General features: G+C 45.1%; 4 protein-coding genes across 7 annotated transcripts in view; 2 read left to right on the top strand and 2 right to left on the bottom strand.

Moving 5' to 3' along the window:
* The first annotated feature begins 13,258 nt into the window (after positions 1–13,258).
* On the top strand, positions 13,259–93,440 carry LIN9 (lin-9 DREAM MuvB core complex component). 4 transcript variants are annotated; one of them, XM_041761693.1, is made up of 16 exons: positions 13,329–13,382; positions 18,756–18,851; positions 19,856–19,888; positions 22,217–22,311; positions 23,608–23,712; positions 37,331–37,464; positions 40,122–40,247; positions 43,430–43,587; positions 54,476–54,609; positions 57,264–57,383; positions 57,669–57,770; positions 62,433–62,513; positions 86,179–86,304; positions 90,910–91,089; positions 91,234–91,331; positions 92,019–93,440. In XM_041761693.1, exons 4-16 carry the CDS (start codon positions 22,309–22,311, stop codon positions 92,122–92,124), a joined length of 1,473 nt encoding a protein of 490 aa, XP_041617627.1. In that variant the 5' UTR covers positions 13,329–13,382; positions 18,756–18,851; positions 19,856–19,888; positions 22,217–22,308; the 3' UTR covers positions 92,125–93,440. The 4 variants fall into 4 exon arrangements, with proteins under 4 accessions (XP_041617446.1, XP_041617538.1, XP_041617627.1 ...); XM_041761780.1 differs by lacking the exon at positions 13,329–13,382 and adding an exon at positions 14,392–14,418; XM_041761512.1 differs by lacking the exon at positions 18,756–18,851 and having other exon boundaries at positions 13,259–13,382.
* Positions 93,441–96,730: 3,290 nt separating this feature from the next.
* On the bottom strand, positions 96,731–99,460 carry MIXL1 (Mix paired-like homeobox; the record flags this gene model as incomplete). The annotated part of the gene is made up of 2 exons (XM_041749514.1): positions 96,731–98,216; positions 99,227–99,460. Coding segments are annotated over 2 exons (540 nt in total), but the record flags the coding sequence as incomplete, so codon positions are not given.
* A 32,691-nt stretch (positions 99,461–132,151) lies between these two features.
* Positions 132,152–172,342, top strand: ACBD3 (acyl-CoA binding domain containing 3). The gene is made up of 8 exons (XM_041767813.1): positions 132,152–132,501; positions 153,458–153,599; positions 154,253–154,393; positions 157,420–157,578; positions 159,035–159,209; positions 163,216–163,402; positions 166,056–166,340; positions 170,166–172,342. The coding sequence occupies exons 1-8, from the start codon at positions 132,231–132,233 to the stop codon at positions 170,375–170,377; spliced, it is 1,572 nt and encodes a 523-aa protein (XP_041623747.1). The 5' UTR covers positions 132,152–132,230; the 3' UTR covers positions 170,378–172,342.
* A 67,286-nt stretch (positions 172,343–239,628) lies between these two features.
* Positions 239,629–247,533, bottom strand: part of LOC121500042 (histone H3.3A) — an 8,403-nt gene continuing 498 nt past the window's right edge. Inside the window, exons 2-4 of the mRNA XM_041771455.1 lie at positions 246,315–246,465; positions 244,711–244,864; positions 239,629–240,292 (exon numbers count right to left, since the gene is read on the bottom strand). Coding sequence (XP_041627389.1) covers positions 240,164–240,292; positions 244,711–244,864; positions 246,315–246,442 — 411 coding nt within the window. The 5' untranslated portion in view covers positions 246,443–246,465 and the 3' untranslated portion in view covers positions 239,629–240,163. The remainder of the gene's footprint in view (positions 240,293–244,710; positions 244,865–246,314; positions 246,466–247,533) is intronic.

Below are 247,533 nucleotides of genomic sequence, written 5' to 3'. Positions count from 1 at the left end.
AAGACTTTCATTGGCTGAGAGCTCACGCAGTAGGAGGCCCATGCTGGCGCTCATTGGCTCAGGCACACAACACAGCCGGCTCGTCTTGGCTAAGACTGCAGACATGAAGGTACTCTTAGAGCAGGGGAAAGAGTGACCCGGTCCTGTGAAAATTTGTGCTTGGGTGTTGTTTGAAAGATTTTATTTATTTATTCATCAGACACACACACACGCACAGAGAGAGAGAGAGAGAGAGAGAGAGAGAGAGAGAGAGAGAGAGAGGGCAGAGACACAGAGGGAGAAGCAGGCTCCATGCAGGGAGCCCGATGGGGGACTCGATCCCAGGATCCTGGGATCACACCCTGGGCAGAAGGCAGACGCTCAACCGCTAAGCCACCCAGGCATTCCTGTTTGTTTTTTAAATAAAAATATTTCTAAAGATAAGTAACCTTGTAACGAGTTAGTGCTAGCAGGATGGCATTATGTAAGAATATGCACATATATTTACTCTCCTATTTAGAAAATAGACTAACCAAATTAAAAGCATTTGTCTCCTGAAAAGCCCTAACAATTTATTCTAAGAATAGAACTTTTACATGCCTTGTGCTGACTTTGGCCACCTGGGATAAATTTGATAAACTCTCAAAAGCAGTTGGTATGCTTGCCCGTGTGTTTCTCTGTTTTTTTTATTTTTTATTTTTTAAAGATTTTATTTATTCATGAGAGAGAGAGAGAGAGAGAGAGAGAGGCAGAGACACAGGCAGAGGGAGAAGCAGGCTCCATGCAGGGACCCCAACGTGGGACTCGATCCCGGGTCTCCAGGATCACACCCTGGGTGGAAGGCAGATGCTAAACCGTTGAGCCACCCGGGGATCCCCCTGTTTCTCTGTTTTAGACTGAGATCCAAGCAGGCAGGACCCATGTTCTGTTTGTCTTTGTATCCTTCAGTCCTCCATGTACAGATAATGAGTTTGTACACTGTACAAGGATGCCCAGCCAGGGGAGTGAGCCTGGGCTTAAAACCAGTCTGCTCTTCCTTAATCAAACTCCACAACTTGGGGTTGTGTCTATCCAGGAGTGTAGTTCTATTTTATCTGATCCATAAATATTCATTCCCTAAGAGTGCCCTTTGACTTTTCATCTCCTGAACATTGTGGGAACCCAATAAATGTTTGCTGGAAGAGGAAATGAATCCATGAAAGAATTAATGGACATACTTTGCTCTCAGGGAGGTGATTTTATTGTTGTTGTTCTTGTTGTTGCCAGTCCAACAATCATTCTCTACCTTCCCAGCCCCATTTTTTTTCCTATTCCCCCACCCCCATCCCGCTCCTCTACCCCTAACCTATACTCAGGGTGAATCCTTAGGAGTCTAAGACAGTGGTACTGAATCTTGGCTACACATTTGGTATTTTTAAAATCCCTATGCCCAGGGCACATCCCATCCCAATTGAAGTGGACCAGGGTGAGGTGGGCATCAGGCATCCGCAGTTTTTAAACCTCCTCAGCTGATTCCACACCCGCAAGGCAGCTGGTCGATAACCTGACATTGGTGATCTAAGCCAATCACGGTGGTCCCATTCCCCTTGGTGGCACACAGCTTAGGACAAAGCATGTGGCCCAATTCTGGTCCATGAGGCTTGAGGGGAACTTTGCCAGGGGCTTTGGGAAAAGAGGTCTTCATGGAGGTAAGGTAGAAGAGGTGGCTCCTTCCCCTGGGCACCCCGATGATTGCACATGTGGATGTGGTAACCATCAGACACCATGAGAAGAGCTCTCTGCTTCTCCAGGACAAGCTGATGTGCTGAGGAGGGCAGGCTGACTACAGGGGCAGGACCCAGGTCCCTGAAACCTTCCCCAAACTGCACGACCCCCAGCCTGAAGACACATCATTTCCTTATCATTCAAAGTCACCTAAGTGTGGTTATTCTGTTACTTACAAAGGTATAACTGATATGGTTAAGAGTTCTCGATATGTAAAAGACTTTAAAAAGATTCACTTCATTGGAGGAAAAGTTTCATGATAGTGTGTGTATGTGTGGGGGAGGAAAAAGAGAGAGCAAGAAAGAGAGAGAGAGAGATCGTGTGTTTCCCCCAGAGGAAAGCAACAGGAGAGGAGCAATTGAAACACAACATGAAAACAGAGGAGGAGAGAGGACTAAACAGCCAAGAGCTTGGGGCTCCTGGCTGGTTCAGAAATCTTGGGGTTGTGAGTTCAAGTCCCATGTTGGATGTAGAGATTACCTGAAATCTTTAGGGGCACCTGGGTGGCTCAGTCAGTGAAACATCTGCCTTTGGCTCAGATCATGATCTCAGGGTCCTGAGATAGAGTCCTGTATGGGGCTCCCTGCTCCACGGGGAGTCTGCTGCTCCCTCTCCCTCTGCCCCTCCCCCCTGTTCATGTGTGCGCTCTTTTTTTTTTTAAGATTTTATTTATTTATTCATGAGACACACACACACAGAGAGAGAGAGAGAGAGAGAGAGGCAGAGACACAGGCAGAGGGAGAAGCAGGCTCCATGCAGGGAGCCTAACGTGGGACTCGATCCTGGGACTCCAGGATCATGCCCTGGGCTGAAGGGCAGGCGCTAAACCACTGAGCCACCCAGGGATCCCCTGTGCTCTCTCTCAAATAGTGGAATCTTAAATAAAATGAAATCTTTATTTAAAAAAAGCCAAGACCTAAATACAGACAAAAATTGGGGAGGAAATTATGCTTTAGAAGAGGAATTAGAATCATAAAGGAAGAAGTTAGGTTGGAGGAGGTGCTAAGTAATTTTGAGGACAAAAATGCTGGTGATCAATGGAGTCGCAACATGGTTGCTGAACACAGAGACCCAAGGGGAGGATTAGAACCCAAGAGCTAAGGTGGTAAGAGAAACAATAAATTCCAGGACCAGGTGGGAGCCAGGGAACGCACAAATAGTCGTTAAAACCCACTCTGTGTTTACTCATGCAGGTGACACCATAAATCCAACAACACTCGCAACCAAAGTATAAGATTTCCTCTCAAGAAGCCATTGGAGAGCACTCCATCCTGCACATAAGATGCATGCAATCAATATTAGTTGAGTCAACCAGGGACAATATATGATCAAGGAGCAAACTGTTGGATCAAGGCTATTATGTCTTTGGGATGCAGAGAGGGGGAAATTGGCAGACTTGCTGGAATGATTCTAGAAGGGACCACGAAACATAGGAGCTGGGTCTTGAAACATACAAAAGATTTACTCGGGCAGAGAAAATGGGCACAGACTCAATGACATCAGGGTGATGAATTTGCAATTGTGGATCCCTGGCAGTTGTGACACAGGCCAAATAATTCCTATTACTATGATTCAGAGACAAGTACACTATTGACACAGTTACATTTGATGTATGACTACTTGTTTTTAATTTGAAAAAAGCAAAGTATTCCATTCAAACAGAAAAACATATGAAGAAGCTGGGAGCAACTAAGGAAATCCTTGTGCCACTCTTTTCAATGTCAGTAGTTTTTACATATTTTTTCTTCACAGATTTTTATTTATTTGAGAGACAGAGGGAAAGTAAGTGAGAGAGCATGAATAGGGTAAGGAGCAGAGAGAGAGAAGCAGGCAGAGGGAGAGGGAGAAGCAGACTCACCGCTGAGCAGAGTCTCATGTGGGACTCAATCCCAGGACCCCAGGATCAAGCCCTGTGCCAAAGGCAGACACTCAACCTCTGAGCCACCCAGGCATCTCATCTGACTCTTGATTTTGGCTTGTCATGATCTCAAGTACCCGAAATCAAGCTCCACATTGTGCTCCACACTCAGCTTGAGTGGAGCACAGCTCCCCTTGGAGCCAGCTTGAGATTCTCTTCCTCTCTTGCTCATGATCTCTCAAATAAATACATCTTTAAAAAAATAAAAAATAAATATGAAGGAGATCATTTTAAGACCATTTTCCAGCTTTGTTCTGAATTGGCTGTTTCACTCCATTTGCATTACAATCTAATCAAGTAGGTTGCATTATAATCATCATTCAACACAAGGAGATAAGGCCTAAAGAGGTAAAGTCACTTACTTGTCCAAGGCACTGTGATAGTTGGTTAAGCTGATGGCCCCCAGGAACTATGCCTCCTAGTATGTACTCCCCTCACTTGGCATCTCAGCAGACCCATGGCTTGCTTTAACAAACAGAATGTGGCAGAAGTGATATTAGGCCAGTTCCAGCTTCCTGGTAGCTTCTGTTGTGCTCAGAAATCTGGCTGTTCTGCTGGAAAGGCTGGGTGGGGAGGTTAGCTGGAGGACCCCAGAGCTGGAGCTGGAGCCAGAGCCTGCATGGAGTCAGCGGGCTTCCCATAATTGAATACTTAAATGTATTACATGATTTTACTTAACTCTACTAGAAATATCTACTAAAAGGCCTCAGCTGTGAATTAAAAAAACCCAGAGGGAAGATCCTCATTTTACTGTATCAATAAACTGAGGACTGTTGGCTTACCTGCATCTACCTGGGGTACAGTGAGTGATGGATACAGTCAGTATTTACTCAGAAATGAATATGATTATCCAAAAGCAGAGTTCTGACACATTTTGAAAAAGCTAATCCCAATGAAAACAGTATTTACTTGTCTTTTTTGTTTTATTCATGGAATAAAAGTGTTTTATTATCCTGTGTTTCCTTATCCTGTGGACACATATGTGTCCCGAAGGGATAGCTTTCCTAGATTAGAATCCAAAAGCCAGGGATCCCTGGGTGGTTCAGCGGTTTGGTGCCTGCCTTTGGCCCAGGGCGTGATCCTGGAGTCCCGGGATCGAGTCCCACGTCGGGTTCCCTGCATGGAGCCTGCTTCTCCCTCTGCCTGTGTGTGTGCGTGTGTGTGTCTATCATAAATGAATAAATCTTTAACAACAAAGAATCCAAAAGCCACTCTATGGAACTGTCCAACCCTCTGGTTTGGGAAGCTCTGATGGCAAGGCGCTCCTCCTTGTGCAGCCTTGGTCTCCTGTGCTCCCTCATCAGTGCCCCCCAATTCAGGTAGGAATTCTGGACGATGACTTTTCATGTGTATGTGTGCTATAGGTCTTTCTACTTTCCCTCCCATGGGATAACCTATCATAACTTTTTCATAGTTTGTTACACAAGATATCTGGTGAGAGAGGTTGCTATTATTCCTTCAAGGAAGTGGTGTTCTTAGTTCTGGCCCCATTTCACAGGCTGAAAAACAGAGGCCTCCAGAAATCACCTGGGGTACGCCAATTTTGCTGAGCAAAGTCTTTAGAAGTAGTGCCTCAGAAATACATTTAGTTCGTTTTGGGTACAATTCAGCAAAAAAGGTAGGTGAGGAGGGGGGGCAGGGAGCTGGTTTTACATGCTGGGATGTGAGCCTTGTGTTTTATCTTAGTGCCCCTGTTTACTTCTCATTAGAGCCCCAGGAAATAGGTCTAATGATGCTTTCTGCTTTGTTTCATTTTGTTTGAACCAAATGATACTTTACTTGGGTCTCAGGAGAAACAGGTATTTGATGACCCTCCTAAGGGTCATTCTAAAGAAACAGGATCTGTCAAGAATTCAATTTGCATCTACCTGCAGTCACTTGGTTCCAGTGGGAGAGGTCGCTTCTCTTTCCTGTGTAGTTTGCAAAATAGTAAGTAGCACACTTGGCGAAGACAGTGGAAAGGACATTTGGATACTGTTATGTCTTTTCTTTGGTCTTTGGTTTGCCGCTATCATTGAAAATTGCCCAGAAGAGTGTCTTTGATTTTGCATTTTCATTAAGTGGCTTAGAAAAGCATTCTGTAAAAAGTGACTCCCAAGGGTTTTTGATTGAAACAAAACCCAAAAAGTCTGAAAATATGGTTCTTCTAAGAGCTTTGAGATATAATTCATATACCAAATGTGTCACCTATTTAAAATGTACAATTCAATGGTTTTTAGTAGAGTTGTGCAAACATCACTATAGCCAATCAGTCGATTTTTTAAAAGATTTTATTTATTTATTCATGAGAGAGAGAGAGAGAGAGAGAGAGAGAGGCAGAGACACAGGCAGAGGGAGAAGCAGGCTCCATGCAGGGAGCCTGAGGTGGGACTCAATCCCCAGTCTCCAAGATCACGCCCTGAGCTGAAGGCAGCACTAAACTGCTGAACCACCGGGGCTGCCCAATCAAACGATTTTAGAACATTTTCATCACTGCCAAAAGAAACCTTGTACCTTTAGCAATCTGATATCCTGCCACACCCCAGCCCCCAGTCAACTGATGACCTACTTTCTGTCTCTATTTGCTTATTCTGGGCATTTCTTATAAATGGAATCATACGATATGTGGTCTTCTGTGACTGGCTGCTTTCACTTAGGATGCTTTTAAGGTTCATCTATGTTGTAGTACTTCATTTATGAAGAATATTCTGTTATAGGGGATTTCTGGGTAGCTCAGCAGTTTAGTGCCTGCCTTTTGCCCAGGGCGCGATCCTGGAGTCCCAGGATCAAGTCCCGCGTGGGCTCCCGGCATGGAGCCTGCTTCTCCCTCCTTGTGTGCCTCTGCCTCTATCAGAAATCAATAAATCTTCTTAAAAAAAAAAAAAGAATATTCTGTTATATGGATGTAGCTTTTTAAAAAATGGCTGCTTTTATTATAAAATAAAAACTTTAATTGACTGCGCCTGGGTGGTACAGTCAATTAAACGTTTGACTTTTGGTTTCGGCTCAGGTCGTGATCTCAGGGTCCTGAGATTGAGCCCTGGGTCTGGCTCTGTGTTGGGCACTGAGTCTGCTTGAGGTCCTCTTTCCTTCTTCAGCCCCTCTCCCCCGTACTCTCACTCTAATTTAAAAAAAAAAATTTACTACAGAAAAGTGATAAATGCAGCTACAAAGAAAATAAAAATCACACATAATCCCACTACCCCTGGGACGCCTGGGTGGCTCAGCGGTTAAGCATCTGCCTTCAGCTGGGGGTGTGATCCTGGAGTCCTGGATCGAGTCCCATGTCGGGCTCCCTACATGGAGCCTGCTTCTCCCTCTGCCTGTGTCTGCCTCTGCCTCTCTCTCTCTCTCTCTCATGAATAAGTAAATAAAATCTTAAAAAAAAAAAAAAAAAAAGTAATCCCACTACCCAGGGACAGCCACTGCTGCGTATGTTTTGTTCTGGATTTTAGTTCACGCATGCATATGTGTAAATGGAATCATACTGTGTGTACTGTTTGTGCAACATTGAATTTTTTTACTGTTGTTAAATATACATAATTCTCCATTTTAACCATTTTTAATTTATTTTTTAAAGCTTTTATTTATTCATGAGAGACACAGAGAAAGAGGCAGAGACACCGGCAGAGAGAGAAGCAGGCTCCTCACAGGAAGCCGGATGCGGGACTTGATCCCAGATCCCGGGATTATGCCTTGAGCTGAAGGCAGATGCTCAACTGGTGAGCCACCCAGGCATCCCATTTTAACCATTTTTTAAAAAAGATTTTATTTATTTATTCATGAGAGAGAGAGAGAGAGAGAGAGAGAGAGAGGCAGAGACACAGGCAGAGGGAGAAGCAGGCTCCATGCAGGGAACCTGACATGGGACTCGATCCCAGGTCTCCAGGATCACAACCTGGGCTGAAGGTGGTGCTAAACCATTGAGCCACCTGGGCTGTCCCATTTTAACTTTTACAAAGATTTTAAGTCATCTCCACTTTGAGCGTGGGGCTTGAACATACAACCCCCGAGACCCAAGAGTTGCACGTTCCACTGAAAGAGCTGGCTGGGTACCATTTTAACTTTTAAGTGTATAGTTTGGAGGTATAGTGTACAGTCCCATCGCTCTGCAACCATGGCTATCCATCTCCATTTCATTCCAAACTGAAATTCAGTACCTCCTACACACTGACTACCCCCGGCAACCACAGTTCTGTTTTTTGGCTCTACAAAGGTAACTGCTCTGGGTACTTCATGTAAGTGAGATCCTTACCATATCTGTCTGTTTGCGACTGGCTTATCTTATTCGGCATAATGTCTTCAAAGCATATCTGAGAACTTTCCTTTTTTTTTTTTTTTAAGAGAGCATAAGAGTCAAGGGGAGGAATCTCAAGCAGGCTCCATGTTCAGCACAGAGCTCAACATGGGGCTGGGTCGTGGATCCAGGACCATGACCTGAACCAAAATCAAGAGTCAGACGCTCAACCAACTGAGCCACCCAGGCACCCCTCTTATATGTCATTTTAAATTGGAATACACAATTTAACAGCCTTGTAATGGATGTGTTATTGTCACACCACAGGGGGAGAGGCTGAGGCAGGGAGAGTGGGCCAGTTACCTGATTCTTTCACCTGCTGGATGTTGTCCTTGAACAAGCTTCCAAGCTATTGGGAGAATCGAGTAAGCCAATGACTTAAACTCTTTCTCATAAATATCCAACAAAGAACCTCACTGAAAATAGTAGCTTAGTGCCTTGCTTGTAGTCCCACAGTTAACACGTGGTAGATATGGGGCTGGGACACAGCTTCAGGCTTCAGAGTATAAGAAGACTCATTTAGGGTTTTTGCTTAACATGCAGATTACCAACTATCTATAGAAAACCTGAAAGACTCCACCAAAAAACTGCTTCAACTGATAAATGAATTCAGTGGAATCACAGGATATAAAATCAATGTGCATAAATCTGTTGCATTTCTGTGCATGAAGAAGCAGCACAAAGAAAAAGAAAACAATCCCATTTAAAAATGCACCAAAACCTAACCAAAGAGGTGAAAGACCTGTGCTCTGAAAAGTATAGAACACTGATGAAAGCAACTGAAGGCGAAATGCAAAGACAGTCCATGGTCATGGATTGGAAGAACAAATATTGTTTTTATTTTTAAAGATTTTATTTATTTATTCATGAGAGAGAGAGAGAGAGAGAGGCAGAGACACAGGCAGAAGGAGAAGCAGGCGCACCGCAAGGAGCCCGATGTGGGACTCGATCCCAGACCCCAGGATCACACCCTGATCCAAAGGCAGACACTGAACCACTGAGCTACCCAGGCATCCCAAGAACAAATATTGTTAAAATGTCTCTACTACCTCAAGCAATTTACACATTCAATGCAATCCCTATCAAAATACCAACAGCACTCTTCACAGAACTAGAACTAACAATCCTAAAATTTACATGGAACCACAAAAGACACCGAATAGCCAAAGCAATCTTGGAAAAGCCAAGGTGGAGACATCAAAATTTTAGACTTCAAGTTATATTACAAAGCTGTAGTGATCAAGACAGTATGGTACTGGCCCAAAAATAGACACATAGATTAACAGAACAGAAAACCCAGAAATAAACCCACAATTATATGATCAACTAATCTTTGACAAGGCAGGAAAGAATATCCAATGGGAAAAAAACAGTCTTTTTATAGTAAGTGATGCTGGGAAAACTGGACAGCCATGTGCAAAAGAATGAATTTGGACTTTCTCACACCATACAGAAAAATTTACTCAAAATGGATCAAAGGTCTAAATGTGAGACCTGAAACCATAAAACTCCTAGATAAGAACACAGAGAATAATCTCTCCAACATCAGCCATAGCAATGTTTTTCTAGATATGTCTCCTGAGGCACGAGAAATAAAAGCAAAATAAAGTATTGGGACATTAAAATAAAAAGCTTCTGTAAGGGAGCTAGGGTGGCTCAGAGGTTGAGCGTCTGCCTTTGGCTTGGGGCGTGATCCCGGAATTCTGGGATCAAGTCCCGAGATCGAGTCCCACATCAGGCTCCCTGCACGGGGCCTGCTTTTCCCTCTGCCTATGTCTCTGCCTCTCTGTGTCTCTCATGAATAATTTTTTTTTTTTTAAAGCTTCTGTAAAGGAAACACTCAACAAAAACAAAAGGCAACCTACAGAATGAGAGAAAATATTTGCACATGAAATATCCAATAAAGGGTTAGTATGCAAAATATATAAAGAACTATACAATTCAACACCATAAAAACAAATAATCCAACTAAAAATGGGCAGAAGACATGAACAGACATTTCTCCAAAGAAGACATACAGATGGGGCAGCCCGGTTGGCTCAGTGGTTTAGCGCCGCCTTCAGCCCAGGGCATGATTCTGGAGAGCTGGGATCGAGTCCCATGTCAGGCTCCCTGCATGGAGCCTGCTTCTCTCTCTGCCTGTGTCTCTGCCTCTCTCTCTGTGTCTCTCATGAATAAATAAATAAAATCTTTAAAATATAAAAATAAATAAAAATAAAACCAGTTAAAAAAGAAAAAAGAAGACATACAGATGACCAACAGACACACAAAAAGATGCTCAACATCACTTGGCATCAGGGAAATACAAATCAAAACTACAATGAGAGGGAGAGAGGGATGCCTGAGTGGCTCAGCAGGTTAGTGTCTGCCTTCGGCCCAGGGCATGATTCTGGGGACCCGGGATCGAGAGTCCCACATCAGGCTCCCTGCATGGAGCCTACTCCTCTCTCTGCCTATGTCTCTGCCTCTCTGTGTGTTTCTCATGGATAAATAAATAAATAAATCTTAAAAAAAAAAACAAACAACAAAAAACAGGGATGTCTTGGTGACTCAGCAGTTTAGGGTCTGCCTTCGGCCCAGAGTGTGATCCTGGGGTCCCGGGATCAAATCCCACATCAGGCTCCCTGTATGGAGCCTGCTTCTCTCTCTATGTCTCTCATGAAAAAATAAATAAAATCTTTAAAAAACAAAACTGCAATGAGATACCACCTCACAGCTGTCAGAATGGCTAAAATCAACAACACAAGCACAACAGGTGTTGGTGAGGATGTGGAGAGAAAGGAACTCTCCTGCTCTGTTGGTGAGAATGCAAACTGGTGTCGTTATTGTGGAAAGCAGTATGGAGGTTCCTCAAAAAGTTAAAATAGAAAAAAAAGTTAAAATAGAACTAGTTTATGATCCAGTAATCACACTCCTGGATATTTACCCCAAAGAGCATAAGAACATTAACTCAAAGGGACAAAAGCATCCCTGTGTTTACAACAGCATTATCTACAATATGGAAGCCGCCCAAGTGCCCACTGATGGACAAATGGATAAAGATGTGGTATATATACATAATGGAATATTACTCAGCCATAAAAAAGAATGAAATTTTTCATGTTGTTTGCAACAACATGAATAGACCTAGAGAGCATTATGCTAAGTGAAATAGATCAGAGAAAGACAAGTGCCATATGATTTCACACACATGTGGAATTTAAGAAACAAGGAAACAAAGGAAAAAAAGAAAAAGACATTAGGATGCCTGGGTGGTCAGCGGTTGAGTGTCTGCCTTCGGCTCAGACTGTGATCCGGGATCAGGGATCAAGTTCCGCATCAGGCTCCCTGTGAGGAGCCTGCTTCTCCTTCTGCCTATGTCTCTGCCTCTCTCTCTGTGTCTGTCTCTCATGAATAAATAAATAAATCTTTAAAGAAAAAAGACAAACCAAGAAACACTCTTTACACAGATGATCACTGAGGGAGGTAGGTGGGAGTATGTGGGAAACAGGTGATGGGGATTAAGGAGTACACCTGTCCAGATGAGCAGCAGGTGATGTACGGAAGTGCTGAATCACTGAATCATACAACTGGAATTAATATTACACTGTATGCTAACAATACTGGAATTAAAAAAAAAAAGTTTAAGAAAACAAGAAAAAATAAAATGCAGATTATCAGAAGAAGAAGGGCCTAAAATTACTTAACAGCTGGCCTGCTGTTACATGTGAAATCTGCATTAAGTTTTATCGCCTTAGTCTAATGATACATTGACCATGGGTTACTCTGCCAAAGTTGACTTACTCCAGTCTTCTATTTTTCCATTCTCAGAGCTGACCTTTTCTTGAACTCATCCCCAAATGGGTAGGACTTACTCCCACCTGCTGACAACAGGGACTCCTGGTTTGCAGCTTCTTAGAATGTAAATCAGAATGTGTTTAGAAGGCAGGGAGGCCTTCAATTAGCGAAGTCAGCGTTATTTTGTAAAACTGAATTTTCTTCACCACACCCCAGCACCCAGTGTCTAAGGCAGAAGCTGGCAGCACCGGTGACACTCCGGACTGCAAAGTGGTGCTAGCAATAGCAAACATCTGAGCCACATCGGGGGAGAAACTTGAGGCCTGTACCTCTACCAACTCGCTGAATCCTTAAAGCGCTCTGTGATAAAAAAACAAAACAAACAAACAAACAAAACGCTCTGTGATCATCTGCACTTTGCACAGGAGAAGAGGCACAGAGATTTAAGAAACAAACCTGCGGAGCGCCTGAGGTGGCCCAGTTGGTTAAGGCCCAACGCTTGGGTTCAACTCAGGTGGTGAGATGGAGCCCTGCAATCAGCCTCCCATGCTCAGCGAGGAGTCTGAGGTTCTCTCCGCCTGCCCCTCCAGAGCTTCGCGGTAGTGCTCTCTCCCTAAATAAATGTGTTTGTTTGTTTGTTTTTAAAAGGAAGAAGAAGAAAGAAGGAGAAGGAGAAGAAGGAGAAAGGAGAAGAAGAAAGAAGGAGAAGAAGAGAGGAGGAGGAGGAGGAGGAGGAGGAGGAGGAGGAGGAAGAGGGGAGGAGGAGGAGGAAACAAACTTGCAATATAAATTATACAACTGGTAGCCAGAGCCGCACCCGGGCCCTAGCGCCAGGTGCAGACAGGTCTGTCCTCCCTTGCCTGCCGGCGCGCAGCAGCTTCCCCGCCACCACCGACAGGGGCTGGGAGGCCTCCGCTCCGCTCTCACCGCGCCGCACCCCGCCGCCCGTGTTTGTTTTGCAGCAGCGATGCTCTCTCTCCAGGGCCCGGCTCCCCCTGCTCCGGCGCTCTCAGCAAGTCTGGGTGCGGACCTGGCCTCGGCGGCCCGCCCCGTCTGCACCCCAGCTCCAGGCACTCACCTGTGCTGCACCGTCGTGGCCTCACTGCTCCCCCCGCCCCGCCTTGCCGCAGACCCCCTTGGTTCCCGGAGCTGCCCGCCGCGGAGTCCCGCCGCCAGCAGGGCAGCTGCCCGGGCCGGGGCCCTCCCGCAGGCCCACAGATGCCGCCCGTCCGCCGCGCCTCCCGGCCCGCAGCCGCAGCCCGGCGGGGCGGACCCGGGGCGGGCTCCGAGCGGGCCTCCGGCGGCCGCGCCCCGCACCCCGCGCCCGGCGTGGCGGCGCGGCCTCCTCCGCCACCCTCCCCTCCCCCTCCCGCTCCAGCCCGCGGCCGGCCGGGGCGGGGGGCCGGGCCCGGGGGCCGCGGGGGGGGGGCGCGGCGCCGGGCCCGCTCGGCCGGACCCCTCCCCGGCGGCCGCGGGCGGAGCCGACCCGCCCGGGCGGGCCGCGGCGGGAGCGGGAGCGGGAGCGGGAGCGCCGCGGGCAGCGAGCTCCGCATTCGAACCTCCCTCGCAAAGACAGTCTCCGCCCCACAATGCACCGCGGCGGGCAGCCTTTGAAAAAGCGGCGCGGCTCGTTCAAGATGGCGGAGCTCGACCAGTTGCCTGACGAGAGTGAGTAGCGCCTCAAAGCGCCCCTCGCCTCCCGCCGGCCGCCCGCCCCCGGGCCGCGCCGGCCGGGATGGGCGGCCGTGCCCTCCGCCGGGCGAGCGGGCCGGCTGCCAGCGCCGCCGCGCTCCCCCGGCGCTCCCACCCTGGGGCTGCCGCCGCGTCGCCGCCTTTGTTATGGTGTCTGTGAGAGCCGCTTTCTGGGGTGGTGTGAGCGCCGGGGCCGGAAACCGGGAGCCCGGGGGCCCCGCGCGCGCGGCGGCGGCGGGGGCCGCGGCCGGGTGGGGGAGGAGCGGCCGCGGGGCCGCGGGGGCCGTCCGCGCCGCCTGCCGCGCTCGCCCGGCGCCCAGGGACGCCGGGGGGTTATGTAAGCCGTCCCGCCGGGGCCGCGCGGGGCGGGAGCTGGGGAGGGGCGGCCGGCCCGGGGTCGCGTCCTGGCGCGGCGCCTGCCTCTGCAGGGGCTCGGGGTCCCCGTTGCCCTCCCCGCGCCCCCCCCGGGGCGTCCACCCCTGGAAGCGTTTCCGTGTCACCGGGCCGGCCCCTTCCCCTGGGACCACAGGTGGCTGTGGCCCTTCTCGGGGGGCGGGGGCGGGGGGCCGGGGGGCAGCGGGCCCCGACCCCGGCCCCGGCCCGCAGACTTCCTGGTGTGCTCTGGTGCCCTCGGAGCACGGAGGGGCGGGTGCACCGCGGCGCCCCTGCTGACGCCCACCCTGCCGCTGCCCGCCTTGACCCTGTGTGCCCCCCCCCCCCCCCCCCGCCGCCGCCTCTGCTGACCCGCGCGCTCCCCCGCGTTGAGGAAGTGCCAGCACCAGTTCCCTAGTTTCTGCACGACTGGACTGGGGTCTTGTCATTTACAGTGTTGCGGGAAGCGTGGGAAAAGGCAGGTACTTGACTTCATTACAGAAGGGTCCTGACCCACACTATTACTCAGTTTGTGTGTGCCTCTGGGTGAAACAAACAAACAAACAAACCCAGGTCTCAATCACTGCTCAACCAACTGTGCAACCCTCCGGCAAATAGACCCTTTTAAAAGGAGAGCCCGGTAGGTACAGCCCATTCTGTCTTCTTTGTGGGGGTCCTGTATCCTTAATGTGTTACAAAGTTAAAGGTTCAAGTTACCAAACTGGTGAAAAAGGGTTTGTGTTTTAAATTTGTTCTAGACCAGAGCTACCTTCCAGTAGAATTTCCTGGTTGATGGAAGTACTCTATTTTGTAACGTCCAGGAGGGTAGCCACTGGGCACCCTCAGATGTGGCTAGACTGGCCCAGGAACAGAATTTTAAGTTTTATTTTCATCGATTGACACTTAAGTGGTCACAGGTGGCTAATGGCCACTTCGTTGGACAGGGCACATCAGTAGACCATGGATGAGTTTTATAGTTTCTTGTTTGGAGAGCACAGTTGTGATTTCAGATGCTCCCAAATAAGGGTGAACCTACTAAACAAAGCGCTTGTCATCTGAAAATCTTTGCTATCTTAAGGATAAAGATGTTTTATCACGCCTGAGAAGTCACAACCACTAGACCTCTTATTTTGATTGCTGTGGTCATTCTGTGAGATGACCAGTGTTTTAAATGCCTTTTTTTTTTTTTTTAAAGATTTTATTTATTCATGAGAGACAGAGAGAGGTACAGACATAGGCAGAGGGAGAAGCCCGCTGTGGGGAGCCTGATGGTGGAATTGATCCTGATCCCGCTACCATGACCTGAGTCAAAGGCATACACTCAACCACTGAGCCACCCAGGCGTCCCTAAGTGGCTTTCTTTTAACTGTCATTTGAAATATTTGCTTGTCATCGTTAAACATTTATTGAGGACTTAACTGTGGTTCTTTGTAGAGACTTGGGACTCACAGTAGGGTTCAAATTCTAGCCACACTCTCAGACCGTATAGCTGACATTTATATTTGTGACAGCTCTGCTGCATTGGGGTATATATGGGAGTACATCGTGTTTGTGTGGTGTAGGCCTTGTTTGGCTAGACCACAACTTGTAGAAAGCAGGAATTACCTTACTCTGTTGGTCACACAGTGCTACGTATCAGGTATATGTAAATACTTGATTTATACTGAATGGAAGATAGGATGAGAGGCATGCCTAATGAACCTGGAGCGGAGTCTTGGAAAGGGAAAGTGATTTCAGTTTGATACTGGAAATAGTATGTTTCTTTGCAATTTTTTTTTTTGTCAAAGAGGCTAGCTACTAAACTAGCCAATAGTCGGTATAACATTATCAATAATATAAACTATCATTTGAGTACATACTATGAACCAGATGCTATACAAAGTGTATGATACACATTTACTCATTAAATGCTTATTTCGGTTGACTACGTACTCTTCACCAGCAGGATTGTGTGTACGAGGCTCCCTTCTGCCCAGACCTTTCCTCTGAGCTTCCGGACCCATATCCCTTGCTGTTTCACATCTCCTCTTAGCTGCTTCAGTGGCCCCTCAGACCTCATGGGTTCAAGACCTACATCATAATTGCACCCCTCCAGGACAGAGATATTTCCAGGGGTCCTGTCGTAATGGCTCCACTGTGTGTTCCCTGAAACCTAAAAGCTAGCTTGGCCCTTCCATGTCCCACACTGAAGCCCATACTCGCATCTTGTGACTTTGATTCTCCATGTCTCAATCTGCCTACTTCTCACCATCTCCTGCCCCAGTCCAGGTGACACTCCTGGGCACCAGTCACCATTAACCCCACACCCCGCCCCTACCCTGCAGCCTTCCTGCGGTCAGAGTGGTCCTTCCAGAATGTGTACATGTCATCCTGCTGCTTGGAACACTTTGGTAGCCACAAGAGCCTTTGGACTCTGGGCACACCCCACCTCTCCAGCTTCATTTTGTACCACTCTTCCCTCTCATCCTGTCCCTTTGGGCTAAATTTAGCCTTTTTCGTTCCCTGTACTCACCAGGCTTTCTTCTTTCTTCTTCTCCTCCTCCTCCCTCCTCCTCCTCCATTTCTTCTTCCTCCTTCTTCTTTTCTTCTTCCTCCTTCTTCCTCAAGGCCTTTGCATATGCTGTTCTCATTACCTGGAATGCTCTTCCTTCCCCTCACTTGCAGTTGACGGCTACTTATCCTTCAGATCCTATTTCAGCTTCTTTAGAAAATTATTTTCTGTCCTTGACAAAGATTACATCTTATTAAAGCTGTTACAGTGGCAACTTTACGATGGTTACATGCCTAACACCTGGCTCATGCATTTCTGGTTCCATGAGTAACACCTGGCACACTTCTCTGACCCTTTTCATGACCCTCTTCCCTTGCTAGCTAGTCCCTAAGCACACTGCCCTTTCCCCCTGTTCCTTGAATGTTCTAAATGTTCTATCTCGGGGCTTTTTTTTTTTTTTTTAACCTGTTATTTCTTTTGCCCAGACTCGTTGCTTTGGCCTCCTACTCCCTCAAGATGAGTCCTTTTTAGATGTTACCTTCCCAGAGAACCTTCTCTCACTACCTTGTGTAAAGCAGCCCCCACCCCCCACCCCACATCACCTCGTTTGTTTCCTTTATGACAACTGCTATGTATCATTATCACTTCACATACTGGTTTATTGTGTGTCTCTTCCCACTAGAGTGTAAGCTCTCAGCAGAGGCCTCCTCTCTGTGCCTTCAGGTAATCCCAGCCCACAGAATAGTGCTGTAGCAGTCATTCAGTGGGTACTTTGTTGTTGTTTTGATTGATCAAAGTAATGGTAGCAATATGCATGATCTAAAAATTAGTCATATGCTCTGTGCATTGTTCTCTAAGCACTTTTACATATGTAACTTGTTTAATCCCCATTTTACAAATGATCAGCAGCACAGAGAAGTTAAGTAAATTGCTTAAGTAACCCAGCAAAAAGAACCAGTATTCAAACACACCTCCAATGTGTGCTCTTAACCCTTAGGCTACACTGCTTCTCAGAGAAAAGGTTGAAAGTGGTAGGTCAGAATCGCCAGGACAGAGTCTTGCCTTCATGGAGCAGGAATGGATATCCTTGGGGCTTGGACTTCTTCCTGCAGATCTCTGCTCAAATATCACCTTTCACAGAAGCTGATCAAGAGCGCTTCTTAGAAAAATAGTCTTCTGTCTCCCAACTCCCCGCCCACATTCCTGTTATATCCCCCCACCCCCTCCAGCGCTCAACATCACTTGATGTATGTATTTGTCTCCCCTCACTGGAATGTAAACACCATGGGAGCGGGGACTTTGGTTCTTCTGTATGCTGTCCTATACCTAGTGCCTACAGCAGGGACTGGGAGGTCCTATGGCACTACATATTCACAGGGATGAGTGGATGCTATTACTTTTTCTAAAACTAGCCATGTTTCTTTTTTTTTTTAAGATTTTATTTACTTATTCATGAGAGACAGAGACAGAGAGAGAGGGAGAGACACAGGCAGAGGGAGAAGCAGGCTCCATGCAGAAGCCCGATGTGGGATTTGATCCCGGGACTCCAGGTTCACGTCCTGAGCCACCCAGGGATCTCCAAACTAACCATGTTTTTTTTGGTAGCTACGTGGATATGTGCCCTGTCCAGTAGCTGCTTCCCAGTTGTGCTGTTCTGTGTGAGGCTTTTTAGCTAGACTCTGCCCCAACAGTACTGCTTCTGCTTCTCATTAAACCAGCTTGCTGTTTGGAGACCGCTCAGGTATCCTATTACCTGGTCTCCATATCTAGGCAAGAGAGTAGAGTGAGAGCAAGGGTGGCTTTGGTGTTGATGGCTTATCTGTTCTACAGGCTTCTCATCCTCCCCTGCAGAGGGAAAGTCAGCTGAAGCTTAGGAATCGGCGTGGCATAAAAATATTTCATTGCCCGAACTGCAGTACATTCTCGTTGCTTCTCCTTTAAAGTGTTGTCCATTTGTAAGAGTTATAAATCATGCTACTTCTGGTAAACACCAAGAAGAATTAATCTGTCTTCTCTGATTGTTTTTCCCTAGTTAGTATTCTTCTTTCTTACTTTATCCCCTGGGATCATCCTTTATGTATTTTTATGTTTTATGAAATGCCATAATGGATTGGCTTCTTAGAGATATTTACACACATCCTAACTTGCCATTTAAAAATTTGTCTTTTCTCAGTGCAGGTAAATGACCAGCCTTTCGAATAACATTAAGTACAGCCTAATCTTAGATTACATTTTATCAAACATAAATGGATGTCATAGTACCTAATTTTAAAAATGAGGAATGATACGTAATAGTTTGACTATAATAAGAGAAAAAAGCGTTCTAAACAGTTTTTTTTTTTTTTTTAAGTTAAAAGAGGAAGATTTCACTCATCCATAATTCTGTGACTAATTTTTATTTTGGAGCACGGAAAGGGTTTTTTTTCCTGTTAATTTTTTTGATGTTGTTGAGCTATAATTGATATTTAATGTTGTATTCGTTTTAGGTGTACAACATACTGATTTGATATATGTGAAAGGATTGCCTCACCTGGGTTAGTTAACACCCATCACCACACTTGGTTACAAATTTTTTTCTTATGGTGAGCACTTTTAAGATCATTCTTAGCACCTTTCATGTCTACAATACAGTATTGTTAACTGTGATCGCTGTGCTGTACATTACATCTCCAGGATTGATTTATCTTGTAATCAGAAGTTTGTACCTTTCGACTGCTTTTACCCATTTTGCCCACACCCCCAGCCCCCACCTCTGGCAACCACCAGTCTGTTCTCTGTATCTAGGAGTTCAGGTTTTGGTTTTTTTTTTTTAAGATGCCAAATGTAAGTGAGAGAGATCATCCTTTATTATTTTTCGAATGACTTGGAATTTGCAATATCCATATCCAATTCTGAGATTTTAATTTAGTGCTCTCCCAGTCTCATAAAAATGTATTTCCCTGTGGTTTCTCCTGCTTCCCTTCACCCATAGATCCCATCCTTTATTCACACCAGACCCTGTATCCCAGTGTGTCTTCAGAGTGGGCCTGAAGGTTACCTTCAACAGAACCCCCAAGCACCTTTATTAACAATACAGATTCTGCTTGCATGAGGAGCTTCCTGCTTATTTTAACGTACACTAAGGGTTGTTTTCACCTGTGAACCCCTCCATTGGTATGCTAACCCCTCTTGGCTCTTCTGAAATCCCTTTTCCAGCTTGGGTCTTGAAAGGTTGCACACACCTGCATTCTAGAGTTTCCGAGGCACTTGTTGCTTGATAGCAACAGCGCCCCTGGATGATTTTCGTTTGCTCTTCTCTCCACTCTATTACCGCTTCTGATCTTTGCTTCAGTAAATGTCAGTTCCTGTCTCTTCTTCTCCAGCACCAGAACATTTCTGGATCCAAATCTCTCCAGCTCTTCTTACCTTATCAGACTTCTGGCTGATAGCTTGAATGGCCCACTGGTTATTTCTATTTGCACATCCATCCCACCTTCACTCCAGCCTTAGCACTACTAAAAAATCGATGGGTCACTCTCACCCTGTAGCCCAAGTTCTTTTTCTCTCACATTAATTATGAAATAATATTGATTTGTTTTAATTGCAGGCTCTTCAGCAAAGGCCCTTGTCAGTTTAAAAGGTAAGATCATAGCACGACTCTGTAGGTATGGCATAAGCTAGAAATTTAATTCATTAAATTGATTTGGATATAGTGTTTCTCTTTACTGTCAAAGTTAGCATTCATTATAGCTTTTAAGTATTGGTTTTCACTGATGATAATTTTAAATTCATGGGATGTTTTAGAAGAATTGGTCCTTGGTTGTTGGAAATTATTAAGAAATTTATTTCGCTGAGAAATACTCAGCGATTAAATAAACTTTTTTCTTTGATTAAAAAACTTTGATTAAAAAAACTTTTTTCTTTTTAAAATTTTTTATTTTTTTAAAAGATTTTATTTATTTGATAGAGAGAGGGAGAGATAGTGTGAGCAGAGGGAGGAGGGGCAGGCAGAGGGTGAGGGAGAAACAGGATCCTCACCAAGTGTAGAGCTCAATGTGGGACTCAATCCCAACCCCGGGACCACTACCTGAGCCAAAGGCAGACACCCAACTAACTGAGCCACCAAGTCCCTCTTTTTAAAAATTTTTAAAGTAAGTTCTTGCCCAGTGTGGGGCTTGAACTCATGACCCAGAGATCAAGAGTCGCACACTATACCAACTGAGCCAGCCAGGCACCCCAAGAACTTTTTTTTTTTTTAATTTTATTTTTAAGTAATCTCCACACTGAATATGGGGCTTGAACTTATCACTTCTTATCAAGAGTCACACACTCCCATGTGCCAGCCAGATGCTCCAAACCCCAGGAACTATTTATTTTTATTTTTTTTGAAGGTTTTTATTTTATTTGATGGAGAGAGCCAGAGAGCACGAATTGGGGGAACGGGAGAGGGAAAAGCAGGGAGCCTGATGCAGGGCTTGATCCCAGGATCCTCCGATCATGGCCTGAGCCAAAGGCAGCCACTCAACCAACTGAGCCACCCAGGTGCTCCTCACCAGGAACTTTTTTGTTAAACATTGCAGATATCTTACTAGAGTAAAAGCATTTATTGAACAGCTGTGCTCAGCTGTATTTTTGTTTGAGTTTATTATTATTATTTTTTAGAAATTCTGCTTTCTAAGTAATGATGCAAGTCTCTTGAAATAAAAGAATGTTAGTATTTTTCTTTATCTGAGAGCAGAGTTATACATATGCCTTGGTCTTGTTCTTTCTTTCTGGAAGTACTTTAGACCAACCTTCTTACTGTGGTTTGTTTTGAATTTTTGCTTGGGCAGGGTTCTACTGAGTAAGTAAATCTGGAAGCAAACTGTGCTCAAAAGTTCACTAATACTTTTAGTTTTTAAAGCTACTATGTTGTGCTTTGGACTGGTGATTTATCAAATCAATTCCTGGCTTGAGAACACCTACCTTCCAGAACTACCCTAATTTATTTGCCTAGCTGGATCAGTCCTGGTCCATCTCTTTTCTTTTGTACTTAAAAGGTACATCTGAAAAAGTATTTCATTATTCTTTTCCTCTCAATATCAAAACCATTTTTCTTTTCAAAACAATAAATATATAAGTGATATATTTCTTACAGAAAAAAATTAGTAAATGCTGATGAACAGCTAGAAGAAATGAAAATAACTATCTTGTGTGTCTTCATCCTGGCTTTCTGTGACTTTCTCTACATAAACATATCCTTTTTATAAAAATTAAACTCACTGTTCTGTATTTTCATAATATGTCTAATCAATTACTTGATTGGAATTTTTTCTGGTTGCATACAATTTTGAAGACATTTCTTTGAATCAAGGAAAACAGAAACACCCACACATTTTATTTTTGTATATCCATGGTTTCACTTACTAAAGCAGGAAACATTTAGAAATATACTCTAAATTCAAGGTTAGAAGCTTTTTTCCATTTTTCCACTGCCCAGTTTTCAATCAGATTGTACTTAAGCTTCTTAGCAAATTAGAATAAAGAAATTACTAAAAATACAAAGAAGGAAACCACACACACTTTCTTTCTTTCTTCATTCATTCATTCATTCATTCATGAGAGAGACACAGAGAAAAGCAGGCTCCTCACAGGGAGCCTGATGTGGAACTCGATTCCCAAACCGGGATCACACACACTGCTCAGCCACTGAGCCACCCAGGTGTCCCCCACACATATGAGCCCTACTTTAATATGAGAATGTAATACTTTCACGATGCAGCGCCTTGTCAAATTATGTAGAGTTTGACCAAAAAAAAAAAAAAAAAGATTTTTCATTTGCAATAAACCAAAATTACTGTGGTTAGTGTATTTTTTCCATATTGGTAAATATTTCATATATATTGCTATTAATAGAAGGCAGTGTTAATTGTATAAAATCCTTTGACCTAAACTTAAATCTTACTAGTAGTAATTACTTATATTACAGAGGGAAGCTTATCTAACACATGGAATGAAAAGTACAGTTCTTTACAAAAAACACCTGTTTGGAAAGGCAGGAATACGGGCTCTGCCGTGGAAATGGTAAGGAATTAATTTTTCTTACTCTTTAGAATATGATAACTAAATCGTTTGTATTTATTGTCATGTGCACAGTTCTTATATGACAGTAATAGTTTTCCAAGGTTCTCCCCAAACCCAAGTGTTTGAGTTTTTTTTGTGTTTGAGTCTTTAAGTGCCATTGAGTGTAGCATATGAGATCAAACTTAGATAAATGGTCTGTAGCCTTTGATAATCTGGTCATCGGTAAGCTTTTGTTAAGTAATTGCAATTCTTTAAATAGGCAGGGCAAAAAACTCTAACAACCCCAAATAGTACTTTATTTAGAATATAAAAAAATTTCACATGATTCTGGTCCCTGCAAAAAGATGTATAAATAAGTGTAAGATAACAAAATCCCATGAAGATCAAGGATAATTACATGTAGGGTAGAAGGGTAAAGAGACTTCTTTTGGGGCTATGGAGTATTAAAGCTCTCAGTGGGTTTAATTTCAAGAGTCAGGACCTCTGGCTTTGACCCAGTTGGATGCTTCTCGTATGTTGCTAGTCCTCTGTAACCTACCTCCCTTCCGACTGGGCATGCAAGTCTGTCTGAAGTTCTGGCAGAAGAATTTGAAACAGGATGTTGGTATGATTGGGATATTATTTCTATTGTTCTTCTGCCTTTATGAGGCCTCTGAACCTAGAATGGGTGGTAAAATTGTTCATATTACAGAGCCTTAAGTGTATGATGTCCTTTGGGTGTTTCAGCAAGTTAGTTCTAGTTCTGCAATCTAGTGTAGTCTATACTCACCAAATACCTGTTACAGGTACCTTGTACTTTTATTCACAGATGGAAATTCGTTAACGAATTTTGACAGTGTATATAGTGCGTTATTATACATTGAGATTGACTCTCTAGAGTGATTAGTAACTTTGTCCAGCTCAGGGCCTATGCAGCAGACACAGCATGCAATATACCCAGCTGCTTTTAATCCAAGCACTAGCATAATGAGAACTGGAATTTCCAGAACTTGTTTTCCTCTTGTCACCATTCAAGGCTGCTAAGGATACTTGGGTTCCAGTTTTAATTGTCAGCTAGGTGTTTCATTTAGTCATCAGCTAGATGTTTCCATTGTAAACAAATTACATACATATGTACTACTTTGTAAATCTAAGATTATTTGTATTCAACATGGTATACTTTGTATTACCCATACTTATCCTTCCAGGCTGCTGATAGTCCAGCCTTAGCTCTATCTCCCAAGTGGAGAAATGTATTTTGGAATAAAAATGGGGAGTGCTCAGTCTTTTTATTAAATCAACAAATTTCTGTCATAGCCTTTCAGAAATTCAAAGAGAAGTCGACTCTTTTCTGATGAAGATGACAGACAAATAAATACAAGGTCACCCAAAAGAAACCAGAGGGTTGCGATGGTCCCACAGGTATGTGTGTCACTAGCGTTTGGTTCCATGTGAAAGGAAGTGAGCAGTTGCTCAGCATAATAAAATTTATGTTTTAGTGTTCTATTACATGTTGAGTAACAAGCTATTTTTCTTAAATCGTGCTCCAACTCGGCTCCTATGTTCGTCACCTAGAAAGGCCATTATTTTATTGATGGACTTTTTCCAGGAGTAGAAAGCCAATTCTCAGTCTTACAAATGCACAGTTTTAAGCATGGAGAGGAGAGATGGATTTGGCAATAGGGAATCAGTTTGGAGTTTTTCATGGAAATGAAAGGGTGAATAACATTTTACTTTATCGCTGAGGAAAGTATGTTGAAGACTTCCTTCTCCAAAAGAGGAAACTATAGCACAAGATCGCATCATAGTTTTCATTTTTGGCACTCTTTTTTTTAGTAAGAGATTAATTTATTTGATTTCCTCTCCTCATTATTGTTATTTTTTAAAGATCTCATCTAATTATTAGAGAGAGAGAGAGAGAGCAAGCACAAGCAGGGGGAATGGCAGGCAGAGGGAGAGGGAGGAACAGACTCCGCTGAGCAGGGAGCCTGATGCTGGGCTCCATCCCAGGAGCCTGGGATCATGACCTGAGCCGAAGGCAGAGACTTAACAGTTTGAGCACCCAATTTTTTCTCTTTAGTTTTTTTTTTTTTTTAACTTTTTAAAAAATTGAAGTATAATTAACACACAGTGTTACATTAGTTTCAGGTGTACAGTACAGTGATTCAGCAATTTATACTTTACTCAGTTTCATCATGATAAGTGTACTCTTTTTTCTTTTTTTTAAGATTTATTTATTCATTTATAGAGAAAGAGAGCAGGGTGGGGAGGGGCAGAGGGAGAGAGAATGTCAAGCTGGCTCTGAGCTGAGCACAGAGCCCGATGTGGGGCTCAATCTCGCGACCCCAAGATCATAACCTGAGCCAAAAGCAAGAGTTGGATTTTTTTTTTTTTTTTTTTTAAGAGTTGGACTCTTAACTGACTGCATGGCTCAGGCGCTCAATAAGTGTACTCTTAATTCCGTTCATGTAGCTCACCCACCCATCATCCCTCTGGTAACCACCAGTTCTCTATATTCAAGAGTCTGGGGTTTTTTTGTTTGTCTCTTTTTTATTGTTGTTTTGTTTTGTTTTGTTTCTTAAAATCCACGTATGAGTGAAATCATATGTTATTTATCTTTCTCTGACTTCATTTAGCATTATATTCTGTATATGTCTGTCCATGTTGTTGCAAATGGCAACATTTCATTCTTTTTTATGGCTGAGTAGTTTTCCTGTGTGTGTGTGTGTGTGTGTGTGTGTGTGTGTGTGTGTACTACCTCTTCTTTATCCATTCCTCTATGGAGGGACACTTGGGCTGCTTCCATATTTTGTCTATTGTATGTAATGCTGCAGTTAACATAGGAACCTATCTTTTCGAATTAGTTTTTTTTTTTTTTTTTAAAGATTTTATTTATTCATGAGAGAAACAGAGAGAGAGAGAGAGGCAGAGACACAGATAGAGGGAGAAGCAGATCCCATGCAGGGAGCCCAACGGTGGGACTCAGTCCCGGGTGTCCAGGATCATACCCTGGGCTGAAGGCGGTACTAAACTGCTGAGCCACCCAGGGATCCCTGAATTAGTATTTTTATTATCTTTGGGTAAATACCCAGTTGTGGGATTATTGAATCATAAGGTAGTTCTATATTTTTTTAAATTTTTTTTTGAGCAACCTCCATACTATTCTCCAGAGTCGCTGCACCAGTTTATATTCCTAGCAACAGTGCACATGTGTCTGTAAGCTACCCAGGCACCCTGTAATTTAAAAAAGTTTTTTAAACAAATTTATTTATTTTAGAGAGTGCAGAGAGGTGGGAGGAGGGATAGAGGAAGAGGAAGAGTCTTAAGCAGACTTCACACTGAGTGCAGAGCCGAAATTGGGGATTAGTCTCATGACCCTGAGATCACAACCTAAGTTGAAACCAACAGTGATGCCCAACCGATGTACTACCTAGGTGCCCCCCTTTTTAAAAATTTTTGAAAAGAATTTATTTATTTTAGAGAGAGACTTGTATAAATTCTTTATATATTTTGGGTATTTTTTTTAAATATTTTATTTATTTATTCATGAAAGACAGACACAGAGAGGAATAGACACAGGTAGAGGGAGAAGCAGGCTCCATGCAGGGAGCCCGACGTGGGACTCGATCCTGGGTCTTCAGGATCAGGCCCTGGGCCGAAGGTGGCGCTAAACTGCTGAGCCACCTGGGCTGCCCTTATTTTGGGTATTTACCCCTTTTTGGCATCTTTAAAAAATAATAGTGGACATGTGAGAATCAAAGAGAAGAATAAAAATTATGTAAGGAAAATACTATTTTTAAAAATAATGTAATTTTTCTCTTGTCAAATTTATAATCTCTGATGTAATTATTGCCTTCTTCCCTTTCTTCTTTTTTTTTTTTTAAGATTTTATTTATTTATGACACACACATGCAGAGAGAGAGAGGCAGAGACACGGCAGAGGGAGAAACAGGCTCCATGTAGGGAGCCTGACATGGGACTCGATCCCAGGTCTCCAGGATCACGCCCTGTGCTAAAGGCAGTGCTAAACCGCTGAGCCACCCAGGACGCCCACTTTCTTCCCTTTCATTTGTTTCTAAAAGTGGTATAAAATTATCCAGTAGGAGGGATCATAGTAGGGGTGATTTTTCTCTATCAAGGACTGGGCACCAAATAAATTAAAGGCATGACCAGCAATATTTAACAACAACAGTTAAATGAATAACACTTATTTCTGTATTGACTTTAGAAGAGCTATGTTATTAGAATAATTTAGATGCCTTAACTTTGTTTAGATTTTAAAAAGTTTCAAATACGTGATTTTTTTTTTAAGATTTTTTTCCTATTTATTAGGAAAATTTTCAAACTGACAGAAGACTGGTCTTTATGACTCTGAAACCATCTTGCCCCATCTCTGTGCACTCTCCTTCCCCCAGGTACATCATTCCTTCCAGAGGTAGTTTACAGAGTGCTTTCTACTTCTGAGTCACACAGAGCAGACATAAGTAAGACAAACATGATACGAGACTGCTTCAGATATGTGAGAAGGTTTTATATCCTGTGAGTTTTCTCTTTTCTTTAACTTTCCTATTTCTATCCACTTTGATTTATAGGTGTGGCTTGTTCCCTTCCCCTTCTGATCTGAATCTGTTCATTTGTGGGTTTCTTTAAGGAGCCCTGTCTGGAACGAACTAGTTGTAAAAACCAAATTTGACTGAGTACTTACTGTGTACCAGGCTCTGTTTTAAGCCCTGCATATACATGGCTTTGATTTAGTCTTCAACAACCCTGATGACCTAGGCTACTGCCTTATTTCCCGTTTTTCAGCTGAGGAAACAGACATGGTGAAGTATCCTGCTCCCGATCCCAAAGATTGCAAGCAAAGGCTAAGAGGCGAATGGCCGGCAGCCTGTCTCCAGGGCCTCCTTTTTTGTGTTGTCCTAATAGCTTTATTTTTATTTATTAATTTTCAAGATTTATTTATTTATTTTAGAGCAAGCGAGGAGGGGGAGGGGTAGAGGCAGAGGGAAGGGGGAAACAGACTCCTTGCTAGCTCGGAGCCTGATGGGGGCCTCGATCTCCCCACCCTGAGATCTTGACCCCAGCCGAAACCAAGAGTCACATGCCCAACCCACCCAGCCAATCAGACGTCCCCTAACAGCTTTATTGAGATAGGATTCACATACCATACGTTTCAACCATTTAAAGCATACTATTCAGTGGTTTTGTAAGTTTGTAAGCAATTTTAGGACATTTTCATCACCCCCCAGAAAACCCTGTACCAGTGACTCTGTTTTCTCTCTGTTAAAACTACCCTACAAAGGGCAGCCTGGGTGGCTCAGTGGTTTGGCGCCTGCCTTCAGCCCAGGGTGTGATCCTGGAGACCCGGGATCGAGTCCCACATCCGGCTCCCTGCATGGAGCTGCTTCTCCCTCTGCCTGTGTTTCTGCCTCTCTCTCTCTGTCACTCATGAATAAAAAACAAACAAACAAACAAACAAAAAACTACCCTACAAGGGTGGTTGCTACAGCTGGGATATTTACATTTAAACTTTGGAAGATGCTACTAAATGTTCATGGAAGTTGTAGTAATTGATACTTCCACTAACAGGGGATCTTTAATGGTTTTATAGCCAGGGAGTCACCAATACCTTATTTAAATAAAATCTGGGTCAATAACTCAATAGAAAAATGACACTATTTCTGATAATAGTGTTTTATGATAATTTGGTTATTTGGTTGTTATTCTAAACCACTCCTAGAATACAGAAAAAAATTTTTTTTAAGATTTTATTTATTTATTCATGAGAGACACAAAGAGAGAGAGAGAGAGAGAGAGAGAGAGAGAGAGAGAGGCAGAGACACAGGCAGAGGGAGAAGCAGGCTCCATGCATGAAGCCCGATGTGGGGCTCAATCCTGGGACTCCGGGATCACACCCTGAGCCAAAGGCAGACACTCAACTGCTGAGCCACCCAGGTGTCCCACAAAAAAATTTTTTTACATTAAAAAGTTAATTTTTCAAAGTAGAGTATGCTATCCTGAATTGGATTCTGGGACAGAAAAAGCACATTAATGGAAAAACTGAAGAAATCTACATAAGATCTGTAGTTTAGTTGATAGTATCGTACAGTGTTAGTTTCTTAATTTTGACACACCATGTTTATGTAAGATGTTCACGCTAGGGAAAGCTGGGTGGAAGGCATATTAGAACTCAGTACTATCTTTGCCACTTTCCTATAAATTTACAATTTTTCCAAAGCTAAAGGCTTTTGATAATAAAAAATTATTTACCTATACTAATTCTCCAGATCTACATCATTAACTGGTAACCACTGGAATTAGTTTGATTAGGCTTTTGATCTTTTTTTTTTTTTTTAATATTTTATTTATTTATTCATGAGAGACAGAGAGAGAGAGAGGGGCAGAGACACAGGCAGAGGGAGAAGCAGGCCCCATGCAAGGAGCCTGACACGGGACTCAATCCCGGGACTCCAGGATCACGCCCTGGGCCGAAGGTGGCGCTAAAATGCTGAGTCACCTGGGTGCCCAGCCTTTTAGATCTTTATAGACCTTTCTTAAAAGTTTATATGTGTGTTCATAGAAAATACATGGTAGTTTTTTTTTCATGGTAGTTTTTAATGTTTGTAGTTTTAAAATTATAATATTTTCATGATCATATACCATGCATCATTCTGTAATTCAGTTTTTCATTTAAAAATCTGGTTTTGAGATTTGGCTGTGCTGATTGATTTAGTTTGATAACAGATAGGCAGACTTCAATCTTTTGTTTCTTTTTCCTGTTATATATTATGCAGTCTTATGATACCGTAGTTTATACATTCTTCTATTTATGGGCATTTAAATGGTTTCTAAGGTTTTACTATTACAGACAGTGTTATAGCGAATACCCCAACCAAGCATGTTTGTATAAATTTGCAAGTGTTTTTTCAAGGATAGATGCCTGAAATGTGGAATTGCTGGATCATAGGATATGCACATTTAAACAGTCTGAAGTAGTACTAAATTATTCTCCAAGGACATTGTACTGGTTTATACTTTCTACCAACAATATATCATAGTACCTGTTTCCCCAAATGCTTGCCAGCTCAGTATATAAACAAACATCTGAGTTGTTGCCGATCTGATAATAGCATCTCCCTGATTCTAGGTGGCATTTCATCTATGAGTGATGTTGAGGTACTTTTCACATGTTTATTTTTTTTTTGAGATTTTTTTATTTTTTATTTTTTATTTACTCATGACAGACACACAGAGAGAGAGAGAGAGAGAGAGAAGCAGACACAGGCAGAGGGAGAAGCAGGCTCCATGCAGGGAGCCGGATGTGGAACTCGATCCTGGGTCTCCAGGATCACACCCCAGGCTGAAGGCAGCGCTAAACCGCTGAGCCACCGGGGCTGCCCTTCACATATGTTTAAAACAATTTCTTGGGATGCCTGGGTGGCTCAGTGGTTAAGTGCCTGCCTTCAGCCCAGGGCCTGATCCTGGGGGCCCGGGATTGAGTCCCACATTGGGCTCCCTGCATGGAGCCTGCCTCTCTCTCTGTGTCTCTTATGAGTAAATAAATAGAAGTCTTTAAAAAAAAAATTCTTTCCCATAAACTGTTTGTCTTTTGTCCCTATTTTCTAATTCGTTTGCAAGAATTTTGTATATATTAATATTAGCCCTTTGGCTGTTTATATTGGTTGTAATTTTCTTTTTCAGTTTGTAGTTTGTCTTTTGACTTTTTAAATTTTTTTACAGACATGCAGGATTGAAAAAAAAATGTAAAGGTCAAATATAACTGTGTTTTCCTTCGTGACTTTCTGGGTTTATACTTAGAAAGATCTTCTCTGGTCTAAAATTATATCTTTTGGGCAGCCTGGGTGGTTCAGTGGTTCAGTGCCACCTTCAGCCCAGGGCCTGATCCTGGGGGCCCGGGATCGAGTCCCGTGTCGGGCTCCCTGCATGGAGCCTGCTTCTCCCTCTGCCTGTTTCTCTGCCTCTGTGTGTGTGTGTGTGTGTGTGTGTGTGTGTGTGTGTCTGTCATGAATAAATAAATAAAATCTTTAAAAAAATAAAATTATACCTTTTAAATTCACTCATTTATATCATTTTTTATTAATGCTTAAATTTTTAGTCCATCTGGATTTATTTTGGAGTAAAAGATGAAGTAAATCTACAACCTTGATTTTTTCCCAGAGGACTACTTAGTTGTGCTAATAACACTGAGGAAGTAATCCATCTGCATCACAGCTAAATTCCTTTATATATTTGGGATTATTTCTGGTCTTTGTATTTATCTGTATCTAGTATGTCTCTGTATGTGCTAGTGTCAGATTGTCTTAATGTGGCTTTATGTAGTGTTAATATCTGGTGAGTCATTATTACATATCCTTTTTTAGGATACTTTCTCCGTAGGAAGACTTTCGAATCAACTTGACTAGGAAAAAAATCCTGTTGGGATTTTTCTTGGTATTGCACTGATATTATGAATTAATTTATGCTATGTGACATATTTGTAGCATTGAAATTCTCTGTCCAAGAACTGGTTTTAATTTCACTTATTTTTTTTTTAAGATTTTATTTATTTATTCATGAGAGACACAGAGAGGCAGAGACAGAGGCAGAGCGAGAAGCAGGGAGCCCCATGTGGGGCTCAGTCCAAGGACCCTGGAATCATGACCTGAGCCAAAGGCAGACACTCAACCACTGAGCCACCCAGGCAACCTGAGAGTAGAAATTCTTAATTTTAATGAAGTCCATATTTTCTTTTATGGATCAAGCTTTTGTGTGCTTTAGCTAAGAAATCTATGCCTAACTCAAGGTCACAAAGATTTTTATATGTTTTCTTCTAGCAGAGTGGTGTTTTTATTAATTAATTAATTAATTAATTAATTATTTATAAAGATTTTTATTTATTCATGGAGAGACACACAGAGAGAGGCAGAGACACAGGCACAGGGAGAGGCAGGTTCACCAGAGGGAGCCTGTTGTGGGACTCGATCCCAGGACCTTGGGATCATGACCTCAGCCAAAGGCAGACACTCAACCACTGAGCCACCCAGGCGCCCCAGAGTGGTGTTTTAAAATCAAATCACACCACTACCTTGCTTAAAATTGTCCAAGGAGGGCAGCCCGGATGGCTCAGCGGTTTAGCGCCGCCTTCAGCCCAGGGCATGATCCTGGAGACCCGGGATCGAGTCCCACATCGGGCTCCCTGCGTGGAACCTGCTTCTCCCTCTGCCTGTGTCTCTGCCTCTTCTCTGTGTCTCTCATGAATAAATAAATACAATCTTTAAAAAAAAAACAAAACTATACAAGGATGGATGCCTGTGTGGGTCAGTGGTTGAACGTCTGCCTTTGGCTCAGGGCATGATTTTGGAGTCCCGGGATTGAGTCCCACATCAGGCTCCTTGCATGGAGCCTGCCTCTCCCTCTGCCTCTCTCTCTGTCTCTCATGAATAAATAAATAAAATAAAATAAAAAAACTGTCTAAGGATTTTCCCTCATATTTAGAATAAAAATCTAAACCCCTATTGCTGATCTACAAATACAAAGCCCACCCAAGCATCCCCTAGTTCCACTTATTCAAGCCTCAGTGTCCCTCTGTAGACTAAAATATTTTTCCATGTTGATCTTGCACATTTGTTTAGTGTATTCCTGGGTGTTTAATACTTTTGTGCTTGTCATTTTTGCTTTAATAAACAGGATATATCTTCTGCTTTTTTTTTTTTTTGAAAGTTTTTATTTATCATGAGAGACACAGAAAGAGAGAGGCAGAGACACAGGCAGAGGGAGAAACAGGCTCCATGTAGGGAGCCCGATGCGGGACCTGATCCTGGGACCCCAGGGTCACTCCCTGAGCTGACGGCAGACGCCCAACCACTGAGCCACCCAGGCATCCCTTCATCTGTTTTATTATCTAACTAATTCTCCCTTATATAGAGAAAAGTAATGATTTTTTTTAAGATACTGATTTTTTTTTAAGATTTATTTATTTATTCATTTATGATAGACATAGAGAGAGGCAGAGACACAGGCAGAGGGAGAAGCAGGCTTCATGCCGGGAGCCCGATGCGGGACTCGATCCCGGGTCTCCAGGATCACACCCTGGGCCAAAGTCAGGCGCCAAACCACTGAGCCACCCAGGGATCTCCCTAAGATACTGATTTTTATTTATTTATTTATTTTTTTTTAAAAATTTTTATTTATTTATGATAGTCACAGAGAGAGAGAGGCAGAGACACAGGCGGAGGGAGAAGCAGGCTCCATGCACCGGGAGCCCGATATGGGACTCGATCCCGGGTCTCCAGGATCGCGCCCTGGGCCAAAGGCAGGCGCCAAACCGCTGCGCCACCCAGGGATCCCGATACTGATTTTTATATGTCAGCCTTGTATTTGCCCACTTTATTAAATTCTCTTACTATTTTAAATGATTATAGTTGTTTTCTTGAGTTTTCTAGGACAGTCTTATCACTTGCAAATAATGGCTTTTATCTTCTCCTTTACAATTATTAGTTAAAAAATAGTAGTGATTGTCAACATCATCTTCCTCTAATGACAGTGTTTTGGATCATAACCTGAGACAAAGGCAGAAGCTTCACTGACTAAGCCACCCAGGTGCCTCTGTCTTTCGTATCTTAACATTGAATGTGATCATGACTTTTGGATTGGAATGAGGAGAAATAAGTTTTACAGGTTAAGAAAGTATCCATCTGTTTTTGTTTTCTTGGTCAGTAGAGCTAAAAGCCTTGTCAGTTTTGTTGACCTTTTTTTTTTGTTGTTGACCTTTTTGAAGAACTTTTGGGGGTGCTTGGGTGGTGGGCGTGAGGTGTCTGCATTTGGCTTAGGTCATGATCTCAGAGTCCTGGGACTAAGTCCCGCATCAGGCTCCCTCTTCAGCCTGAAGTCTGCTTCTTCCTCTGCCCCCCCCCCCCCCCCCGCCTCGTGCACTTTCTCTCTCTCTCTCTCTCTCTCTCAAATAAATACATTAATAATCTTTTTAAAAAATAAAGAAATTGAGACAACATTGACATAACATTGTATGTTTCAGGTACACAACAGATTTGATATTTGTGTATGTGGTGAAATGATCACTACGTTAACATCTGTCAGCACAGTTACAATTTTTTTTCTTGTGATAAGAACTTTTAAAATCTATTCTGTTAGTGACTTTTAACTATGTAATATATACTATAGTCACCATGCTGTACATTACATCTCCCTAACCTACTGATTTTATTTTATTTTATTATTATTTTTTAACCTACTGATTTTAAAACTGAGTTTGTGCCTTTTCACCCCTTTCATCCCGTTACCTAGCAACCACCAGTCTGCTCTTTGTATTTATGAATTAAGTTTGTGTATGTGTGTTGTTGTTGTTGTTGTTTTTGGGTTTTTGTTTGTTTTGTTTTTCAGGGGAATTTTTTTAGATTTCACATATAAGTGAGATCACCTGGTGTTTGTCTCTCTCTTAGTTCACTTAGCATAATGCCCTCAAGGCCCATCCATGTTACTGCAAATGGCAAGGTTTCATTCTGTTTTTATAGCTAAATAATATTCCAGCATGTGTGTGTGTGTGTGTGTGTGTGTGTGTGTGTGTGTGCCACATTTTCTTTATTTCTTTATCCAGTGATGAACACTTAGGTTGCTTCCATGTCTTGGCTATTATAAATAATACTGCACAGAGCATTGGGGTGCAGATATTTTTTTCAAGTTAAGGTTTTTGTTTGCTTCGGATAAATAACCCAGCATTGGAATTATTGAATCATAAGTTTTAGTTTTAATTTTTTTGAGGAACCTCCTTACTGTTGTTCACAGTGGCTGCTCTAGTTTGCATGCCCACCAACAGTGCAGGAGAGTTCCCCTTTTTCCACATTTTCACCAACACTTATTATTTCTTATCTTTTTGACTCTAGTTGTTCTGATAGGTATGAGGTGATATCCCACTGTGAATTTGCATTTCCCTGATGATAAGTGATGTTGAGTATCTTTTCATGCACCTGTTGGCCATCTGGATGTCTTTGGGAAGGTGTCTCTTCAGACCCTCTGCCCATTTTTTAATTGGATTTGGTTTTTGTTTTTAAAGATTTTATTTATTTATTCATGAGACAGAGAGAGAGAGAGAGAGAGAGAGAGGCAGAGACATAGGCAGAGAGAGAAGCAGGCTCCATGCAGGGAGCCAGATGTGGGACTTGATCCTGGGATTCCAGGATAACACCCTGGGTCAAAGGCGGGTGCTCAACCACTGAGCCACCCAGGATTGTTTTTTTTTTGCTATTGAGTTGCATGAGTTTTTATACAGTTTGAATATTAACTCTTTATGAAATATACAACTTGCAAATATTTTCACCCGTTCTGTAGATCTCTTTTTCCTCTTGTTGATGGTTTCCTTTGCTATGCAGAAGATTTTTAGTTTGATGGAGCTCCACTTGTTAATTTTTATTTTTGATGCCTTTGCCTCTGGTGTCAAATTAAAAAAAATCATCACCAAGACCAGTGTCTAACTCACCACTTACATTTTTTCCTAGAACTTTTATGGTTTCAGGTCTTACATTCAAGCCTTTAATCTATTTTTTTAATTATTATTTTATTAGAGAGGGGGAGGGGCAGAGGGAAAGAGAATATTAAGCAGGCTCTGCACCCAGTGTGGAGCCTGATGTGACACTCGATCTCATGACCTTGAGATCATAACCTGAGCCAAAAATCAAGAGTTGGATGCTTAGCCCACTGAGCCACGTAGGTGCCCCAAGTTTTTAATCTATTTTGAGCTAGTGTTTGTGTATGGTGTAAGACAGTGGTCCAGTTTGATTCTTTTGCATATGGCTGTCCAGTGTTCCCAGCACCATTTATCAAAGAGACTGTCCTTTCTCCATTGTATATTCTTTTTTTTTTGGCGGCGCTAAACCGCTGCACCACTGGGGCTGCCCTCCATTGTATATTCTTGCCTCTTTGTTGTAAATTAATTAGCCATATATGCGTGAATTTATTTCTGGGCTCTCTGTTGTGTTTTATTAACCTGTATACTTGTTTTTGTTTTTTAAGATTTATTTATTTATGTATGTATGTATGTATTTATGATAGAGAGAGAGAGAGAGAGAGAGAAAGAGAGAGAGGCAGAGACACAGGCAGAGGGAGAAGCAGGCTCCATGCCGGGAGCCCGATGCGGGACTCGATCCGGGACTCCAGGATCCTGCCCTGGGCCAAAGGCAGGTGCCAAACTGTTGAGCCACCCAGGGATCCCCTGTATACTTGTTTTTATGCCATTATGATACTGTTTTGATTACTATAGCTTATAATATAGTTTGGAATTAGGGGGGTTTTTTTGTGTTTTTTTTTTTTTTTTTTTTTTTTTTTTGGAGTTAGGGAATTTGATGCCACTACTTTTATTCTTCTTTCTCAAGATTGCTTTGGCTATTCAGGATCTTCTTTGATGCCATACAAATTTTGCAATTGTTTTACCTCTGTGAAAAATGCCATTGGAATTTTCATAGGGATTGCATTGAATTTTAAATTGTTTTAGATAATATGGATATTTTTACGGTATTCTTCCAATCTATGAGAATGGAATAGCTTTCCAAGAATTTTAAAAATTCATGCAGGGGCACCTGGATGGCTCAGTCAGTTAAGTGTCTGACTCTAGCTCAGATCATGATCTTGGGGTCCTGGATATGAGCCCCACATTGGTTTCCATGCTCAGCGGGGAGTCTGGTTCTCTTCTGCTCCTTCCCCATTCATGGGCTCACTCACTCCTTCCTTCCTTCCTTCCTTCCTTCCTTCCTTCCTTCCTTTCATTTTTTTTTAAGACTTTATTTATTTATTCATGAGAGGCACAGAAAGAGACAGGCAGAGATATAGGCAGAGAGAGAAGCAGGCTCCATGCAGGTGATGTGGGACTTGATCCTGGGACTCCAGGATCACGCCCTGGGCCAAAGGCAGATGAGCTCAGGCTCAACCACTGAGCCACCCAAACATCCCTCTCTGTTTGTCTTTCAAATAAATAAATAAAATCCTAAAAAATAATAATAAAGTACATGATATTTTTTGAGATTTCCTTTTATTGTACTTTGGTAAATTTTACCTATTTATGCTGCCTTTATAAAAATAGTTGGTATCAGGCTCTCTGTGAGGAGCCTGCTTCTCCCTCTATCTGTGTTTCTGCCTCTCTCTCTCATGAATAAGTAAATAAAATATTATAAATTAAAATAAATAAATAAAAGAGTTGGGAAGCTCTTTTTTTCTTGATTGAACTGAAACATTTTATTTTCATTTCTTTTTTTTAAATTTAAATTCAATTAACCAATTTATAGTAAGTACATCATTAGTTTCAGATGTAGTGTTCAATAATTTATCAGTTGCATGTAACACCCAGTGCTCATCATATCATGTGCCCTCCTTAATGCCCATCACCCAGTTACCCCGTCCCCCCACTCACCTACCCTTCAGCGACCCTCAGTTTGTTTCCTAGAGTTAAGAGTCTCTCATAGTTTGTCTCCCTCTATGATTACTTCTTATTCAGTTTTCCCTCTCTTCCCCTAAGGTCCTCTGCCCTGTTCCTTATATTCCACATATGAGTGATACCATATAATTGTCTTTTTCTGATTGACCTATTTTACTCAGCATAATACCCTCTAGTTCCATCCACTTTTATGTAAATGAGTTGAAACATTTTAATAGCATTGGTGCTGTGATTTGATACAGAATTCACTGGTGAAACTTTCTGGGCCTAGTGCTGCTGTTTGCTTGCCTTTTCTCTGTCTCTCTTTCACAATTCTCTTCTCCCTACATACCTAAATTGAAATTGTAGCATAGTACAGACATGGTGGGGGCAAATGATACCACTTTCCTTGTCAGAATATGTTAAGAAACTGGAGGCTTTAACTTTGTAAAAAATAAACAGAATGTTTATTTTGTTAAGTAATATGAAAAAAAATATATGTTGTTGAATCTTTTTTGAGTACTTAATAACCATAATGTACCTTTTTACAAATGTATTCGATGTTACAGATGTTCATTTTTACTTGCTGGACCTGTAATTAATCTCTGTTTTTTTATTGTATAGAAATTTACAGCAACAATGTCTACACCAGATAAGAAAGCCTCACAGAAGATTGGTTTTCGATTACGTAACCTACTGAAGCTTCCCAAAGCACATAAATGGTGCATATACGAATGGTTCTACTCAAATATAGATAAGTATGTATCATGGCTTACATCATGGGTATCACTTGAACCAGAAATTTAAGCTTTTCAAACGTTACAAGCTATATTCTTTTCTGTAGGCCTGTTTTGATTCTTCTTTTCCCTTAATTTTTCCTTTTTTTTTTTTAGCAGCAAGATTTTTTTTTTTTAAGATTTTATTTATTCATAGAGATGCAGAGAGAGAGAGAGAGAGAGAGGCAGAGACACAGGCAGAGGGAGAAGCAGGCTCCATGCAGAGAGCCTGATGTGGGACTCAATCCAGCATCTCCAGGATCACGCCCTGGGCTGCAGGCGGCGCTAAACTGCTGCGCCACCGGGGCTGCCCAATTTCTTTTTCTTTTTTTTTTTTTTTTATTCTTCATTCTTCTTTGATCCATTTCCATTCCTCATAGCTTTCTTTTCCCCTTCCCCTCTTTGGAGAAGTTATACTTTTTTTTTGTTATACATTTTTATGAAAGTATAACCTATATTATAATTTACAAAGACTGTGGAATGGAGATACCCTAGAACAAAACTCCTTTATTTGTAATGAACAAGGTATGTTTTTTCCTTTTTTTTTAAGACTTTTATTTATTTTAGAGATAGGAAGTATGAGCAGGGAGAGAGGCAAAGGGAAAGGGGGAAGCAGACTCCGCTCTAAGCAGAGAGCCTGATGCAGGGCTTGATTCCAGGAGCCTGAGATCATGACCTGAGCTGAAGGGAGACACTTAACCTACTGAGCTGAGCCTCCCAGACGCCTCTAGGATAGTCTTTCTATTTCAGACATAACATTTATATACTTTAATTATACGTAAATATTTAAACAGAACATAGTAAGAGATTTGGGTGAAATCCAATTATTCAACAGCAGTATTTACTGAGAAAAATTTAAATTTCTTATGCATCTTAATTGAATCCATGCTAGTCACTGATGCTTGCTTTGCTGGTTCCTTGTCTTTACTTCCCTTTCCTGGTTTTTAAACCAGTTACCTATACTATAGGGAATCTCATGAATGTTTGTATTTTTTTTTTAAGATTTTATTTATTTATTCATGAGAGACACACACACAGAGAGAGAGAGAGAGGCAGAGACACAGGCAGAGGGAGAAGCAGGCTCCACCCAGGGAGCCCAATGTGGGACTTGATCCCAGGTCTCCAGGATCACACCCAGGGCTGAAGGCAGCACTAAACCGCTGAGCAACCTGGGCTGCCCTAAAATTTTTAATTTTTTTTAAAGCTTTATTAATTTTATTTGACACAGAAAAAAAAACAAGCAGGGGGAGCAGCAGGCAGAAGGAGAGAGAGAAGCAGAGTCCTCACTGAGCAGGGAGGCCGATGTGGGGTTCAATCCCAGGACCCCTGGGATCGTGACCTGAGCAAAGGCAGATGCTTCACCAAGCCACCCAGATGCCCCAAAATTGTAAATTTATTTTATTATTATTATTATTTTTTAAGGTTTTATTTCTTTATTTGACAGAGAGAAAGCACAACAGGGGGAGCAGCAGAGGAAGAGGGAGAGAGAAGCAGGCTCTCTGCTGAGCAGGGAGCCTGATGTGGGTGGGGTTTGATCCCAATCGGGAGACCATGACCTGAGCTAAAGGCAGATGCTTAACCAACTGAGCCACCCAGGCACCCCTAATTTCTTTTTTTTTTTTTTTTAATATTTTATTTATTTATTCATGAGAGAGAGAGAGAGGCAGAGACACAGAGGGAGAAGCAGGCTTCATGCAGGAAACCTGACGTGGGACTCGATCCTGGGTCTCCAGGACCACACCCTGGGCTAAAGGCAGCACTAAACTGCTGAGCCACCCGGGCTGCCCCCTAATTTCTTTTTATTTTATTTTATTATTATTTTTTTTAAGATTTTATTTATTTATTCATGAGAGACACGGAGAGTGAGAGAGGCAGAGACATAGGCAGAGGGAGAAACAGGCTCCATGCAAGGAGCCCGATGTGGGATTCGATCCTGGGACTCTGGGATTACGCCCTGGGCCGAAGGCAGGCACTAAACTGCTGAGCCACCCAGGGATCCCCCTAATTTCTTTTTAAAAGACCTTATTAAAGTCTAATCTCTGTATCCAACGTGAGGCTCAGATTTACAATCCCAAAAATCAAGAGTCACATGCTCTACGAACTGACCCAGCCATGCACCCCTGAAATTGTTTTATTTTCGTCCACTGATTTTTCCATAGTTTATGAGGCTTTCAGGGTATCTTGGTGTGATCTGAGTTCTGGAATTCCCAAGAACTGATATAACCCTCTAGAGTCCTCTAATTTTCTAAAATTTACTTACTCTCAAAGAGGACTCCTTGCTGTTGGTATTACCTTTGGGACAAAGATACTTTGTAGCTAACATTGTTCATCCTCACTGGATGTAATGACAGTGCCAAGATATACTAGGATATACTCATATGTGAGATTTAGCAAAAATCAGAGTCTCCTGGAATCTCCAGCACAGACATTTCTTGAGTAAATTGTACACATTAATTGTTTCACAAATGCCAATTTTAGTTTTAACAGTTTGAAGTTGTGCCAATTTTGTATATGTCGTGGATAGAAGTGAAAGATGCATTTGGGGATTAGTATAATGTTGAAAATTGGAAAGCATATTTTGAATTTATGCCTCTGAAATAATTGTGATTAACCACTAAATTACCATTTCTGTCTTACAGACCACTCTTTGAAGGTGATAATGACTTCTGTGTATGTCTGAAGGAATCTTTTCCTAATTTAAAAACAAGAAAGTTAACAAGAGTAGAATGGGGAAAAATCAGGCGACTTATGGGAAAACCACGGAGGTAAAAATATTTTTATTTAAAATAAACCAGTAAGTTAGTTGGTAGTATAATTACCACATTGATTCCTTTTCATCTTTGCAAAGACTAGTCCTGAAACATAGCTTTTCAGAATCATTATATTTTAAATATATCCTGATAACTAGCTTTAATATAGGTGCTTTTTATATCTATGCATCTTAAAATTAAATACAGTTCCATTTTTGTTCAAATTATAGGATTCGAACATAATTTTCTTACATTCTCTATGCCCCACTATGTTCCAAAAAATATTTAAGAATACACTAGAAAATATATTTGATCCTTTAACAATGTGGAGGTTAGGGATGCCGACCCTCACAGTCAAATCTTCATATAACTTTTGACTCTCCGCCCCCCCCCCCAGAACCTAACTACTAGTAGTTTACTATTGACTGGAAATCTTACTGATAATATAAACAGCCAATAACACATATATATTACTGTGTTCTTACAATAAAATAAGCTGGAGAAAAGAAAATGGTATTAAGAAAATCATAGGAACGGAAGATACATTTATAGTACCATACTATATTAAAAAAAAATCCATGCATAAGTGGACCTGAGTGGTCACATCCTTGTTTTTTAGGAGTCCACTATATTTAATGAAGCTCTCGGGGTATACTAATACATTGTTATCTTTTTAGAAACCATCTATCACTGCAAAAGCCTTCTTACATATTTTACTTTATATAAAAACAAGATAAGGGGGTAGGGTGAGATGGGTGAAGGGGATCAAAAGATAGAATCTTGCAGTTATGAGTCATGGAATGTAATGTATAGTGTGATGACTATAGTTAATAGTATTGTAAAGCTTTTTTTTAAAAAAAGATTTTATTTATTTATTAGACTGTGAGAGAGCATGAGTGAAGGGTGGGGAGAGGGAGAGGGAGAAGCAGGCTCCCCACTGAACAGGGAGTCTGATGTGGGGCTCTATCCCAGGACCCCGAGATCATGACCTGAGCCAAAGGCAGATGCTTAACTGACTGAGCCACCCAAGTGGCTGTAAAGCATATTTTAAAGTTGATGACAGTAGATCTTAAAAGTTCTTATCACAAGAAAAAAAAATTGTAACTATATATGGTGAGAGATGTTAACTAGACTTAGTGTGGTGATCATTTCACAATATATACAAATATTGAATCATTCTATTGTACACCTGAAGGTTACATAGTGTCTTATATATCTATTATACCTCAGTAAAACAAAAACGCATTCTATCTAAAAACAAAAACAGAAAAACCCCAGAAAGAAAAATCAAGTGAATCTCTCCAATATGTTATTTTCTGAAAATTACTTTTCATGTGAAATGACTTTTCCCTTTGTAGTGTTATCTTGCTTTCTAACACAGCCACCCAGACATCCCTGGCTTCTTTGGTTTCTTAAAAGGGTTAAACATACACTGACCATACGACCCCGCCATTCCACTCTTAGGTATTTAGTTAAGAGAAATGAAAGCCTATATTTATACAAAAACCTATACACAGGGACACCTGGGTGGCTCAGCAGCTAAGTGTCTGTCTGTCTTCGGCTCAGGCGTGATCCTGGAGTCCCGGAATCGAGTCCCACATCAGGTTCCCTGCATGGAGTCTGCTTTTCCCTCTGCCTATGTGTCTGCCTCTCTCTCTCTCTTTCTCTCTGTCTCTCGTGAACAAATAAATCAAATCTTAAAAAAAAAAAAAAAAAAAACCTATACACAAATGTTCATATCAACTTTGTTGTAATAACGCCAAACTAAAAATAATACATATGTCCACCAGTAGGTGAATGGATAAACAAACGGTGGCCATTCATAGAAATGGATACTGTTCTCCAATAAAAAGAATGAACCATTGGTACATGTAACAACACAGATTAATCTTGGAATAATTCTGAGTGAAAGAAGCCTGAGAAAAGAGTTCATTCTATATGATTTCATTTGTATAAGATTTTATTTTTATTTATTTATTTATTTGTTTGTTTGTTTATTTATTTATTTATTTTTGTATGAGATTTTAAAAGGTAGAAACTATAATGACAGAAAGCACTTCAGCAATTGCTTGAGAAGTAGGGGTACAGAAATGGGAGGGATGCGAAGGAGGGATAATAAAATGCCACAAGGAAACTTTGTGGAGTGATTGATGTCTTCAAATGTTCATTATCTTGTCTGTGATGATTGTTTTATGGATATATATTTTGTGACACGAAAGCTATATTTAAGTTACTTTGATTCATCCCAGTATTTGAAAATAGAAATAAAACAGTCCCTAAAGATAAGAGTAAATTCGGTATTTATGCTTCAAGGCAGGAAGTATGATTAAACATTTACACAGTGGTAAGCCTCATCTTTAGTTGTATATTGGTGTGCTCATGGGGTCACAGGGAAAATATCATGTTCTTCTGAATAGAATATTGTAATTGAACATTGTCCCAGAGGGAGTCCTGTGATCCAGATGCAGTGTTGTCAGAGGATGGTGGACAAATCCTCCTGCTTTGTAGGAAAGGATGATGTAGACTTGCTTATAAATCTTTAAGTCTTGCAAAGTCCTGTTTTTAAAAAGATATAATTTACTTTAAAGATAATTATTATTTCTAAGAACTCATTTTTAAATACAATTACTTGAAAGAAAGAGAGGAAAAGAAGTAACAGTGAGATGGATGGTTTGATTTCAAGTTTTGGTTTTTTTTTTTTTAAGATTTATTCACTTTATTTATTTATTTATTTTTTTATTTATTTATGATAGTCACAGAGAGAGAGAGAGAGGCAGAGACACAGGCGGAGGGAGAAGCAGGCTCCATGCACCGGGAGCCTGATGTGGGATTCGATCCCGGGTCTCCAGGATTGTGCCCTGGGCCAAAGGCAGGCGCCAAACCGCTGCGCCACCCAGGGATCCCCACTTTATTTTTTTTATTTTATTTTTTATTTTTTTTAGATTTATTCACTTTAGAGAGAGAGAGAGAGAGCGAGTGAGCGCAGAGTGGGTAAGGGGAGTGGGAGAGAAAAACTTTTGCAGACTCTCCCTGAGCTCGGAGCCCAACCTGGGCCTCAGTCTCATGACTCTGGGATCATGACCTGAGCTGAACCCAGGAGTCAGATCTCAACCGACTGTGCCACCCACGGACCCCCTGATTGCAAGTTTTTGTATAGGATAGTTATCAGTTTATATGATTTTTATAATTTATTCTAGATGTTCTTCTGCATTTTTTGAGGAAGAGAGATCAGCATTAAAACAGAAACGACAGAAAATAAGGCTCTTGCAACAAAGGAAAGTTGCAGATGTTTCCCAGTTCAAAGATCTCCCAGATGAAATTCCTTTGCCTCTGGTTATCGGGACCAAAGTTACGGGTAAGTGAAGATAAGCTCTTTACCATTTTGCTTTATAATTTTAACCTAGATAACCACTAGACCAATGGCTTTTAAATTTAAAAAGCGTAAACTATATAGGAGTATATTATAGAAGTTATTATTTTATCATCTGTGATGTCTGGTTTTTTGGTGTTTTTTTTTTCTTTTTTAAGATTTATTTTTTATTTATTCACGAGAGACACAGGGAAGCAGAGACCTAGGCAGAGAGAGAAGCAGGCTCCCTATGGGGAGCCCAATGCGGGACTTGATCCCAGGACTCCTGAATCGTGGTCCTCAGCTGAAGGCAGATGCTCAACTGCTGTAATGTCTATTTTTTAAACTACTTGGGAAAAAGTACAATTTATGTAATACAAGAAATAACAAAGGAGTTAAGTGAGTAGATAAATTAGTAATTATACTGAAAGGGCCCCCTAAAGCTCTCTAAAAGCAATATTTTAATGTTTTTATTTGATCTAGAGCAGGGGTCAGCAAACTATGCCCCATGGCCCAAATCTAGTTTGCTACATATTTATCTATGGACTGTCAGATAAGAATGGACCTCATTAAGGAGGAAAGATGCTCTCAATTTAGTTCATACCTGAAACAGACTTAACAATAAGAGCAAGCAGGCAGGGCCAAAAAAATTTGCCAGTAATTTTTTGTCTACCAGAAAAAGTTCAACATATTGTCTAACATACAATACAAAATGACTGAACCTATGAAGAAACATGAACACAAGTTCTGTAGTTGAGAAAAAGCCATCAGTAGAATTAGTTGCTGAGATGGCTCAGATATTGGAATTAGCAGTGGCTTCAAAATGTTTGTTATAAAACATGTTCAAGAACTTAAATGTAAATGAAATCATAATGAGTGGGGATATCTCAGTAGATAGAGGAATTATTTAGATGTAACAAATTTAGAAGTGAAAAGTGCAGTATCTGAAAAGAAATTCTCAGTGGGCTTAAAAACAGATTGGAAACAGCAAAGCAAGGGTCATTGAATCTGAGAATATATCCATAGAAATAATCCCGCTGTGAGAACAGGGTGAAAAAAACGGAGAAAACTGTAGTAGAGCCTCAGAGACCTCTGGGACAATTATTAAGCAATGTAACAGATGTTTAATTAGAGTCCCTAAAAGGAAAGGAGAGGCACAATGGCCCCGGGGGGGCGGGGGGAGACAAAGGGTAAAATGTTCCCACATTCGTTTTTTTTTTCCTTTGCCACATTTGTTTTTAAAAAGGTACAGATCCAAAATACTCTGAACCCAAGCCAGATAACCCACATGTATGCAAAGCCCATAATTAGATACCATACAGAAAAAGTACAGAGAAAATCTGGAAAGTGGTCATAGAAAAACAACATACTACATAAGAGGAACACTGATATGAATAGCAGCTGACTTTACATCAAAAAATATGCCAAAAAAAAAAAAAAGCCAGAAGTAATGCCAAAGATATTTTTCAGATTGAAGGGAAATGATGGAACCGCAAATCTACAGAAAGAAGAAAACACCAGAAAATGGCAAATATGTGTAAAATAGAACAATCATGTTGTAAGCTTCTTGAATTTTTTATAAGACCACACAATGTTGACTATGAGTAGAGTGTAATAGGTAAAGATTGGGTATTCTAATCTGTAGAGTATTGAGGTTCAGAACCTTCAAGGTGCATCAGAATTACCTAGAGGGCTAGATGAAACAGATTGCAGACCCCACCCCCTTCTGAGTTTCTGATGCAGAAGATCAGGCGTAGGGCCTGAGAATTTTCATTTTTTAACAAGATTCCAAGTGATGTTGATGCTGTTGGTGTGGGGTTATCCTTTGAGAACTAGTAGAAGGACCTACGTTTTTTTTTAAAGCGAGAGGGAGTAAAGGTATCTTTAGTAGGCTCCACACCCAGTGCAGACCTGGATATGGAGGTCAATCTCACAAAAGATTGAGTCACAATCAAGACTCAGACACTTAATCAACTGAGCCAGCCAGGCGCCCCAGGAGCTACTTTTTAAAAAATGCTAAGAGGCATACTTAAAAAAGCCAATAGAGAAGTTAATTTTGAAATTCTAACAGTTAAAACATGATGAGAAAGAAAGGACAGGGAAACAAAAAAACACATGGAGTAAATAGAAAATAAATAGCAAGATGGAAGACTCAAGTCTGGTCCTATTTTCATTATATTAAATGTCAATGAACTAAGCACTATACTGAAAAAGTAGAGATTATCAGACTGAACAAAAAAAAAAAAAGAAGTGCCCAACAATATGCTATCTTTAAGAATTGTACTTAAAATATATAATCACAGATAGAATTTTTTTTTTTTTTTTTTAATTCATGAGAGAGAAAGAGAGGCAGAGACACAGGCAGAGGGAGAAGCAGGCTCCATGCAGGGAGCCCGACGTGGGACTTGATCCCCAGACTCCAGGATCATGCCCTGGGCCAAAGGCAGGCACTCAACCGCTGAGCCACCCAGGTGTCCCGAATCACAGATTAAACAGAAGTGTGAAGGGACTCCTGAGAAGCTCAGTGGATTAGTGTCTGCCTTTGGCTCAGGGCATGATCCCAGTCCTGGGATCTAGTCCTGCATCTGGCTCCCCGCGAGGGGCCTTTGCCTGTGTCATTGCCTCTTTCTGTGTATCTCTCATGAATAAATAAATAAAATCTTTAAAGAAAAAAAAAAGTGTGAAAAAGATGTGGCATGCAGATACCACAGACTGTTGAGGTGGCTATATTGACATTAGACAAAGTAGAGTTCAAAACAAGGAGTATTACCAGAGAGAGAGAGGAATATTTGATAATGATAAAACGGTCATTTCAGCAGAAAAATGCAACAATCCTAATTACATTCATTAGTAAGTCCCTAATAGCAGAACTTTAAAATACTTAAAGCAAAAACTGAGACAGCTAAAGGAAGCTATATACAGAAGATCATATGGTAAATTTTAACACCTCTCTCCCAGGAACTGAGAAGAGGGAAAAAAATCAGTACAAACATAGAGAATCTGAAAAACACTGTCAATTATGTCAGTTGATATATATTTTTAAAGATTTTATTTATTTGGGATCCCTGGGTGGCGCAGCGGTTTGGCGCCTGCCTTTGACCCAGGGCCCGATCCTGGAGACCCGGGATCGAGTCCCACGTCAGGCTCCCGGTGCATGGAGCCTGCTTCTCCCTCTGCCTATGTCTCTGCCTCTGTCACTCTCTCTGTGACTATCATAAATAAATAAAAATTAAAAAAAAAAAAAAGATTTTATTTATTTGAGGGCAGCCCCGGTGGCGCAGCGGTTTGGCGCCGCCTGCAGCCTGGGTTGTGATCCTGGAGACCTGGGATCGAGTCCCACGTCGGGCTTCCTGCATGGAGCCTGCTTCTCCCTCCGCCTGTGTCTCTCGCTCTCTCTGAATGAATGAATGAATGAATAAATAAAATCTTAAAAAAAAGAAGATTTTATTTATTTGAGAGAGAAAGCAGAAGCTGGAGAAGGGGCAGAGGAAGAGGGAGAAGCAGACTCCCTCCTGAGCAGGAAGCCCAATGTGGGGCTTGATCCTAAGACCTTGAGATCATGACCTGAGCCAAAGGCAGATGCTTCCTGGGCTGAGCAACCCAGACCCCTCCTAAATAAATCTTTAAAAAAAATATATCTGTTCGGGGGTACTTGGCTGGCTCAGTTGGAAGAGCATATGACTCTTGGTCATCGATTTGAGCCCCCATGTTGGGGGTAGAATTTAACGTCAAAAAAAAGAATTAATAGGGCAGCCTGGGTGACTCAGCAGTTTAGCGCTGCCTTTGGCCAAGGGCCTGATTCTGGAGACCCAGAATCGAGTCCCACATCAGGCTCCCTGTATGGAGCCTATTTCTCCCTCTGCCTGTGTCTCTGCCTCTGTGTGTGTGTGTCTCATGAATAAATAAATAAAATCTAAAAAAAAAAAAAGAATAAACATTTTTTTTATTTTTTTTATTTATTTTATTTTATTTTTTTTTATTTTTTTTTTTTAACATTTTTTTTAAAAGTCAGTTCTGCCAAGATTGATATGCTGAGGCAGACACTCCAAATCACAGTGGACATTTTCTTTTTTCTAATTAAAATTGATATGCTTATTCTAATATTTCTATGAAAGTGGGAAGGATAATCTAACTCAGAAGTAGATCCTCACATATGTGCAGTTGACTTCCCAAAAGTATCAAAGTATTTCAGTGGAAAGGAACGGCATTCCAGTAACGCTGGAGTAAATAGATATCCATATGAACCTTGGCGTTTCCTCACACCACGCAAAAAAACTTTACCTAGGATGGACCAAAGGGCAGGGACCTCAGTGGTTCAGTCAGTCGAGCATTTGCCTTCATTGCAGGTCATGATCTCAGGTTCTTGGGATGGAGCCCCGCATCAGGTTCCCTGCTCAGCGGAGAGTCTGCTTCTCCCTCTGCCCCTCCCCTCTGCTTGTTTTCTCTCTCTGTCTGTCTCTCTCTCTCTCTCTCTCAAATAAATTAAGTCTTTAAAAAAAAAAAAAAAAGACCAAAGGGCTAAACATAAAAGCTAAAATTATAAAGCTTCTATAAGTAAATACAGGAAAATATCCTTGGGATTTGTAAATAGGCAGAAATTTCTTGGATCTGACAAAAAAGATAACAAAATATGATTTTTAGGTTTAATTTTAAAACTTGCTTTTTAAAAGCACCATTAAGAAAATAAATAGGCAGGCCACATATTGAGAATAAATATTTCCAAAATATATATTTGAAAAAAGACCTGTATCTAGAAAATATAAAGAACTCTAAGTTAGTAATAGAAAGGCAATCTGGTTCAAATAACTAGACAAAACACTTGAATGGACACTTATGAAGGAAAATATATGAATGACCAATAAGCATATAAAAAAGTACTCAAGATCATCAGTCATTAAGAGAATGCAAATTAAAAGCATAATGAAGTACTCACACCAGAATGGCTAATGTTGAAACAACCAATGCCACCAAGTGTTGTTAAAAATGTGGAGCTACCATAGTTCCTGGGCTTTTTTGGTGGTATTGTGAAATGATCCGCCACTTTGTAGAAAAGTGTTGTAGTGTTTTACAAAATTAATTCTATGCCTGCCCTGTGATCAAGTTGTTGTCTTCCAAGGTATTTAATTAAGAGAAGTGAAAACAGCTGTCCACAGAAAGCTAACTATGTCCTAGAATGTTCATAGCATCTTTGTTCACCATTTTAAAGCCAAAACTTGGAAATAATGGGAAAATGGATAGACATGGTATTTTCTTATGATAGAATACGAATTGGCAATTAAGAGAAACTAGCTACTGACATATAGATTAACTTTTGCTGAGCAAAAGAAGCTGAAAACTATAGAATGCATTAGGGTTTCATTTCTATGAAGTTGTAGAACAAGCAAAATTAATTCATGGCAGAAAAATAACAGAAAAGTGATTACTGCTGAAAAAGGTGTTGACGAGGAAGGAGGAACTTTCCAGAGTGATAGGAATATTCTGTGACTTGACAAAGGTTTCTTTTACATGGATATTTGTCGTAATTTATAAAATTATACACTTATTTTTTTTAAAGATTTTATTTATTTATTCATGAGAGACAGAGAGAGAGAGAGAGAAACAGAGACATGGCAGAGGGAGAAACAGGCTCCATGCAGGAAGCCTGATGTGGGACTGAGCAACTCAGGCACCCCAACATGACTGTTAAGGGTTGTGTCGGAATTTTGATTTCAGTTCCAGTCATGATCTCATGGTTGTGAGATTGAGCCCCACGTTAGGCTCCGTGTTCAGTGCAGAGTCCGCTTGAGATTCTCTTTCCCTTTCCCTTTCCCTCTGCCCCTCCTGTTTGTCTGTGCATGCTCTCTCTTTCTCTCTCTAAAATAAATTAATAAATCTTTTTTTTTTTTTTTTTTTTTAAAGGCAGGCGCCAAACCACTTCGCCACCCAGGGATCCCTTAATTTTTATTTATTTAAGATAGTCACACAGAGAGAGAGGCAGAGACACAGGCAGAGGGAGAAGCAGGCTCCATGCACCGTGAGCCCGACGTGGGATTCGATCCCGAGTCTCCAGGATCACGCCCTGGGCCAAAGGCAGGCGCCAAACCGCTGCGCCACCCAGGGATCCCAAAATAAATTAATAAATCTTAAGAAAGAAATGATTGTTAGGGCAAAAGCTGTATTAGAGACAAAGAAGTTTAAACCAAAATTTTTAAAGTTTTTGAACCAGTTAGTTTTGAGTAGAAGTTAATCATCCCTTGAACCGATAGATACTGCTTTAATAATTGGGGAACCTGACTTGACCTTCAGGCAGAGATCTGTGGAAGAGGGGCACAAATGTCATCTGCAGATAATTTATTTAAAATGTGGCAATATCTTTTTTTCTTGATTTATGAAAGTAATATATACTCAAAATCCCCAGTAGCTCCCTTCACCCCCCACCCCCAGCTTTATATTTCCTCCTCTAAAGTTTGGTGTATTTAGGCCTAGAATACATGGACTAATTACCATACATGCCACAATACTGTACACACTACAATACTGTACACGCCACAGTACCATACAGGCCACAAATAATTTTGTACTCCCAGTTTTCCCTTGAGTTAGTTGCTTTATATTCAAATTCCTACATTTTTCATTTTACAAGTATTCTCTCAGGTTATTTTATATACTCAAGTGCTTTTGGAAAAGACTCACTGATTTCTAACAATTTTGTTGTGGTTTGAGCATGCACTTTGTATGACTTCAGTTCTCTTGAAGTTATTGAGACTTGTTTGGCCAGCAGATAGTCTGTCTTACAGAATGTCCCATGTATGTTCCAGAGGACTGTTGTGATGCTGGGTCACACATTCATATGTGTTAGTTAGATCAAAATGGTTGAGAGTGTTGTTCATGTCTTCTATATACTTACTGATTTTTCTGTCTCATATCAACTACTGAGAAAAATATTAAATCTATTTTGTTTTTACATTCTGGCAGTTTTTGCTTTGTGTATTTTGGTGCTCTATTAAGGTATACATGTATTTTTTTATTTGCCATATTTTCCTGATACATTGACTCTTTCATCATTATGAAATGTCCCTTTTTGTTTCTAGTAATATTCCTTATATTTAATTTTTGTCTATTATTAGTATAGCCATTCTGCTACTCCTACAGTGAGTGCTACCTTGGTGTATCTTCTTCTATCTTTTCGCTTTCAGCTTCTTTGTGTCTGAATCTAAACATGATTCAGGCATTTAGAAATATATAGATAGCATATAGTTAAGTCTTGTTTTTTTTTAATATTTTATTTATTTATTCATGAGAGACACAGAGAGAAAGAGAGGCAGAGACACAGGCAGAGGGAGAAGCAGGCTCCATGCAGCGAGCCCGACATGGGACTTGATCCCGGGTCTCCAGGATCACCCCCTGGACTGAAGGCAGCACTAAACCGCTGAGCCACCCAGTCTGCCCCTGTTTGTTTTTTTTTTAATCCAGTCTACAAAGCTCCACTTTTTGATTAGTGTTTAGTCCATTTGCATTTCATGTAATTATTGATATGGTTGTGTTGATGTCTGTAACTTTGCTATTTGTTTACAATATGTCTCAACTTTTATGTTCCTTTGTACCTCCTTTGCTGCTGCCTTTTGTGTTACACAAATATTTTTTAGTATACAATTTTAAGTTTTCTTTTGTTATTTTTGAGGGGTTTGTGTGTGTGTTTGCTTTAGGCAGTATGATGCATTTTTAACATGGCACAACATAGTTAAGGTTAATTACTGGCTTCTGGTGAAATATAGCAACTTTGCTTCAGTTTAGCCCCATTTCTTCCCACTTCCTTTTTACTGTCATCATCATCTGTATTACATTTATATCTGTGATAAACCTGGGTATACAGTATTATAATTATTGCTTTAAGTGATCTTATGTTTTTAAATGAAATTAAGAGAACAGGGAAGAAAAGTGTGTATGTATGTATTCTGTACACAGTTTTTTATGGGTACCCACATATTTAAAATTTCTGGTGTTCTTTTTTCCTCACTGTGGATTTTAGTTAATGTCTGGTATTTCCTTTTATCTCAAAGGGTGTTTTTTAGTATTTTTTCCTAATTTGTAGCAACAGATTCTCTAGATTTTTATCAGAGAATGTCTTTATTTCTTCAATGTTTGTGAAGAATAGTTTCGTGGGATTCAGAATTCTTGCTTATTTTTTCTTATTGGCACATTGAATATATTGCTCTATTGCCCTTGACCTTCCTTATTTCTGATGAGATTGTGTCTAGTGAGATGTACCTGTTAAGCCTGTTGCTATTCTTCTATATATGAGGTCATTTTTCTTTTGATGTTTTCTCTCTGACATTGGATTTTGGAAATTTCACTATGAAGTTTTAAAGTATGATGCTATTTGTATTTCATTGAGCTCTTTGAATGTTCAGTGAGCTGCTTGGATTGGTAGGTTAATTTTTTAATCAAATATGGGAGATATTTGGCCATTAATTCTTCAGATATTTTTTCTGCTTTCTGTCTTTTGGGACTTTTATTACAAATAGGTTGATAACTTGATATCTTCCCATAGGTGTCTGAGGCTCTGTTCTTTTTCTTCCAGTCTTTTTTTCTCTGTGTTTTTGGATCAAATAATTTCTGTTGTTATCTTCTTCATAGATCATAATCCAGACTTCTACAATATATAATTTGAAACGTTCACTGATTCTTCTGCTACCTCAAATTTGCTCTTTAATTCTGGAGTTTTCATTTGGTTCTTTTGTAGGTTCTATTTGTTAAGATACCCAATCAAGTATTGTCATCTTTTTTTTTACTTCTCTGAACATATTTATAGTATATACTTTTGAAGTCTTTGCTCACTCTATAATTTCCGTCAATTTCTACTTAATACCCCTTTAATCCTGAGTTAAAAGTCATGCTTTTTTACTTCATTACATGTCTAGTAATTTTTGGTTGAAAACTTGACATTTTAGATAATGATCATATTAACTCTGCCTTCTGATTTTTTTTTTTTTTTTTTTTTTGGTAGTTGTTGGGTTTGCTTTAGTAACTTGCCTTATATAACCACTGATGTCTCTGCTCAGTGTTTTTGTTCTTATATTTTTAAGCTTGGCCTCCTAGTGGTTGCACCTGTGTCAGTATAATTTAGTGAGCACCCAGTGACTTGGGCAGAGGTTATGCTCAAGCATCTTAACGAGAAAGGCCTCAGATTGATCTGTATGTGAGTTGGGAAACACACACAAAGTTGCTTTCAGTTTTCAAGTGAACCTCAGCTTTTACTTTTTACCAGGCTTGCTTACATCTTCTCTAGCCATTCATATAGTTTTCTAGTTAGCTAGAGATTTATGGAGAGTATTCAGCCCTTTTCAGCTCTTTGGTTTCCAGGATCTCCCTGTTCTGCCAATCTCCTCAGGCAATACTACACCTTGGTCTTACAAAGCTGTGGGCTTCTCTTTTTCTCTCCTGATCAAGTTTACCACTTCTAACTGGCAGACTCACAGCTTTTACCCATTGGTCCACATTGAATCTGCCCTCTCTGGAGATCACACTACTGTTTTCATGACCCAGACGTACACTAATAAAACCATTCTTACTGGGGCACCTGGGTGACTCAGTCAGTTGAGCATCTACCTTCTGCTTAGGTCATGATCTCTCAGTCCTGAGATTGAGTTCCACATTGGGCACGCAGCTCAGCAGGGCGTTTGCTTCAACCTCTCCCTCTCATTCTCCCCCTCCCCCTGCTCATGCTCTCTCTCTCTCCAATAAGTAAAATCTTTAAAAAAAACAAAACAAAACAAAACAAAACAAAAAAAACCTTCTTACAAACCAAAGTAGTGGTGATGGTAGGGATATGAATAGACTCATGCAAAAGGACTACTGACTTCCTCTGTCCTTACCTGAAGGTGTAGCAGTTTTTCAACAGTAACTGTTTCTTTTTTTTTTCTTTAAGATTTATTTATTTATTTGAGAGAGGGCACAAGGGGAGGGGCAGAGGGAGAGGGAGTAAAGCAGACTCTGTGCTTGATCCCACAACTCTGAGGTCATGACCTGAGCCAAAAGCAAGAGTCAGATGCCTAACCAACTGAGCCACCCAGGTGCCCCAACAGTAAACATTTTATAATTGTTTTTCTGCATTTGGTCCATTTCTAGTACCCTGAAATGGTTGTCTTGGACAATCACAGTCCAAGTACAGTATACCACCTCCGTTAGTATCAGAACAGTGGGAACACTCCTGAAATTCAGGTTCCAAGATGCCAACCGTGCAGGCAGGCCTTTGTGAGGATAACGATCTTAGCCGTAGTGTATTAATCTTTTCTGAACATCATCCCAGCCTTTTTTTTTGTAGTTAAACTGCTCCTAGTGTTTCACTTGAGTATAATAACTAAATTTCTGGGATCCCTGAGTGGCGCAGGGGTTTAGCGCCTGCCTTTGGCCCAGGGCACGATCCTGGAGACCCGGGATCGAATCCCACGTCGGGCTCCCGGAGCATGGAGCCTGCTTCTCCCTCTGCCTGTGTCTCTGCCTCGCTCTCTCTCTCTCTCTCTCTGTGTGACTATCATAAATAAATTTAAAAAAATTAAAAAAAAAAAAGATCTTTAAAAAAAAAAAAAACTAAATTTCTTCTGTCAACTTTTTTTTTTTCAATTTGGGGTTTAAAGCAATGATTTAAAAATATTTTTCCCAGGTAGATATATGATTACATTCAAATATCAAATTAGCAATCATCATTTATAGTTGTATTTAAAAATTTTTTTTTGTTTCTCTAAACCTAAAATCCCTCTTTGAAACTAGAATGGACAATAATACTATACTTTCTATATTTTAAATATATATATTATATATGTTATAAATATATATATTTATATTGGAGCAGTTTAAATTTGACAATTTGTTGTATCTTCCAAATATCTTAATGTCTTTTTGTTTGTTTTTCCAGCTCGATTACGAGGTGTTCATGATGGTCTCTTCACTGGACAAATAGATGCGGTGGATACTTTTAATGCTACCTATAGAGTAACTTTTGATAGGGCAGGGCTTGGAACCCATACCATCCCTGACTATGAAGTTCTTGTAAGTATTTCATAATACATTTCTGTTTTATGCCTATTAAATATGCTATATGGGGCACCTGGCTGGCTCAGTCAGTAGAGCATGTGACTCTTGATCTTGGGCTTCTGAGTTCGAGCCCCGTGTTCTGTGTGGAGTTTACTTTAAAAATAAAAAATAAAAAAAATTCTTTTTAAAAGTTTTATTTATTTGAGAGAGCACACACAAGCACGGGAGCAACATGTAGAGGGAGAAGCAGGCTTCCTTCCCACTGAGCAGGGAGCCCAACATGAGATCCCAGCTCAGGACCCTGGGATCATGACCTGAGCTGAAGACAGATGCTCAACCGACCAAGCCACACAGGCATCCCAAAATTTTAAAAATCTTCAAAAAAAATGTGTAGAATTTTCTACAGACTGTATTTTGTGGTAGAATCAAGACTTCAGGTCACGGAGGAAGAAATCCTTAGGAGTTTGCGGTCCTACCTACCAGGCCCCTAGACCAGAACTACACTCAAGTCTTCAGCATTGTCTAGAAGTGAACATCCTTCCATTATACCCATAGAGCATTTTAGTGTGACAGAACTCACTAAATAACCTTGGGGGATAAGCTACAAGATACTTTTATTCCAGCTATTTTTTTAAAGTATGGTCATCTTGCAAAATTATTTTAAAAATATGAAGTAATATCTTGCATGTTAAGATTTATTCTTCTATTTTATCCTCAGAATTATGCAGGGTAGATGTTAATTACCCTCATTTTTTGCATGATGAAACTTAAGACATTAGTCTTAAGTTTATTAGTACATTAAATAATTTATTCAAGGCTCTAGAGCTGGTTTCCTGACAGGGTGAGAAAGATTCCATATCTTTCAAATTCTTGAATCAGTCCTTTAAGCTACTAGGCCCTTACTTCCTGCTCATGTGTGATTTATCAGTGTCATGAGAGTTATGCACCTTTCTAATAAGTCAAAATTATTTTAAGAAGACAACCAACTCTGCAATCTAATAAAGTTTTTAAAAAGTTGAATAATGGGGATCCCTGGGTGGCGCAGCGGTTTAGCACCTGCCTTTGGCCCAGGGCGAGATCCTGGAGACCCGGGATCGAATCCCACATCGGGCTCCCGGTGCATGGAGCCTGCTTCTCCCTCTGCCTGTGTCTCTGCCTCTCTCTCTCTCTGTGTGACTATCATAAATAAATAAAAATTAAAAAAAAAAAAAAAGTTGAATAATGAACTTTCTTTTTTTATTAGTACATTAGACAGTAATGTCTAATGGGCTTTAGTAATAAGCATATTAGTTTATTAGTACATTAAATAATTTATTCAATAACTTTCTTTTTTCTTTTTAAGATTTTGAGTAATCTCTGCACCCATTGTGGGGCTCAGACTCACAACTCTGAGATCAAGAGTTGCATGTGGCATACTGTACTGACTGAGGTGGCTAGGCACCTCAGTAATGAAGTTTTTATAACAGAATTGTTTGCCTTTAGGACACCTGGGTTGCTCAGCGGTTGAGTGTCTGCCTTTGGCTCAGGGCATGGTCCTGGAGTCCCAGGATCCCGGGGATCCTGGGCTCCCTGCCTGGAGCCTGCTTCTCCCTCTGCCTATGTCTCGCCTCTCTCTGTGTCTCTCATGAATAAATAAATAAAATCTTATTTAAAAAAAAAAAAGAATTGTTTGCCTCTAAGCATTATAGAAATTAAATTGTTCACTTTTAATCTTTCTTTTTTCATTTCTTTGTTGTAAACTTGATTTTTAAGGATTGTCATCTTACAATTAAAAATCAAAATTTCTTTATCTCCTTAGTGCAAATATAGAAGAATCTTCTTTTTCTGATATGTACTTTTTAAAAATTAAGACTGTTTATTGTGAGCATTTCCTTATTTTTTTTAATAAATTTTTATTTATTTACGATAGTCACACACAGAGAGAGAGAGAGAGAGAGAGAGAGGCAGAGACACAGGCAGAGGGAGAAGCAGGCTCCATGCACTGGGAGCCCGACGTGGCATTCGATCCCGGGTCTCCAGGATCGCACCCTGGGCCAAAGGCAGGCGCCAAACTGCTGCGCCACCCAGGGATCCCGAGCATTTCCTTATTAAACATACTTTTTTAAAGAGGAGAAATGGGAGAGAAAATTTGGACTATATTTGTAGAGCAAAGTATACGAATCCTAAGTGTTTTTCCTTAAAGGATGCAATCTTTCAACCTCCCCTTTCAAAAAAGGAGAGTTGCTTTTCTGGTTCATTAATGCAGTTTCCTTTATGAGATATTTCTTGCTGGCCAGATAAAAGAGGACTCTAACTGCAGAAGGTAATATTGAGACAGCCTTTAGCCCATAACAAGCACAGATAACCATAGTACACTAATATTTTTTATTTTCCAAATATTTCCATCCAGTGGAAGATCTTTTTCTTTTCTTAATTCTTCTGTTTTGTGAGTTACTTTTGTGTGTGTGTGTGTGTGTGTGTGTGTGTGTGTGAGTTACTTTTTGATAGCAAAGTAGTGTTTTCATACTCGGACTTCAATTTTAGCCCTCTGACCTTTGTAGAATAATAGATTCTGTGATAAATCATAGCACATGAGTTGGTACACATCTCCAGCTGCAACGTAATGTTTATAAAGCTAAGATGATTGATAAAATTCTTCAAGATTTCTGGACTTTTCTCTTTTCTCAAAGAGTAATGAGCCTCACGAGACGATGCCAATTGCTGCCTTCGGACAAAAACAGCGGCCTTCTCGATTCTTTATGACTCCACCACGATTACATTATACTCCTCCTCTCCAATCACCGATCACGGTAAGTAATATTTTTTTAAATGTCATCAGTAATTTAAATGACTATTATGAATGGGAGTTGGTTTTTATGAAATACAAATCATTAAAGCAACTTTAGAAGGTAGCTGCATTATTTTAAGTTGTCAGTTATTAAATAAGCAAATAATTGCTTCAACTCTGGAATTATTTTCCTTTTTGTAAGATTCTTAATGTAATAGTAATTACAAATGGATTTAATTTTTATCTAAAAATAAAATGCTTTCTTTTGAACAGTCAGTGGTTAAATGATTCCCTTTTGTTCCCATAGGATAATGACCCTTTACTAGGACAGTCACCTTGGAGAAGTAAAATTTCTGGCTCTGACACTGAAACATTAGGTGGTTTTCCGGTAGAATTCCTTATCCAAGTGGTAAGAATTGCTCTGAGTATCTTGACTTGTTTATGAAAAAAACTCAGCATCTTTTGTGTTGATCAAAATTGAAAATTTTTCTATGACCAAATATTTTTAGTGTTTTTTTTTTTTTTTTAAATCATTGTGTTGGTTTTAAGAAATCGGTTATTTCCAGCAAAGTTCAAAAATAAAAGGGCACTTGGGTGGCTCAATCAGTTGAGTGTCCACTCTTGATTTCAGCTCAGGTTGTGATCTCAGGGTCCTGAGATCTAGTCCCACATGAGGTTCCACGCTCAGCAAAGAGTCTGCTTGAGATTCTCTCCCTTTGCCCCTCCCGTCCACTCTCTCTCTCTCTCTCTCTCTCTAAAGAAAGAAAGAAAAGGAAGGAAGGAAGGAGGGAGGGAGGGAGGAAGGAAGGAAAGAAAGGAAGAAAAGGAAGGAAGGAAGGAAGGAAGGAAGGAAGAAGGAAAGAAAGGAAAGGAAGGAAGGAAAGAAAGAAAAAAGAAAAAAGAAAAGAGAAAAAGAAAGAAAGAAAGAGAAAGAAAGAAGAAAGAAAGAAAGAAAGAAAGAAAGAAAGAAGAAAGAAAGAATAATAGTAAAGTAACCTTAAAAGAAAGAATAATAGTAAAGTAACCTTAAGAAAGTAAAAGTCATAACAGCCAAAAGAGACCTATAGGTCTTTTTTGTTGAACTCTTCTTCGGTTTGGTTCTTATTTTGCTCCACTAAGGACTCCAACATCAGAGCATGTGCTCTATCAAACCTAAATGGTTGGCTGTTAATAACCTGTGTACCAGGAGCCACATCTGGGTGGCTCAGTGGTTGAACGTCTGCCTTTGGCTCAGGGCATGATCCCAGAGTCCCAGGATCGAGTCCCACATCGAGCTTCCTGCATGGAGCCTGCTTCTCCTTCTGCCTATGTCTCTGCCTCTCTCTCTCTCTCTCTCTCTCTCTCTGTGTGTCTCTCGTGAATAAATAAATAAAATCTTAAAAAAAATAACCTGTGTACATAAAAAGGCCTTTATTAGTGACTGCATCCCTCAATTATCAATCACTTGAGCAGTTACAATACATTGGCTTGCTAAACTAGTGATCGACACCGAGAACTAGAAGCCTCACCTGAAACAAGTTTAGAATTATTATGTAGAACAATATTCTTGAATAGACTGACTCATCAGAATGTAATGAGCTGCCCACTTTGAAAATTAAATTAGTCGTTTATTTTGAATCATAGTCTAATAATGCTTGATTTCCTTTTCTGAAAAGAAAAACTACTTTGGCTTGAGGTAGAGTATAAATAAAAATATTTGTAACAGAATCCATTAAAATGTTCAGTGTTACCACTTGCAATTGATATTTTAAGGAAACATTTTGTCATTTATGTGCATATGTATAGCATTTTGTATTCCTTGATCATATGTTGTTGGTTATCCTTACAATGCAGAATTTCTTATGCCTTTTAGCTTCCAAAGATAAGATATTTTTATATGAAAAGTTGAAATTATGAACAGAGCCAAGGCTTATCTTCTTCACATATAGGACACTTGTTTTTTTAAAGAAATTCTTTTAGGTAGTAGAAGTAACAACAAAGCTACTATGACCTATTTGGATGTGTTTTGTGTGTGTGTGTGTGTGTGTGTGTGTGTGTGTGTGTGTGTGTTTGAGTGTTTGAGAGAGAGGGAGGGAGATACCAGCAGAGGGAGCCAGAAGCTAGGTACTTCTGCACTACCTCTAATATACTAATATTTTTATTGATGCTTACATATTTGGTTTAATTGCTTAATTTTAACTTCAAAAACTAGGTGTAAAGCCCAACTAAAACACTTTCATTATTATTTAAAGCCATCTCAGAGGTAAAAATAAAAGTTCTTGTATGTACTTTTCTTTTATAATATGTAAGGTTTTATGAAACTCAGGTTGCTCTTGTTAACTTTAAGGTTTGAAGTAGAGAAAAAAAATAGGAGAAAAAAAGGTTTGAAGTAGATATGTCTGTATAATTTTTTTTGAGTAGGCTCTGTGCTCAACGTGGGATTTTTTTTTTTTTTTAAGATTTTATTTGTTTATTTGAGAGAAAGACAGAGATATCGAGAGAGAGTACAAGCAGGGAGGAGAGGGAGAAGCAGAGTCCCAGCCAAGCAGGGAGCCGGACATGGGGCTTGATCCCAGGACCCCAGGATTATGACCTGAGCCGAAGGCAGACATGTACCCAACTGAGCCCCACAGGCTTAAACTCAAGACCCTGAGATTAAGAGTTGCACCCTCTACTGACTGAGCCAGTCAGGTGCCCTTGAAATAGATAATATTTTTATCTTTCTCTGTTCTTAATAGTTTTTTCTTATGACAAAACAAGTATTAAAAATATTTTGCAAGTTTCAAGGCACCTGGATGTCTCAGTAACTTAAGTGTCCAACTTGATTTCGGCTCAGGCAGGATCAGGGTCTTGAGATGGAGCCCCGGGGCTGGTTCTGCCCTCAATGGGGAGCCTGCTTAGATTCCATCTGCCCCTCTGCTGCCTCCTCCCCACTCCCTCTGCTCACTCTCAGAAAAAGAAAATTGCAAGTTTCATAATTCGTAGTTTACAACAGATTTTCTTTTTGAGGAAACTTTTTATTTCCTGGGGTTGAGGATTTTGAGGAATCCAGAGACTGATCTGATTTCTCCCAGAGAACTCAGGGTTGAAAATAATGAAAATGTAATGGCATGATTTTCTATCAAAAACAAGCAACACAAAACTGAAGTAGAAACAAAAAAGGGACAGTTGCCTTCACCCACCTTTTCCTGCTTTCATCTCTAAAGAATCACACATATTTCTGTAAAATCCAACAGTTTGGAAGAGAAGGGAGATGTGTCCCCAGCTCTGGACCTGCTGAGCACTAAATACACTCAGTTCCATAACAAGTATGGGGCCCTCTGCCTGTATCAATTTAGGCCAATTCTTAGGGTTTTTTAATTATTGAAAATTAAAGCATATCAAAGCAGACAGGGGCACCTGGGTGGCTCAGTCAGTGAAGCATCTGCCTTTGGCTCAGGTCATGATCCCGGGGTCCTGAGATCAAGCCCCATGTTGGGCTCCCTGCTCACCAGGGAGTCTGCTTCTCCTTCTGCCTCTCACCCCACTCGTGTTCTCCCCCCCCCATAAATGAATAAATAAATAAATAACTCTTTTAAGAAAGGTTTTATTTATTTATTCATGAGAGACACAGAGAGAGAGGCAGAGACATAGGCAGAAGGAGAAGCAAGCTCCATGCAGGAAGCCTGATGTGTGGGACTTGATCCCGGGACCCAGGGATGACACTCAACCACTGAGCCATCCAGGTGTCCCAAAAATATATTTTTTCATTAAGAAAAAAAAGCAGACAGTTGTTCCCTCTCCACTGTGTACCCATCAGGCTAGATGGTTCTGAGCAACTCCTGGCTGGTCCTATTTTATTTGTACTTCCACGTACCTTTTCACTTTTGCATTATTTGGAAACAAATACCAGACATTATATCATTTATATGTAAATATTTTATTATGTGTCTCTAAGAAATAAGGGCTTTTTTTTTTTTTAATTAAACATAACTAAAGGATACCTGGCAGAAACACAACTAAAGGATATCTGGCTGGCTCAGCTGTAGGAACATGCAGCTCTTAATCTCCAGGTGATGAGTTCGAGCCTCACACTGGGTGTAGAGATTACTTAAAGAAAAAAAAGGAAAAGAAACATAACTATAATATCATTATTATAGCTAAAAAGTTAACAGAATTGCTTTCTTTTTTCCAGAATTGCTTTAATCAGTTGTCAAGTCAGCATTCAAATTCAAATACTTGTCTCTTAACATTTTGGATGCTCCTTTCCCTGTAGTACTTACTTGTTGAAGAAACTGGATTATTTGTCCAGAGAGTCCAGTAGTCGATTTTTCTAACTGAATCCTTCTGGTATCATTCAACATGTTTTTTTGTCTTTTGTATTTCATGTAAGTTGCTCATTGGATATAGTTTGATTAGATTTGGGGTTTTTATTTTGTTCTTTTGTTTTTATTAGGACTACTTTTATAGGTGGTTTTGTGTTCTGACAGACCCATGCTATTTTGTTTTTTAGATAAAATTAGCTGCCACTGATTATCAGTGCCTAGATCCATTCGTTTATTAGGATTGCAAAATGGCCTTGTTCTTGTTCTGTCTTTCCTTCTTTGTTTGCTAACTGAAATAGTCTTTTTTAAAGATTTATTTATTTTTAGAATGCCCACGTACATGAGAGAGAGGAGAGAGAGAGCACGGGGGGCGGGGGGGAGGGAAAGGGAGAAACAGACTCCCCACTGAGCAGGGAGCCTAACGTGGGGCTTGATCCAAGGACCCCGGGATCATGACCTGAGACAAAGGCAGATGATGAACCAACTGAGCTGCCTGAGTACCCTGTGCACTGGTTATTCTTACTGTTCAATGAATTGTCCTATATGGGCCAGCAAAAGCTTGTTCAAGTTGACTCCTTAGTCCTTTTGACATGTTCTTGTTATAGTGGATTTTAAGAAAATATTTTTCTGGGAGCCAGTCAGATTTATTTTTTAAAAATGCCTGTGTTATATTTATTTATTTTGAAACACTAAAATTTGCTAGAATACCTTAGTGAAAAATTGGTAATTTGATGTTTGTTGTACTTATATGCCTCTATTCCAAAACTTTTCTTTTTCTTTGTCTGTAGACCAAATTATCAAAAATTCTCATGATTAAAAAGGAACATATCAAAAAATTAAGGGAAATGAACACAGAAGCAGAAAAATTGGTAAGGATATTTCTTGTTTTTCTTTGTCAACTTTTAAAATGGTGGGGACTTCTATATTTAAGAAATTAAAAATACTTTATGGAAGAAAACCTTGAGATAAATGTTATTTTTAAATCCTCGTTTGCTATCTTTAGCTCTTTTTATACTGAACACATGCTAAATAAATTAGCAGTGCAATGCAGTTCATTACCCCAGACCTCATTATGCCACTGACTATCCAGTTGAATAGGATTAATGGGTATGCTGGGTTCTTTGACAGTTTGCATGAATGTAGAATCCCTAGCACTGGTGCCTTGACTAAGGAAGTCATGTTAACAGAGGTTATTAAAAATGATTCAGAATAAATTAAGAAATATGTAAGTTGGCATATTCAGGTTATCTTGACAGTGCTTTATATCCTATTAATCTAGTCAGTCCAAAAATATGAAAGTCAGTTTTAGTCATAGGAGAGAATTATCAGAGTTTTTTTTAAATGTAGAAAATATTCACTAAGAAAGTTTTTAATTATACTGAAAGTCATAACTTGCTTATGGATTTGTAGGATGGCAAACAGATTTCATCTCAAGTACCATTTCCAAGTAATTGCAAATGGCCATGTGGAGGTTTGAAAGTAAGAGAGAACTCAGTCACTAGACCCAGGCAAACACTGTAGCTCATTACCAACATCTGCCTTGAGTACAGGACTAGGAAATCATAGCATTAGTCATCTCTAGCATGTGTGGGCAGACAGATGGACAAGGGATGCCAGGCTGAAAGAGGAATAGTCTCCTTTTAAGATGATGGAACTTTTTATCTGAACTTGACTTTGAATTTTCTAATTTGAACCTCCATTTTATGGAATTGGAAACTGAAAACCCAAGATGTAAAGGCATTTCAATCTATGATCATCCTGCTCTTTCGTAGTAGAGATACTAAACCAGGCTTCATGGGGCAGGGCGCCTGGCTGGCTCAGTCGGTTAAGTGTCTGATTCTTGATCTCAGCTCAGGTCTTCATCTCAACTCATCATTGAGATGAGTTGAACATCTCATCATTGAACATCAATGATGTTCATCCTTGAACATCTCAGGTCTTCAACTCATGACCCATGAGTTCAAGCCCCACAACTCATGACCCATGAGTTCAAGCCCCACATTGGGCTCCATACTGGGTATGAAGCCTACTTAAAAAAAAAAAAGTGAAATAGACTTCTTGGTCCCAGCTTAACTCATTTAGGCACAATATGAAAACAGTATTGACAGATAAATAGACTATCAAAGACAGCCAAAAATTAGCCATACTGCATTGCAATTACACATGCTAAATATAAAAATGTATATATTTGCTTCTTTCCTACTGGACTCTTCATTCTTTTTTTCTTTTCTTTTTCTTTTTTTTTAAAATATTTTATTTATTTATTCATGAGAGATAGAGAGGCAGAGACATAGGCAGAGGGAGAAGCAGGCTGCCCACAGGGAGCCTGATGTTGGACTTGATCCCTGGACCCAAGGACCACGACCTGAGCCAAATGCAGACACTCAGCCACTAAGCCACCCAGGCTCCCCAGGACTTATCTTGGGATGGACTCTCTTAATTCTTATCTTGATTTCCAGCAGTTCAATTTCTACCCTTTTCTCTAGGCCTTTTTTTTTTCTCTATGCCTTTTCATTGCTCCCATGCTATATCTCTTCTGTTCATTTTACCATCTCTTCCATCTTTTCTTTTAATATTTTATTTATTTATGGCATCCCCATCTCTTCCATCTTTATGCATAATCAAATCATGTTACTTCTACAGCACTAGGTAGGACTTTTCCCTGTGTCTAGGTTCCACTTCTAAAACTGCTGGGCTTGCTTTAGCCTGGTTAGTGCTACCTACTTCGAATAGAGGCCTGGTTTGTGTGTGTGTGTATGTGTGTGTGTGGTTTTTTTTTTTTTTTTTTTTTTTTTTAGATTTTATTTAGGGGCACTTGGGTGGCTCAGTGGTTGAGCATCTGCCTTTGGCTCAGGTCATGATTCTGGGGTCATGGGATTGAGTCCCACATTGGGTTCCCTGCAGGAAGCCTGCTTCTCCCTCTGCCTATGTCTCTGCCTCTCTCTCTGTCTCTCTCATGAATAAATAAATAAAATCTTTTATTTTTTTAAGATTTTATTTATTCATGAGAGAGAGGCAGAGACATAGGCAGGGGAAGAAGCAGGCTCCCCGCAGGGATCGGACTTGATCGCTGGACCCCAAGATCATGACCTGAACCTGAGCCACCCAGGCGTCCCTAAAATTTCAAATATTGTAAGACTAATGACAAAAACAGTAGTTCTTTATAATGCCTTCCCCAGAGGTAAATATTACTTAACTTAGCATATGCTTTGGGACATCTGGGTGGCTCAGTGGTTGAGCTTCTGCCTTCAGCTCAGGGCACGATCCTGGGGTCCTGGGATTGCGTTCCGCATCGGGCTCCCTGCAGGGAGCCTGCTTCTCCCTCTGCTTATGTCTCTGCTTCTCTCTCTGTGTCTCACATGAATTTAAAAAAAAAAAAAAAAACTTAGCATAAGCTTTTATTAATGTTCATATGTTAAGCATTTGGATTTCTTCTTCTAGGCATGTACTATCGTGTGCTTTTGAAAATTACTTTCTAACAAAAATTGAATACTGTCATTATATATTAACTTAATTCAGTCTTTAAAAATTTCTCTATTGTACCATAATTTAAATAGATATTTGGGCTATTTCCATTATTTTCTAAAATAGTACTATAGTGGGGCACCTGACTAGCTCGATCTTGGGGTCATGAGTTTGAGCCCCACATTGAGTGTAAAGATTACTTAAATAAGTATTAAAAATAAAAATAAATAAAATGGTGGTATAGCAAATATCCTTATCTGTATAGTTTTGTGCATTTGTTTATGTCTATAAGATAGATTCTTAAAAAGTAAAATGACTGGGTCAAAGTAAATGAACATTTTTTTTCCTTAGGATTTATTTGTTTATGGGACACCTGGGTGGCACAGTGGTTGAGCATTTGCCTTCGGCTTAGGGCGTGATCCTAAGGTCCAGGGATTGAGTCCCATGTTAGGCTCCCCACGGAGAGCCTACTTCTTCTGCCCATGTCTCTGCCTCTCTCCATGTCTCTCATGAATAAATAAATAAAATCTTTTTTAAAAAAGATTTATTTGTTTACTCAAAAGACAGTACACATGAGGGGGGAGGGGAAGAGGGTGAAGCAGACTCCCTGCTGAGCCAGGAGCCCAGCATGGAGCTCAATCCTAGGACATTGAGATCACGACCTGTGCCAAGAGTCTGATGCCCAACCAAATCACCCAGGCATCCCGTAAATGAACATTTTAAATATTTAATGAAACTTTTAGTTTAAGGTGGTAAGCTGAAAACATGTTTTCTTCCTGTCCCCTGCAATTCCACATAAAATAAGATGTACAAGAAGAAATAAATAGAATAAATGAGAGCAGACGGTTTAACAATGTATGCGAGATTTAAAAAATGTTTCATATTGGATGAAACACACACCATGGCTAAGAGTTTGCATGTTGGAACCCTAAAGAGGCTCCAGGCCCACAGTTGCATGTATGATGGAGGAATGCAGAAGTGAGGTGCATTGCTTAAAAGGAATTGATTCAATGTCTGTGTCCTCATTCCCCTTTTTCATCCTAGTGATAGAACTGGGTAAATGTGACATTTACCCAGGGTAAAAGGAAGAGAAGGAAACAGCTGCTCCTCTAAAGAATTTGAATATGGTATTTGGGGGAAATTTGAGGCTTCTGCTTCTAGTAGTGCTAGACTAGGTAATTTGTATTAACCTTTCTAATCCAAATAGTTGAAAACAACTACTTCCTCTGGAATTAAATACAAAAATAACCTCCTTGAAGGCACTAGAGCATTAACTAGATCTTAAAGAATTATAGGGATAGGATCTGGGAAAAGAAGTAAACTCAGAAGGGGAACCTGGCATTTAGCCTCATTTTTTTCTTCAGGGGTTTTCCACAGTTCCAGAAAAGGTAGCTGAGAAGCTGAGTGGCATTCCTGAAGCTGTACAAGGGTAGAGGGGACAAAATAGAGTCCACATACCACCAAGGGTCAGGGGAAGCTGACAAACCTTCCATCCTCTGTGATGGCACCACAAATGCAACATTGGCCCAGCTTCAGATTATCTCATCTTTATTTTTATTTTTTTAAAAGATTTTATTTATTTATTCATGAGAGACACAGAGAGAGAGGCAGAGACACAAGCAGAGGGAGAACCGGGCTCCATGCAGGCAGCCGGACGTGGAACTCGATCCCAGGATTCCGGGATCATGCCCTGACCCAAAGGCAGATGCTCAACCGCTGAGCCACCCAGGTGTCCTAGATTATCTCATCTTTAAAATGGAATTAAGATGATTATAGAACTTGAGGCCCTTAAGCAGCCCACCAGAAGTAAATATTCTTCTCAGTGTAATATATCATTACACTAGGCCTCAAATTATTTCTATACTTTTTTTTAAAGATTTATTTTTATTTATTTATGATAGAGAGAGAGAGGCAGAGACATAGGCAGAGGGAGAAGCAGGCTCCATGCTGGGAGCCCCGACATGGGACTCGATCCTGGGACTCCAGGATCGCGCCCTGGGCCAAAGGCAGGTGCAAAACCACTGAGCCACCCAGGGATCCCCTACTTTTTAATATACAGTGTCTAACACTCAATTTTAAACCTCAGACACAATAGGAAACAAGATAACCCTAACAAAAAACAAAAGACAGTTTAGACAATTGGCAGGTTCTAGATAATGGAATTTTTTATTTTTTATTTATTTATTTTTTATTTTTATTTTTTATTTTTTATTTATTTTAAAGATTTTATTTATTCATGAGAGACACACACACAGAGAGAGAGAGAGAGGCAGAGACACAGGCAGAGGAAGAAGCAGGCTCCATGCAGGGAGCCCGACATGGTACTCGATCCACGGTCTCCAGGATCACGCCCTGGGCCAAAGGCAAGTGCTAAACTGCTGAGCCACCCAGGCATCCCGATAATGGAATTTTTTAGACATAGATTTTAAGTCCTTAATTGGTTTAAAGAAATGGAAAATTTTATTATTTTTTATTATTTTTATTTTTTAAAGATTTTATTTATTTATTGAGACACAGAGAAAGAGAAGCAGAGACACAGGCAGAGGGAGAAGCAGGCTCCATGCAGGGAACCCGACGTGGGATTCCATCCCAGATCTCCAGGATCACACCTGGGCTGCAGGCGGCGCTAAACCGCTGCGCCACCGGGGCCGCCCAGAAATGGAAAATTTTAGAAGAGAACTGGAAGCCATGGAAAAGGACCAAATGAAAGCTCTAGAAATAAGCTACAGCAATCAAAATTAAGAACTCAGGGCAGCCCCGGTGGCCTGGTGGTTTAGCGCCGCCTTCAGTCCAGGGTGTGATCCTGGAGACCCGGGATCGAGTCCCACATCAGGCTCCCTGCATGGAGCCTGGTTTCTCCCTCTGCCTGTGTCTCTGCCTCTCTCTCTGTGTCTCTCATGAATAAATAAATAAAATCTTAAAAAAAAAAAATTAGGGATCCCTGGGTGGCGCAGCGGTTTGGCGCCTGCCTTTGGCCCAGGGCGCGATCCTGGAGACCCGGGATCGAATCCCACATCAGGCTCCCGGTGCATGGAGCCTGCTTCTCCCTCTGCCTGTGTCTCTGCCTCTCTCTCTCTCTCTCTCACTGTGTGCCTATCATAAATAAATAAAAATTAAAAAAAAAAAAACTAAAAAAAAAAATTAACTCAATTGGGAGGTATTATCACAGCAGATTAGGAACAGTTGAAGAGAGAGCTAATAATTGAAAATATATCAGAAAATGTCCAGAACAAAACATAGAACGAAAATGGATGGAAAATACAGAAGAGAAATAAGGGATAGTGAGAGGTCTAACATATCTAATGTATTAAGAAAAGGAGAAGAGATGATGGGACAGAAAGAATACTTAAAGCAATAATGACCAAGAACTTTCCAAAACTGATAAATAATAGACCACAGATTCAAGAAGCCCTATGAATCTCAATGGAATAAATAAAAAGGTAAAAACTCTAAGGCACAAATAGTAAAACTGTTAAAAACTAAACACAAAGTGAAAAATATTTAAAGTACCCTGAACCAGGGGCACCTGGCTGGCTCAGTCAGTAGAGCATGTGACTATTGATCATAGGGTCATGAGATTAAGCCCCACATTGGATGCAGAGATTACTTAAATAAAGTACCCAGAGCCACATGGGTACCAAGCAACAATTTATTTGACATCTCACTTCTCCACAGAAATAATAGAGAACAGAAAATGGAATGACATCTTCATAGAGCTGAAACAAAATTGCTACCAACCTAGATTTCTCTACCCAATGAAAATTCCATCAAGGTAAAGTTAACATAAGGACAATTTGCAGGGCAACCCTGGTGGCGCAGTGGTTTAGTGCAGCCTGCAGCCCGGGATGTGATCCTGCAGACCCAGGATCGAGTCCCACGTCAAGCTCCCTCCCTGCATGGGGTCTGCTTCTCCCTCTGCCTGTGTCTCTGCCTCTCTCTCTCTCTGTGTCTCTCGTAAATAAATAAAAATATTAATAAAAAAAAAAAGACAATTTGCAGAAAAAAATTATAGAAATTGTTACCAGAATACCTATACTAAGAGAAATAATAAAATTTTTGTTCAAGCAAAAGAAAAAACTTGACGTTTCAGAAAGAATGAAGAGAAACAAGAAGGATAAATATGTGGATTAATCTAAATGATACTATTTAAAGTCATACCTTATGGCATTTAAAATATAAAGATTTTAAAATACAACTCTGGGACACCTGGATGGCTCAGCAGTTGAGTGTCTGCTTTTGGCTGAGCACATGATCCCAGATTCCTGGGATCGAGTCCCACATTGGGCTCCTTGAATGGAGCCTGCTTCTCCTCCCACTGCCTGTGTCTCTGCCTCTCTCTAGGTCTCTCATGAATAAATAAATAAAATCTTTTTAAAAAATAAAATAAAAATAAAACTCAACAATTGCCTATTGGTTAGAATGGGGGGTATACATATAGACTTTAATAAATCAAGGATGCACATTTTAATTTCTGAGGCACCTCTTAAAATAATAATAAAAGATGCATAAAGACTAAGCTAATCAGGGAGAGGTGGGTAGGGAAATATAACAATAAAAATGTTCAATCAGTCTTTAAAAAAAGAAGGCAAGAAAAAAAGAATGACACCAAACAGGGACAAATAGAAGGGAAATAGTAAGATGGTAGATTTAAATCCAAATATATCAGTAATAATATTAAATATAAGTGAACCAAATCTTCTGAATAAAAGGCAAAGATTGCCAAACTGGATAAAAAGTAAAACCTCAACTCTATAATGCATGTAAGAGACACATTTAATATTAAAGGATCCTGAAAATAAAAAAATTTAAATGTATGAAAAGTATACAGTGCAGAGTTTTAAAATAACAGTAGCAGGTCTCATAGCTATAGTAATATCTGACAGTAAAATTCGGGGCAACAGATATTATTGGATATAAAGAAGTATGCTTCTTAATGAAAGATTTCGAAATAATTTCAAAGTTATTTATACGTAATAATGGCTTCCAAATACATAAAGCAAAAATTGGCAAAAATCAAAGGAAAAAGACATTACCACTATAAAAAGGGACAATTTCCATAGCCTTCTTAATAACTAATAAAACAAGTAGCAAAAAAAAAAATCTAATGAGGAGGTCCTGGCTGACTCTTGATCTTGGAGTCATGAGTTCAAGCCTCATTTTGGGCATAGAACTTATTTTAAAAAAATCAAAATAAATCTACTGGTTTTAATAAAAATTTTTAAAAATCAATGTTATTTTAAAAGTCTGGGCAGGGATCCCTGGGTGGCTCAGCGGTTTAGCGCCTGCCTGCCTTTGGCCCAGGGCGTGATCCTGGAGTCCCGGGATCGAGTCTACATTGGGCTCCCTGCATGGAGCCTGCTTCTCCCTCTGCCTGCGTCTCTGCCTTGCTCTCTGTGTCTTTCATGAATAAATAAATAAATAAAATATTTTTTTAAAAATTAAATAAATAAAAGTCTGGGCAGTCTGGTGGCTCAGTGGTTTAGTGCTGCCTTCAGCCCAGGATGTGATCCTGGAGACCTGGGATCGAGTCCCACATCAGGCTCCCTGCATGGAGCCTGCTTCTCCCTCTGCCTGTGTCTCTGCCTCTCTCTCTCTGTGTCTCTCATGAGTAAATTAAAAAAAAAAAAAAAAAAAAAGCTGTTTAGCACTGCCTTCAGCTTGGGGCATGATCCCAGAATCCAGGTCGAGTTCACACCTGGTTTCCTGCAGGGAGCCGCCTTCTCCTTCTGCCTATGTCTCTGCCTCTCTCTCTCTCTCTCTGTCCTCTGTCTCTCTGTCTCTCATGAATAAATAAATAAATCTTTTAAAAAAATCTAGTAAGGATATAGATTTCAAAAACACAGTTAACAAACTTGATCACATTGACATACCTAACAGCTGCTGGATACCTATTATTTTCAAGCTTACATAGAATATTTACAAAATTTAATTGTATGCTGGCCCTAAATAAAATTTCAACAAATTTCAGAATGATTATACTTCTCCAGATTATATTCTGGGATTGAGTCCTAAATCAAGCTCTACTCAGCAAGGAGTGTGCTTAAGGATTCTCTCACCCTCTCACCCTTCCCCCACACACTCACGTGTTCATGCTCTCTCTGTCTCTAAAATAAATCTTATTTATTTTTAAAGATTTTATTTATTTATGAGAGACAGAAAGAAGGCAGAAACCTAGGCAGAGAGAGAAGCAGGCTCCTTGCAGGAAGCCTGATGTGGGACTCGATCTCAGAACCCCGGGATCATGTCCTGAGTCAAAGGCAGACACTCAACCGCTGAGCCACCCAGGCATCCCAATAAATCTTTTTATAAAGGATTTTAAAAAACCTTTCATGCTTGAAAATTAAAGGATGCAATGTTAAATTTCCCTTAATTTCCATTAAATGTTTTTAATTGGATGGTATTAAAAATTACATATGTCAGAATGTTGGGATGCAGCCATGCCTATTTCAGAGTAAAAGAACATGTTTGAATTGAAGAAAGACTGGAAAAAGCAGAAAGTCAAGCATACATCTCAAGAAGTTCAAATAAGAACAAATTAAATCCAGAGAGAAAAGTAATGAAATAGAAACAAATCTAAAATAGGAATGATCTGGGGCACTTGGGTGGCTCAGTGGTTGAGCATCTGCTTTTGGCTCAGGCCATGATCCCGGGGTCCTGGGATTGAATCCCATATCTGGTTCCTGGTGGGGGGGCCTGCTTCTCTTTCTGCCAGTGTTTCTGCCTCTATTTCTGTGTCTCTCATGAATAAATAAAATCTTTTTAAAAAATACAATAGGAATGATCCACAAAGTAAAAAAATTGGCTCTTTGAAAGAAGTAATAAATATGATAATCCTGCAAATGCCAATCAAGAATGATACAAATAACTCAAGAAAGAGGGCACATCACTACAGTACCTACAGATACTAAAGATCATAGGAAGATATTGTGTTACACATTGAATTGTGCCTTCTAGAATTCATAGGTTGAAGCCCTAACCCCTAAGGTGATTTTATGTAGAGCTTCGGTCTCCAAAGAGGTAATTAAGGTTAAATGAGGCCATAAGGGTGAGATCCTAAGCCAATAGCACGGGTGTCCTTACAAGAAGAGGAAGAGGCACAGAGATTTTTCTGATTGTGCACAGTGTGAAGAGAGCCAGGAAGAAAGTTCTCATCAGAAACCAATCCAGCCAGCATCTTGATCTTGGATGTCCAGCCTCCAGACTGAGAAAATGTACTTCTGTTGTTTAAGCCACCTAGTCAATGGTATCTTATAATGGCCAAAGCTGTACATATTATAAAGAACTTTCTGCAAATAATGTTTGAAGATTGAGATGAAGTGGACAAATTTCTGGAAAAATACAGCTTGTTAAAATGTATACAAGAAGAAATGTTAAATTGGAATAGTCCTGTCACTACCTTATAAATGAGTCAGTAATTTAAAACTTGACCAAAAAGAAACTACAACCCTCAATGAATTCTTCCAAAGAAGTGAATTCAGCCAAGTAGTTATCTTTAACATCCATTTTTCAAAACTTATTTGAAGTGGGACACCTGCGTGACTTAGCCAGTTAAGTGTCTGCCTTCCTCTCAGGTCATGATCTCCAGGTCCTTGGATCAAGCCCTGCTTCCCATTCCCTGCTCAGTTGGGAGTCTGCTTCTCCCTCACCATCTCCCTCTGCTCCTTTTCAGGCTTTCTCTCTCTCTCTCTCTCTCTCTCTCTCTCTCTCTCTGCCTCAAATAAATAAAAAATAAAATCTAAGAAAAAAAGATTCTTCTAGAGAACAGAAGAAAAGGAACAGTTTCCAATTCATTTTATAATGCTTGAATAATTTGATATCCAAACCTAACAAGATGCTACAAAAGAATTAGTAGTCAGCCTCATTCATGAACATAGATGCAAGAATCCTAAACAAATTATTAACGAATAGGAATGTGATATGTATGTTAAAAAATACATCAGGGGGCCTGGCTGGCTCAGGCAATTAAGCATCTGCCTTCAGCTCAGGTCATGATCTTGGGGTCCTGGGATCAAGCCCCACATCAGGCTCCCTGCTAAGCGGGAAGTCTACTTCTCCCTCCCTTTTGCCTTTGTCCCTGTTCATGCTTTCTCTCTCTCTTTATCTTGAATAAATAAATAAAATCTTTTTTAAAAATGTATGCTGCAAGGGAGGAGCAGGCCAGTCAACAGAGACAAAGGCCTTGAAACTCCGGGGTTTTGAGCTTACATCAATTTTTTCTTTTGGGTGAGTCCTAAGGACACAACATCTAGTGACAGGCCTGGATTATATAATAATTACCCAACTGTATTTAAAATGCCTACACCTGGTAGGAAACCACACATTATTGCTATTCTAGAGGTACAGGTCAGATGAGGACAGGTGGCTTTCTGTACAACACTTTCTGCAAGTACAGCACTTAACTCTTCCTCTGCCAGGATGTTGTCACTGCACACCAACTGCGAGATGGGTGGACTGGGGTGGTCCATGGGCAGTTGCTCCCTGTCAGGATGTCTGAGGTCCATCCTCTTGTCACTCATGCCTAACTTTCGCCTAACAGAGTGATCTAAATATCGAGAAGTTCCTCCATTAGTTAGATTGACAGGAAAATTTAATATGGATAGGGTATTTCCCATGTTCTGTTAATGGCAGATTAACAGAACATAGCAGACTTAACAAAATGGCAAAATTCATGTAGCATTAAAACATTACTTGAAGAGGACGCCTGGTTGGCTCTGCAGTGGAGAGTCAGCCTTCGGCTTGGGGCATGTTCCTGGGATCTGCGATCGAATTCTGCATCGGGCTTCATGTGGGGAGCCTGCTTCTCCCTCTGCCTGTGTCTCTCATTAATAAATAAATAAATCAAGGGATCCCTGAGTAGCTCAGCGGTTTGGTGCCTGCCTTTGGCCTGGGGCGCGATCCTGGAGTCCCAGGATCGAGTCCCGCGTTGGGCTCCCGGCGTGGAGCCTGCTTCTCCCTCTGCCTGTGTCTCTGCCTCTCTCTCTCTCTCTCTCTCTCTCTCTCTCTATCATGAATGAATGAATAAATGAATAAATAAATAAATAAATAAATCTTTAAAAATAAATAAATCTTTAAAAAAAAAACTTACTTGAACTAGGAAGTCTGATGATGCTGAAACAAAATATGAAACTTCCACAGGCATAAAAAAGTTGAAATAGACAGCAATTGATTTTAGGAGATCTCCAAGTTGTCATAAATCAACAACCTTCTACTTATGTTAATACCTTGACTGAGTATTACAATGCAAAGCACTCAACATTTAATAAAATAATTCCAACTGGTTAGGTAATAAAATATTTAAGACACACATACTCAGGATACCTGGCTGGCTCAGTCAGAAGAGTGTGCAACTCTTGATTTCAGGCTCGTATGTTTGAGCCCCACATTGGGTGTGGAGGTTACTAAATAATCTTTAAAACATAAAATATAAAACAAAATACACATGCTCATATTTTCAGACAACAGGAGGAAAAATGTACCACGATATTTTTTCTCCTATCAAGGCCCTATCATTTGAACACAAACCTGGAAGCGCTCCAGTGGCTCAGTTGGTGAAGTATCTTGTCTTTGGCTCAGGTCATGATTTCAGGGTCCTGGGTTGGAGCCCCACATCCGGCTCCCTGCTCAGTGGGGAGTCTGCTTCTCTCTCTACCTGCTGCTCCCCCTGCTGGTGCTCTCTCTGTGACAAACAGAAAAAAAGAATCTAAACATAAACTTGGAATTCAGGTTTACAGGATAAGAACAAGACAAGAAGTATCAGATTACTGTAGAATAATGTTTGTTTCCCAAAGGAGGAAAAGCATAAATAACATGTTTACTTGGTGAGAGAGCTGAAATTTAAATTGTTTAAAGTAGCAGGTAAAATGAATACTATTGCAAATTATGTTATTTTTGAAGAGATGCTTGTAACTAGTGGTATCAGAAGTATGTTCAGGAGTGTTTTTGATACCTGTATTTATTACAAACAAATGGTGGGGCAGGATGGATTTATATTCAAAGTACCTCCTTTGTATTACACGTAACAAACCATACTTTTAAGTGAAATAATCAAAAAAAGGGAAATAGGTGTATGATACATGATTTGGGGATTAGTTGTAGAATGTAAACAAAATGTTGCAAGTATCTTTAGAGACTGTACCAGTTCTATTATATTGATGTAATATATGTACAGTGCCTTGTAGAGTGGTAAAAATCGAATGCTATCTTTTTTTTAAAGATTTTGTTTATTTATTAGAGTGAGCACAAGAAGGAAGAGGGGCAGAGGGAGAGGGTGAAGCCGACTCCCCACTGAGCAGGGAGGGAGCCTGATGCAGGGCTCAGTCCCAGGACCCTGGGACCACAACCTGAGCTGAAGGCAGATGTTTAACAGACTGAGCCACCCAGGTACCCCCAAATGCTGTCTTATCATCTTCACACAGCTGTTACTCATCCTATTTTCTGTATTACTTGTAAATTGGAATTTTACGGAGTATTTCAGGGACAAATACAAATTATTCAACTTGGACAGCCCAGGTGGCTCAGTGGTTTAGCACCCCTTTCAGCCCAGGGAGTGGTCCTGGAGACCCGAGATCAAGTCCCACATCCGGCTCCCAGCATGGAGCCTACTTCTCCCTCTGCCTATGTCTCTGCTTCTCTCTCTTTCTCTCTGTGTCTCTCATGAATAAATAAATAAAATCTTAAAAAAAACTATTCAATTTAATTCCTTCTTTGCAGAAGAATTCCAGATATTATAATGTGAGATTTTATTTTTTAATATCTTGAGACCTAATATTTTAAAAAACTTTCAGAAATACAGCAGTTGTTTCAGATTTATGAATTATAAGTTTTCTGGGTATATATTCCATTTATTCCTTATGACTTTTTTCCTTATTTTTCTATGAAGCTTCAGGTTAATGACTTGAAACTAACTGAACGTTTACATGGCTAACCCCTCGTGTATTTAGCAACAAGGAGGAGTAATTTTATCTACCTTATCCCCATCTAGCCTCTGCCCTAACATATATGTAATTTAATTTAATTTAATTTAATTTTGAAGCTGAAAACTAATTTATATTCTATTTTTACCAAATGTCCTGATTAGTTTACTGTTTCTCACCTCAAAGGACTGGACGTATTATTTTGTTCAAAGTTTATTTTCTTATGGACTTTTTTTTTTAATTTTTTTATGATAGTCACAGAGAGAGAGGCAGAGACATAGGCAGAGGGAGAAGCAGGCTCCGTGCACCAGGAGCCCAATGTGGGATTCGATCCCGGGTCTCCAGGATCGCGCCCTGGGCCAAAGGCAGGCGCCAAACCTCTGCGCTACCCAGGGATCCCCTTCTTATGGAATTTACAAAAAAAAATAAAATATTGGTCTGATAAAGTCTCCTTTAAATTTGGAAAGCTTAAAAAAAATAATAAATTTGGAAAGCTTGTTTATCTCATACTTTACTCAGGAAAAGCAAACTAAAACCAAAGTAGTCAAACTATGAAATCAGATGTTCAAACTTTCTATTTGTAAAGTGAAAGGGAAAAATTACTTTATATTAAAATGCTTAGTCACTTTTATAATCCAACAAGGACAAATTTCTCAGTCATACCCCTGAGAAATTTTTATGGAGTTTAACGAAAGTTAAAGCTTTGAGCAACCTGTTGTAAGTCAAATTATATAGTATATTAAAATCAGTGAAAATGTGAGTTTATTCATTTCAATATGCCCTTTCTATTTTGAATATCTTAAAAATACACATACAGAATGTTCACAAATTAATAGAGCATATGGAATTTATTAAAATAGGTTTGAATTGCTTCAGCACTATATAAAAGCAGATATTAAACCAATCATCTCTAATAATTACTTTCCCACTTGAAAATGTGTCTTGTCATACCTGGAGATTAGTAATAATTCAAGAGGAGAAGGGATCTATCCCCGAGAATTCGGTCTCAATTAACCATGTTTAAAATCTCATATTAGGGTTTTCTGGGTAATAGACTCTCTGTGCTTCTTCCTTCTGCCCTGTCCTGTTGTAAGTTGGTTTTCTTGCCCAAAATATGTTGTCAGAATTATCCTTGTCATGTTTTTAGTCCTCTTTTATTTGGATCTCTGCAGGAACCTGCTTACTAGTAAACCAGTCTTCAAAATAGAGTCCATTTTGTATGTTACACTCAACCTGTACGTGGCAGTCTAAAACAGACTAGTTGATTATAGGAATATTGGTAGGAAAGCATGTTCAATTATAGTAAATATTTAAAAGGCCAGGTTTCTTTTTTTATAACAGCTTTTTATTTTTTTTAAGATTTATTTATTTGTTCGAGAGAGTGATCAGGAAGAGGAAAACAAGCAGATTCCCTGCTGAGTGGGGACCCCAATGCGAGGCTCAGTCTCAGTACCCTGAGATCACAACCTGAGCCAAAAATCAAAAGTCAGATGCCCAACCAGCTAACCTACCCAGGTGCCCCTATAACAGCTTTATTGAGACATTGGTCATATTCATTTGTCATGAATAAATAAATAAAAATCTTTTTTAAGAATTTAAAGATTTTATTTATTCATGAGAGACACAGAGACAGGCAGAGACACAGGCAGAGGGAGAAGCAGGCTCCCTACAGGGAGCCCAGTGCAAGACTAGATCCCAGGACCCCCGGATCACTCCCTGAGCCAAAGGCAGATGCTCAACCACTGAGCCACCTGGGTGCCCCAAAACACAGATTTTGATGCAGTTTTCTTTTTATCTGTTTGCAAAGTAGATAAGCTTGTAATAATGTGTGTTATTAACTACAAAATCGCCTTAGATATTTGTTTAAAAGACTAGCAGGTAAGGGGCGCCTGGGTGGTTCAGTAGGTTAAGCATCCAACTCTTGATTTTGGCTCAAGTCATGATCTTGCCGTCATGAGACCAAGCCCTGCCTTGGGCTCTGTGTTGAGCATGGGGCCTGCTTGAGATTCTCTCCCTTTCCCTCTTCCTCTGCTTGCCCATGCTTTCTCTCTCTCTCTCTCTCTTCATTTCTCTCTCTCTTCTCTCAAAATTAAATGAATAAATAAAGACTAGCAGGTAAAAAGCTCTTGAAGATAATAATTTATTAATAAGAATTTTTTTTTTTTTTAGATTTTGTATTTATTCATAGAGACAGAGAGAGAGAGAGAGGCAGAGACACAGGCAGAGGGAGAAGCAGGCATCATACAGAGAGCCTGATATGGGACTCGATCCAGGGTCTCCAGGACCACGCTCTGGGCTGCAGGCGGCGCTAAACCACTGCGCCACCGGGGCTGCCCTAATAAGAAAATTTTTAATGTGATTTACCATGTTAAGAGTGTAAAGAGGGATCTCTGGGTGGCTCAGTGGTTTAGTGCCTGCCTTCGGCCCAGGGTGTGGTCCTGGAGTCCCAGGATCCAGTCCCGCATCGGGCTCTCTGTGTGGAGCCTGCTTTTCTCTCTGCCTGTGTCTCTGCCTCTCTCTCTGTCTCTCATGAATAAATAAAATCTTTAAAAAAAAAAAAAAAAAAAGAGTGTAAAGAGAATCCACAAGAGCATCTCAGTAGTTGCAAAAAAAAAAAAAAAATTACATAATTAAGCATCCCTTCATGGTGGAATAATAAATACTCTTATCACACTAGGAATAATTAAGATCAAGATCCCTTAATCTGACAGGGAATATTTATCAGACTACTTATAGCAAATGTTATACTTACTAGTGAAGTGTTAAAAAATTTCTCTTTAGGGACACATGACTGGTTTAGTCTGTAGAGCATGTGACTCTTGATCTCAGAGTTGTGAGTTCGAGTCCCATATTGGGCATACAGCTTATTTAAAAAAATTTTTTTTCTCTTTAAAAATGAAAATGAGATATGAAAGCCTACTATCATAATTGCTATTCAGTAGTATAGTGGAGATTCTAGTCAGTGTAATAAAGCAAAAAATTTATAAAGATTGGAAAGGAAGAAATAAAACCAATTTGTTTTATTCACTGATGATGTATTTGTATACCTAGAAAATCTAAAAGAATCTTCAGATAAATTATTAGAATTAGTGAGTTTAACAAAATTGCTAGATTAAAGATTAGTTTTTTTAAAAAGCAGTTATGTTTCCATATATCAGTAATAAGTAGCTAGAAAAATTAAATAAATAAATAAAATTTTCTAAAAAGTAAAGAAAAAATATATACCTTGATGTAAATCTAACATGTATTAAACTTCTATATAGAAAACTAAAAAAAAAAAAAAAAAACCTAAAATGTTGAGAGAAATTAAAGAAGACTTAAATAAAAAGATATATTCATGACTTCAGGCATAATGTTGCAAAGGTGTCCATTTTCCCCCAATTTATCTATAGGTGATTGAATGTAATCTCAGAGTCCTAATCCATCTGTGCACATACACATGCATGTGTTAAGTTTGTGCAAATTGACAAGCTGATTCTAAAATGTATGTGGAACTACAAAGAGCTAGGATCTCCAAGGTACTCTTTTTTTTTTTTTTTTTTTTTAATTTACTTATTCATGAGAGACACAGAGAGAGAGAGGCAGAGACCTAGGCAGAGGGAGAAGCAGGCTCCATGCAGGGAGCCCAATACGGACCTCGATTCCAGGACCACAGGATCACCCCCTTAGCCAAAGGCAGACGCTCAACTGCTGAGCCACCCAGGCGCTCCCAAGGTATTCTTGAAGAAGAGCAAGGTGGAATGACTTCTTGTCCTGGAGATTGGTACTCTTACAAAGCTAGAGCATTCATGTGTGTGCTGCTGGCACAACATAGACACATAGCCCATGGAACAGAATAGAGATCCCAGGAATAGACGTTCACATGTGTGGACACTTGTTCAATGACAAAAGTAGTTCTTCAGAGTAATGAGGAAAGAAAGGTTTTTGAAATAATGGTGCTGTGCTCGCTTCAGCAGCATACTGAAATAATGGTACTGAGTCAACTGGGTATCAATATAGCAGGGGTGGGGTCCCTGCCTCACTTGAAAAATGACCAGTATTACATTTTTTTAAAGATTATATATTTTTTAAAGTAATGTCTACATCCAACATGAGGTTCAAACTCACAATCTTGAGATCAAGAGTTGCATGCCTCTCTGAATGAGCCACCCAGGAACCCCAAAAATTATTGGTATTTTAGATCTAAATGTGAAAGGCAAAATGTAAAACTTCTAGAAGATAATATAGGAGAATATTAGGACCTTAGGGTAGAAGTCTTTAAATGAGATCAGTAGAGTATAGAACACAATAACCGTAGAGGAAAAGATTGATACATTGAACTACATTGAAATTATGAACCTCTGTTCATGAAAAAAATACAACTATAAGAAAATAAAAGGCAAACCACAGAATGGAAAGAAATGCTTACAGCACATATAATTGACCGAAAGCTTACATCTAGAATATATAAAGAACTGTAAGTCAATAGGAAAAAGATAGGCAGGGGGCCTGGGTGGCTCAGTGGTTGGGTGACTGCCTTCGGCTCAGGGTGTGATCCTGGGGTGTCAGGATCAAGTCCTGCAGCAGGCTCCCCATTAGGAGCCTGCTTCTCCCTCTGCCTGTGTCTCTGCCTCTGTGTTTCTCATGAATAAACAAATAAAATCTTAAAAGAAAAATATAAGCAACCTAATAGAAAACAGGAAAGAGAATTAAAGAGATACTTTTTAAAAAGAGGATATTCAGATGTACAAAAAAATTGTGATAAGGTACCCAGCCTCATTCATAATAGGGAAAATGCAGATTAATACCACAAAGAGATACCACTCAAACCCTCTAAAAGTGGCTAATATTCAAACACTTAAAATATCAAAGATTGGAACATTTGTGAAGCAGCCAGAACTTTCTTATTCCATCACTTTGGGAACCTCTTTGGCTCTGTCTACCAAAATTAAACATGTTGGGTACCTGAGTACAAAATGTCCTAGCAGCACTGTTCATATTAGCCAAGAACTAACTACATGCAGTCCTATTGCCCAACAACAAATGGAACCAGTAGAATAACTGAATATTTCTACAAAAGAATACTGTACCACAATGAATGAACTAAATGGATACACACAACCATGTGGATGAATTCCACAGTGTTAATTGAAAGAAGTGAGGAAGAAAAGTATATACTATATAATTACATTTTACATTAATTTCAAAAGTCAAACTATGATGTTTGATATCAAAGTACGGTTGCTTTGGAGAGAAAAGAGAGATTTGTAAGGTGACACATGGAGGCTTCTGAAGGGTTAGCAGGGTTCTTTTGATATGGGTAGATTTTCCCCATGACTTCCCCAACTTTGTTGAGGTATAATTGGTGCACATACATTTAAAATGTATGGTTTGATCAGATATATGTGTGTGTCCATATACACATACACACCCATGAAACCATCACCACAGACTAGATTACAAGTATTTCTGCTTTCTCCCCTCCTCACCAGATTTCCCCAAGCCCTTTATAATCTATTCCTCCATCTATTCCAGGCTCCCAGCAACCACTGATGTGCCTGCTGTCATCACAGATTAGTTTACATTTTGTAGAATTGCACATAAATGGAATCATACTGTATATATGCTTTTTTGCCTGTCATCTTTCTTTTTTCTTAAGGATTGTATTTATTTCTTTGTTTATGAGAGACAGAGAGAGAGAGAGGCAGAGACATAGGCAGAGGGAGAAGCAGGTTCCATGCAGGGAGCCTGATGTGGGACTCGATCCCAGGATTCTGGGATCACGCCCTGAGCCAAAGGCAAACGCTCAACCACTGAGCTACCCAGGTGTCCCTTTTGCCTGTCATCTTTCATTTGGTATAATGATTTGGATTCATCCACTTAGTTGTGTGTCCCACAGTGCATGCAACATACCATAATTCTTTTTTATTGCTGAGCAGTAGTACCACATCATATGGACGTACCACAAAATCCATTTTCCTGTTGAGGGACATTTGGATTGTTTACATTTTTTAGCTATTACAAAGAAAATTGGACATTTGTGTGCAAGTCTTTACATGGACAGATGATTTCATTTCTCTTAGGTCATATGGTACATGAAGGTGTTTAACTTTTTAAGAACCATTGGTTTTGGGGTTTGTTTGGGTTTTTTTAGGTTTTATTTATTTGAGAGTGAGAGAGAGCACAAGCAAGGTGAGGGGCAGAGGACTAGCATCCAAAATCTATACAGAACTTATCAAATTTAACACCCAAAGAACAAATTATCCAGTCAAGAAATGGGCAGAAGACATGAACAGACAGTTCTTCAAAGAGGACAGAAAATGGCCAACAGACACATGAAAAAATGCTCAACATCACTTGCATCAGGGAAGTACAAATCAAAACACACAATGAGATACCACCTCACACCAGTCAGAATGGCTACAATGAACAAGTCAGGAAACAACAGGTGTTGGCAAGAATGCAGAGAAGTGGAGACACTCTTCTGCTGTTGGTAGGAATGCAAGCTGGTACAGCCACTCTGGAAAACATTGCGGAGGTTCCTCAAAAAGTTGAAAATAGAACTACCCTATGACTCAGCAATTGTACTACTGGGTATTTACCTCAAAGATACAGATGCAGTGATTTGAAGGGGCATGTGCATCCCAATATTTATAGCATCAATGTCCACCATAGCCAAACTATGGAAAGAGCTCAATGTCTATCAATGAATGAATGGATAAAGATGTGATACACACACACACACACACACACACACAATGGAATACTAAGCCATCAAAAAAAAAAAAGAAATCTTGCCATTTGCAATGACATGGATGGAACTAGGGGATATTATACTAAGTAAAGTAAGTCAGAGAAAGGCAATTATCTTAATGATCTCACTGATAATGTGGAGTTAAAGAAACAAAACAGGATCTTAGGGGAAGAGAGGAAAAAATAAGATGAAATCAGGGAGACAAACCATAAGAGACTTTTAATCATAGGAAACAAACTGAGGGTCGCTGGAAGGGGGAGTGGTGACAGGACAGGGTCACTGGGTGATGGACGTTAAGGAGGGCACGTGATGTAATGAACACTGGGTGTTCTGTAAGACTGATGAATCACTGAATTCTACCTCTGAAACCAATAATATGTTATATGTTAATTGGATTTAAATAATTTTTTTTTTAATTAGGCTGCTGGCCCAACATGGAGCTTGAACTCATGACCTTGAGATCAAGAGTCACATGCTTTATGGGCTGAGCCAGCCAGGCGCCCCTATGTACATTTTGATATATATATATATATATAGTCCTCATGTGTCTTTATTTAAGTACCTCATATATATGTTGAAGACAGAAATTAAGGATCGAGGCCTTTAACACCTTGTAGTGAATTCTGTGCTAAAACATACGGAGCCTTATAGCCTTAGGGCACCTGAGGGGGGTAGAGTTGGTTAAGGGTCTGACTCTTGGTTTCAGTTCAGGTTGTGATCGCAGGGTCATAGAATCAAGCCTCCTGTCGGACTCCATGATCCAGAGTCTGTTTGAGACTCCCCTCTCCCTCTGCCCCTACCCCCCACACTTGTTCTTTCTCTCTCTCTGAAATAAATAAATCTTGGGGGGGGGAAAGATACGGAGCCTTTAATAATTTTGATTTTGATTAACTAGTTCTGAATTTGCCAAAATATATACTTACCTTTAAGAAGGGGAAAAAAAAAAAAGAAGGAAATAGGTCGGGATGCCTGGGTGGCTCAGCAGTTGAGCATCTGCCTTTGGCTCAGGGCGTGATCCCAGGGTTCCAGGATCAAGTCCCACATCGGGCTCCCTGCGAGGAGCCTGCTTCTCTCTCTGCCTATGTCTCTGCCTTCTGTCTGTATCTCTCATGGATAAATAAATAAAATCTAAAAAAGAAAAAGAAACTTCTTTAAAAAATAAAAAAGGGGGGGGACTAGGTCAAGTGTTTGGTGAAACTATGTCATGGGTAAATCCCCAAGCCAACCCAAGGAGATGAAGTTAAATATACTGTGTCCTCTTTATCCTTGCATTTTTATTAAAGATAAAAATGGCTGTTCATTGGGACCTGGGTGGCTCAACTGTTGAGCATCTGCCTTTGGCTCAGGGCATGATCCCAGGGCTCCAGGATGGAGTCCCACATTAGGCTTCCTCCATGGAGCCTGCTTCTCCCTCTGCCTATGTCTCTGCCTCTCTCTGTTGATTGATAGATAGATGATAGATAGATAGATAGATAGATAGATAGATAGATAGATAGATAGATAGATAAAAATATTTTTTAAAATACTGGGTGTTCAAATAGTACTGTGGGCTTAACTGCACAAATCTGAAGTTCAGGAAGGGGAAACCGTTTAGGAGGCACCAGTGGTAAACTGAGTTAGACGCCTTTATGTGATTCCAGGGTCAGCCCTGGAGTGTGCTCCTACCCTGCTCTTCCAGCAGGATTCTGACCCGCACAGCCTGCCTTGGGATCCTGCATGCTTACCACTCACTGGGATGCACGGGCCTCAGATTCCTCCGTATATAAAACGGGGATAAGTACAGCCCCCTTCCTATGGGTTTGTTGTGAAGTCAGTGAGATCCCGTTTAACACCTAGAACAGTGTCTGACACATCGATCTCCAGTCCCTATATGCGTGTTAGCCATCTCCATCTTCATCATCAACACATTATTGACGGTGTGTGTTGGTAAACAACTCATCAGCTTCCTTCCGCCTCCGTTTTCTCTTACGTCAAATGACAGGGTTGAGTGGATGATCGCTGAGGCTTGTGTCAGCTCACACCATTATAATTGTGTGATGTGCACCACCTGTAAGTGGCTTCCGGGCCGCTCCCTGTCCTTCACTGTGCTGCCCAGATGGAGAGGTTGTGCCTCCCAGGGACAGGAGGGGCTGCTTCTGGGAAACCCTCTGGAGGAGAAGAGGTGACTGCATGTGGCCTGACTGGAGCGTCTTGTTGCAGCATCTGCGCTGGGGTGGGATGGGTGGTGTATTTATTGGAGCCACTGTGGAGCAAGGATGGGTGATGGGACCAAAGTCCACCAAGGCCCGCACTTACTGATGGCAAGCACATCAGAGTGATGGCCATGGTGATAACAGTTAACACTTACTGAGCATTCTCTGTGTGGGCAGGTGCTGTCCTCTTAGGTTGGTATTCTCATTACCCCCTTTTTACAGATGAGGAAATTGAGCACAGGAAGTTAGGGAGCTTGGGATCCCTGGGTGGCACAGCATTTTGGTGCTTGCCTTTGGCCCGGGGCGCGATCCTGGAGACCCGGGATCGAGTCACGTCGGGCTCCCGGTGCATGGAGCCTGCTTCTCCCTCTGCCTATGTCTCTGCCTCTCTCTCTCTCTCTCTGTGACTATCATAAATAAATAAATAAATAAATAAATAAATAAATAAATAAATAAATAAATAAAAATTTTTTTTAAAAAAGGGAAGTTAGGGAGCTCACTTATGGCCACGCAGCTAGAAGGTGGCAGAGTTAGGAGTTGAACCTCCGTTTGTAATTCTTGCACTCATGCGCTTAACCATTACACTACACGCAGTCGATTCCAGGCAGGGAGTAATGCAGTTTCAATAACTACTTCAGATGAGTATATTCAGGCTTTTATGTTCTGTTTTGAAAAATGGCAAGCTTATGAGAAAGTTGGAAGACTCCTATAAGGAAAAAGTATGCAGATTCAACACTTCTGCATGTAATCTCTTTCTCTAGTGATCTCCTTTAGGAAAAAGTAAATGGCAGACATTGTGATGCTCCTAAGGATGTCTCCTAAATGACAATAATACTGTTGTCACACACAAGAAGTAGAACATTGAGTACAGATAATTTTATTTTATTTGAGTACAGATAATTTTAATAAACTTCTGTTTGTTTTGGACATATCAGATCTGTTAGATCATTGAAAGTGCCCTGCTGAAAAAAAAATCCTTATGAGGGGCACCTGGGCAGCTCAGCACTTAAGCATCAAACTCTTGATTTTAGCACAGGTCATGCTCTCAGGGTCGTGAGATCAAGCCCCGAGCTGGGCTCCTTGCTGACATCTGTTTAGGATTCTCCCTCTCCCTCTACCACTTCCCCTTCTGTATGCTCTCTCTCTTTCTCTCTCTCTCGTTCTCACTCTCACTCTCTCAAAAAAAAAAAAAAAATCCTTCTCAAAATCTGACTTATTTTTTTTCTTATAGAAATCCTATTCCATGCCCATTGGCATTGAATTTCAGCGGAGATATGCAACGATTGTTCTGGAGCTGGAGCAACTCAACAAAGACCTCAACAAAGTTTTGCACAAAGTTCAACAATACTGCTATGAGGTAGGTGAGCTTTGCATAAAGTCCAACAGGATGGTATGAATTTCCCCTGAGGGCCTTTGCCCACCCCTCTTTTATTTGAAGCTAAATAGTTTCACATTTTAGAAAACTCAAACTAAAGCAGCATTATTATAAGGTCCTTTAGTATAACCATATTTTACTCCATTTTTACTCATTACAGCATCAGCATCTGAGTGCTTTACACACAGCAAGCTCTTGACTCTGTTGACTTTTGTTTCAATTACAAATGGTATACCTCTTGAAAAAAAAACTTTAGAAAAATCCAGAAAAATGATTACTCTTAAACTCTTAATTCCACTGTCCTTAAAACTGCATTTTGGTTTATTTCCCCTAGTTTTTTTTTTAATATATATGCCCTTTTTCTCACAAAGTTATGGTCATGCTGTGTATATAATTTTGTTTCCTTCTTCTTTAGACTTTACATTAGAACTATAGATTCTTGAACTTCAAATATGTAGAGCATAGGGTTATTTGTGAATTATTATCATGTACATGAAATTATATATAGGAACGCAGTTCAATGATTTCACCTAAAATTTGATTTTCTTAAAACAAAATAAGAATTAAATGATTGCGATGAGTTTAGAATGCTCCAGCACTTGCATTTTTAGAGGTTTAATGTTTCCAGTGAGCCACCTCAATTTATGAAATGAGGCTCTTCAGCAGCTCTTTATGACTCTAGCTTCCTAGTTAAGTCCCAGAGATCTGCCACCAGCCATGTTATCAATCCCCCTGCCTTGAACTGAGGGAAATGAACTGTGGTTGCTGCTAACTAAACTCTGAGGATATTTTGATCATTCCTCTACCCATCTATTATAATTTTTTTTTTATTTTCCTGGTAGTTGCCACCCACATAGCAATAAGTGTTACCCTAGCAAATCGATTTCCCCCTCCAGACTAGCAACTAACCCATGAGAGACACAAACCAAGCAATCTAAGACAGCATATAACAAAGCTGACGACACATGTAGAAATGGGCTGCTCATCAATCTTTTTGTGTAATTGCAGTATATACACAAGGTCTGTTGTGATAGGCTCATTTTCCAATGAAGTAAAATGATTTAATTTTTACAAAGCTCTTGGGGAAGTACAATATTGATTTTATTTTTTAAAGATTTATTAATTTGAGAAAGAGCATGCATGCATAAGCAGGGGTGGGGAGGGGGAAAAAGGGAGAGAGAATCCCAAGGAGACTCCCTACTAAGCATGGAGCCTAATACAGGGCTCGATCCCACAACCCTGAGATCACAATCTGAGCCAAAACCAAGAGTCAGATGCTTAACTGACTGAGCCACCCAGGTGCCCCTACAATACTGATTTTAAAATAAAAGCAGGAAAAAATAAAAATAAAATAAATAAATAAATAAAATAAAATAAAATAAAAGCAGGGATCCCTGGGTGGCTCAGTGGTTTGGAGCCTGCCTTCGGCCCAGAGTGTGATCCTGGAGTCCCGGGATCAAGTCCCACATCGGGCTCCCTGCATGGAGCCTGCTTCTCCCTCTGCCTGTGTCTCTGCCTCTCTCTGTGTCTCTCGTGAATAAATAAATAAAATCTTTATATATATATATATATATATATATATATATATATATATATATATATATATATATATATATATAAAATCAGAGAATACTATTATTAAGCAGTTCTGTTCCTAATATATATACCAAATACATATGTGAACTTGTATTTACCAAAAGATATGCATTAGAATGTTCATAGCCCCTAAAAACAATTTAAAATTTTTTTGAAGTATTAGAGACAAGGTTATTCATTGCAGCATTCCTGGAAATTGCCAAATATTAGGAAAAACATAAATGCCCATACATAGAGAATTGGCTGAATAACTTAGGGTACGTTCACGCCATGGAGTGCCTTGCTGCTGTAAGAATGAACGAGGAAGCTCTCTCTATTTCCTGATACGGAGTGATTTCCAGGATATATTAAGTAAAAAAGTATATATTTTAAGTGTTACCCTTGGAGAAAAGAGAAATATGTAAAAATAAAATTAACACATAACTGCTTAAGTTTTTGAGAATGAACACAGGAAGGATAAACTAGAACTAACTTGGGGGTGGGGCAGCTATTGGGGAGTGAGGGGGAGTGACATTTCTCTGAGTGTGTATTTCCTCAACAAATACAGATGAACTCTAAAATGGAATATAAATAGAAATAAATGAACCCAACTCTATGTCAGAGGAATGACATAAACACTAAAGGAGACAAAAATGAATCCAAATGACCTAAACTTAGTATTTTTAGACCTTAAGTCTGAGAGTAAATCGAACTTTAAATAAACATTGACCTCTGGTTAGTAAGGTTTTTGCTCCTGGTGATGTGGATTCACAGTCCTAAAACTCTGCATTCCAGGATGGAGTAAATGAGAAACTAAGTATATTGTGGACCAGGGAGGTCTGCTCTCTCGCCTCTGGAGGAGGCAGCTCTGAAGAAGGGGAGACTACGACAAACCCCATGGTGTTGGCTCAGAATAGGAGACTTGGGGGATCCCTGGGTGGCGCAGCGGTTTGGCGCCTGCCTTTGGCCCAGGGCGCGATCCTGGAGACCCAGGATCGAATCCCACATCGGGCTCCCGGTGCATGGAGCCTGCTTCTCCCTCTGCCTATGTCTCTGCCTCTCTCTCTCTCTGATGACTATCATAAATAAATAAAAATTAAAAAAAAAAGAATAGGAGACTTGGTCTGACTCCAAGGTTCATTTTCTTTCTGGGACACAGATACAAGTGTGTATGTATGTGTATAGGCACATGCCGAGAGAGCCCAGAAGCACACACCCTGATGGCAGTGAGCACCCCCAACACCCCATCTTGGCTTTCAAATGCTGCTCTCCAATAAAAATGAAGCAGAGTTTGAAAAAGAGACTGATCCCAGAGCCTGAGCAGAGAAGGTTGAGGAACCCCAGGCCATGTTGCTGTGCCCCCAGGTTAAGGTAATGTGTCCAGTGGAACCAGCTAGACAGAGTGGGTCCCCACTGACTAGATCTGGGGCATTGTGGGCTTCAGCATAAGTAAGTATGCTTGGAGATGACAGCCTTTTGAATAAAGTAAGAATCCATGAGTCCTTACTAACATTCACTAAGTAACCAGTGAACTTTTAAGGAAAACTTCTTAGTGTAAAATATCAGCTAGTAACTGTAGAAGGAATGATAGGAGTGAGACGAAGGGCGTCTGGGAGCCATCACCCTAATAACCAGTAACATCAAGACCCATGGTAACCTAGCAGATAAATGTGTGATGGCAAGGAGCCTCCAAATCTTTCTTCACAAGTGCTTACTCATTACAAAGGGGAGGATCCTGTTCAGGTTGGGGAGGTGGATCTGGCCAGCACCCGACTGGCTCAACCACGTGGTAAGAGGTAGCACTGCCCATACCGGGGCAGATCGACATCAGGTGCCTCCTGACCATGATGCCCTGAGCAAGAACTCAGCATCACTCTTAACGGTGTTCCTCCCCAAAAATGTATAACTTCAATGTAATCATGAGGAAACACACACCCATGTTGAGGGACAGCATACAACATAACTGACTGGTACTCTTCCAAAATATCAGGGTCACAAAAGAGGAACTGTTCCAGAATAAAGAAATCTACAGAGACATGGCAACCAGATGTTTTCAGGAGGGAGAGCTATGTGTAGGACACTGTTGGGATGGTTGATGGAACGTGCATGTGCCCTGTTAGGAGATGGTCTTCGGGCACCTGGTGGACTCAGGTGGTGAAGTGTCTGTCTTTGGTTCAGGTTATGATCCTGGGGTCCTAGGATCAAGTGCCGCATAGGGCTCATTGCTCAGCAGGGAGTCTGCTTCTCCCTCTCCCTCTCTCTTCCCTTCCCCGCTTATGCTCTCTTTCTCTCTGCCAAATAAGTTGTTGTTGTTTTTTTTAAGATTTTATTTATTTATTCATGAGAGACACACAGAGAGAGAGAGAGAGAGAGGCAGAGACACAGAAAGAGGGAGAAGCAGGCTCCATGCAGGGAGCCCAACACGGGACTCGATCCCAGGACCCCAGGATCACACCCTGGGCCGAAGGCAGATGCTAAACCACTGAGCCACCCAGGGATCCCCTAAATAAATTTTTAAAAAGAAGAATATGGTCTTCTATTAGTGATAAATTTCCCGATTGTAACAGTTGCCCTGTGGTTATGTGAGAGAATATCCTTGTACTTAGGAAATGCAAGCTGGAGTAATTTAGGGGTAAAGAGGCACAGTGTTTGGAGCTTATTCTCAAAGAGCCTAGGGGAAGACATTATATCTATGACACGGAGGGAGAGCAAATACTGCCACACAGAATAAACCATAATCAGTGAATCTGGATAAAAGGTTTCAAGATACTTTTGTTCTGTTCCTTTTTAGAAGTTTGAAATTATATCAAAATTAAAGGTTGCCAAAAATATAAAACAAATCAAGAAAAGAAAACTGTTGGAGAAAATCACTTCTAAGGTCGGGGTGAGGCCCATTTTTGTTGTAAGTTCTAGTTTCATGACAATCCACAACCAAGAAAACGGGGCACAAACACACAGAAATCATTCTGGCCTTATGAATGTACATCTGATGGTCGAATCCTCTGTTTCCAGCTTGCTCCAGACCAGGGCCTGCAGCCTGCAGACCAGCCCACAGACATGAGACGGAGGTGTGAGGAGGAAGCACAGGAGATTGTCCGGCATGCCAACTCCTCCACTGGACAGCCCTGTGTTGAGAACGAAAATCTGACAGATTTAATCTCCAGGCTTACCGCTATTTTATTACAAATTAAGGTACATCTCAGAGAAAAGGTTTTCTTAGTTTCAACACCTACACAAACTAATTTGTTGCTAAACAATTTTAATACACAGATTGTATTGGGTGTGTCTGTATTTGAACTATAATTTAACTAAATTTTGAACTATTTCTTCCTTCAGTGTCTGGCAGAAGGAGGAGACCTGAATTCCTTCGAGTTCAAATCACTTACAGATTCATTAAATGATATCAAGAGTACGATAGATGCTTCTAATATCAGGTAATTGGTCAGGTGGACCCTAATCATTTCTAGAAGTTCATGGTGGTTTTCAGTACAAGTTTTAAGAATTAAGCATATTTGTGAAGCATTCATATAATTTTTATCCTGTAAGGAAATTACAAGAGAGCTCTTCAGTTATATCCCATCTATTGACAGAGATTTCACACCGATTTTGTTTATGTAAAGGAACTTGAAGACATGTGGTACTTGGGTTTGGGTTGGAGGTTCCACTGAGTAGAGTTTCCCCAGTCTGAGAGAGAGCCTTTCCTGCCCACACTCCCACGGCTCCTTTGCCCCTTCCAGCATATATATATATATATATATATTTTTTAAATTATTATTATTATTATTATTTTTAATTCATGAGAAACACTCAGAGAGAGAGGCAGAAACACAGAGGAGAAGCAGGCTCCATGCAGGAAGCCTGATGTGGGACTCGATCCCGGGACTCCAGGATCACACCCTGGGCTGAAGGCAGGCACCAAACTGCTGAGCCACCCAGGGATGCCCTCCAGCAGCTCTTCCCATCGCCACTGTTGCAGACTGGGAACTGATGGGATGGGAGCTTTCGTCCTTCCTTGGGGTCATTATCTTAGCTGGGCTTGGGACTAAAACTCAGCTCTTCCTTTTTAAAAAGTATTTTCCTAACATAGTGAAATAAAGCAGTTAACCATGTGCCTTTTTCAGTTGCTTTCAGAATAATGTGGAAATCCATGTTGCCCACATTCAGAGTGGCCTGAGCCAGATGGGAAACCTGCATGCCTTTGCAGCCAATGACACCAACAGGGACTGAGCCTACTTCATGGCTCCAGCAGCATAAGACGCTGTTCTTCCTTCACACAGGCTTCCAACACCAAATAACCCAAGTGCTGGGAAACAGATAAGGCATTTAACATACTGTACTGCTTCTTAAACCAGCGTTGCTGACCAGCATTCTATTTATTTTCCTTTTATTACTTGGCTGCAGTAGCATTGCTTACGTTACATGTTTATTAGTAAGTATTTTTAAACTGAACATGTCTGAACGTAATACACTTTCATGGAAGAGTGTGCTGACCCTTTTCTGAACGTGCATGAATTCAGGCCGACAGGCGCAGATAGCAGCTTCAGGGGAGAACACGCAGAAACACAGTCTTCTTGCATGTCTGTGGCACGGTGTGGAAGCTCTGGCCAGATGACAGCTCAGGCTCCCTCAGCTCGTCACCCTCTGTCTTTGAAAGAGGTCACCCTTGAGAGATGACACGTCCACCCTTGGAGGAAGCCACTGGAATATAGCTGGGAAGTATGGACTTAAGTATACGTGATGGGTACTTGCGGTATGACATGGGTCTAGAGATCATTTTATAATAATAAATATTTTAATTTATCATAATTTATAAAAGAAACCTTTGTTGTTTGTCTTTTGAAAGAAAATGAAGGAGCAGGAAAAAAATGACTTGCAAAATGCTAAATTTCAGCAAGTGGATTTGGCATGACTTTCCCGTCAATTCAGGGCAAAAAGTGCTATTGTTATGAGATTTATTTAAAAGACTGATAACACACTATTTTCATATTTTGTTTATTTGCACAACGTTTGAACCAGATGACTGGTTAAAATCCAACCATACACAATTTATAAAGTCAAAAGATTTTATAAGGAAAACAAATATAATAACCAGTGCTGTGAAATGCAGAAAAAAAAGGTTTGTATTTGGTTGTGGGGTTTTTTGTTGTTTTTGGTTTTTTAAAGGAAAAACCCTGCCTAAAATGTTAATCTTGTAAAAAGTGTGTATTTGGAATTTTCTTTGTTTTAATATAGAATATTATAAAGTCAAACTATAATAAAATTGTTTTCAGATTTGGAGTTTAAGATATAGCTGTAGAAGTGGCTTTGATTCTTTTAGATGTCTCATAAGATGGGACTTTTTATATGTTAATGTATAATAAAACTAAAACAAGATTATTTTCCATTTGAAATTTTTGTATAGTTTAAAAATGCTTCCATATTCTTTGTTGGTATGGTGCCACTGCAAAACTTTAGTGCAGAGTTTATATTTAGCTAAACTGTTATGTTAATTAAGAAATGCATAAATCCTTTATTCTTAATATTTGTAATTCTAAATAAATTGATCTATGAAAAGTAATATTGACTACCATTTTCATTTGATTAATACAAGTCGGTAAGTATCCCTTCAATTTAAAAAATTTTAAGGGGGGCACCTGGGTGGCTCAGTGGTTGAACGTCTGCTTTTGGCTCAGGTCGTGATCCCGGAGTCCCATGATGGAGTCCCACATCAGGGTTCCTGCAAGGAGCCTACTTCTCCCTCTGCCTATGTCTCTGCTTCTCTGTGTCTCTCATGAATAAATAAATAAAACCTTTTTTTTTTTTTTTAAGATTTTATTTATTTATTCAGAGAGAGGCAGAGACCCAGGTAGAGGGAGACGAGGCTCCACACAGGGAGCCTGATGTGGGAGTCAATCTCAGGACCCTGGGATCACGACCTGAGCCGAAGGCAGATGCTCAACCTCTGAGCCACCCAGGCTCCCTAAATAAATATTTTAAGGAACTGTGATTTCCACAGATTGATTACCAAGTCATTTTGAACTATAATATCATCCAGTATGATTAAGGGAGGGGTCCTTCCATCTCTACAAATCTCTGAAAAAACACTTAGGCCAGCTCTTGGCTTACTGTAGACCTGGTGAGAGGCTGCTAGAATTATGTCAACACTTTTCACTTTTTGGGTCAATTTCTTAAGGCTGACTCATCACATTTAAATTCTGCCTCATTTTAAACACACATCACCCAGCTCTGCTCACGCCTTTCAGGACCACTGTGCGTTGGTGGCTAAAACTGTACCCAAGAATGTATTTGAATTTTATTTCTGTTTAGGGAAGAAGAAATCTATATTGCTCAAACCAGTCATCTTGGGGCAGCCGTACGTTCATCTGAACAATGCTGCTGCCACTCAGCACATTTTGCGAGCTCCAGGGACCTCTCCAGGCCATACCAGCAAACAAGCTAGCACACCACATGCTGCTGTGTAGGTTTGGTTCTGAATTACCTTCGGTGAGTTCCCAACACCAGACTCACTCACTAGTGTTGAGAATCTACCCAAAGATTTGCCTATTAAATTCTTTCTCCTGAATTCACGTACTTTCTGAGCCGATGGCACTAGTTCTCCCTCTCCGCCCAGCCCCAGGCACCCCCTACCTGGTCAGCGGTGCCCCTCCCTTCTCTACAGCACACACTCTGCCCCCTCCACTGCAGCCTTGAGGGACTGATGGTCTTAAAATGCAGAATTGCTCATGTTCTCTCCATCTAAGGTCTTAGGCTCGCAGAGCAAATTCAGAACTAGAAAGCCACGTGTAGTCTGATGTCCCCCAACGACTTCTCTGCCCTGCTTTGTACTCCAGGACCTTTGCACCTGCAGTTCCCTCCTCACCTTGCTATCTCCTGACCATCCTGTACATAAGTTTCTCTGGGAAGCTTTCCTTGACCACGACACACCTCCAGGTCCTCATGTACCTCTCCGTGTGGCGCATGTCACATTCGCGATTTTATATTTCTTCTTTTGTCTGTATGCTGGCCTCTCTGCTCCGTGAGGGGAGGGACCATTTCTGGCTTGGCTTACCATTTTATTTCCAAGCCCCAATAAAGTGCCTGCTTATAGGCAGCAAATGTTTGTGCAATGAACCAACAAGTTTCAAAAGAGCTCAAAGTGATGTTAGTGTCACTAGAATAAGCTGCCTTTAAGCATCCTCACTAGTCCTGGTCCTGACTTAAAGGCCCAGGCAATATAGAAGGCATTATTTGCTGGTGGACACTGGGTGGACAGATCCCTAGTTTTGAGTCCTGGCTGTCACTGATCACTTGTGACCATGAACCACAAAATTTTCTTACTTTTTTTTTTTTAAGATTTTATTTATTCATTCATGAATGAGAGACACAGAGAGAGAAAGGTAGAGACACAGGCAGGGGGAGAAGCAGGCTCCCGGCAAGGAGTCCGATGTGGGACTCGATCCCAGATCCCAGGAACATGCCCTGAGCAGAAGGCAGATGCTCAACTGCTGAGCCACCCAGGCGTCCCAAAACTTTCTTACTCTCTAAGAACATTGATAGTTCCTACCTCATACGGCAGTCCCAAGAATTAAATCCAGTTCCTGTAACATTTAGCAGTTAGGGTCTCAAGAGTTCAAGAGAGGGATCCCTGGGTGGCGCAGCGGTTTGGCGCCTGCCTTTGGCCCAGGGCGCGATCCTGGAGACCCGGGATCGAATCCCACGTCAGGCTCCCGGTGCATGGAGCTTGCTTCTCCCTCTGCCTATGTCTCTGCCTCTCTCTCTCTCTCTATCTCTCTGTATGACTACATAAATAAATAATAATAAAAAAATAGATAATTTAAAAAAAAAAAGAGTTCAAGAGAGGTGCAGGCTAATGTTCTTGGAGGGTCCCACAATTTTTAAAAATTAAAAATGACAAGATTTAAATATTTGTAGACTTTGGGCAGCCCGGGTGGCTCAGTGGTTTAGCGCTGTCTTCAGTTCAGGGTGTGATCCTGGAGACCCAGGATTGAGTCCCACATCGGGCTCCCTGCATGGAGCCTGCTTCTCCCTCTGCCTGTGTCTCTGTCTCCCTCTCTGTGTGTCTCTCATGAATAAATAAATAAAATCTATTAAAATATATATATATATTTGTAGACTCTGTAGTTGTTAGCTGAGGAAAACAATACAATAGAAGTGAATAATATTCATAAGCTAATTACGAGATTTACCTTTACATGTGACTCTGAATGGACTGTAAATTCTGGGCATCAGGTTTTCCATCTCGTGAATATGAATGTAGCCTCACATCTGGTGGGTCAAGTCCAGATTTGAAAGCAGAAGGCAGCCCTATGACAACCTCCTGCCAGGCCTCACCCACAGACCTGAGGCTCTGAGCTCCACGTCACTGAGTTCTGAGCTCCACACGGCAAACCGTGAGCATGTAAATAATCACAACTAATGTTTACCATCTCCTGTCTAGTTTCAGAGCGTTTCCAAGTGTGCAGAGGTCAGATCTGCCACTGAAGCCTGAACTGTCTCCTGGCTACTTCTCTGAAAAGGGCAAATCATCTGAATAACACTTATCAGGGCAACTGGCCTGTATTAATCTCCCAGACACTCTTAGGAACTCAGACTGTTCTAGCAACACCCAGACAGGAGTCCTGGCTCCACCCACCGCTCCTGCAAGCCTCCCCCTGAGTGACTCATACACCCCGGGCCACCCTATAGACAAATGGTCTCCCCAGACCTCCAGAAGTTTGAAAAACCCTCAAGACATCAAGACAAGATTTTAAGTTATCTCAGGCTAACTTAGATACTAATTTGCATATGTTCTTTTTTGTTGTTCTCAGATGCCAATTCATCCTTTTAAAAAATATTTTATTTAAATTCAATTTGCCAACATATAACACCCAGTGTCTATCCCATCAAGTGCCCTCCTTAGGTTTGCACATTCTGAAAATACATAAAGTGAGAGAAATCTGAAACCGACACTCATGTGACACTCTTAATGAGCCCTCAGCACAGCAGCCTGATGACCCAAGGACCTCCAGCGATCCACTACATCTGCAGAGACTCTGTTCTTCCACAGTTTTCAGGGCCACGCAATGTGTGCCAAGCAATTGTGGGGTGACACACCGCACAACGTGCAATCCAAAGGACAGAACTAATTTCAACAGAATGACAGTGAAGCATTTGTGAAAAGCATTTAATAACCCACCCAAGTTGCACCTGGTACAATGGCAAGTGCTACAGGCAGTGCTGGTGCAGCTGGAGTAAGAGGTAAGTAAGATCAGGATTAGAAGACAGTTCAGATGTGGGGTGGCGGGGTCCTTTGAGTGACTGAAGGAACCAGGTACTCGTTAGGTCCCTGAGAATCAGGAGGGGCCGGAGACAGGCACAGCCGTGCACGAGTGACCTTGAGTTCTGCACAGCTGTCCTGATGGCTGGAGGTGTCAGGTGGTTGTCTGCAAGGGTCAGAAGGTTTTTTCCATCTGGTGGCTACTGTAGGCTACAACAGATTTCTAAAGAGAAGATGTGTGAAAAGCCGGGGGATGCCAAGGGGGCTCTTGCAATGATCTGCGTGCAGAATCACTGGAGCCGTGCTCGAGCCTAAAGATGACTGGCCACCTAGAAGAGCAGTAAGTCTCGGGGATAGGGCGTGGACGGGGTTCAAGTCAGTTCAAGGCCAGGGGGAAAGGAAGCCTGGCTGCAGTGTTCCTGTAAAGGCTGCAAGGGGTTCCGACAAAGCCCATTGGAAAGTGAGGGCAGGACGGAAGGTGAGGGCAAGACGGTTGAAGGAGCAGGGGCGCGGATCTGGAGATGCACGGTCCGAAGACTGAGGGCCTGGCAGGGAGGGGGCTTCGGAGGAAGGAGAACCGGGTCCAGGGACACAGGCTGAGGAGAGGGAGCTTCCCAGGCAAGAGACGCTGGTGAAAACCCCCACCGAGGCCAGGACACGCGTGTCCCCGGCATGGGAGCCAGAAGGGACAGCATTCTGACATGTGTCGCCCAACTCAGTGACAGCCCCTCAGAGCTTATCCTGACCTCGCCCTGACTCAAGAGTGACCAAAGGTAGAAAAGATGTGTTCCTCCCATGAGTCCAGCTTTGAGACAGCGTCATCGGAGAGGGGAGAATAGGTTCCGAAGCTCTGACCTTGGCTGCTGGGGTGGGAAACGCCCTCTCCAACCCTGTTGGCGTCGGGCAGGCAGTTCACGTCCACTTCAAGAGGCAGCTGCGGCTTCAGACGCTTGGCTTCCACTTCCTGAGCAGCTTGGTGGAGGAAAAGCTCGGGCCCAGAGGGGGGCTGGAAGGATTTCCCGCTCTGCCTCCTGGACTTGGCGCGCCTGTTCTGGAACCACACCTGGAAGAGGGAGAAAGAAGCTGCTAGGGGCTGGAGTCCTTCCACCAGCTCCAGGCTCCTGAGTTCCAGTCCAACGGGCCCTGGCTCCCTGCACCAGAGCTTCGGCGTTTCCAGAAAGCAGGGGGCCCACATGGCCCAGTCTGCAGGCAGGGGTTCAGGCCCCCAGGCTTGCCCTGCTTCCCCATTCCCAGGTGCAAAATGGGAAAAACCACACAGTTCTACCTGCAATGTCTGCAATGAAAAGCCGGGGGTGGGAGGGGGGTGCAAAAGAGAAGCACTTAGGATTTGAGAATGAAATGCTTCTGTGCTTGAAGATGACTGACAGGTGTTAAAGCAATTTAGAAATTCAACTTCTGGAAGTATAGCCCCTTGTCAGGTCAATCAAGAAGGCGATTTTGCTCTGCGGACTTGACTTGTGTGGATGTTTCTGCTCACCGTCTCCCCGCCAACATTGAGCGTGTCCTCTTAGGCAGCCTCTGTGCCAACTGCGGGAGCCCACAAGCATTCCACCGGGGCCGCGGGAAACAAGCCCGCTCCCGCCAGGGTTACACCGAGGACTCGTACTGAAAGCGCGTGTGTCACAGGCCAACACGCTGCAGACTCGCGCGCAAAACGGCAGGCTCTTGTCCGCAGCAACCTGCAGGATTCCGATCCAAATCACCGGATTCTTCAAAGTGTCACCAGAAGCTCCACGGGCTCAGGCTTTACCCCGAGAAGTCACATCCCTTCGAACCAAAATTCCAGGCCCAAGACACCCCGCCCAGGAAAGTGGCCTGGGGGCGCAGGGGCCGCTCGGAGAGTCAGTGTCCCACCCGGGAAGCCCCAGCCGCACCTCACCTGTCTCTTCCCCAACAAGGCAAAAGTGCGAAAATCCTTCTCACCCTCCCGCTCGGGGCGGACGTGCGGACCCTTGCAGGGGCCCCCGTGAAGCCGGACGCCGACGACCGCCCCAGCCACGGGTACCGACCTCAGCCCCTGGGCGGCCGCGGGCCGGCAGGTGGGGGGCTCACCTGGATCCTGGACTCGGGCAGCAGGGTGAGCGCCGCCAGGCGCTCGCGCAGGTGGATGTCGGGGTACCTGGTCCGGCGGAACACGAGCTCCAGCAGCTGCAGCTGCTCCGCGCTGAACGACGTGCGCTTGCGGCGCTGCGAGGCCGAGGCCGACGGGGCGGGCGCGCCCGCGGGGCACGTGGGGGGCGCGGGGCGGGCGCCCAGGAAGCCGGGGAAGGGGCCCGGGACCCGAGGCGGGGCGGCGGGGGCGGCGGGGCCGGCGGGGCCGGGCGGGGGCGCGGGGAGCGCGGGGAGCGCGGGGAGGGCGGGGGCCGCCCCGAAGCCGAGCTGGTGGGACCGAGCCGCGGCCATCGCTGCGCCAGCGAGTGCGCAGCCCGAGGGGCCGGGACCCCGGGTTATAGGGCGCGGGCGAGGGAGGGGCGGCGGCGCGCTCAGAGGGCGGGGCGCGCGGAGGCCCGAGTCCCCCCAGGGGCCGGCCCGCCCCCAGCCCCGCCGGACGCCGTGGGAACTGCCGCTTCCGCCGCCGCGCGCGGGGGAGGGGAGGCGTGAACTTAGCCCCCCCACGGACGGCGACCCCCGCCCATCCTGCCCCGCCCGCCGGCCCCGGCCTCCCCCAGTCGCCCCAGCGGTGCCCCCGCCCGCCGGCCCCGGCCTCCCCCAGTCACCCCAGCGATGCCCCCGCCCGCCGGCCCCGGCCTCCCCCAGTCGCCCCCCAGCGATGCCCCCGCCCGCCGGCCCCGGCCTCCCCCAGTCACCCCCCAGCGGTGCCCCCCCCGCCCGCCCCCAGGCCCCGGGCCCCCCCAGTCCCCCCAGGATGCCCCCGCCCGCGCCCCGGCCCCCCAGTACCCCCAGGGCTGCCCCCGCCCGCCGGCCCACGGCTCCCCCAGTCGCCCCCGGCCCCCGCCCGCCCGGCCCCGGCCTCCCCCAGTCGCCCCCAGCGGTGCCCCCGCCCGCCGGCCCCGGCCTCCCCCAGTCACCCCCAGCGATGCCCCCGCCCGCCGGCCCCGGCCTCCCCCAGTCACCCCAGCGATGCCCCCGCCCGCGCCCCGGCCTCCCCCAGTCACCCCCCAGCGATGCCCCCGCCCGCCGGCCCCGGCCTCCCCCAGTCGCCCCCCAGCGGTGCCCCCGCCCGCCGGCCCCGGCCTCCCCCAGTCCCCCCCAGCGATGCCCCGCCCGGCCCGGCCCGGCCCCGGCCCCCTCCCCAGTCGCCCCAGCGATGCCCCCGCCCGCCGGCCCCGGCCTCCCCCAGTCGCCCCCAGCGATGCCCCCGCCCGCCGGCCCCGGCCTCCCCCAGTCGCCCCAGCGATGCCCCCGCCCGCTGCCCCAATCCACATCCCGGGGCCCGCGTCCGCGTCCCCGAGGTGTTTTCCGACCCGCGCACACCCCGCCACGTGCCAGCCCCGGTACCCGGTGGTCCCGCAGCCCGGCCCCCGCCCTCCGCCGGCCTCCCCGGCGCATCCCGAGTCGGGACGGGGGTGGGGGTGGGGGGTGCGGAGGAAGAGGCGGCCGAGGGAGGCCGAGACCCAGCCCGGAGCGGGGGCGGCCCTTCTGGGGGGGCCGGAGGGTCTCCTGGGCGCGGCGGCCTGAACGTGCCCTGGGTTACAGGCTCGAGACCTGGCCCGGGCCTCCAGCGGCGCTCCCCAGCCGCCTGCCGTCCGACGCCGCGGGCGCCCGACCCTCCCCGCCCGACCCCCCGCCCCGCGCGCCGGCTGCGCAGGATGCCCCTGGCTGCCCTTAGTGGGTCCTGCCTGCCAACTGCTCCACGCAGGGGAGGAGCCCGCGCTTCCTGCTCCCAGAACCGCAGCCCCGACTTGGCCAGGACTCTGCAAGGTGGCTTTCCTTTGGGAGGGGCCTTCAGGCACTGTCCCTGCCTGGCCATCCATTCTGGGATGCTGTGAGGCCCCCGGGACGGCCTGGGGTGTTGTCGTCCTGCGTGGGCTTTCCTAGCATCGAGCAGAAAGCCTGCTGCGGCCAGAAGCTCTGTGCCTGATTCTCTCCCGGGGCCAGGGGGAGGAGGGTGGGGATGGGGGGGGCCAGGAGTGTGACAGGGGTGCCAGGGGCTGGGTGTCAAACCCTGAGACTCTAACAGTCAGCCCAGCCGGTCCCCAGCCTGCTCCTCTATCTTCACCCCCACTCCCTCCCCTCCTTTTCCTTTGCCGGATCATTGCAGTCTTCAGGCAGAGGGCATAAGGGGTGAGAGGTCAGACCCTCTGTTTTACTACGCTCCCCGTCATTCTTTCATTAACCCAAACCCCGTTTTTTAAAAAAAGGTGGGTTTTTTTTTGTTTATTTGAGAGAAGAATGAGAAAGAGAGCATGAGCAGGGGGAGGGAGAGGGGGCAGAGGGAGAAGCAGACTCTCCACCAAGCAGAGAGCCCCACGCAGGGGTCCATCCCAGGACTTTGAGATCTGACCTGAGCCCAAGGCCAACAACTAACCAAGAGAGCCATCCAGGCGTCCCATCTGAGAACATTTATGAAGCATCCCTGTGTGAGGCGTATGTTCCTATGAAGCAGGTATTCCCATCAGGGAATAGTTTGATCAGGAATAGTTTGACAATTCAGACAAGACTCCTGTGCTCACCGCTCAGTCCCCCTGCACCTTAGGAAGGAGGGCAAAACCCCGTCCCCTCCAGTCTCCAGGGTTGTCTTGCAGGCTCATTGGGTTCATTAGAGTCCCAGTCGCAGGCAGTGGTGATGGAGCCAGATCCCTGCAGACCCCAGTTCCCTAGCTGTGGCTAAGCTACCAGGACCAGAAGACCAGCCTCTGACGAAGGCAGAGCTTTGCTGCCACTTGAGGTCTAACAGCAGAGGGGATCCAGCAAGCCAGAAACAGCCTCGGTCAGGAGCCACAGGAAGTCTCTGGCTCTGTGGACACCCCCTAGTCCTGCATCCCAGCCCTGTTCCTCTGTGGCACTTGCTCCCTGTGGGGCCCCACAGGCCTGAAGGTGGACCTTCCCAGAGGAACCAGCAGTCTGGTCATGAGTGGAACAGGGGATGGCTGGATGGAGCAACCTGCACATGCAGCCTTTTCTGCATTTTTAACTGGCAGTAAGAGGTGCCAGCACTTAGGCTGTGGCCTGCTCCTCCTGCAGACCCAGCCAACAAGTGTTTTCCTTCCTGACTTTTCTGGGGAGCTTGTGGTATCATAATCCTCCATATTGCAATAAGATTTCAGCCTTTCCCCTTCTCTCTTCCTTTTGCTCTAAATGAAGTTTTAATTGTGTGCTTGTATATACCTAAGGAGCCACCTTGGTGGGAATACAGTGGAAACCCAGGATTGAAACTGGGAGTGAGCAATAGGAGAGGGAGGCTTCCTTTTACACTCCTTGGTGCTTCTTTCTTATTATTTTTTTTAAAGATTTTATTTATTCATGAGACACAGAGCGAGAGAGAGAGAGAGAGAGAGAGAGAGAGGCAGAGACACAGGCAGAGAGAGAAGCAGGCTCCATGCGAGGAGCCCGATGTGGGGCCCTGGGCCAAAGGGAGGCACTAAACCACTGAGCCACCCAGGGATCCCTTTCTTATGAATTTTAAATCATATGCAGATGACTATATGCAAAGTGATATTCTGAGTTGGGTCCTTTTTTCTTTTTTCTTGGATTTTATTTATTTATTCATGAGAGACACAGAGAGAGAGAGGCAGAGACATAGGCAGAGGGAGAGGCAGGTTCCATGCAGGGAGCCTGATGTGGGACTCGATCCCAGGACTCCAGGATCACATCCTGAGGCGAAGGCAGGTGCTCAGCCGCTGAGCCCCCCAGGCATCCCCCCCCCACTTTTTTAAAGTAAAGTCTACACCCAACGGGGCTGGAACTCAAAACCCTAAGATCCAGAGTCGCATGTTCTACGCATTGAGCTGGCAAAGCGTCTTGGGTTGGATCCTTAAGAAAGAAAAAAATTAGTGGGAAAACTGTTAAAATGTGAATGTTTTTATAAAACTAGCATTATGAAACTGAAGCAGAGGGTACGAGCAATATATCTGGAAAGAGATACTGCTTCACCAGGAATGGATTTCCCAGTTCCAGGGTTTACCCTGATCAGGTAGGTTAGGAAACTATAAGCTTCCACAGCTTTCTTCAGAAGCTCTGATGTGGGGGCGCTGGATGGCTTGGTGGTTGAGCATCTGCCTTCAGCTCAGGGCTTGATCCCAGGGTCCTGAGATCAAATCCCACATGGGGCTCCCTGTAGGGAGCCTGCTTCTCCCACTGTCTGTGTCTCTGTGTCTCTCTGTGTCTCTCATGAATAAATAAATAAAATCTTTAAAAAATAAAAAAAAGAAGCTCGGATGCGTCCATTCACTCAAAATCACAGGTACTTTCTGCTCCTCTTGTCTGTGACAGACATCTCTAAAATCATAAGCAGGTTCCATGAAACCCAAGTTCTAGATTCCTTACTCAGTTATCCTGCTGCAGGCATACACTGAATATTTGCTAATTCTTCTATACCTGTTTACCCAAATGGAAAACAGAAAGAGCCCGATCCTTGACAGCATCTTAAAAAATAATTATTGCAAATTATTTTCCCAAAACATAATCTGTGAAATTTAAGTACTTTTGAAAATTTATTTATTTATATGAGAGAGAGAGTGAGCAAAGGAGAGAACATAAGCAGGGGGGGCGGGGGAAGGCAGACGCTTCACTGACTGAGCCCCCCAGGTGCCCCTAAGTATATTTTTAATAGACTCCAGAAGGAACCTTCCTGCACCAAAGCCAGTTTACCGGTTCCAGGATAGCACACCTCGCCTAAGTTCAGGATTAGCCAAAGGCAAGGGTCGTTGCCATCAGGGGGTCTCCTCCACACCTGAGCTCTGCTCAACCACCTGACTCGCTCAGGGCTTCAGTCCTTATTTGCGTTTGGTCTATGGGTAACACCTGTTGAAACGGACTGGGAGCCCGAAGCCCAAGGAGACAGAGGAGACAGTCCCCGGAGACACACCCTGTATCCTGAGGGATGGCCGGTAAAGAGGCAGTAGAAAAGCAACAAGCTAAAAAAAATATATATATATATATATATATATATATATATATATATATATATATATATATATAAAATTATTTGGAGCAGCCCCAGTGGGGAGGCAGGAGCCCCTCGGGGTGACCCCATCCTGCTCATCCTCCACATTTCCCACCACAGCTCCTGTCGCTGACTCCCCCAAACATCACAGCCACCTGCCTTTCCTCTCTAAGTGCTAAGTACCGTCTTCCCGGCTTTGTTGTTCAGGTCTGGCCCTTGGAGGCGCTGCCCTGAGACCCAGCCCTCACGCCCTAGCTGGAGCTGGGGTGTTTATTGACCAGAGAACCGGGAAAAGGAGAGTTGATGGCTCTGCTTCCACCCTGAGCCCCTGAGCTGTGGGCTCCTTTGATCCTGGCTTTGACTTCCTCTCTGCCCGCTGCCCCAGCCTCTGGAGTTTCTGAAGTGTATTCCAGAAGCAGAGGTTACAAGAGATTGAGAGACCACATCCCCTGAAAGGTATCAATGCGCCAGGAAAGTGATAAAAGGTTAAGAGAGGCCTCTTTTGTTGTTAGGTTAACATCAAATAAATTCAAATAACAAATGAGGTGTAGGTTTGGAGCTCAACACAGGGAGTTTTTTTTTTTTTTTTTTTTTTTTAGAAGGATGACTCCGTGTCTTCTTTCAAATATTTCTACCCAAAGCCTCCGGGTAGTGTTTTACCACCCAGGCTCACATAAGCAAGGAAGTTAAAGGAACAGCGTAACCTCAGAGAGAAGACCATTGATTTTCCAGGTGTGTCCACATGCTTGATGATGGAAGCACCAAAAGGACAGCTGAGTATTTGGCCCTCAAACTGTACATTTGTCTGTGTTTCTTTCCACAGCATGCCCATTGACACTTTCGATGGAGCTGATGCCCCTGGACTGGGTTTTTGTTTGTTTGTTTGTTTTTTGTTTTTTAACTTTATTTCACATTAACTGATTTAAAAGTAAGCAGCCTCAGGTGGCCAGTGGCTGCTGTATGCACCAGGACAGCTCAGGTCATCAGCCAGCAAATTCCTCTTCTTTGATAACTGTTCATATGCAGATACAAAGAGGTATTTAGTTGGCTCACAATCAGACACTAGATTTGAATTCTGGACTCTCATTTTGTGTTGTTTAAACAGAGCTCTAGATCATCAAAATGATGACCTCATCTCCACACTGGACAGTGCCACCCAGATGGGGCCACGGATGGGGCCACGGATCAGGGCGTCAATCCTTGCTGTGGTCTTTCTTCAGAAGTGGCCATGCCAGCACATGAGGTGGTAAAAGCTTTTTTTTTTTTTTTTTTTTTAAGATTCTATTTACTTATTCGTGAGAGACACAGAGAGAGGCAAAGACACAGGCAGAGGGAGAAGCAGACTCCCTGCAGGGACCTTGATACAGGACTTGATCCCAGGATCCTGGGATCACATTCTAAGCCAAAGGCAGATACTCAACCACTGAGCCACCCAGGTGTCCCCGGTGAAAGCTTTTTGAGGCTTCTTTCACATCGACTTTGGACTCAAACCCCATTCCGTTTTGACGGTTTTGTCCTCTTCCACCATATGGTAAAACTTTGCTCCAAAAGTTCTCTGACTCTGTGTGGGACATGGTCTGGTACAGAATTAGTGTATATCACATATCCTGCGTGTGCTCACCCTGGACAAAGGCAAGTGGAGAGAGAGGCATTAGGAGAACACAGAATCTGCCAATACCTGTCTTTTCTACTCCCAAATAATTTATTAAAGTGTTAGCAGATAGCCAGTGTAACCTAAGATTGGTTCCAGACCGGCAAGCAGTGGGTGTGTACCTCCACAGTACTGCCCTTTGCTGGATATTGTTGCCCACAACAGATGAGGGACATCTGAGCAAGTAAAATACCACTTGAAGTTGGTCCGATCAGACACAGACTGTCAGTGGACATAGGAGAGAAGGCACTTCCAAGGAGATACTATTTCATTTTAATTTGCACCAGGACGTATGGTTTTATTTTAATATTTTTTAAGATGTAGGGTTTTAAATAAACAGTTCCACTCTCTCAGTGGAAGAGGAAATGATGCAGACCTCTTTCAGATTGTAGTCAATATGCTCTGAGTGTCAACTTTGGGCCAGGCACTCAGCTCCAGGACCAGGACAAGGAGGAGGGTCCCTTTACACTGGGCCTTCCGTGAGAAATGGCTCATTTTAGGTCAGGGGCAGCAAATGGATGAGTCTGGAATAGTCGATCATATCTGCAGAGGACAAAACAAACACTATTAAGCTAGCTTCTCAGGAAATAAGTTGCAAAGGCTCCCACTGGTTGAACAGGATGACTTGAACATCAGTAAGAATAATGAATAGGTTGAAACATATCAAATATATTAGAATCAGGGCACCTGAGTGGCCCAGTCAGTTAAGCATCCAATTCTTGGTTTCAGCTCAGGTCATGATCCCAGGGTCGGTCATGAGGATGGTGCCCCTCGTCGGGCTCTGCACTGGGTATGGAGCCTGCTTGAGATTCTCTCTCTCTCTCTCTCTCTGTCTGCCAACCTCCCCACTCATGTGCCATGCACATACATGCTCTCACACTAAAAAAAAAAAAAAAAAAAAAAGGAGATAGATAGATAGACACACATATATATCTCTCTGTTATTTCATAATGGTCATAAAAAATTGTTTGTCTTAGGGAACAAATCCTGTATACTAAGAACTGGTAAACAATGAAGCAAGTATTTGTCCTGCCTTTTCTGTATGACTGTAGCTCAAGGTAAACAAACTGTTGATAAAGAAAAGTTTCATCTGGGTGGCTCAGCAGTTGAGTGTCTGCCTTCAGCTCAGGGCATGATCCCAGGGTCCTGGGATCGAGTCCCACATCAGGGTCACCACAGGGAGCTTGCTTCTCCCTCTGACTATATATGTCTCTGCTTCTCTCTCTTGTCTCTCATGAATAAATAAATAAAATGGTAAAAAAAAAAAAAAAGAAAGAAAGAAAGAAAGAAAAGTTTCTCCTTACGGAAGTGCTCTGCTGATAAACAGGGAAGGAATGATAGGGTTAGGACATCCTCATTTTGCAGCCTCCAGTCAAGTAATGAGCCTGAGCAATGATCAGCTTGGCTGCCAGCTCTCCTTCCTGGCAGAAATACACATCACCGCCTATGAATGCATCATTCTCCCCAAAGAACCCGAGTGTAAGCCAGCTATTGGAACTCACTACCAGCTTTGAAGAAGTACAGGGACTAGCAACAGCTCACACATTGCCACAGCAATGCAATCAACAAAACCCAGACTGTGGGAAATTCAGGACAAATGTCAGCCGCTTCATCAAATAAATAGGAGAGAGAGGGAGACAGAGAGAGAACCATCTATAGACTAACAGGGACCAAAGAGCCCTATCAACTTGATGCAATGTTTGGATCCTGATGTGAACAAACCACCTGTGAAAATTCACTTCTGGTGCACCTGGCTGGCTCTGTTGGTGGAGCATGTGACTCTTGATGCCTGTGTTTGTGAGTTCAAGCCCCACGCTGGATACAGAGATGTCTTTAAAAAAGAAAAATTCATTTCTGTTTTTTAAAATATTTATTTCTTTGAGAAAGATAGAGCACAAGTGGAGGGGGAGGGGCAGAGGGACAAGCAGACTCCCCACTCCGCGCAGAGCCCAAGGACAGGTGGCTTGATCCCAGGCCCCTGAGATCATGACCTAAACTAAACCCAAGTCAGGTGTTTAACTGACTGAGCCACCCAGGTGCCCGAAGAAAAATTCATGTCTAGGACTAGTTAGGACATGTGAACATTAGCTATGAGATATTAGAGAATTGCGATTAATTTTTTTTTAGTTATGATAGTGATTTGTGCTGTATTTTTATTGTCTTTCAGAAATACATAGAAATACTGGCAGAAGAAATAATAAAATGTTTGAGATTGCTCCACAATAATCTAGCTTGGGAGCAGTGGGAAGAGGAGGGGAATCCAGAAGAAGCAAAATTGGATATTCAACAGTTGAAGCTGGGTTTGGACCATTGACTATACCATCCACTCTACTGTTTGAGATTCTTCCAGAATGAGAAGTTAAAAAAAAAAAAAAAAAAAAAGCAAAACTCGGTGTCTTTGAAAGAAGTGGAAGGGAGTGCCTGGGGGGCTTAGTGGGTTCAGTGGCTTCCATTGGTTCAGGTCATGCATGATCCCAGGATCCTGGAATTGAGCACCACATGAGGTTCCCTGCTCAGCGGGGAGCCTGCTTCTCCCTCTCCCTCTGCCCCTCCCCCTGTTCATGTGAGCTCGAGCTCTCTCGCTCTCTCTCTTTCAAATAGTAAATAAAATCCTTTAAAGAAAGAAAGAAGTGGAAGAAGATACTGAACCTGAGGACAAGAGCATGGCTCTGGGAAGGTAGGGTCTGCTGCTTTGTGAACACAGGCACAGGAGGTGAGTTTGGGGTGGTGTGGAGAGTGGGCATGATGGGTGTCTGGGCTTAAGGCCCCACGAGCCCCAGCCACCAGATCAGAATGGAGTAAGCTCAGTGGGAGCCCTGGGGAGCTCCCTACACAAGGGGCAGAGGCAGAGTGTAGGTGCATTAGGACAAAGCCTTGGGGAGAAGAGTGTGGACATAAAGGCAGGAATGTCGCAGGATGATGGGGGCCAGGCCGCAGCCAAGCTGAGCCCCGTGAAGGCCCTAAGTGCTGACCCGCACCTCATCCCCAGCATGCTGGAAGCAACACCCCACCTGCTGCATGCATGGCCCTGGGCCTCTGGGCCAACGAGAGGTGAGGGACCTTTCCCAGAGTGAGGGACTCAGGAGCCCACCAAGCAACGTTCCAGAAGAGGCAAGGCTGCCCTTGGTTCACAGCCTCCAGAGAACCCGTTGCAGGTTCTGCACATGGCCTCCTGCAAGCCTAATGGGGGTGTTTACCAGGCGCTGCCCAGTGTGGGGACCCTGTGTAGGGGTCCCCTTCCCAGACTTGAGCAGAGGGTGATGGTGGGGAGACAGGTCCAGAGCCAGAGGTCATCTCGCACCCCTACTCCACCTGGGGCCATCCCTACTCACCTCCCAAACCCCACCTGCCCCTGCTCAGGCCCCTGCTCCGGCCCTGCTCCTCTGAGGGCTCATGCTCCTCCTAGATACCCCCCACCCCCTGCCACCCTAGCTCAAACCCTCTGCCGTGAATCCACAGTCCCTCTTGGGCCTGCCCACCCCTCCTCCCACCCCACAGCTCCCTGGTGTGAGTCCTACTTCCTGTAGAAATCAAATAGAGCCCCAGGAAAAAGGAGAGACCTGTAAATAAATCAAGCTGGGGGCAGCCACTATGACCCCTCTCCGAGTATGGGCATGTGTGTAACGTTCATACCTGGGAGTAGACATGCAGAGTTTTTATACAGACAAATCTTGTTCCCTGAACCCGAGAATAATTTCTTGGTGAGCATGAATGCATGATACGATCTTGTGCCTAGCATGCCATCAAATCTGTAGGTAATAGGCTCCCAATACATATGTGATTCCTTCAAAGCGTCTCAGAGCCCACAGTCCAAACTGGGTAGGTAGGCTCATCTGTGGGGCAAGGGGCTTTCACGCTTTACCTCACACATGCGTCAAATATCTGTGGGCGGCTCAGTCGGTTGAGCATCTGACTCTTGGTTTTGGCTCAGGTCATGGTCTCAGGGTCGTGGGATCCAGCCCTCTGTGGGGCTCTGCACTTAGTGGGGATCCTGCTTGTCCTTTTCCCTCTGCTCCTCCCCACCTCCCCTTCTAAAATAATAAATAAATAAAATATCCATACTTCTTGTACAGCAGCTACTCTTAAATTCTTGTAACCTTCCATGTGTTCTGGATTTGGGAGGTCTCGGGCTGTGTCCAGGATGCCCCAGGGGAAGTCCCAGGGGCTCCCATTCTGGGAAGACCTTGCTTGGTGGGAATCAGCCCTGCTCTGAAAGCACCTGACTCCAGCTCTGCAAGTGGGCCAGGAGCATGATGCCCTTCAGACAGGGCTCCAGGGAGGTCAGGTCTATGCTGGGCCCTTGGGGCTAAGATACCTTTGTCTTAACCCCAAGATGTTTTGGAAGCCTTTAGGGCAGGAGAGGATCAGAAACTTGAGCACATCTCTGCCTCCTGGCGTGTCCAAAGAGAGAATGAGATTGAGTGGACGTCTCATTTGGATGACAAGTTTGCGTCTCTCACTTGGAGGTGAGAGACCTGGAATCTCAGGCCTGGGGGTGGAGTCCAGGGCTGGATAAGGGGGCTGGGGAGCCTCCATCTTAGGCTCCAGAAGGCCTCTCCCTGTTTCAGCCCCACGGCTATTCATCAAAGTCAGAGCTGGTTCAGGAATGGTACAGAGCTGTTCCTTGGGAGGTCATTCCAATGTCTGGAGCCCAACAGGACAGCCTCCAACCTCCTGCAGCCTCATCCAAGTGACATCTGTCCTCCCACGCAGACGCCAAAGCTCCTGGCCTGAGATGTATGACTTGGGGTTCCATCCCCCATGGAGGTATGGGTGCGAACACTCAAAAGTTGTCTTGGCCCAGGACCAGGTCAGGGTCTTCTGGGCCAGGGGGCTTCTCAGGCCTGCTGCCTGCCTGCCCATCTCACCTGCCTGCCTTCCCTGTCAGAAGCTGGGTCTGACTTTTTCTCCAACCAGCACCACAGGGGCTCAGGGTACATCACTGGGGGGCCAGGGAACCTCTGCCACTGGCATGCTCCATGGGCTCGGGCAGCTCCCCACTCTCAAGACTCCCACACCAGGAAGGGTGCAGGTGCTCACACTTGTCTTCACTCTAGTCCCTTACCCATTGTCGGAGCTGGGGCAGAGCAGGGCCCCCAAGCACTCTGAGCTGCTAAATGTGCCTCGGAGCAGCATAGGAGCTCGCCTAGGAGAGGGCTTGCCCAGCTGGGGAGTCAGGCCAAGTGCAAGCCACAGCCAACCTGTGCATGAGAATGAACACCATCCTGCCTGTGGCATTGGCCATCTTGTGGACTGAGTGAGTTGGGGGGCCCTGTGCATGCTCTCTGCCTCTGCCCCCTCCCACCCTCCATGGCCTGCGACTGGCAGGGCTCCCCAGTGCCCACACTGCCCGTCTGTCACATCTTAGTGTTTTCCCAGGTGTGCTCACCTGGGCGCCCCACCTGGCCTTCGAGCTCTCAGGGGGCGGGGTGGGGGTGTGTGTGTGTGAGCAGGACCCCAGGGGCATGTGGAACTCTGGGCCCAGCTCACACAGTGCATGACGGCCACGAGCTCCTGGGTGTGCAGAGGCAAGGAGCACAGCACCCAGGGTAGGTGTTGAGACACAGAGGACATGGGAAAGCGTATGTCCAAGAGCAACTGTGGGCCTCACCATCTGTTTCTGGAAGCCTCAGTGGGGTCTGGTCAGTGCCCGTAGATTTCCCATCAACTGATTCGTCTCAGGAGGAACTGGGCCTCGAGGAAGTAGGGACACCTGGCAGCTCTCACAGAGCCTTAGTTTTGTCAGCGGGGAAATGGGCAAAGTGGTACCTGACTCCCACCTTCTTTCTTCCTGGAGGTTCTCTGATAGTTGAAGCTTTCCACGGCACTTTAAAGGGCTCAGATGAAAGGCAGGGATGGGATGAAAGGTTCTTGGGGCCATATTAAGTTTCTCGCAGTTTTGAAGCGTTGGAGGAGGCCGGAGGAAGTGGTGAGCTGACAGGTACTTGTGAAGCCCGGAGGGTGAGCGCTGGAGAATTAGCATCCCAATCAGCCACACCCAGGGTGTGAGGGCTGGGGAGCTGGGGGCCCTGATATGGGATGAAGGTCTGTCATTTCCCTGAGGAGGGGGCTTGGGGTAAAGTGCTGAAGACACTGGGCCCAGGACTGGAGGCCAGAAAGGCAGGGCCTTGGACAAGACCTTCCCCTCTCCAGGCCTGTTTTCTGATGTAGGAAAGGCGGAAGCTAATTGGGGGGTGGGGGTCCCCAACTTGGCTGCCCTTTGCAATTACCAAAGAAGATTTTATTCTATTTATTTATTTTTCACCTAGGAAGGCTTTTTTTTTTTAAGACTTTATTTATTTATTCATGAGAGACACAGAGAGAGAGAGGCAGAGACACAGGCAGAGGGAGAAGCAGGCTCCATGCAGGGAGCCCGACGTTGGACTCGATCCCAGGTCTCCAGGATCATGCCCTGGGCTGAAGGCCACGCTAAACCGCTGAGCCACCTGGGCTGCCAGTTTTGTTTGTTTGTCTGTTTGTTTGTTTTTTGTTTTTTTAAGCACCTAGGAAGGTTTTAAAACCCAACTCCCGGCTGCACCCCAGACGGAAGACCGCTGAGCCTCAAGCAGGGGTGTGGGGACCCTGGCGTGGGAAGATTTTAAAGCTCCCAGGTGATTCTGTGTGCAGCCCGGTGTGAAAATGGAACCAGATCCATTGAACTCTGTGATTCACTAATCGTAACTCACTCTCCCACCACATGAGGAGTCTCCATGAGGGGCATTAGGTGAGGGGTTCAGAAATTTAACCCAGGATTCAGAGCCATTCAGGGTGCCTTCTCACTTGTACCGGGGAAGGCAGAACAAGGCCCATGAAATCATGAAATCATTCTGGGAATCTCACCAGTTGGGCTTTCTCCTCCTTGACCAACGCCTTTTTTAAAAACAGAGCTGCAGGGACGCCTCGGTGGTTCAGTGGTTTGAGCACTGGCGTTTGGCTCAAGGCGTGATCCCAGGGTCTTGGGATCGAGTCCCGCAACAGGCTCCTTGCAGGAAACCTGCTTCTCTTTCTGCCTACGTCTCTGCCTCTCTCTCTCTGTCTCTCATGAATAAATGAATGAAATCTTTATAAATAAATAAATAAACAAACAAATAAATAAATAACAGAGCTGCAAGTAAATAATCCCATCAGATGGTGTTGCGTTCACTCTACTTCCTTGGTGGAACCCCACTGGGCAGAGAGGGGACCCCAAGTCAGTGGCCAGGAGTGAGGAGGTGCCCATGCAGGTGGTCAGCGGGACGGGGGGTTTCAGCTGAGACCTGGCTCCTTTCATGTTTCTGCTTGGGAGGCCTCACAGCAGCCCCTCCATCCCTGCCCAGGACAGGCTTGGGGGGCGCCGGCCTCAGAGTCTCACCAGCTCCCAGGGGGCAGGGGGGCTGGGTTGGTGCTCTGGACCTGCCCCTGGACCCTGCACAGAGAGAACAGTAGTGCCTGCGGACAACAGGAATTCTCTCTGCTTGGCCAAACGTTAGTCTGGCTCCTGAACCTTCTCCCAGGCCCTTCTGTGCACTTCCGTGTCAGATCTGTTGGCAAGGACCCTGCTGGGTCAGTTTGGCGAGAACACACCCTCACTCCTCCCCATCCCCCAGTATCTGACCCCAATACTCTCCACTGTCCCCACATGATGTCTGACCACCTTCGCCTGTCTTCAGCGAGGATCGCATTGGGTCAGTTCAGCCAGGATCCAGCCCCCCTCATCCCCACCCTCTCCACGTAATTTAATATAAAAAGTAGTGACCTCTTAGAGGGGTCAGGTGCTGCTCCACCTGCTCCTTGGCTGTAACCCCCACTTGCCTGTGCTGTGTTAGCATTTGAGACCACACTCTGTCCCCTCCCCTATCCAGATTATCCTGAATAAAGTCTGTATTTCCATTTTATTTTAGATTTTTAAAATTATTTATTTTTTGACAGAGAGAGAGAAGATATCAGCAGGCAGAGCAACAGGCAGAGGGAGAGGGAGAAACAGGCTCCCCTGCTGAGTGGAGAGCCTGATTCAGGACTCAATTCCAGGGACTTGATCCCAGGACCCTGGATCATGATCAGAGCCGAAACTGAGTCAGACACTTAGTTGACTGAGCCACCCAGGTGCCCCCATAATTTTTTCTTGAACACAGAGGCCACTTTCTGGAGTCTGGCCATTTTGAACACACTGTGCAAAGGCCTCCTGACCCAGAGTGGCCCTCAGGCCATCTGTCTCCAGGACTGAGGGAAATGGGAAAAGAGTGGTTCTGTGTTTGGAGTTGCAGGGACAGAGATGGCCTGATACCCAGTGGGCTTCTCTTTTGTACCGAGTTCTTTGGCACCTGGCCCCTCCTGTTGCTAGGATCACTGTCTGCTCCTCCTGACTATTCCAGAATCTTCCCCTACCCTCCACATCTGAGGCTATATAGCAGGCCCTGGGTGACACCCCAGGCCTATGTCACATCCTGCAACAACTTTCCTACAACACCTGTCTCTGGGGGACAGAAGTTGACCCTCCACTGTGTCCAGGCAGCCACCTCCTTGCCACCTCTGTTGGAAGATGCAGCCATGTTGCCATCTGACTGCTAAAGACCCTTAAGGATGTCATACATTGGGCTTTCACTACAAAATCTTCTCCTGAACTCTGACCAAGCATACTTCATCGTAGATCAGCCTATAAGCCTTCTAAGGAGACCTAGCTCCCAGGCACATCTACCTAGAAACCAATGTAGCCAGGCCCCAGGCTGAAACCCCTCCCACCACTGACTACCTGTGCTGGGTGGGGGAGTGTGGAGGAGTGGGGAAGGGTGGAGTGGGGGGGGTGGATCTCTGCACCTCCTCCCTCCTGGCTGCTGGGTTGGAGTCCCTTTCTCCCTTCCTATTGGGGTTCCCACCAAGGAGGGTCAGTAGAAAAGAAGCAATGGAGAACCCAACATGGCTGGATGGGATTATTTATTTGCAGTTATGTTTTTAAAAAGGAATTGGGGACACCTGGGTGGCTCAGTGGTTGAGTGTCTGCCTTTGGCTCAGGGCTGGATCCCAGGGTTCTGGGGTTGAGTCCTACATTGGACTCCCTGCATAGAGCCTGCTTCCCCCTCTGCCTGTGTTTCTCTGTGTGTTTCTCATGAATAAATAGATACAATCTTTAAAATCTTTAAAAAATAAAAATAAATAAATAAAAATCCATCCATAAGATGGATGATGGAATACTCCCCACAGAAGTCACCTCAAAGGCTGCTTGCTACCTCTACCTACCTTTCTCTTTGGGGCACAAGAGGGGGGCCCTCAATGGTTTCAAAACTCTTCCCAGGGCAGGAGAATCCTTCTTTGATGGAAGGAAGGCAGGGATGGTGGGGTGTGAGGCGGGGAGGGACCGATGCCATAGGGTGGGTCGACAGGTTGGCTGTGGGGACTTGGGAGCCAGTATGGTTCCTCTACCAGCTGGCAGTGATTTGGCCAATCCTTAACCACAGATTTCTCATCCACATGGTGTGGGCACTGGACTCCTAGTTTCCTTGTAATTCCATGATGCAAACCCTTACCTAGTTAGCACAGGGAGAAGGGATGACCCACACAGCATAGCCACCTGCCAGAACATGGGCCCTCTGCCCTTCCCCAGGTGTGCTGGAAACATGCCTGCATGGGTGAGTTCATTTTTGTCAGGTTGGCTGTACCTCGCATCCCCTGGGGCTCCAGAGTGCACCCACTTCCCAGTTAAATAAATGGGGGTGCATTGGTTTAAAGGAAATCTAGGCCCAGCCAAAAAGAACTTGTAGCTCTCAGTGTACTATTATGGAAAGAAGTCCTCCAGGATATTGTAAAATGCAGAAAGCAAACTGCCAAACAAGATGCATATTAGAAGCACACATCTGTGTTTTTTAAAAGGTCTATGCTATATTTACATGTATATATTTGCATATGGACAGAAAAAATTTCAGGGAAGGTTTGCATGAGAAAGTCTAACCTCTGGGAAATAGAACTGGGGCTTTGGGGGTGGGGGGAGGGGAATTTTACTTTTCACCTTATATCCTTCAGTGCTGTGTGAGTATATTTTTACCATAAATACACACCCTTTTGTGGTTAATTAAAAAATAAATATATTAGAGAAAAGTTAATAAGGAATAAAGGCTTTTCCTTTACTAAGGATTCCTATTAATTATGATTGATATTTGTATAATTATATTAATGATTATCTCATTAATGGGTTACATATTGGTTTGAGTTATATATTTATATGTTGTACTTGTTAAAATACAGCATATATTGAGATGTATGAATTATAATGAAGATTAGGAAAGATTAACAAATAAAATTTGTAAGGAATAAAAATAATAAGAAAATATTGCCTGCTCTCACCGCCTGGGTTTGACTGGTTATGTTCCCTGGTGCTCCTGCCCTGATCTACACCCTGATACAAGAGCTGCCATAGCCTCACTTCCCAGGCAGCTTAAAATATGTATATTTTAAAAAATAAATAGATATAGTCTGGCACACAGCCCTGTGCCAGGGGGGAGGCCAGAGCTGGCACACTCTTGGTATTTTTATAGGTTTTAAGGTCCTTTGTAACAGAGATTTTATTTGATTATCACCTTTATGTCTGCTTCAGCTGGAATCCTGCTGTCTGGCACCTGGAAAGCCAACCCCCCAGTCCCCAGACCCCCACCACATTTTTTCCTGGGTGTCAGGACTTCCTGCTGTTTGAAGATATGCAGTGTGACCGGGCTGTCCTGACTCTTCAGAGGTCCTGCTCCTGAAGCCTCCCATGGCCACCAGCCACCCTGGACCTAGAGTTCTTGCCAGGCAATGCCTTCCTTCCAGGCAGTTCTGTTTTTCTCAGCCTTGGGGACAAGGAGCTGGAGTAAGTGGTTAATCTGTGGGTGGGCCAGGAGACACTAGATGGCTAATCCTGCTAGGCTCCTATCATTCACCCAACCTCCCACTTTCTGCTGGACAGTCATGGAGACAAAGAGCCAGTCTGTCATGATCTGAGCAAAGAACGTGAGTTTTACAAAGAAACACGGTGAATTTTTGCACAGTTTTAACACGCACCAAAATTTCCAGCGAAGTGTCTATGCATAAAGTAATTTTTTGGAGTTGGTCACAATTTCAAAAGTGATATCACCCACAGCAACCCCATTATCCATCTGCATTTGTAGCAGATGATTTCAAGGTGGCTCCAGGTACAGGTGAAGCATTGGAGCACTTCACTATGATCCTGGAAGTCATGCTCAAGCATATACACTTTTGTTATCACTGACCTCACCTGCATTTTTGCTTTATATTGCATTTAAAACATTACAAAAAATAATTGTGTAGATATGCTCTTTTATCTGTGGATTTCTTTCAGATGGCAAAGGAGATACTAAACATGATCCGATTTATGAAGAGGCTTTGGGTCTGATGGGGTTGAGAGTGATGGCACTAGGACTTCCATGCCCATAGAACAGGACCACATCTGTTTTGCACACTCCATCAGCTTCCACATCTGGAATATATGGTAGGTGCTCAATAAATATTTGCTGAATGAATAACTATAAAAATAATCCAGGGAAGCTGACACCAGCTCCTTGTTCTGTCCTGGGCATGTAGTCAGTGACCAATAAATGTTTCTCAAATAAACGTGTGAAAATTGTTGAGTTTTGGGGAGAAGTGGATGGCTGTACAAGTTACAAGCCTTGTCAGGGGGCCTGGGTGGCGCAGGTGGTTAAGTGTCTGCCTTCAACTCAGGTCATGATCTAGGGGTCCTAGGATTAAGCCCCACGTCTAATTCCCTGCTCTGTGGGGAGCCTGCTTCTCCCTACCCACCCCCATTCATGCTTCCTCTGTTTTCCTCTCTCTCAAATAAATAAACAAAATCTTAAAAAAAAAAAAAAAGATAATCTTGTCACTTCACCTGCTCTTCAGAGATTGTGGGAGGGTTTTAGAGGCTGAGACCTATTGCTACAATGAATTTAATTCAGGAAATGTCCACTGAAGGGAAATAGAGATCAGAAAGAAATGTTTCCAACATGTTCATTCACAGCATAAATGTTTACTCAGTATCTATCATGTACTGGGCACTAGCAGGGGTGCTAGTCACAGTACCAATAGCAGCTGGCACCTCAAAAACTCCTACAACAGGCTTTGAAAACAAGATTATTATTTTTTTAAATATAAGAAGAGAAGGTTATTTTAGAATACAACAATAAAGGATTATTTTCTTGATTTTATTTTTAAGGGCAGTCTGGGTGGCTCAGTGGTTTAGCGCCACCTTCAGCCCAGGGCGTGATCCTGGAGTCCCAGGATGGAGTCCCAGGTCGGGCTCCCTGCATGGAGCCTGCTTCTCCCTCTGCCTGTGTCTCTGCCTCTCTCTCTTTCTATCTCTCATGAATAAATAATAAAAATTTAAAAAAAAGAAAAAAAGAAAATGAAGGGTTAAATCCTCCTTCCTATATCCCATATATATCAATTTCTGTAGCTATGTAGATATGCTAACCCAGAAGAACCATATTATGGACAGGGCTCTGCACCTTGCCTTTGAAACAGTCACATTTTTTAGCTTTTTCCATATTGGGGCTTTTTTTTTTTTAAGATTTTATTTATTTATTTATTCATGAGAGACACAGAGAAAGAGAGGCAGGCAGAGACAGGCAGAGGGAGAAGCAAGCTCCATGCAGGGAGCCCGACACGGTACTTGATCCCAGGGTCCTGGGATCACGCACTGGGCTGAAGGCAGATGCTCAACCACTGAGCCACCCTGGCGTCCCAAGAGCTTTTTTTTTTTTTTTTTTTTTTTTTTTTTTAAAAAGACACTTATTTTTAAGTGATCTCTACACCGAACATGGGGCTTGAACTCATCACCCCAAGATCAAAAGTTGCATGCTCTACTGAATGAGCTAGCCAGGTGCCCCCATACTGGGGCATCTTTTTTAGCAGCTACTAGAACTCCACTGCGTGTATGTACCATTATGTATGCTGCTTGTCCCTTATTGCCAGGCACTTTGGTTGCTTGGTTGCTACTAATTTCTTTTTTCTATTAAACCACTGTTGTAATAAATATTCCTGTGCTTATATCTTAGCACCCTCTTGAGGGACTGTCTGCACTCTGCGCCAAGAGACAGGAATCAAATGTCCTCGCCTGGCCAATCCCAGGCAAAGCTAGGGGAATGGGAGGGAGACTTTGTCTCTCCAACAGCAGCCTCTGCTGGGCTTGGCCAGGAACGCACACGGTTAGAAAGCAATGTGGATGCTACTAATAGGTCCTGTGTCAGTACGGGTCCCTGGGAAGCAGAATTCTGTGTGATTGTTCGTCTTTACATTATTCTGTACTGACAAACTTTTCTACAACAAACATATACTTTTACAGTTAGGAAAAAAAAATCAATCTAGACTTTATTTATTTATTTATTTATTTATTTATTTATTTATTTTTATTTATTTATTTTACCTAGACTTTATCTTAAATAATTTTATGGCACATCCTAGAGGGAGGTTGGGTGCCTTTCCTTCTTCTGGAGGGTTCCTTGAAACGGTTTTGCCTGCAGCAGCCCGGATGTGGGGTGGGAGCTGGAGCTTCTCACTATGTTTTGGAAGGTGTGGTGACAGGATCTTTCTTACCCTTCTTGACTCAGGATTCTGGGAGGCATCTTTAAAAACAGTGATAATAGGGATGCCTGGGTGGTTCAGCGATTGAGCTTCTGCTTTTGGCTCCAGGGAGTGATCCTGGGGGCCAGGATCGAGACCTACGTCAGGCTTCCTGCATGGAGCCTGCTTCTCCCTCTGCCTGTGTCTCTGCCTCTCTCTGTGTGTGTGTCTCTCATGAATAAATAAATAAAATCTTTAAAATATATATATAAATAAAGTCATTATTTATTTAAAAACAGTGATAATAAAAGAGCTGATATTTATGGAGGATGTATTGTGCTAGTTACTATTCTAAGTGTGATTATGGGTGGTCACATATGTTGTTAAGATACTATTATCTTTTTGCAGCTGTAGAAACTGAGGCATGGGGGATCCCTGGGTGGCGCAGTGGTTTGGCGCTTGCCTTTGGCCCAGGGCGCGATCCTGGAGACCCGGGATCGAATCCCACATCAGGCTCCCGGTGCATGGAGCCTGTTTCTCCCTCTGCCTATGTCTCTGCCTCTCTCTCTGTCTCTCTGTGACTATCATAAATAAATAAATAATTAATTAATTAAAAAAAAAAAAAGAAACTGAGGCATGGAATGGTTGTGTAACATGCTCAAGATCACACAGCTAGGATGGTGGGAGGACAGGCTCCAAATTGTGCAGACTGGCTCTAGAGTTTTGTGTACTTAGTACTATATTCCCTTCCCTTTCTGTTAAATAATGTTCTATTATTACAGATCTCCCTGACCCTGTTTGCTCTTCTGTAAAATGGGTTCATGATATCTATTTTATGAGATTTTGAGAAATGAATGATATAAAGCATGGGAAGTGTTTAGGGCATGATATTGTGAAATAAATTAATGGGCAATCATTAATATCGTGAGGGGGGCTGTTTACCAGGATGGGGATCCAGAGGTGAATTGTCTGTGGACCTGTTCTTACAAGGACACTCTTGATCTGCTCAGTGGAGGGGAGTGATGGCTCACAGTGGCTTTGGCTCTGGAGCAGACATATCCAGAGCACAGAGAAGCTGTGTTTGTCATCTCCAAACTGCACATTGGCAACGCAGGCTGGCCTTATCTGGCAGCATGCCCTCGAAATGCTGTGCATATTCTGTGTCTGAAACCCCAGGGCCTCAGAGAGTTAGCAAGATTTGGAGGTACAGACAGACCAGGCAATGCCAGACCTGTGGGGTGAGGAGTCAGATGGTCCTGGCTGCACTGGAGGCTTCTCCACTGGCTCTGGGCAAGAGTGTGCCAGGTGCCTCAGCTCTGTGATTTGGTTTCCTCATTTTTAAATAGGGACAATGACACTTATCTCAAACAGCTATTCTGAGGCTTAAGTAAGACAATGTACATAAAGGGGTTGGGCAAATTCTTTGCTCAGTAGCTACTACTGGCTGTCTTCAATGATCGATTCCATTTTAGAAAGTTTTTCCTCTTAGTGAATTAAAGTTGGTCTCCACAAATTTCCTTGCATTCCTATGAAACATGCGTGCTCTTTCCGTCATTCAGCAAACATATATTGGGCATCTTCTGTGTGCCAGGATCAGGCCAGGTCTGTGAACACATCCAGAATTCATGGGGCTTGAAGCTTATTCAGTTATGGGAGGAAGGGGAGTTCTTTAAGAGAAAGAATAGAAAATTAGGTACAGAAATGGATGCTTATTCAGAATGAGAAATGAAACCCAAATGAATCATGTTATGAAAGCTGATGAGTATGACAAAATTCAAATAACATAATAATAGGGACCCTTGGGTGGTTCAGTCAGTTGAGCACCCAACTCTTGGATTCAGCTCAGGTCATGATCTCAGTGTCCTGAGACAGCTCCACTTGGGGCTCTGTGCTCAGCAGGAAGTCTGCTGGAGATCCTCTCTCTTTGCTCCTCCCCCTGCTCCTACTCTCTCCCTCTCTCTAAAAAAATAATAAACTCTTTTTAAAGAATGACACAGCAATAATAACCACTATTATTCATATTACTTGACTTCCTGATACATCTCTATGTTTATTTTTCTTCCTACATTTTTTTCGGCTGCATATCCCTTGTTCTCCACACGATAACAACTTCAAAATTTAATTTTCTATTGAAGGGGTAGGAAGATAATTGTTTTTCCTCTAGCATGGCTGATTGAATTTGGGTTTTTGTATCCATCATTTAGAGAAGTGTCATGATGCTCACTGTCTTGCCTGGGGCAGACTCGCCCAGAGCCCCATACTTTGTTCTGGCTCTTCAGGTCTCAGGCGAGGCCACAGTGGCGGTTCTCCCCATCGATTGCCCCAACTCCCTGCCACATCTAGGAGGTGGCCACAGGGCAGCCCCGGCAGCCGGCCTCCAGAGTCCGTCTGCAGGTGCGTTACCACCTCTGGCCAGAAGGTGGGGCCAAGGGGCCCTGAAGCTTAAGCATTGGTGTCCACATCTTCTGAACAGATCCTTGGAATCAGGGGCCTGACCATTCATTCATTCATTCATTCATTCATTCATTCATTCGAAACACAGAGAGAGGCAGAGACACAGGCAAGAGGGAGAAGCAGGCTGCCTGTGGGGAGTCTGATGCAGGACTTGATCCAAGACCCCAGGATCATGCCCTGAGCCAAAGACAGATGCTCAACCACTGAGCCACCTAGGTGCCCCAAGGGCCTATTCTTTCTAAGCAGTTCACCTCTTGCTACTGTCAGTGGAGGATACTACTTAATCATAATTATCGGTATTGCCATATTAGCATTGGCAAATAGGAGAATGGAAGACTGTACCTGCTGTTGCTAATGTTGGTTACATCTCAGTAATGGGATTATGGGAGGTTATTTTTACAAGTCTTTGATTAGACTCATTTTTACTTTTGCTCCTAAACAAATGTATATAATTTTATAATGGACAATGGCTCTTAAGAGTGTTTTGGATGTGGGGGCACCTAGGTGGCTCAGTCGGTTGAGCCTCTGACTCTTGATTTCTACGGAATCATAGTCTCAGGGTTGTGAGCTTGAGCCCGGGGTTGGGCTCCACACTCAGTGAGGAGTCTGCTCGAGGTTCTCTGTCTCCTCTCCTCCCTTTTCTCAAAAACCCCCCATAAAACACCCCACACCTTTAAGAGTGTTTGGAATGTCAAGGTCAGAAAGGAGTGGTTTAATGGCAGTTACATGAATCATATCTTATCTGTCCAAGTATTTAAAGCACTTTCACGGATATAATTAATCTAGGCCTGTTCATATATCAACATGTTGTGATGAAACCAAGGCAGAAAAAATGTCTGCTTTTTACAGATAGGAAGACAGAGGTCTAGAAAGTGGGCGTAAGGTCACAAGGTGACAGATTCGGCCCCCCTCCCTTCCCTGACCCTGGCTGGCTCTGCTGGGTCTGGGGTACATCTTTTTGGAATCCATTTCTTCCTTTTCATGACCCTACACTGCCCCTTCTCAGGGTCTCATCTTCTGGACCTGGGCTGACAGCAGCTGCCATCCTGAGCTCCCTGTTGCCATCTCCCATCTGGATCATCCCTCTACCACTGCCCGTATGTAGCCCAAATAAATCATGAGACTCCTGTACATGCAATCCTTCAATGGCTTCCCATCGCCTCTAGGACAATCTCCTGCCTGTCCTTTTAGGCCTGCCTTGCACATTGGTCCACTGCCTTCATTTTCGGGCTCAACCCCAGCCACTCCTTCCTTTGCAGTTTCTGCTTAGGCCAAGGCTAAGCAAGAGTGCCAGGTTATCGTGCCCCACAGGGTGTTAGCAAACAGTACTCCCTCTCCCTAGAATGTAATTTCTATGTTCTTCAAATATAAACATGCACAGTGGGGTCACCTGGGTGACTCAGTGGGTGAAGTGTCTGCCTTTGGCTCAGGTCATGATCCTGGGATCCTGGGATTGAGCCCTGAGTTGGGCTTCCTGCTCAGCAGGAAGTCAGCTTCTCCCTCTTCCTCTGCTTGTGCTCTCTTTCTCGCTCACTCTCTCATTCAAATAAATAAAATCTTTAAAAATATTTTAAAGGGCAGCCCCAGTGGCTTAGTGGTTTGGTGCCGCCTTTGGCCCAGGGCGTGATCCTGGAGACCGCAGATAGAGTACCATGTCGGGTTCCCTGCATGGAGCCTGCTTCTCCCTCTGCCAGTGTCTCTGCCTCTGTGTGTGTGTCTCATGAATAAATAAATAAGATATTAAAAAAAATAAATTAAAAAAAAAACATGCATGGTGATCAGTAGAATGATCTCCTCCAGCCCTCCAGGCAGGATACTGTTTTCTCCTATATTAGGGAGTTACAAACACAAATGCCTACAGTGAAAAAAAAAAAAAATGCCTACAGTGGCCAGGCAGGTATCACTATAAATAGATGGAGTTAGTGTAAAATGATCCTTAGCACCATGTGCCGGCTCACAATAAATAGCAAGGACAGTGTCCAGCACAATGGGCTGGGAGCATTGTTGCAAACTTGAGACCACACCTCCCTCCTCAAGGATGAAGCCTCTAGTTCATCGCCTGGCACCAATGCCAGGCCCAGATCTTGAAATGCTAACAACCAATTCAAATGTAAAGCACTGTAGGTGCCCACTCTTTTTCTTTTTTTTTTTTTTTTAAGATTTTTAAAATTAATTAATTAATTTTTAAAGATTTTATTTATCTATTCATGAGAAACACACAGAGAGAGGTAGAGACACAGGCAGAGGAAGGAGTAGGCTCCTTGAGGGGAGCCCAGTGTGGGACTTGATCTCAGGACCCAGGATCACGACCTGAGCCAAAGGACGCTCAACCACTGAGCCACCCAGGTGCCCCAAGGATTTATTTATTTATTAGAGAGAGAGAGAGAGCATGTGCACTAACAAGTAGGGGGAGCAGCAGAGGGAGAGGGAGAAGCAGACTCCCTGCTGAGCCACCCAGGCGCCCCTGTAGCTGCCCCCTCTTGCAAGCCAAGGAAAAGACATTAAGTTGACAGGTTTTCTCCTGCAAGCCTCCCGCGTGCCACTGTCCTCTACGTTTTAATGGAATACTGTAGACAGCAGCGGCCCACATTTATTAAAAAGCTTACTGCATGCCAGACGGCTCCTTCTCTTAGTGCTTTACATATATTCCTACATCCAGTCTTCTCAGCAGCCTAGGAGGTGGGTGCCATGATTATCCCCAATTTACAGGGGAGGCAACAGAAGTGAAGTCACATGCCCGAGGTCACCAATTTGGATTCCATGCCCGGCAGCCCAGCAGCCCGGCCCTAACAGAGTGCTCCTCCTTGATCCTGCCAATTGGACCACAACTCCTTGGGTTTACACACCACAACCCCTCACCCTTTACTTTTCTCCCAGCTTGTGGTGTAGGAGTCACTCCCTAAAGGTACATTGACCTGAATTGGTATTGTATGTAACAGATGTAATTAGACCTTAATCCATTCACTCAGTAAAACATTCTAAGTGCCTACCCCTCTTCCCATCCTGTTTTAGGGGCTGAGGGAGTTCAGAGGCGTAGCCTTGACTTCCAGATGCTTGGAGTCAAGGAGCACAAAATAATCATCACCACTCTAAAGCGTTCTGCATTACTAAGGCTAACAACATTTCTTGAGTACTGTTTATCGCCAGAGAAAGCAGGAAATTGAACTCAGTCTTTGTCTGGAGATCTAATGATATTTTACAGAGCCTATGAACACAATGTGGAGGGAACAGAGGGAAGTACTCATCTTAGGGAAGAAATCAGAAATTCCATTTCAGAAATGGTAATACTTACCTGGCAAGTGTTTGAATGAATGGAGCTGAAGTGAAATTCACACAGCAAAATTGGTTGGTTTGAAAGGTGCCCTCAGGATACTGGGCTGGCTCAGTGGGCAGAGCTTGTGGCTCTGGATCTCGGGGTTGGGGGTTAAAGTCCCACGACGGGTGTAGAGATTACTTAAAAATAAAATCTTTTGGGCAGTCCGGTGGCTCAGTAGTTTAGCGTGGCCTTCAGCCCAGGGCGTGATCCTGGAGACCCAGGATCGAGTCCCACGTCAGGCTCCCTGCATGGAGCCTGCTTCTCCCTCTGCCTGTGTCTCTGTCTCTCATGAATAAATAAAATCTTTAAAAAAATAAAATCTTTTTTTAATCATTTAAAAAAGGAGAAAAGTACCCTCGTTTGTATAGGAACAGACTTGGGGAAGATATTTCAAAGGTTTTGGAAGATATAAACTTTGCTAACTCTATGTGCCTCCACATATAAAAGAAATATGGAAGTACAGGTGGTTTCTCTGAACTGTTTTATGGAAGTCAGATTCTATTGTGACAAGGATATTAGAACAAATGTCTATTGAAAAGTCTAGAAAGAGGGATCCCTGGGTGGTGCAGCGGTTTAGCACCTGCCTTTGGCCCAGGGTGTGATCCTGGAGACCCGGGATCGAATCCCACGTCGGGCTCCCGGTGCATGGAGCCTGTTTCTCCCTCTGCCTATGTCTCTGCCTCTCTCTCTCTCTCTGTGTGTGTGACTATCATAAATAAAAAAAAAAAAAAAAAAAGTCTAGAAAGAGTAACAGATATGCTATCTTGATCATGATTAATGGTTTTACAGGTAGATGTGTATGTTGAAACTCATCACACTGTAAGCTTTGAGTATTTGCAGTTTATCGCACATCAATTATATCGTAATAAGACTGTGCAGGGCAGCCTGGGTGGCTCAACGGTTTAGCGCTGCCTTCAGCCCAGGGCCTGATCCTGGAGACCCGGGATCGAGTCGCATGTCGGGTTCCCTGTATGGAGCCTGCTTCTCCCTCTGCCTGTGTCTCTGCCTCTCTGTGTGTGTGTCTCTCCTGAATAAATTTAAAAATCTTAAAAAAAAACTGTGCAAAAAATGTCCTAGACTCTGGCTATGCCAAAATGTCAACAGATAGCAGCAGCCCAGGAGGCTTATTAAAAATACCTCCCTTCTGACTCCTTTCTGAGACCGAATCTGAGGTTTATTTTTTTTTTCAAAGATTTTATTTACTTGGGAGGGAGAGCACACAAGTGGGGGGAGCAGCAGACAGAGGCAGAGGGAGAAGCAGGCTCCCTGCTGACCAGACAGCCTGATGTGGGGCTTAATCCCAGGACCTCGGGATCATGACCCAAACCAAAGGCAGATGCTCAACCAACTGAACAACCAGGCACCCTCCAAATCTTCAGTTTAATAAGCCACTTGGGTGATTTGCATGCACAGTAAAGTTTGACGTTTTGTCATAGTGAGTATCTGGAATTCACTTCCCATACTGAGTAGTTAAAGGGAAGTTATATTTTCTAATCTTTTTTAGCCCACTAAAAGCAACTACTCGCAAGAAATTCTTGATAGCTCTCATAGGAAGAGGTTTAAATGTTTGATCTAAAGGATGTGCCTATTTTCCAAGAATACCCAATATGTTAAATACCAAAACAGTGAAAAAAGTCAATGACTAATTTATTAGATTTTACCTGCCCATTTTCCTAGGTATATTCTATAGGTATAATATTTATACTGTTTTTCAAAAATATATGTTTTCAGATTACAAAAGAAATGCTTATTGTAGAAAACTTAGAATCTATAATTCCATGAAGGAGAGTTATATTTACTGATCACATTATTGCCCTCAAAAGTTATCAAATTCTAAGGTGGAATGCGGGAGTAAACATATCAAGGAAATAAAGTTATGACTTTTTGGAGGTTAAGCCATGTAATATGCATATTTTTATTTATTTTTTTTAAGATTTATTTATTCTTTATTCATGAGAGAGAGAGAGAGAGAGAGAGAGGCAGTGACACAGGCAGAGGGAGAAGCAGGCTCCATGCAGGGAGCCAGATGTGGGACTTGATGCTGCATCTCCAGGATCACGCCCCCGGGGCTGAAGGCAGCGGTAAACTGCTGCCCCCACCCCCAGCTGCCCAATATGCATATTTTTTTCTTTATTTATTTATGATAGTCACACACAAAGAGAGAAAGAGGCAGAGACATAGGCAGAGGGAGAAGCAGGCTCCATGCACTGGGAGCCTGACGTGGGATTCGATCCCGGGTCTCCAGGATCGCGCCCTGGGCCAAAGGCAGACACTCAACTGCTGAGCCACCCAGGCATCCCTGTTTTAGAGCTCTTACATACACGCCCTTCTAAGGCCTTTGGAGGATCTCCAATAGTATATTCACCTGGTCCAAAGTTTCTGTAGAAGTTTCTAAAGTAAGGTATTCAAGACCACTGTCTCTCTACTTTCTGACTTCCTTCTGTCACTCCTTTGTGTTTGATGCTTCGGGAATGGCCAGGGGCTTTATTTCTTTTTTAGGGTTTCTTTTTTTTAATTTTTTAAATTTTTTTAAAAGAATTTATTTATTTATTCATAGAGACACAGGCAGAGGGAGAAGCAGGCTCCATGCAGGGAGCCCTTTGTGGGACTCAATTGGTCTCCAGGATCACGCCCTGGGCTGCAGGCGGCGCTAAGCCGCTGCGCCACTGGGGCTGCCCATGGCCAGGGGCTTTTTTGGGATCTGGGACAATGATGGAGTAAGAGATACTTTTTTTTTTTTTTTTTGAAGATTTCTTTTTTATTCTGGAGAGAAAGAGAAGGAAAGAGCACAGAGTGGGGGAGGAGCAGAGGGAGAGAGAGAGAGAGAAAAAAAGAGAGAGTCTTGCAGAGCCTGACACAGGCATCCCACAACTCTGAGATCATGATGTAAGCCCAAACTAAGAATGGGATGCTTAACCAACTATGATACCCAGGTACCCTGAGTAAGGGATACATTTAATTGGGGTTTAGTGGTGTGTATTTATGTGATTTGCAGTCATTTCCGAGTATTGTTAAATCATTGCTCTCTGTGGGGGTAGGAATGGCTTTCTGAAATACACCTACTGCCCATTATACCAGCTCAGCCAGCACTATATCACAAAGGCACAGGGCCAGAGGGCAAAGGAGCTCTGTGATGCCCAGCAGAGCAAACATGGGGGTAATGAAGGGGAAACAAGATGTGAAAGAAGATAAACTAGTCCATAGAAAATCCTTCCGACATTAAATCAGCTCGAGAGTAAAAACTTTTAAGGGAAGAATCAAGTCTCTCAATGCCTACTCTAAAATGCCTAACCTAAAATGGAGGTTCTCATTCATCAGGAATCCACTAAGTAATGTCATATATGCAATTGTAAATGCACTATGCTTATGACTGTATGCAAATCACGCAAAATGGAACACATTAGAATTCTTGCGTTTATGGGACACAAACTTGTACTTCAGTGAATCGGACTGTAGGTGAAGTCACATATTTTATTATTGATCTTAATGGATCAGAACCTGTCTTACCGGAGCAAATTGTTCTGAAAAACCCTGGGATCCACTAAAAACTACATGAAATTGCCACTGAAGCAGCAAAACAGCCCTAAAATACTATAGCTCAGATTTGAAAGCAACCTGATAAAGATTTTCCCAAATTTGACAATACTCTTTAAAAGATATACACTAAGAACATTCAAGAGTTATGAAGCTGAAGCATAAACAATAAAAAAATCTTTGAGCACCATGCTGAAAAGATTGACCTATTTTCTTTATAGTAAATATTACAAAATGTCCTAGGAAAAGGTGATTAAAAGTATGCAGCCAGGGCAGCCCCCTGGTAGCTCAGCGGTTTAGCGCCGCCTGCAGCCCAGGGTGTGATCCTGGAGACCCGGGATCCAGTCCCACGTCTGGCTCCCTGCATGGAGCCTGCTTCTCCCTCTGCCTGTCTCCGCCTCTCTCTCTGTGTCTATGAATAAATAAATAAAATTAAAAAAAAAAAAAAAAGAAGAAGTATGCAGCCAGGACGCCTGGGTGGCTCAGCGGTTGGTCTGCCTTTGGCTCAGGGTGTGATTCCCCAGTCCGGGATAGGGTCCTGCATCCGGTTCCTTGCAGGGAGCCTGCTTCTCCCTCTGCCTGTGTCTATGCCTCCCTCCCTGTGTCTCTCATGAATAAATAAAATCTAAAAAAAAAAAGAAAAAAAAAAAAAAGTATGCAGCCAAAAAGCGTGGAAAAATGATCATAAATGGTGCCCATTTACCTAGACAGGTAAAATATATGTAATGCTGTCAAGGGCATTTTCAATCTTCTAAAAAAATAGGATAATTGTCTCTGGACTTTGGGGCACCCTGTAGGAGTGTCAGGAAGTTAATAAATGCTTTATGGTTGTGTGTGTGATGCTTGTGGCTTTTTTAAAAGTTTTTTTTTTTTTAACTTTTCAAAGTGTCATTTGCGATTTCTCATTCTACGTATATTTACGCACGTAATTTGGGGTCTTTTTCTAAGTAAGCTTCAACGCGGGGCTTGAACTTGGGACCTTGAGACCAAGACCTGAGCTAAGAGTCAGGAGTCAAGTCTAAGCCACCCAGGTGCCCTTGGGGGGGGGGGTTATCTTAATGGGGGTCCCACAAATTGTATGGTTCCCCCAAACCAGAGTCTGCCGATTTAAAACAGCCTCAGCTTCCTCTTGAAAAAAGTCATTGGCCCAGCACTTCCTCAGCCTTGCAGCGAAGACCAAGGCAAGTCCGCGACCCCACGCAGGGGAAGAGTCTCGGCCTGCAGCGTCACCTCGGCCGCCCCTCCGCGACCCTCCCCCAGTCCCGCGGATCCCGACCTCCGCGACCCTCCCCCGAGTCCCGCGCGTCCCGCCCTCCGCGACCCTCCCACCGCCCCGCGGGCCCCGCCCTCCGCGACCTCCAGCCCCGCGGCCCCACCCTCCCGCGTCCCGCGCGACCGCCCCTCCCCGACCCTCCCCACCCCCGCGCGCCCCGCCCCTCCGCGACCTTCTCCGAGCCCGGCGCGCCCCCGCGCCTCCGCGACCCTCCTCGAGCCCCGCGCGCCCCACCTCTCCGCGACCCTCCCCCGAGCCCCCGCGGGTCCCGCCCTCCGCGACCCTCCCCAGCCCCGCGCGCCCCGGCCCCTCCGCGACCCTCCCCACCGCCCCGCGGGTCCCGGCCTCCGCGACCCTCCCGCGTCCCGCGCGACCGGCCCCTCCCCGACCCTCCCCACCCCCCGCGCGCCCCCGCCCCTCCGCGACCTTCTCCGAGCCTCGGCGCGCCCCGCGCCTCCGCGACCCTCCTCGAGCCCCCGCGCGCCACACCTCTCCGCGACCCTCCTCCAGTCCCGCGGGCCCCGCCCTCCGCGAACCCTCTCCAGTCCGCGGGCCCCGCCCTCGCGACCCTCCCCGAGCCCCGCGGGCTCCGATCGTCCCGCGCGTTCCGCCCTCCGCGGACCCGCCCACCGCCCCGCGGCCCCGCCCCTCCGCGACCCTCCCCGCCCGCGCACGCCCGCCCCTCCCGGGACCCGCCACGCCACGCGTGGTCCCGCCCTCCGCGACCCTCCCAGCCCGCGCGCCCCGCTCCTCCGCGACCCTCCCCGAGCCCCCGCGCGCCCCCGCTCCTCCGCGACCCTCCCCGAGCCCCGCGCGCCCCACCCCTCCGCGACCCTCCCACCGCCCCGCGGGTCCCGGCCTCCGCGACCCTCCCGCGTCCCGCGCGACCGGCCCCTCCCCGACCCTCCCCACCCCCGCGCGCCCCGCCCCTCCGCGACCTTCTCCGAGCCCGGCGCGCCCCGCGCCTCCGCGACCCTCCTCGAGCCCCGCGCGCCCCACCTCTCCGCGACCCTCCTCCAGTCCCGCGGGCCCCGCCCTCCGCGACCCTCCTCCAGTCCCGCGGGCCCCGCCCTCCGCGACCCTCCCCGAGCCCCCCGGGCTCCGCCCTCCGCGGCTCTCCCCCCCGCCCCGCGCGCCCCACCCCTCCGCGACCCTCCCGCCGCCCCACGGGTCCCGCCCCCTCCGCGACCCTCCCCAGCCCCGCGCGCCCCGCCCCGCGGTCCCGCCCTCCGCGACCCTCCCCCCCGCCCCGCGGATCCCGCCCCCTCCGCGACCCTCCCCACCCCCGCGCGCCCCGCCCCTCCGCGACCCTCCCCGAGCCCCGCGCGCCCCACCCCTCCGCGACCCTCCCGCCGCCCCGCGGGTCCCGCCCTCCGCGACCCTCCCCAGCCCCGCGCGCCCCACCCCTCCGCGACCCTCCCCGAGCGCCGCGCGCCCCACCCCTCCGCGACCCTCCCGCCGCCCCGCGGGTCCCAGCCCCGCGCGCCCCACCCCTCCGCGGCCCTCCCCCCGCCCCGCGGGTCCCGCCCTCCGCGACCCTCCCCCCCGCCCCGCGGATCCCGCCCCCTCCGCGACCCTCCCCACCCCCGCGCGGCCCACCCCTCCGCGACCCTCCCCCGAGCCCCGCGTGCCCCGCTCCTCCGCGACCTTCTCCGAGCCCCGCGCGCCCCGCCCCTCCGCGACCCTCCCCACCCCCGCGCGCCCCGCCCCTTCGCGACCCTCCCCCCCGCCCCGCGGATCCCGCCCCCTCCGCGACCCTCCCCCCCGCCCCGCGGGTCCCGCCCTCCGCGACCCTCCCCCCCGCCCCGCGGATCCCGCCCCCTCCGCGACCCTCCCCACCCCCGCGCGGCCCGCCCCTCCGCGACCCTCCCCCGAGCCCCGCGTGCCCCGCCCCTCCGCGACCTTCTCCGAGCCCCGCGCGCCCCGCCCCTCCGCGACCCTCCCCCAGCCCCCGCGCGCCCCGCCCCGACCGCCGCTGGCGGGTCACGGGGGAAGGGTAGAGAGGGGGACGGCGCTCGCGGGCGGACGCGGGCCGGAGGGGCGGGGCCAGGGCCGGGCGGGGCGGGGCCCGCGGGGCTAGGGGTCGCGGAGGGGCGGGGCGCGGGCCTCAGCCCCTCTCTCGAAGCCGGAGATCCTCTTCAGCGGCGGAAGTTCCGGCGTCGGTAAGTGGGGGTCAGAGGTCAGCAGGAAGTCGATACGTGGCCGCCGCCTGTCCCCGCCGAGGAGGCGCAGAAGCCGGAGATGGCGGCGGTGCTGAACGCCGAGCGACTTGAGGTCTCCGTCGACGGCCTCACGCTGAGCCCCGACCCAGAGGAGCGGCCCGGCGCGGAGGGCGCCCCGCTGCTGCCGCCGCCGCTGCCGCCGCCCTCGCCGCCCGGAGCGGGCCGGGGGCCAGGCGCCGCGGGGGAGCAGCCGGCGCCCGGGGAGGCGGCGGAGGAGGCGCGGCGGCTGGAGCAGCGCTGGGGCTTCGGCCTGGAGGAGCTGTACGGCCTGGCGCTGCGCTTCTTCAAAGGTGAGCCGGCCCGGCCCCGCCCCCGCCGTAGCCGCCTGGGCGAGTCCGCCCGGGCCGTGGCCGGAGCGTGAGCGGCCCGCGCTGCCTCGCCCGTCCGGGCCGCGGTCACCGGAGCAGGCTCCGTCCTTGGAGCGGGGGAGGCGGGTGTCCCCGAAGTTTGTCAGCACCCGCTGGGCCGCTGGGTCACACCCCTGCAGGGCCGGGAACCTCCGCGGAGCAGTCCGAGTCTTGCCTCCCCGAGGTTACCGGGGACGTTTTCCCCAAATTCGCTTCTCGGGTTTCCGGCGCCGGGGAGGAAGAATGAGCCCTTTCTCTCCCAGAGGATCCCGTTCTGGGATGGCTTTTTGTATGGGGTTGCTTTTTTTTTTTTTTTTTTCCTTTCTGTTTTAAACTGTCGCATTCCTTATCTTGTTTCCTTGGTACAGCCGACTCCTCCGGGCAGGAGGGAATCTTTCCATAGGTTCCGTACGCTTCCTTTGCAGTCGTTCTGGGGGGCCGTCACCTGGCAGTTTTGATGTGGCAGAGGTCCCCTCTAGCTAGTCAACCTCTAAAGGGAAGGGATGCCCGCGATGTTCTAGTAACTTCTCGATGGTTAAAATTGTACCTTGGAAACAACGTGCAAGAGTAAATTCTCAGTTAAGGCCTAAAAGTACCCTGTTTCTTACAGCATTAATTGTAAGATGTCTCTTCGAGCACGATTGTGATGTGTGGGCTTTTTTTTTTTTTAATTGGGTGATTCACTGGTGGTGATACCAGTCACATGATCTTTAAGTGGGAAAGACTGATGGAGAAGCCCGTTAGTTTGATTCTTAGAGATATTTAGATCTTGTAGGGCGGATCTTTGGCGGAATGAAACTTTAAAAGTGGTTGCTAGGTTTCGTATACGTTTTCGTATACGAACAGCATATTTATGACACTTTTCCCAGAGGGAGTTCCTTTTGGAATACAGTACATACTTGGGTAACTGAAGTTGTGTGGTTCATGGTAGTGATACGTGCAAGAGTTATTTGTTGTCTCCCCAAAATAACTGTGCAAACTAATGAAAATCTCTTACAAATTTTCCAAACATTTGGTTGTTCCACATTCATTGCATTTTTTAATTAAAAAGTTTTCCCTTGGGCAGCCTGGGTGGCTCAGCGGTTTAGCGCCGCCTTCAGCCCAGGGTGTGATCCTGGAGACCTGGGATCGAGTCCCACATCGGGCTCCCTGCATGGAGCCTGGTTCTCCCTCTGCCTGTGTCTCTGCCTATGTCTCTCATGAATAAATAAATAAATTCTTAAAAAATAAAAAAAAAAAAAAGTTTACTTACCCTTGAAATATCGTCATTGGATAGGGAATTCAACTCTCTGTGCACTGGCCAGCTTGGGGAATTGGTAATGGCTAATGGGTTTTGGATCACTTGACCCTTAGGTCACTGACTTGAATTTAGTGTTTCCTGTGGTGGTGATACATTACCACTTATTTAAAAATCTGATGTTTTCTATATAATTTGTGTAACTATATTTTACTTCAAACTTTTATTTTTGGAACTTTTCCACTGTTCAGTAAGATTATATAGAAGGAAAAAGGTCTCTAAGAATAAAAAAGGACCAACTTTTATTTATTTATTTATTTATTTTTTTTTTTTTTAAGGACCAACTTTTAATCCTAGCTTTTGCCACATGACTGACAAAAATATAAAGGTCATTATATTTTCTGATGTCTATTTGAAAATGGTAATATTTTATTTGAAATATTAAAAACACTGTATAATGTGTGGTAAATTTAGCACTGCTTTGGGAGTCAGGAAGCCCTGGATTTTCTGTACTGTGTAAACTCCTGGACAGTTAACTTTTCTCTTCCAAACTTCATTTCCAGGGGTGTGTGTGTGTGTGTAGCAGCTGGATTAGATGAAATTTGGTGCCTCAGATTTAAGATTTTTTAAAAGATTTTATTTATTTATTCATGAGAGATACAGAGAGGGAGGCAGAGACACAGGCAGAGGGAGAAGCAGGCTCCATGTAGGAAGCTCAGTGTGGGACTCGATCCTGGGACCCTGGGATCACACCCCGAGCCAAAGGCAGACGCTCAACCTCAACCGCTGAGCCACTCAGGCATCCCTCAGTTTTAAGATTTGATCTAAAGCCAACATTTTAACATGTTTGCTGAGTAGTAAGAGTCCTTGGAGAACCAATATAGTGGGGGGGGGGGGGGGATAGTTAATCAGTTACTTTAGAGAAAAAAGCTGCATTGATAGGTATGGTTCATTCACTTCCTAAGTTAAGCTTTCAGAGCCATATTCAAATACTTAAAAGGACAAATAGTGTAACAATTAAAGCTATCTTTCTGCATGGATCATTACATAGTTGGCAATGATTAGGCAGGCTATTAGGATAAGAGATGCCTAAGGGAGGGGGAGAGGAATCTAAAAGCAGTCAGAAGAATAATTATGGAAAGTGGGGTGAGTCAAGTGTTGCTGCCTTTGTTTTAATGTGTAAGTTTTCCCAGTTCAGTACTTGGTATTTTTAGTAGTTTTGTAAGGATTTCTAATAGGTCACTATCTTGTGGTATTTGTACCAGAATTTCAGCAAGAATCAAAATTGACATTACATTTTATCTTCCAGTGTGGAATAAATATGAATCTTGAAAGCATGGCTATCCATTGAAAAGACTTAGATAGGGAATCACGAAGCCTGTTTCTCATTCCATCCCTGTCACAGTGGTCACAGGCCAGTGACCGAATCCATTATGTCAACTATCTATTCTTAACTTTATGCCAGTAAAAATAAAGATAAGATGGAAGTATGGGTAAATGTAAGTTAGGATCTTACCATCCAAACTTCAGACATTGTTGGGGCGCTTGGTTGACTCGGTAGAGCATGTGGCTTTTGATCTTAGGGTTGTGAGTGGAGCCCCACATTGGGTGTAGAAATTACTTAAATGAGCTATAAATAAGTAAACTTCAGACTTTGTTGAATCCTTACTACGGATAAAGTTTTCTGTTAGATTACTGCTGTAAGTGAATAGTATGTTCCTTTTTGGTGGTAAGGAATTTAAGGTCCAAAGAGTTAAAGACCCAAAGATACTGTGTGAAGGATGGAAGGAGCAGATATCATTCCAGGGTTGGGGAGGAGAGGCCAAGAGTCGTGAAAGGACAAGGTGGGTGTCAGGAAGTGGCTTAAAGGAGGCCATGTGGAGGGCTGGAGAGGTGCGTTGGTGTCAGATCTGAGGAAGGACTTGAATGTCATCGTAAATAGCCTTTTTGTTAGTAGACAGTGAAGAACCATTCAACGTTTTTTACAGGGCAGAGCCAAGTTGCCCGATTCTAGCTCAGCAAGATTCAGCTGGTATTTTCAGCTCTTTGGGTAAGGACTGCATTGGTTGACTTTATTGTACCCTTTATACTTCTTGGAGGGAGCTAACCTGAGGAGTTGTATTTTGGTTTTTAGAGTTTTGGGGGGTGAGTGTTTCCTTCTCTAACACTTTATTGCCTCTTTACATGAAGCTGTTAGATGGTTGCATTAATTTAAAATTCCAAAGTAATAATTACCCCCGCTTTGGTTGTTTAGCTGATGTTCACTATATGTCAGGTACTGCTTTGAGAGCTGTATATACACATAATTTTGTGTAATCCCCCACAGACCTTCCAGTGGGGGTGTTCTGGTTTCTTAGTCAAAGAACTTGATCTGGGTCTCTCAGTTACTCGTAAGAGGCAGGGTTGGATCTCACTCTGATTCCAAAGAGGTCTTCCCAGTATAGGAGAGGCAAAGTGAATGGAAACCCTGCTTTTTTCTGATGGCATTTGAGGGAAATACTTAGAATTACCTACCCTGTTGCCTTATCACATTTTGGAACTTTTTGAGTATATGTGTTTGGAAATATTAAGAGCTATGTTAAGAGCTAATAGAGGGCAGCCCCCGTGGCCTAGCAGTTTAGCGCCGCCTTCAGCCCAGGGCCTGATCCTGAAGACGTGGAGTCCACGTCCAGCTCTCTGCATGATGCCTGCTTCTGCCTCTCTCTCTTTCTGTGTCTCTCATGAATAAATAAATAAATAAAATCTTTTAAAGAAAGAAAAGAGCTAATAGATTCATACTGTTTTTCTGCACATGATCACTTTATTGAATCTCTTTAGATATCTGGAGGAGTGAAGTGTGAGAAAACCATCTACTCTGAATTCCAAAATAATATTGCTGTCAGGTTTGAAATTTTAAACATAATGGGGCAGAAATTGCCTCCAAAGGACTGAAATAAGTGTGTTCATCAAAATATTGACATACAAAATCCCATTGCTGCTAATACAATAGTAGGTCTTTTGGGAAGCCTGAATTTAGCTAGTGTAATGATTTTTTTTTTAACTCTTATAAATTGAAAATGGATGTGTTAATTCATTAGGGACTGAAAATGGTGGTACTCTAATTTTTTTTCTTTTATTGGAATATTTCATATACTATTTGTTGTGGAGTATAAATTAAAATAGGAAAGGAAAAATGTATCTTACCCTTTATTAGTTTTCAAAATAATGAGTTGTTTCTTTAGCAACCTTAACAGGTGACAGGTTTTTTTTTATCATCATTATGTACTCATACTTTTAAAAGTATCTGATTTTTTTAAGCTCTTAGCAATACTCAGTACTGTCTTTAGTAAGTCAAATTGGCTCTTCAGTTCCTTCCTTTGACATGACTAGTAATTTTTCGTAGCTTCCTTAGTATCTGGTATGATGAGATATTCCAGGTTATTCTTATACATTTCCTGCTTCAGCAGGAATCATCAGCCGTTTGTCCAAGGGAACATGGTTCCTGTTAGTGGGAAACAGCATTTGAAGAGACATAATCTGGGTGATAAGACGGGGTGCTCATTGCTACTGGATTGGTCATTATTTCTAGGCCTTTTCAGACAATTGGAGGGAGTGGGGTGTGTGTGCTGTATTTTTGAGTGTGGTATGTAAAAGCTGTAGTTGAATTTGGAGGAACTTAAGTAATGAATTCAGAATCTTTCTAGTCTTTTTTTTTTTAAGTTATTTATTTATTAGAAAGAGAGAGAACGAGCAGGAGGGAGAGAAAAACGCAGACTCCTTGTTGAGCAGGGAGCCTGACATGGGGCTCAATCCCAGGACCTGGGATTACGACCTGAGCCAAAGGCAGACACTTAACTGATTAAGCCACTCAGGTGCCCCAGAATCTTTCTAGTCTTGTTAATGTGTTTACATTAGCAGTCCTGGTGCCTATTCAAGTAGTACACTCAGCTGTGTTACTGATTGCAGAGAGGCCATCATGTGGATGGGCTGAAATGGTTCCGTTTTCTTTTGTCACCTTTAGACATATCCATTTACAGCAACATGTATGAATGGTCCCATTAATGTTTTAAAAACATGTACAGGGCAGCCTGGGTGGCTCAGCAGTTTAGCGCCGCCTTCAGCCCAGGGTGTGATCCTGGGCTCCCTGCATGGAGCCTGTTTCTCCCTCTGCCTGTGTCTCTGCCTCTCTCTCTCTCTGTGTGTATTCTCATGAGTAAATAAATAAAATCTTAAAATAAAAAAAAATAAAAACATGTGTAGCTGTAATTTATTCTTTGGTAACTTAAGTATAATTAGTGTGTGCCTCCTGGACTTCAGGGGTCTAGCTTCAGATAATTTCGTGATTAAAATTATTACTATCGAACATCTTTTAAATTTTGAGCTTATTTTTCCTTTTAATTTGTCTGTACTGGGGGATCCCTGGGTGGCGCAGCGGTTTGGCGCCTGCCTTTGGCCCAGGGCGTGATCCTGGAGACACAGGATCGAATCCCACATCGGGCTCCCGGTGCATGGAGCCTCCTTCTCCCTCTGCCTATGTCTTTGCCTCTCTCTCTCTCTCTGTGACTATCATAAATAAATAAATTAAAAAAAATAATTGTACTGTTAGGCATAAGTGTCTAATACTATAGGAGGATGTAAAGACCCAAGAGACAATTATAAGAAAGAAATTGTAACACAAGGGACACCTAGGTGGCTCAACTGGTTAAGCATCACACTCTTGATTTCAGCTCAGGTCATGATCTCAGCATCATGAGATTGAGCCCCACATTGGTCTCTGCATCCAGCATGAAGTCTTATTTGTCCTTCTCTCTCCTTATGCTTGCATGCTTGCTCTCTCACTCTCCCTAAAATAAAGAAATAAAATCTTAAAAAACCAAACACCAAAAAGAAAAATTATAGCCACTGAGAATAGTAATACCTCAGGGAGGGAGGGGGATTAAAAAAATAAAAGTATAATAATACCTCTCAAGCATCTGATTTTTTATTTTGCTAGTTGATATTAAATTTGAGCTGAACTGAATTTTTCTTTTTTCCTTTTTTTTAAAGATTTTATTTACTTATTCATGAGAGACAGAGAGGCAGAGACATAGGCAGAGAGAGAAGCAGTTTCCCCACGGGGAGCCCGATGTGGGGCTCAATCCCAGGACCCCGGGATCACGACCTAAGCCTAAGGCAGACACTCAACCACTGATCCACCCAGGCGTCCCTGAAGTTTTCATATGAAGATTGGATTCAAGCATATGTTTATATGTATGTGTGTATATATGTGCATGTGTTTAATGTAAGTGATTTTAAACATTTGCCTGAGGCCTCCCACTTATTTAATACACATTCAGAAAAGTACACATCATGAGTGGATAGCACGGTGAACTTTGACAAAGTGTACATATTCTGTTAACCAACACCCAGAAGGAAATAATGTTTATAGCAGTTTCCCCCTTATCGTGGTTTCACTCTGCCTGGTGGTCAACTGCAGTCAGGAAGCAGGTGATCCTCCTCCTGACACAGCGTCAGAAGGTCACTGGTAGCCTAGTGCTGCGTCACACCTCTGGCATCCTTCATCTCGCATCATCTTTTTTCTTTTTCTTTTTTTCCTGAAGATTTTATTTATTTATTCATGGGAGGCACAGAGAGAGGGAGGAGGCAGAGACACAGGCAGAGGGAGAAGCAGGCTCCACACAGGGAGCCTGATGCAGGACCCGATCCCGGGTCTCCGGGGTCACACCCTGGGCTGAAGGCGGCACTAAACCGCTGAGCCACCCGGCCGGGCTGCCTGTCATCTCATTTTTCATGTGGACATTTTATCATCTCATAAGAGTGAGGACAGGACAGTAAAATATCTTGAGATGACATTCACATAACTTTTATTATAGCGTATTGTTATAATTATTTTGTTATTGTTTTACTGTGCCTAATTTTATAAAGTAAGATTTGTCATAGATACATACTTATAAGAAGAAGCCCTGTTACCGTAGGGCTTGGTACTATCCACAGTTTCAGGAATTCACAGAGGGTTTTGGAATGTATCTCCCACAGATAGGGAAGATTACTGTTGCTGTACTTGCATCTGTTCACTAAATGAGAGCTACTGTGGCTCAGTATTTAGGAAGCTGAGCTCTGGAGTCAAGGCTGTCTAGGGTACTTTGTCTAATTCTGCCACTGAGTTTCTTAAATTCCATGCCTTTGCTCAAGGGTTGTTGTGAGAGTTATAGGAAAGTATATATAAATTCTTGCCGGAGTGCCTGACAGTTGGTATTCTGTGATTGCTTATGTTGTTAAAGAGGAAAGATTACCAAGAATTTATTGTGGGGTGTGTTGAGTTAATTGGAAGGAGGAGTCAGCTTTAATAAGCACTTAGTACATGCAAGGCAGTTGCCAGGGTGTTTTATATTATTCATTGACTCAGAAATACTGCATTGTTACACTTCCCTACAAGTAATATAAACATTTATTTATCAGGTTTTACAACATGAAGGATATGTGGTTTTAATTTTAATATTTCTAAAATACGGGCTTTACTCAGTATATTCTTTGGGAGGCAGCAGTGTGCTAGGGCCATGAAAGCAAACAGATTTGATTTTAGGCCTGTTTGGTGGAAATCCACTATCTAGGAAGAGAGAGAGGGTCCTGCTCTCCTCTGTACAGATTAGACAGTCCCTGGATCACACTTTTAGTTTGAGACATCATCCCTCGGGGTTAAAGACAAATGGAGCTTGTCCGGAACAGAGCAACTTGTATGGGTGTGGGCACTTGGAGCCCTGGTGTTACCAGGACGGCTGCTCCTCAGCCAGTGACTGCTTCCGGCTCTGTGCGGGCACTCACTAAGATTTTGGAACACATTTTTTCTAACCCTCACAAGAACCCTAAGAAGTACCTCCATTTCATCAGTAGCAAAACAGAGGCTTGGAAAGGTTAAATAAGTTGTCCCTTCTATGTTCTTAGCAAAGCGGGGATATAAACGTACATCTTCAGAAGGTGTGAGGGAATGAGCTCCAGATGTTTAGCCCAGAGAGTAGAGAACTCAGGGCAAATGTGATGGGTATTTGTGGTTTTTGAAGTCTTATATGTTAAATGTATTTTACTTAATGCTGAGGACCAGAAGTAGACCCTGTGGATGGAAATTCAAGAGGTGAAGTCAGAATAAAGAACTAAAAATTACATCCATGCAGACATAGAATAGAATGCTCTGGGATGGTGAATTCCCATCACCTGGACCTGCTCAAGCATAAATTAGCAGCTGCTAGGTGGGTAGGCTTCCATTCTTCTTTAATCTTTTTTTTTTTTTTTTTTGTATATGCTGCAGGTTTTTTCTTTGTGGTTACTGTGAGGCTTATGTAGAATTGTTCATAGTTCTGTTAGTTTAAGCTGGTAATTTCCAGGGCATCCAGAAACTCTGTGCTTTTTCCTCTCTCCGCTTTAGGTTAGTGATGTTGTCATTTACATCTTTTTTATACTCTATATCCAGTAACAGATTGTTGTAAGCCAGTGGATATGCAGAGGGGATTTGACCTTTGGTTGTGCAGGTTAGTCAATAATGGTGAATATTCTTTCCAGCTCATAGATTGTATGGTTTCATTTCATTAGACATAGGCTACAAGAGACATTGAAATAATTTGTTACATCATCTACCTTTATCTCCAGAGAGGAGAGAAAAACAGGATTTCTGTGTAAACTTATTCTAGCAATTGAGATGTAAGACTAATAACCTTTTGTATAATTAATTTCAGGTGGAAGGGACTTAATCTTTCAGAGCTTTGGGCTTGGTAACTGTGATTATAATACTATTATCAAATTATGCTGCCTTATTAGAACTGTAAAGTTAAGTACTTATGATTTTAATAAGAACATAATTTAGAAGCCATTTCTATTTTTAGTTGCTTGGGAAAATGTGTTTTATGTATTGCATTAGTTTCCTACTACAGCTGTAACAAATCACCACAAATTTAGTGGCTTAAACCAGCACATACTGTCTCACAGTTCCTGAGGTCAAAAGTTCTGAATGAGTCCCTTTCCTCCAGAATCTCCCCCCCGCCCCCCTGGAATTTAAAGGTATTAAAGGTCCATTTTTTTCTGGCATTCAGTATTCATACTCTTAAGATGTTCTGGTCCTGTGTATGTCATCTGCTGTTCTTCCTAGAAGTTTTTAGAATATCCTCTATCTCCAGTGTTTGAGAATATCTGTTATTGCCTTTCTGGTTTTTTTGGGTTTTTTTTTGGGGGGGGGGAGGGTTTTTTTAAGATTTTATTTTATTCATTCATGAGAGACACAGGCAGAGGGAGAAGCAGGCTCCACTCAGGGAGCCCGATGTGGAACTCGATCCCAGGTCTCCAGGATCAGGCCCTGGACTGAAGACGGCACTAAACCGCCGAGCCACCCGGGCTGCCCCTGTTTATTTCATTTTTTGAATGATTATGTTCAACGTTTGAGAGTCCTTCTAGGCTCTAAACCTTCATCCCTCATTTCTGGGAAATTTTCTTGTATTTCATGATAATTTCCCCTCTTTTTTCCTCTGTTCATTCTCTGATACTGTTAATATTAGGTATTGGATCTTCTGGGTTGAACTTCTAATTCTGTTACTTTTCATCGTTGTCTCTTTGCTCTGTCTTTTAGGAGATAGTCTCAATTCCATTTTCCAACCTATGAAAGATTTTTTAAAAATTGGTTTTCACGTTTTTCATTTCCAAGAGTTTTTATTCTCTAAATTACCTTTCTTCCTGCTACTTGTTTTACTTGGTGGATTCATCAACTTCTGTCTCTGAGGATATTAAAACGAATGTAGGGGCATCTGGGTGGCTCAGTGGTTGAGCTTCTGCCTTTGGCTCAGGGCGTGTTCCCAGGGTCCCGGGATTGAGTCCCACATCAGGCTCCTTGCAGGGAGCCTGCTTCTCCCTCTGCCTATGTTTCTGTCTCTCAAGAATAAATGAATAAAATCTCAAAAAAAAAAAAAGTAGATTTTTGTTTCATTTAGAAAAAATTTTTTAAAGATTTTATTTATTTATTCATTAGAGACACAGAGAGAGAGAGAGAGAGACAGACAGAGACAGACAGAGAGGCAAAGACACAGGCAGAGGAAGAAACAGGCTCCATGCAGGAAGCCTGATGTGGGACTCGATCCTGGGTTTCCAGGATCACACCCTGGGCTGAAGGCAGCGCTGAACCGCGCTGAGCCCCCCGGGCTGCCCTTAAATTTTTCTTTAAAAAAATAAAATAAATTTTTATTTTAGGGGCACCTGGGTGGCTCAGTTGGTTGGGCTTCTGACTCTTGGTTTTGGTTCAGGTCATGATTGTAGGGTCCTAGGATCCAGCCCCACATCAGCCTCTGTACTCAACATGGAATCTGCTTGAGATTCTCCTTCTCCCTCTGCATCTCCCACTCTTGCATGTGTGCACTCTCACCCTCTCAAATAAGTAAATAGTCTTTAAATTTTTCTCATAAACATTTTTTCCATGTTGGAAGCTTTCTCATATGTCAGGTGACACTTGGATATTCATTCCCATAGAAGGATAAGGCACTGAGCAGCTAATTGTGACCTTGAGCAGAAACCTTTACTGTAGGGTGAAGAGGTAGATGTTTCATAGGGGAACCCTCAAATATCAATATCTTTCAAATCAGTAACTGTATATTTTTTTCTATGGGGCCAGTTTCTCCTGCAAATACTCCTGTCTCCTTCGGGGGATATATGAACTTAGTTGTCAGCATTCAGGAACCAGGCGGGAGAAGGGAGGGTGGCAGGGAGTTGTTTACCATTTACTAGGAAAACTTGTTTCTCTGTGTTTAGTCCTACAGTTCACTCCCAGCCTGCTGTCCTCCCATCTGGAGCATATGTGATTCAGGATCTCTAGTAAACATCAGCCCTTTGCTGAAGTCGGGGCGAGGTAGCCATCCGTGTACTTGGGGTTGCCAAACAACAGGAGGGAGGAGAAGTACCAGCTTAGAGTTTCAGCATTCTTGTTTCTATCTAGACTCCAGCTTTTTTTTTTTTTTTTTAATTTTATTTATTCATGAGAGACAGAGAGAGGCAGAGACACAGGCAGAGGGAGAAGCAGGTCCCATACAGGAAGCCTGATGTGGGACTTAATCCCGGCACTCCAGGATCGTGCCTTGAGCTGAAGACAAACGCCCAACCACTGAGCCACCCAGGCATCCCTAGACTCCAGCTTTTAAAGAACTTGGAACCTTTACTTCCTGAACCTTCCCAGAGTTCTCTAAATTTCCTTCCCTATTTCTTTTCATTGAGGTCTCATTCAGAATCAGAGCTAACCATGTGTATGTAATCCACCATGTCTAGCTGAAAGTTTATGTTTTCTGACCTTTTATTATTTTATTTTTTTAAAGATTCTATTTATTTATTCATGAGAGACACAGAGAGAGAGAGAGAGGCAGAGACACAGGCAGAGGGAGAAGCAGGCTCCATGCAGGGAGCCCGATGTGGGACTCGATCCCGGGACCCCGGGGTCACGCCCTGGGCCAAAGGCAGGTGCTAAACTGCTGAGCCACCCAGGGATCCCGTTTTCTGACCTTTTAATGATGACTTGATTTTTTAAAATATCTGGAAATCACCTGGCTTTTGATTTATTACTTTCTCTAGTTAAGAGTCAGAAACTTTTCCTAAAAGGGCCTGATCGTGTTTTGGGCTTCAATAGCCACATATAGTCTGTGTTCATATTCCTTGTTTTTTGTTTGTTTTGCTTTTTGTTGTTGTTTTACGACCCTTAGAAAACAAAGTCAAGAATGCCTGGCTGGTTCAGTCAGTGGAACATACAGCTCTTGATCTTGGGGTTGTCAGTTCAAGCCCCACATTGGATGTAGAGATTACTTTAAAAAAAATCCTTAGAGATACCTGGGTGGTTCAGGTGTCTGAGCAACTCTTGATTTTGGCTCAGGTCATGATCTGAGTCTTGTGAGATAGAGCTCCATGTTAGGATCCACACTAGTGTGGAGCCTGCTTAAAATTCTCTCTTCTTCTCCCTCTGCCCTCCCCCCAAGATAAAAATAAAATATTTGAAAAATAGGGGCAGCCTGGGTGGCTCAGTGGTGTAGCACCGCCTTCAGCCCAGGATGTAATCCTGGAGTCCCATGATCAAGTCCCTCATCGGACTCCCTGCATGGAGCCTTGCTTCTCCTCTGTGTCTCTGCCTCTGTGTGTGTGTGTATGTGTGATGAATAAATAATTAAAATCTTTAAAAAAAATTGTTGCTGGACCAATGCCAACAAGTGATCCTATTCAGTCCATTAAACGAGAACTCAGTTTGCCATCAGTGCTTCCCTTAGGTTGTAGAAGTGCTCACTGCTTCTTGTTGCTGTGTCTGTACACCTGTATGCCTGAGAAATAGCTTTGCAGGTTCTTTCTAATTATAATATGTCTGTCTTTTTGGTTGCTGTGGAAAGTAGAATTCCAAAATTGAATATAACTTTAAAATAATTAAATTGTCGGAGATCCTTGGGTGGCTCAGAGGTTTAGTGCCTGCCTTCAGTCCAGGGCGTGGTCCTGGAGGCCCCAAATCGAGTCCCACATCAGGCTCCCTGCATGGAGCCTGCTTCTCCCTCTGCCTGTGTCTCTCTCTCTCTGTCTCTCTCTCTCTCTGTGTCTCTCATGTATAAATAAATAAAATCTTAAAAATAAAATAAAATAAACTGTGAGTCCAGGAATCTGGAATGATACCTGTCTGTATCCTTTTCTGGCAGGACTGAAATAGAACTTTCCTGTGGGAATGGGGTCCAGGTTAAAGATTTTTGAGTTTCAGCATGGGTTTTTCTGTATAATTAATGTAGTTTTAACTTTATTGTTAAGCAGGATGCCTGGGTGGCTCAGCGATTGGGCATCTGCCTTCGAGGAGTGATCCTGGGGTCCCGGGATCCAGTTCCGCATCAGGAGCTCCTGCATGGAGCCTGCTTCTCCCTCTGCCTGTGTCTCTGCCTCTCCCCCTACACCCCCCACCCCCACTGTGTCTCTCATGAATAAATAAAATCCTTAAAAAAAGAACTTTCTTATTAAACATATTTAATGTCCATAGATCCAAAAACAATTTAGAAGAAAATGATTTTCATCTAACTCAGAAAGCTGAACAAAACATGGGGCACCTGGGCGACACTGTCAGTTAAGTATACCTTCGGCTCAGGTCATGATCTCAGGGTCCTGGGATGGAGTCCCTAGTTGAGCTTCCTGCTCAGTGGAGAGTCTGCTTCTCCCTCTCCTTACTGGCTATCTCTCTCTCAAATTAAAGTCTTAAAAAACAAAACAAAACATCTGGGATGTGTGGACTAGAACCACCTGAAGAGTAAGAGAAGTAACCTTTTTTTTTTTTTTTAATAATGCTAATAGTCTGCCTAGAGGTGTAGATTGTGTAGGGTTTTCATTTTCTGTATTTTAAATTGAGAAAAGCAACAGTGTGGGCTCTCCTGTGTAGGATGGTTGGGGTTATTTACACATTTTCCTGTGTCTTGTATATTCTTCAGGGGAGAATAATTGATTTGTTAACCTTTGTCCCAAAGGCTGAAAGATAAGTTGTGACTTTTTTTAAAAGTTTGTTAAAAAAGAAAGAAATGAAAAAAAAAAAAAAAAAGAAATGTGTATGTATTTAATATGAAAGTACATATGTGCTTGAAGAAAATTTGGGAAAATAAAAAATGAATAAAAATCTGCAATCTAATTCTGTAGAAATTATTATTAACATATTGGTGTGTTTCCTTTTCTTTGTTTTATTGTTTTTTTTTTTTTAATTTTGTTTTAGACAGATTTTGTCCCCCACCTGAATAATGATGATTAATTTGAAGATCTAGTAATAGAATTTAAGGGAAAGATTATAGAACAGTTCTTCAAACTAACAAGTGTGTAAACAATTCTGTGGAAATGCCAGTACAATTCATAAGAATGGATCTACTGTTTTGCTAATTCTCACAGAAATTGACCTATAAAGTTAAGTTTTTCTTCAGTGAGATTTGTTGGGCATGGTTTTGGTGGAACCTGTGAACCAGGCATGGTGTTTAGCACTGGGGTTCATGGTGGTGAACAGATTTGACTGCTTGACCAGAACTAACCCTTAAAACATTAAAAAAAAACAAACCTATTTCTTTTTTTTTTTTTTTGTCTTTTTAAGATTTTTTAAAAAAGATTTTATTTATTTATTCATGAGAGACAAAGAGAGAGAGGCAGAGACACAGGCAGAGGGAGGAGAAGCAGGCTCCATGCAAGGAGCCCAGTGTGAAACTTGAACCCAGGAATCTGGGATCACGCCCTTAGCCAAAGGCAGGCACTTAACCGCTGAGCCACCTAGGCGTCCCTAAGATTTTATTTTTAAGTCATCTCTACACCCAATGTGGTGCTCCATCTCACAACCCTGAGATCAAGAGTCATGTGCTTTACTGACTGAGCCAGCCAGGCACCCTAAAACATATTCCGCTTTTGAAAAATCCTTTATGGATTGGCAGTATATTCTTAATTCTCTCAGGTGTAAAAAGGGCAGATCTTGGGACGCCTGGGTGGCTCAGCAGTTCAGTGTCTGCCTTTGGCTAAGGGTGTGATCCTGGAATCTGGGATCTAGGATCAAGTCCCACATCCACATCGGGCTCCCTGCATGGAGCCTGCTTCAGCCTCTGCCTATGTCTCTGCCTCTCTATCTCTCATGAATAAATTAATAAAATCTTTTTTTTAATTTTTATTTATTTATGATAGTCACACAGAGATAGAGAGAGAGAGAGAGGCAGAGACACAGAGGGAGAAGCAGGCTCCATGCACCGGGGGCCCGACATGGGATTCGATCCCGGGTCTCCAGGACCGCGCCCTGGGCCAAAGGCAGGCGCCAAACCGCTGTGCCACCCAGGGATCCCAAAATCTTTTTTTTTTTAAAGGGCAGATGTTAAAATAACGTCCAGAAATCCTGAAACTCACCCTGCCTGTTGATGAGTCACTTTTTAGGGGTGAAGGTCAGACTCACACCTTGCTGATCAGTGAGAATGGTTTCCTTGTTTCCTTTCCTCTCCCTTCTTCCCCTGCTCTGCGTTTGTACTACTGAGTACTGAAATGAAGTAAATTCATTATCCCACAAGAAATAGGCCCTCCCTCTTTTAAAACTACTGCTGCCCTTTTGGTAGCAGTCGTAGGCTAGATTATTTTTCATATCCACTGGCCTGTGAGTTCCAAACCTCTTCCTGCAGCAGGTAGGAATTTGTGTGTGGGTTTGAAAATTCCTATATGACATGACTTACCGGAAAAGTGTTTGGTCTTCCAGTGAATGAAATTTCCATCAGATTTTATCTTTATTTACATTTACTTAGGAAAAAGGAACTGCTTTCCTAGAGTTCAAACTTTCTTTTAGTTTAGTTTAGTTTTTTTTTTTTCCTGAAGGAAAAATAAAAATCCCAGGAATACTGACTGAACAAAGCAAGAAATTTGTGCCACGTACTCTACCCCTGCTATTTCTCAGGCTCACTACGTTTTTTTTTTCTTGAATCACCCACACATAATTTCTTTTGATAAGGCTCAAGATAAAATGATGTAGTTAGAGTAGTTTCTTTTGGTTTTTTTTGTTTGTTTTTTTGTTTTTAAAGATTTAGTTATTCATGAGAGACACACAAAGAGAGAGAGGCAGAGACATAGGCAGAGGGAGAAGCAGGTTCCATGCAGGGACCCCGATGTACGACTTGATCCTGGATCTCCAGGATCACACCCTGGGCTGAAGTTGGTGCCAAACCATTGAGCCACCCGGGCTGCCCATCTTTTTGGTTTTAAAAAACAAAAACTTTCTGGGGCACTTGGATGGCTCAACTGAGTGTCCAGCCCTTGGGTTCGGCTCAGATCATGATCTCAGGGTCCTGGGATCAAGCCCTGTACCAGCTCTGCTCAGTGGGGAGTCTGTTTGAGATTCTCTCCCTCTCTCTCAAATAAAAATCTTAAAAAAAAAAAACCTTCTTAATATTTCAACTAATAGGGATGCTTCAGTGGCTCAGTGGTTAGATGTCTGCCTTTGGCTCAGGGCATGATCCCAGAGTCCTGGAATTGAGTCCTGTAATATCGGTCTCTCTGCATGGAGCCTGCTTCTTCTCCCTCAGCCTGTGTCTCTGCCTCCTCTGTGTCTCTCGTGAATAAGTAAATAAAATCTTTTTTTAAAATTTCAGCTAATAGATAAGAAGTTAGAATTGTTCTTCAAATCATAGGTTGGTGAAAGTGAGAACATTCTTCTGGATTGTTTTTTCTTTTTTTTTTAGCTTTTGATTTTTACTTTTTTTTTTAAGATTTTTTTTTAAAATTTATTTATGATAGACATAGAGAGAGAGAGAGGCAGAGAGACAGGCAGAGGGATTAAGCAGGCTCCATGCCAGGAGCCCGACGTGGGACTCCATCCTGGGACTCCAGGATCGCACCCTGGGCCAAAGGCAGGCACCAAACCGCTGGGCCACCCAGGGATCCCCTTGATTTTTACTTTCTGAAGTAATCTCCACAGCCAACGTGGGACTCAAACTCCCTGTCTGAGGTAGAGTCTCGTGCTCCACCCACTGAACCAGCCAGGTGTTGCTGGCCTATGTTTCTAAATAATTACCTGTGACATAGTATAAGAAAACTTTTGGTGATTAATTTGTACAAAACAAATTGGTCAAGGATGGTTATGGGCATTTTCAAAATTAAAGAAAGGCTTTTTGGTAAATGGTTGCCCGAAGTAGCCACTAATTGTTTTACCCATTTTAACCACCTAACTTCTGAGAATAGACTTTTTTTGTTTTTGTTTTGTTTTGTTTTTAAGATTTTATTTATTTATCCATGAGAGACAAAGAGGCAGAGACACAGGCAGAGGGAGAAGCAGGCTCCATGCAGGGACCCGATCCTGCCGTCTCCAGAATCAGGCCTCGGGGTAAAGGCGGCACTAAACCACTGAACCACCCAGGCTGCCCAATTTATAAAAAATTTAAATAACAGTAGATAAGTATAACACCATTTTTCTTGCCAAGATAATTTTTCAAGGTTGCATTTCAGAGAGATTTCATTGGGAAATAACTATTTTGAGCTTGTTAGTTTTTCCATGAAAGACAATGCAAAGGTATATTTTGGTTTTGTAAACTCCAGTCTGTTTTGCTTTAGCTTGATTATATACTGTGATGGAATTTAACTCAACTACTGACCCAGCCTCAGGAGTTGAAATGAGTTTACTTTTACCTTTTGATCTGTTTTCTTGTAAGTCAGGAGTAAACTCTAAAATAATCTTTTCTTGAGGCACCTGGGTGGTTCATTCAGTCTGTTTAGCATCTGCCTTGGGCTCAGGTCATGATCCCAGGGTCCTGGGATCGAGTCCAATGGTTGAGCACATGTGCTCTCTCAAATAAATAAAAACTTAAAAAAATAAGATATTTTCTTTATCCCAATGTAACTGCGATACTTAGTTTGTAGTAAGTATACACCTGAACTACACATCTGGATATGCTCTTTACTGTATTGCCGTGTTAGAAATTTTTAATTGTACCTCAATAATTTGCAAGTTACATGACGACAATGAATTTACACTCAGGCTCAATAAATGTATATTAAGTTGAAGGTATGAACATAAAAATATTTTCTGTAATGTTCATCATTGGTCGAAATAGCATTCTAATAGTTGAATTTTGAGGGGTTTTTTAGATTTTATTTACTCATTAGAGACCCAGAGAGAGAGGCAGAGACATAGCCAGAGGGAGAAGCAGGCTCCCCACTGGGAGCCCGATGCAGGACTCAATCCCAGGACCCCAGGATCATGACCTGAGACAAAGGCAGATGCTCAACCACTGAGTCACCCAGGCGTCCCAAGAGTTGGATTTTAAAGTGCGTCCCAAGAGTTGGATTTTAAAGTGCGAGCTGCAGGGGGATCCCTGGGCGCTAAACTGCGCCCAGGGTGTGATCCTGGAATCCTGGGATCCTGGGATCGAGTCCCACATCAGGCTCCCTGCATGGAGCCTGCTTCTCCCTCTGCCTGTGTCTCTGTCTCTCTCTTTCTCTCTCTCTCCGTGTCTCTCATGAATAAATAAATAAAATCTTAAAAAAAAAAAAAAAGTGGGAGCTGCCTTTTCGTTAGTAAATACAGAGCTATGATAATCCTTTTTTTTTTTTTTTTGAGCTATGATAATCATGTTCGAAAAGCTTTAGAGGAGTCCCTGCTCTTGGTGCTAATTGTCTAGTGATACTGTTTGCTCAGTAGCAGAGGCATATGGCAGGTCCACAGGTTGCTGAATTGTTTCAATTTTTGTTAAATAAGGTCAGTGACACAGTTTTGTCTTAACACTTATTTTTTCTGGGACGCCTGGGTGGCTCAGTGGTTTAGCACCTGCCTTCAACCCAGGGCATGATCCTGCAGTCCTGGGATTGAGTCCCACATCAGGCTCCCTGCAGGGAGCCTGCTTCTCTCCCTGTGTGTCTCTTATGAGTAAATAAATAAAATCTTAAAAAAAAAAAACAAAACAAAACTATTTTTTTCCAAGTATTGCAGGAGTTTGTTCTTGCAGGAAAAAAAAAAAAAACTATATAACTGGGAAACTCCTTCAGTCCCCATCCACTGGTTTTGCCAGTTGTTTCCCTAGAGGCAATCCCTCTTAACTGTTCAGTTTGTTCTTCCACACCTTTTCCTTGGAAAGGTTCAAATGTCGACAGTAAAGCTTAAATTTTGAGAAGAGACTCCTGGTCCCCTTTAGTGTGACTCCTAGATTTTTCTATTTGTGTCTACCTTCACATAATGGTCCTGGAGAATATGCTTCGGGAGTGTGTTTACGTGCTGTGTTTTGTCAATTCTAAGACTCACTATTATCTTACGTGCTATTAAGAAAGAAAAACTGCTCTTGTAACTGTAAAATACTGGATTGTAAAACAGAATATGATTTTAGAGAAGTTGAAGCATGTGGTTGAGGGAATGCCTGAATGGATGAAATAAGTGATGTGCTGTGATTCTGTATTGTTTTCTGCAACTTGGTTTGTCACTTAGTATTTCCTGTAGTTGCTTCATTTATACCATAGTCTGAATAGATCATACTGTTTAGCAGTTTTTTTTTAATATTTTTAAATTTTTATTTATTTATGATAGTCACACACACACACACACACACACACACACAGAGGCAGAGACACAGGCAGAGGGAGAAGCAGGCTCCATGCACCGGGAGCCGGACGTGGGGCTCGATCCCGGGTCTCCAGGAACGCGCCCTGGGCCAAAGGCAGGCGCCAAACCGCTGCGCCACCCAGGGATCCCCTGTTTAGCAGTTTCTTTATTGAGGAACTTGTAAATTGTTTTACCATAACAAGAAAATAGCTGTATCCCCCCACGTCTGTATATTTAGGAGAGTATCACAAGTGGATCACAAGAATTGGAATTACTGAGTCATGGGGCATGCACATTTTTAGTTTTGAAACAAGTTGCTGAATTGTCTTCCAAAATATCTAACTGTATACTTCAACATTAGTATAGGAGAGTACCTCTTTGTCCCATTCTTACCAAGTCTTGATGTTACCTGACTTTGTTTGACCTATGTGGTGGCAGAGGCTTTGTATCTAATGGAAACCATATGCATTTCCTTGATTAGTGAGGTTGGGGATCTTGGGTTGCTCATTGGCAACCTGTTTCATTCTCCTCTGAGTTTACTGTTCATAACCTTTAATCCATATTCTTGTCTCATCGGTAATTTTATTTTGGTGACTACTGTGTGCATGGATAAAATATGTAGGTAGTATATACTATTTTCTATTTTTTTAGGTGGTAGTCTCTTTTGTTAGAACCAGCCAATAATTAAATGTATCAAAGAAGCAGAACTATTCTCTAAGGATTTCCCATTTTACCAGCACCCACTTTCATATTGCTTTGAATGTTGGTGGTAGTGAAGTCTTTACAGGCGAAAACTGGCTTCACTCTGCATTGCCCATTGGAAACCTGCCAGAGCCAACCATGGTATGAAGCAGGGAAAAGGATCTGATAGCCATCATTGATACTATCCCATTTCTTCTGAAGTAGCAGTGGACTCCCTACTTGATGAATAGACTGAGAGGTTCAGTGGTCTCACATCTAGGAAAGGTCTCAGAGGAGATTCACACCTCTCCTATCAGAGCCCCTTCACCACACTGCACATCTCAGTGGGATGGATGCATTTATAGCATTTCAAGGTACGCATAATCTCTTATACATGATTATACTAAAAGTGACTGATAAAAAATTATTTTTTTTAAAGATTTTATTTATTCATGAGAGAGAGAGAGGCAGAGACACAGGCGGAGGGAGAAGCAGGCTCCATGCAGGAAGCCTGATGCAGGACCCGATCCTGGAACTCTGGGATCACACCCTGAGCCAAGAGCAGACACTCAACTGCTGAGCCACCTGGGCGTCCCCAAAATTATTTTTTATAAACTGTTTTTAAAAAAACGATCCTCCTGCAGTTTTTGATAAGTGTAGAAGATATGAAGTGGAACAGTTTGTGTCTGTTAACTTGACAGATGGGTTTCTCTGTAGAAGTTTGAACATAAGTATCGATACTTGGCTTCATGAAAAAAAATCTCTGCATAAAAAGTTTCTATCTTAGGCTCTGACTATTAAAATCTAGTTTTTGAAATAAAAATGTCACCATAAGATTTGTATCTGTCACAGGGAGTGTGTGACATACCTCACAGTGGAAGCATAGGACACTGAAAATACTTTTTTTTTTTTTCAAATTCTAATTGTTTTCATGTTTCTTTATCTTACAGAAAAAGATGGCAAAGCCTTTCATCCAACTTATGAAGAAAAATTGAAGCTTGTGGCACTGCATAAGCAGGTTCTTATGGGTCCATATAATCCAGACACTTGTCCTGAGGTTGGATTCTTTGATGTGTTGGGGAATGACAGGAGGTAACCGTGTTTTGTTGTATAATGAATTTTACCAAGTGATGTTGAGAAGAGTGCAAAGCGAATTGGTTAAGATGGAATCAGCTGGTTCCTTAGCTTTAGAGTGAGACTGAAACAGACATTTTTGCTTACAGCTTCTGGAGTCTTCAGATGTGTATCTCTTTTTGGCTTGGAGATGTTTATGGATAAATAATGTGGAAGAAGTTTTCTCATCTGATTATGAACATAAGACAAGTACAACTTCATTTGATTCTTCCTAAATAACATTAATAGCAGCCATTTACAACATACAGTCATTGATTTCCTTACTGGGACAGAATTATGACAGGAAAGAATGCATTGGGAGCTGTATTTGGTTAAGACTAAAATATGGTGACGGAAAGTCAGACTTCGGTGCTCTTGCTTGTATGGAAATTATCAGCAATGCAGCTAATCTGTAGTTCACAGCAGCACGTTTGGATTGTATGTGGCACATCTAATTTAGGAAATCAGTGATACATACTTGTTGAAACTTGAGTTTTGAGCCTTTTGCTTATGGTAGAATCATCCTTTGTTTTAGTTGTAATTGAGAATTGTTCATGTTTAGGTTTAAATTAAATCACATTCGTAGTCACTTAGGAAGAGGCGGTAATAACTTTTCTTGTTATTTCTTCCAGGAGAGAATGGGCGGCCCTGGGAAACATGTCTAAAGAGGATGCCATGGTAGAATTTGTCAAGCTTCTAAATAGGTGTTGCCATCTCTTTTCAACATATGTTGCATCCCACAAAATAGAGAAGGAAGAGCAAGAAAAGAAAAGGTGAAGTTTGATGACATGGCACACTTTTTTCCTGTGGAGCCCCAGTCCTGATGCCTTTGCCTTATGGAGTATATTCTAGATCACGTAACCCCACTGCCCTTGGATCCCCACTTCTTGTTTTAATGCTTTTTTTTTTTTTTTTAAGATTTTATTTAATTTTAGAGGAAGATCTCAGGGTTGAACAGGGGGAGGGGCAGGAGAGAGAATTTCAAGCAGACTGAGCACAGAGCCTAATGTATGACTCAGTCTCATGACCCTGAGATCACAGTCTGAGCCAAAATCAAGAATTGGATGCTTAACCGACTGTGCTACCGAGGCACCCCTGGATCCCCCTTTATTACGGCAGTTGTTCAAACCTGCTGGTGTGAGCAGGTATTTGTACTTGGAGTTTGAGGGGCAGGGGCCTACTGCTATCGGGTGGCTATCCCTTTGAAAGGAACCGCCTTTCCACCATGGCAACATTCCTCTTGTCCTGGTTATACTGAGGTTTTGAGCAAGCTCCACCATTAACTCAGGCCCCCTCCCCAACCTTCAGGGCTGGAGACACACCCTTTGCCTTTGTTTCCCTCAAGCTTCTAGAATGTTATGCTCCATATCATGGCTATCACCTGTACTATGTGGTTATTCATATTGGCTCTGGCTCCCACATGGCTTATTAATTATTTCCAGGGGGTAGGCACGTATGCTGCTGAATAGACTGTTTATGTTGATGGGATTTTTCATCATGACTGTGAAATCCACAGCATTACAGTTAACACCTTTGTTTTCTTTTTAAGATTTATTTATTTGAGAGAGTAAGTATGTATGGGCAGGAGGGGGCAGAGAGAGAGGGAGAGAGAATAATCCAGCAGACTCCTTGCTGAGTGTGCAGAACCTGAGGGGCTTGATCCCACAACCTTGAGATCATGACCTGAGCCAAAACCAGCAGGTGGACGCTTAACTGCTGAAGCCACCCAGGCACCCCTGGTTTACACCTTATTTATCTAGAGGTTGTATTTTCAATAACTTTGATTATCTGAAGTTTTTGAGTAATGAAAATGGCAGTATAAAACCAGTTTTCTCAGATTATATTACATTTACTTAGGAACCATTGGTTCTCTGATTTCCTTTCTTGACCTGAATTGGAAATAGCAAAAACGGCCTGACAGGAAGAAGACAGAAACTATAAAAAATCAACACAAGAATTATAAAACTATAGCAGGCCTCTGACATGGAGCCTGCTTCTCTCTCTGCCTGTGTCTCTGCCTCTCTCTCTCTCTCATGAATAAATAAATAAAATCTTAAAAAAAAATTATGTTTATCCAAAGGAAGATTGTTTTTATCCAGAGGAGAAGTTTTGATTTATTTTAAAGATTTTATTTATTTATTCATGAGAATGCACAGAGAGTAGAGAGAAAGAGGCAGAGACACAGGCGGAGGGAGAAGCAGGCTCCATGCAAGGAGCCTGACATGGGATTCGATCCCGGGTCTCCAGGATCGCGCCCTGGGCCAAAGACAGGCACTAAACTGCTGCGCCACCCAGGGTTCCCAGAAGTTTTGATTCTTAATGGCAAATTGAGTATTTAAGTTATTAGTCTTCTTAACATGTAAAATTACATTTTTCCTTTTAAAAATCTTTTGTCATGAGATGAAATCCACCTAGTACTCTGAAAGCATTTAAGATTAGACTCCTTCTGTCGTACAGGCCTAGCTCTGGTTGTGGAACATCCACCAACTGTGACAGGTTAAAAGTAGGTCATATTACTGCTATGTGTTGAGCCCTGGTTGTGGCTCAGATGTGCTGTTAATCACTTCTAGGAGTTTGGGGAGAAAGCGGGGTAAGCCGAGCAGTGCTTGTGATAGGACTAAGAAGTGGTATCCCCTTAGATCCTCAGAGACCTCTTGCATCTGCTCCTCAGCCATCCGGCCCTCCATACCATGCTCAGCGAGGCACTCACTCCTCATGCAGTGGGGTCTGTGTTCCCCCAGGAGAGAGGCAGAGAGCAGGCAAGAGCTGGGTAGGGACTGTACCTGCATTACCAACTCTTCTTTTTCTATTTTAAATGCAGCCCTTTGACATTTTTTTAAATGTCGGAAGCAACATACAGATATGTGTAATATAAGTATGTTTCATCTATGGCAGTATGTGAAGCACAAACCAAAAACCATCCCTCCCACATTGCTTTTAATTGTTCTCTTCTCTTGATAGATGATAAAGGACACATTTAAGGTGTATTTTTTTTTTTTTTAAGATTTATTTATTTGAGGGAGAGTGCGAGTGCATGTGGGGGAGGGGCAGAGAGAGAAAAAGTTTATTTCTGCTGAGTGTGGAGCCTGATGGAGGGGCTTGATCCCAGGACCCTGACATCATGACCTGAGCCGAAACCAAGAGTTGGGATGCTTAACCGACTGAGCCCCCCAGGTACCCCCAGGTCAGATGTTTCTTTGCAGACCTTTTCCTATGCATTTCCCTACTCTTTTCATTAAACAAACATATTAAATGTCTTTGCATACTAGGCCACATAGTCGTTTTTTTGGCTACATGGCATTTCAGCGTACTTTATGCATTTCTAGACACATGCTTGTTCTTTCTAGCACTGTGCTCAACTCTGAGAATGAAGCGCTGGGAGATAGGCAGCCTTTGCCCTCACAAAGCACCGAGTTTAATGGTAGGGCAAATATATTACCGAATTTCTCACACAAATTTAGTTACAACCACAATAAACAGTGGGAAGGGAAAGCCTGTGACACTCTGAGTGTATGTTAGGGAGACCTTCAGGGTGTGGGCACATCATTTCAGTGGTCTCTTACTGATGGACACCGTTCTCTCTTGCTGCGCAGCTGTAATTATTTCTGCCTTGTTCTTGTGGATTGTGAGATCTACCCCACAGGATAAATTTCTACTAGCAGAGTGGGTACATTTCAAATTTCGATAATATGACCATGTTGTTCTCTCAGAGTTGTGTTTTCACGGGAAATAAAGTCTTAAGTTATTTTAAAGCAGGATTCTTTATGCAGGGCTCACTGTGTCTGTCCTTGGCTTGTAGGAAGGAGGAGGAGGAGCGAAGGCGGCGCGAAGAGGAAGAAAGAGAGCGTCTGCAGAAGGAGGAGGAGAAGCGCAGGAGAGAGGAGGAGGAGAGGCTGAGGCGGGAGGAAGAGGAGAGGAGGCGAATAGAAGAGGAGAGGCTTCGGCTGGAGCAGCAGAAGTAAGTGGGTCAGTGGCTGGTCTTGAAGCTTGAGAGCTGGCCCGCCATGGCCTCCATGTGCCACGCTTGTGGGAGAGTGCTATGATGTGTGCTGGGAGGCACAGCCGTGCCAACTCCTGGCATTTGTGCCAGTGATTGTCGTGTTCCCAAGACGGCCTTATCTTCAGCTTCAGTGGGTTGCAAAAAGGAAAGGGATGGGGTCAGCCGCCAGATCCAGGGACTAGAGCGGGAGCTGAGGTTGCTTGCTGGCTCTATCCCCAGGTCCACAGAATCTCGTCTTGCTTCCCCAGCTTGTGTGTCTGTCTCACCCCTTCTGTTCTCTGCCTTGGTGTACACAAGGCTGGCCCAGTGTGGATTTGTGTGGTCTGAGTTTTCATGCATCTGACAGATTGGCCGGAATCAGAGAGAGATCCAGTTAGTCCTGGGACAGAGGGTCTGCTTGGTGTGGCCTTTGTCAGGCATCTGTTCCTCATACAGAATTTGGAACATGAAACCATTTCTCCTTAGGACCGTGAGAGCAGCTGTGTCAGGGGGTGGTCCTTCAGGAGGGAGTTGTGGGTACAGGGACAAATCTATGGACAACCATGTGTGTGGGAAGATCTGAGGTGTGGGGGTGACCTGGCATCTAGAGGAAACCAGAGAACATGATGGTCCCTTGGTGTTTCGTCATCTCTCAGCAGCTCCTCAGAGGAGCTTCATTCCACTTTGGGGAGAGACTAGGAATGCTACCTTTAGGAGAGGGTGGCGCCCTGGGTGGCCAAGCCCAGTGTCATGTTCTGTTCAGGAGTTTGTGAGATTTTGCTTAGTCTCATCTATCTACTTATTTATTGAGAGCTGGCTTTCAGGTCTTTTTTCAGTTGGTCACCTGAGGTAGGAATTGTGTGATGTGTGTAGGAGAGAAAATGAGATTTATAACAATAGAGAGTACTGTCTCTCAACCAAACATGCCCAGTTACTATTTGCAGTGTTGATCTTGAAGGAAGGCTTTAAATTAAATGTGAGAGACCCTCAGAGTTTCCTGGCTTTTTTGACACTTACCAGGGCCACTTGCAAGACGTTCTTACTGCTCTCTGAGTGTCCAGGTGGAGAAGCCGTGGCCAGCAGTTGAGTGTCTCAGCTTTGCCATAGGTAGCAGCACAGCCTCTTACAGCATCCTGGTGAAAGTCCAGGCTGACCCCCGACTGCCTAGACTTGCATTCAAGCTCTGGCTGCTGCTGGCAGTGTGATCTTGGGCGAGTTCCCGAACGCCTGTGCCTTCTCCTCTCTGAAACCTCACCTCTGTCGTGGTCGTGAGAGCAGTAGTGGCTTAGTACCCTGGGACACATGCTGACCGGTAGCCATTACTGGGTTAGTCATTTCACAGAGTGACAAATTATAAAAGTAAATAACAGGGACATTTTCTTTTGCCATGAGCCATCTCCCACGGTCAGACTAGTGTGTATTTTCTGATTTTTAGGCAGCAGATCATGGCAGCTTTGAACTCACAGACCGCTGTGCAGTTCCAGCAGTACGCAGCGCAGCAGTACCCTGGCAACTTCGAGCAGCAGCAGCTCCTCATCCGCCAGCTGCAGGAGCAGCACTACCAGCAGTACATGCAGCAGCTCTACCAGGTCCAGCTTGCCCAGCAGCAGGTGTGCCCACCCCCTTCCAGCGCCCAACCTGTCCTTCCGCTGGGACCCGTGCTCCTTTGTAATGGGTGCTAATAAATTCTGCCTCCTTTAGCCTTAAAGGGATAATTTCAGGGGACTTTTATGAAGGGAGACTTTCAGGGTGCACAGCAGTTTTGAAAACAAATAGATGATATTAAACCAAAAAGTGATGTGACCACTGCTCTGTTGTGATTGAGCATCTGGAGGTTGTGTGGACCAGGTGTCATTCCAGTGAGTCTGGTTGAAACTCTGATGGTGGTCCTGGCACCGTGAGGACTGGGGTAACTGGTTTTAGTTCGACAATGTCCTTCAGGTGGTGGGCTGTCAGGTGGTGGCTGCCAGCTGCCAGTGGGAGGACCGGTCCCCTGAGGCTATCGGCTGATTTTGCAGGCTGGTCACCTTGACGTTTGCGTTAGGTACTGTGGCAAGACTCTGCTCCCATACACCACAGTGGTAGTCTTCCTCCAGCTCCCCTACCCCCAGGTACTTTGCTTCCACACAGGAGGAGTAGGTGGTTAAAGGAAAGCGCGTGGGATGAGGGGTGGGGAGGAGGGCAGTTAACGCTTGCATTTGGTCCTGGCTTTGCCATTATCTTGGGGTTTTTTGTTGTTGTTGTTGTTTTATTTTCTAAAGATTTTATTTCCTTTATTAGAGGAAAGCATGGTGAGAGAGCATGGTGGTGGGTGGAGGGAGAGGGAGAAGCTGACTCCTTGCTAAGCAGGGAGCCTGATGTGGGACTCCATCCCAGGACCCTGAGATCATGACCTGAGCCAAAGGCAGGCGCTTAACCCACTGAGCCACCCAGGCGCCCCCGCCCCCCATCTTGTTTGATATCAAGTTACCTACTGCTCTGATTTCTCTGCCTTTCTCTCAATGGGAATGGGATAAAATCCTGGTACCTGTTGTGTTCACCTCACTGAACTCTCAGAGGACTAAAATGAGAAAAATAGTTGCTCTGTGAAAATGTTGTATACAGGGACGGCTGGGTGGCTAGGCAGTAAATTAAATGGCTGCCTTTGGCTCAGGGCATGATCCCAGGATCTGAGGATCGAGTCCCACATCAGGTTCCTTGCAAGAAGCCTGCTTCTCCCTCTGCCTGTATCTCTGCTTCTCTCTTTCTTTCTCTCTTTCTCTCTTTCTCTCTGTCTCTCATGAATAAATAAAGTCTTAAAAAAAAATGTTGTGTACATATAACAGGTAACTGATCCTGTGTTCATGTTTCACACTGGGCAGAGGAATTAATGCCTTCGTTGTGTGGCTCTAACAAATTTTTACTCCTTTTCGCTCAGAAAGCAGTTTTGAAAAAAAAAGAAAGCAGTTTTGATCTGTCAAATGGAGGGAAGAAAACATCTGACATTGTAGTTGCTCAACATTTCTTGTCAGATGAAGTGATCTTGCTATTTTGCCAACTTTTAAAAATTCTTTGAAAATTAATATTCTTAAAATCCCTTTTCCCTTGAGTCTTCAGCATTAGTGAGAAGTTAAAAAGCACTGTATATTTTTGTCTTGTTCATGAGAAGATGAAAAAAATGTCAAACCAGAGTATATTCAAGACAATAAGTGGCATTTGAGGGATTTATTTTCTGTCCTCGAAAGCCTGTTTCTACTTCAAGCGTTACCAGCCTCTTCCTGCTTTGGTGATGGCTCCAAGATAATTGTCCAATAGGATAGCTCCCATGTCCTGCCCTGTTGATAAGTCACTGTCATTTCGTGAAAGCAAAGTTGGTCAGATAGGGCAAGCCGAGAATCTGTGGAAGAGGATTAGAAAGATCTTGAATCCATAATTTAGATTATAGTGATAGAACTCAGTTTTACACATTGATTAGTGGTCTCTGGGAATGGAGAAGGAAAGGTGCTGGGAAAGGAACAAAGGAACTTCAGCCCCATAAGTATTGATTTTTTTATAAATACTGTGCAAAATGACAAAATGTTAATACTTGTTCATTTGGAGATGTGGTTATGTGGGTGTTTGCTGCTGTGCTTTTAAAAACTTCCCACAGTACAGATGAGAGACAACGTAAGTAAACCATTATGATCTACTGCGTATAATAGAAGTTGATTTGAGGGCAGTGGGATCCCCAAGGGAGTTGTTCACTCTGCCAGAGGATTTCAAGCACGGCCTCCCAGAGAGCAGCCATCTGAGCTGGACCTGCTGATCATCAACAGAAATATTTTTCTTGCTGTCCTGTTGTGCAGTGAATTTTCTTAGTCTGCTGAATTATTTTGGTTGTATGCACTTTTTCTGGAGGCTGGTACTCTTTCTAGAAAATCGATATGGGAATAACTGAGAATCTGGGCCTTGGAAAGAGGTACTTGAAAATCTTACCTGTGTTACCAATCTGCATTAGCTGCACAAAAAGCGTCATTGTTCATTGAAATAACTGGAATGTAGATATATGTTAAGTGTGTGTACAGATATGCAGAAATATGTCCTTATCGTAAACCATGAGATTACAAAGGCTTTTTTCATATATTTTCTTTGTTTCATTATTTTATTTTTACTTTTAAAAACATTAGTTAACTTTTGACTTGATTTTTTTTATAAGATTTTATTCTAAAGTTGCTTAAATTCCCAAATGTTTAACAGTAAAATGGATAAATTTTGTACCTTCACAATGGAATATCATAGCAGTGCAAACAAAATACAATTACTTAAAACCTTATAGATGAACGTTGTAAAAATAATGTCAAAAGAAGCCAGACACAAAAAAGAACATTTATTATACAATTCCATTTATATTGAAAATCAGGGAAAGCAAATCTGTAGGAGTATAAGTCAGAATAGTTGTTAGCCCTGCAGCACAGATGGGGGTGGGTATCTGGAAAGGAGGATTCTGGGATGCAGATCATGCCTTCACTGGTATTGGTTATGTGGGTATGTATGTTTTATGAAAAACGATCAGGCTGTACATTTGTGTATGGTTTGTGTACTTTATAATTCAAAGTTTTACCGAAAGTTCCTTAAGTAATAACACTTAGGTACATCTAATAATATTACTATCCATCTTTTTTTTTTTTTTTTTTTTTTTTTTATCCATCTTGATATAAGAGGGGAATGTCCCCATAGTTGCCCTTTGTGTTTAAGATGTTTTTTACTCTTCTGTTTTGACTCAGGACATTTTGATTCCATTTTTATGAATGCACGTTTTAATCATAATTATGTAAACAGTGATGAATTTTCATTGATAAAATATTTTGACATCAAGCTACATTTTACAAGCCTATTTTAAATTAGGTTGGTATTTTTTTTATAACATGAGTAACAGTTTTCAGTTTAGTTGTAATGAGTTTTTCTGTATATAGCTTATGGTGAAGATTTAATTTTTGGTTAATTTTGTCCATATTAGAATAATTGTCCATATTTGATTTGTTGATTACTTTGGGGGCCTAGATCAGGTCTTACTAATTTACAGTTTCTACCTTCATGAATTTTCCTCTGTGATCATTTCTTTCTACCAAGTTTTATTTTCCTGAGTCAGATTTTGTGTGTCTGAATTTTATCAAGATTTTATGTCAGTTTTATTTATTTATTTACTCATTCATTCATTCATTCATTTGGGAGACAGAGAGGGTGGGGGGGCCAGAGACATAGGCAGAGGGAGAAGCAGGTTCCCTGCAAGGAGCTGGATGTGGGACTCAATCCCAGGACCCCCAGATCAGGACCTGAGCTTAAGGTAGACACTCAACTGCTGAGCCACCCAGGCATCCCTTATGTCACTTTTAAAAACAAATGTTACTGTGTTCAATTTTTGCCTTTAATTGTTTGGGGGTTGATTATTTCTACCTACTATCGTATTTAGCCGTTGACTTGATATTGTCCTACTGATAATCATCCAAAATAAGATAAAACTGGTAAAGTTTACTAGTAATTTCTTGAAGCACAGTGCTTTGGTAGGACAAAAACGTGGGGTCAGCATGCATTCCAGGGCAAATGTGCCACCTGTTAACCATCCTGGTCAGTGTGTCTTCACTGTTTTTCCACTTGTAGGCAGCCTTACAGAAACAGCAAGAAGTAGCAGTCGCAGGGGCTTCTTTACCTACATCATCAAAAATGAATGCAGCGGCACCAGGCGATAGGATGTCAGTTAATGGACAGGCCAAAACTCACACTGACAGCTCAGAGAAAGAACTTGAACCAGAAGCTGCAGAAGAAGCTGTGGAGAATGGACCAAAAGGTATGGTTTGGCATATGTGTTTATCCAGATGTCGTAATTGAAATTTATGGAAAACAAGTCAGGAGTCTGGCTAACTAGCTTTGGAGAGCAGTTACATATTTGTGAGAGCTGAATGCTTCTGTACCCTTTTAAGTCTGAATCTGATGCTTCTGGTGACCCTTAGAATAGCATAGAAGAGCAAGCCAGGGGATCCCTGGGTGGCGCAGCGGTTTGGCGCCTGCCTTTGGCCCAGGGCGCGATCCTGGAGACCCGGGATCGAATCCCATGTCAGGCTCCCGGCGCATGGAGCCTGCTTCTTCCTCTGCCTGTGTCTCTCTGCCTCTCTCTCTCTATGTGACTATCATAAATAAAAAAAATAAATTAAATAAAAAAAAAAAAAAAAAAAAGAGCAAGCCAGATGTCTTCTGAACACTTTGAATTGTGTTATTGGTTACCTATTGCTGCGTACCAAATCGTACCCAGATTAGCAGCTTACAGTAACAACTGTTTATTGTCTCACACAGCGTTGAGATTCCTGGGGTTTTTGGAATTGAGGAGCAGCTTAGCTGAACAGTGGTGGTTCTGGTCCCATTTGGTTTTAGTGTGATGCCTGCCAGGACTTCACTAGAGGCTCTACTTCCAGAGGGTTCCCTCCCATGAGTTGCAAGATGGTACTGGCTGTTGGCAGGAGGCCGTGTTTCCTGCCTTGCAAAAAGCCTCTTCTTCAGGCTGTCTGTCCTCAGTGTAGTGGCTGGCTTCCTCAGAGCACATGAACCAAGGGAACAAGGCCGAAGTGGCAGTGTCTTTTACGCTGTAACTTTGGAAGTAATACGTTGGCACTTCCACTGTGTTCTGTTGGCCATATGTACCAACCCTGTGCATTGTGGGTAGAGACCTTTCAAGTGAGTGAATACCCAGAGATGAGGATCACGAGGTTAGCAGGGGCATCTTGAAGGCTACCTACCATATACTATGATGTATTTTTTGTTTAAAGATGTATTTATTTATTTTAGAGTGAGAGAAAGTTGTAGGCACAAGTGGGAGGGTCAGAGGGAAAGGGAGAGAGAAACTCAAGCAGACTTCCTACTGAGTTTGGAGCCCAGGGCTCAATCTCACGACTCTAAGATCATGATCTAAGCCAAAACCAAGAGTTGGTTGCTTAACTGTTTCACCCAGGTCCCCACAATGTTTTTTTGTTTGTTTGTTTTGTTAAGATTTTAAAAAATTTATTTATTCATAAGAGACAGAGAGAGAGAAAGAGGCAGAGACACAGGCAAGGGAGAAGCAGGCTCCATGCAAGGAGCCTGATGTGGGACTCGATCCTGGGTCTCCAGGATCACGCCCTGGGCTGAAGGCAGCGCTAAGCCAGTGGGCCACCGGGGCTGCCCCCACAATGTATTTTTTGAGACTAAAGTACCAGAAGATAATTTAGCATTTTTAGAGGTCTAGCTTTTTATGGGCCGCTCATTCATTCAACAACTGCAAGATTTTCTGAGTGCTAGGAGGAAAATGTGAGGCAGAATGACACATGAGGTGTAAACTGTAGCTGCAATAAGGACTGTGGTGGGGAGAAAGACACGTGTAGGTTCAGAGCACGTGGTGTGGGGACTGAATGAGTCGCAGAGGTCAACAGAGGTTTCCTGGGGAAGAGATGACTGAGCTGAGAGAGCCAAAGCAAGGCTAGGCTTTAACTTAAGAAGGAAGAGAAGAGCATGGCAAGGATGGTGGTTGGGTAGTGGTATGGTTTGTAATAAAGACCATTTGAGACATCTGCCTTGTCTTTTTTTTTTTTTTTGCCTTGTCATTTTAGAGTAAGTAACAGAAAACAGCTTTGGATAAATCCTTGAAATCCCATGGTTTAACTCCTCTTCCCTTTTATCACTATAAGAGTTTATCAGTATTTTTTTTTTTTTTTTTAAGTAAATCTCTACAACTGTCATGGGGCTTGAACTCATCACCCCAAGAATGAAGAGTTATATATGTTCCACTGGCTGAGTCAGCCAGGAACCCTAAGTCTACCAATATTTTCAAATGAATTTTTTGTCAAAGGTTTCTGTGACCACGTCTGAAAAACCTGCTGAGTGGTCTGGTGTATATAGATGCTGCTCAGCAACAAGACTACCCCTTTGTATTTGGTCCTTAGTGGTTCCAGTCCTATTCAAGTTTTGCTGTTTCTTTGAGCTCCTTTAGAATAGGCCCTAGAACTTTGGGATCCTTAAAGGTCAAGGTTCGCCTTTTTTTTTTTTTTTTTTTTTTTTGACAGAGACTAAAGTCAAAGCCCAGCTTTCTTTGTACAGATCCAAAAGTGAATTTATTCCTAAGTCCAGATCTCCCTTCTTTATTAGGTTTCCCTGGCTCCAGCTAGGAGGTTTCCAAGGTCCAGTTTTAAATCCCCATGTGTAATCAGAGTGTTGAAAAAATCACTTCTAAGATTGTGGATTGCATTTGTTACTTGAAGTGGTGTGACCTTTGAATACCTAGTGACATTGGTAAATGTTGCAGTTCAGGGGGAGACTTTGCTGGGAAACATGTAAATTCCTCTAAGTCCTTGATTTTAAGGTAGACCAGATAATACTTGGTGCCTCACTGCAGCCAGGCAGGTGTCCTGTGCGAGTCAGCCGCCTGCGGGTGAAGGCTCATCCTCTTCAGCGTGTGTAATTCCTGTTGCTTTTAGAATCTCTTCCAGTAATAGCAGCTCCGTCCATGTGGACACGACCCCAGATCAAAGACTTTAAAGAGAAGATTCGGCAGGATGCAGACTCGGTGATTACAGTGGGCCGAGGAGAAGTGGTCACTGTTCGCGTCCCCACTCATGAAGAAGGATCATACCTCTTTTGGGAATTTGCTACAGACAATTATGACATTGGATTTGGGGTGTACTTTGAATGGACAGACTCTCCGAACACTGCTGTCAGCGTGCATGTCAGCGAGTCCAGTGATGACGACGAGGAGGAGGAAGGTAGAGCTCTTGGTCCATACTGACAAGTTCTGGGTTGTGTATTGGCAAAAATGGCTTGGTTTGCATGTCAGCCACCCTTGTGCTTCCTGATTTACACTTTTGGATAGGTATTCATCTCTTCATAAGTGGGATCTCAGCTGAAAAGGCTGAGAGACAGGCCAGCCTCCTGGAAGGGAATGGGGCCCGAACGTGACCTTGCTTTAATGCTAGGCAGGTCTGTCTGACAGTGTGTTATGCTACAGCTTCTCACTATTGTGTTACTTCCAGCATTTTGTGTTGGAAAGCCAAATGTGGAAAAAAAAAAAAAAAAAAAAGGAAAGCCAAATGTGCAAGATCGTTTGAAAAATTTTAAAAGAGCAAGCAAGAAATTCTGCCAACTCTGGAATTTATTTAAATTTACATTTCTGATATTAGCTTTTTAAGTCATTGCTCTAAAGTTTTTTTATGTAAATACAGAAACTCATACCAGAACATCATACCTTAAAAAAATAAAAAATGTCAGCTGTTCTTCCCCATTTTACACAAGTATCATTTTTTACTTTCTCTGTAAGTAGACAAAATGGAGTGTTTCCATCTTGGTCTAGGAAGTAGGTTATAAAGTACATACGTATTAATGGAGAAGATGGTCTCCTTAATTTTGTTTTGCAGAAAAGGTAGAGCTCAGGGCTTTGGTACGTACCTAGTGAGCACTTGAGTTCCTGTGTCAGCATAGCAGAGGCTGATATAAAAAGAGTGCCCTGGCTATGAGAGTGGAGAAGCAGCCTCTTGGTTCTTTGGAGCTCTAACCTTTCAGATGACTTGTACACAGACTGCTTGTGCTTGAAGAGGATTGGTAATATTTCACAGACATCACATTGAGATACCCTGAAAGAGGTAGTTGTTGGAGGTTTGTGGAGGAAGGCTAGAAGTTCAGCTGTCAAGGTGCACAGTTGGATTCAGGCACCACATGTGCTGCATACTGGGCCCTCTGGGCCACATATGGCAACACATGTATGGGCCAGTGTCGTTGAGGAGCTGCTTTGTGTCATGGCACTTTGATTTCAGCAGCCTTTATCTCAGAGTACCGGACCAAGGTAAAACATTGCCCACAGATACTGCTGACTGAACCAGAAAGGAGAAAACAGGAGTGAGGAAAGAGCAAGCAGAGGCGAGAGACCTGAGCAGGTGTCACTACCCCCATGTCAGGTGCCACCAAGCAACATCAGGACCAGAGACTGGCCTTTCTTTCTTTCTTCCTTTTTTCCTTTCCCTTTCCCTTTCCCTTTTCCTTCCTTCCTTCTTTTTTTTTTTAAGATTTTATTTATTTATTCATGAGAGATAGGCAGACAGAGAGAGAGAGAGACATAGGCAGAGGGAGAAGCAGGCTCCATGCAAGGAGCCTGATGCAGGACTCGATCCTAGGAATCCGGGATCATGCCCTGAGCCAAAGGCAGATGCTCAACCACTGAGTTACCCAGGTGTCCTGAGACTGGCCTTTCTGTTGTATCACAGGAACTCATGAAAATTAGACTGTTTGCAAGTGTCTGGGAAGGGAAGTTTGTGTGTGTAGATTGTTACACTTCTAAAGAGCTTTGTGAATAGTGTAGAAGAATTCTCGGGTCAGAAGCAGGTCAAGGTGATCTATGTCTCCTGGCTTGCCTATTGGAGACTCTCTGAAGGGAGGTTGCATCCTAGCGTGAGCCCTCACCTGAGTGTCATTTTGGGGCTCTTCATGTTGGGCAGGGCACCGGTAAACATGGCCACGGTCCAGTGCCTCTCTGGAGGTGAGAACCATTGGCACACCCTTGATCTCTGCTCCAATATGTGATATCCTTCAGGTGGAAATGTCCTTGTGCTGTTCCTAATCATAAAATGATTTCCATCTAAAACTGTCAATAGCCCTGTATGAACCAAAACAATAGTGAGGACTTACTGCCCCCAAGAGTTGTTTGCAAAGAGTGAGCATAACTTGTCCTTTTTGAAGATGTAGCTCACAGGCTGCATGTGTCTCATGGCTTCTTATGAAGGCCACTGTGTGCCACCATGTCTTGTCCCCATAGTGCATTTTATGGGAGTCATTTTAGCTTGGCTTAAGATAGAAGAGCAGTCAGTCTTTTTTGTTTGTTGGTTTGGTTTTTCTCTATTTAGTCTTGAAAGCTGCGGGAAATTGTTCTCTTTGAAGAAGTGTGGCTCATAACCTATCTTCCTGCTCTAATTCTACCTGTCTTTATTGTTACAGGTCCCAGGTCTTTGCTTAACCTGATGAAAGGTACATTGCTCATCTGTCCCAGTAACCTTTGGTTTTACAGATTTTGAACAAAATCTGGATTTTGAATTACTGGACTAATAATGTGTTTCATGGATACGCTTATAGGCAATATAGGCTTTTTGAATGGCTCTGTATTTCTCATTTGCAAATGAAGGACATTTATTGCTGTGATGAAGCAAATCTTATTTGGGCCTATTTATCAGAGTGTTATTTGCCTTTTTTTTTTAAGTAAACTTTTTTTTTTAAGATTTTATTTATTTGATACAGAGAGAGCAAACATAAGTAGGGGGAACAGCAGGCAGAGGGAGAGAAGGAGAAGCAGACTCCACGCAGAGTAGGGAGCCCAGTGTGGAGCTCGATCCCAGGATTCCAGGATCATGACCTGAGCTGAAGGCAGACGCTTAACCAACTGAGCCACCCAGGCATCCCCTAAATAACTTTTTTATTTTAGAATAGTTTTAGATTTATAGAAAAGTTGCAAAAATAGTACAAAGAGTTCTAGTATATACCACCACACACAGTTTCTCCTGGTGTTAATAACATCTGTCTTGTACTGTGGTAGGTTCATCATTACTAATGAACCAGTATGGATACATTATAATTACCAAAAGTCCATATGTATTCAGATTTCCTTAGTTTTTATCTAATGTTCCAGGATCCCATCCAGGTTGCTATGTTATAGTTAGTTATTTTGTCTCTTTAAGCTCCTCTAGACTGTGAGAGTTTCTCTGGCTTCCCTTGTCTAAATTCCTGACAATGGCTATTGACAATCACCATGCAGTTAACCAATGTTGCCCCAATTCACTCTGCCGTGTTATGAATGTGTTATGGTCTTTTATCTTCTGTATGATATATTCCTCTTATCTGTTGGCTTGAGATTCTTTATATTTTATACGTGAAACTGGGATTTTAAGCTGGTTTGCAATTTTCTCACTCCTGTAGGTTTCCAGAGGTATTTTTTTCCTAATTTCATATCATTACAGCAGAAACTATTAACTGGAACAAACCTGGAATCAGAGCTTTTTGCCACTGGGATCATCCTTGAGTTAACACAGACCTGTAGTGAAAGTAATGGATTTTCAGAGTGTCTCTGAATGCCTACCTCTTTACTTTGGTTTCCTCATTTTACTCTTTATATATCAGATATATAGAAAATGATACTCCTCAAAGCTTGATTGCCCTTTCCTAAAACAGAGAGAATTTTCCTATTGTTGAAGAGGAAGAGGAGAGTGTCATTTTCCTTGGTGTTGCTCAGGCGAGCAAGGTTCCACGTTACTACAAGGAATGAGGAATTATGGGGCTGTGCACGGGGAAGAGTGGGGCTCAGAAGTAGTAGTGGTGGTTACAGTCCAGGGAGAGAGAGATGTTGGCTGCTTCCACCACCAGATAGCAGCTAGTCAGACACAGGAATAAACAAATAAACGACCCAGGGACTAAGTGCTCACAGGTGTGTAAGTTGTAGAATGGCTCCAGAGAACTTCTGATGAGAATTTTCTCATAGAACTGGGTTGCAGTGTTTGATGCAAATGCGTTTTTCCTGGATCTGTTCACTGATGTGTTTCCTGTCTGTCTCACAGAAAACGTCAGTAATGAAGAGAAAGCCAAAAAGAATGCCACCAAGCCTCTGCTGGATGAGATTGTGCCTGTGTACCGGCGGGACTGTCACGAAGAAGTGTATGCCGGTAGCCACCAATACCCAGGGAGAGGAGTCTACCTCCTCAAGTTTGACAACTCCTACTCTTTGTGGCGGTCAAAGTCGGTCTACTACAGAGTCTATTACACTAGATAAAGATGTTACAGAGTCTGGAGTCTAGGGTGGGGCAGAAGACAGCGTTTAGTTTGGAATTTCTTTTGACTTTGTGGAGCATTGCAGTCAGTGTTTACCCTATTGATTTTGGTCTGATGGCTGGTGAACTCTTGTGGGGACTCAGGGTTCCCTTGAAACCCTTTAGCATTAATACTCTGGGGTTAGGGGATTCCTCAGACCCCTCGAGCCCTTGGGTGCTGACCACCAGAGTCACTAGTGGATGCTGAAGTTACAGGAGCTACGTGTTAAATCTTTAAGGTCTCCAAAATAAAACCTCCCCACGTTGACCCCACCTGACTGATGGTGAGTCCATGCTGCCTGCTCCATGTGTTTTACGAGAGCCCGTAGTTACAGTGACCTCTGATGGGAAATCCTCATGTCAGTAGTCTACCTGAGGTGCAGCTGACTTTGAGGAAGGTCATCATTTTTAAAAACTGAAAAACTCAAGACCTCACAGATTATAATAGAATAAAGTTGCCTCAATTTGATTTTGTTTTGAACAACCCAGATTGTTTCTGCTTTGAGTGCAGCTTGTTCAGTTCAGAGTTGTATTACAGAGAATTATTTTCCAAGATCTTAAGAATGTTCAAAGCTGATTGTTAATTGAACTATGAAGACACCTAGAACACCTGAGACATCTGTCTTAGCAAGCCTCTGCTTGGTCCTTTGCTCTTCCTCTGGTACTAGTACACTACCAGTAACAAAGCAAAATTCTTTTTTGTCTCAGTTGGGCTTTATCGAGCATCTCAAATTGAAACTGTTTTCTACACAAGCATATAGTTATGGGTTTTGTAAACTCAAATTGGCACCTACTGAATTAAAATATACAATATCACTTAAATATAATTCGGTGTGTGGGGAATAACATTGCACTAAATGGAAATCACTGCCAGAGACAGTCCATTTTCTTTTCATGTGTTAATACTTAGGTACAAACCCCTACACAATTCCAGTTTGGAATTGCTTGCTAGAGAGAATTGGAAATGCATATGCCCATGCTTAAATTGTTTTAGAGCTTTAATCTGTATTATGTCTTTAGAGATGGGAAGAGGTACATCTTTGTTTTCCTTACTGAAAACAGATATGGATTAATTGCCTCACATTTGTATAAGTGATCGACTAGTGTAGAGATTCTTGTTTTCAGAGGGAGGGTGGTATAGCTAGAAAGCGACAAAGACGGCAATACACATGTAATGTTACTGTATGTTGTTACTGAAATACTTAGATTTTTATAATTTCAAATCATAAATCACTTCTTGTAGGAGGGTCTCTGTTGATTAGCTGCGTTATATACAGTTCACTACGTAAGGGGCTGTTGGTTTTTGTGTGCTGCATTTCTGTCTGTTTTTTAATACCTGGTTTTGTACATACCTAACTCTGTTCTCTTTTGGTTATTCAGAAACTGGATTATTTTCTCCTAAGCAGTGCTTAATTTGTGTTTTTTAATTTTGATTCACTAGTTCCAGCTCAAAGATGTCCACACTGTTCTGTCCAGAACACTTTCAGGCTCTCCATCAGCTCTCATGTATATATGGTATAGAAACCATGGGGTTAGGCACTTCTTGGCTTTTTTTTTTTTTTTTTTTTTTTTTTTTTAATGAGAAAATACTGTATTTAAAATGTAAAATAAACTTTTAAAAAGCAGGCACTAATATATATTTCTTCCAGCCTTTGATTACAGATTTGTCCTTGCACATGTTAAGATGAATTATCTTCTAAAAATATCATTGTTCTTGGGAGCAGTGTATGTCACTTTACATAGCAGTGGTTCCTGTCATGTGCTCATGTCAGAACATTTTTTTGGTTTTAAACTTTTTTATTGCCTTTGGCTGTTGATTAGTACAGTACAAGTGCGATTTCAAAAAGATCTTGAAAATAATATATTTAATCAATTAAAATGTTTATCTGTAACCCGTTGATGTTTCATTAATACAGTTACTCTCTGAAGTGTTAGTTTTGTATTTCTTCATTTTGGAAGGATGAGAAGAAATATTCCAAATGACCTTTTCTGTTTTAAAAAGTTGAAAACCAACAGCAGACTATTTCTGACTGATTATTTAATTTTTGCTGTGAATTACCCCAGTGAGTTAAGATTTTAAAGTTTTCAGACTTCTTCGTGGAAAGGAAAGCACTACTTTTTCTTAAAAGGGACTTATAAAATTATTTTCCCTATACAACCAGATTTTTAGCATATTCCTTGACATACACGGGGACCACCTGCTTTAAAATAGTTTCTGAGGTCTGGCACTTGGAAAGCAATAATTAGAGGAGTGCCCCAGTCAGTATAATGTGGAATGCCAGAAACTATTCTAAAAATGACCCCACTGAAATGTGTATCGACCTGGACATCAAATTTCATTTGCTTGTTTGAGATTTGGAGAGAGAGAATGAGTTGATCATCCTGGGATTTTATCACTGTGTTGGGGTACTGAGAAGCCAGACCAGAAAGTACTTAAGGAGAACTGTTGATGTGTGTGTGCATCTTCGAAGCCATGTGACTGAGTCTTGACCATCTGTCTTGTGGAAGAGGAGAAGCAACCTATTCAAAATAATAAGTGATTGCTAATAATTGATTATTAGCTTGGAGTGCACAATCTACAACCAAAACCATCTTTGCACTCTTTCCCCAGCCTCAGTTCATCACCTCCGTCAGAAACTTAACAATGTGTGCATGTGATCTTGGGGTAGAGCAAATCTTAACTTTATTTCTATGCACTAATTTTTCAAAATGTGTATAAATCAAACTTGGACTTTTATCTTACATATATTCTCCTACAAGTCTTCCACTTTTTCTTGAGAGCTTCTTAAGATCAAGTTGATTACTGTCCTTTCAATACCCTTCTTTTGAATTTATTACATGGTTATTATTTCAGGTGCTTATTATTTTGCTTGACTTTGTAATGAAAAAGGTATTAGCTCCATTTTTATTAGTTGACATGCCACTTTTAATAAGTTGTGATTTGATTAGGATACTTAATGTAGTACCAGGAAACGAAGTGGTCGACTTTTCCAGAATTGACCTTGGCGTTTGGACTTGGGCCGTCAAACCTGGGGGGAACAGTATAAATTGGAGCAGTCAACTCCTTTCTTGTAGTTTTAACAAAGTCTTGAGCGTAATTGCTCTGTTCAGCCCAGTGCTGAACTCATGACTTGTGAGTCTATGGAAAGAGCAAGTACAAATGTGATTACGAGTGCCGATTTTTTTCACCTTTAATGTCCTATCTATATAGTTCAAACAGTTTTTACCCTTTGCCAAAAATCCTGAACTTAAATGTCTCCAATTGAAAGTGACATAACTTTTTTTTTCTGTGACAAAATAGATGTAAACATGTTTCTCATAAGTTCTGCATTTTGCAACTTTAAAAATTCTGGTCTGTGTTAATGGAAAGTTTTCCCTTTTTACTAAGTATAGGCCTCCTGTGTTCTTTTAATCTGCTGGATTTCTTCCATAGAGTGGTTCTTTTTTTTTTTTTTTTTTTAATAAATTTTTATTGGTGTTCAATTTACCAACATACAGAATAACACCCAGTGCTCATCCCGTCAAGTGTCCCCCTCAGTGCCCGTCACCCATAGAGTGGTTCTTTGGCCATTTTTCTGTTAATTGAACATTTTAGGTTACTTGTGATTTTTTTATTATAAGTGATGTGTCAGTAAACACTCTTTTATATGTCTTTCTGCACATCTGCATGAGTTTTTCAAGAGTGGAATTACTGGATCACACATTCTGTGCATTTTTGATTTTCATACACCCTGCCACATTGTCCTCCAGAATGGCTGAACTGATTCTCCTACAGCTCCATAGTGTGGGAGAATACACTTTTTGCCCTGTCAACACTTTATATTACCACACTTATGTCTTGGTTGATCTGATGGTGAAAGATGAAATTTTCTTTTACTGTGTGTTTCCCTGGTAACTAGTAAGATTAAGCATCTATTTCTATTGGTCAGTTGTATTTTCTCTCATAAATTGCCTGTTTGTGTCCTATACCCATGTTTCAATTAGATAATTTTATATTGATTTATTGGTATTAGAAATATAGCTTCTATACTAATGCATTATATATAAGTAGTTTGTGCCAGTTTATTGCTACTCTGTTAATTTCATTTGTGGTCTTAGGTCTGTTTATATATGCCTATATTTGGTCATAGACGTTATAACCTAGCTTGTCAGCTTCATTCGTTTTATTTCCGTGTGTGTGTGTGTGTGTGTGTGTGTGTGTGTATACAGCCTGAGTGGCTTAGCGGTGTATACACACACACACACACACACACACACACACATATGTGTCTGTGTATATCTGGTTCTAAACTCTGTTCTATTTATTTGACCATTTATGTGCTAATACTGTAAATTACTATAGTTTTTAACAAGGCAAATCTCCCGGTGTTTTTATACTTTTTCTTTTCCTTTTTTTTTTTTTTTTAAGGCTTTTATTTATTCATGACAGCAGACAGAGAAAGAGAGAGAGAGGCAGAGACACAGGCAGAGAGAGAAGCAGGCTCCATGCAGGGAGCCCAATGTGGGACTCAATCCTGGGTCTCCAGGATCACACTCCGGGCCGAAGGTGGCACCAAACCACTGGGCTACCCGGGCTGCCCTTTCTTATATATTTTTGAACCTTTGTTCTTTTTTTTTTCTTTTTAAGATTTTATTTATTCATGAGACACAGAGAGAGAGGCAGAGATACAAGCAGAAGGAAAAGCAGGCAGAGGGAGAAGCAGGCTCCATGCAGGGAGCCCGACATGGGACCTGATCCTGGGTCTCCAGAATCATGCCCTGGGTGCTAAACTGCTAAGCCACTCGGGCTGCCCTGAACCTTTATTCTATATGAACATTTAATCATTAGCCTGTCATATTTCATGAAAAATCTTGACGGGGTTTGCATTGGAGTATTGCATTATTTTCTAGGTTGATTGAGAGAGCTTACATAGTCTTTTTTTTTTTTTTTTAAGATTTTATTTATTTATTCATGAGAGACAGAGAGAGAGAGGCACAGACACAGGCAGAGGGAGAAACAGGCTCCATACAGAGAGCCTAACGTGGAACTCGATCCCCCGTCTCTAGGATCACACCCTGGGCTGAAGGCAGCGCTAAACCACTGAGCCACCCTGGCTGCCCAGCTTACATAGCTTTTATTAAAAGATTGGTAGTTCCATGTTCTTAAATGGTATCCAGTAGCAGAGACGGAAGGCACAACCCTTAAGTGGTCTTCCTGCCAGCTAATCTGGGACAACAGAGACTCTAATAAAATAGTTTGAGCTTATGAATGGGCCAGAGTAGGCAGGTGGTACAGGGTGGGGTGGGTTAGTTCCAGGACTTCATGAAGTGATCGAGAGCCCCCAAGTTACATTGATTTTGTTTCTCCACCATTGTAGGGGATGAGATTGTTTTGTATGTGTGGTTAGGAGCAGGCTTGCCAGGATCACAGTCCCAGTTGGGGGGGGGGGGGGTGTAGATCTGCCCACTTCTAAGGAGAGAACCTTTATTTCTGTTCCACCAGCAAGTACATAGTCCCATGGGCCCCTCTGACTGCTGGGCAGTCATGTGCCCAGCCACAACTCAGAGAGGGTCATGTCTACTATGAAAAAGACATGGATTCCAGTGGACAGTTAGACTGCATTCGTCACGTGAGCTTTGAAATCCTTAGCTTTCATTAATTTTTTTCCAATTACAAAGTCATATTTATTGTGGAAAGTTTAGACAATATACAGAGATGAAAACATGAAACTAAAATGATAAACTTCCCACTAAAAATAATCACTTGGGAACTTCCTTCTGGGTTTTTTTTTTTTTTTTTTCCGTATTTTCAATTCTAGAATAATTCTGGCATATAAAAAGGTAGAATATAGTATGAATACTCGTACCCACTACCCACACTGGTCATGTTTGTCTTTTTTTTTTTTTCCTCCCATGCTTCAGATCTTGTCAAAATAATAAAATGAATGAGAGCTTGAGCCCTATATGTACCTTTTCCCGATTATCATTTCTCTTTCATCCTCCCAACGATAATTGTTACCCTGATTTTGAGGTCTATCATTCCATAACAATGTATGTTGCCTGAAAAAAGATAATATGATTTTGCAGAATGCTTTTGAATATTATTTAAATATAAGGAAATAAGTATTAATTTATACATTCTCCCCTCCTAATATACTCTGCAGCTTTCTTTACTTGAAAACTGGGGGCACCTGGGTGGCTCAGTCATTTTAAGTGTCTGCATTCAGCTCAGGTCATGATCTCAAGGTCCTGGGATTGAGCCCCACGTTGGGCTCCCTGTTCAGCGGGGAGTCTGCTTCTCCCACTCCCTTTCCCTCCCTCTCTGTACCATCTTTCAAATAAATAAAAATAAAATCTTAAAGTATACAGTTCAGTGGAATGTAGTGTGTACGATGTTGTGCACCCACCACCTCTCAAAGCTTTTCATCGCCCTAGAACACCCATACTTATTTTTATTTTATTTTATTTTTTTTTATGATAGTCACAGAGAGAGAGAGAGAGGCAGAGACACAGGCAGAGGGAGAAGCAGGCTCCATGCACCGGGAGCCCGATGTGGGACTCGATCCCGGGTCTCCAGGATCGCGCCCTCGGCCAAAGGCAGGCGCCAAACCGCTGCACCACCCAGGGATCCCCCCATACTTATTTTTAAAAATCACTCCCATCTTCCCTCTCCTCTTTCTTGGTAACTGCTAATCTGTTGTTTGTCTCTATGGATTTGCATATTCTGGATATTCCATATATAAAGAATCATGCAATATTTGACATTCTGTGTCTTCTTTGACTTTAAGCATAATGTTTTCAAGGTTCATCCAAATTATAGCCTGTATCAGTACTTCATTGCTTTTTATGACCGAATGATAATAATCCATTCTATGGATATGCCTCAATTTGTTTATTCATCAGTTGATGGACTTTTGGGTGGTTTCTACTTTTTTTTTTCCCCTCAAAGATTTTATTTATTTACTTGACAGAGCACAAGCAGGGGGAGTTGCAGAGAGAGGGAGAAGTAGATTGCCTGCTGAGCAGGGAGCCTGATTTAGGGCCTGATCCCAGGACCCTGAGATCGTGAGCCAAAGGCAGAGACACTCAACTGAGCCACCCAGGCACCCTGGGTTGTTTCTACCTTTTGACTGTTGTGAATAGTGCTGTTATGAACGTTCGTAAACAGTATGTGTTTGACTCCTTGTTTTCAGTTGTTTCAGGTATATACCTAGGATAATTGATGGGTCATATGATAATTCTGTTTGGAACTATGTTTTCCATAATGGCTGTACCATTTTACTTTCCTGCCAGTAGAACATTAGAGGAGGGTTCCTGTTTCTCCATAACTCCTCCACTACTTGTTTACTGTTTTGTTTCGTTTTATGGCATTTGTAGATGTGAGGTTGGGTCTTGTGACTTTGATTTGTATTTCTTTTTTTTTTTTTTTTTTTAAGATTTTATTTATTTATTCATGAGAAACACAGAGAGGAGAGAGAGAGAGGCAGAGGGAGAAGCAGGCTCCATGCAGGGAGCCCGACGTGGGACTTGATCCTGGGTCTCCAGGATCACACCCTGGGCTGAAGGCAGCACTAAACTGCTGAGCCACCTGGGTTGCCCTGTATTTCTTTTATAAGCAACTATATCAGATACCTCTTGGTGTGCTTGTTGGCCATTTCTGTATCTTTGGAGAAATGTGTGTTCAGATCCATTTTTAAATTGAGTTGTCTTTTGTTATTTACTTTTAAGTGTTCTTTATATATTCTGAATATTGAACATTAGATATGTAATTTGCAAATATTTTCCCCCATTCTATAAGCTGTCTTCTTACATTTTTGATAATGTCCCTTGATGTACCAAAACTTATCTTTCATATGAAGCCCAACTTATCTTAATTTTCTTTTATTGCTTGTGCTGTGGGTGCCAAGTGTAAGAATCCACTGCCAAATCCAAAGTCATGAAGATTTTACCTTTGTGTTTGCTTCTAATAAGTTTTCTAGTTTTAGGTCTTATAGTTAAGTCATCAATCCATTTGGGGTCAATATTTGTGTCTAGAATGGGATTGGGGTCCAGGCTCATTCTCTGGCATGTGGCTTTGTGGTTGTGGCAGCACTGTTGAGGAAGATGGTTCTTCCCATTGCATGGTTTTGGAATCCTTGCTGAGGACGTAAATTTGAGTTTATTTTTGTCCTCTCAATGGGTTTTACCATTTCACTAATGAAGGATGTTTAGGTTGTTTCCATTTTTTTGCCATTAAAATTTTGACCTAAATGAACATGTACCTAAATCATTTTGCATATGTACCTCGGTGTACTTGCATCTTTAAATCTCTGAGGGAGGGAGGGAGGGAGGGAAGGAGATAGATAGATTATTTTATTTTTTTTTTATTTTTTTATTTTTTTTATTTTTTGAGAGAGAGAAAGGGAGGAGAGGCAGATGGATAGGGAGGGAGAGAATCTCAAGCAGGCTCCACACTGACTGGGGCTAGATCTGATGACCCTGAGATCATGACCTGAGCCAAAACCAAGAGTCAGACATTTAACCAGCTGAACCAACAGGCACCCCTGATACTTGTATTGCTATTACAGATTATCTTTTTTTTTAGGGTTTTTTTAATTTTTAAATTCATGAGAGACAGGCAGAGATACAGGCAGAGGGAGAAGTAGGCTCTGTGCAGGGAGCCTGATGTGGGACTCGATTCCAGGACCCCAGGATCACGAAGGCAGATGCTCAACCACTGAGCCACGCAGGTGCCCCAGATTGTCTTTTAAAATACCAGATTGGGGGATCCCTGGGTGGCGCAGCGGTTTAGCGCCTGCCTTTGGCCCAGGGCGTGATCCTGGAGACCTGGGATCGAATCCCACATCGGGCTCCCGGTGCATGGAGCCTGCTTCTCCCTCTGCCTATGTCTCTGCCTCTCTTTCTCTGTGTGTGTGACTATCATAAATAAATAAAAATTTTTAAAAAAAACCTGCAAAAAAATAAATAAATAAAATACCAGATTGGTTTATTGAGATTTAAATTACATACAGTAAAAATGCATCTTTTTATTATGCTGTTAGAAGTCACAACACAAGAGTTTTTTGCCTTGTCCCATAAGAGTCTGTTCCCTGTCCCTGCCTCCTGGCAACCACTGATCTGATTTCTGACCCTATAGATTTGCCTTTGCCCAAACCTCACATAAATGTTATCATATAGCATGGAGCTTTTTCACTTAGCTCGTTTTCACTTAGCATGGTGTTTTTTTAGAGCCACTCGTGTTGTGATGTATCAGTAGTCCCATTTCATTGCTGGGAAGTAGCCCATTGCCTGGATGTGCGATACTTTGTTTATCCATTCACCTGTTGATATGTGGGTTTTTCAGGTTTGGGGTAATTAGGAATAAAGCTGCTGTAAACATTCATGCATCTGTGTGGACAAAGGTTCTTATTTCTCGTGGCTTAATATCTAGGAGTTGGTGAAATTGTAAGTATATGTTTAGCTTTTCTGTTTTTAAATGAATGGCCAAACTGATTTTCAAAGTAGCTGTGCCATTTTTAAGTTCCCACTAACACCATTTTCAAGTTCTAGTTGCTTCATATCCTCACTAGCATTTTATATATCAGTTTTTCAAATTTTAGCCATTTAATAGGTGGTATCTCATCATTGTAATTTGCAGCTCCCTGATGACTGAGGTGCATGGTAAGCACCTGTTCACCTGCTTGTTTGCCACTCATCTATTATTTGATGGAGTACATATCAAGATGTGAATCTTTTGCCCTTTTTTTGACTGGATTGTTTTCTTACTATTAACTGGTATGAGTTCCTTACATTTCAGGATTCAAGCCCTTAACCAGCAGTGTATTTTGCAAGTATAAGTATCTTCTCCCTTCTTTTGGCCTGTCTTTTCATTTTCCTAACTGCCTTTTGATAAGAAGACAGTTTTTTGTTTTTTGTTTTTTGTTTTTTATTTATGATAGGCACACAGTGAGAGAGAGAGGCAGAGACACAGGCAGAGGGAGAAGCAGGCTCCATGCACCGGAGCCCGACGTGGGACTCGATCCCGGGTCTCCAGGATCGCGCCCTGGGCCAAAGGCAGGCGCTAAACCGCTGTGCCACCCAGGGATTCCCAAGAAGACAGTTTAACTTAATGAAATTCAGTTACCAACATTTTTCTTTTTCTTTTTCTTTTTTTAACATTTTTTCTTTTATGACTTACGGTTTCTATGTCCTGAGAAGTCTTGCCCTAACCGAGGTTTTCTGTTGTTTGTTTTCTAGAAATTTTATACTTTAGGTTTTACATTTGAGCTTTATGATCAGTTTTAAGTAGATTTCTATATATAATGTGAAGTGACAGTAAAAGTCTGTTGTTTTCTATGTAGAGATGCATGTCTACTTATTCTACTATCATTATTAAAAAGGCAATTTTTTTCTTTCGAATTACCTTGGCACCTTTGTCAAAAATTAGGTTAATCTTAGGAATGCCTGGCTGTCTTCAGTCAGTGGAGCATGCAACTCTTTCTTTTTTTTTTTTTTTTTTTTTAATTTTTATTTATTTATGATAGTCACAGAGAGACAGAGAGAGAGGCAGAGACATAGGCAGCGGGAGAAGCAGGCTCCATGCACCGGGAGCCTGACGTGGGATTCGATCCCAGGTCTCCAGGATCGCGCCCTGGGCCAAAGGCAAGCGCCAAACCACTGCGCCACCCAGGGATCCCAGCATGCAACTCTTGACGATGAGATGATGAGTTAAGTCCATGTTGGGAGTGGAGTTTACTTTTAAAATGAATGAATGGATGGATGAATCACATATGTGGAGAATTTGGGGAGAATTGACATCTTAACAATATTGGGTCTTCCAGTTCATGAGCATGGTTTATATCCATTTATTTAAGTCTAACTTTGTCAGCTGTGTGTAGTTTATACTGTACAAATTTTGAGCCTGGCTGGCTCAGCGGTTTAGTGCCTGCCTTCAACCCAGGGCATGATCCTGGAGTCCTGAGATCAAGTCCCGTGTCAGGCTCCCTGCATGGAGCCTGTTTCTCCCTCTGCCTGTGTCTCTGCCTCTCTCTCTCTCTCTCTCTCTCTCTCTCTTTCTGTCTCTCATGAATAAAAAAACACTGTACAAATCTTATATACAATTTGTTAGATTTATTTCTAGGTATTCAGTGTTTTTTGATATCATAAATGGTACTGTTTTCTATAATTTCAATTTCCATTTGTTCAGTTGACTTAATTCATATGGAATGTGTATTTGCCAAATTTTTTATTTCTAGTCACTTTTTTATAGATTATTTAAGACTGTAGAAGATGTCCTTCACAAAGATAGTTCTTTCTTTCCAGTCTATATGCCTTTTATTTCTTTTTCTTGCCTATTATACTGGGTAGGACCTCCAGTACAATGTTTAAAGAGTGAGGGAGGCAGCCCTGGTGGCCCGGTGGTTTAGTGCAGCCTTCAGCCCAGGGCCTGATCCTGGAGACCTGGGATCGAGCCCACGTCGGCCTCCCGGCATGGAGCCTGCTTCTCTCTCTGCCTGTGTCTCTGCCTCTCTCTGTGTGTGTCTCTCATGAATGAATAATAAAATCTTTAAAAAAAAAAAAAAAAGTGGGAAGAGCAGACATCCTTTCTTCATTCCATCTTAAAGGGAAGACGTTTGGTCTTTAACCATTAAGGATGATGATAGCTGTAGGTTTTCCTTTATCAGGTTGAGGAAAGTCCCATCTACTTTTAGTTGCTGAGAGTTTTTGCTATATGTTGAATATTGCCAAATGCTTTTTCTGCATCTGTGGAAATGAGATCATGTGACATTTTTCTCTTGGCCTGTTGATACGGTGATGGCTTTTCAGATGTTGAACCAATTTTGCATTTCTGGGATAAGCCCCACTTGTTAATATCCCTGGATTCAATTTGCTAATAACTTGTAGAGGATTTTTATGCTTGTGTTCATGAAGGATACTGATATATAGTTTTGTTTTCTGATAATGTCTTGGTTTGGTTTGGGGTCAGTAGTGAAGGCCTCATAAAATGAAGTATAACCTCTTCTATTTGCTGAAACAGTTCTTATTTAAATATTGGTAGAAATCTACAGAGAAGCTATCTAGGCCTGTAATTTTTTTAACTGAATTCTCTTTCTCTCTGAATCTGTTTCTTCCTTTTTTTTTTTTTTTTTAAAGTTAGGCTCCTGTCCAACATAAGGCTTCAGCTGACAACCTCGAGATCAACCTGAGCCAGCTAGGCGCCTCTGTCTGTTTCTTCTTGAGTGACCTTTGTGGTTTGTTCCCTTTCAAGGAACTTTTCCATTTTATCTTACTGTCATTTATTTGCATAAATTTCATCATAATATTCCATGTTATTAATGTCTGTGGATCTGTAGTGTTGTCTCCTTTCATTCCCACAGGTAATTTTTGTCTTCCCTCTCTTTCTTGATCTGATTGACTAGAGAAGTATCAATTTATTGATATTTTCAGTCAGTTGTTTGGGGCACCTGGGTAGCTCAGTGAGTGAAGCCTCTGCCTTCAGCTCAGGTCATGATATCAGGGTCCTGGGATCAAGCCCTACATCAGGCTCGCTGCTCATCAAGGAATTTGCTTCTCCCTCTTCCTCTGCCCCTCCTTCCCCTTCCTCTTATGTTCTTTCTCTCGAATAAGCAAATAAAATCTTTTTTTAAAAAATCAGCTGTTGGTTTGGTTTCATTGATTTTTTTTTCCCCTGTTGATTTCATTGATTTTTTTTCCTATTTCTATATTTTTTAAGTTGAATTGATTCTACTTATTACTTCATTCTTTTTGTTTGTTTTGGGTTTAATTATTCCCTTCCCCCCAATTTCTTAAGGTAGAAACTTAGGTTATTAATTAAAGAGCATTCTTTTTCTAATCTAATAACTAAAAGCTATAAATTCCCCCTTGAAACTCTGTTTTAGCTTCACCTCTTAAGTTTGGGGGTATTTTTTGCCTTTCATTTATAATATTTTCTAATTTCTTGTGTGGTTTCTTCTTTGTATGAATTATTTAGAAGTTCATTATTTCATGTATTTGAGGATTTCCCAAATGTTTTTTCTTTTTTTTTTTTTTTTTTTAAGATTTTATTTATTTATTCATGAAAGACACACAGAAAGAGGCAGAGACACAGGCAAAGGGAGAAGCAGGCTCCATGCAGGGAGCCCGACAAGGGACTCGATCCTGGGTCTCCAGGATCAGGCCCTGGGCTGAAGGCGGCGCTAAACCGCTGAGCCACCCAGGCTGCCCACTCAAGTGTTTTGCTGTTGTTGATTTCTAATTTAATTCTTGATGGTCCAAGAACATATTTTATATGGTTTCATTTTGAATTTGAGGCTTGTTTTTTTTTTCTTTTTTTAGATTTTATTTATTCATGAGAGACACAGAGAGAGATAGGCAGAGATATAGGCAGAGAGAGAAGCAGGCTTCATGCAGGGAGCCTGATATGGGACTCGATCCTGGGACTCCAGGATTATGCCCTGGTCCAAAGGCAGACACTCAACCACTGAGCCACCCAGGCATCCCTGAAGCTTGTTTTACGTCCCAGAATGGCCTCTGTTGGTGGATGTACCCTGTTCACAGTCTGCTGCTGTTAGATGGGCTGTTCTGTAAATGTCAAGCAGATCAAGTTAGATGATAGTGGTTTTAAGGTCTTCTCTATCCTAACTGATTTTATGTCTACTTGTTCTATCAATTACCAGTAGAGTTGTATTGAAGTCTGTACTTTATTTTTTTTTTTAAAGATTCTTTTTTTTTTTTTTTTATTTTTTTTTTTATTTTATTTATTTATGATAGTCATACAGAGAGAAAGAGAGAGAGGCAGAGACACAGGCAGAGGGAGAAGCAGGCTCCATGCGCCGGGAGCCTGATGTGGGATTCGATCCCGGGTCTCCAGGATCGCGCCCTGGGCCAAAGACAGGCGCCAAACCGCTGCGCCACCCAGGGATCCCGAAGTCTGTACTTTAAATTGTGGCCTTGGGCGGCCCAGGTGGCTCGGCGGTTTAGCACCGCCTTCAGTCAGGGAGGCAGGAGGGGTCTCCGTGCTTTTCCGCAGAGCAGCCCCCTGTACCACTGACAGCCCTCCAGCCTCCTGCCCTGTGCACTCGGGGCCCACCCTGGGAGAAGGCTTGCTGGTGAGTGTGAGCTCCTCTTCCCTGGACCCCTCTGCTGTCTGAATTGATGCACTGATTCACACTCGACCTGTTTTAAGAACTCGCTAAAATTTTACCTCATTTCACCTTCCCTATCTCCAGCAGCACCTGCCTTTTCCCCCCACACTCAGCACCCTAAGGTGTGCTCAGGGCATCTCTTCAAGATCCATCCATGTTGTAGCAGGTGTCAGTCTCCTTCCTGTTTAAGGCCGAATGCTACTCTGTTGTGTGTGTACATACCACATCTTGTGTGTCCATTCCTCCATTGGATATTTGGGTTATTACCACTTCTTGGCTACTGTGAATAATGATGCTGTGAACACAGGTGTGCAGATCTTTTGAGACCCTACTTTCAAATCTTTTGGGCATATACCTACAAGTGGGATTGCTAGATCATGTAATTTTTTGTAAATTGCCATACCACTTCTCCAGTGGTTGCACCAGTTTATGTTCCTACTAGTAATGCACAGGGTTCCATTTTGGGGACACCTTGGTTGTGAGATTGGGCCCCGTGTCTGTGTGGAGACTGCTTAAGATTCTCTCCCCCACCCCCTGCCTGTCTCTTCTCGCTCTTTCTCTTAAAAAGAAAAATAGTTTCAGTTTCTCTGTAACACCTGTTAATATATATACACGTCTGTGTGAATATATATGTAAAACAGCCGTTCTAGTGGGTGTGAAGTGGTATGATAGTTTTGATTTGCATGTCCCTAATGACAAGTGCTATTGAACATCTTTTAGATTTTATTCTTTATGGAAACGTCTATTCAAATCCTTTGCCCATTTTTTAAAATTTATTTACTTTAAATTTTTATTTATTTACTTGACAGTGCACAAGCAGGGGGAGCAGCAGACAGGGAGAGGGAGAGGCAAGACCCTCCACTGACCAGGGAGCTTGACATGGGCCTCAATCCCAGGGCCCTGAGATCATGACCTGAGCTGAAGGCAGATGCTTCACTAATTGAGCCACCCAGGCGCCTTACCTTTTTAAATTGGGTTGTCTTGTAGAGTTGTAGAAATTCTTTATATAGGGATCCCTGGGTGGCGCAGCGGTTTGGCGCTTGTCTTTGGCCCAGGGCGCGATCCTGGAGACCCGGGATCGAATCCCACATCAGGCTCCCGGTGCATGGAGCCTGCTTCTCCCTCTGCCTGTGTCTCTGCCTCTCTCTCTCTCTCTCTGTGACTATCATAAATAAATAAAAATTAAAAAAAAAAAAGAAATTCTTTATATATTCTGGATATCAGTCCTTTCACAGATAAATGATTAGCAAATGTCTTCTCCCATTCTCTGGGTTGGACGGATTAATTTTTGGAAGGCTGTTGCTTTTTTTTTTTTACTAAGCACAAGTTGGATTGCTAAACGTTTTAAACGATAAGTGCAGAGGATGGAGAGCAGATGATGCTCTGTCTCCACCCACTGGACTTGGACTTCGGGGTTCTATCGAGAATTAGCTCGAGTCACGGTCTGGTGGGAACAGCTGTGCCACAGTTAGTGGTTGATCATACTTGGAGGTGAGCGCTCAGTAAGCATTTCCTTTGTTGTCTCAAAGACCTTTATTTGACTACTCTTCAAGGGGCTTCTGCTTGGGACGCCTGGGTGGCTCAGCAGTTAAGCGTCTGCCTTCCAGCTCAGGGTGTGATGCTGGAGTCCTGGGGATCGAGTCCCACATCGGGCTCCCCACGTGGAGCCTGCCTCTCCCTCTGCCTGTGTGTCTCATGAATAAATAAAAAAAGGCGGGGGGGCTTCTGCTTTTCTCAGTTCCAGCAGTCTGTGAGGAGACCGAGGTGTTCTCCTGTATTGTCCCCTCAGTGAATGTGGGGCTCCTCAGAGCTCAGCAGCCTCTCTGGGAGGCAACCAGCAGCAGCCTGAAGCCTCCTTGAGTTGTCTCCGGGGGCAGAGACCTGTCCCCGAAGCCTTTCCTGGTGAGCTGGCTGGGAGAGTGGCACAGAATCTCTCCTGGCACACATTCCTCTAGCTCTTTCACATCATTAAACCCCTTAAAGGATTAAGAGTCCTGTGGCACACACTTTAGGTCCCACTTATTAATATTCTGTGAGTCTGTTTCTGCCTGAGGGGTTGAATACCTCTGCAGAGTCTTAGGGGAAATCTTTATATTACACAACAGACAGCCAGTCCTGGGGGATTACATAAGATACAAGTGAGGATTTGTGTTTCTTCTGGCCTGGAGATGGTGTAGCGGAGTCTCTGGCATACTTCCTGGCTTCGTGGACTAGTTGCAGGTGTCTGAATCAGCTGCCTGTCTCCCCGGGCTGGGGGTGCACACTGCCACTACTGTGAGGCTGACGACACAGGAAATTTCTCAGGGCTGGATTGGCTTTCTTACCTCTGAAATGGGAGGATGGCTGACCAGATGACTGACCTCAGAGATGTTGATGACAGCAGTTCTTCCATCCTCCGTGCTGTTTCGCAACGTGGGCAGCATCTGGGGGTGATCTGAAATCAGCTCCCAGACACAGATAGGGAGTGACAGAGGCCACTCCAGATTGGTTGAATGAGCTCGGGGAACTGACAAGGCTCCTCTTGGGGGCTGCAAGGTGGTGGATGCCATGCCTTCCCACCACATCTCGGTTCAGAGAGCGGCCTCACTGGGGTCCAGTCACATACCCCCTCCCTCCTACATGATGGTCCCTACACCACATCACTCTCAAGGCTGTCCTGCGGGCAGCTTCTGGGCAAGGCCACCAGAACCCACGTTCCAAGGAGAGGGGCTGAGGAGCTTCTAGGTGCTGCGGTCCAGCTCCTGGGTCAGCTGGTCATCCTCCTGACAGCAATACTTTGCTGCCCAGAGCAGTCCCCATTCATGCTGATACCTCTCCTACAAAGCTCTCTGTCCTGGCCAAGAACCACCCCAAGTTCTGGAAACAAATTTAAAGAAGGAATGAGTGGCTGGAGCACACTCCAGACTTGGTACAATCCACGGGGTGGGCTAGGGGGAAGCCATGCGCCCAGTGATGCTCATTGGGACCATCCACGGCCAGGGTCAGGGCATGCTTTAGCATCAGTCGCAGACTTGGAATTTCCTTGGGCTCAGAGCCTCAGCTGACAATCTGCTGCATCCAGTTCCACCATCTTTGAACATAACACCTCCTACAAGCATGTAATTTGCAGCAGAACCCAAACTAGATTTGGAGCTACCTAGCTGTTGTACATGGAAATCTTTTCCCAAATTCCCTGGTTTTCTCAATCATTTTGTGGGGCATCAGTACTTGTGCTTCAGTGGGACTGTACTGTTTCACCTGTAAATACAGGCCATGACCTTGTGTTTCACCGTTAAGACTGCCTCTCAGAAGCCGAGCTGACAAAGTTGGACAAGATTACTGGCTCATGGAGGGAGGGTTTGCAGGCTGAGGAGAAAAACAAAAGCCTCAAGCTTGGACCCTATTTGCGTTGCTGGAGGCAAGACCCTGTTCCCTGTCGGGTGGTGCTGCCGGTCTCACAGCCTTGCACGACCCTGACTCCCTTGCATCATCCATTCTGGGCCCCAGTCGCCAAGGAAGCTCAGATGCGCCCTGCACTTCCTCATCTGTCCTCATCTCCACTGACCTTGCTTTCCACTGTCCCGACCCACCCCACCCTGGTCCACAGGTCCTGCCTCCAGGCTGCCCTTCCCCGTCAGCAGGTTATCAGGCTTGAGGTTCATCTTAAGAGGAAAAAAATTCTTGCCTTCTGAGCCTGGGCCCCCACACGCTCTTGCCCCATCTGCTCCGGAGGGAGTCCTGGCCCCGGACTCCACTGTGTCAGCATGAGGCTGGCTTCTGCCCCCAGCGGAGGTCCCCAGCAGCCTGCTTCACACTAGTGATACATCCGTGTCCTGGCTGCTTTACAACACAGGACCCTGTTCATTTACTTCTTTCTTAAAAATCTTTGCTCTCCTGGTTTCCAGAATTGTCCTGACTCCCTGCCGCTGCACTGGGTCACTCTTCCACCACATCCCGGCCTCCGGTTTCTCTATCTGGGATCTGGCCGCAGCCTTCCTCTTGCGCCAGGGGAGGCTGGTTTATGGGCTTCCTCTTTTGTAATCCAGGAAACGCGAGCTCCTGTGAGGCTTAGATGGAGTTTGTGTGTAAAACACACTTGGCAATCAGCAAGTGGCGCAGTGTTAGCAGGTTGGAGAATCTGAGGGAGGGAGGCCCCTGGGTTGGTCTTTGGGCCCCGTGGAGAGGCTGTTTACAGGGACCCTCTGGAAACCTGTAAACCAGATTGGGACACGTGGGTGGGCCTTGACCTCTGCTTTCACTGTGTTCTCAAAGGGCTCCGGCCCAAGCCTGCTCTGTGCTTAGGACCCCTGTCTCCCCACCTCTAGCAGCCACCCGCTCCTGCCCTTACCGTCAGGCCAGCCTCAAACAGGAGCACGGAGCCAGTGGTTCCCCTACAGGAGGTGTCACACACCCCCCCCCCGAGAGCAAGAGATGGGGCAGACCTTGGTGCAGAGAAAGGCCGGCCCTGGTGCCAACACCCCGGGCTGTGCAGGAGGAGGTGGCTCTGTGTACACGCAGTGTGCAGTGTCCCAGTCTGTCGCCAAGGGGGACACCGGACCATCTCAGCCCAACGCTGTCACTAGATGCTGTCCTTAGGAACAGGGATGTCCCCAAGCTGCACAAATAGAACGTTAGGGCTCGGAAGCACTTTGGACCAGAGGCTCCACAGCATTCAATAACAATTCATTGAATAGCCTTGAGCCCTCCCCTCCCAGTGTGGATGCTGGTGACACTGGGGCATCGAGCCAGCAAGGGCCCTGCCCTCTGACAACTGACAACCTGGGCAGGGACAGACCAAGTAAACAAGGAAAGGAAACACTGCCCGGTAATGATGCAGTGATGCAGAACACACATGGTCATCTGGACGGCATGGCGAGAGCGTGTTCACGAAGTGCCGTGATCCTCTGGTTCATATGGCAAGGAGGTTTCTCTGCTCCCTCCAGAGTGGGGAGGTGGGAGCAGAGCTGGGGAACAGCTGTGTGCACGTGCAGATGGCCTTCTGGACGAATTCTGGAGCCGTTGCTGGTGGGACAGCAGCTGGCCAGGCCATAGTTACACCAAGGGACCTCCACCTGGTGTGGGGGGCCCTGAGCTGTGTCACAAGTACTCTGGGGTTCTCCACTGGGGGCCACCAGGGAGGAGGAGGGAAGTCTGCTGGTGCTGGCGGGAGGGGTGTGTGGTGTGGAGACATAAGGGGGCTGCCGTTCGGGCTCACAGTGTGCCGAGAGATGCCTCCGGTACCTGGCGCCATCCAGGCACCTCCTAGATTCTTCTGTGGAGTCCCACTGGCCCCCGACCCAGAAATCTCCCCATATCTGTCCTCCCCCGAATCCCTCCTCATCCAGCCCCAAGCCCCACTGATGCCCACCCTGCAGGTGTCTTCCACCACCACCCCACCACCCGGCTGCCCCCTCTCCATCCCGGACCCCTTCTCTGTGATGCAGGCAGAGAGCTTTGCAAAAGGCAGGTCCCCTCTCCCCTTCTCAGCCAGAAGCCCTGTGGATCCCCAGAAGGTTCTAGTGGACGCTACACTGTTAAAGTAGACCTGGTTACTGTGCTCGCCCACACCGGGAACCACCTGCCCCCAACCCCCTGCACCCTTCACTGCTCCCCATGGGCTGCAGGGACATGGCCCAGAGTTCATCAGAGCTGCCCTCAGGGCCTTTCTCAGGGTGCCACTGCTCCTCTGACTACTCAGGACCCTGTCCTCCCTCCACCGCTACAGCGCCTGGGGACAGGGTTACCCTTTCCCCGGCGGCTCCAGCAGTGCCTGTCCCTGGCCCCCTTCCCGGGCAGGGAGAGGGCTGAAGCCAGTAAGAGGAGGGAGCACACCAGGAAGACTCAGGCTCTGGGGAAGTGGGGCTCTATGTGCCCGCCACCTGCACACCAGCCACACCACGTGGTCCTCAGCCTAAATCCGCAGAGCTGCTGTGGCTGTGGATCTGGGGAGGGTGATGCAGCAGGACAGTGGAGCTGGAGCCTCCAGCCCCTCCCTCCCGGCTCCAGGGGCATCCCAGCCTGCCCTGGCCACCAGGTCCTCATCCCCACCTCTGAGGCCTGGGGCTGTGGCCTGGTGGCAGCCTGCTGTTAGACAGGGGTGGGGGTGGGGGTGCGGGGATAGCCCCAGGAGTATCCACACTCAAGTATATCTGCTCACGAAGTCACCAGGTGCAGGGCTGGAGCCCTGGAGCAAACTGGGTGGAGCTGGCCAGCCTGCCCAAGGCCCTCGGGGCTTACCCACCCCAGGGGACTTCCTGGCTCCTGCCCTGTCCCCCCCTCTGGCCCCCTGTACTCCTGCCGGTGTTGGGGGGCCTGGGTGGGTACACCTGCAGAACAAGCCAAGGGGCCCCTGTCACAGGAGGGGCGGGTGTCCAAGTCCGCAGCAGAGGAAGAAGTACAGAAAAGCCCAGGTGTCACCGTCCGCCAGCGGAAGCTACCGTCTGAAGTTCATTTCCACCTGACAGCGGAATGCTGGCCAGTGTCCGGCGTTTCCAGACCACAAACCAGCTGAGGCGGTCGGTGCCTTACACAAGCGGTCATCAGTCATCCCTGTGTCACAGAGCCGTGTGACCCGGAGAGGTCAAGTAACTGATCCAGTGTAGACAGCATGGACTTGGCAGAGCAGAGATCCACATTCAGGCCTGTCTGACCCCCGATCTGCAAACGGAAGGAGGCAAGTTCTGGAGTCAGACTGCCGGAGGGCAGATCCCCAGTCCACCCCGCGGGTCTGTCTGTGCAGACTTGTTACGTGACTGCTTCCCCGTGCTGGCTTGTCACATGCTCATAGTCACAGAGCCCACCTGGAAGTTGTTCTGAGGAATGACATGAATGCACCGAAGTGCTCAGCCTGGGCCCTGAGGTGAGAAGCCTTCCATGAGTGCGCTTACTGCTCAGCGGCCGGAGCAGACGTGGGCCTGGCCAGGGCGGCTGCAGCACTGCAGGGGGGAGGCAGCGGCCCCTCCAGGCCCCTCCGGGCCCCACAGTACAGCCAGCCTTGTCCTGGCAGACAGGACAAGTCGGAAAACGATGTGTGAGCCTCCCGTCCAGGCACCTGCTGGAGGCCTGAGTGTCCCTCGATGCTCAGCCCTGGGCCCAAGGTTCCCATGCTCCTGGTGGCTCCTACACCTGCCATCAGGACCACAGTTACAGATTTTTCCTTTTGTTTCAGGCTCCAGTACAGTTCAGCGTGGTTTTGTTGCCAAGCCTATAAAGGCTTTATAATTTTGATATTTTGTTCATGATTTTTGGCATGAATTTTTATTTTTAAGATAATTGCATTAAAATATCTATCTTGAGGTGCCTGGGTGGCTCAGTGGGTTAAGCATCTATCTACATTTGGCTCAGGTCATGATCATGGGGTCCTTGAATCAAGCCCCATATGGGGAGGCTTCTCCCTTTGCCCCTCCCCCTCTGCTAGTGCTCTCTCTCTCAAACGAATAAATAAAAAATCTTTAAAAAAATAAAAAGAAATAAAATATCTTACTTTGTTGGCTACCCCTTAAATCTTGTGCCAGCGGCAAGTGCCTCCTCAACCTCGTCCCAACTCTACTCCGTAGGGCTGAGTGTCCTTCCAATTTGAGCAGCTGACTTCCCCCAGAGCCAAGGATCCAAGACTGAGCAAGGAGGAAGCTGCAATGTTTCTAATGGCCTAGCCGTGGAAGACACTCCATTACTTCTGCCCTTTACTATCAGTTACACGAGTTGGCCTCGTTCCAGTGGAAGGGATGACACAGGGACACAAGAATCGTGGTACCATCCTGGAGGCTGACTACCACACCAGGTCTCCTGCCCGGAGGCTCAGTGGTTGGGAGAAACATCCACAGACTGGAACCAAGAATCCGGAGCAGTCTTCCTTTTACTACCCTCCCTCAGATCCTGAGTGGTGCCGACCCGGGCCTGGGCTGTTGGGACCCCTGTAGGCCCCACTCACCCGATTTCTGTACACTGGTCTAGGGAGAAGTACTGGACCCAATGAGCCCTCCCCAGCATTTCTTAATTTGGGTGGGAGTGAGTCAATACTGCCTGAGGGTAACTGTTTGCAGCCCAACGGGAGAAAAGGGCCATGAGAGAGGAGAAAACTTTTTTTTTTAAGATTTATTTATTTATTTATGATAGAGAGAGAGAGAGAGAGAGAGAGAGAGAGGCAACTTCTTCCAGCCTCCCCTCCCATTGTCCGTGAGCCCGTGATCCCTGGTGACATCCTCACCCTGCTTTGTGCATTGCCAGGATTTTAGAACTGACAAATTCCCCCTTCCTCCCAGCACATTTGACTGGATTTCTGTCACTTCCTCACCTGGGAAGAAGATGCTGGGGTGTTGTTGCCTAGGGCTCTTTCAGGGCCCCATCTCAAACCTACTGACCAGTCTCAAGGCAGGTCCAGGACTCTTCATGAGAGACACAGAGAGAGACATAGAGACACAGGAGGAGGGAGAAGTAGGCTCGCTGCAGGGAGCCTGATGTGGGACTTGATCCCGGGACTTCAGGATCACGCCCTGGGCCGAAGGCAGGCGCTAAACCGCTGAGCCACCCGGGTGTCCTGAGCAAGTCTGCAACTTTAACACTGAAGTTTGGGTGCAGCGGTGCTCGGTGTCCTAAAACAAGGCAGCCAGCCTCTCTCCGCCTTTGCTCTGCCCAGCTTTGCAGTCCATGGTGGTTGGTGTGGACGGGGATGTAAGACATCCAGGACGTGGAGGACCCACGACGGTGGGGGGCTCACAGCTGTGGGGCAGAGCAGAGTTCAGGGCTGTGGGCCTTCCAGGTTGGAGGGAGGACTCCTGGGAAGGGAGCTGGAAGGGAAGAAGCTCCTTCCAAATGTACATGCTTGGTGACTGTTCTCAGCAAGTCATGTCAACTCATGGCCTCCTTCATCCCCAGGTAAAAGAGAAGGCTGACCCAATGATTGCAAAGCTCCCCTCTAGCTCTGGAAGTCAGGCCAGGGGCCCTGGGAGGGGCATGATTTCCTTTCCAGAAGACTTGGTCCTGAGGTTGCTCTGGGTTGCTTCCTGGGAGTGGACCATGCAGCTGTCTTCTGTGGCAGAGACCTGATCCCTGCTCCCTCACTTTGTTTTTCTTTGTTTTTTGTTTACCTCACTTCGTCAACTCCCGGGGGGGGGGGGGGGGGGCCTGGTTCCCTCTGGGAAGCAGGTACCAAGTAACCTGGGCTTTTCTGGGCTTCGCTCTATTTCCACAGCAACCAGCCACGCCACCAGCAAGATAAGGGTTTCTCCTGGTTGACAGTGGAGGAACTTGACCCCCTCTGTTTCCAGCTACACTGCTGGACCAGACAGAATGGAGTCTGGGACTCCACTAAGTGGGGATTTGCAGGTCTCAGCCTCTCATTTCAGGCCAGTTGTTCTGAAAGTCTGGGCTCCAACCAGCAGGAACAGTAGGACCTGGGAACTGGTTAGAAATGCAAATTACTGGACTCCTCACTAGACCCACTGAATTGGGAACTCAAGGGGTAGGACCAGCCATCTGTGTTTCCATGAGTTCAGGGGTCTCTGATGTACAGAGAAGTTGGGGAACCACTGCTTCATCCCAGCAGGACCAGGCATGCTCAGTTTTAGCACAGAAAGTCTGCAAACGTGCAGCCCAAGCAAACTGGGATGATGGTTCATCCCCAGCTCTAGGCTTTGCATTTCATAATCCAATGCTGCGAGACACAGAGCAAGCCCAGAATGGAGTGACCTAAAACACTGTGCCTGTTACCGAAGCTGCAGTTTGGGGCCGGGCCAGCCCACCTCTGCTCCGCTGTCAGCAGGGCACCTGCTCAACTGGGCTGCGGTCATAAGTTTGGCTCACTGCCTTGTCTGGGACACTAAGGCCTTGGCGTCTCCAGCTCCCTGTGATCCCACCATGCGGTGGCTTCAGGGTAGATGGACCTCCCCATGCTGTCCTGAGAGAGCATGGCCAGGGGTCCCCGGAGGACTGGAACATCGCAACATCACTTCCGGAGTGGTCCCCAGCTCCTGCGATCCCAGGAAAGAAGGGGAGCCCAGCCCCCTGCACGGTGTGCATGTGGCCCTGGGGTGGAGGTGGGTGCTTACCCATGGGATGGCACAGCCACCTTCAGATCACGGCGCCGCAGCTCACCTGGGGTCCCCACCTGAAGGTTCGGAGAAGGGGAGGAGGAGGACTTTAACCAGCCAGAGTGCGTCGGTCCTCCACAAAGCTCTTGGAGCACCTACAGGGTGCTGGGGACGTGGGCTGGGGGCTAAGGTTCCCCCGCAAAGTCATTTATGTAACAAAGTCCTGCAGGAGGCCCAGTCCCGGGAGCAGGGGTAGCTCTGGCGCTGCGGGCCTGCGGCCTCGGCCTCGTGGTGCGGGCGCCGCCCTGGGGGACAGGCAGGATGGGGTGGGGCAGGGATCCCGCCGCCCTGCTGGAGGGAGCGCAGCAGGCCCACAGCCCCCCTTGCCCTGGGTGTGGGCGCGGAGGGGGCTTCGGGCACCCCCGGGCCCAGCCTGTCGGGGAGCCGGGCCGGGGAAGCGACGCGCCGTCACGTCACGTGCTGGGCTCCGGCCGGCGTCTTCCTCCTTCCTCGGGCGCGGGCGGCGCCCCGAGAGCCAGGCGAGCCTCAGGGCCCAGCAGGCAGACACCCTCCGCGCCCCCAGCCGCCAGGGCCCGTATCTCCCCTGCAATGGGGGGTCCGGGGCGCCCACCCGAGCCCCTGGGCTGCAGCCCTCGCTGCCCGTGGAGCCCTCCGCACCCCCCCAGGTGTCTAGTGGGCCGGCGGGGCCTGGGGGAACCCCGGGGGCTTCTGGGGGCCCTCCGCGCCCCGGCCGCCCCCGGCCTCACCTTCCGGCCTTGGGCGCCACCTGGTGGCCGCGCCTGCGCCCTGCGCTGCCCTTTGTGCGGCGGGAGCAGAGGCTGCTGGGAGGACGGCGGGCGCGCCTCCTGCGGGGTGGCCGCCTGGAGGGCGCGGGGGCAGGGACCCCCGAAGGCCGTCGGGGCCGCAGAACACGCTCTCCGCCGCAGCCGGGGGTAGGCAAGGGGCCCCAGCCAAGGGGGGAGGAGGGCGGGGGAGGGGAGGGCAGGGGAGGGCAGGGGGAGCAGGGCGAGCGGGGGAGGGGGGACGGCGGGGACAGCGGAGCCTCACACCAGGGGAGACAAACCCCGCGGCACTGGGCCGGGAAATCCAGCAGGGGGCGGGGGCGGCCAGTGTCCTGAGTTCTTAGCAGCAGCGGGGCCCTAACACCTGGAATTGTACGGAATTAGCAGCTTGGCTCCCAGAGAGGAGAGGCGGAGGGTGAGAGGAAGCCTAGCCCTGCCCCAAAGGGACAGACAGCAGGACCAACTGCCCGTGGAGAGACTGGGTAGAACCGGCAGTTTGAAAAACGCCTGGGGCACACGGGACAGTTGTTGATTCATCGCAACCGCAACCTGTGTCTCGGAGGGACAGAGGGTGGTGGGGGACACTCCCCCCCCCCCCCCCCCCCCCCCCCCCCCCGAGCCTGGACCCCCGCTACCCGCCTGTGGGAACTAGCGCGGAGAGGCTCCAGCTAACTGCCTGCCCGTGCTCCTGCGGCTCCACCCCTGGGGCTTGGCCTGCCTCAATCCTGGTGCTGGGGGCCCTCCCGCAGGGAACCAGCAGCTCAAAAACCTTCCCACCCCCGTGCATGCTCTTGGCAAGTTCCCACCAAAACAGTCCCACCACCCTGGCAGTGTGCAGGCAGCCCCGACAAGGGCCAGCCCCCACTCCAAAGTGAGTCCTGCCCCAGGGGGAGGGGAAGAGGACCACAGGCCAGTCTGACAGCTGGCCCCAGCAGTCGGCTGGGGGCAGGCAGCTGGTCTGACTGCAGGCCCCGCACACCAATAAAAGCTTCTGGGGGACAATACAGGGAGAGTGCCCTGCAGTTTGGTGCTACTTCATCTCTGGCAAACACCTGGTCTGACTCCGCTCAGGCCCAAGGCGGTCCCAGACTGGCCCACTAACACCCCAGGGACCAGACCCTGCCCACAACAGGCAAAGAGCCATCACAGACTGGACTGCAGGCAAACAGTAGGACACCCCTGAAGCACCATTTTCTGCTGAAAAGGAGACATTGGGCACTACACGATCTCTTCTTAATAAAGCCACTACTTTCATGTGTGGAGACAAAGCTGACTTACCTAACACATAGAAACAGAAGCAGATAAAATGAGACAGAAGAGTATGTCCCAAATGAAAGAGTGGAACAAAACCATAGCCAGATACCTAAACAAATGAAGATTAAGTAATGTGTCTGATAGTTAATTTTAAGTAACGCTCATAAAGATATTTGCTGGAATCGAGAAGGGAGTGCAGGACCTCCATGAGACCCTCCACACCTAAAAAAGAACCAATTAGAGATAATGAACTCACTAAATGAAATTAAAAACAGACCACCTAGAATAAATAGCAAACAAGAGGAAGTAGAATAGATCAGTAACCTGGAGGACAGAGTAATGGAAAGTTATCAAGCTGAGCAGGTAAGACGGGAAAAAAAAAAAATACACAAAATGAGAAGAGACCTAGGGGACTCGGTGACACTGTCAAGTATAATAACAGTGGCATGATAGGGATCCCAGAAGGAGAAGAGAGAGAAAAGGGGGCAGAAGATTTATTTGAAGAAATAATAGCTGAAAAAATTTCTGAATCTGGGGAAGGAAAGAGAAATCTAGAACCAAGAGGCAGAGAGCCCCCAAACAAAATCAACCCAAAGAGGTCTGCACCGAAACACAAAGTAAATAAGATGGCCAAAAATGGTGATAAAGAGAGAAGTTTAAAAACAAGAGAAAGGGGGATCCCTGGGTGGCGCAGCGGTTTGGCGCCTGCCTTTGGCCCAGGGCGCGATCTTGGAGACCCGGGATCGAATCCCACGTCGGGCTCCCGGTGCATGGAGCCTGCTTCTCCCTCTGCCTGTGTCTCTGCCTCTCTCTCTCTCTGTGTGACTATCATAAATAAATAAAAATTTTAAAAAAATTAAAGAAAAAAACAAGAGAAAGGAAAGCAGTTATATACAAGGGAAACCCCCATAAGGCTATCTGTGGATTATTCAGAAACTTTGCAGGTCAGAAGACAGTGGCATGATATATTCAAAGTGCTAAAAGGAGAAATCTGCAGCCAAAAATACTGTAACCAGCAAGGCTTTCATTTCGAATAGAAGGAGAGACACTTTCCCAGAAAACAAAAGTTAAAGGAATTCATGACCAGGAGCAAAACCAGCCACATCTCCATCACACACAATGCCACCATGACCCCATCGGCCTGCAGGTCCCAGGTCCTCAGTCCAGCGTCCCTGCTGCCTGAGTCAGAATGCTCTGCCAGCCACCTGCTCAATGCAAAGTCAACACGCCTTCACCTCAGATCAACAAGGACTCAAATGGACTCTTCCCCTCAAATTCCAGTCCCTATGCTCGCTCAAATTTGTGCACAAAAGTGGGCATAATTATAACAGCAGAATGAAGCAACCCAAAGTGACCCTAATTCTATGGAAGGTTTAATGAATAAAAGGAGTGCACTAGGCTGAGAACATCTCCAAGTGCATCAAAGAACAATACATACAGCATGATTCTGCTTACTAAATCAGAGAGGGAGACAAACCATAAGAGGCTCTTAATCATAGGACACAACCAGGGGTTGCTGGAGGGGACAAGCATCAGGGGATCGGGTCACTGGGTGATGGGCATTAGGAGGGCACGTGATGTGATGAGGACCAGTGTTATATGCAACTGATGAATTATTAAATTCTACCTCTGAAACTAATACCCTATGTTAATTAATTGAATTTAAGTATTAAAAAAACTGGCCTTTATTGACAGAAATTTGAAAATGGATGGGGGAGGGGCTGGTCAGGACACTGACCTCTGGCGAGGGAGGGTTATGGGAAGGAGGCCTTTTACTTCTACACACCCTTTCTGTATATCTTTTTAAGTCTTTTTTTTTTTTTAATATTTTATTTACTTATTCAAGAGAAACAGGGGATCCCTGGGTGGCTCAGCGGTTTAGCGCCTGCCTTCAGCCCAGGGTGCGATCCTGGAGTCCTGGGATCGAGTCCCGCGACGGGCTCCCTGCATGGAGCCTGCTTCTCCCTCTGCCTGCGTCTCTGCCTCTCTCTCTCTCTATCATGAATAAATAAATCTTAAAAAAAGAAGAAAAAAAAAACAGGGAGAAGCAGGCTCCATGCAGAGAGCCCCACGGGGGGGGGGGGGGGGCTCCATCCGGGGACTCCAGGATCACGCCCTGGGCCGAAGGCGGCGCTAAACCGCTGAGCCACCCTGGCTGCCCGACCTTTTTAAGTTTCTAAGACAAAAGGTAAATTAAGCAAACAAAACCTGTTGCTACCATCAGAGTCCCTACCATTCCCCAGATACTTCAGGGGGCCGCTGGCATAGCAAGAAATTGTTATCAGGACCCAAATTGAAAGTCAGGGGATGAGACAACTACAGGAGACAATTTTGCTGGGTTTTCAAAGTAGTTGGGGACAAGGCTTGGCACACTCCCACTGGGAGCCCCCCCCCCCCCCCCAGGCAGATCACCATGACCACTAGTGAGCACATCTCAGGGAGGAGCTGTGCGAACACGGGCTGGGGATGTACTGTCTGCCCATCTGCAGTGAACTGCCTTTTTTACAGGCGGTAAGCTCTGGCACCCTTTCACCATTCTCCACCCTATCCTGAGAGGCTACTTCACAGGTGCCCTCTCTACTCTCTGGGTGCCCCTCCTCAACCCCAACCCCACCTGGCCAACTTCTCTCCGGCCGACACACAACGTGTAGCCTCAGCTCCTCCGGGAGTTTCCTCCTTGCCCGGTGAAGCCTCCGGGCACCTGCCAGGCTCAGGACCCACCCTCCACCCCCATCCTTCCAGTCCTCAGTGCTCGGCCACCTCCTCCCCACCCCTTCCGCCACGCGCCAGGGCGCAGACAGCGACCCTGGTGTAGCGCCCCCGCTCGCCCGCCCGCGTCCCCACCCTCCGGAGCCCTCTGCGTGGACCGCCCCCCCGCGCGTGGGAGCTGCTGGGCTGCCCCGCTCGCCCCCCGCCCCGCCCGGCTGCTCTGCTCCCGCGGGCCGGAAGGCCAGGCCAAGCGCAGCCGCCCCACAGCACGCGGGAGCGGGAGCGGGAGCGGGAGCGGGAGCGGGAGCGGGTGGGGACGCGGTGCCCAGCGGCGCCGCCCACAGCCCCCGGCTCCGATTTCATCCGCCGGGCTCCGCGCCTCTGGCTGCGCTCGGCAGATGCAGGCGATTTTTAAAACGCGGAGGGACGAGGGATTTATCCTTCGCGACCTCGGGGCCTCAGCCGGGGCAGGCGGGGGTCGCGGGCTGCGGAGGTCCCCCCCTCGCGCCCCGGGCTTGGGGTCCGGCCGCGCGGGGCGATGCCAGTCCGCCTTCTCGGCGGACCCGCGGGCCGCGGGGCACAAAGGGGGCGGGGGGCGGGGGCTTCGGCGGGCCGCGGTGGGCGGGGCTTCCGCGGGCGCGGTGGGCGGGGCCTGGCTGCGGTGGGCGGGCTCCCCGCCTCCCCTCGGGCCCGCGGCCGACCCGCGCAGACACAATAGCCGGCGTTTCCGGTGCCGCGGGCCCCGCGCTCGCTACTCCGCACGGCCTGGGGCGCGGGGGCGCTTCACGGAGCCACGAGGCGATATCGATTTCATCGATTTTACAGAAAGTCGGTTTCAGCGCAAACATGCCTTTGGCAAGGAAACGCGCCCGCGAGGCCCGGACACCCCTGCGCGGGGGTCCCCGGCCGCAGTCACCCCCCCCCCCCACTGCACGCTCCGTGCGCGGCGGCCACCGGAGGGCGCCCTGACGCCGTCACCCTCGTCGGAGGAGGCCCCCCGCCCCCCACACACACCGGGTCCGGGACCGAGCCCGGGAGGCGGTGCCCAGAGGTCCCCCACGGGACGGGAGGTCCCCTGCCGGCGGGGAAGGGCGGAGCGCAGGTCCCCGCCCCGGGCCCGAGCCCCCAGGGCACCCGTGGGAGAACCCCGCTGGGTCGCCGTGTGACCTCAGGGTAGGTGCTGGCTCTCCCTGTGCCACCGTCTCCTGCCCGGATCCCTGGGAGCCCCGTGTGTGGACCTCCCCAGAGAACGCATACACCAAAGTGGTACACACTGCCTTGTTGCTTATTTTCAAATCTAGGCATTGGAGGGTGGGAGCCAGGTCCCCTCCTGCCCAGGAGGACCGACCCCGGGGCTGCCTGCATGACCATCAGTACAAGCCTGGGGAGTCACGAGCAGACCCTCCTCTAAGTACACTGGGTAAAGAGAAATCCGGCCCACCCAGGAGACTAGCTTCCCTGGTAAAAATAGATATAGGGCTGTTGGGGAGGAAAATTGTTTATCCACCCTGCCGAGTTTCTTCTGGCAGGTCTAAGAATCACACTGACATGAGACAGATGAACAGAAACCAATCCCATCTAATTCCGTGCCTGCTGGAACCCCACATACAGAGAGGTTCAAGGAAAAGGTAAAGTCAGGCTCATGTGCCATCTAGAGCTGAGGGATGGAGAGGGGCTGGGGGCCTCCACGTGGAGGACCACCATTCATGGGGCAATGTTTGGTAATGAGATGTCTGCCCTGCCATACTCATGGGTCACACAGATAAAATTTATCTCTGGTAATAATTCTGATTCTGGGAAGAACCCACAATTTACATCCTTCTAGGTAGTTATGGGAGAGGCAGAACTTTCTCCTGAGTCTGCTGGGTCCTGATTGCCTTCACCCCAAGTAGTCCACATGCCAAAGTGGCACATTTTGGGGAGACTTGCTCTGAACCCCTTCAAGGCCCAGGGCAGGTGTGGGATTGTGGGGAGCTGGCTGGGAGCTCACCAATATGCCTTGAACAGCTGCAGAGGACCGGCAGGCCTCTACATCCTACACCCCCACTTTCTAGGACAGATTCTTTGGTTGCTCTGCAAGCCTCAGCTGGAAGAGACCTGGAGACCATCATGGGAGCAGCCTCACTGGCCAGGCAGCTTGCGTGTGCCGGGGAGGGCCTCCAACCCTGCCTGGAGTGGGTGCTTCGCTGGGACTCTGGCCTGGGGATGGGCGGACCCCTGCCCATTCCCGACTCCTCTCTGCTGTCACCTACCCCCCCACACACACATACACCGTATTCCTGAACTTACTGGACATTTCTCTGGACTCACTTGGGTGGAGATGGCATGTTAGTCTCAAGGACCCCGTGGGAAGCATAGGACAGGGACAGATGTCTCAGAAGGAGAGGGAGCACTTCTGCAGCTCCCTCCCTCCCTGGCCCTGCCACTGAGGGCCCTCTCCCCAGGGACCTCACTTGCTCCCTCCAGGGCCTGCTCTGGAAGTTACCACAGGGCCCCTGTATCCCCCTGCAGCCAGCCATCAGCCAGGAGAACTTGTTATCCTTCTTCTCTTCCTTTCCTTTCCTCTCCTTCTATAAAAACACCCTCAATCCCAGGAAAAGTCCCTTTCACACCCCCGTCCTACTCACCAAAGCAGCCCAGGTACCTGACCTCGGGAACCTCCCCTTCCTCTTTCCTCCTCTCTCCATTCCTGCGCGCCCTGGGCAGCAGCCCAAAGTCAAAGGTGCACCGATGCCCCAGAGCACTGCCCTTCCCCCAACAACAGTCCTAGTTACCTTGATGAACCAGAGACCTCTGGGCAGCAAGGAGCCTGGTGGGCTTCCCACTGCAGCCTCTCTTGAGGCCTGGATCGTCAGGATGTATGGTTCAGCTCCCCCACATTCATCATCATTACTCTTCCTCACCTGTCACTGTCAGGGGCTTCTCTAATGAAACTTCCGGCTGACACTGCCCATCAGGGAGCACCATTCCCCCACCCAGAACAGATCATCTGACCGGAGAAAATCCCCCAACTTCTGATCTACTCCCCCACCCTGTGTCATCCACAGTACATCTGGCATTTGCCACCCCCACCCCCCACAGCTGGCAAGAGAGGATCCTCCTCTCAGGGACAGGGTTCATCCCAGGAGCTACATGGTGGTGGGAGTCAGAGGCCCAGCGTAGAAAGGTTTCCCAATACTCCAGGTCCCTGACCAGTGTGAGCAGAGGTGAGTGGGACTTGGAGACACTGCAGGAATATGAGGCCCAGGAGCCCTGCAAGCCCCAAAGGGGAGGAGCTTTTATGATGACAGGGAGAAAAGCAGCCTGTGAGGCCACTAGCACCTGTCCCCAATGGGTCAGCCAGAGCCATGAGAGGAAAGGGACAGTTGCTACATTATCCTGGTTGGGGCCCAACAAGAAAGTCTGAGACTGCTGTGGGGGCCCAGGCAGCTGAAGGTCACACCGTTCCCATATGAGACACCCCCAGCCGCAAGCAGGCAGTGACACGAGGCCACTGCTCCCTAGTCCCTTGGATCTGGTCATGGCTCTCCCCTCACTTCAGGGGCCTCTCAACTTCCTCTGGCTGCCATACCAGCTCCCTCTTTCCCAGTTCATTCTCACTGGTGCTCTAGTTCAGAATGCCTTCTCCCTCCCTTCACCTCAACTCAGGAAGGCCCAGCTCCCTGGAGCTTGATGGGTTGGCCCCAGGCCCTCAGACCCACTCTGGCCCTGCTGGCCTCTGACCTTGGCTCTAATGGCCACTCACACGCATCAAGCCAGAGCCCATATTGCCTCCTGGAGTCTTGTCCTTATGACAAGTCCAGATGGGGGCATCCTGAGGGTGAAGACCTTGTGACCCACCCCAGTACCTCACATCCTGAGAACTATCTCCACAAACCTCCAGGGGGCCAAATGAAAACATGGGCCTTGGGGTCCTGCAGACTAAAGGTAAAACTCTGGGTCAGCCCTTTATTTATTTATTTATTAAGGATTTTATTTATTTATTCATGAGAGACACAGAGAGAGGCAGAGACATAGGCAGAGGGAGAAGCAGGCTCCCTCTGGGGAGCCCAATGTGGGACTGAATCTCAGGACCCTGGGATCATGCCCTGAGCTGAAGGCAGATGCTCAACTGCTAAGCCACCCAGGCATCCCAGCCCTTTATTTTTTTTAATTAAGTAATTTATTTTAGAGGGAAAGAAAGAGCACTCAAGCAGGGGGAGGGGTAGAAGGAGAAGGAGAAGCAGGCTCCCTGCTGAGCATGGAGCCTGAGGTGTGGCTTTATTCTAGGACCCTGAGATCATGACCTGAGCCAAAAACAAGAGTCAGACATTTAGGCAACTGTGCCACCCAGGTGCCCCAGCCCTGTAATGGCTTCACAATATACCCTCAATTCTTTGGCATGCTTCCCTTCAAAAGACAGAGCACAATCCCCTCCCCTGGTGTGTAAGCGGGACTGTACCTGGTGACTCACTTATAAACAGGAGGATGTGGTGGGCCTGACACATGACTTCTGAGATGGGTCGTAAAGGGTGTTGCGGCCTCCATGGGGCTCCCACTCGATGGCACTACTGTGGGAGATGCCAGCCGGCATGTTGTAAGGCCTCGAGAGCCACCTTTGGAGAGGCCCTTGTAGAGGGGCTGAGGCACCCACCAACAGCCACGTGCGTGAGCAGGCTGGGAAGCGAGCCTTGGCCCCAGTCAAGCTTTCAGACGACTGCAGCCCAGGTTCACATCCTGACTACAAACCACTTCGCAAGAGACCCAAAGCCAGAACAAAGCCACTCCTGAACCCCTGACCCACAGAAAATGCGAGGCATAACCAAAGTGTATTATTTTTAAACCATTGAGTCAGGATGATTTAACTATCCAGCAATAGATAACCAGAAAGACCCCTAAAAGCTGACTGTCCTTGGGTAGCTCCTTGTGTTTCCTGATCCTGTCTCCCCTCTGTAAAACAGAGATAAGGGTGTCCCTCATGGAGTTTTGGAAAGGATTAGAAGACCCAACACGAGGCAGAAGGCCCCTACTGCACAGTGGCTGAACATTAATCAGGTAACACCGGTCCCTGGTCTGCCCAGCCCTTGCATGGGTCAGACACCCCACAAGTACATAAGTAAGTCAAATACTTAGAAAAAGTGATGTGAACAAAAGCAAAAACTAAATGAATCACAACCGAGTAACATACTCTTGTAAAGGACAGAAACAAGGCAGGAGGCCCAGACTGGAGCCCCTCATGCTCAGCACCCAGGCACCAAACCAGGACTCCCCTCAATGCCAGGTCCACTGTCGCAGAAATGGAATCTTAAGCCAGTGGGCTGGGATCTCGTTGTCGTGATCAGCACTAACGAGGTCGTCTGCCTAGCAGACCCTGTCATTCCCTAAAGGAAAGTGACCTTGCCACACCCGACCCGCTGTTTTGCCCAAATACCTTTCTTGCTCTTGCTTCCTATAAAAGTTGGATTTTGCGCGGCTCCCTGGAGCTCCTGTGTGTCTGCTAGATGGGGTGCCCCCAATCCAAGTCAGTTTCGCTCAAATAAACTCTAGACATTTCATTATGTCTCAGATCATCTTTTAAACAGCACAAATCTTAGAAAATGTGCCTATGGGGCACCTAGCTTCCTTAGGGCACCTGGGGTATTGTCCTAGAACTGTTAACCTGGCTCCCTTCCCACCCAGAGCCAGAGCTTTTTGTGGCTGAGAACTGTGTCTTTGTGGTTTCTTTCCCCAGGGCCTCTGCCCTCCCTTAGTGACAAGAAGTGACAAGGCTGTGTTGAGCTGGTTCAGGAGCATAAATATTTTTCCTGTGAGAGCAGGATGACCCCAGCATGGCCTTAGTACCTTAGCTGTGGAGCTCAGGCTGCCAGGCTGTGTGTGAGGCTCTAACCCACAGACATCCTTCTTGGCCATGGCAATAAGAATCCTACCACTGGTCACTAATGACTTTGCACTCTGGCCCCTGGAGAAGAGAGGAAGAAGAGACTGCCTCGGGAGGGTAGTCCTCATCACATCCTGAGTGGCCTGGATGGTTGTGTGCATGTGCAAGGCCATGAGCTCTCAGGAGAGCTCAGAGAGGGCCCCAGCTCTCCACACACACCCAGCTGAGTGGCATGCCTTGCACACATGCAGAGAAGATACGAAAAGCCTGGTAGAGGGATCCCTGGGTGGCGCAGTGGTTTGGCGCTTGCCTTTGGCCCAGGGCGCGATCCTGGAGACCCGGGATCGAATCCCACATCGGGCTCCCGGTGCATGGAGCCTGTTTCTCCCTCTGCCTGTGTCTCTGCCTCTCTCTCTCTCTCTCTGTGACTATAATAAATAAAAATTAAAAAAAAAAAAAAAAAAAAGAAAAAAGAAAAGCCTGGTAGGAAGCAAACCTGAGTCCAACGCATCAAACTGCCTAAACTTTGAATGCATTCCCGTGATGTACACACAGTTCTCACAGCAGAAGGTAAGAGCCTTCCTGGCGCAAAACGTTTGGTGACAACCTTTGAGTAATTGCAGACTCACAGGGACAGCCTCTAGAAAAGTCTTAAAAGTCAAAACAAGGGCAGCCTGGGTGGCTCAGCGGTTTAGCGCCGCCTTCGGCCCAGGTTGTGATCCTGGAGACCCGGGATCAAGTCCCACATCAGGCTCCCTGCTTCTCCCTCTACCTGTGTCTCTGCCTCTATCGCTCTGTGTCTCTCATGAATAAAGAAATAAAATCTTAAAAAAAAAAAGAAAGTCAAAACAAGAAGACAAAATGAGCAGATAGTAGCACCTCCACACTGTGGGGATACGCTCCACAGGATTCCTCTAAGCAAGCCAATGAACTCGCAAAACCCAACTGCAACCATGGCACCGGGACAGGCCAGAATCCAGACCAGACCTGGGATGACATGTTAGCTAGAACGTCCATTTGTGGGGTGCCTGGGGGGCTCAATCACTTAAGCATTTTGACTCTTGGTTTCAGCTCAGGTCATGATCTCAGGGCCTTATGTTAGAGTCTGCTCAGTACAGTGTGCTTGTCCCTCTCCCTCCCCCTTTGCACACATGCTCTCTCTGTTTCTCAAATAAATAAATAAGATCTTTAGAAAAATTAGATGCCCATTAAAAAAAAACACCAAACAAAGAGTAATAAAATAAAATAAGATGGGCAGCCCCGGTGGCACAGCGGTTTAGCGTTGCCTGCAGCCTGGGGTGTGATCCTGGGGACCCTGGATCAAGTCCCACGTCAGGCTCCCTGCATGGAGCCTGCTTCTCCCTCTGCCTGTGCCTCTGCCCCGCCCCCCCGTGTCTCTATGAATAAATAAAATCTTTAAAGAAAAATAAAATAAGATGTCCATTTGTCTATAAAAAAATATTAGGAGATGTGCAAAAAAAAATCCAGGGGTGCCTGGCTGGCTCAGTCAGTAGAGCATGGAACTCTTGATCTTGAGGTTGTGAGTTGGAGCCCCACATTGAGTGTAGAGATTACTTTAAAAATAAAAATCTTTGAGGGGATCCCTGGGTGGCGCAGTGGTTTGGTGCCTGCCTTTGGCCCAGGGCGCGATCCTGGAGACCCGGGATCGAATCCCACATCGGGCTCCCGGTGCATGGAGCCTGCTTCTCCCTCTGCCTGTGTCTCTGCCTCTCTCTCTCTCTGTGTATGACTATCATAAATAAATAAAAATTAAAAATATATATATATAAAAAATAAATAAAAATCTTTGAAAAAAAATTATGCAAAGAAATAGGCATACTTGCCTATTGACCCATATTCTAGAAAAAAAGGAGTGAACAGAAACCCATTGAAAGGGCAGCCAGATGTTGGACTTTGTCACTCTCCTTCTTTCCCTTCCCTGTGCCAATTTCTAGGGAAGAGGCCCTGATGGTAGCAAGGGCCCACCCCTGATCCTATCAACCTGGGGGAAGGGGTCAGGGGAGGGCATTAAAAACTTATAATGACATACCAGTAGGTACTACCTCCTTGACCCCATATGGATGTGGCTCAGTCCCTAGAAATACAGAAAAGACTGATTCCAGTCCAGGTTGGGTTCAAAAAAAAAAAAAAGGAGGCATTTTAAGAATTTATTTAAACAAAAATTGTTTGGACTGGAACATGCCCAACAGGAAGTGGTTAGGAGTGCTCCACCAGGAGCCAAGGGCAGGACTTATATAGAGAAAGTACAGATCAAAGAAAGGCAATCATTTACTTGGCTATAGCTTAAGCCTACTTGGCTTTGTGGTTGTTGTTCTCCCTTTGATTTCGTGACCTTGAGGCATTTACAGACTTGGATTTTGGTTTGCTTACATAGCCCCCCCTCCTGGCATTAGAGCCACATCAGTGTAGTGGCCTCCTTGTTTAATTTTTTAAAGTTTTTTTTTTTTTTTTAAAGATTTTATTTGTTTAGCCATGAGAGACACAGGGAGGCAAAGACACAGGCAGAGGGAGAAGCAGACTCCTCATGGGAAGCTAGATGTGGGGCTCAATCCCAGGACCTTGGGATCACGACCTGAGCCACCCAGGTGCCCCGGCCTCCTTGTTTAATTGAATGAAGGAAACCCCAAAGGTGTCTGTCCCCTTTGCTTCTGATGGGGAGCAAAATACTGGACCTCAAAATATGCCACCTTGGTTTGTCAATTATTTTGAGATGAAGGCAGTTAAAACCCAGCAGACTCAAGAAAAACTTTTACCTCCTCCTTAACTATCTAAAAATTTTTAGATAGGGGGCCTGGCCCAGAAAGAGAGCTGTTAACAGAGATAACTTTTTATCTGAAAGACCTAACTGTATGAGGGCAACCACCTAATTACCAAACACCTGCTCTTCTTGCCCCGTGAATCACCCACCACCCTTCTGGAGTGCAGCTCTCATCCCCTTTCCCTCACCCTGGAACACGTGGAAGCCTCCACTGACCCCTGAACATACATAATTAAATTAGTTTTTCTCCTGTTAATCTATTTTATGTCAATCTGATTACCAGACCAGCCAAGGAACCTAGGAGGAGAGGAAAAGAATTTCCTCCCCTGTATTTCCTTTCTGAAAACGTAAGCAGTAATGCCCCAGGAGCCCAAAGGCACTTGGATTGTTCTGCCCCTCAGGGGAGGGCATTCTGCTAGCCATTTCTTAAGAATGTGCTTTGCAAACATTCATTCCCTCATGGAGGGCTGTGCAGAGCTGGAAGGGGGTTGGTGGGAATAGGGCCCATCACCCCTAGCTCCTTCTAGTTACCATGTCTCAGAAGTGAGGCCACCATTCCATTTAATATAAATGGCACTCAAAAAAATGGCTGTTGGATCCTCTCTCTTCTTTTCTATTTCCTCCAACTCTGATCAAGTTTGGGCTGTGTGTGCACAGGACATGGGTGGGAACCCTGACAACACTCAGGGTGGGCCCTGTGTGAAATGCAGCTCCTAACTTGCAAGGGGAAGACAAAAGAACCAGGAACAAGAAAAAGAAAAGGTATTGAAATAGGCTTAGCTACTTTAGGGTTTTCCTTTGTATTTATTTTTAGCAAGGATTGTGTGCCTAACTCTGCATTAAAATAGCTGATGCTACCAGTCATGCTTCCAGGCCCCTGCACAGGGCAGCCTGGCAGGCTTTCTGCAGCCCAAAGTGGAGGCAGCTGGCAGGCCTGGCCCACCCAAGCTGGGGAGAGGGCATTTGTTTCACGGACCCCCCTGGACAGAACTGTTGGCAGCATGAATGCAAACAGAAGCAGGGTTTTGGGGGTATGGCTCAGGCAAGGGAAAGAGAGCTCCGGGGCGGGGCGGGGCGGGGGTGGGGGGGGGCAGGCAGGCTTAAGAACTTAAGCTTCCAAAACGCCTCCCCTGCTGAGATTCCTCCACTGATCACCGAGCCTGGTGCCCCAGGGACGCAGCGCCCCAGGCAGCCAGTTCTCTGCGCCAATGCTCCTCCGCGGACTCCCCTCTGAGGAGTCTTCTTAGGGGGGCAGGTCCGGGAAGACTTTCTGGTCAGCAAGTCCTATCTTGAAGCCTCTGGTCTGTCACATCCTTGTCTCCTGTCTGCTGGCCACCTGGGAGCAACCGGGTGGCTGAGGCGGGGACCAGAGGGGTGTCGAGGAGGGGACCCTGGCCACCGTAGTGAAAAGGTTCATGAGACAAACTTCCCTTTGTCCAAGTGCCTGCACGTTTGGCAAGTCACTAGTGACCTACCTCCATGCAGAGTGGGACAGAGTCCCTGAGCAAGTGGGGCTGATACCCCTGAGTGGGAAGGGTGCCCTGGTGTCCACCACCGCCTTCGGAATACCAGGAATGCCAGGGAAGAGACCGTGTGATGCCACGGTGCGTGAGGACTTCCCGTGTCACCCCGGGGACAGCTGCGGGGAACCCACACTCCAGAGGCGGCTGTGCCAACCGCTACAAATCTTACCTGCCTGTGCACCTGACTGGTATTAAAAATAAATTTGGCAAAATGAGCAGGGTTCCAGATGTGTGATTGGCTGAAACCCTGAGCAGGCGCCTCTGCGGCGGCCGAACAGGAGTCCCAACACCGCAAAGCCCCGGGGTGGCGCGGGTGGGCCGCCTCGGCACTTGCTCCTCTGCCCCCTGAAGGGGCGATTCTGTCGGCTGACGCTGTAGGAGGAGGGAGCCCTGTTGCACTTACTTCCAAGGGCTCTGTCTTGCAAGTCCTAAGTCTGGTACCTGGTCAACAATCTGGTACCTGGCCTGGGGAGCAGCGCTGTGGCCCGAGCAGCTTGCAAACTTCTCTGAGCTCCCATTTTACCTTCTGCAGATCGGAGCTAACGAGAAGCTTGCCAGGAGGCTGCGCAGCGCGCTCCCGTCGGGGGCCGCACCGAGGTGAGGACGAGCGTCCGGACCTCGTCGGGGCTCCGGGCCTCGCGGCCGCCAGCGCCCCGGGAACGCGGGCCGTCCCTCCCAGCCGGGGCTCCCGGGGCCGCCGCTCCTGCGCCCCCGCCCGCTCAGCGCCCACGGCCCGTGGCCAGGGGCCCTCCCGCCCCCTCCGCCGCCGCCGCGGCCCCGGGTCCCCTCCCCCCCCCGGGAGCCCGCGCCCCACGCGCGTCCGCGGCCCGTCTCCCACGGACCGGGACAGGCTGGCCCCCCGCCCCCCGCGCTGCAAGCAGCTGCCAGGAACTCAAGTATTAATAGGTACAAACTTCCTGGAAAGATTTTCGTCTCCCAGACAGAGGCCCCGCCTTCCTCCGCCAAGATAAATAAACCCCGGGCCGCTCCGGGGTCAGGCGGCCGGGAGCTGGGAAGCCTGGCGCGGCTCCCGCGCCCCCCGGGACGAGGCGCTTCTTTGTGAGCACCGCGGGGCCCCCTCCCCGCCCCCCGGACCCTCCCCCGCGCCCGGCTCCGCGGCCCCGCGCTCCGAAAGGGGCGGCTCGGCCAGGGCGCCCCCCCGAGGCCCAGGCGGGACGGAAGACCGAGCGGATGTAGGCGCCTACGCGACCTGGGCCGCCCCTGGCCTCGCCGCCCCGCCCCCTCCCCCGCCCCCCGCCCCCCGCCCCCCTCCCCCCCGGCTGCCCGGGCCTCCGTGGGCGGGGGTCCCGCCGGGCCGGGGCCTGCGACGCGCGCGGCCGGGTGCGCGGCTCCTCCGGGGACAAAGCCCGGCCCCCGGGGCCGTGCGGCCTTTGGGATCCCCCGAAACGAGCCCCCACTTTGCGTTCAAAGACGCGCTCTGCTCTTTGCGAGTTCCCCGACCCCCTGATCGTCCGGGTTCCCTGGGCCCCGCGGCAGCCCCCCGCCCCCCGCAGCCGGTGCAGGTCTGCACCCGCCGCCCCCCCGCAGCTGCAGGCCTCGGGAGGGACCGGCTGCCCCGGATTTGCTCCAACTTTCCTGCCTGCCTGGAAGTCATTCGTTCGCGCGTGTAAATGTGTGTGGAAGGCCTTTGGGTTCCGGCACGCATCTGGGCGCTGGGGACGCAGCAGCGGGCACCCCCGCACCCCGTCCGCCCGGAGCTTGCACTTCAGGGCAGGGTTAGAATAGCATCAGCACGATGCGTGACGTGCCGGGTGGTTATGGGAAGGAGATGAAGTGAGCGCGCAGAAGCGGCCGTTTCTCTCCTAGGATGGGCCGAGGGAGCCGGTCCTGCAGACGGCTGGCGGCCCGCCTGTGCTCCCCCTGCCAGAGGGCCCGGGAGGCCGGAGGCCCGGGAGGAGGCGCCTGAGACGCTGGGGGCGGAGAGGCAGGAGGGGACGCCACTGTAAGGACTCCGGCTCCTCTCCTGGAGGAGACGGGAGCCCTGCAGGGTTCTGAGCGCGGGAGGGACGGGTGGGACTTGTTTTCCGGCAGCACTCTGGGGAGCAGGCTGCAGGAGCAGGGCCAGGAACTGCCAGACCAAAGAGGAGATCCTCAGAGCGAATCCCCATCCCAGCAGAGCTGCTGCGGCCTGGCCAGGGAGGGTGCCCCGCAGTGAGAACTGCCGGGATCCTGGAAAGGTTCTGAAGGAAGGACTGACAGGATTTATTGCCAGGCCAGAGAGGAGGGAGGAGAGGGAGGAAGGAGTCAAGGAGAGTACCAAGGCTTGGGCAGGAGTAACAGGAAGAGAGTTGTTGCCTTTAACCAAGAGGGTCAATACTGGCCCTGCTAGTTGGGGGTGGGCGGTGGGGGGTGGGGTGAGGGGAGCCCAGTTTTGAGCAGGCTAGATTGAGGCACCCATTAGACATCCAAGTGCAGGCTTGAGTAGACACCAGACTGGCAGGTCTGCAGTGCAGAGATGTGTGGCTGGAGATAAACACCAGGAAGTCACCCGCGAGGCCATGCTGCCCTTTACAGGCACAATTTCTGAGGTTACCTAGCTCAGTGCTATCCCATGCAGTCGCCACCAGCCAGTGTGGCTACTGAGCACTTGAAATTAGTGGAAATTGTGCAACTGTTAATGTTTTAAGAAAGATTTTATTTATATTTTTAGCATAGAGATAGAGAGCCCAAGCAGGGAGAGAGGCAGAGAGAGAAGCAGATTCTCCATTGAGCAGAGACCCGATGTGGGGCTCAATCCCAGGATCCTGGGATCATGTCCTGAGCCAAAGGCAGACACTTACCCCATTGAGCCCCCCAGGTGCTTGTAAAATCTAAAATACAGATCAAGAATTTCAAATAAACACCTGGCTGCCTCAGTTGGAAGACCAGGTGACACTCCTGATCTCTGGGTCTTAAGCTCCAGCCCTGCCTTGGGTATAAAGTTACAAAAAAAAAAAAAAAAAAAAAATTTGCATTGAAAATTTAGTGTCCACACTGAGAGATGGTGTAGGTGTTAAATACACACTGGATTTGGGCAGCCCCGGTGGTGCAGCGGTTTAGTGCTGCCTGCAGCCCAGGGCGTGATCCTGGAGACCCTGGATTGAGTCCCACGTCAGGCTCTTTGTATGATGCCTGCTTCTCCCTCTGCCTGTGTCTCTGCCTCTCTCTCTCTGTATCATGAATAAATAAATAAAATCTTTAAAAAAAAAAAGAACTGCTTTAAAAAAAATACACACTGGATTTTGAAGATTTCGTACAAAAAAGTAAAATATCTCATTAGTACTTTTTACATTGAGGGCAGCCCCGGTGGCGCAGCTGTTTGGCGCCGCCTGCAGCCTGGGGTGTGATCCTGGAGACCCGGGATCGAGTCCCACATCGGGCTCCTTGCATGGAGCCTGCTTCTCCCTCTGACTGTATCTCTGCCTCTCTCTCTCTCTATGTCTATGAATAAATAAATAAAATCTTTAAAAAATACTTTTTACATTGAATATATGTTTAAATGATACTATTTGGGCTATCTAGGGTTAATAAATATATTATTAAAATTAATTTCATCTGTTTCTTTTATACTTTTAAAAAATGACTACTAGGGTGAGGTGGCAGCGGAAACTCGAGCTCAGAGGATGCTCAGTTCCAGTTGCTGCCCTGAAATCACTAAATTTGCCTCTAGGTAGAGGTGCCCACTTCCCAATCCTGCCTGCCCACTCTCTATTTAGGAGAGACAGAGAGAGGCAGAGACACAAGTGGAGGGAGGAGGCTCCCTGCGGGGAGCCGGATGTGAGGCTCCTGGATCGCAACCTGAGCCAAAGGCAGACGCTCAACCACTGAATCACCCAGGTACCCCTTAAGATTTCTTTCTTTCTTTCTTTCTTTCTTTCTTTCTTTCTTTCTTTCTTTCTTTCTTTCTTTCTTTCTTCTTTCTCTTTCTTCTTCCTTTCTTTCTCTTTCTTTCTTATTTCATTTATTGGGCAGCCCGGGTGGCTCAGCGGTTTAGCGCTGCCTTCAGCCCAGGGCCTGATCCTGGAGACCCGGAATGGAGTCCCATGTCAGGCTCCCTGCATGGAGCCTGCTTCTTCCTCTGCCTGTGTCTCTGCCTCTCTCTCTCTCTGTTTCTCTGTGTGTGTGTGTGTGTTTGTGTGTCTCATGAATAAATAAATAAAATCTTTAAAAAATTTTTCATTTATGTATTGAACAGAGAGTGAGCAGGTGAGCACAAGCTGGGGGAGGGGCCGAGGGAGAAGCAGGCTCCCTGCTGAGCAGGGAGCCCAAGGCAGGGCTCCTGGCCTCCATCCCAGGACCCTGAGATCATGACCTGAGCCAAAGGCAGACGCTTCGTTGACTGAGCCACCCAGGTGCCCCATTCTCTTAAGATTTTATTTTAGGTAATCTCTACACCCAAGAAGAGGCTCGAACTTACGACCCAAAGATCAAGAGTCCCACACTTAACTGCCTGAGCCAGCCAGGCACCTTCCCCCACCACCCCCAACCTCTCTTTTTATTGCAAGACTTGGAAGCAGCAGGAAGGAAGAAGCATCTCTCCTTCGCTGCCTGTCCCCGCAGGGCCCTCCCTCCTGCCCCTCCCCTCCCCCTCCTGGGCAGCGCAGGCCCCGCCCCTTCCCACCTGCCGCGGTCACTTCCTCTTCTGGCCCTGCGCATCCTCCTCCCATCCACCTGGGAGTGGGCGGGGCAGGGCTGCGGGGTACCAGTCCTTCTGGCAGCTAAGCCCTCTGCCTTCTAATTAGCCCTGCTCTGGCCGGACTCGCCGTTCTAGCCGGTACCGGGCCCTGGCACTGTGCCTTACGCCTTTCTTGCCCCCGGCGCTCCTTCTAAAACCAGGTCCTGGGGGATTCCAGCAGAGCCTCCCCAGAGCCCAGCACAGTGCCCCCTGGTCTGTAATGAAATGAAGCTGGGTCTTTGGAAGAAGCGGTGCCCTAACCTAGCACCTCCCAGTGTGTCTGGCTGTGCAGCCGAGGTCGCCTGGGCTCGCTCACCCAGGAGTCCTAAGGGTAGGGGGAGGCAGGGGAGGCAGGGGAGGCCTGGATCAGTGACATCTGTGTGAGCACTTTCCTAAATGGACGCGACCTCAGACCCTTTCTAAATGCTTATTAACACCATGTCAGGCCATGAATGTACTAGGGAGGATGCCATCTCTTGCCATTGGAATGAAAGTCCCCAGGCACCCTCCAGGGCAGATGTCCTCAGCCGGGCACTGCTCTAAGAAATGCAAGGTCACAAAACACATCAGGGGTAGGAATTACACTGATCTTACAAAAAAGATTCTTCTCTTCTCTTTCAAGTGGCTCTTTGGGACTTTCAAGTGTTGTTTACTAGTCATTACCCAACTGAGTGAGGAGTGACAAATTTGAAAGTCTCAAAACAACCCTGGTTAGATGTCTCTGCCCGCTGAATACTGCCTATCACAGGCATCTCCAAGATCCATACAGTAAGTCAACGGGGAACCGTGACTAGAATTGTAAGAATATGATTTGCACAGGATATTTTAAGGAAACTTGTTTAGGACTGAGAATCCTCTGTGTGGAAGTCAATGAGTGAAAATTTTATTTGACAAGCAGGTTTTCAGGAAGATGGATCTTGTGTGAAAGAGTCAATTTGAATGGAGTTGTGAGTTTCTGTCTCTTACACACAAAGTCCGGGAGGCAGAGGAGTGGAGAGCGGCTTCACTGTTCAATGACAGTTTCCACTCACTCTCAAAGTGACACAATGTGGCTGCTGGCGTTCCAACCCTTGCCTCTCAGTTCCTGGAAGGAGGAAGATGGGAAGGACCAAGGGGGCTCAGCTCCCTGTTGAGTCAGCCCCCTTTAGAGAACTTTCCCAGAAGCCCCACCGAGCGACTTCCACTTACAACCCCCCCTCCCCTCAGAACCAGGTGTGCCCTGGGGCCTGGGGCCTGAGGATAGGGTGGTCCCAGGCGTGAGGCAGCCTTAAAAGGAGCAAAAGCTGAATGGCAGTGAGAGGGTGGGTGAGGGATAAGAGCAGATGGAAGTAGTGTGTGGCTGCCTGGGTCAGGGGCATGGGGGACACCAGGCCAGAGGTGCAGGGCTCAGGTGGGCTGGGGTGGGTAGAGCAGGGAAGACACCTGAAGGCAGAGCCCTGGGGGAGATTTGGCTGGGTCTTTCTCAAAGCTGGAGGGCTCTCTACCTCCGTAAGGCAACGGAAGTCCTTCACGCCTGCAAGCTGTGAATGACTCGGTGGGCACAGCCCCAAACCAATCCACACGCATGGTTTTTGCTGCCAGCCCCAATTGTGTCTACCAGCACCTCAAAGGTAGTAAGAGTGTCACAAGAAATCACGGGGGCAGGCCTTCTCTTGGGCCTGATGACTTGCTGACAATATAATTTCTGGGCAAGCACAAAGCACAGGTAAGCACAAAGCAGCCAGGTAAGTCCAATGGCAGCCCCAGCAGGCACCAGGGAAGAGCAGCGTGGAGGAGGAACCGGCCACTGCAGCGTGGCCACCCATGACCTTCCGGTCGTCCACAGCAGTCTCTGCAGAGGCAAGGCCCACCCTTTATGTCTACAGCAGAGCACCGCGGTTCCCGAAGTGAATGCCCCAGGTCACAGGGCCGATGAACAGCGATCTAGACTCGGAACACCAGGCTTCTGGACCCTGAAGCCCATTTTTGTCTGGCAGGCCTGGCAGGGGTAGGGATGGGTGTCCAGGGCCTTGCCCCATGGCAAGGCAGGGCCCAGCCCTCTCCTGGAACTGAGTCCCGGCCTCGTGCAGGAGGGCCTTCTTAGAAGTGTCTTTCTGGGGATGCCTGAGTGGCTCAGAAGTTGAGCATCTGTCTTCCGCTCAGGTCCTGATCCCAGGATCCCGGATCAAGTCCCTCATTGGGCTCCTTGCGGGCAGCCTGCTTCTCCCTCTGCCTATGTCTCTGCCTTTCTCTGTGTGTCTCTCATGAATAAAAAACTAAAATCTTTTTTTTTTTTTAAAGAAGCATCTTTCTGGGGTTGTGGTCACATGTTTTTGGCAGTGTTGGAGCATCCTGACATGCTGAGGGTCGCTAAACTGAGGGCTAGCCAGGTCTTGAGGCTCATGCCCAAAACCCTCCCACCCTGAGGATGAGGAGGGACGTGGACAAATGTATGGTTCAGCTGAATTGAAGAGCCTTGGGGACGCAACAAGTTTTCCAGAACGTGAGATCTGCCTTTTTTTCCTTGTATTTCTGTGAACTTTACTGACTCCAGGACAGACCTGAGACCCTAGAAGTCACTAACCTCTTGGTTTGGGGGTGGTGGTGGCACTGGGTGGAGAGGTGGGAGGATTGAGGTTCTCTAGTCTGTTCTCCATAGACAGGGCCTTCTCTGCTATCTCTGTCTCTGACCAGCGTAGTTTCTAGAAGCAGCGCTTCCTCTGGTACCTCCTGGGGAGCTCCAGTAGCAGCACATAAAGAAGAGCACATTTCCTATTTCCCCTGCCCAGGAATGGGTGGAACCTGCCCGGGAACCTGGCTCCCAACCACCCATCAAGTCTATTCTGCACATTTGACATCTATATATGTATTTTTAAAGATTTTATTTATTTATTTATTTATTTATTTATTTATTTATTTATTTATTAAGATTTTATTTATTTATTCATGAGAGACACAGAGAGAGAGAGGGGCAGAGACACAGGCAGAGGGAGAAGCAGGCTCCACGCAGGGAGGCCAACATGGGACTCGATCCGGGGACTCCAGGATCATGCCCTGGGCCAAAGGCAGGCACTAAACCACTGAGCCACCCAGGGATTCCACTCCCCCCCCCCCCAACATCTATATTTTTAACAACTTTGTCAAGTCTTATTTTACACATTGTCTAATCCTCTAATCCACTCATTTTGAATGTACGAGTCATAGGCTCTTTAGTCAATTCTCCCAGTTGCACGGCCATTGCCATAGACCGGCTGTAGACCGCGTCTGTTCCCCCAATAAAGTCCCTGACACCTGCTTTCTCCTGGCCCCGGGCAGCCACTCATCCATTTTCTGTCGTTATAGATTTGTCTTTTCTGGACAGTTCACATAAAGCAGTGATGCCACGTGCTGTCTCTCGTGCCTGGCTTCTTTCCCCATCCAAAATGCCATCAGGGCTCCTCCACAGCCCAGCACCATGTCAGCACGCCATTGCTTGGTTTTGCTGTCTAGTATGGCCATGCCACATGCTGCCTCTCCATCCACCAGCTGTGACTCTTGAATAACACTGCTAAGAACATCTGTGTATAGAAACTTCCAATTCTTTAGTTCAAGCCCTCACAGTCCTGTGGATGGGGACACCAAAGATCATGAGACCCATGTCCAAGGCCTCACAGCTACCACATTTCATCAGTTCTAGAAAGTATGTTCCTTTCATATTTTCTATTTCTGAAACCAGGATGTATCTTATCGTCACTGGCTTGTCACAGCTCCTTGACAGCATTTCCCCCTTTCTTAGTGGCACACAAAACATTAGAACATTTTACAATCAAAGGCGTCTTAAATGTGTTGAGATACGCCATTAAGGTTCACACTTACTAGTGGGACACTGAGGTGGATCAGCGGTTGAGCGTCTGCTCAGAGCTGATCCCGGATTCCCAGGATCAAGTCCCACATCGGGCTTCTGCATGGAACCTGCTTCTCCCTCTGCCTATGTCTCTGCCTCTCTTTCTGTGTCTCTCATGAATAAATAAATAAAATCATAAAAAAAAAAAAAGGCTTACGCTTACTTAGTCAAGATTCTTGATGGCAAGTGACAAATACAACTCAGAGGGGAGTTTAGTGACACGACAGTGGTGAAGGATCTGGGGAACAGGCCACTGGGTTGGAGGAAGAACTGGTGGGCCCTTGAATGGGGGACTCAGCACGGTTAGGTCTCTGCCCATCTCTCATCTCTGCTGGTCTCTGCCAACAGGCTCTTTTCCTCCACGAAAAGAGTCCTGCCACTGAGTCACCAAAACCTCTCCACATGCCTCTGTGTGGCTCCTAGGGAAGAATTCTGATTGGCTGCTTGACTCACGTGTTCGCCTCTGGTCTAATCTCTGAGGCCTGAGGAATGGGGTACTGCTACAGTCCGAGCTGGGCGGACATGCACTTTGCTTCTGGCCGGGAAGTTTGTTACCAGGAGCAGGAGGGCCAGGAGCCAGTGAGCTGGGCACCTCTGCCACCATTCCCTTAGGCCACTACTGCATGGCGCCACGCAGGTCACTGCAGACCTTACAGACTCAGGGTGTTTAGAAAGAATATCTGAAGCCTGTGGTTCATTCCTTCTGTTGTGAGGTAATGTTCTAAAGAGGTTAATTACAACTCCAAGAACCCTGTTGTTTGAAGGATTTAATAAAGCAATGAAATATGCATGTAATATACTAGGTGTAATTATGTGTAAGCTTCTCATCAAGTAAAGATTTGTTTGCAGACAGTCCTCTAATAGAGACAAGAAAGAATCTTTTAGGATTTGCCGTGTTGAATTTAAGCCCCAAAGTATTGGCTTATGTTAAGCTATCCCTTTGAACTGTGTACCATCTCTTCGCGTCCCCCTAAAGGATCCTGGCACTTTCCTGCATCTACCCTATGGCTGTCGTTCCTTTAACTGAACTGCCCAGACCCCTTTCCTCATCCACATAGCTCCATCTGAAGGCACGTTCTCCTCTTCCAGTTTCCCATGGCCCCCTCGCCAGCACTGGTGGGTGTGAGTGTCCTGCTCTAAGTAGCAGGATGATATCCTGAGTACAGACTGGATTTTTCCTGCCTGTGTTTTTATTGTCGCATTTTAGGGAAGTAGCCGGGCTCTCCTGCACCCTTGGCTCAGGAAGGTAAAGTCCAGGGCTTGAGACTCTCACTTCCAGTAGTTTGGATAGAGGCTAAGCTGCTGCAACAAAGAGACCCCCATACAGTCATTCAAACAAGGTGGAAGTTTCTGTGTCTTGTACCAATGCCAGGGAGGATGATGTGGCTCAAGACAGGTCAGCTGCTGTGCTCCACACATCAGTCAGGGACCCGGGTTTCCTGGATGCTGTGTCCCTCCATCCCCTAAAGGGCTATCCTCCTTTGCATGGTCACCCCATCTGCATTCCAGCCCACGGAAAGGGGAGCATTCAGAATAGCACAAGTCCAGGGTGGGGGCACAGCACACATTACTTCTGCTTATAGTGCATCGTCTGGAATTAAACCAAATAAATGCATCCAGCTGTTGGGAACGCTGGCAGATGTGGTCTCTAGCTGCAGCGACATGTGCTAACCTGAACTGCTTTACTATAGAGGAGGGCGAAGGTAGTGCGGGCATAACCAGCAAGTTACTGCCTTCTCCTCTCTGGCTTTCATTGTGTCATTGACACCAGAGCTGGTGTCATTGAGGAGGTCATGCCAGGTGCCCAGGGGGTAGGGAGGGGTGACAGCTGTAGGCCCCGGAGGAGAGTCTGGGGACGGAAGGGGGGTTCTGCTCCAGTTATCCATTCCTGTGGCATCAGCACCCCAAAACTTAGTGTTCAGCAATGGCACAGCTTATTTTGTTCACAAATCTGCTATTTGGGCAGCATTGGGTGGGGATGGCTGGTCCCTCCTCTGTGGCATCAGCTTGGGCCTGGAGGCAAAGGCTGGTGGCTGGAATCACCAATGATGGCTCCATCACACATGGTTGCTCACTGGGACCTCAGCTGGATTGGTGGCCAGACACCCACAAGCGGTCTTTCCGTGTGGCTGCTGGGATCTCTCCCAGCCTGGGGCTTGGGCCAAGTGGAAGCAATCACCTGTTCTGAGGTCACCTCGTTGTCACACAGCCTCTGTCCTCCTGCACATCTGTTCAGCCAAGCGAGGTACGGAGGACAGCCCGTGCTCAAGGCGAGGGGAAGTCAGTCTCTGCTTTTTGATGGGAGGAGAAGCAAAGAATTTGTGGATATATTTCAAAACCAGCCCGGGTCCGAGGAACCTACTTGGTTAGTGCCCAGGAAAGGGACAGTATTTCAGAGGGCTGGCTGCTTGTGACACCAGGGTGGGGAGACAGGTCCTAGACATGGTGCCCCACCTCACTCATGAACCGCAAATTCTTTTTCTTTCTTTCTTTCTTTCTTTCTTTCTTTCTTTCTTTCTTTCTTTCTTTCTTTCTTTCTTTCTTTCTATTTTTTATTTTATTTATTCATAGAGACAGAGAGAGAGAGAGAGAGAGAGAGAGAGGCAGAGGGAGAAGCAGGCTCCATGTAGGGAGCCCGATGTGGGACTCGATCCCGGGTCTCCAGGATCACGCCCTGGGCTGCAGGCGGCGCTAAATCGCTTCACCACTGGGGCTGCCCCCTTTCTTTCTTTTCTTTCTTTTTCTTTCTTTCTTTCTTTCTTTCTTTCTTTCTTTCTTTCTTTCTTTCTTTCTTTCTTTTTCTTCTTTCTTTCTTTTTTTCTTTTCTTTCTTTTTCTCTTTTCTTTCTCTTTCTTTCTTTCTTTCTTTCTTTCTTTCTTCTTTCTTTCTTTTTCTTTCTTTCTTCTTCCTCTCTCTCTCTTTCTCTCTTTTTCTCTATTTCTTTTCCTTCCTTCCTTCCTTCCTTCCTTCCTTCCTTCCTTCCTTCCTTCCTTCCTTCCTTCCTTCTTTCCCCTTTATTTTTTATAATCTCTAACCCACACAGGGCTTGAACTCATGACCCAGAGATCAAGAGTCACATGCTCTTTGGGACGCCTGGGTGGCTCATCGGTTTAGCATCACCTTCAGCCCAGGGTGTGGTCCTGGAGTCCTGGGGTTGAGTCCCACATTGGGCTCCCTGCAAGGAGCCTGCTTTCTCCCTCTGCCTTTGATCTGCTTCTCTCTGTGTGTCTCTCATGAATAAATAAATAAAATCTTAAAAAAAAAAGTCACATGCTCTATCAACTCAGCCAGCTAGGGTGCCCCAAGAACCCCAACTTTCTTTTTTTTAATATTTTATTTATTTATTCATAGACACACAGAGAGAGGCAGAGACACAGGCAGAATCAGAGAGGGAGAAGCAGGCTCCATACAGGGAGCCCGACGTGGGACTCGATCCCAGGTCTCCAGGGTCACACCCCAGGCTGCAGGTGGCGCCAAACCGCTGCGCCACCAGGGCTGCCTGAACCCCAACTTTCTAAGTGGCATGGAAGCAGCAGACCGTCGAGAGCTGTGGGGACCATGTGGCTGCAGTTACAGGAGTCCCAGCTAACACCACTATGGACCTACGACTAAGAATTGGAGACCATACAGTGCCCGGGCACTCACCCGACCCTGCCATCCCAGAAGTGTGTTTGCTTGGGTGCTTTCCTTCTGAGTAACGGCAAGTCCGATTTAAGCTGACCGAACAAAAGGACACCTGGCAGACTCAGTTGGTGGAGTGCTCCATTCTTGATCTTGGGGTCATAAGATCAAGCCCCGCACTGGGCCCAGAGCTTACTTTAAAAAAAGAAAAAAAATTGAAAAAGTTTTGGGGTGCCTGTTTTAGTCAGTAAACCATGCAACACTAGATCTCAGAGTTGTTAAGTTTGAGCCCCACATTGGGTATAGAGACTACTTAAAAAAAATTTTTTTTTTGAGATTACTTAAAAAAATTTTTTTAGGGATCCCTGGGTGGCTCAGTGGTTTAATGCTTGCCTTCAGCCCAGGGCGTGATCCTGGAGTCCTGGGATCAAATCCCACATCGAGCTCCCTTCATGGAGCCTTCTCCCTCTGCCTATGTCTCTTCCCCTCTCTCTGTGTCTCTCATGAATAAATAAATAAAATTAAAAAAAAATTTTTATAAATAAAATCTTAAAAAAGGAGAAAAGAAAGAAACTGATCTTCAAAAATACAGGGATCCACTCCCAGTTATTTATCCTAGAGAAAAGAGCATTTATATACATGCAGAACCTCTGCACCAATGCCTGTGGTAACTTTCCACGAGTCCTGGAAAACTGGCAACACAGAAAGTGTTTGAACCAGGCACGGAGCACAGGTCAGCAAATGTGATGAACGAGGACACAGGCAACGACGTGGGCATCAGCACGGACAGGTCTCAGAGGCATCGTGCTGAGGAGCAGAGCGGCCATTGGCCGTGTGAGGCCAAGTATCTGGCATCGTGGGGAAGGTGTGACTGCAGAGACAGGACAGCAGGAGGGACCTGGGGGCGGTGACACTGTTCCTCATCACTGTGATGGTTACACGAATCCGCACACGTGATAAAGCTTTTGGGAGTGAGAAGGTCAATTTTATTGTACAACATCCCTCCTTATCCACAATTTCACTTTCCATGGCTTCGGTGACTGTGGTTGATTGCCTTCAGGATCAGATGGTCCTTCACCTGACTCAGCCTCAGAAGGTCAACGCAGGGGAGCCTGGGTGGCTCAGTGGTTGAGCATCTGCCTTTGGCTCAGGTTGTGATCCCAGGGTCCTGGGATCGAGTCCCACACTGGGCTCCCCACAGGCAACCTGCTTCTCTCTCTGCCTGTGTCTGCGTCTCTCTCTGTGACTCGCATGAATAAAAAAAATCTTTAAAAAAAAAGAAGGTCAACAGCAGCCTAGTGCTGTGTCGCCTACGTGCGTTACCTCTTCATGTGAGCCTTTTATCAACTCACATCATCACATGAAGGGGGAGCACAGGACAATGAGATATTTTGAAAGAGAGAGAGACCACAGTCACATGACTTTTATTACATTGTATTGTAATAATCATTCTATTTCATTATTAGTTATTGTTGTTAATCACTCACTGTGCTTAATTTATATATATATTTTTGTTTTTTTGTGTGTACTTAATTTATAAATTAAATTTTATCATAGGTCTGTGATGTATGGGAGAAGGAAACAGTATACACTGGGCTCCATACTGGCTATGATTTTAGGTGTCCAAGGGGGTCTTGGACCACATGCCCCATGGGATAAAGAGGGGTGACTGTGTGTAAATTCAAGAACTAAAATGAAATTATGCTTTTCAACAAATGGTGCTGAACAATTGGACATCCACATGCAAAGAGGAGGATCTCGACACAGACTTTACATCCCTTACCAAAATTAACTCTAACTGGATCGTAGACCTAAATATAAAGGGTCAAACTATAAAACTCCTAGAAGATACTCTAGAAGAATATCTAGCAGACTTGAGATGTGGTGATGAGTTTTAGATACAGCATCAAAGGGCAGCTCGGGTGGCTCAGCAGTTTATTGCTGCCTTCAGCCCAGGGTGTGATCCTGGAGACCCAGGATAGAGTCCCATGTCGGGCTCCCTGCATGGAGCCTGCTTCTCCCTCTGCCTGTGTCTCTGCCTCTGTGTGTGTGTGTGTGTCTCTCGTGGATAAATAAATTTTTAAAATCTTTAAAAAAATAGATATGGCATCAAAGGCATGATCCACAAAAGAAATAAAAGCTTCTGTGGGGCACCGAGCCAGGCTCTGTGCTCAGGGCAGAGTCTGCTTGGGATTCTCTCTCCCTTGCTCTCTGTTCCTCTCCACTCTAAAATAAAGAAAATAGATCTTGGGATCCCTGTGTGGCGCAGCGGTTTGGCGCCTGCCTTTGGCCCAGGGCATGATCCTGGAGACCCGGGATCGAATCCCATATTGGGCTCCCGGTGCATGGAGCCTGCTTCTCCCTCTGCCTATGTCTCTGCCTCTCTCTCTCTCTCTCTCTGTGACTATCATAAATAAATAAATAAAAAATAAATAAATAAAAAAATAAAAATTAAAAAAAATTAAAAAAAAGAAAATAGATCTTAAAAAAACAAAACAAAACAAAACCCAACCCACTTCTGCTCTGTGACAGACATTATCAAGTGAGTGAGGAGAGAAGCCACAGTTTGGGAGAAAACATTTGCAAAAGACACATCTGATAAAGGACTGTTACCCAAAATATACAAAGAACTCTGAAAGCTCCACAATAAGAAAATAAATCAGCAGATTGATAAATAGGCAAAAGACTTGGACAGACACCTCCCCAAAGAAGAGACACAGATGGCAACTAAGCATATGAAAATATGCTCATGTCACGAATCGGTAGGAATTGCAAATTACAACACACCACTGCTCACCTACTAGAATGGCCAAAATCCAAAATGTCAGCAACACCAAATGTTGACAACAATGTGGATCAATAAGAACTCTTATTTATTGCTGGTGAGGATGCAATATGGTGCAGCCACTTTGCAAGACAGTTTGACAGTTTCTTACAAAATCAAACATTCTCTTATCATATGAGCAATCATTCTTTGGTGTTTCTTTTCCCCAAGGAAGCTGAGAACTTAGGTCCACATGAAAACCTGCACATGGACGTTTATAGCAGCTTTCCCTGTAACTACCCAAGACGTCTTTCAGCGGGTGAGTGGGTAAATAAACCGTGGTCCACCCAGACAATGGGCTAATATTCAGCGCTGACAGGAAAGAAGCCATCAAGTCATGAAAAGATACAAAGGAACCCAAAATGCACATTACTAAGTGAAAGAGGCCAATCTGAAAAGGTTATATACATTATGATTCCACTCTGTGACATTCTGGAAGAGGCAAAGGTGTGGAGAGAGTGAAAGATCAGTGGTGACCAAGGCTGGGGACGGAGGATGAAGGAGGGAGTAATGAGGAGTGTTAGGGCTGCGACAATATATGGGGTGACAGAATGAGGGTGGATCCCCAGAATGTATAGCACCAAGCATAACCCTGGCTGGGAAATCATGAAATGTCCCACCCGGTGGGATCTGTACATCAGAGAATATGTAGGGGCAGGGATGTAGGGGAACTCGCTGTACATTCTGCTTCATTTTGCTGGGAACCTAAAACTGCTCTAAAAAATAAAGCCTATTGGGTTGCCAGGACAGCTCAGTCGGAGGAAAGTGCACTCTTGATCTTGGGGTTGTGAGTTTGAGCCCCACGTTGGATGTAGACCTCATATGAAAATAAATAAATAAATAGGGATGCCTGGGTGGCTCGGTGGTTGGGCATCTGCCTTTGGTTCAGGGCGTGATCCCAGGGTCCTGGGATCAAGTCCAGCATTGGGCTTCCCGGAGGGAGCCTGCTTCTCCCTCTGCCTATGTCTCTGCCTCTCGCTGTGTCTCTTATGAATAAATAAATAAAACCCTTAAAAAAAAAAAAGAAAAAACAGACTCAGTCCATCACAGACACCATTGCTAAGGGTGAGGTTGCTTTTATTTAGGTAAAGAATAGTGAGACTATTTATTTATTTGAGAGAGAGAGAGCATGAGCAGGGGGAGGGGAAAATGGAGAAGCAGACTCTCTGATGAGCAGGGAGCTGATGGGGGCTCGATCCCAGGACCCCAAAATCATGACCTGAGCCGAAGGCAGACTCTTAACCCACTAAGCCACCCAGGTGCCCGTGAGTCAATTTAAATCTATTAAGCAGTAGTTTTGAGTGAGAGCCAGGGAAAGGAAGAGAGGTGTCTGTGGTAGGTGCAGGCGGCAGGGCCAGCAGCTCTCCTGAGCGGGCCACCCGATAGCCGTGGACCTGACAGTCCACGTGTCTGTGGCAAGCACAGTTGCTGGATGACGTTTCCAGGAAGCACCAGTAGGAGAATCACCACGTAGACCTCTCAGGCTTGAGAACAAATCCCAGCCTTTCTGCAGAAGACTGTTCTTCTGGCTTGCTATGGGTCCTGGGCAAAACTTGATCACCCCACCAGGGTCATGGGGTGGCCATGCACGCACACGTGCTCACCTGCTCAACGGGCCCTGGGATTGGGCATGCACCACACACCTCCACCACAGGGATCAGATGGAGAGATTGGGCCCCAGCGGGTTCAGAGGCCGCAAGTAAGTTGGGTGAACAGGCGGCTCACAAGCCTTCAACAGAGACTCTGGCTTCGTTGCCTCTTTTCCCCTGATCCCAGGACCTCATAGGAAATTCTTGTGATCTGACTGTCAGCTGACTGGCGAGGAAAGAGTTCAGGTCCCATTTACAGATGGCTCTGCACGATACACTGGCTCTGGCCAAAAGTGGACACCTGGAGCCCCCAGCCCGAACCCGGAAGGACTGTGGTCCAGGAGATTCTCCCTGTTGGCCAGGGCTTTCAGGCACCCGTGTCCGTCTGCACTGAGAGGCGGCCAGAGTGTGTCTCCACACCACATCTGTCGAGGACAAGGAAGGAGGCTGATTGGCAGATGGGTGACAGGTGGTCAGGGCAGGGAGGCTCTCTCCAAATGGGCAAGGAATGCGAGGGTACCTGTGGCTGCCCTCGAGAAACAGGCTCTTGACAGGCAGGCGAGTGAAATATGTTCTCTGGATGTCAATCGGCCTCTTTCCCCAGCCATTCCAGCCAGGGCTTGCTCACTGGGCCCAGGAAGACAAGAGGCCACGGTGGCAGAGGGTGAAGGTCTGCGAGGGCCTCCCCTTACCAGATGGGCACCTGCTGTCCACGTGCCAGCAGCGGAGGCCAGCATCGAGCCCCGCCACGGGCCTGGCGGGGGCCCAGCCAGCCACCTCGCAGCAGGGCGATTACACTGGACCCTTCGCATTGCGGAAGGGGTAGAGAGATTTGTCCCCTGTGCATTATACACATAACCTGCCTTCCCGCCCGGGGAAGGTTTCTACCAGCACCACCAAGCGTGGGCTTGCCTTACTCACTGTCCTAACATTCCACGCGACACTGCTTCTGATCAAGGAAGTCACTTCACATCAAAAGCACAGCAGCAAAGTGCTGATGCCCATGGAACTAACTGGTCTAACCACATGCCTTATCACTCAGAAGCAGCTGACCTATTGATAGGTGGAGCGACCCAGTTATGGGGCCTGTGGGGAGTCACCACTCTGAAGGGATGGGGTTCCGTTTTACTGGGTCCAGCAAAGGCTTTGAATTAGAGGTCACCATGTGGCACCATCTCTCCCCTGGCCACAAAACAGGGGGCTGGGAAGGAGGGGTGGCAGTGGCAGTTATCACACCCGACACCCCACTCCTGATCCCCGACGTCTGTGCCAGGGAAGGGCCAGTCAAGAGACAGAAACCACGGCAGCTATTGCAACAGAGAACATTGATTATAAAGGATTGTTAAGTATGTAAAAAAAAAACATGTTAACTAATAACTGAACGACTAAGAAGAAAACCATCAGGCGTCACAAAGGCAGAAACCACTGGAAACAGCCAGCCTCCTAGGATGTAGGAATTCTGAGAATGTGGACCTCTGGGAGTGTGCCACTCAGTGAGTGCTGCACCTCACCCACCTGGCAAGAGGGCCCTGTGTGTCCAGGCCCAGGCTTCAGACAGGGGCACCGTCCAACCAGGCCTAGTGTCTCTGGGGGTGTCGCTGTGTGAGGAGGAAGCAAGAGACTGACAACTGGATTTAGCTGCTGGTGCAGAGTGTGCCCAGAAAGTGAAAGCTTGCAGGAGGCCCAGAGGAGGCCCAGAGGAGGCCCAGAGGAGGAGTAGTCCCTGTGGCCTCCTGCCCCATACCCCCAGGGGAGCCTGCTAGGGCAGCTGGGAAGCAAGAGCTGTGGACCAGGCCCTGGACAGAGACGTCCAGGTGGGGCCCAAATCATCCCTGCCAGGCAAACACAACTTTGTAGGCAAACACTAACGAGGATTTCCCACATTTCCTAATTATCTATATTCATTCTCCTACCAAAATTGAAGACCTGCCTTCCAATTCTGACTCTGTCCCTTCATGGCTGTGTGAGTACTACCTGTCACTTCGTCACCAGGAGCTTCTGGGTCTTTGAAGCAGGGGGATCAATGCTTATTTCTCAGGGCAGCTGTGATAGGAGCATGAAAACTTAGCATGGTACTCGGCACACAGTAGAAAAGGTACTCCAAAACATCCATTCACCCCGAGTAGGAAGCCAAACATCCTTCTTTAAAGTGTTTGTTGAGGGATCCCTGGGTGGCCCAGCGGTTCTGCGCATGCCTTTGGCCCAGGGCGCGATCCTGGAGACCCGAATCGAATCCCACATCGGGATCCCGGTGCATGGAGCCTGCTTCTCCCTCCGCCTGTGTCTCTGCCTCTCTCTCTCTCTCTCTCTCTGTGACTATCATAAATAAATAAAAAAAAATAATAAAGTGTTTGTTGAGACATCTGGGTGGCTCAGTGGTTGAGTGTCTGCCTTCGGCTCAGGTCCTGATCCTTGGGTCCTGGGATTGAGTCCTGAATCGTTCTCCTGCACGGAGCCTCCTTCTCCCTCTGCTTGTGTCTCTGCCTCTCTCATGAATGAATAAATAAAATATATATATATATAAAAAGAAGTGTTTGTCAACTATCCTCAACATTGTTTCTCGGGCCCTGTAAATCTTGGGCTAATTATGTTCCTTAACTCCCAAGAGGGGGGGTGACTGGCAGATTCCGAGAGGCTCTGGGGAGATCCCGGGCAGCACCTAGCTGAAATCCCCAAAAGTCAAGGTGATATCCTCTCTCTGGATGTGCCCTTTCCTTGGAAAAATATCCTGGTTTGCTGAGACTGCTTTAACCTGCCTTCTCTCAGACTCACTGTGAGGGCTTGATTCTGTGAGGTGGGGGAAAGTGTCTGATTTACTAAATGGTTCTTCCAAACCTCTGGACAAGACAGCCCTAAAGGTGGTACTCCTGCTGGGATTCCCCCCCCCCCGGCCCCCACCAACCAGACCAGGGGAAAAGCTGACCAGGGTCTGTAGGGTGCCCTTGGGAGCACCCTCCCTGCATGCTGAAGGCCATCTGTATACCATACCACCTTTGTTGTCCGCAAGACTCGGCTTCCCCAGGACTCGGGATTCCCTCTATCCCAGGGCAGCTCTGCAGGCCTTGTGGTGACCTCCTAGCTGATCTCTGTGTCACGTTCCCATGCTGGTTCCTGAGGAAGATCTGGTCCTGAACCCTGTAAATCCTGCTCATCCTGGAGGTCATCAGAAGGACAACCTGGCCCAGTGCTCAGCCCCAGGCCCTCCCCTCCCGAATCAGAAATGACATGCCTGGGGATCCCTGAGTGGCTCAGCGGTTTAGCGCCTGCTTTTGGCCCGGGGCATGATCCTGGAGACCCTGGATCCAGTGCCACGTCGGGCTCCCTGCATGGAGCCTGCTTCTCCCTCTGCCTGTGTCTCTGCCTCTCTCTCTCTCTGTGTTTCTCATGAATAAATACATAAAATATTAAAAAAAAAAAAAAAAAAAAAAGAAATGGCATGCCTCCTTTTGACCAGGAACCTTGGGAATGATCTAGAAACCTTGGGGATCTGAGGATCTTGGGGACCGGGGGGCTTGGGGATCTGGAGACCTTGGAGACCCGGGGACCGCCTGGTCACCCTGCCTCGCAGTTCCTAGCAGAGGCCGAGCCCGAAGCCGGAGTGTGGCAGGGGGCAGGTGGGGGAAGGCCGGGGTGCAGGGGCTCCCCGGAGTGTCGCCCCAGCTTTGCGATCCGCTTAGTCGGAGCCAGGTCCCGGCGGCGCCCGCGGGGGCTTCTCGGCTCACCAACGCTAGGTCTCCCTCCACCTCCCGGGAGGCACCTCCGGCCCAGCACTGTTTGCCCGGGGGCCGCGTACAGCCCGCCAGGATGGGCGCACCCTACCGGCCGCTGCAGCTCGCGGGCCTCCAGGAGGCCACGCGCCCGGGCGGGGGGTCCCAAACCCCGGGGCCGGAGCCGCTGCGGGGACAGCGAGCCCGCGTCCTCCCCGGGAGGCTGCGGCCCAGGCACGGGCGGCGGGAGCGCCCAGGGTAGCGGGGGGTGGGGGTGGGGGGCTGGCGGGGGCGCGCTGCAGGGCGCGGGGCCGGGGCCGAGGGCGCGGGGCCGGGGCCGGGGCGCGGCGGCGGGCGCGGAGGGGCGTGGCCGGGGCCCGGTGGGAGCGTGGGGGGCGTGGTCCTGGAGGGAGAGTCCCCGAGGGGCGTGACCTTGGAGTCCCGATCTGGAAGGGGCGCGGCCAGGGAGGGCGCGGCGAGCTTCCCGGGGGGCGTGGTCTCGGAAGATGAGATCCGGGAGGGGCGTGTCCAAAGGCCGCGCGGCAGGAGCCCCCCGAAGGGCGTGGTCTGGGTGTGGCCTGAGGACGCCGCGGAACTTGGCGGGCGTGGTCCGGGAGGGCGAAGCGGGGCCACCCAGGGGGCACGGCCTGGGGGCGGCCCCTGGAGCGGCCGGAGCGACGACAGGGCGGGGTGACGGGCCGGGCTCGAGGGGCTTGGACGAGCGGCGTCCCGGGCTGCAGCGAGCGCGACTCCGGGGGACCCCGGGCTCCCCAGCGTCGGCCGCTCGCTGAGCGTCCGACGTCCTCCTGCACCGCGCCAGCCGCATCCCTACGAGATTCCGAAATGCTCCTGTGGGGAGGGGCTCTCTGCAGCCCCGGGGTTCGTGTGCAGGGTCCGTTAGACGCCTTCAAATGCTCGCCCCTGGGGTCGCTTGGCGAGTTCCAGCCCCGGGACTGGGGGCAGAGATGAGTCAAATATAGAAACTAAAAAATATAGAGACTAAAAAAAAAAAAGAAAAGAAAAAGCTCAGTCCTAAGCCACATAAAGTCACCTCCGGTGGCACAAGCGGTCTCCAGTTTCAGACGGGTAAACTGAGGCTCGTGGAGGTTCCGCGTCCTGCCGGGGGTTATGGGAGAGCGGAGCTGACGTCCTCCGTAACTTAGCCCGCAGGTGCCTCGGTTGCACACGTCGGTGACAGCGCGAGGGTGCAACCTGGAGGGACACACAAAACGACTCTCGCGAGGCGGAACCGCGGACCCAGGACGGGCCCACGGCAGGGGCTGGGGGCGGGGAGGCGGGGACGCTCTGCGCTCTGCGCACGCGGTGACAGCCGGCTCGCAGGTCCTGCAGAACCCCCGAGGGAGCAGGTGCGCGGCACCCGGCACCGGTACAGCCTGACGGCTGCTGCGGACCGGGGCTCGCGGAGCCCGGGGCCTGGCCGGCGGCGTGGCCCCTCCCCGGGCTGCTGTGCGGCTCCGCCGGAGTTTCCAGACCTTTTCCCGCACGTAGTCTCCGCATGCGCTCCAAGTGTCCATATCCGCGCGTTTACTTGCAAAGGTTTTGGGTTGTTTGCTTACTGTTTTTGTTAAACTCTAGAAAAGAAATACGCTCCACTATCCCGCAGATTTCTTTTTCGATATAACTGTGTAGCTTGGACATTTTTCTCACATCCGCAAGCATTGGTTTCTCTGCCTCATTCTTTTTAATGGCTACATAGTATTTCTTAGTATCACTACATAAAATTCTATTTAGCTATTCCTCCAAGGATGGGCTTTAGGTTGCTCAGATTTCTCCCTTATAGAAACAGCACTATAGGGGATCCCTGGGTGGCTCCGCGGTTTAGCGCCTCGCCTGCCTTTGGCCCAGGGCATGACCCTGGAGACCCTGGATTGAGTCCCACACTGGGCTCCCTGCATGGTCTCTGCTTCTCTCTGTATCTCTCATAAATAAATAAAATTGAAAAAAAAAAAAGAAATAGTACTGCAATACATAAGTTTGCCCTAGAAATTCATACCTTTACATTTCTAGGGGACGAAATGGAGATTTGGGGAAGAGTATTAAAACATGTAGGAACACATGCTCCTTTGTGAATACTACAATGATCTTACTCTTTAAAAAAACTGAAGTTCACTTTTCAAAGTTTTTTTTTTTTTTAATGATTTTATTTTAAGTACTCTCTGCACACAAGGTGGGGCTCCAACTCACAACCCTGAGATCAAGAGTCCCATGCTCCAGAGGCACCTGGGTGGTTCAGTGGTTGAGCATCTGCCTTCAGCTCAGGTAGTGATCCTGAGGTCCTGGGATTGAGTCGCACATCCAGCTTCCTGCAGGGAGACTCCTTCCCCCTCTGCCTGTGTCTCTGCCTCACTTTCTGTATCTCTCATGAATAAATAAATAAAATCTTTAAAAAAAAAAAAAAAGAGTCCCATTCTCCGAGGACTGAGCCAGCTAGGGCGCCCCCTCTTATCCAAGTTTTGAACACTACATTGCATATTGGATTCTCATATAATCTTGGTTCTGTTTCTTTTTTTATAAAAAAATTTTATTTGTTAGAGAGAGAGAGATAGGGAGCAGGTGCACAAGTGAGGTGAGGGGCAGATGACAAGGGAGAGAAGTGGGGGGAGGCCAACTACCCATTGAGCAGGGAGCCAATGGAGGGGCTCAATCTTATCCTAAGATCATGACCCTGAAATCATGCATGACCTGAGCCAAAACCAAAAGAGAGACTTAACTGACCTAGCTACCCAGGTGCCTTTAACATGACAGGTGCTTAAAGTCTTTTCTCCTTTTTCTAAAATGTCTTAATTTACTTGCATATTTTCCCTCCCAGATGGACTTCAGAATTAATGTGTTAAGCTCCATTAAAAATTAGAGGGAGAGGGAGATCCCTAGGTGGCTCAGTGGTTTAGCGCCTGCCTTTGGCCCAGGGCGCGATCCTCAGTCCCGGGTTCGAGTCCCCCATGGGGCTCCCAGCATGGAGCCTGCTTCTCCCTCCTCCTGTGTCTCTGCCTCTCTCTCTATGTCTATCATGAATAAATGAATAAATAAATCTTTAAAAAAATCTTGTTAGAATTTGTATTGAGGTGGTCTTAATCAATGTGGGAAAAACTAAGATCTTTACAGTGTTGAGTAGTTCCATCAAGGAACATACATCTTTCTTGATTTATTCACATCTTTTCTAGAGCTTTCAAAAAGATTTTTTTTATTTTTTAAATTTTTTTAATTTTTATTTATTTATGATAGTCACAGAGAGAGACAGAGGCAGAGACATAGGCGGAGGGAGAAGCAGGCTCCATGCACCGGGAGCCTGACGTGGGATTTGATCCCGGGTCTCCAGGATCGCGCCCTGGGCCAAAGGCAGGCGCCAAACCACTGCGCCACCCAGGGATCCCTAAAAAGATTTTTTTTTTTTTTTTTTTTTTTTTTTTTTTTAAATTTTTTTTTTTTTAATTTTTTTTTTTTTTAAATTTATTTATGATAGTCACAGAGAGAGAAAGAGTGAGAGGCAGAGACATAGGTAGAGGGAGAAGCAGGCTCCATGCACTGGGAGCCTGATGTGGGATTCGATCCCGGGTCTCCAGGATCGCGCCCTGGGCCAAAGGCAGGCGCCAAACCACTGCGCCACCCAGGGATCCCCCTAAAAAGATTTTTTAAAAAAGTAATTCTCACACATTTCCTATGTTTATTTTTTGATGTGTTATAGATTAGTGGACATTATGGATATAATTGTTTATATTGCATTTTTATTTATTTATTTTTTATATTGCATTTTAAGATCAGCATATAAAAATGCAATATAAAAAATAAATGCTGATCTTATAACCAACAATCAGTTTCATTATAAATATTAACCAGTTATTGGTAATGTATAGAAATTCTATTGATTTTTATATATTTTATAGCCTGCTGTCTTGTTGAGATCTCATTAAAACCAATAATTTTGTAGTTGAAACTCTTTGGCAAGATGCATATTGTTTGTTTTTAAAATTTTACTTATTTATTCATGAGAGACACAGAGAGAGAGGCAGAGACATAGGCAGAGGGAGAAGCAGGCTCCATGCAGGGAGCCCGATGCTGGACTCGATCCTGGACCCCGGGATCACGACCTGACCAAAGACGGATGCTCAACCACTGAGCTACCCATGTGCCCAAGACAAATATTGTTAGTAATAACAATTTTATAATAAAACTAGCAGTGACTATTGATTGAGCATTTACTATGTTTCAGGAACAGTTCCAAGCACCTGACATGCTTTGATTCGTAGAATCCTCACAACTCCAACAACATAGACATTGAAAACACACCATAGCAAATATTCATTCTATTTCTCCCACCTTAGGGGGAGAACACCCCTCTCTGCCCTCCCCGCCATTCTGACTTTCCTCCTCAGCTACTTTCCATTTTTCTCCACTGTAAACAAGACTTCTGGAATTACCTATTGTTGCTGTTTCCGATTCCTCCAATTCTCATTTTATTTTTTAAAGTAAGCTCTACACCCAACATAGGACTCGAACTCACCACCTGGAGATCAGGAATCACATGCTCTATTGACTAAGCCAGCCAGGTGCCCAGAAGTGTGATCATTTTTATTTTTGTAAAGATTTTACCCATTTATTCATGAGAGACACAGAGAGAGAGGCAGAGACACAGGCAGAGGGAGAAGCAGGCTCCATACAGGAAGCCTGACATGGGACTCGATCCCGGGGCTCCAGGATCACACCCAGGCTGCAGGTGGCGCTAAACCACTGCGCCACCGGGGCTGCCCGGATTCCCCTCGTTTTGATTAAAGCCCCAGGTCTCTTGAATCCACTTCAGTTGGATCTTGTGTCCCTTGTTTCACCAAAACTGAGGTTTTTTTTTTTTTTTTTTTTTTTTTAAGATTTTATTTATTTATTCATGAGAGACACACAGAGAGAAGCAGAGACACAGGAAGAGGGAGAAGCAGGCTCCCTGAGGGGAGCTTCATGTGGGACTCGATCCTGGGACTCTGGGATGATGCCCTGAATCGAAGGCAGATGCTCAACTGCTGAGCCAACCAGGTGCCCACCAAAACTGCTTTTATCAAGACCACAGAGACCGCAACGTTGCCAGTTCCAGTGGGCACCTCTCATACCGCTTGATTCAATAGTATTTGACAGTGGCCATTGACTCCCTTCCTTGGAGCACTTTCTTCTTTTGGCTTCCAGACTCCATATATACCTGACTCTCTTCCTCAGACTCCTTCAAGTCTATGTTGAGTGTCAGTCCTTGGACCTCTTTTGCAACATCTCCATCTCCTCCCTTGGTGAGCTCATCCAGCTTCTTTGCTTTAAGATCATAGCTTTGCTGGTGACTTCTGAATTCCGATCTCCAGCCCAGAACTCCTTCCTAGACCGCAGGCTCCCATCTAACAATTTCCCTGAAATCTCCACTGAAACCTGATGAGCTTCCCAGTCTCAGCACGAGGATAGCTAAGCTCCTGCTAGCACCCAGATCTGGCTCCTGGCACACCTCTGATTGCTCTGAGGGTCTCTGCCCCTTGGCTCTCCCTGCATGCCCCGTACACACCAGGCTTGCTCAAGGGACCCTGGCCAGGCCCTGGAATACTCTTTCCCCACCTCTGTGTGGCTTGCTCTACTTTCCCTTTCCTTCAGATATTTTTCCTTTCAGAAGATCCCTGATGCCTTCCCTGGCCAAACTCCCAACACCCACCTGCCTTGGAACACCACTCTTCTTCTTTTTTTTTTTTAAGATTTTATTTATTTATTCATGAGAGACACACACACACACACACACACAAAGAGGCAGAGACACAGGCAGAGGGAGAAGCAGGCTCCACGCAGGGAGCCCAATGTGGAACTCGATCCCAGGTCTCCAGGATCAGGCCCTGGGCTGAAGGCGGCGCTAAACCCGCTGGGCCACCCGGGCTGCCCGGAACACCACACTTCTTATCCACAAATTGTTTTCCTCTTTAGCACTGATAACCTGTGTATTTTACTTTATTGTCTACTTCCCTCACTGGATTGTAGCTCCATGAGGACAGGGAAGGGTGTTTTGTTCACTTCTGTATTTACACATGGAAGGTGCTCTCTGAATCTTTACTGAACTAAGGAATGAAGCACAGGTAATTGGATGAGTTTTCCAAAGTCACACAGCTAGGAGAGTTGCAGTTTAGCTGTAGTGCCTGAAATTAAAAAAAAAATTTTTTTTAAAGATCTTATTTTTTTATTCATCAGAGACACACACAGAGAAAGAGAGAGAGAGAGAGAGAGAGAGGCAGAGACACAGGCAGAGGGAGAATCAGGCTCCATGCAGGGAGCCTGAGGTGGGACTTGATCCCCGGTCTCCAGGATCATGCCCTGGGCTGAAGGCAGCCGCTAAACCGCTGAAACACCCAGGGATCCCTATTTGAAAAAAATTTTTTTTAAGTTTATTTATTTTTTAGTAATCTCTACCCCCAACATGGGGCTCTTGAACTCACAACCCTGAGATCAAGACTTGCATGTTTTTCTGACTGAGCCAGCCAGGCATCCCCTCCAGAGCCAGAACTCTTAACCGTGGTGCACTCTTACTCAAGGTGCGCCAGGTACCACCTCTGGGGCAACAGGGGAGAGCATGGCAGACTCTGTTCTTGTAGCACATCTGAGTGGAGGTGGTCGATAAAAAAGCAAACAATGTCATTTCAGATTCTGATTTCAGGCATTTGGGCAGATGGACAGAGAAAAGCCTGGCAAGCCCAGGCCCACGTAGGCCCACATGAGCCGATGAGGCTAGATGTTGGGTGCCTTTGGATATTTTTTTAAGTGGGAGAATGACCTGGAATGTTTTAGAAGTGATTCCCCGGGGGCTGTGTGAAGGGGCCAGAGGGAGTCAGAGCAGGTGAAGGCGGGCTGCTGTGAGGTGTTGCTTGGGTCCAGGCAGAAGGCAGTATCCTACCACCCAACCTGCTTAGACCAGGATGGCAGAGGTGTTAAGTACAAAGTTTTAGAGATAGTTATTCGGATTAAGAGTCAACAGGGGGGGATCCCTGGGTGGCGCAGTGGTTTGGCGCCTGCCTTTGGCCCAGGGCGCGATCCTGGAGACCCGGGATCGAATCCTACATCGGGCTCCCGGTGCATGGAGCCTGCTTCTCCCTCTGCCTGTGTCTCTGCCTCTCTCTCTCTCTGTATGACTATCATAAATAAATTAAAAAAAAAAAAAAAAAAAAAAAAGAGTCAACAGGGGGATCCCTGGGTGGCGCAGCGGTTTGGCGCCTGCCTTTGGCCCAGGGCATGGTCCTGGAGACCTGGGATCGAATCCCACATCGGGCTCCTGGTGCATGGAGCCTGCTTCTCCCTCTGCCTATGTCTCTGCCTCTCTCTCTCTCTCTCTCTGTGACTATCATAAAAAAAAAAAAAAAAAAAAAGAGACATATCTTAAAAAGAAAAAAAGAGTCAACAGGGAATAATGGAGGTGGGGGGGAATGGAAGGAACTAAAGGAGGTTGCTCGAGAATGAACAGGTGGTGAAAAATGCAGAGGGACTTATGATTTCTATAGTCTGCTCCCCTACCCCGTTCCCAGTTTTTTTTCTGATGTTTCCACTATCCAGACTTTCCTTACCTTCTAGCACTCCCAGCAACATCAGTGACTCTTCGATCAGAGCATGGGAATAGAACAGAGCCCTAGATTTAGTCCACTGGTAAACAAATCCCATGTCCTCCGTTAACCGTGTGGCCATGGACAAGTTTCTTCATGGGTAAAATCGGGTAAGGGCACCCACCTCATGGGGTTGCGAAGCTTGAGTCGGAGCTTATCTTTTATATCCTCAGCATCTAGCAGATCCTTGGTAGGTTCAAATTTGCACATTTGAATTTATTTCCTCTCAGATCCTCAGCTGTCAAGATGAGGAGGGAACAGCATTTTTCAACACTCACTCACCTGGGCCCAGTGAGACGGACTCCCTCCGTTTGCTTGAGAACAAGGTTTCCAAATTCCTCCCTGAAAGTTTTAAAGTATTCCTGATTTTCCAAGACCTATGTACGTAGTTATCTTACCCTATAACGTTGTATGGTTTTTCTCCTGTGAGCTTTAGACCAGTGGCTGTTTGCCTCAGTTCCTTTAGTATTCAGAAGTGGGTGAACGAACCTTGTTGATGTTGATCGTGGAATTAGGCCACAGCTCCCACACACCACTTGGGCCCAAATCCAATGTGTAGGGCTGTCAAATACCAATTCCAAAGCATAGCGGGGAAGGGAATCATCAGCCTAGGGGTCCATATCACTTCCATCCAAGAGTCCTAGAGTATTGAGACAAGCTCATCATGGTGGCCAGACATTTGCGTATGGAGAGCACCAACTTCATCTATTTTGAAGAAAATACCTGCCTCATCTTGTCATGTACAACTATGTATCAGTACCTCAACAGTGTGCAAAGTGCCCCTAACTTGTGCAACAGAACTGATTACCATAACCACTTCATGAGGACACTTTGACAAAAATAGAAACATGCTTTTTTAGTTCACGAAGAGCAAAATTTAGTAGATTCTGAGTTAATTCAAAGGATGGCATTTCCTATTTGTAAACATACTAGCAAATTTCTCCTGCCCTATTGGAGATGCCCACTTTCCCCAGTAATTCTTCATGAATAGGCCCTACCATCTGCCCCTCTGCACTGCAAAAACCAAACTGGGGAAAATTCATTAAAAACTGGCTTCTTGGGGGCAGCCTGGCTGGATCAGTGGAGCACGGGACTCCTGGTCTCACTCTTGGGCTTGAGCTCTACGGTGAGGGTAGAACTTAAAGAAATAATAATAATCTGACTTTTTGCAGCTTGTATCATACTGTTACTCTGCTCAATACCAAGTAATACCAGCGCCTGCCTAAAGCTTCTGCAAAGGATTGCACTAAAAACTATGATCCCATGTCAAGACATTAGAATCAGGCTCTCTCATTAAGTGATTTCTGTATTTCTCTCATTAAGTGATTTTTGATGGATCAATATAAAAATGAAATTGTTAAAAATGAGCTCGAGAGCAGGAAGAATCGAAGTCCAGCATCCTACCTATAGACTGGGAGTGCTCAGCAGCTTCACGCATTCAAATGTTACAAGGAACGTCAGTACATTAGGGATGTGTTATAGGCTTTAGAAGGCTTATTACCCTCATCTCCCACTCATCATTCCAATGCTGAATAAAACAGTGCTAAGAATCAACCATTGGTGCTTGATTAATAACTTCAGGGTTAATACACAGCATCTTGAAAAGAGCCAGATCTCCAATGCACTCACTTTTGAGCTTAAGACTGTTACATTTGCATTTAAATTACCATTAAGGGCAGCCCTGGTGGCCCAGCGGTTTAGCTCCGCCCTCAGCCTGGGGATGATCCTGGAGACCCATGTTGGGCTCCCTGCAGGCTTGCTTTTCCCTCTGCCTTTCTCTGCCTCTGTCATGAATAAATAAAATCTTAAAAAAAAAAAAAGTTACTATTAAACATTCAAAGTTTAATAACATAGTAATGTTTATAAAAATGTACTTTTGCTACTTATGAAGATTCAACTATTTCCAGGTGATTCTGTTAGCCAGCTGGGTTTGTGAAATATTGGTTTAGAATACAACATATCCAAAGAGTTGAGATTTACTCCACAAATTTTACTTTTAAAAGTTCTTAAGTAATCTCTATCTGCAATGTGGGGCTCGAACTCATGACCCCGAGATCAAGGGTGTCCCCATGCTCTGAATAGAGCCGGCCAGGTGCCTCTACTCTGGGCACATTTTGTCAGGAGGAAAACCAGCAACTTTGTTTCCTTCCCATACAAAACTTCTCAGCAGCCCTGTCTCAGATATAAAGTGACAAAACACTTGATAACACTCAAATTATTTTTAATACGAAAATTTCAAGTGACTTAACTTCACAGCTAAGGTGGATAATAAAGACCAAAAGCAGGTATAGTTTAATGTATTTTAATAGCAAACTTACAGGAACAGCACAGAAGACAGACAACATTAAAAACATGTACTTGCATGTAGGACAACTCAGTTAGAAAAGTATAGTGAATGGATGGAATCTACTGTATGATAAAAATGCTACAAACACCATTTAGTTGCCATCAATAAGAAATTTACTTGTTTTAAAAAAATCCAAATGCTGGCATTGTCCAGAAAAATTTAACAGGTTTATTTATAATTGTTATAAAGTTGAACTGCTGAAACGTGTTCACTGAAACATTTTGACTTGCATTAATGCTTTATGTCCCCGCATTTATATTAAAAATCCACACACAAATGAAAATGGAAAAACTGCCAATACCTGATTTCTGTCCCCTATTTTTCCACTTGCAATCATATACTTAGGTACCTTTTGACCCCATGGAAAAAAAATATCTAACGTTCAGAGAACTACCAATAACAGGAAGAAGAGGAAAAAAAAAAAATTTTTTTTTTTTTTTTAAAGAATGAAATGTTTTCCATCATAGTGGATTCTTAAGCACGTTCTCCACGTATGCGGCGTGCTAGCTGGATGTCTTTTGGCATAATTGTGACACGTTTGGCATGGATAGCACACAGGTTGGTGTCTTCAAAGAGGCCCACCAGATAGGCCTCACTTGCCTCCTGCAAAGAACAGAGAAAAAGATATTATTAATGGTGTAATTACCAACAGTATAGATGCCTCTGCATCAGTTATAAAATGATGAGGTTTTGGGTCACCGGGGTGGCTCAGTGGCTGAGTGTCTGCTTTTAGCTTGGAGCGTGATCCCGGGTCTAGGGATCAAGTCCCACATTGGGGGCTCCCTGTGAGGAGCCTGCTTCTCCCTCTGCCAATGTCTCTGCCTCTCTGTGTCTCTCGCAAATAAATAAATAAATAAATAAATAAATAAATAAGTAAATAAATAAATAAATAAATTTTTTAAAAAGATGAAGTTTCTGAACCCTCTGAAAACCTACTTCAGGTGATGTTGACTATTTTACCAAATGCTTCTACTCAAACACCAGTGGGACAAAGTTGAAAGGCAGTTTACAACAGTGGAAAGCTCCAGTTTGGAAATCTTTATCCAATTACACAAAAGTCAAATTACTTCATTATTAAGAAAGTTGTTTTTTTCCTAATGTTTAATATGCAATTTCTTATAAACTGAAATGTCCTAACGACCTACAACTGAATCCAAGAAATCCCATCTCAACTCTAACATTCTCATCCTTTCAATGATAAATCGAATCATGTATCCAATCCAAAATAACACTCCCTTACCAGTGACCTCCTTATTCTGAATCCCATTCACACTCCCGTACCTGCCTGAACCTCTGCCTTGCCAATAATCCACAGGCTCCCACGACATGGCCCCATCTACCCTTCCTTTTACACTTGTTTGATCACATGAGGACTACGGGTCCCAGAATATACTAGATCAGATCAGTGTCTTATTCCTTACAGATTGGACCTATTTGGCCTAGACATGCCCCCTTCAAAGGGTGCCTTCCTCTGCATCCCAATCTCTAATAACTTTTTACCTTCTAGTATTAATATTGGTCCCTTTAGTTTTTTCCATTACATTTCAAGATTCTTTGAAGGCATCCTCTTAGCCCCTACCAGCATTCACGAAACCACCAGCTGTAGGGTCTGTCCACGGACATTTGGCAGGTGAAGAGGAAAAAGAGGGGCTTCTACTTATAATTAACTCAACTCAAATTGTTAGTCTCTCTTACAGCTGTGAAAAGCTGAAGCACCCTTTACTAGAAGCTGTAACATCTGCTTACTCATTCTGGAATGAAGAAACTGGGTTCCTAGCCCAGTCCTCAGCCCAACTGTTTTAGTGGACAAAGAGCATGAAATGAGAGGTTATCTGGCCCTGTCTCCTCCTCCAACAGGGAAGTTACTTCTCTGTTGAAGATACTTAGAAAAAAGCAGATTTTTATACTTGCTATTTTTATCCTAATAAAACTTTTCCATTTTGGAATCCTTAGGCAATGATAAAACTAAAAACAACACATATCAAATACTTGAACAATTTAAGCCAGGTATGCTAATGATATACAAGACGTGTAGATAGGAACAGGCAGATTTGCTTTTTACAAAAAAACCCCTGAGATTTGCTTTTCATAGCATTAACACAGCAACAATTATTTCAAATGGTTTAACTCCTTGGTACTCACTGGCCTCTACACCTGCCACCTTTTAATGCCAATTACTTAATAGAGTCTTATATATAATAGTATTTGTGTGTGTGTGTGTGTGTGTGTGTGTGTGTATATATATATATATATACACATATATATATTTTTAAGAGAGTATGGGAGCAGGGTGAGGGGTAGAGAGATTCAACAGTCTCATTTTGTACTCAGAATGCCTTGCTCTGGGTAGATATTCAACATAGTTTTTTCCCCCCTTAAATCTAACTCTAAGTTTGCAGCATTTCCATGCAAACATTCCAAAGGATGTTTATTAAAAGCAGAACACCTTATCCAGGGACTCATTCTTAAATATAGCATACTGCAGCCTACTCTTACAGGTTCACAACAGACATCAGATCCTACGACTGATGTTCCTCAGGAAAGATATGGGTTAAAAAAAAAAAAAAAAAAAAAGATACGGGTTTAGTCTTGTTTCACCCAGCCTCATCTCACGACTGTGCACATCTGGAATGCTTTTGCAAAATGGAGCACTATGAGCTGCTCTATTTATGGACAAGCCAACCACAGGCCCCATGATCCTGAGACCTTTTAAGACCATGATCTATAGGCACCTGGTCCTGGTCTGATGTGGCATGTAGCAGCCTGCAGCTCTCACTACCATCCTAGAACCTGGCTACTGGTGGTTTTACAAGCGTGTGCCTGGTCAGTTCTAGGGGAGTATTCGGTACTCACAGGGGGATTGGATCATGACCCATATTTCTAATTCTGTCACACAGGTCCTAAAGTCTCCTAAACACTAAGGCTGTAATGGGAATTAGAGAACGCCACGTAAACTTATAGCCACCCCCCAAAACACCATAATTTTAAGATAACGGTTAAAAAACATCTCCCAATTGGAAGTAAATACTAATTTATGACATTTTGAGTATATTCAAGGTCTGGTTCTTCCACCATTTCAAAACATCAAGGTCTGAGTTTTTCACACAAGGACACCTTAGTCCAAACTCTCAGATGTTAAAGGCAAAGGCTGAATTTTAAGTTTGTCAACTTCTGATTATCATACAGACTAATTTCTCTCCCCCATTCCTGTACTTCGCCCCCTTCTGAAACTTGTAAACTGTATAATTCTCAAGCCAAACATTCACTGACTTCTGGAGTTTTATTTAATGGCTCTCTATTACCTTATTTCCATTAACAAATTCTCCATCTCCACATCTTAAAGAGACCTGAGATGTATAAAAAGAGCAAACACGTAAAAAGCTGCAAACCAAGGTTCCTCTTTCCAATAAAGAACTTTGGAACTGCCAGAGTACCTTGGGGAGCAGAGGCAAACATTTTACTTAAAACCCACACTATCACACTCACTAATGTAAAACACACCCATAATCACATTGACGATGTAAATTTACATCGTGAATTAAGACAATAGTCCTCTACCCAGATTGTTTAGTCACTTCAATTTATAAGGCCCCATCACTGACAGGTAAACTGAAACATGTGGGACTTCTAAGTATAGCATGTTCTTGAAGGAGAGTCAGGCTAACTAGAAAACAAAACTAGCAGCTCTGTACCAAATGCTTGTCAAGCTCAGTGATGTCTCCACAGTTAAAAATACAGTGGAAGAAATGTGATTTGTAATTGTAGTAATCTATGAGACTTCAGGATATTAAAACAGAAAATAGTTAAGTAACTACTGGAAAATTTTAGTAGTTTGAAATTTCATTAATTTCCATTCATTGAGAATTTAATGGATGCCTACTCCTGGAATGCACCAATCAAAAGAGGCTCAGACTAACCATAGAAACAGCTCAACCAATTACACTTCAGTGGAGAATCCACCTATCCAATCTTCCTCAGAGAGCAACAGCTCAGCACAGCAACAGCAGCCTTGAGAATCCTCCAATGGAGTGTATATGTAGACTGTGGACCCTCTCCCCACCAGAGATTCCAGTGCAGGTCCGCAGTGCCTAGCAATCTGCATTTGTAATCACTTTCATCCCACTGCTCTGATGGACGTGGCAGCCTTCCCATCCATACCTTGAAAGTTCACTGATCTAAAGAATGCCAAGCACTACATAAAATAGGTTACACTTTACTAACTTATGACGTTAAATATATCCTTTCAGCCAATCAAGTTATCTTCCTTGTGGGCATTTTTAATCTTGGCTCAAAACACAAATATTTCAGATACATAATTACCTCTAAAACTATTTCTCAGAGTTCTGATGCACAGGTGCTAAGATTAAACTCAAAAGCTTCCCATTTAAGTGGAAATCCATAATCCTCTTTAGCTAACTACAAGTCTTGAAATCCCTGTCCCTTAACACATACCACTTAATCTTTCAGCAAACCTTTTCTTCCTATCGCCAATCCAATCCTAACTACCCCTGTGCTTCCTCTGACCTCATACACAATTCTTTAATACAGCCTATGCCCATCCCAGACACTGCTCTCTCTCCTTGCACCTGCTCCCTCGGAGCCAGTTAAGACATTCATCCTACATTCCTTTTCCAGTGGTCACTGTTTAGAGCTGATTACCAATACAGACCTTTAGTCTCATTGTCTTTGTACCATCCTGCAGCACGATGAACAAGAGGGTTCTTTCCCCCTTTAAGCATTGTTCTCAAAGCAACGTTTAAAACTTAAAAAAAAAAAAAGGCATATAAGAACGTGCACTTGGCTTTGGCATCAAACGGGTTCATTATTAGGACTCTGGGACCCAAATGGGATCAAATGACATTTCTGTATATATGACCTTGAACAATGTAGTCTTTCTGATACCTCAACAGTGAAGTACAGGTATTACCTTACAGGCCTCTGATAATTAAATTATATAAGCAACATAAAGATTTAGAATTGTTCTTGGTACCCAGCAGAGCCTTTCTCACCCACCATTTTACCTGCAAAGCACCAATAGCTGCACTCTGGAAGCGCAGATCTGTTTTGAAGTCCTGAGCAATTTCTCGCACCAGACGCTGGAAAGGAAGTTTGCGGATCAGAAGTTCAGTGGACTTCTGATAACGTCTAATTTCACGGAGTGCCACAGTACCAGGCCTTCAAACAAAACAACACAACAAAAAACCCACGTTAAAGTAATGGTTACCAAAACATATAAAAAACGTAAAAGGATAAGTGGTTAGCTTTAAAGAAATGCAGTTAATATCCAAAAAATAGACCCTCCATGTTTTCTTTAGCTTCTATAAAAGTTTCACTTATCAATTTATATAATATGATGTGAATATTCAAGCCTATCAAGAGTAACGGTACCTTTAAACCAAAAAGTATGGTATTAAAGTAGAGTCTGGGCAGGGAATTCATTCAAGTCCCATTCATCTTCATCTATAACAGATATGGCAGTAACTTCTGTTATCGTTATTTGGGAGAGTGTTGCGCCATTAACAAAGTCTCAACTCATACTCTTCTCAATTTGGCATCACACTCACTCCCACCCGCACCCTCAATTCTTCTGAAAGACCTACCAACACCACCCAATGAACCTCGTTTAAAAATACTATTGTAGGGGATCCCTGGGTGGCTCAGCAGTTTGGAGCCTGCCTTTGGCCCAGGGCGCGATCCTAGAGTCCTGGGATTGAGTCCGGTGTCGGGCTCCAGGCATGGAGCCTGCTTCTCCCTCTGCCTGTGTCTCTGCCTCTCTCTCTCTCTCTCATAAATAAATAAATAAATCTTAAAAATAAAAATACTATTGTGGTCTATTTATTTAAGTTGGATTCCCCAGAGTGCGTTTATTAGACTACTACTCATCACTCGGGAATGATCCCACCTGAGTACTCATGATTGTGCAGTGTATCTTCCACGTGGAAGACTGAGTGTTTTTGTTTTTACTAAGTAACTGTTGGCAAAAAAAAAAAAAAAAAAAAAAAAAAGTATCTCAAGTCTGACTTATTTTCTTCCATCGAAGGAGCTTTTTAGAGTAACTATAAAGTCATTCAAAGAGATTAAGTATGGACAACTTCTGCCCTCTAATGGCAGATGCTCTTAACAGCACTGTTTAGGGTAGTTCAAAACCCACACTGTGCTAATAACAAGGAAATAAACCAATTCAAGTAAACGAGGGATGAGAACTTTACTCAAATAAGACGTCCCCCATCTTGGTTACTGGGAAAATAAAATTAATATTAAAACCTGTCGTTTCACTAAAAGTGACAGTGTCCTCAGAAATGTTTATTTAAAACACTTTACGATTTAAAAAATATATACCACTAACATAACAAACGAAATAAAATGTTACTCTATCCCACGAACGTTATTAGTGATTCAATAGGTCTCCTTTCGGCAGTTTCAAAATAAAACGTTCCTAAAACCCAACACTAAATTCACACACACACACACACTTTTTCTTCCAAGTTTTAACAAATACTCAAAGGGGGAAAGACATTAGTTTCCCTCAAGCAAGAAGTTTGATTATACACCCTTGTGTTATATTATATAAATACTGCTTCCGTGGACAGACTTTGTCCCACTATTTCCTTTTTTTAAAAAATACCTGTAACGATGAGGTTTCTTCACCCCTCCAGTAGAGGGCGCACTCTTGCGAGCGGCTTTTGTAGCCAGTTGCTTCCTCGGTGCTTTACCACCGGTCGATTTGCGGGCAGTCTGCTTTGTACGAGCCATGGTACAGAGACCTCCTTACTTACCTACCAGCATTAAAAAACGAAAATCATGTCTCCGACTACCAAACACCCAAGTTTCCTGCCACAAGCGCCCCCCCATCTGGAAATTACCAGTACCACCCCCCCCAAAACCCAAACAAAACCCAACAATGTCCGTAACGTTATGTAATTCGAAAGGGTGCAGATTACGTCTACCACCCAAATAGGACTTCTTGAAACAAACTGTAGTACCAGAAGATTGTTAGCATTAAGGCCAATCATCTCTCAAAATGCCAAATCTGAGTGACAAACGGCAAAACAAAAAAGACCCCAAACTGCCTCTGCTTCAATGTCTTCAATTAAATCAGAAATTAGAAATGTCTGTAAACACCCAATCCACCGACAAGTCAAAAAACAACGAAGCCACAAACCACAGAAAGGTCGAGTCAAATTTCGGGGGGAGGGGGTTTTCCAGGTCCCCCCACCCCCCGCGGCCGCCCCCCGGCGCGCCCGGCAGCGCGCAGACCGCTGTAAATATCCGCAAACAGCCCCGCTTTCCGTCTGTACGGCTCCCGGGGCGCCGCGGGCCGCCCGCCCGGCCCGGCCCCGCTCCAGCCCGCGGGGGCTCCGCCGCGACCTCCCCCGAGGGCTCGCCGGCCCCGCCGGCCCGGCCCGCCGAAACTTTGGGGCCCGGCCCCGGCCCGCCGCCCGCGCGGCTCCCCAGCCCGGCAAGATGGAAACAATCGCGCCGCCGAGCCCATTCCTCCCGAACGCACCGCACACCGAAACGCTCCAAAATGCCCCGATCCCCTGCCACGTGCCGCCCTCCAAAATGCAAAAGTTTTTTTTTGCATTTCAAATGCATCAAGTTTCCGCTTCTCCAAAAAAGGAGAGAAAAATGTCCCTCTGCGAAAAACGTTCCCCCGTCCGTGAAACGGGGAAGAGAGAAACGGGGGAGAAAATATGGTCGGTGACCAGAGAAGAGAGACAAGATGGTGAAGCTCAGCAACAACTGTGGGGAGGCAGCGAGAAGCGAGTTACCCCGGGGTGGGAAGCGGCGGCGATTTCCAGCCCTTTCCCGCCCGAAAACCGCGGCCCGGGGCCCGGGGGCGG

Source organism: Vulpes lagopus, chromosome 1 (genome assembly GCF_018345385.1).
Source record: "Vulpes lagopus strain Blue_001 chromosome 1, ASM1834538v1, whole genome shotgun sequence".
Lineage (NCBI taxonomy): Eukaryota > Metazoa > Chordata > Mammalia > Carnivora > Canidae > Vulpes > Vulpes lagopus.
The sequence above is the reverse complement of the archived record's forward strand: the minus strand, read 5'-3'. Positions and strand labels throughout refer to the sequence as shown.

Bases quoted from the DNA above. Each gene is read 5' to 3' on its own strand.
- LIN9 (XM_041761512.1), top strand. From the start codon at position 13,304: ATGCACCGCGGCGGGCAGCCTTTGAAAAAGCGGCGCGGCTCGTTCAAG. The intron at 37,465-40,121 runs GTATGTATCATG...TCTGTCTTACAG, and splicing joins TTCTACTCAAATATAGATAA to ACCACTCTTTGAAGGTGATA. The intron at 40,248-43,429 runs GTAAAAATATTT...AATTTATTCTAG, and splicing joins CTTATGGGAAAACCACGGAG to ATGTTCTTCTGCATTTTTTG.
- ACBD3 (XM_041767813.1), top strand. From the start codon at position 132,231: ATGGCGGCGGTGCTGAACGCCGAGCGACTTGAGGTCTCCGTCGACGGC. The intron at 159,210-163,215 runs GTGTGCCCACCC...TTCCACTTGTAG, and splicing joins TCCAGCTTGCCCAGCAGCAG to GCAGCCTTACAGAAACAGCA. The intron at 163,403-166,055 runs GTATGGTTTGGC...TGTTGCTTTTAG, and splicing joins TGTGGAGAATGGACCAAAAG to AATCTCTTCCAGTAATAGCA.